This window comes from Podarcis vaucheri (genome assembly GCF_965113315.1).
Source record: "Podarcis vaucheri genome assembly, chromosome: 12".
In the NCBI taxonomy this organism is placed as follows: domain Eukaryota; kingdom Metazoa; phylum Chordata; class Lepidosauria; order Squamata; family Lacertidae; genus Podarcis; species Podarcis vaucheri.
In genome coordinates this window covers 6,152,758-6,441,115 of record NC_138750.1, presented here as the reverse complement: position 1 = coordinate 6,441,115, position 288,358 = coordinate 6,152,758, and the positions used below count along the sequence as shown (strand labels likewise).

General features: G+C 42.5%; 1 protein-coding gene and 1 long non-coding RNA gene across 6 annotated transcripts; one reads left to right on the top strand and one right to left on the bottom strand.

Moving 5' to 3' along the window:
• Positions 1-49,112: 49,112 nt before the first annotated feature.
• On the bottom strand, positions 49,113-284,401 carry GLI3 (GLI family zinc finger 3). Of its 5 annotated transcripts, none has more exons than XM_082192711.1 (16): positions 284,294-284,401; positions 259,442-259,604; positions 195,061-195,303; positions 171,656-171,688; positions 147,509-147,614; positions 126,174-126,379; positions 120,930-121,076; positions 111,548-111,749; positions 98,562-98,778; positions 97,686-97,802; positions 95,625-95,765; positions 65,675-65,824; positions 63,772-63,936; positions 61,520-61,810; positions 56,622-56,949; positions 49,113-53,823 (listed from the first exon to the last, which is right to left on the bottom strand). In XM_082192711.1, exons 2-16 carry the CDS (start codon positions 259,563-259,565, stop codon positions 51,560-51,562), a joined length of 4,734 nt encoding a protein of 1,577 aa, XP_082048837.1. In that variant the 5' UTR covers positions 259,566-259,604; positions 284,294-284,401; the 3' UTR covers positions 49,113-51,559. The 5 variants fall into 5 exon arrangements, with proteins under 5 accessions (XP_082048837.1, XP_082048840.1, XP_082048838.1 ...); XM_082192714.1 differs by having other exon boundaries at positions 97,686-97,799; XM_082192712.1 differs by lacking the exon at positions 284,294-284,401 and adding an exon at positions 283,997-284,018.
• On the top strand, positions 126,132-129,492 carry LOC309515269. Its single transcript, XR_014212381.1, has 2 exons — positions 126,132-126,252; positions 128,745-129,492. It is a non-coding gene; the product is annotated as an uncharacterized lncRNA (long non-coding RNA).
• Positions 284,402-288,358: the final 3,957 nt, after the last annotated feature.

The following is a 288,358-nucleotide window of genomic DNA, read 5'->3' as shown; positions in this document are numbered from 1 at the left end:
ATCTTGTAGGGCATCTTGCAAATGTTAAGGGGTAAGTGAAAATGGAGGGCGGTGATTTGAGATGTGTGGATCAAAGCCATTAAGGTTTGAGTTGGTGCTCAAATCCTGCTAAAAACTAGCCACTCCCAATTCATAAACCAATAAATGAAGTCAGATTTTGGTCAGAGGGCTGCATTGGATGATCCAGTACCATAATGTAATAGCTGTGAGTTTCATAGCTATTACAAATTATTTTCCCAGTGTAAAAGAAAAGATACACTGTGTGCAAGTTTATATCACAGATACCTATTCTGTATGAGTGGATAGATGGATGGATGGATAGACAGATCTGTAGAAAATTTGAAAGAGAGAAGGTCTTACATTATACCTAATAGACCATAAGAATTTCCTCTTTTATTATTGGCCAGAGTTGCCTTTGGACATCTTTTGCACCTCCTGTAAATATAGTTCCCTACAGTACTTTTATGCTGCTTTAATGCACTGGTGCATCTTCCATCAAACCACTGAAATTCAATTCCATCGTAATAGGTCGTCAGACTGAGAAAATGTTTCCTAAATGCCCACATATTTCTTTTTGTGATTTCTTCCCTCTGATCATACCTTCGCCCTGTTTCTCTTCCCTGGGATCACCTTAAACTATTCCTTTTGCTCTTAGGTGTTGGTTTCTATCTAATGCACAGTGGAATTTGCTATATCCTACTTTTTGCTTTCCCAGCCAAGCAATATGTAATCTATTCTCTCCATTTTTCTTCATCCCCTCACCAGTCCTTTAATCATTTCTGCTGTCTGAAGTCCCTCCAACTTGCTGTCAGTTCAAACCACGTATAATGTGATGGTAAGTATCACAGCAATAGCTTCACATTTAGGATTCCAGAACCTCATCAATCCTCACCGCTGTTATGCCTCAACCTATCATATCACCGGACAAAAATAGAGACTGGTCAGAGAAGTAGAGAGCTAAGTAGCCTAGAAGTTTTTTAAAAAGACAATATGAAGCCATGAGAACTGGACAAGAAAGCCCATTACATAGGGAGCCACTGAGACACACCCTAACAGTGTGAGTGAGGAACAGTGCAGAAATATCCCATATAATAAATTGTTGAGATAGAGAGCTTTCTTCAGGGCATCTACCTGACCAATTCCTCTGCAATTGTTCCGCTCGTAATATTCCATCTGTATCAACATGTCAGGGACCACACATGGTTATAAAGTTGTATAGAGCATGCTGCACTGAAAGAACTTAGAAGGCCCGAGGTCTTCACATCTAGCAATAGCCTGGGTTGTGCTTGTTAGACCTACAGGCAAGCATACTACAGGACAGTAAGAGCTGCTTGGACTCTCGGAGGTGGTAGACTTTCCTTCACTGAAGGTTTTTAGGTAGAGGTTGGATGGCCTTCAGTCATGGGTGCCTTGGTTGAGATTCCTGCATTGTGGGGGTTGGACTAGATTACCCTTGGGATCCCTTCCAACTACTATTCTATGATTATATGAGTCTAGGACCATTCAACAAGAGCAGTGAAGTCAGCCACCACCTAATCTTCGCACAGGAAAAGCTGTCCCTCAAAGCACTTTTCAGTAAGCTAAAATGAAAAGCTGACTGCTACAGAAGAAGTTTCAGATTATTTCAGAGTTCTGCTTTTATAGGCTTTCTGTTCAGTCATGTACTTCTGCTTCGGGAAAATCTACATACATAGGCCTACCATACTACCCAAGTTGATTTTCTTTCTTTTGTCTCAGAATATCATTTTTGTCAACTGCCGTAGAAGCTATGGATGTCACAGATTGCAGAAATCACAATATGAGCATGGTTCTAGGGCCAAACTACTGACAAAGTCTCCTCCCCTGAGGGCTAGCTCTACCATGAAGCAGAGCAAGGTGGTTTCCTCAGGCAGCTGACTTTGAGTGTTAGGAAACAACAGCAAATTGTTAATTTTTTATTATTATTTTAGTTTTGTTGCCAAGGAGATGCATTTATGGGATTTCAAAATAACTTGTCTGGAGGTGAAGAGAGGTGACTATGCATCTTGACTAGGAAGGTGATAGAGGGAAAAGCTATGATCAGAAGACATTTATATGCTTGTTTTCTCAGCATTTCTGAGCATATAAAAATACTACTAGTAGGTGTTCGACTCTGCATGCATAACCAAGCAATCCCCCCCTCACGTTTGGCGCTGCAGTCAGTGCGCAACATTGAACCAGGCTGCCAAGAGAAGTCCATTTTATCTTTGGCAAGCCAGAGCTCTGTAGCTCACTGGCAGTATGATGGTTCCTACATAACACTGTGTTAAGGACCCCTTATCTTAAAGCATGGGTAGGCAAACTAAGGCCTGGGGGCCGGATCCGGCCCAATCGCCTTTTCAATCCGGCCCGTGGACGGTCCGGGAATCAGCGTGTTTTTACATGAGTAGAATGTGTCCTTTTATTTAAAATGCATCTCTGGGTTATTTGTGGGGCATAGAAATTCGTTCATTCCCCCCCCAATATAGTCTGGCCCCCCACAAGGTCCACAGGACAGTGAACCTGCCCCCTGCTGAAAAAAATTGCTTAAAGTATCCAGGACCTGCCAGAGAGCTCTTACTTATGCTTATGAGAAAACACCCGTTGTGAGATCTCTTCTTGTTTCTCTAACCCAACAAAGAAAGTGTCTCACAAAAGTGCCTCAACGTTTGATTGCCCTGCTTATTCCACAAAAGACTTGCCCTTCGTGGAACTCCAGTGCGTCTTCTTATTCATAATGGATGTGTTGCTTTTTAGCTGCCCAAATGGGGCTGGTACTTCTATGCCGACTCTGTGTGCTTGAAAGTGTCGCTGTATCCTGCACAATGGCCCCGCATTACTTCATGGGAGGAGGAGGGGAGGAGGGAAAACATGGACCACCATGTGTTTTGCAGCTGTATAAAGCCAGCTCTGTGTACAGTTTTTTTCCTAATGACTGTAAAACCTGTGCTGTATCATAGTCTCCTGGCGATTGCCCTACAAGCAGAGCTCCTGGACCTTCCAGAAGGTTGTCATTTCACCTCAGAAAGGCACACAGGCTTGAGGTGAAGCCAAAAAAGATTACAGCATAATCAAATCCCCAGGGAGGGGTAATTTCTTTTTTTAAAAGGGGACACTTTTTTTCTGACTTGCAGCCAAAAATAAATAAATGTTGTAAGAATAATGTAATGTTTTTAGAAGAGATGGTGATGGAAGGAGAAGGCCTCTTTCCATATCAGCGTACGAAGGATAAAAAAATGAACTTGAGTTTTTGACTGGTGAGCAAAGCAGCCTGGATTGCAGTGCTTAACTTTTGAAGTAGTCTTATCAAGAGGCTTGAAGCTGGGAGAGTCAAAACCATATTTTTCAGGAGGAAAGTATATATATTAAACACAAGAGCTATGGACATGGAAGCCGCCAATATAAATGAAGTCTTTGCAAGGAGCCACCATCTCTCAGCCTCTCCCCCCATCTGCAGTAATGGGAATGAATAATAATGCTAATATCCACCTTACAGGATTGTTGTAAGGATTACTGGGACGTTTTTGAAGCTGCCTGAATACTCAAAAGTGTGTTGCATGTAAACATTCATTCTTCCTAATCATTTATGCGATATATTTCGGTATAAGAAATGTTTCAACAGGTGACCTTGCTCATCTTCAAAACAGCCCAGGGATGTTCCTTAGTTGAGAGGCAGTGGCTTACTCACAGGTCAGAGAGCATTTGCACACAGCAGGAGTCTGAATCTCAATTTCATCTACCGAGACCACACGCTATGCGGCATATTTGTCCACACAAACTACTGACAAAGTCTTCCTTGACAGTTCATACTTACGTTCTGATTGTCTGACATTAATAGACACCTTGATGACTGGGATGGGTAATAAAAGCCCATGCATTGCCGTGAGGATAAAAAATGAAAGAGGAGGGGACTCTACAGCGTCTAGTACAGGGCTGCCTGTTTCCAGTTCCAGTTGGGAAAGTGCCATTTGTGTGGAGAGTCCTCTTCCTTCCCCAAACTGCCAACCCTGACCCTTTTGTGACCTGCCAGGGCTCTGTGTAATTAGCATGATTAAAGGCTCCAGCATGACTTTAGCGCTGAAAATCAAAACCACAGGATTGCATAGTTTGCCGAATAATGCAACTCACTGTGATTATTTGTGTCATTTTAATCATTTCAACTATTACCCTATGGCTTGGATTTGGGTCGCTGGTCGTAATAGATTGCCAGTTCCCATTTTAACCGTAAATCATTACAGAAATGCTTCCATTGCAAAGGGAATATTGATTTGTGGATAAGATGGTGGCGCTAGGAGGAGGGGTTTGAATTTGTTAGGTGCTGGGGAGCGTTTTGGGACAACCCAGCCTTTACGAAAATGGGTAGGCATCACTTAATGCATGGTAGAACCAATCATTATTAACATATATAGCATCATCTGTGTACATGGCTCTGTACATAATTAAAATAGCATCTACCCTGAAGGGCATACAATCTAAAAGCTGTTAATTAATTGACAACCGAAACTTGGTTTTAAAATCTGCATATAACGGTATAATCATAACGGTATAATCTGCATATAATGGTATAATCATAACATAGTTCCTAAGAGCCACCCACTGCAATCTGCTGCAGTTTTCGAACCTCCCACTGTTCTAGGCGCATTTTGTGACAGGGAATTTCATTAGCTTGAGTAGTTTCTGAGTTCTGGGCACAGTATTGTACCTAAGATTTCAGATTAAAACTGCCGAGTGGAAGGAAAAGAGGACCTTTTTCCGCCTCCCCATTTCCAGCTCCTTTCTGAAGACTGGAGAAGGGACTCTCTTAGGAATATTAGGGAGCTGGGTAGGACACAAATGCCTGTAACTTGTACTAGAGCCAGAGCCAGAACATTCTGTTAGCTCCACTGAAAGTAAATAAACTAACATATACACTTATTATGCCCACATTTCCTACAATACTTACTTTTCTTTCTTTTCAGTGTGTCCAGTTGTGGTAAGATTTGCCATTTTCAGTGCACATTAGAGACTCTTTTGATTAGATCTTGGTGGCATCATTCTCTTTCAGGGATGAAGATCTAGAATGTAGTACCGAGACCATCACACAGATGTTTATGCTTTTCCAAAATCTCACCATGTAGTGGTTCATAGACCAGTGTTTCCCAACCGGTGTTCCGCGGCACACTAGTGTGCCGCCGGACGTCGCCTGGTGTGCCGTGGGAGGGAGGCGGGCGAGTCGGGCTAATCCTCCGACGAGCTCCACCTCCAGACCCATTGCTCAAATCCTTTAACCCAGGAAGGCAGGAGGGCGGGGAGGGGGGGGGGAGAAAGAGAAAAAAGAAAGGGTGGAAAAAAAGAAGGGGAAGAGAAAATATTTTTTTAAAAAAAGGAAAGAGAGGGGAAAAAGCGAGGGATGGAGGAAGGGGAAGGGGGAAGAAGATGGGGGGTCTTTGTGTATAAACAGAAGGGGAGGACAATGAAGAGTGGCGGGGCTTGGCAGGCAGCAGATAACTGGGGAGGGGGGCGCGGCTGGCGGCGGCTCAAGGCAGGAAGGGAGGAGCTGCCTCGCGGAGAGTCTTGGGCTGCAGAGATTTCCCGTTCAGGAGCGCGGGAGGCCACACCGTGGATGGGAATCTCCTCCTCCTCTTCCTCCTCCTCCTCCAGGAGAGAGGGTGGTCCGCCCCACCGAGTCGGGCCTGCTCAAGCGTGGGAGCCTATAGTTAGAGCTCAGCTCCTTTTCTTGCCTTCCCCGCCCCCCCACAGAGCACATTTTCCTTGCCCCCCAACCCCCACATGTAGAATAGAAGCCCTCCAGCCTCCACGGTGCACAAACTCTCCCCTCTGCAACGAAGCGCTTTGTTGCATATCTTTGGTGAGGTTTTTAGGCAGTCTTGGTGCACCTTAAATCAGCACTAATTGCGCCTGGACACAGTATTTACTTCCGAGTAGGCCCCCTTCTCCCCCCCCCCCGTAGCACCTGACGTTGCTATTCGTATCATCAGGTTTGTTTGTTGATAATTTAATTGTTTTAAAAGCATCATGCTAAAGAGCTCTCTCCCACCCCCAGACCCTTGGGCAAAACAGAAACATACACAAACACAGAGATTGAGCCCTGCAGGTTTTATGAAATGAATGGATTCTGAATGCCTGTTTCAGTGGCTTGTCCGCCTTATGCTGCTGGGCCAGACACCTGTTACACGGTGCAGTCCGTAAGCTGTGAGCGCTGCTACCTGCCGCCGAGACCACGTAACGACAGTCTTGAAAGACCTACATTGGCTCCCAGTACCTTTCCGAGCACAATTCAAAGTGTTGGTGCTGACCTTTAAAGCCCTAAGCGGTTTCGGTCCAGTATACCTGAAGTAGCGTCTCCGCCACCATCGTTCAGCCCAGACACTGAGATCCAGTGCCAAGGGCCTTCTGGCAATTCCCTCACTGTAAAAAGTGAGGTTACAGGGAACCAGGCAGAAGGCCTTCTCGGTAGTGGCGCCCGCCCTGTGGAATGCCCTCCCATCAGACATCAAAGAGATAAACCAGTGTTTCCCAACCGGTGCGAGACGTTGCCTGGTGTGCCGTGGGAGGGAGGCGGGCGAGGCGGGCGGCGAGAGGCGGGGCGGCGGCGGTGAGGAGAGGCCGCCCAGCGCGGGGCTCTCGCCGTCTGCCTGCCTGGCTGCCTGCGTGGCGCTGACGTCACGGGGCTGTAACGTGCCCCACATAGGCACACGCGGGGCGGCGAGCTCCCTCCCTCCCACATCCCATCGCCGCTCGCTTCGGCCGGCCTACTGGGCTGTCGCAGGCGGAAGGCCTGCGCATGCACGAGGTTTTCGCGCCTTTGGGATTCCCTTCACGCCTTCCTCCTCCCGGGTCCTTGAGAGCGCGGGAAGCGGCAGCGCAAGACCGGCGTTGAGCCTGGTAGGTATTGCGCTTGCCAAGGCAGTCATTTGGGAAATGAAAACTTGCAAAGCAAGCAACCAGTTCAATCTGAAGTACGTGTATGCTTAATATCCTGTATCTGAAACCTGTTCTGCCCCCTCCCCCACACTTGGTGCCATTTTCATCTACACATGCAGCAGAGTAAGTTGACCCAGAATAGTACCAATTCAGATGGCAGATGGGAGAATGACAGTGCTGAATGCTTTCCCATGTAGAACAGTCCCTGCAAATAAAAACCTAGCATATTTGGAAGAGGGATGCTAGCCTAACCATTACCTTCTATGCTGTTACTATTATTTATTTATTTTTTACATAAGTAAAAAGTGACCTTTCCCCATCTGGCATGGTGGTGTGCCTCGAGATTTTTTTCATGAAACAAGTGTGCCTTTGCCCAAAAAAGGTTGGGAAACACTGTCATAGACCACATGAAACTGACTGGTACAAGACACTTGCAGTGATTTTATGGTAACAACAAGGAAGGGGTGAATACAGTCAAAGTTTCTACTTCCGAAATACCACTGTAAAGATTACACAGTGAGTTGGCTGCAACTTGAGTTTTTCACTTGTGACAACTTGAAAACTGGCTAGTGATCTGAAAGAGGAAAGTGTTTCCATTCATTTGGAACACCTGGATAGAGAATGAATGGACAGCGCTTCTACAAAAGAGCTCTCTGCTCTAAGGAAAAGAGCTTTATTGAGTACAGTGACAACTCTGCCTATTGAATGGGAAGAAACGGAAAATCACTGTGACCTATTTTCTCAAAAGATATAGCAACTCAGTCCATCTCTTCTCTGGCAACATAGTGCTTAGTACTAAACTAATCCCAGCTGTTCCACACATAGTAAAGAAAATGGTTGGAGTTGCTCTACTCAGGACTTCCCTGGGCAGAAGAGCTCAATAAGAGGAGCTTCATGCTTAATAGCTGGAACAATGCTTGCTAGTTGGCATTGTTTCTAGTCACCTCTTTCACCAAGACAAGCTGATCTCTACATATGGCATATTGGCCACGGTAGAACTAACACAGTCCTGAGCAGTAGGCAAGTTCTTGGCTCAAGAGGCATTGAAATAAATCAAGGAAGCTGCAACGTCTGTTGGTACAATAATAACAGTGGGTGATTGTAATGAAACCAACATTAACTGGTCAAATAGCACATCTGGGATGATTTTGGGAAGCAGCTGCTGACTACCATGAAAAATTGCTTTTTAAAGGCAACTTATTTTAGGATTTTATAGTGAAGACTGAGACTTCTGTAAAAGGGCAGGATCTAATATATAATGTGTGAAGCTGGGAGCTTCGCTTGGCAAGGAAGAGGTGACATGTTCTTAAACAGATGGGGAAGGTACAGCCCACCAAGTTGACCTGTGCAAGCCCCACTGAAGAAATGCGAGTTGTACAAGAGCACAGAAAGACACCTTTTCATCTAAGCAGGTCTTGTCAAGAGAACTTCTTGGTAAATGGAGCCCTTTATCTATAAAAGGTTGGCAAATCCTTGGCCATGCCATGGACTCAGCTTGGGAAATATGGGTGTTAAAGCTTAAGAAACTTTTTAAAATATGTTTGCTATAAGAAAAAACAGAAAACTCACTTTCCTCCTGAGTTCCAAAGCTTTTGAGTGTGAATATCTGCCAATAATAGTGAAAGTGTTTCCAATTTTTACAATCATTTAATAGTAGTAGATGTTCAGAGGGTGCTTTCAGTCCTGTCTTAGCAGAATCATATGCATGCTTACTTACAAATGCTTACTGAGGAAGTTGTTATAGGACTGCAATCTTAATTTTAAAATATATTATAACAGTATTTTACTATTTAAAAACATTGGGTTCTTTCTAACCTCTGTCACATGCAAAGAGGGGGGTAGGGGGGAAAAGATGTTTCACTTTATAGAAATGTATCTACAGATATCCTGTGGAGAGCAGCAAAATAATTATCTTGCCCACCTGACAAGAAGATCTGCCCAAGAGGTCTTCCAGAGGAGTCCACGCTTACATGAGATCCAATCTCTGACTTCCCAAAACAGGGCCTTCTTTGCTGTGGCACCACAGTTATGTGCTATAGAGGCATATCAGGCGACATGTCCAATGAGGTTTAGAGGTGTTTTTTTTAAGATCTTCCTATTCTTCTAAGCTTTTTCTAGCAAGTTACTGACAAGAGTCTTAAAACTGGGTTCCCTGAATTGCTGTTTGATCCTTTCCTGCCCCATTAGTTTCTATGTATTTAAAAAATGATCTACTTTTAAAAATGTATATTTACATGATCTATACATTTTATAAAGAAATTAATAGGTGATGCCAAAATAAGTAACAACATTGAATGACTTTTTCAATCTTTGTTAAGTTGAAAAATTCCTGCTAACCTATTTTAAAGGCCATTTTAAAAGTAAATTAAGAGAACAGCCTTTTTAAAGAGGAAGTTAAAGAGCAACATGAGAAATTCACATCCAGTAAATCATCAGGGCCAGAGAGCCTTCACTGAAGGGTTGTGAGAGAAATTAAGTGTGAAGCAGATGAGGGATTGAAAAATAATAATAATGTATTAGATGTCCTCAAATATAGCTGTTATTCCTGGAGATTTGCAAGTCTGCCCACCAAGAATCCAAGGAACATCTTGGCAGCCCTTACTTCAAACCAGGAAACCTCCTTTCAGTAGCGAAAAAAGTTACCATGAATCAACTTAATGCTAAACTACTACTACATTTGCAGAATGTGTAACTATAAGGGCCAAACCCACACATGACTCTGTATGGAAAAAACATACTTTTATGTCTTGTTAAAAATATTTCAGAAGAATTGCTATGGTAGACGGAAGTGCTGCTTCAGTGCAATTGCTTGGCTTTTTATTCCGCGTGATCAGAGTAAATCTGTGAGGTTTAGAATCTAGTAGAAAAACTGCTAAACTGGCCAAACCGGTGGGCTAGGTTGGCATTTTGCTGGCCGGATATGCTTCCAAGAGGATGAGGGGCTTTTCCCGCCTCACCAACTGGGATGCCACATCATCCTAGGAAGGCGAACAATAGGCTGAGGGGGAGCTGTTTTGTGTGTGAATTTTTGGCTGATGCAGAGAGCTGTAAGGAGACGCAGAGAGATTTGATCTCTCTGTGAACTGAAGCGAAAGCTCTATGTCTATAGGACATGGCCAACTCCTAAGGGCAAGGTCCCTTCACCCACCCAACACCACCACCACCACCACTGTGTTGCCATTTGTTGTTCCCAAACACCCTCCAAAAACCCACAAAGGGTAGCAGGGCTACTGTGGCAGCAACCATCTTCCACACAAACTCTCAAAGTTCCCTCCCGTTGGAAGAGAAGAGGGTGACTTTGCAGTCAGTCATAGTGGAAGTGGAATTACCTTCAAATTTCTGGAACTGTTCCACATACCAATATCTTCCCTCAGGTTGGTGTCTTGCCCATTTTGATTCATAACTCGCCTTCCAGAAGAGCTGGAGGCTTACCTTTAAAAAACTGGGATGCCCTGTGCAATTACTCCATACGCACCATGGCTCAGCTGGCCTTCTTTCTGTGCCAGCCCCAGCCCCAGGAGGGGGGAGCTCTAACGTGAAGTGGATTTCAAAACCTGCCTACAGTAAGAGAGCGCTTGGTAGGTTTAAATGAGCATTACACAGCACTTGGTGTTTTTTGTTTGTTCGTTTTAAACCTGAAGCAGGCTGGCCTTTCCATAACTTTCTGTCTATGCATGAAAAGGGAGTTTGGGGAGGGCGGTTTTGAGCTAAAAGATGAAAGGTAAAAGAGTTCAGCCTTTTGTTAGTCCCCTTATCTTGCTCAAGGCAACCTAAAGTGACTTACATGCAAACAAAATCCCACATAGATTCATTAAAACCAAGGGGAAGGGATAATATATTAAAAACACCCCACACACTTCTATTTGGCCACAAATGGTTAAAGGCCAAAGGCCTGGTTACAGAGGAAAGTTTTTGAATGTCAGCCTGCAATAATTTCAACTTTGCAAACAACAAGCCTGAGGGCTGTCTGAAGGAAATGACTGTCCTTTGTTTCTGCATTCAGTTCAGAGAAAAGTACTGTATTTTGCGCCCCATAGGACGCTCCGGCCCATAGGACGCACCTAGTTTTTTGGGGGGGGAAATAAAGAATTTTTTTTTTCCTCCCCAGGTGCGGGGCTGGAAGAACCAGGTCGGGGAACAGCGGGAAGGCGCGCTCTGCCTCCCCGCTGTCCCCCGAGCTTGTGGGGCTTGCTATGGGGAGAAGTGCGCTGATCCCGGGACTGCAGGCAGCTCTGCGCGGCCATCCGGAGTGGGGCGGGACTTCGCTCCCCGCTCCCGATGGCCGCACAGAGCTGCGCTGATCCCGGGACTGCAGGCAGCTCTGCGCAACCCTCGGAGCCGGTCTCCCGAGGGTTGCGCAGAGCTTCCTGAAGCCTGGAGAGCGAGAGGGGTCAGTGCGCACCGACCCCTCTCGCTCTCCAGGCTTCAGCGAAAGCCTGCATTCGCCCCATAGGACGCACGCACATTTCCCCTTCATTTTTGGAGGGGGAAAAGTGCGTCCTATAGGGCGAAAAATACGGTATTAGATAAGAGAAAGCAGAGGAATGTTGCTTTTGCACAGAGCTGGTCCAAGACATTCTGCTGCCTGAAGCAAAAGGACGCGGTGCCTCTGCCCATTCAAAGCTGCCTGAAGGCGAACTGGCATCAAATTGTTCTTCAAGGCTGGTAATGGGGACAATCTTGTCCGCTGCAGCTAAGGAGAGCAGATCAGCTTGGGGAGTGTAGAGCAGGCTGTAAGGCACACACAGAGAGTTCAATCCTCCAGCCATCGTAGGTAGCTGCCTTACTCTGTCTGATGATAGTGGTCACCCTGCCTTTTTGCAGTGTGGAAAAACAGAATTTTGTGGCCATTAGCCGATTGCCACAGACATCACTTCCCACAAACCAAGAAATTGGAAGGGAGCGTATTCTGATAAGGAAAGCAGAACATACATCACCCTGAAGGCAAGAAGGTGATAGAGTGGGCATACTGGAAGCAGATACCCATCTGTTTCTTTTGTGTTTATGAGAGAGAAATGGAAGAGAATTTCATCCACTAAAAAACTAGCTTTTGGGACTATCCTGAAACATGTGGTTTATTCTGTTAAGGTTATTTAAGCAAAGAAGTGTCTAAATGGGCTTTGATCACATTTTGCACAATTCCCTAATGGTGAGCATGAAAAGCCCTCGGGATTTGAGCAGGACTGTTATGATTTGTAGTAGCTATGGGAAAGGGCGTGTCGGGAAAACAGTCCTCTGTTCAGCAACAGTCAAGGCATCTGCCCCAAATTAAGTTAGAGATCTGAGGAAATTTCTCTTAGTCCCCAGCACCATTTAATAGGGTATCCTACTTGCGACCCTTCTAGAAGGGAACCATGATTTTATCTACTTTTACAAAAGCTTCCCTTGAAAACACACAATTACAGATAATACTAAATGCAGCCATTTGTCAAGGTACATGAGTTTATGGATTCCGAAACTCCTATCATCTATCTACATGTAGCAACATTTGCAAGGTAGTGCTTGCCCAAATATGTCAACACTGTATAAAACCTATATAACAAGGGAGCAAGCAAAGGCATCATTTCGGATTTGGGGAAGGGAGAAGAGCTTTTGGTGGCGCAGTGCAAGTTTCTCAGCAAAGGGACATACTTGGATACATTCAAGATTAAGAGGCATTGTTGTGTCTCTCAAGAACCAGAAACTTAGGTCTTCCTGCAGAATAATGACTTCTGATCTGAAATACACCTGTGAAATGCAGAAAAGGGAGTGGATGATTGTTTTCCTTCCCTAAATGGTGCCTTTAGGTGCAGGTTCTTATTATGCCAACAAATCCCTAATGGACCTTTTATACAAATAGGACAACTTAACCCAAATACAATCATAGGCAAATTTGGAGGGAGCCAGCCAAGCATTCCATTGCCAAGGGCAATGTGGTTATATTCCCTTTCAGTGATAGAAAAAGCCAATGAGAGAACTGTTGGAACCAAGAAGAGTGCTCAGGAAAGTGTGTGTACACTGTCTTTCCCGCTTCAAAACACTTTGCGGATGTGAGGAACTGAAACTCAGAGTTTCATTTGGACATCTTGTGGGTCATCTGAATGGTGATACATTGAACTGTGCAGCCAAAGCTACCAAAAATACTAAAATGGATCCGTTCATTTAACAACTGTTTCCAGAACAGGAAACACAAAGCAAGCATAATAAAGCTGAAAGTGACTCCCAGAATCATCAAAGCTGAGCCCCTGGATTATGGTAAAATGCACTCATCCACAACATAAGTGACAGATGTCTTTGTCTTTGAATAAACTCAGTGAACCGAAGTCCAGGAACCTCCTTAGACATCTTGTTCTGCTGCCCAAATGTGTACATAATGACAAGATTCTCTCAATACTTAAGGGACAGTTCCTATCATAAACACTGGAGGAAAATACTGAGGAAATTCAAGAAATATATTTCTTTTCTTTGCCACATAGCCCTTTGTACACATTTTTGAATTATTTGAAAACAGTTGTTGAAACTGTAGAAAATGAATTGATTTTGTGTTTAGTGACTCTTGCTAAAATGAGTAACTATGTTTATTAACTCCTGCTAAAAGTTTCAACTGGAAAGAGACTGAATGTTCCTGACAGATACGATTCGTAGATGTCTCAGCGTTTGGGAAACTGTAGTCATAAAACTCACTATTTGCATAAGACTAAGGGAAGGAAAACAAATGGACAATAAAATTGTAGGGAAATTGTCTAATATGTTAGATACCGGAATGTACAGTACAGTTATAATGTTGATATATTGTCTTTTTAAGTTGACATACTGGTTAGTCACTTTACTAGTTTTAAAACTACAAGATTTCCTCTAATATTTAATGCACAGCTGCATTGCCCTTGTTGATGTCAATGAAAAATCACTTTCTGAAATTAGGAACTAAACATGAGAAAGTGTGGAAAGGTGCATAGTGCATTTCATTGGATGCAGCTTTTGGAGATGGAGGTTTCGGATTTTAGTAGGATGCATTCATACAGCAGAATGAAAAGCAGAAGAAGGAGGTGCATTTATTTATAGTAGAGGTAAAGCTTCTGTGCAAACAATACAGCTAGGTTTGCCACTTCAGACCCATCAAGAAGCTGTTGACAACAACAGTGCTTAGCAAAAGACAGGCAAATATGCACAACAATAAATATTTGTGGGTTAGATCTTTGAAACAGCCTTGTCTCCTACGTAGACCTCAGAATTAGCAGCCAGGGTTTGAAGAGTTCAGCATGTTGGTTTCTGAAAAACTGCCCACGAGGATCACACAGCAGGAACTTTCTCTTGAAAGTGTAGCCACATTTGTGGTATCCAGGTTCAGGAAAATATGGCTTTGAACCTATTGAAGGGCTGTAGCAGTGCAACTCTGTTGATTTCAGGAAAGTGGCACCCAACAAGGTATGAGGATGCAGCAAGGACACTTGCCATCATTTTAAAACCTGCAAATAATTAAAAATATATTTCTGAAATATTACTCTGTCGCACGGATCTGTGTTTCTCCTGACTAGCTGCCAAGTCCTAGATTAAGTGTAAGTCATTACCGAATGTTTTCCTCACATGGGAACGACTGGAATTGCTTGGTGTTAGTTTTGCCCTCCAACATTAATTCTAATTACCTCAAAATGCAAACATGCTTGAGTTTCCAGCAGATGACATTATTTTCTCTTTGACATCAGACATCAAAGCAAGAAAAATAAACATGGGACAGTGACAGCATTAAGCCGCTAGTCATTTTTCAGAACTCCCCCACCCTCCATGTTTTATTCCAGACGGGTTCCTCTTTAAGTCTTCTACAGGAGATTAGGGTGGGAGGATTGCAGTGTTTCAGTCTGATGAAAGCCTTTTCCTTTCCAATTCTCTTAAAATAAGTGCAAGGGCAAGAGAAAGAGAAAGAGAGGGGAGGGGGAAGTCTGGTTTAGATCAGGGTTGGAGTCTTGGTTTTTTAGAGGCACTCACTCTGAGACTTGTTTTGTTTATTTTTAGCTTTCTTCTGAATGCTTGTGGATGATGCATTCGTGTTTTCAAACTGAACTAATTCAAAGGGATTGGTAACCTGGCAATTACAGCAAATTTTGCGGTGTGCCTAATGAGCACAAATTAAGATCAGAAACTGAAAAAAAGTTCAGTGCTGGCTGTTGAGGCAGGGATGAATTGCTACATTTGCCTTCTCAAGCTTTGTTGCCCCTAGGTATGGCTGATGCTACCACTGTTGCACAGCTAGTTCAAAATTTGTTGCTTCTTCAGTTGAACTGCAGTTCTCTGACCCATTACTTATGTATTTGCATGATTGTGATGTTAGAGGTTGGGTGTGTGTGTGCGTAATTTGGCAGGATCACAGCTTCAACTACACTCAAAAATTGTGAACTTCCCCCTCTTCTAAACTTGTTTACCTTATGAAACTCCCAAGCCCAGCCCCAATAGCTTATGGCGTGGGTGAAAATATGGAAGTTGTTGTGTACAAGTGCACCCTAGGATTTGTGAGTTTGGGGACTAATGGAAAACTGAAATTAGAAGAGGAACAGAACAGAATAACTCCCTACCTCTACTAGTGTAGAACAAAAAAGCAGTTCTTCCTCTCCAAATCCAATCGTCACTAACCCAACATTAACTAATGTTGGTTCTCTAACAAGAGCTGTTCAAACCCATTCAATTTGCTGCAAATGGAGTCTTATTTCCTGCAATAAGATCCCTATGCTTCCCTGAAATATTATAGTTCTTCCTCAGATATCATACCCATTTTGAGGAGCCCAGCAGCAGTGGCACCCTCCTGGCAGCAGTGGCACTGTGTTCACTGGGACTGACTGTTCATAAGAATGTTTGCAATGGAGGGCTTATCCACACAACATGTTTGCAATGGAGAGCGATAGCAGGTTTTCCCTGTCAAAACCTGCTCTTTAAAGCTGAACTGGAACAAACAGCAAGCTTGGGACCCAATAAAGACCAGCTGAGCCTTTATTGTACTGATGCTTGGTAAATTGGTAAATTGAATTCAATTTCCAAATTGAATTTCCAAAATGTGGCACTTTGTCCTGGATATTAGGCAAGTCAATCAAAAAATCACTCAACAACTTTCAGGGTGTCCTGGTTTTTACTTTTTGAAATATGGCAACCTTAACCTATCCATCAGGATTAGTAGTCATTTGTCCTTACATTTGTCTTTACATTTGTCCTTATTGCTCCTCTTTCCATTCTTCTCGATTGACTTATGTCTGTTGTTTGCTTGCATTTTCTGCTGTTCTACCATAGGATGTTGGATTTTCACTGAAATCACATACTTTATGGATGTGCTTCTCCTCCAACCCATCCCTTTAAAAGTTGTGGGGTTTCTCCTCTTCTGTTCATGCAACAGCTAGCCACTCAGCCACCAGTCCTGGAGATTTCATTGTGTAATCTAGTAAAGGTGAAGCTGATAATGTGTTCATCAATTTATAGGATAAAGAGGCTTTTCTGGATTTGCAGCAGAGGTAGGAGGAAACCTACCTGTTTCAACACTGCCCTTTTCAGGCTTTACATACAATTCCCTAAGTGAAGTAAGATGTTTAGTCAAAAGCTACCAAGAGCAGCACAGAAAAAAAGACAACGCTGAACAGAGAGGAGCCCATTCACTTTAGATTTCAATCTTAAAAGGAAAGTTTGCAAATTTAACATCTACAATGAAAAGACTTCAAACTTACTGTGAAGAGAGGAAAAGGTTGCCAGTTTCACTTCTTCTCGTTGCAGCCTTTGTACACCATTTGTACAGCCTTTGTCTTCAAGTTTGGGTTGCACATTCACTGATATCTCCCCCCCCCCACCATGACCAGTATGCACTACAGTTTTCAGGGCTTTTCCAAGCCACCACAAACTCAGCATTCGCTTAGAAGTGCTGCTTGTCTGGAGAATTACTAGGCTGGGGAAATGAATCAACCTGTGTTGCAGGGGATAGTACTTCCCTTGAAAACCCACCTTTAGAGTGGGTGTGCTTCAGTTCTTGGATCTAAACCTGGATGCTCAGATGACTGCTGCAGCCATGAGTGTTATTAGACTGGTGTATCAGCTGCACCCATCCCATCTAGCCTTGCCTTATTTGCATCTGAGCAGCTGTAATGCACTCTATGCAACACTGCATTTGAAAAGTGCCCATAAACCTCAGTCCATCCAGAATGCAGCAGATAGCCTGCTGACCTGAGTGGATTGTTGGAAGCATGTGACATCTTGATTGCAATAACTGCATTGACATCTGATCTATTTCCAGTGCCAATTCAAATTGATTAAATCTCAGAAACCTCATCAGGAGGGCTTTAAACTGACTAATGTGGGGGAGGGAGACAGTGCTCCTGAAGGTAGGAGTCTATCAATTAATGAAGATGATCATCCAAATGTCATAGACCAAATGGAGCAAACAGCACGCGGACCTAGTGGAGGGAGGAAAAAATCCTTAAATAAGAGACACGGGGGAATGATTAATGGACTTCAATGTCTGTACACTAATGCGCAAAGCATGGGAAATAAACAAGATGAGCTTGAGCTCTTGGTACAGCAAACTATATATGACATAATAGGCATCACTGAAACCTGGTGGGATAAGTCCCACGATTGGAATGTAATAATGGAGGGATACAATCTATTTCAGAGAAACAGACCAGACAAGAAAGGAGGAGGAGTGGCGTTATATGTCAGGGGTGTGTATACCTGTGAAGAGATCCAAGATTTAGAACCTCAAAGCCAAAGTGAGAGCATTTGGGTCAAAATTAAGGGAGAGAAGAATAACAGAGACCTCATTGTGGGAGTTTACTATAGATCCCCAAGCCAAACGGAGGACATAGATGATGCCTTCCTGGAACAGATGGCCAAGCATGCAAAAGGAAGGGAGATAGTAGTAATGGGGGACTTCAATTACCCGGATATTTGTTGGACGTCAAACTCAGCCAAGAGCATAAGGTCAAACAGATTCCTCACTGGCCTTGCAGACAACTTCATTGTCCAGAAAGTGGGAGAAGCAACAAGAGGAACAGCCATTTTAGACCTGGTCCTAACCAATGTTGATGACCTGGTTAGTGGGGTAGATGTGGAAGGATCATTAGGCGCGAGTGATCATGCTCTTCTGAAGTTTACTATACAGCGGACAGTAGCAGCCAAGCATACTAGGACTCAATTTCTTGACTTTAAGAAAGCCGACTTCATAAAACTTAGGGAAGTGCTGGGTGAGATCCCATGGACAGCAATACTAAAAGGAAAGGGAGTTCATGATGGCTGGGAGTTTGTTAAGATGGAGATAGTAAAAGCACAACGTCAGGCAATACCAATGAGACGAAAACATGGAAGGTGCCTAAAGAAACCAGGGTGGCTATCTAAAGAACTTTTAACTGAATTAAGATTAAAAAAGGATGTGTACAAAAAATGGAAAAGGGGGGAAACCACCAAAGAGGAATTCAAACAAATAGCCAGCACGTGTAGACACAAAGTCAGAAAAGCTAAAGCACAGAATGAACTCAGGCTTGCTAGAGAGGTTAAAAGCAACAAAAAAGGCTTTTATGGGTATGTTCGTAGCAAAAGGAAGAACAAAGAAACAGTGGGGTCACTCAGAGGAGAAGATGGTGAAATGCAAACAGGGGACACAGAAAGGGCTGAACTCCTCAATGCCTTCTTTGCCTCAGTCTTCTCCGATAAAGAAGACAATGCCCGACCTGAAGAATTTGAAGCAAATGATTCAGCAAAGGAAACACAGCCCAGAATAACTAAGGAGATAGTACAAGAATATTTGGCTAGATTAGATGTATTCAAGTCTCCAGGGCCAGATGAACTGCATCCAAGAGTATTAAAAGAACTGGCAGATGTGATCTCAGAACCACTGGCAGTCATCTTTGAGAATTCCTGGAGAACAGGCGAAGTCCCGGCAGACTGGAGGAGGGCAAATGTTGTTCCTATTTTCAAAAAGGGGAAAAGAGAGGACCCAAATAATTACCGCCCAGTCAGTCTGACATCAATAGCAGGGAAGATTCTGGAGCAGATCATTAAGCAAACAGTCTGTGAGCACCTAGAAAGGAATGCTGTGATCACCAATAGTCAGCATGGATTTCTGAAAAATAAGTCATGTCAGACTAACCTGATCTCGTTTTTTGACAGAATTACAAGCCTGGTAGATGAAGGGAACGCAGTGGATGTAGCCTACCTTGATTTCAGCAAAGCATTTGACAAGGTGCCCCATGATATTCTTGTAAAGAAGCTGGTAAAATGCGGTCTTGACTATGCTACCACTCAGTGGATTTGTAACTGGCTGACTGACCGAACCCAAAGGGTGCTCATCAATGGTTCCTCTTCATCCTGGAGAAGAGTGACTAGTGGGGTGCCACAGGGTTCTGTCTTGGGCCCGGTCTTATTCAACATCTTTATCAACGACTTGGATGATGGACTCAAGGGCATCCTGATCAAATTTGCAGATGACACCAAACTGGGAGGGGTGGCTAACACCCCAGAGGACAGGATCACACTTCAAAACGACCTTGACAGATTAGAGAACTGGGCAAAAACAAACAAGATGAATTTTAACAGGGAGAAATGTAAAGTATTGCACTTGGGCAAAAAAAATGAGAGGCACAAATACAAGATGGGTGACACCTGGCTTGAGAGCAGTACATGTGAAAAGGATCTAGGAGTCTTGGTTGACCACAAACTTGACATGAGCCAACAGTGTGACGCGGCAGCTAAAAAAGCCAATGCAATTCTGGGCTGCATCAATAGGAGTATAGCATCTAGATCAAGGGAAGTAATAGTGCCACTGTATTCTGCTCTGGTCAGACCACACCTGGAGTACTGTGTCCAGTTCTGGGCACCACAATTCAAGAAGGACACTGACAAACTGGAACGTGTCCAGAAGAGGGCAACCAAAATGGTCAAAGGCCTGGAAACGATGCCTTATGAGGAACGGCTAAGGGAGCTGGGCATGTTTAGCCTGGAGAAGAGGAGGTTAAGGGGTGATATGATAGCCATGTTCAAATATATAAAAGGATGTCACATAGAGGAGGGAGAAAGGTTGTTTTCTACTGCTCCAGAGAAGCGGACACGGAGCAATGGATCCAAACTACAAGAAAGAAGATTCCACCTAAACATTAGGAAGAACTTCCTGACAGTAAGAGCTGTTCGGCAGTGGAATTTGCTGCCAAGGAGTGTGGTGGAGTCTCCTACTTTGGAGGTCTTTAAGCAGAGGCTTGACAACCATATGTCAGGAGTGCTCTGATGGTGTTTCCTGCTTGGCAGGGGGTTGGACTCGATGGCCCTTGTGGTCTCTTCCAACTCTATGATTCTATGATTCTATTCTATGATTCAAAGCCCTGCATGGTCTGGGACAGGATACCTAAAGGATTGTCTTCTCCTGCTTGAGTCTACCTGCTCACGAAGATCTTCAGCAGAGACCCTTTTAGGTACCCCATCAACATCTGAGTTGCGTTGGGCTGGGGGTGCATCGCTCCAACTCCTCCTTGCTGCTGTCACCACTTTCTATTTGCTTGCGCTCTGCTTCCTTTGGCTCAAATGCCCAGAGCTGCCCAGAAAGAGAGGGCTAGGTGTCAGTAGATTATTATTTTTCTCTCTCTACCTAGTCAGAGAGGACAAGTGAGTAGGCAGCAACCTCAAAGAGGGCAAATGGCAGGGCAGGGATCACCATGGATTGGCACAGACCTTTGTAGGTGTGTGATGCTGCCTTATGTTGGCTGTAGGGCCAAGGCTCTGGAGCTCTCCTCTACTGGGGAGGCCTGTCTTCCACCCTCTCTTTTGACCTTCTGTCATTACAAGAAGACTTTCCCTTCCTTTCAGGCCTTTGGTACGGCAGGCTCATTTTATGTCACAGCCATGTTAGCTTTTACAATTTTTATCTACTGCCACTGACTCTTTTTATAATTTATAATGTATTGTTTTATTTGGTTGATTTTATTATATTGAGTGTTTTAATTGTAGATTAGTTTAGCCACCTTGAACATTTGTTTGGAAAGGTGGGATAGAAATCCTTTAAACCCGCGGCGGGGTGTGCTCCCATTGTTTGGTCCCAGTGCCTGCCAACCTAGCAGTTCGAAAGCACCCCCGGGTGCAAGTAGATAAATAGGGACCGCTTACCAGCGGGAAGGTAAACGGCGTTCCGTGTGCTGCGCTGGCTCGCCAGATGCAGCTTTGTCACGCTGGCCACGTGACCCGGAAGTGTCTCCGGACAGCGCTGGCCCCCGGCCTATAGATGTGAGATGGGCGCACAACCCTAGAGTCTGGCAAGACTGGCCCGTACAGGCAGGGGTACCTTTACCTTTACCTTTATTTTAGCTACCTTGAACGTTTGTTTGGAAAGGTGGGATAGAAATCCTTTAAACACATAAAAAAAGGACACCATCCCAAGTGAAGAGTCTGGTCTATACAGTTGGCACTTACATGCAGTGCTGGTTGGGACATGATCCTGCACCATCCCCATATGCTCCTATATGGATTTCACAAGGGCATTTGTAAAATGAATCAAATACATCCATAGTATCCCACTGCAAACTCATATTGGCCTAGTTATTTTATTTCCCCAACACTCACAACGCGTAACATTTTCCGATTCCATCTGTAGATTATAGCATGCATAAACTACTTTATGTTTTTCATGTGCCCACGTAATCTATGATGATGCTGCAAATGGCAGGGGGCAAATAAAAGCCTGTTTTTACAAATTTAAAAAAATATTGATGATGATGATGAGAAAATGGTCCTCAGCACCAGAAACAGCTGAGTTACTACAGGCCATGGTTGAGACATATTGGTGGCGAAACATGGAAATAATGGCATTACCCTGAAATTCCTCACCTTCCCAAATGCTAAATTACATCACAGTTTTTTAAGAGACCAAGCTGGTGAGATAATCAAACTTGTCAAGATTGAGGGGTGATAATTGCCCTGCTTTTCATGGGAGCACCACATACAGCAAACTGTACTGTTTGCAACTGCTGAAGAAATAACTCATTTCATTGCTCATTGCATGAGGTCCTTGTTTTATACAAGCACATTAGGAACATTTTACTGACCTTGGTAAATAAAAAAAATAACACAATGTTCCTCAGTTAAGCCCTAAAACACTGCTTTGTTTCACTTTTTGTAAACTGTTTTCCACCACTTCATGTGGTCGTTTAGGCAAGACTTGGCTCAGCCTTGCACACCAGCTCCCAATATATGGTGGATTTCTCCAAGGGAGGATGAAAACCAGGCCAGTGAAATTTCTGGTGAAGAGCTATGTGGGGCTTCTGTCAGAAGAGAGGGAATTAGGGGGTGCTAACAACAGTCCATGCAAAACAGTCCTTTTTGATGCAGATTTCGAGTTGGGATGGAACACCGGAGTTGCAGATAGCAAGGAAACCTTCTTCCCTTTATTTGTCCTATTCTCCCAAACTGACTTTAGATTTACATAGAAGGGGCTGTTGGTAGCTGTACGCTTGCCTTAGCTGTAATCTTAGTTTGTTACAATTATAAAGAATTACAGGAATGCACTATTTCCCCCCCCCCCAGTCCATCCAAGGCCCACTGATTTCAGTAGGAGAGTTAAATATGTGCTAAGCCTTTTCAGTGGGACTGAATTTATTGTACTGAGCTTTAAAAGCAGAGTTCTTTTCACATAAATTTTAAACTGTGTTACTCTTCTATTATTTTCTAGCTCCAATCTCATTCAATTTCTAGGTTCAGATGCAGAAGAATGGTGTAGCCCACTTCCCAGAATGGGTGGATAAAATATGAAAAATCCAAATGAATGAAATGCCATATTTTTTTAAAAACGAGCTGCAATTTTCAGTTGAAGCAAGTCTCATGTTTAGATCCAAATCTGAATATTTGCAAAGTTCAGACTTGGAGGCTGCTGACCTCTGTAATTTGGTCTGGATCCATCATTAACTTTGATCCGTCATTAACTTCCTCCTTCTTAAGGCAGGTTTTTTGGGGGAGAGGGGGAATCAAGAGTAAGCATTATGCAGCTGTTGAGATAAAGAATAATTTAGAACAATGTATTTCCTTGTAAAGCTCCTCAAAGGACAACTCTTAAAAAAATGACTGAGCATCTAATTCAAGCCACACACACAATATGGGTAATATTTAATAACTTCTCAAAGGCAAGATAAACCAATTTTGCTTTAAAACAAAGGGTGGTCTCCAGGTCTTGTATTTATCAAAGAAACATGCACCTTTTATCTGATATGCATACTTTTTGCTACTCAAAAACCAATGGCAAGGGGAGATCTAGGCATCGGTTTAGAAATCTTTTAAAACATCTATCCATATCCTGGCATGATAGTCAGGATATAGACAGATGTTTAAATAGAGCTGCAAAACTATCAGACAGCACAGTTCAGACAAATTAAGCACTGCTTTCATTGCTTAAGTCTAAAATCAAAATACACTTACTGTAGAGTACTTGGGATTTGGGGGGCTTGACTGCCAAGGAAAGAAATATGCTTAGAATTACACTGTAATTTTGCTTTTATTCTATTGTCTACCTATAAAAGTTGCAAAAATGAGCCTTAAATGAACCCAACATTAATCCTTCTCTCCTTTTCCTGGATTTTATTTACTGCCAAGGATTCCCCTGTTTTTAGTCATCTCAGCAGATTATTTAAGGATATTTTTAAAAGAAAGCTTTCTTCCTCCCTTATTCTTGTCCTTTCTCTCATTCTCAGTCAGACCCCTCTCTTTCTGAGTTAGCCTTCCAACTTTCTTCTTGTAACGAAGTGTGTGTGTACAAGTTGATATTTCTTCAGCTTTTCTCTTTTAAAAATCTCTTTTCTGGGTTAAGTCACAATGTCTGTCTTTGCCTCACAGAGACTTTATAGGGATCCTCTACTATCTAGAGCCATAGTCCTAAGTTACACTCCTGTTTGTTTGGCTAAGGTCCTAGTTTCTCAGCCAGGTCAGTCCTCCAGTTGGAAGAGAGGGGCTGGAGAGACTTTGATGCCTGACGAGGTCTGGGCCTGGGGCAAAATAGTTCCTCTGGTACCAGACTGATTCCCCAAGCCTTCAATGCTCCTAAGAACTCTTAGGACACAATAATCTGTTTCAGATCTGTGTCAGAGACACATGTGTCTGAGCAATCATGGTCATGCCTTATACGTAGATGACCAGACTATCTCCGTTTGAGGTCTCTTGTGCTGTGATAGTTTGGCCATCCACTAACAAACTGTCACATGGCAGGGAGGATTCTGCCATACCTCAGGTATAGATGTTTAGTAAAGCACTCTTCTGTGTGGGCTCATCCTGCATGGAGATGTAAAAAGTGATTGGAACCTATGAGCTCAGGGAGCAAAAAAAGATATTTGCAGTGATCAGTTCCTGAAATAATCCCGTATTCCAAGTTGTGTCTTAGTGCTGGCTAACAGAAATGACACAGTTACTCAATGCTTTCCTAAAAGATCCATTTGCGTTCAGTTCATTTGGTGTACAGACAAAGCCACATCTGGTTCAAAAGTCTCCAGTGCTGGGTGTTTCACTTGGATGAAAACTAATAAGAGGATTGGAATATAAAGCAGTTCTGGCAACTAATTGCAATATGCTCCCTGGAACTCATACTTCTCTACTTCTGCTTACACATGTGCTGTCTACAAAATAACTTGTTCCTACAAACTAGTTCTAGATGATTTTAAGCTGACAAACATTTTAGGCCAAATTTCCCTCTCACTTTACTGAGGAATTCCCAAAGTTCAAAATACACTCTGCTGATCAAGTCAAGGGGCTTAACTTGGAAAAAGTAAATGATTTCCCCCCCAGCTGGAGGTCAAAAGACCAGCCTCGGCCTGCTTTTCTATTTCCTAGCATTAATGTTCAAATAAAAATTCCTGGCGCTCCCCATGGTCTTTCAACCGGCCACATCTCTTAATGTCCCCCACCCATCTAATTACTGCAAGCATCACACTTGCCTGATGAAATCAATTCATTGTTGTTTCCACAAGGAACTTAAGAAATAATTCCCTAGTGTGTATATGTGTGCTCGGCTTGCTAGTCAGATGGAGATTATCCTATTGGTTTTAATATCATTTGGATTCATAATGAACGATTTATTTACTCATAATCAGTTCCATCTGCCCATTGTCCTTCATGTCTCCTCCTTTGAGAAAAGGGGTTTTGCACGAAGTACATTAGTGCAATCTCTTTTGATCTATAGCTCAGTGGTGCACTTGCAGAGTTCCATTGAAGTCAGTTAGATGTTAATGTGCAAGTGATCCTTGTATAATCTTCTTAGAAGCCACATTCTCTGTTCAGTTATTTGTTTAAATATATTGATTGGGATCCAAAGAAATTCTTTAGGCAAATCTGAGCATTTAAGAGCGCCCAGTGGTAGCCCCCCCCCCCACTTATTAGCTTTGAACATTAGATTTCCATGCCATTTCACAAACTGTTTCTAAAACTCTTCATAGAATCATAGGATTGTAAAAGGGACACCCAGGGGCCATCTAGTCCAACCCCTTGCAATGCAGGAAACACAGCTAAAGAATCCCTGGCAGATGGTGGCCATCCAACCTCTGTTTGAAAACCTCCAACGAAGAAGAGTCCACCACCTTCCGAGGGAGTCTGCTCCAGTGCTGTAATGTTTAGTCAGAATCTCCTTTCTTGTCATTTGAGTGTGACGCGGCAGCTAAAAAAGCCAATGCAATTCTGGGCTGCATCAATAGGAGTATAGCATCTAGATCAAGGGAAGTAATAGTGCCACTGTATTCTGCTCTGGTCAGACCTCACCTGGAGTACTGTGTCCAGTTCTGGGCACCACAGTTCAAGAAGGACACTGACAAACTGGAACGTGTCCAGAGGAGGGCAACCAAAATGGTCAAAGGCCTGGAAACAATGCCTTATGAGGAACGGCTAAGGGAGCTGGGCATGTTTAGCCTGGAGAAGAGGAGGTTAAGGGGTGATATGATAGCCATGTTCAAATATATAAAAGGATGTCACATAGAGGAGGGAGAAAGGTTGTTTTCTGCTGCTCCAGAGAAGCGGACACGGAGCAATGGATCCAAACTACAAGAAAGAAGATTCCACCTAAACATTAGGAAGAACTTCCTGACAGGAAGAGCTGTTTGACAGTGGAATTTGCTGCCAAGGAGTGTGGTGGAGTCTCCTACTTTGGAGGTCTTTAAGCAGAGGCTTGACAACCATATGTCAGGAGTGCTCTGATGGTGTTTCCTGCTTGGCAGGGGGTTGGACTCGATGGCCCTTGTGGTCTCTTCCAACTCTATGATTCTATGATTCTATGAATTCATTGGTTCAGGCCCTACCCTGTGGAGCAGAAGAAGCAGAAGACACGCTTGCTGCATCCTCCATGTGACAGCCTTTGAGATATTCGAAGATACCTATCATATCTTCACTCAGTCTCATCTTCTTCAGGCTTTGTTGTTTAGTCGTGTCCGACTCTTCGTGACCCCATGGGCCAGAGTACCCCAGGCACTCCTGTCTTCCAATTCCCCCAACTGTTCCTCATAAGGCTTGGTTTTCAGACTGTTTGTCATCTTGGTCAATATTCTTCTCAGACTGTGGTGCCCAGAACTGGACACAGTACTTCAGATGGGGTCTGACCAAGGCAGAATAGAGTGGTACTATTACGTCTATTGATCTAAACACTATACTTGATGTAACCTAGAATTGCATTGACTTTCCCACCTCCATGCAGCATCACAATGGTGGTTCATGTTAAGTGTCATGAGCTGGAAGAAGAGGATCCCAGTGAGGGGTGCAGCTGGGCCAGTGCACAGGAAGCCAAGCAGTGGGACCCAGAGAGGCCCCCATCCCCAAGAAACCACCGTCCCCACAAGCACGCCGTATCCTGAGATGTAGGGAACAGTGGGTGGGGCACTCCAGGAAGCAGAGGCAGGCCAGGGCCTGCAGCCTAGTTCACTAGCTGGCCAGGTGGGGAAGGAGGCCTGTGGTTCCTCAGCTGGGGCAAGCGGAGAGCAGGTGAGAGTCACAGGCCTCATCAAGCCCAGATGCTGCAATCAGCAGACACCGGATCAGAAGGCAGCAGAGCTGAGGTGCTGTATCTGCTCAACTGCCCACAGTGAGGGACCTTGTTTTGGATGCTCCTGGACCTCCATGGGTTTCTACTTCAGGCATGATGCTGGACTGCATCCAGAGTTGGATTGACCCTGCACCTTGTTTCCTGACTTTCAGCCTTCAACTTTAGATTTTGAACTGTGGACTTTGCAGATGCTGATCCACCCTGGACTTCATTTCCTGACCTTCGGCTTTCGACTTTGGATCTCAGACTGCGGACTTTGTGGATGCTGATTGACCCTTGGATTTTGGACTTGATCTTGGCATGCTGTCTATCTGCCAGGTAGGCCAGGACATTAAGCTTGTGATCTGTTAAGAGTCCTAGATCCTTTTCAACTGTACTGCTGTCAGGCCAATCCTACCTGATTCAAAAGCAGTTTACTCTGGCGCCCCTGCACACAACAAAATCTCCCTGCACATGTTAAACTGACATGTCATAATGAGACTTGGCCAGAAAAGGTTGGCTACTGGGAGCTGAGCTACTTCACTTTCTCTTGCCACACCCAACCAGGAAGTCAATAAATTCATTTGCAAGCGTCTGACCCTTGACCCAACAGAGTTGCATGTCCACTGAAAAAGGGACTGCTCTAGACCTTACCAGTCACCATTTTATGGTGGATCAGGTCTCTATGCTTGGCTTATTTGTGGTTTCTGTTCAGCTGCTGCTTCTCCCAAAACCAGGTGTAAATTTGTGTTTGTGGTGGAGCAACAATGGATGAGTTCAAGGGAATGCTCTTTCCCCTAGAGGTCTGGCTGGAGGAGGTGAAACGAGCAGACTCAACCCCAAGAATTATTATTACCACTAGAAGAGGTATCAGTAGTCCAAGCTATTGTGGTGTTGATTCTTCTCTCCCACTAGTTGTAAATCGGGAGACACTCAAGTGAAGCCTGTAGTGTTGACAGGACTGTAAAATTGGTATGAGTGGGAGGCCGAAGCCCAGCATGTGGTGGAAAGTGAATAGATCAACATGGGAGATAATTAATATGATGTGGCTTAGTGCAACTGCACTACAGGAAATTGAGCCCTTCAGCACAAAGGATGTCATATTAGGTTAAACTATTAAAGTGGTTGGGGTGTAAGGCAATAATTTAATCAGGGGAATATGCACAATCTGGGTACCAAATGTTGAAGAGCGGGGGGAAACCCTTTAAAGTTTGGGGCTTGTGATGACATACGCATTGCAGAATACAGATGGTGGAATTCCAGTGCTGATGCCAAGTGCTATGTTGTCTTGGATATCTGAATGCACATTTTTCTGTAGAGGCACAATTTTTAAAGAGATTTTATCCACCTGCTAATCCCAGAGTCTTGTTAGATTACATTAATTACAGCTAGGGGGATCTTTACATTTGCTAGTTAAGTCCTACAGGTTCTGATACATGTCTTAAAAATGTATAACTTTGCTTAGTGAGCAACCTATCTAAGTCCATCACAGAATGTGCTCAATTCGCATGCTCTGATGCCATTGCAGAACAATTGTTTTTGAAGAAATTATCTGCCAAGGTACATTTGCTTTAATTCTAAAGTGACCGGTACTGTACTTACTAGAGGTGATAAATTGTTCAGGCTGATACTCTTTGATACCAGGTGGCTTACAAAAGCAACTTTTCCTTTGGTCTGTGTCAGTGCTGGTGAGGACTGCATTCATCTGTTTGCTGACTTAACAGTTGGGCATTTCCTTCTCTCTGAGTTTGTTTAGACCTTATGGAAACCAGAGATAGGCTAGCAGGGTAAATCATGCCTCATATCTGAATTACTGAAATGTAGGGACGCGGGTGGCGCTGTGGGTTAAAGCCTCAGCGCCTAGGGCTTGCCGATCGAAAGGTCGGCAGTTCGAATCCCCGCGGCGGGGTGCGCTCCCGCTGTTCGGTCCCAGCGCCTGCCTACCTAGCAGTTCGAAAGCACCCCTGGGTGCAAGTAGATAAATAGGTACCGCTTACCAGCGGGAAGGTAAACGGCGTTCCGTGTGCGGCTCTGGCTCGCCAGAGCAGCGATGTCACGCTGGCCACGTGACCCGGAAGTGTCCCCGGACAGCGCTGGCCCCCGGCCAATAAATGTGAGATGGGCGCACAAACCCCACAGTCTGTCAAGACTGGCCCGTTCGGGCAGGGGTACCTTTACCTTTACCTTTTAGGCATATTGCTGCTGCTGCTACTTATTAAATTTCTATACCACCCTTCATCCAAAGAACACAGGGTGGTTTACAATATAAAACACAGGATCAGGACTGAAATAAGAGAGACAGGGGGCCAAACATGCCATTCTCCCATGCCAGTCTCCTGATGAAAAGCACATCTCAAGCTGCTATTTTCTTGGAAGGGGAGGATAGTAGCAGTGGTAGCAGTAAGTTTTTCTTTGAAGGGCACATAAATTCATGGAGCAATTTCATCAGGGTTAATTCCCCCTCCCTCCTCCCGTACCAAGGTCCTGGTCCAAATGAGGTTATCTGAAGTTGGAAATAAGAGTTTTTCCTTAGAGCCAGGCTTCAGAATGCCTCCCAGTGAAATATATCCATTTGGAATTAGCAAAACATTTATTTAGTGCCTTTAATTTAATTACAATTGCATGTTCAGATAGTCAAGGACAGCAGTGACCAGCTGTTCATTGGTATAGAGGCCAGGACCAAATCTAGATCTTCACTTCCTCCTGGGAAGTGACGGCTTTCCTGACCCGGGTAGCTGTGGCTTCTGGACTGGGCTGAGCATTATGCATATTCAGGTTGTGTGCACTCTATTCCTTTAAAGCACATTCAAAGCACTTGGATAATTCTGGTCACTGTAGTTTACCTCTCACAGAGTTTCAGTTCCAAGCAACCCATAACGAACTACAGTGCCCAGAATTCTTTTGAGGGAAAGAATGTGCTCCGAATGTGCTTTCAAGTTACAATGTGCACACAACCCCTGTCTCTCATCCATCTGCAACAGAGATTGGAACAAAGGTCTACTTTGATTGGAACAGAGATCCATAAGACTGGGGTGTCCGTGTGCTGAAAAGCAAACCACAATTCCCAGACAGCTAGGCTGCAATTAGCAGTATGATAGGATCAAAGCCTAAGATTATTTTGAAATTATAAATTAATACTAATGAAAGGCTAAAAAAGAATTGCTGGGGTTTTATTATTTCCAATAGTTTTCATTTGCTGCCCTCGGTTGATTGGATATGGGAGGTTTTATTTAACACCCCCCCATATATATTAAATAAAATAAAATTACATAGGATTCTATTAATGGGGTCTCTTAAATGTTATGCTTAGAAAATACAGTTATAGAATCAGATGTTACCACTGGATGCCCATTTGCACTTTTGCCCTCTGATGGGTTGAAACAGAACTGTTCATATGTTCGCTGTTTACCTTCTAAATCAAGTAGCACACTTTCAAAGAGACTCACAATCTTTTATACAAGTTAGTAGCGATCCCTTTAGGGTTCAAGCCATGATAATTGCGAGTGAAGTGCTGGTGCCCGCACTGTGGTGGCTACAAGCCTACAACCAGAAATTTGTTCTTTCTGTGTGCAGCTCCCAAGCCACCAGCAGCCATGTCCTCATATAGGAATACAAGTGTCATTTGAATTTTCAAACACAAGCTGGCGTACAATCGGTTCTTGTGCTGCCAGGTCCTGAACTTGCCACTTGAAGGTATTATACAAGCGATCAACAAATTGTCCATAGAGCTTTGTAGGGCCCTGTCTGACGCTCCCCAATCGGCCATTGCGCTCAGTCATGTCATCAGGGACAGAGGCCAAAGCCTCCTGAGCTGAGGCTGTGGTGGCTGCCCAATACATAGGATCAAGGACCAACTGTTGGGCAATAGGAAGAAAATTTCCTCCTCCCGTCAGCCCATCGAGAACATCGGTTTGGGTCAGCATGACGGGGGCTGAGGGTGCAGGAGCAATCACAGGAAAGAGATTTGGAGTATCAGAATCAAAAGGCAGCAACGGAGCGGTGGCACAGAGAGATCTTTGAAGAGGAATTGTAGGAGCGGTGCCAAATGCCTTGGGTGGAGGAGGTAGAAGAGCGGGGGGTGCTGCAGAATTTGAAGAATGCAGGGGAGTGACAGGAGGAGCCGAAGGGAAAATGTCCGGCGGTTTAGGAGGTAGGTTTGAGGCAGGCAAAGCAGGAGCGGGGAGGGCGGGCAAAGAAGTTGTGGCAGCAGCCAGAAGAATGTTTGAAGGAGTTAAACACGACATAGCTTTGTAGACGTTACTCCAGGCATGCAAAACCTTGACATCAATCTGAGGATGATTTTGAAAGAAGTGTCCAATTTTTTTCCAATCGTCTAACTCCCAATTTCCGTCCTGGGGGAACCAGGGGCAGTGAGTGTCCAGGGCTTTTATAAGGGACTTAAGGTCAGCTTTCCGAACAGCAAGGTTGTTACTGGCCAAAAGGAATTTAAGGTCTTTATAAAATTTTTTCTGTGGTGCAGAGAGAGACTTTCCCATGATTGCAAGAGTTGCAAAAAGAGCAGGGAGCACTTACCGGAGGGATCCTTAGAAGGATGAGGGAGGCGCCTTTTTGCCCTGTCCGGGCGGAAGTAAGTGCTGATAGGTCCGTAACGTAGTCCAGAATCACATTCACACGGGAGCTCTCACCAGGGATCCACTACGTGGATGAACGACGCGTCTGCAGCCCTTGCCAGGCGAGGTGAGGCTGAACGTTGTTTAACAGCATGAAATCCAAAAGAAATCACACGGGAGCACTCACCAGGGATCCACTACGTGGATGAACGACGTGTTGGTGAGTGCTGAATAATGAAAAACAACGTGAAGTCCGAAGGCAGTCACACGGGGCACCAATTGTCGAGTTGCAGCTCGGCATCCAAAGAAAAATCAGTCTCACACCATGATAGGTTCCGAAATATGGCTGCTCCCTAGGGCTATTGCAGCACAGCTTTTATTGTGTGAAATCAGAAAGATACAAAATACAAGCCAAGCAATTTGTTTCTAGCCAGCAGATAAAGACCTTCGCACTAGACCGTTCGAGCATCAGGCCATGCTACGTTAGCCAATCATATGGGACAGCACGAGCTGTTCACGCGCTGTTCATGCTCCAAGGATGCTTCTAGCTATGAAATCACCCTGCAACAATAAGAACTTTGCTCATGCTTTCATGTACAAGCAATCATTTTCCCACATACAAGCCTGCAGCACATTTAGGTGACACGTGGCTGTAGCTGGCTATCATCTGAGGCAGCAAGGAAAAAGGAAATCCGCACAGCATTTGTCCTGCTACCTTTTTGGTCCAGGCAAGGGGAAATGTTTTCCACATTCACTCGGCAGTTCACCCACTCTCTGCAATTATGCATCTTACCTTTACCTGCTGGCCTCCTCTTTTCCCACATCATCTGAGGCAACTGTGCTACGTACCTGCAAGGAAAATGCAGAAGTCCTCCCTGTGCATATGGAAGTGAGAAAAGGCTGTTGTTTTATTTGCAAGAGGCATATTGTCACTACACATTGTATTACTGAGCCTCTTGCAAATAAAACAACAGCAGTTTTGACACACTCAGATTCTCTTTTTTCCCGAAAGCAACCAGCCAATTATAAAACTGGTGGCCTTAAAAGCAGGGAAAGCAAAGCAAATGAAAAGTAATTATTGTTAATGTGTGTATTTTTCAGTGGATCCCCTCTCACTGGGTGTATGACTCTGCACACAAGAATGGCATGTGCCTATGAAAGGAGGGGTAAAAAAGGAGTGAGCCGCACAGTCCACCCTTGTGTCTTGGGAGAATGAAGAAGCTCCCCATGAAGGCAATTGGTGGAAGACTTGGAGAGACACAAAATTGTCAAGGTCAGCCAGAGGCTAATGAGGGGCCTTTAATAGTGCAGTTGTGTTGCCCCAATTTCTGCCTATCAGAGCAAGTCAGGCTGCTTTATTTTTGAAGTACTGTAACCAAAGAGGCTCCAATAATATTGATGGGTAACCCTGCCAAATTTCTAGAGTGTGTTCAAGATAATACAGGGCATTTTAAGCTGAGTACTTAATAAAGAGTTAAATGGATGTGTGGTTCCCAAGCATAAATATACCGGTTGTTTTCTAAGCGGGATCTTTGACAGCTGACGGGAACTCACATGTTCTCATTTTCTCCCATTCTGCGATGCATCTCTGATGGGGGCATTTCCCCATTGTTTAATTAGGAAGGCGCCATTCTCACAGCTACGGCTTCATTCAGCTCAGCATTTTTCCCATTCCAGGCCTGTATTTTAGGAAGCAACAGTAGCAATACAATTAATCTTGGGCTGACAAATTGGCAACTGCTAATTGAGCCTGATAGCATGTTGCCTCTCCCAGATAACGGAATAACATAAAGAAAAGAATGTGTGAATATATGTTTGCAGGATGGAGGAAAGGGGCATCTACATATCTGGGATATCTCTCCCACAGAATAATGTAGTTCTCATTTAAATATGAAAGGAACAAAAATTTTATACCTATTTTATCCTGTTCCTGCTCATGGTTCTGTGGCTATGAAGGGGACCCCATGCGTCCCTGCTTTCTCCCCACTCCGCCCCCACCCCCCTTCATGCTCCCAGCAAGGTGCATTTCTTCTGCATCAGTTGTGCTGCAATGACTCCCAATGCCATGAAATCTCCTGCCGCTCTCACATCATGCGATCCACCAGCCTATTCCTCTCCGGGGCCTCCAGGCTTTCTTCTGCAAAGAGCACAGTGGTGCTGAACCACAGCACTTTGGAGGTGTCGGCACCTGGGAAGCACCTAGGGCATTTCAGTGGAAGGTGTGTGGCCATTTCTCATCAAGAGGGACTTCCCCACATAGCTAGTGGACTGCAACTCCAGGAGCCAGCAGTGCATTTAAGCCTGTGGGTACATTTGGAGTTTTGAGGGGGTTTCCCATGGGTACCACCCCTTCTTATCGCTGGTCTTGTCCCTCCCCCCTCAAGAAGAAAGACAGCGCACACTACCTAATGTCCCAAAAGGATCTGGATAAATGTTTTATCCAGTAGAAATTGGAATAAGTGCCACTCATTCCATGCACACCACCTTGCGACCAAGGGAGCAGGAAATGAGGTGCTCAGAGGCTTTGTGGGGACCACTGGAAGACACCCCCCCCCCACAAGTCCCACACAAGCAACCCCTGCTGCGGACTTTCTCACATTGGAGTGCTTAACAACAACAACAACAACAACAACAACAACAACAATTTATTTATACCCCCCCATCTGGCTGAGTTTTCCCCAGCCACTGTGGGTGGCTCCCAATCAAATGTTAAAAACAATACAGCATTAAATAATAAAAATGCTCACACATTACCAGTCCTGCAAGGAGAACTATTACAGGGCACAAAATCATGCAGTACTCATATAAAACCAATGAATGTCCAATTCTGCCTTTAATCTAATGCCTAACTATTCCCGCCCTACAAAGTTATGCAACCACAACCACTTCCATGGCTACATGAGTAGGACTAATATGAGACACTGCCTAGAGTCAGAATGACTGGCTGACAACTCCCCAGGAGGGCAGGGAAGCAACACTTTGCTGGAACTCCAATTGTAATCGTGGCCACATCTAGTGAAGGGTGAGGCCCGGCCCAGTTTAGGGAGCCAGTGAAAGTGTCTTCATTTCTGCAACAAGGACTCTCAGCCCAAGGCTTAGTTCAGCTTCATTCCACCTACACCAGAGGCAAGAGCTTGCTGCTTCTGACAGGGCCAAAACTGTGCAGAGCTGGATCAAGACATTAAGGACCCTGGCATGTTCCCTTTTACAAGCCCTGCTCTCTACTCTCCATCCAAGACTGCTAAAGGGGACTCCTTGCACAATCACTCCCTAAAACTGGAGAGGGGCAACTATCATTTTATCTTTATTGCACCGGTTGGTTTCAAAAATGAGGGGAGGCTTTTTGTTTTTGCTTTTTCACAGCGATAATGCATATTGTATTCCTATGCACCTGGGCTTTTAGATAAATCAGTGTGCATTGGCTTTGAAAGCAACCACGTCCCAGAAATAGAAGCAATATCCGGACTGGCCATCAGTTTATTCTGCTCCATCCAGCCTCTGCTGATATACTTCATATGCCTTCTAAGCTGAATCCAGGCCAGGACATCTTTATCTTTTGACAGAACAGCAGCTAAATGAGTGCAGGGAATTGTATATGCCGCTTCCCACAGCATTCCAGGATCCACGCAGGAAGTCATTGATCAGCGAGCCGGAGGCAACGTGCATTGGAAAGGTATGCATGTGGCCCAATGGCCTTGAAAACATTTGCTCAGACAGATCTTTATCCAATAAACTGAAAGATGAGGCTAGGAAGAAGATTGCACACACAGAGAGAGAGCATTAGAGCTCACAGGATCCTTTCCCAGCAGAATCCATTACATAAAGTGATGAGTGTTGTCTACATTTATGTAGGTTCTGCTGAATATCTGCCAGTTTTGATTTTTATGTTGGAGATAGAGATTTGGATGGACTGCAAATTTCTTCTGAAAAAGCACATGTTCATCCTTTTCCCCTCCTGGCTGCTTATTAATTCTTCTTCTTACTAAATTAGTCACATGGGCACTCCCTTTCAGGCAAGGATGGTGTCAGATTTGGCCACGTGATGGCTAAGAAACAAGTGGGGGCAGCTTCATGCTTGGCAAGCAGTAAAGAGATGGATTTCCCCCACCTCAATACTGCTGAACATTTTCGCATAAACTGGACAGTGGTTTTGGTTTTTTAAAAAAGAGCTGGTGATTATTTGAAGCATCTGTAAAGTAGACAGTCAAGCGAACACTTGGAGCTTCAGTCATATCTTGTTACAGGCCAAACAAACTGGAAAAACGGCTGAGGAGTCACAGTATTTTCTTCCCTTTCCCTTCAATTAAACATAACATCTCAAATAACCTCGGCTACTGTTTGGGGTTCCTCAAAACTTGTGAAAAAGCAACATGTCTTGAGAAAAAAAGTGTTTCAAGAAAAACTGAAAATTATACAAGAACTTAACCATTGAGTGAATGAGCGCTAAAAGCAAATCCTCATTCTAGTGCAGTCTACCAAGAACTACAAATTACCGGTACTAGGAAACTTTGCATTGAAAAGTGGTTTTTATGCCCTAAAATATGCAAGACAATGAGCCTTTCTGCATGTGCATTTTATAATGGTATAGCGGCTGCTTGATCCAATACCGTCTGCACCTATGGTGACTTGTAGCTGCCGGAGGGGTTGACAAAGCTATTTAGGTTGTGGGGGATCCTCCAAATGAGCAGCGTCCTGACTGAAAATTAGCCCCCCTGATTGGAAAGAGCAAATTGGAAAGAGCCCCGGTGGAGTATCTGAATGGCAGTTACTGGAGGGTGTTTTGTGCTCAGGTTCTGCTTTTCCATCTCTAGTTGTGTACTTTGAAATCAGTGTACCAAATGTGTTTTAATTTTTCCTGGGTCATTCTCAGATCTAAGTTACTGTGGGAGCCTAGAAAAGGGCAGGGGCTTGAGAGACCAGGCCTCCACAATCCAAGGCCGACTCTCCCTCCACCATAATCAACCAGACTCACCTTCTAGTTCCTTTTGTATGCGATCTGGTTATCACCCCCTTCCCTCAGTCAGTTATGGGCAAAAGAGAAGAAAGTGAATGTCCAGGTATATTAGAAACTATTTTGCGGTTTTAAAGCTAAGGTACTGTGTGGAGTTCTGGATCAGGCCCCAAAGTACAGCTTCTAAATGTTAAATAGAAGCGAGGAAAGAACAGTAAATTTTCAGCCAATATTTGCCTTGGGTGAATTATTACTACAGTTACATCACGTCTTAAGCAGGTGCAAGGAAATTTCTCCTAAAAGTATATACTCCAGAGAGTGAGGATCTGAGGGCTGAGCAGGAAGCAGAGCAGGGGGAAAGGAAGGAAAGGGTAAGGTGGGGAGACGGGGAGGATGTGTTTCTTTGTTCTGGGATGTGGCCAACTAACTAGCCACCCTTAGAGTTCTATGGCCCCCAAGAAAGATACCATATGTTTGACATGGTGAGCCTAAAATTTGTTTCCAAGCAGTCTGTTAATCATTTAACAGCATAGTTGCTTGGTTTGTCCTACTGCAATGCCAAGCTGACCAAAGTTTTCACAACACAATGAATTCATTTCTACTTTGGAGTACAAATGGGCATTGTTAGACTTTAGGGCTTGCTTAATATTGCAAATTGTTCTGCTTGCTTTTGGAGGTTTCTTGGATACAGCCTCTCACCCTTGGGCTGTTCCTCCTGTTCCCTGTAGAGGTTTCTGGACCTCTGGTAGACCTTGCCTCCAGTAGGATCTTGAAATGTGCCTACAAGGACATGCTAGATTCTCTTTTAACCGTTTGTCTTTCTCAGGGCTTTTTTCCCAGCCAGAACTCACCAGAACTGAGTTCCATCACCTCGCAGGTGGGTGCCATTGCCATTATAAGAGAACAAGGGAGGTGTTCATGGTGAGTTCCAGCACCTCTTTTTCTAGACAAATACTACTGGTTTCTTGATTTGAAGGGGCCAACTCTAAGCAGGTAGTGGCTCAAGCCCTATTGAGCTCAATTAACACCCAACAATGCCTTATGTGTCTAAGCTTACCCCAGTCATGTCTGATCTAGTATAGAGTGTGAGCACTGCCAGTATTGCCTAGGTGAGGTAGCTGATTTGCCCCAAACACTGCTAAGATTTGTGGTGAGAGTGGGGGGCAGCATATGTGTGTGGGTCTTTCTTAGAGTCCTATGGCATCTTAAAGACTAACCAATTTATTGTGAAATAAGCACTCAAGCCCACTGTATTTCTTAGGAAGTTTTACTTTCTAGTTCCACATTCACAGTGATTTAATGGAAAGGATTGGAGCGGGGGTAAAATGAAGCAGCAACAGGAGCCATGTATGGAAATTAAAGTTTGGGCATGGAATTATACATTATCTCAGCACATTTAAAACACCCACATGCTACAAAACTCAGGTTTACTGAGGTAATGTAGGGACGGGGGCATTTTCTTAATCCTTCCTCAGAAGTAGTTATTTCTAATCTTGGAATCTGGTTGAGGAAAAATGTTCAGGAGGAGTATAAGCAAGAGAGCTGAAAAGAGTGGGCCCCTGTCCTACCTGCAGATTCTCCCCTGCAAATGTTCCCCCCACCAAAAAACAACAACAAAAAACCTGGGCATTTAACCCGAGCACAGCTGGGTGATAAGAGGCAAGGTATGACTGAAAAAGTGAGATGCTCTCACTCTCTCAGCCTTCATTTCTCCCCTCCAACTGTTGTCTTCCCCTTCACACACACCTGTTTCCTAAGAGCTCAGGCATGCCACACCATTAAGTATGCCTAATTGTAGAAATCTCAATTTTGTCTAAGAATATGAACTAGGCTAGTGTTTAGGAAATTGAAACTGGGTTGCTGTAGTGTCTGCAATAGAAGTGACTCTCGTTCATTTTTCAAAGAGACGTGAAGAAGAAGAGGAGGAGGAGGAGTTTGGATTTGATATCCCGCTTTATCACTGCCCGAAGGAGTCTCAAAGCGGCTCACATTCTCCTTTCCCTTCCTCCCCCACAACAAACACTCTGTGAGGTGAGTGGGGCTAAGAGACTTCAAAGATTATGAGTCCACCGTTCTTAACCACTACACCACGCTGGCTCTGCTGAATTCACAGGTGCCTTTCTCCCAGCCTAATTCCTAACTAATGCAATGAAGTCACCCAGGTCCATCCTCTAACTGCCCATCCTAGAGCTCTGCAAAAGAAAGCTCCACACCTGAGGCACTGCAGCCACTGGTAAATATGCTAGCATGTTGCCACCAGATTACTATCTCCAGGTTGCCACAGAGCTAATAAGCCTCCCCCAAAGATCTCTGTGAGCTCGCAGGCCTCCACAAGGCAGCCTAGTCCTTCAAGTGCACTGGTTCTGAGTTGCTCAGGGTATTATATGTTAAGACCTTGTACATGGCTGGGTAGCTAATAGGCACCAGTGTGTTTCTTTCAGCACAGATGTCATACGTGCATGGCCAGGTTTGCCACATTCTGCATCAGCTCAAGGGCAGCCCCAAACAGATAACGGTGCAGTGATCCAGTCATGAGATAACTAATGCACAACTAAAAGTGGCCAAGTTGAGAGCCAGTGTGGTGTAGTGGTTAAGAGCGGTAGTCTCGTAATCTGGGGAACTGGGTTCGTGTCTCCGCTCCTCCACATGCAGCTGCTGGGTGACCTTGGGCCAGTCACACTTCTCTGAAGTCTCTCAGCCCCACTCACCGCACAGAGTGTTTGTTGTGGGGGAGGAAGGGAAAGGAGAATGTTAGCCGCTTTGAGACTCCTGAAGGGGAGTGAAAGGCGGGATATCAAATCCAAACTCCTCCTCCTCTTCTTCTTCTTCTTCTTCTTCTTCTTCTTCTTCTTCTTCTTCTTCTTCTTCTTCTTGTTATCTATCCCTGCCCAGTAAAAATATTGTGGCTACTTGAGCCTCCAGTGACATGAAGGATCCAAAAGCATCCTCCAGAAAAGCAAACCCATCCAGGAAAAGCAAATTCTCCAATTCTCAGACCAGGAACCTGGTTATTGAACAGAGACATCGACTCCCAGCAGACCATGTGACGGCTCCCGTCATGAAATCCTGCACGTATGTGCACCACAATCTCTGTTTGCGCAAAGGTGAAGCACGGAGTGGAATGTCACAGGGGGAATGGATGCCCTCTCATGTGGATCTCATGTTGGTTTCACAATGGTTTCAACAGCCCCATGAGAGTGGCTGACTAGGAGGCATCCACAATTATCTGTACTGCTCAGAAGGATGTTTTTGATTTAAAGTCAAGACAACTGCCAAACCACCACACACAGACTTCATTCCAGATGCTCCCGAAACCTCCCCAGTTAGATCTGGCAAACTATTGGGGCAGCAATATAAGGACTATAAGGCGCGCACACCAGCACATCCCAGAGCCAGAAGCATATTTAATGCTTGCTGAGATCCTTCCCTCCTCAGCTGCATGACTCTGCATACTGAGATAGGCTGAAAGAAAGCAGCGTCCCTCTCCGATTCCGAAAAAGGGGGAGCTGAATAGTTTGGCAGAGTCATCAAGGACACTGAAGCAGTTAGTTATCCGGTGAGAAAGAGAGAGATTCCATGAAGCAGAAACACAGCATTCGTGCAAAAAGACAAATCCTGTGCCAGAGATTATCACAAAGGCCACTCAAGAGAACTTCATACGCACTCTGGTTCACAAAGCATGAGTAAGAACAGGGAGCATTTGCAGAAAATAAACAAATGGAGTATCCCTCTCTCCCACCCCACCCCCAAATGTTTATAAATACTTTAGGTTTCATGGTAGGAAGGAAGCTGTCTTCTCTCAGTGGACTTCTAGTTTAGACTAGCTATACAGTCTGTCAGCCATAATTTCTGGGAGTGTCCAGTGAGTGTTCAATAAGTAACCCATAGTACCACCCCCCAAAAGTCTGCCTTTGGCCTATGCTATATTGTAAACCGCCCTGTGATGCTTGGATGAAGAGTGGTATAGAAATTTAACAGTAGTAGTAGTAGTGGTAGTAGTAATCCATCATGATTTTCTTCCATACTATCAATGTGCTGATGATGAGCAGCTCTGGGAGTGGTCGATTTGCCCATGGTCAATGGTGTGGTTCTCACCCTGCCATGCGCCATCAGAAGTGTAGCCATCATGGCTTATAGACTTATCCTCTATGGTTTTGTCACATCCTGTTTCAAAGCCATCCATGCTGATGGACATCACTGGCTCTTGGGGGAGCTAATTCCCTGCTCTGTGTGAAGAAGCCCTTCCCTTTGTCTGTCCTGAGAATTCCTCTTAACAGTCGGCTTCATTGGATTTCCACAAGTTCTTATACTGTATTATGAAAGAGAAAACCTTTTATGCACCTCTGTCATGCCATATCTTACTTGCTTTTTCTCTAAACTAAAAGACCCCAAATGTTCTAAACTTCCCTCATTGTTTCAATCCTTTTTCTTGCCCTTTCTTTTTCTAACTCTGCAATATCCTTTTCTGAAGTGAAGCAACCAGAACTTTACACAGTATTCCAAATGTGGTCTCGCCAAAGAATTGTATAGTGGCCTTATGAGACTGGCAGTTTTATTTTTCGTTCCCTTCCTAATGATGCCCAGCACGGAATTTGCCTTTTTCACAGAGTGCAGATGGTGACAGCAGTCACGAAATTAAAAGACGCCTGCTCCTTGGGAGAAAGGCGATGGCAAACCTAGACAACATCTTAAAAAGCAGAGACATCACCTTGCCAACAAAGGTCCGTATAGTAAAAGCCATGGTTTTCCCAGTAGTGATGTATGGAAGTGAGAGCTGGACCATAAAGAAGGCTGATCGCCGAAGAATTGATGCTTTTGAATTATGGTGCTGGAGGAGACTCTTGAGAGTCCCATGGACTGCAAGAAGATCAAACCTCTCCATTCTGAAGGAAATCAGCCCTGAGTGCTCACTGGAAGGACAGATCGTGAAGCTGAGGCTCCAATACTTTGGCCACCTCATGAGAAGAGAGGACTCCCTGGAAAAGACCCTGATGTTGGGAAAGATGGAGGGCACAAGGAGAAGGGGACGACAGAGAATGAGATGGTTGGATGGTGTTCTTGAAGCTACTAGCATGAGTTTGATCAAACTGCGGGAGGCAGTGGAGGACAGAAGTGCCTGGCGTGCTCTGGTCCATGGGGTCACGAAGAGTCGGACACGACTAAACGACTAAACAACAACAACACAGGGGGGTGGCATCTTCATTGAGATCTCCACTGTGAACGCAAGGTCTCATTCCTGGTCAGTCACCACCATGTCATGTTCTTCTAGGGCCGTTAGATGGCACTCCTAAACCATGTTTCATTTCACAGTGAGAAACATATGCTAGAAGAGGAATCTTGAAAGCTGAAGTTTAAGAGAAGGTGGTAGCAGACAAAGGCTGAGAGCCACTAAGTAGACACATCCAAGGATGCCCGTGTCCAGGAAAGCAGCGAACCTGACTGGCATCTCATTTTTCAGAAGGGTCATAGTTTTAACTAAAGAGCCAATGTGAACAACAGAACCTTTGGCCTACATTTTGCTCCTGAATCTCAGCCTCCCACTTCCATTTCATTTCAAGGAACTGTTTCATTTCCTTCATTTCCTTTGTTACATTTCTATGCCCCTTTACACTCACGTGAGTCGCAAAGCGGCTTATAAACAATAAATAACAATGGCATAACAGAACATCACAATTACTATATAAATCGCATATAATAGCTAACAAATCAGTAAAATTACCTCCTTCTATAAAACACTATTAACAAAAAAACAGCAAAAATGAGCTACATAGCACAACAGCAACAAAAGTCACAGTGTAAGAATTGTGGAATTGGAAGGGACTCCAAGGGCCATCTAGTCTCACTCCCGGCAATGCAGAGATCTCAACTAGGGCATCCAAGACAGGTGGTCCTCCAAGCTCTGCTTAAAACCCTCCAATGAAGAGGAGATGCCACTGCCTCTTGAGGGAGTCTTCAAATTTGAGTTTAACATCCGCTCTGAGGAGAGTATCTATTGCTAGAGGAAGGAGCCTAGTAGCTTTGATAGGAAGACCGTGTTGAGTGTCTTGGGAGAGTTTCCGCCAGGAGTTAACCAGAGAGCTGAGTCTGAGCACCGAGAGGGAGGAGCTGTGGGAATACAGACTCCCTGAGTCTCATTCTAGCCAGGAGGGGAGAGTTCTTCTAGGGGGAAAAGACTCCTAAGCCAGTAACAAACCCTGGGTCTATTCTACTAATTGGAATACCTCAGGAGTGGCATTGCTAAGAGGTTGGGTTACTGACGAAAAGTGCCACTCACACTTTCCTCCAACTTTTTTTGTAAATATAACTTTTATTGTTTGTTCAGCTTCTGTCTGAAACGCCAAATCACAAAGTTTTCCCTCACACAAGACCTCCATAAGATAGCCTGTGGTAAATTGTATAAATTTGTGTAGTAGGCGTACCATGTGGTGGGTCTGCTGTATTTAATTGGGGGCTGTTAGTGGGGTGAGTCCACTCCATATTAATTGGTGGTTAGTGGTGGGGTCTGCTATAGTCTCCATCCCCTACAGCAACAGGGGCTCCTGTCACAGAATCTCCCCCCTCCTGCAGTTCTGCTGCTCACATTGATGCTTGACAGCCAAAGCACAGACAAAGGGTTCCCTCAAATATGACCTTAACAGAGTGGAAAACTGGGCCAAAGCTAACAAAACGAATTTCAATAGGGACAAATGTCAGGTTTTGCACTTAGGCAGGAGGAACCTGATGAACAATAAAAGATGGGGGACAACTGGTTTGCCAGGAGCACATGTGAAATGGGTCTCAGGGTCTTGGTGGACCACAAGCTTAACACAAGTCAACAGTGTGATGCAGCAGCAAGAAAAGCAAATGTTCTTCTAGGCTGCATCAGCAGAAGTCTAGTGTCCTGATAATGGGAAGTAATAGTCCCACTCTATTCTGCCTTGGTCAGACCACACCTGGAATACTGTGTCCAATTCCGGGCACCACAATTTAAGAATAATGATCTTATCATGGTTCACTAGGTGCTGTGGAGGATGTGTGAGGCTGGGAGAAGCATTTAGCTGGAGCTGCCCCATCAGGCAGGGATCGGTCTTCTTAGATTGTTAAACAATCCTCGAGCTCTTGGGCTGCTTTATATAAAAGAATATTTAAAGAAATCATATAAATACCCCACAGTAAAATACAGTAAATGAAGAAAAACAAAAAGCAGGTAACATTTCCTGTGTAAGAATTTAATTAAAACTAATCTAAAAGGCCTGTCCCAAAAGATTTTCTCCTGGCACCAAAAAGAAAGCAGATGGCACCACATAGGGAGGGTGCATATAGCAGGAGACGGCCCTGCAGGTACCTAGGTATGAAACTATGAAGTATCTGAATGTTAAAATCAGCCCTGTGAATTGCATTTGGAAACAATCAATGCAACCGTTTCAAAACTAGTGAGATGCACGCTGCACATTTGGTCCCAGCGAACCTCCTAGTCACTGCATTTTTCATTAAAAAGACCCTCCAATTGTCCCTATTTTCCAGGGACAATCTCTGATTTACAGAAGCCGCCCCAGTTTGTGATTTGACCCTGGAATGTCCCACTTTTCCTTAGGATGTCCCTATTTTCACCAGAGAAATGCTGGAGGGTATGGTATGCGACCCCCCCCCCCTCCAAGCCAAGGAGAAAAGTAGCTGTACAACCTTTGGAAGACACCTGAAAGCAGCCCTGTATAGGGACACTTTTAATGTTTAATTATATTTTTATATATGTTAGAAGCTTCCCAGAGTGACCGGGGCTTTCTAGTCAGATGGGCAGGGTATAAGATATATACCATATTTTTCACTCTATAAGACGCACCAGACCACAAGACGCACCTAGTTTTTGGAGGAGGAAAACAAGAAAAAAATTATTCTGAATCTCAGAAGCCAGAACAGCAAGAGGGATTGCTGCGCAGTGAAATCAGCCATCCCTCTTGCTGTTCGGGCTTTTGGGATAGCTGTGTAGCCTGCATTCGCTCCATAAGATGCACACACATTTCCCCTTACTTTTTAGGAGGGAAAAAGTGAGTCTTATAGAGCAAAAAATACTATATATATATGAGAGAGAATAGGACATCCCTATTTCCATCAGATAAATGTTGGGGGGTATGATTAAACTGTATTTTCCAAATAGCCTTCAAAGGCCGGTCTACCCACAATGCATCGCAGTTATCCTCTCCTTCAGAAAAATCAGCAGTTGCGGCCCTGTCTGGATCACGACCACAGTATGGAGCAGGCAGACCCCCTGTGCCACATTCCTCCTGAAAATCTTCCCCCTCCCATACAACTCTTTGCTTCTGATGGGTTTTACGTTTTTTAAAAAGGTACTTTTTGAAGACAAGATAAATGATATAACCTTGGCTGTGGCAAAATTCCTCTCTGAAGTAGTAATAATTTGAAATCAACATGCTCTGGATAAAACACTATAACTGCCTAGTAGTTTCCCCTGTATCTCTGCTGTATTTTGCTTTGGAAACTGTGTCCCTTAGCATTAGTGCCCACATCCCAATTTTAAATCCTAGGAGGAAGCAGGATTAAGTATCCTCAGAACCTTTTTCTTAAGTGTATTTCTGAGAATGAAGTTAACATTGGAAGCAGCCCAGAGGATGGTCCATTAGTTCAGTAAAACGAATACTTATCAGTCTTGTGAAGGGTGAAGATGCATTATTCTATTTGTGGGAATACAGCAACAGAGCCCCGTGTTGTTCAAACCACTGATCAAAGCTTGACCTGGAAGCTTTTGATGGACCCACCGTCCAATTTGCCCTGTTGTCAGAAGCCATGCTCACTGGTCAGTTAGGGGTCCCATGGGCACTCTGCATCCAAGCACTTTTCTCAGCTGATCCAACCCAGTTATCTCTGGCTCTCAGTCCAGCTTTCATGTACTAACAGAACTCCCCTTTCTGCAAATGGCGGCCCATTAGAATTTGCTTTCATTTGTATGGTTGTGTGTGCGGACACTACCATGTACTTATATGGAACTGTTCTCTCTCATAGCGTTTAGGGACAGTTGGCACGCTCATGCGCTCTCTGTGTGCATCAGGACATGCATGGGGCTCTGGGCTGGGGTTACCCTCTGCAACCCATAATTTCACAGTCGTTGAGGCTCAGAACTTGACAATGATTATTTATAATGAAATTTACAGCTTTCAATATTACCATTAAAAAAATAAAGATGGAAGCTGAGAACTTAAATACAAATGAAGTTTTTATTGACATTGTAAGAAACATTTTATTCCTCAGTACAAAAGGGCTAAGTGGTTCTGAAAGCCTAAGTACAGTTGATATGTACACAGTGCTAAGTTCCTTCAAGCTGATCTAAGGCTTGAAGAACATCAGATCATAAATGCAGATTTATCAAATGAAGACCACTAAGATCTGTTACATCTGAACACTATTCCTATTGTATGTAAATGTATTTACACATTTTTCTTTAAAAAAAGAGATTACACTTTTTATAAAAGTAAAAAAAAAAGTTGAGGTGAAAAAATGAACATGAGGTTTTTTAAAAAAAAATCTTACCAATATGCAGGCTGACAAAAGCGAACTTTCTCAAAGACGGCATTCGATTCCTATTGGACACTAACACATGAATGCCTAAGATTCACAAGACAATGTTCAGGCAGTTTTATCAACAGTGGTATGTGCTGTTATTGTAAGAGCAGCCTTACAGCTAAATTTGGCACTATTCCCCCCGCTGCTTTTAACCAAAACAACTCAAAATAAGGCACATCCATTGCAGGAATAGAAACACAGTTTTTTCATGGAAAAGGTCAAAGTGTATCGATTGAAGGAGGCCTAACCCATGACTTATCCAACATCATCTTAGAATTACTGGAAAAGGAAATCACATTTAAGACAGAAATAACAAAAGCTCAGAAACTAACCTTTATTACATAGTACCATATCAAGACCTTTCTTCAGCAGAGACAGAAATCTAAACTGCAGCTCTGATGTAGAAGTCCATAGAGTTGGGTTCCAACCCATTCTATAATGTTCCTTACAGCACAATCCTAGCCGTATTTACTCAGAAGTAAAGTTCCTTTGTTTGTTCATTTGTACCTGCTTGTAATTGACAATACAAAAGGATAACACAGATGGGGAGAGAAAGGTCCATGGAAGAAAAGTTAAACTGATGGGTATATGTATGTTTCTTGTTACGGTCAACAGAATGCCTTTAAGAATAAACTCTGGTCGTTACTATTCTTTGCGTTGAAATAGATTAGGCTTCTGTGGTAGAAAGCAAGGATTTTTAGCAGTGCTTACCTTCCCTAGTTAAGGTTGCTGCTGTTCAGAACTTAGGAGTGAATTCAGGGAAGTGGGTTTCCCACTTCATCTCAGGGGCACCCAGCTCTGTCTGAAGTTACAGAAGACATATGCCGGTCACCATTTAGACATGCTAAATTCAGCGCAAGTCTGAATTATTTGGGGATGAAGTCTGAAAAATGATTTTTCCCTATGAACTGTGGCCGAAGTGATCCTGAAGGACTGTGGCAGGTAGAATAGCCTCTAGAACAAATATACAGTGGTGCCCCGCAAGACGAATGCCTCGCAATACAAAAAACTCGCTAGACGAAAGGTTTTTCCATTCGCGATTTGCCTCGCAAGACGAATTTCCCCTATGGGCTTGCTTCGCAAGACGAAAACGTCTCACGACTTTTTTTCTTTGACTAAAAACAAAGACATGTTTTGTTTATAAAGTTAATTTATTTTCCCTTAAATTTTTGAACTGCTCTTTACAGTATGTGTGACTTTAAAGAGCAGTTAATAAACTGTTGTTGTACCAAATTTGGCTTTGTTTGGACTTTTTTTGACCATAGGAACGCATTAATTGATTTTCAATGCATTCCTATGGGATTTCGTGCTTCGCAAGACGAAAAACTCGCTAGACGACAAAAATTGCGGAACGAATTAATTTCGTCTTGCGGGGCACCACTGTAAAGTGTGGCATTTACATTATTAAGTAGGATAACTGGCACGTGAGAAGCCTCTTACTGTGCTTCTGAAAGATTCTCAAATTTAATGCATAACAAGGAGGAGGACATTCCCATAACTCTGGGACTGTTGAGAGGACTTAATTGTCTTGACTTTGACTGGGATAAAAAGGGGAGTTTCAAAAATCCCCATATACACAGTTTTGAAGTGTCCCTCCCCACAATATAGCCGAAGCTAAATTCAGGAAGTGGCCTTTGACAGGAGTGCAAGAAATTGCAGTTAAAACCCAAACAATCCAACATGAGCCAAGCAGCGTATCATGTTATCTCTTGCTTCCAGTCTTTGTGCACAGGGGCCATTTTGTGACTTGGTGATGGGTTGTGTAAGATACGGTTGGGCAGACAATGATCCAGAAATTCACCCTGTCAGCTTTTGCTTTCTAAGTCCTGTAGTATTTTTTGAGGGGAGGTGGCAGTAATGATAAGGGTCGTAATTATTACGGACTTTCAGAAGGCTCTGCTGATGGAATTGGAATCTTCACGCCTAAAGCCTTAGGCTGCTGCTTACTCCAGTTCATCTTACAAACTACTTAGGAATGATGTTATTGCAGTCAGACCCAGCATAAGCAAAGAGTATGAACATCTAAACTCCAGCTTGGGTCTCTATCTGACAATACTTCCAGGGTGGGAACTGCTACTGTGAGCAGGAAAGGCTACACTGCTTAGTTACAGGAGCATGTTTTCATGTGGAGATTTCTAGGCTCAATCCATGCATCTCCTGATAAAAGGTCCCTGCTGAGACTCTAGACATGGCAGTGGGAAGATCTGTCCATTTTGGTTTCTCCCACTTTCTCCAATTTTAAGTTCAGTTCTCTACATTTCCATGTTAGTTGTGATTTACATTCCTCATGAATATTCACCAGCATTTTTAGTATGGGAATCTTTTGATATGCACATTTTCCCACACAGTTTTGCCTAATGTAGACACTTTTACAAACACTTTGGGGGCTTATTTGCACTAATATGTGCATTTCTATGCACTCTTTATCCAAGTAAATGCAGTTTTTGTATATGTTACTTGGCTGGAGAACTGCACATGAACATTTTGAGAAGTGTGAATTTTGAAGGATGGCTTTGACTTGTTTTGGAAAGTGCAAGTAAGGCTAAGTTTTCCTGTAAACAAAAACAGAACCATACCCCTCCCCCCAGCCTTACCCTGGAGTGCTTAGATCATAGTGGGCCAGACAGAGGAATAGTATGACTTGACGTAAGGTATGTGCTCCTTTGACACTGCACCAGTAAATCTGGGAAATACATGGGCAATGCTGGTAATGAGAGGGCTGGGTTGCAGTCTCCTTGCACAAGTCCTAAATGTTCCACTATTACCATAGTGGTTCAGGAGGGACACACATTGCAGTAGCCTTGGTTACCCTGAAGGCAACCTTGGAAGAGTAGAAAAGATTAGCCTCTCCAAGTGATCCACTGCTAGAACTTAACTTCACACACAAGTACATTCTATAAGGAAACATTCCTCCAAACAGGGCTTCAATGGTCAAAAACATTACAATAATTTTGGTTTCAATTGTTTTATAGGATGTTTGTGTTGATTGTTCTTCTAAGCTCAGAAACATGATAATGAATAGATGGCAAATTAACTTTAGTACTCCCAATTCTATGGAGAACCTCTACATCAGCAACTTTCAGGAATGTGTTATACTGAAGATGAGATTCTCCACACAATGTTAAGTTGTTTTGCAATGTTACAGTCAAGTGTTGGTTGGTGGCCTCAGTGTGTATACAGTTGGCCTGGTTTAATTAAAAACACAGTGGTTCAGGCTCTATTGGTAAAGAAACAACCAGGTGGGTTCAAATCATGGTACTATAATATTGCCCGAGCCCAAAACATAAGAAATCTGGTGCAGTAATAACAGCACATTGTAATTTTGACATGATTAAGGGTTGAAGAAGTAGTGCAGCAGTTTAGTTCCAGGAAAATGTGCCTTTTGGAATTCCACCAGCCTAGAGTTGGAGCAAGAGGAAAAATAAAATCCTGATAAAACTGAGAGGTGCAAAGAAATCTCTAGAGTAACTTCTGCTTTTCACAAACCAATTCTTCACTCATACAATGGACCATTAAGAAACAGAGTGGGCTACTACACAGAATACAAACATAAGAGCCACAATCCAACAGAGCTAACTTGAGCTCATTTAAAAGTATGGATGCAATTGTGCTTGCTGTTGTGTTGCATTGTGCAACAAGACTAGAAAAGTAACCAAGATGGCAGTGAAAAATGAACAGGTCAGGGATATGTAAATTGAACTCTAAGATGGTAGGCTAACTCAATCTCCACAAACAGCATAAGAACGATATGAAGATTTTATAAACATTATTTAAAAAATAATGTAGTGTGTGTGAATGGCAACTTCTACATTTGGGATAGACCACCACTGATGGATATTGGTGGGAGAGATTTCAGAATAGCTGTTACTGAGTGAAATGTTCTTGTACTGAACTTATTGACAGAGTCCCTATCCCAAAGGGAATCCTTATTTTTCCGGGGGGGGGGGGAAGAATTATGCACATTATGCACAAAATGATGTGATGTTCTGTATGTTCTGTCTGTGGATTGAACCTTCTTATCAAGGACTGGTGCCTCTCATTTTGTTCTGTTGTTTTGCTTTGTTCTTGCCTTCCTCTGTATCACACCTACCTACTGGTATGGCTCATTTGTGCTTGAAGTTTCCGGCCCCATGGCAGTGGGAGGCTGATAGGGGGCGGCTCTTGCTTGGGCTATGTAATTGGAATTGGTGGCATTCTTGCCCCTTTCTATGAATGAAGCTTTGGCCGGATCGCCAAGCCAATGATAGAGGACATTTACAGCACCACTGGAAGGCAGTTATTGTTAAATGGAATTATAGTAAACAAGAACTAAACATTTTGAATATTATAGCTTGAGCTTTTAAACCACTTAGATCTATGCATATTGCACTGAAGTGAATGCCAACAATCTGAACTAAACCTTGCTTAAAAGTGCAACTTGTGTTTACATTTATGTCTCAGACAAGCAGACTTATAATAGCACTCGCATAGATATGGATTTATTTTCATACACGCACATGTTCAAGTTACTCCCCATTTTGTAACAAAAAATGTGAGGCTTACTCATTATGCAATGGAGGTTTTGGAAACTGAAGCCAATTTTTGACATAAAAATGGGCAGTCATTTTGTCATTATTTTCTTTTGTAACCAACTTATTTTTATTGGAATATGCTTCAGAGTTATTTATTTATATGGTATTTTGTCTCTCCTCAGTCCAAAGCAGTGGTTTTCAAGCTGCATTCTGGAGAACCCTAAATTTTGTTAGATGCACTTCTACACATTCTTAAGTGAAAACATCAGTAATGACAGACTTGTTCATTATCACTGACACACCCCCCCCTGCAGTATATAGCCAATGTGGTCTTGGGTGGTTCCTCAGCTCAAGTAGGGCCAGGATGAGACCCAGCAGGCCAAGGCAGCACTCTGCAGTCTAGAACATGACTGAGAAGATTTGCCTCAGGCAAAGCATTATGCGCAGAGGTCCTTGAATACAGAAAACTTGAAAACCACTGGTGTAGAGCAATAGAAATGACAACTCAATCCACTACACGTGGTTTTTTTTTTTGGAATAAATTAGTTGCTTTAAACCATTCACCCATTCCTCTTGACAGGGTTTGCGTGATCAGTGCTAAGAGGATGGAACCCCAAACTTCAATATATATATGTGCTCCTGGTAATGTTGTGTCTACATGTTAGAACCTGGCTGTATAAGAACTCCAGCAACAACCATATAGGATTGTATTTCCTTTTGAGTTACAGGAAGAGGCAATGCCATTTTATCAGACCTTCCTCAAAGATAAACCAGCATGCACATCACACATTTACATTGGCTTACAATTACAAAAAATATATAAACAAACAATAAAATAAAAAAGAAGCATATAAACATTGAAAAAAGGGGGGGGGGACTGTGGGTGTAACAATACTGATTCAGAACTGAAACGGAAGACAGTTTCTCCCTAGAACACTTTAGGGTTTTTCAGAGTCCTTATTCCATAAAAGGAATATACTTGAAACACATCCCATTTAGGTGAGATGAGACTGCTAAAGTACTTAAAGCAACTAAAAAAAATGAATTACTTTTTTAAAAAATCTTTCATCTCCTAAGTTGTGTATGTCTATTGCATAACAGCAAGAAACTTGCTTTCTTCTGCAAGTGAGGTCAACAAAGAATTCATGTCCCCAATGGCCATGTTGTTTGTGCTTATGGGCATGGCTGGGAATGTAAGAGGCGCTCGGGGAGTGGTGAGGCGGGAGGAGTTGCGGGAGAGGTTCTGAATGATGCTGGGACTCAGGGCTCCTGAAATTAAGCTGGCATGGTCACCATCATCGATGATAGCATCAAAATCAATCTGCACGCTTTCGAGGCTGCTGGTGTCAATGCTGTCAACGGTGCTTGTTACCTGGTTGGCTCCTGGGGAGAGAAGCTCTGACGAAGTAGCATCACTCGCCCCCTGAAGCAGGCAGTTAGCTTCTGAAAGGGGGAAAGCACCTGTTTTCAGAGCTTGCTGGCTAAACCCTGTGGTTTGGTCATACAACTGACCAGAGTAATTCTGCATATTAGAGCAGAACTGCTGCGACTGACCTTGGGATTCTACTTTGATGCCATTGACCCTGTGTGGCTGGTTGGCATCCCTTATGTGTCCTTGCGGCTGCACCAAGTTATTCCTTGGCGTGTTTTGTCGCCTGCCACCCCAGTAGTTGGCACAGGGCTGGTACCCTTTCGCCATCACCAAACCTGATGGCTGGATCCCAGCATTGTGAGACAGTGGACAACTTTGTGGCCCTTGATAAAGGGTGGGTTGTGAGGGAGCTGAAACTTCCTCTATCATCATTTTATGGGAACGATTGACTTCTTGGCAGTAGATATCATCAGTTGGCTGATTATGAAGGTACTCCTGGGCAACCACATTTCTGCCCTGCATCCTGCTAATTACATTGGGAGACTGCTCCTCTGATACTGCAGTGCAGCCAAAGTTCTGCTGGTTTCCATTATTTGGCATGAAATTATTTCCCAGCTTTTGCCCTTGAATCACAATGTCATAGGTATTGCCCACTGGTTGTCTGCCAATACTTTCACCATACAGCTGTGCCTTATTTGACTGAAGGTGGTAAGAATGACTGGTGTCACTGTTGTTCATGACCATATTCTGCTGTAAACTGCAGGAGCCGTTGTTGTCTAGAAGATGCTGGTAGCCATTTTGCTGGGACACAGCATTTCTCTCCAGCCCATGGTGCTGCTGTTGGACAACCATGTTGTTGTAGAGGCCTAAGGTTTGAGTGTGCTGGATCAGGGACCGTTGCCCACATTTTAATTTTGACGGAGACAAGTCAGAACTTCCTGAGCTTACTTCATTCCACTGAATTGGCAGGTCGTTTTTACTGGCCTCAGAGTTGTTTGGTGGAGGAGACTGGTCAAAGTTGTTGCCGTACCCCAATGCTGAATTGTGATGCACTTTGTTGTGATCTAGTCCACCATTCGGCAGGTGGTTGTACGCACCCTGATTCTGAGAATTCAAATATTGGACCACGTCGTCAGGTAGGAGATCCTCATCATTCAGACTGCCATCTGCTTCCATTGTAGCAGCTTCCATGGCCACATTCTCAGAGATACTAGGAGGACAAGGGGAACAGTTGCGGAACAAGCCACCATCAGAACGGGTGTAGTTCTGAAGGATGAAGTTACGCCTTTCCATAGATGGAGGCAAAACAGGAGGGTTAAAGCTATTGAGGCTGTTGAAACGCTGGACTCTGGGAAAGGAAAGGTTATCGGAAACTGGTCTCACAGGGTCACTGGCTCTCCTTGTGCTGTTCCCCAACACATCATGGGGCAGTATGTGTCGCCTGTTGTAATTGTTTGTCCCACCATCACTACATCTTCGGGGAGAATTCATTGGGGGCAGTGGTGACATTCCAGACTCCCTACAGTCACCCAATAGTGCCATTTTTGTTTTCAAGCTCATCCTCTCCATATTAGGGAGTGGGGTTGGTGGGGGTCCACCAGTAGCTGCTGCATATTTTGCTTTCAGCCGGTATTGCTGGGCAGGGGTCAGGCTGAGAAGACCTGGCAAGCCATCACACTGGCTGGCTTCACTGGATCGCCGAGAGGCATCCGTTGAAATGGGGTCGTAGGAATCAGTAACACTGATGTTCTGGAGCCTCCCCTCGCCTTGGGAAGCATCGCTGGACCTCCGACTAGAGAAGCAAGGTGAAATCCCAGAGGATCTGCGGCTGCTCATGTAAGCTGAGCTGATGGTGCTGGTGTTGCTGTCCCTTCTGTTCAGCATGTTGAGCACAGTAATGTCCATGTTTGTGAGTTCATTTTTATTGGCTAGAATAGTCATGTTTCCTCCAATGCTGCAGCTGCTGCTTGAATAAGTACCTGGGGAGGGGGATAAAGAAAGAAGAAAAGACTCCAGGTTGATCAGGGGAAATAAAGAAATGGTACGAAATGTGCTGCAGGCATTTCCAAGAAAATGCCATTCTATTTCCAAAATGTTGATGATGGGGCCAACAAGACTTTTGGATTCAGGCACACAAAGAATAATGTTGCAAGATGAAAGAAAGCTGAAGGCATTGCCCAGACACTGGCCGCAACGCAACACAGAATGAACGAGGCTGCCTGGTGTTGCGGACAAGTTCCCACTGAGGTTGGGCAGTGCTGCTTCAGTTACGTAGCTCACACAACTGAGGTCCACAATACTGTTCTATACAAAAATTAAAATAGCATGTTAAGAGTAGCACAACTACAACCCTAGAACTAGGTAAGAACTGGGTCTATGTTGGCTTGTCTCTCTTGTCTCTAGTAGGACTCCACTGACTGGATCTGTGAAAATATGCAGTATTTTTTAAAATGTAGATTACAGTCTTAATCGAACCATACTGAAAGCCAAAATTGCAAAATACACAATTCCATAAATTATTTGGGATAATTTGAAAGCCATTCTTCCAGATCTTTTGCATGACATTCCAAGCAACATTATAAAATAAGCAATTATAATAATTTCTTTTCTTTTCTGTAGTTCCCTTTATTGGAATGAACTTAAACCAGAAACAAGAAATACCACAGATATTTTGCATGGGTGGCTGCAGTTGAAGGAGTTTTGCAATGAAGTAGAAGGAAAAAATCTTTGGGCAAAAATGGTGATGGACTCTGGCTGCGTTTTGTTTCCCAGCTCCAGTACTTTGGACTAAACACAAGAATTCTACCATGGCACTTTCAAAAAAATATTAATAATAAGAATCTTGCCACCTTCCCTAGTGTACCCTTCTCCCTGGGATAATACTTTGATATGAGCAGGAAATTAGGTTGCAGTCCTATACATGCTGACCTGTGAGTAAGCACCACTGAACTCATAAGGTCTGAGTAGACATGCATAGGCTTAGAGCAGAGGTTTTCAACCTTTCTGAGTCCACGGCTCCCTTGACCAACTACATTCTTTCTGTGGCACCCTATGGGGCTCAGGAGCCCAGTTATGTCACCCCTTGCCTGCAGAGCCGGCAGCTCCTCACCCCTTTTTGAACACCCTTCCTTGGGGAGTGTTCCATCAACCTCCTCTCTTCTCCCCTCTCTCTGGGAGTCCTTTGGGCAACTGCAACTGCCACCTCGGCTCTCTGAGCTGCCCCACAGGGGCCTGGGAAGCACCCCCTGCCCAGCCCCAGAGACACCACTTGCCTGGGCTGCTGCAACAAACAGCTGCGGAAGCCTTTGGGAGGCAGAGACATGAGAGGGCATCAGAGGACAGAGTAGCCCTGTGGAACCCCTGACTATCATTCAAGATACCCAGGGTGCCACAGCACCCTGGTTGAAAACCACTGGCTTAGAGTATAAGGGTCTAACATGATTAAACAAATCTTATTCAATTGATCAACTGCTCTACCTACTTTAAATAATATACTTATTTAAAATTTGCATTTGAGTAGAACAAACATTCTGAAGCAAGAAGCATACTTTGCTTTCAGAAACTGGATAACTGTGCTGTACCCACATCATCTTAAAACAGTCCACCTGTGAGAAAGAAAAGGAGGAACTATCTCTTTTAGGAGTTTTTTTTTTGCAGGTTTTATTTATAACAACAGTAATCTTTTCTTAATCACTGACTTAGTGCAACACCTTTTAGTAGAGTATCTTGAATCAATTAATGCTCTAAACTGGTTGCATTCTGAGCAAAAACTGTGTTTTGCATAGAAGAGCATTAAAAAAAAAGTGATCTCCACTTGTGGTTTGAAATGCTGTATCCCAACTAAAGTTACATGGCATAATTACGTGGTGATCAGCTTTGACCCTGTGTGGTGTAGTGGTTAAGAGCGGTGGACTCGTAATCTGGTGAACCAGGTTCACTTCCCCGCTCCTCCACATGCAGCTGCTGGGTGACCTTGGGCTAGTCACACTTCTCTGAAGTCCCTCAGCCTCACTCACCTCACAGAGTGTTTGTTGTGGGGGAGGAAGGGAAAGGAGAATGTTAGCCACTTTGAGACTCCTTTGGGTAGTGATAAAGCGGGGTATCAAATCCAAACTCTTCTTACTTGATAATTTTAGTCATGGAAGGGCCTATTAACACTCCATGATTTCGTACTCTCAAATTAGAATGAGCATGCACTTTATTTAGTTGCATTATAATGGCAAAAGCACTAAAGAAACCCTGTGCAGGGTTGGGGGGTTTTCGGGGGGGGGGAGGGATAAAGTGTCAATGGATTCTAAAGGGGATTCATTCATTCATTATTTTATCTTATTATTTAGAGAACTTATATACCACTTAATTCCAATCTTCTTTAAGTGGTGTACATGGAATATAATACAATGAAAATAAAATTCAGTTAAAACTATAAAATCAGAATCCAGTTAAAATGTCTGCTGGGACAACAACAACAACAACAAGCATTTTGTAGGCAGACCAGAAGTTCAACAGGGATGGGGGGGGGGAGGCTCTGTGACCTCAACAGAAAGGATGTGCCATAAAATTTGGCTCACAATACTGAACACACATGGTGTACTGGAGCCATGCATCCATGCCATGGGGAACACGGACAGTGACTCCACCAAACATCTCAGTAACTAGGCAGGGATCAGGCGGTCTTTGAGGTATCCTGAACCCAGAAATGTATGGGCAGTCAGTGCTGGCAACAGTCTGTCCCCATCAATGGTCTAGCTGCAGATTATATTAAATGAGCATATCTTACCATTTCCTATGAGAGGCGGCAAAGTTGGGGCTTTGGAATGTGGAATGGGGTTCAGTCTTGGAAGCACTCCACTGATTTGTTTCAACCTTTCCAGCTTAACTTGCTCCATCCATTTGGTCTCTGACATATTCCTCCTGGTCTGCAAGCCAAGTGCTGTGGTTGCTGTGGAAATGGTAGAGTCCATGATAGGGGTTTCATCTATGACACTGAGGTCTCCTACACTACCTCGACTGGTCAGATTAAGCTCGGTCCCATTGTTGGAATAGGTGCTGATGGGGGACTGCTCGCTGCTGCATGTAGACTGACCACCAGGGCTTGGCTGAGATGTCTGTTTGGAGGAGAAAAGATATGGGGGGGGGGGGAGAGGAAATCCAGTTAGAAACAGAATGCACCTAAGATCCACCATGCTTAGAGAAAGGCAAGACAGAACTCGGAACTGTGTTTATCCTCCGCCATCTTGCAAGGTACCTTAGTTATTTATTTAAATGAGGTACCTTGCAAGATGGGTGAGAAATAAACACAATTTCATTATTAAGAGATGCCTTACTAGGTCAGAGTCATGCTGAGGCAAGGACAGGATGCTACCAAGGACTCTCATCTTGCCAAACCACTTTAAGCTTCTGAAATCTAAGGTTAGGACATGCTCTTCAAAAGAGTGTGTGTATTCTTCTGATGTTGGACTTGTGCGTCTGGAGTAACAGCCTTCTCCCACATCAGACAAAATGCTTTTTTTAAAAAGCTACTGAAAATGAGAGGGGTCTCGTGGCACAGCTGGAAAACATTCCCTTTGTGAGTTCAATACATTGGAGATGCTGGAAGTAGCTCTTTAATTCCTGGCCAATATGATCATCTGCAGCTGAATGGCACCAATATATGTATGGCCCCATCTCCAGGGAGTGAGCCAGTTGCTAGTGTTATAAAGTTAATATTCAGAAGGGTCTGGTTCTCACAGCAGAGCAGCACCCTTAGTACTGTGCACGGGCCAATACAGTGGTACCTCGGGTTACATACGCTTCAGGTTACAGACTCCACTGACCCAGAAATATTACCTCGGGTTAAGAACTTTGCTTCAGGGTGAGAACAGAAATCGTGCACCGGTGGCACAGCAGCAGCGGGAGGCCCCATTAGCTAAAGTGGTACTTCAGGTTAAGAACGGACCTCCGGATACGTAACCAGAGGTACCACTGTACAGTGAATAAAACAAAGCTGCTGTCAAAACATGGATTTGTACACTAAAAGCCTTCATCATGCCATCGGAAATATCCCACAGAGCAGTGATGACCATCACTGGATCAATACCAGCTTGCTGCTAAAGTATTACTCACTGCAACCATTTCCCTGAAACTTCCCTTCCACTGTGCCTCAAAGCAGAATTTACTTTTCCTGTAAATTCTGATGAGAATTATGGTTTTCTACCATGATAGTTTTTCTACTGCCATGTTGACCTGTCACAGTTAAACTTATCCGCTGCCCTGGAGAAGCTCATAGATATGCTTCATAAGGTTTATTTTACTGCAGCGATATTCAGACTGCATAAGAAAAACACTGCAGTGTTTCCCATATATTCAACAACCTCACCTAAAAGAGATCTTAGATAGCGAAGCAGAGCAGTGCTTTTAGAGGATGTTTCTTTTTAGAGGATGTTTCTAAATGTTTCTAGATGTTAATAAGATGGATGCGTATCAAGCGGATATTACCAAAATAACGTCATTAAAATCACTACTGTAATTTAACCTGAAATAATAATAATGATAATGGTAATAATAAAAAAAATCATACAATCATAGAACTACAGAGCTAGAAGAAATCTTGAGGGTCATCTAGTCAAAACCCCTGCAAATGAATAAATAAATTTCCATAACAAGGCAAAGCAAAGTAAAAACAGGATTCATACCTAGGAAATATCTACATGTGAAATAAACAGACCTCTGGCTGTGTCAGAGGGTGGGGTGGATGCTACTGAATCGCCATATCTTAAAACAGAGCTTCCCAAACTTTCACGTCGGTGACACACTTTTTAAACATGCATCATTTCGCGACACAGTAATTCTGTTTTACTAGAAAAATGGAGGTTAAACTAACACCTTATAAGAGATATGGACACACATTGCGCAACACACCTGCACACAACACACTAACGCGTTTCAGCACACAGTTTGGAAAGCTCTGCCTTAAAATATTTACAAATAGTCAAAAAATAAATTCCAATCTAAGCTGTGATTTAGTTTGATTGTATCGTTTAAGCCACACAAAATGTGTGTTACTGGTTTATCGTTTTGTTTTCCTAATCAAATATTTCAATGCAAATAGTAACTATGGCTGTTGGGGAAATGTGTTTATATTTTTATTTTTAGGCTACTCTGAAATTCTTTTAAAAATGTATATAGTATGTAAAATTAATACATCATGCCTTAAAAGTTTTGCTTGTTATGCAAGTCAAATAAACATGGTGAGGCTGTGATACATACTTACCTGGGAGTAAACTCTACTGAACTCAGTAGGACTTCTAGGACATTATAGTATCACATGGAAGTCAGATTCCAATAGACTTTGGGCACTGGAAAACTTCCCAGAAAACTGTGTGATTTTAAATTTTCTGGGAAATCCACATCACTGGCCCATATACTTGCAAGTCTATCTTTGTAGCCGCGAGGCTAACTGCTGTTATTATTTTAATGAAAGGTGAATTTTGTGCCACATTGGACACAATTTCTGTGCTCCAGCAGAGTTGCAGTGTACACAGAACCCTGATTAAGGCATGCAAAATCATTTTGCTCTCAAGAACAGCCTCCTATATCTGCTTTTGATCTCCATGGGAAGAAATCTCAACGATTTTAACAAAAAGACCTCCCATTAAGTGAGCAATGAGCATGCAAGTGTTTTCAGGATCACCGGCAACACAAAATTATCTAGTTTTTGTGACATTATTAGTAATGCGCTGTGGACATTCAGCTGAAAACCCCAGTAGCAATGTTTAAATTAATTAATTCACCAGGGAAGCATCACTGGGGCAGTTACTGTTTCATGCTAGCTGAACAAAGACATTTGAGAGTCAGAAGCCTGTTCTTGTAGCTGACTAATTGCTCACAGCAGACACGTTCATTCACAAAACAGAGAGTGGTCATGGATGTGTATGTGAACACGGACACGTCTATTTAAAATTGCCACAATTCCAGTTGTACTACATGCCATTTGATATGAAATGCCATGGATGCGTTTGATGGAATGTTCCTGGGCAGCAAGCAAATGGTTTTCAAAAGTAGCATTGAAGGAACTGAGAAGAAGTTAAAATCCCCTCACCTTATTACCCACTGTCCTTAGGAAGTTAGAACAAGTCATTTAAGAGCATTAGATAGAAGAAATACCAGATTAGTACAATTACAAAAGTCATACAACATGGTTAAGTCATAATTATGTTATATGTAAATTTTATTTTCTGCATGGTTCTTATCATCTTTGCTCTCCCTTTCCCCCCAAAGCCACTCAATTCAACCACATTGCTGAAATATTAACTAGGCTAGGAAATACTTCTGACACACCTGAAACACAGAAGAAACTTAAAATTTAGTCACTTGAGTCCAATTTCTGACCTGGGTCCAGGATTTTAAATACAAACATGGAGCTCCCCAATACAGACTTTCCACACACCCCTCCCCCCCCCCCCCCGGCAAGGTGTTGATACCTTTGCACAGCCAGGTCTACTCTCCCCTTGAAAAATATGGGGGATTCTTACATGTAGGATATCAGTGTGTGTATCTGATGCTCAACAGATTTCTAGACTGAGCAAATCAACAAGGCACATTTTATAAAAAGTCATATTAGATATATTTTCCAATTTGGGAATCTCAAATTTGAAGTAATGATCTACTAACATTGAATTGGTAAACCTATAACTCCACATAGAAAAATCATGATTGAACACTCCTCCATCCCCAAAATTGTCTCCACAGAGAAAATGTGATGTCAAGGAGAAGGTTTCTTTCATACAAACTTTCTGTGTGCAGGAATTTTTTTGTGGAGGTGCATTCAGTTATGAAAGCCCACCACACCTACAAACTGAAGCGCTACACCCAGGTAAAGGTTTACCAACACAGTGAGAACTAGGTTGTGCAGATTATTTTCATTTTGACCCACGAACTCAGTGTTTTGACTTGATATTTAAGAATTTGAAATCAGAATTCTTCCCAATTCATTCTACTTAAACATTAATAAACATTGTTGCAACATTTATTTGGTGATTAGCCCGTTCTCCACACATTTATGAATTTGAAAGCACTAAATTTAAACCAGATTACCACAAAATACATGAATGTGGGGGAAGTTCTCCTGTGCAATTACCATCAAAATGAATGGTGATAATGTGCACTTCAATGGAACTTGCACAGGAGAGCTTCCTGCAGGATTGCGCCCTAAATAAAGCCTCATTTATCAGAATGGCACAGTGCGAAGAACTGGATCATCGAAACTTCAGACAACAGAGGTGCAATTTATTCAGGGTTATAATGGCACTGAATATCATGATATACATCTGGTCAATCTTGACCACAAGTCATTTTTAATATCAATAGAGTAACGCATGTGAGTTCTGTTATGCCAACTTAAGTGTGAATGCATTTTAAATTTCCTGTTTTTTGTGGTGGTTAAATGGCATTTTGAGTCAAGATGCAAAGCATGTAAGTATTCAGCCTATCTAATCTACAAATAGCTTCACACTGTTTGATTTCCAAACGTTACATTATATTAGAGCTGCCAAATATAATTTATTTCTATTCGTAACAGGTTATTGTAAAGAAAAGCAACCAAAGGCTTAAGAGTTGCAGTATTTCATAATGAATGACCCCCCCCCCCGCAACCTGAAAGGGAAAGGGTGATGGGAGAAAGCACAAGACGTTGCATACCATGGGCTTCTCGGACTTGACCGCTTTCACTTGGAGGCATTCTTCACGCTTTGAGGTAGTGTTGCTGAGGTCTTTTTGCTCACCAATCGCGCCCTGAGTCTGGTGGCCTGGGGATCTTGTCTGAGAATGGCTGCCTTGGTCTCTCGGGGGTGGGTGCCTTGGGTGGAGGTCTCCACGCTGCTTCTTGGTGACATGCGCCTCAGGACCATGCACCGTTTTCACATGCTTCCGGAGAGAACTGGGGTCTGTGTAGCGCTTTGTGCACCCTGGTATCTTGCAGACATAGGGTTTCTGCAAGTGGAAAGAAATGCCAGTACTGGTTATGAGTTCTTCCGTGGAGCATTTAACAATGCCATGCAGTATACTACTGCTACATTCAGATGCCACAGGCTGTGGGTGTTATCTTTCAGCCAATGGCTGATGGGTTCTGAAGTGCCTTGTACTTGTGGACAGGTCTGCAAGTTTAGACTCATAAGAGTGAAGCAGAATTAACAGAGGTTAAATCCAAGCTCTCTAATCTTGGTACTATGGTGACTCAGTGTGCTTTCCTATGAAATCAGTTCCTGATGGGCCACTTGTATGGAAATTCATCTGGGAGACTGCCAATTCTGTAGTTCTTTTGGCAGGAGAGTACCAAAGCAATATGTGCCTACTGTGTATGACGCTGAGCTCCTTTCAAAGTACAATGTACATGCTTTGAATATGTGGAAGGGCTTTGGGGAAAACAACATAAATCCTTGAATCACTTCTGCACAGTTCTCATTCTCTACTCTGATTTCTTTTTCTTGATATTCACTAGACTCTTAGGAGAATACTGAACGCCAAAGGGATTCCAATCTCACTCAACACTGTCAGTGACTAACCAGCAGGTGGCACTAGTAAACAGCGCTGCAAGTCTTTGGGATTCTTCTTGTATGACATTTTTCCTTCGTTAATTCAATATATCTTATGATACATGCAGAGGAAAATAACATGTATATCATGTGATGTGGGCCCATGCTTATTTTCCTATGGGGAAATAAATACCTCTAACCTTGAATAATTACATAATGAGCATCAAATTGTTTTCAGTCCAGAAAACATTGCACACCTCAACTAAGTTCAAAAGAATTATGAAAGTAGTTCTGTGAGCCTAAGGGGAACTTTAGAGGAACAGCCCCCCATTAATTTCATTGAAACTGACAGCAGTTTCAAAAGCAGCTTGTTGATGTGGCATGGGATCAGCTTTGGGAAGATTAAAAGTAAACTTTTCCACTGGACTGGAGCAGGGCCTGCCTGCCCATGAGGCCGACTGAGGTAGCAAGTCTCAAGTGGCCAAATCTGAAGTGTGGCCGCCCCCTAGAGAAGTGGCAGCAGCTTCCGATGAGATCTCGTGGACCTCTTATCTTGCCACATAATCAATCCTCAGGCCACAAAATGGGATGAGCTGCCCGTGGACGAGAGCAAGCCCTTAAGTTGGTCCCCGTCCATATTTCAATTTGTTTATTTACTTAGGATTACTCATATGACCTAGTGCTTTGTTCTATTGTACTGGCACACGGAAGTGGCCAAATGCACTACAGAAATATTGTAAGATTTATAAACAGAGGGTTGTATCTAATGGCGGATTTGCAAGTCAGGACACCCAATTTTTCACCAGTTTCTTTCATGTTTACTGCTCCCATCCAGCTCCTGTAATGAAGCCCCCATCAGGGTAGTACAGCAATACGAAGAAGCAAGGGCTGGCCTTCGAAGTAAGCCGTGCTTTTTGTCTGTTGTGAGGCTTTGCTTTATGTGTTTTTGGCATCAGTTTTGAAGTGACAAAGGTGTAGACAAGAGGGCAAGCAAGCCATGGCACAGAGGAAGTTTGTGCCACCCTTCACACAACTTTTCTTATGGAATAAGAGGTTGCCTGGGTCGGCTGTGTTGCACAGGATGTTTCTCTGGGTATGGCAGAACACAGGCCATTTTTTTGTGGCACATCAGCTGAAGCGTAGCCATTAGACATAGTGGTGATCTTAATAACAAGTACTTGAAATAAGCTGAATAGAAATCAAGGAACATTCTTTCAAGCAACCTTTGCTTTTTAAATATGCCTTTTAAAAACATACTGTTAAAATGATTTATGACCTTCAAAATGTATGCAATGTACTAGTTTTGCATCTTCAAAGTTGTGGGGTGTTTCTTCTTGGTATATATTCTACAATAAATTCTTTTGACAGGATTATGTCTGTGCGGGGTTGGGGGATTTTACAGCCCATGTGCTTCCTTACCTCATTGGAATGAGTTCTGTTTTGGTGCTTGGCACGATCAGACGCATTTGAGAATGCTTTGTTGCAGCCCTCATGCTCACAGACATATGGTTTCTCTCCAGTGTGAGATCTCAAGTGAGTTTTCAAGTTTTCTAGCCTGGAGTAGGCCTTTGTACAACCTTCAAACTGCAGACGACATGCAAATATGGATTATTCTGAGCACTTGGTGTTACAGAAAGTAGAGACTGTGAGGGTGGAGGATAAGCCAATGAAATAACACCACATCAAAGGGAGAGGAGCTTTCCAAGATCTAGCCATAATAGCAATGTGTTCAAGATTTCTTTCTTTTGTTTTGTTGAGCCCATCATAATCCCTGGTTAAAAGTATGTAAGATAAAAGCCTAGCTTGCATCAACATAAAGGGAAGGGTTGTTTAGACAATGTAATGCAATTCTGTCTGCCTTCCTTTGCATGCTTACCTGAGAGTAAGCCCCATTTAATAAAGTGAGACTTACTTCTGCCTAACATGAACTGAAGCTGGGCATGTTTAGCCTGGAGAAGAGGAGGTTAAGGGGTGATATGATAGCCATGTTCAAATATATAAAAGGATGTCACATAGAGGAGGGAGAAAGGTTGTTTTCTGCTGCTCCGGAGAAGCGGACACGGAGCAATGGATCCAAACTACAAGAAAGAAGATTCCACCTAAACATTAGGAAGAACTTCCTGACAGTAAGAGCTGTTCGACAGTGGAATTTGCTGCCAAGGAGTGTGGTGGAGTCTCCTACTTTGGAGGTCTTTAAGCAGAGGCTTGACAACCATATGTCAGGAGTGCTCTGATGGTGTTTCCTGCTTGGCAGGGGGTTGGACTCGATGGCCCTTGTGGTCTCTTCCAACTCTATGATTCTATGATTCTATGATTCTATGAATCAGGCTGAAAGTCCTTAATTTTCGTTTTTTGCTTGTTTGGTTATAGTTCAGCACTCAATATCTAAATGGAAAAAGTGATCAGAAGAGTCTGAACAACCAAAAAGCAAGTTTCCTAGGCAGTGAATTCTTACGTAATTCACTGTCACAAGGCTTGGTGATGATAAAGCTAACCTGGCTTTGCTGAAGTATGTGGATTAATCCATGGAAGACAGCTCCATTTATTTATTAGAAATATTTATAATCTGCTAAATATCCCAATGAAACCATAAAAATATACACCACAATAAAAACTAAATGTAAAAACTAAAATGTAAAGACAGATAGAACTGTTCTTAAAAAAATCTCATCTAAAAAAAACCCTTTACTAAGGCTATCAGTTGCAATAGCTGGTTCTATATCTAAAGCCTCTGGACACCAGTTGACACACCATGTCTTCAGCTGGTTTTATGAAATGTAATCAAAAGGACAGAATTCTGACAGTCTTTAATAGAGAAGATGCTGTTTTTCTCCATCAACCAGTACTGCAGAGTGCATTTTAAATATAGGTGGCACGTGGATTTTAAAAAGTCATTTACAATATTCCCTTTCAACTTAAATCTCAAATGCCATTTTGTTGCACACAAGTTCAGAGAGATCTTCTGAACTTCCTTTGCAGCCTGCTCAGCCAGGCTGAATAATGCAATGTCACTGAACATCTGGCTATGCCACTGCCCACCTTTCTGGCACAGGGAAGGGCAACTTGTCAGGATGATGCCTAAAATCAGGGATGGTGAAAGCTGTAGTCCAGCGACAACTGATTAGCCACTCCACTTTGAGATCACATAAGATTAAGTTAAATAGCACTGGTTCCAGCACTGATTTCGCTGCTGTGCATAGTGCCACATTCTAGGCAGTAGTGTTTCATGAGGCAGCAAAACCTGCCAAAATCACGTTTGCGCAAAAGGGAAATGGAAACAAGTTCATGGGGCCACTGATTTGATTTGGGGCTGTTGACTCACAGTGCATTTGTGTGGCTTTTCTCCCGTGTGCCTCCTCATGTGTACCACCAGCATGTACTGAGCCTTGAATGGCTTCTGCTCTCGAGAGCAATCCAGCCATCGACATACAAACTCCTTCTTCTCCCCATGGATGTGATCGTTGTTGATATGCTGTATGGATACAAAGAACATTAGCGTCACTTTCTGTCAGTTCTTCATATATGCTTAGAAACATCAGGTCAAGTAAGTCTAACTGACCTGGAGGCAGAACAACACAATGATATTTTTGTGTACAGAATGGCCTTCATATTAACAAATAAGTTACGCCTACTTCTGTAAGCCCATCAGTCTCGACGAAAGCCAACTGGTTTTGAGTAAGCAGAAGAGTACCAGGAAATCTATCACTTTGGATAATTTCTAAGTGAATGTCTTTTTCCCCCACAAAGTTTCTCTGAGAGCTGCCTCTTGCTTCTTCTGAATATTCTAAGTTGATCAGAGTTAAGTGTGTGAAAGTGACACAACGTTGGGAACTGCCATATGTAGCAGCTATCTGGCTATTATTTAATGTTCTAACCTAATTTAATTTATTTTTCCTGCTAGTTGCTGATGTACTTTATACCACATCACCTGCTATGGCATAAGTCCTCTGTTCCAATTAAGTAATTCACATAAAATTTAACCTGAATAAATTGCATTCAACATGAGCTGACTGGCAGGATCAGACCCATATTGTTTTTGAAGTAACTGATATGTTTCAAAGGGTTCCAGATAAAAAACGGAATTTATCAACCCACTGTATTTTAAATAAAGCTGACATTCATACTGCTACATTTCCCATGAAATGATTGCAACGATTGCACAATAGCCTGACTGTGTGAAAACAAACCACTATCATCAATAGTCTTCGTATCATGTGAATGCTGCATTTGGAAAACAACAATGGAGAAACTTGGTAGAACATGTACTTAAATTGCCATATATATATATATGAAATAAACTATGAAGATCAAACATTCAAAAGGAAAACAATATGAGAGTGCAGCAACAAAAATCATAGCAATAGTCCAAAGCTGTTTACATATATTATATTGCAATTCTTACAACAATCTTGTAAGGCTTGGTGTAAAAGTTGGAGACCTCCTGGTACCTGATGGTCTCTTGGTCTGTCTTTAAAACTCAACAGTTCAGTGCTTTTTCTTCTCAAGGTGGCCAAAATGGCAACCTCAGTATGTTCTAAACAGCCTAGGGCCAGCATAAATCAGGGAGCACCTTCTTCTGTACAGCTCCCATGGCTCTTTAGATATTGGCAAAAACACCCTGAGAGGGAGCAGGGCTGCAGCTTCTCTCTGGCGGAATCATTATGGAAGGCCCTTCCTAGATGGAGTGGGTCAGGTCCCAGGTCATAATTTTTTAATTGCCTCCACTCCCCCCCACCCCCCAAAAAAAGCTTTTCCTCTGGGCAGATCTGTGCTGATTTAAATGGCTGCATGGCTTCCTAACTGCATGGATTTTAAAAACCACACTGTGATGTGTGCTTTATAGATTATTTGGAGTTAGGAGTACGGGGTTGTTTTCTTTTGTTTCATAAACTGCTGTGGGTGTTGTATGAATGGCAGAGAATGTGGCATAAATATTGACATAAATAAACATTCACATAAACAAACAAGAACACAATCACCACTTGGCCACTAGGTGGCTGCCTAGTTCAGACCCAAAAAGTTGGGAAGGAACAGTTAGTTCACGTAATACCTTCTCCCTAAGTAGCTCATGGAAAGTCAGTAGTTCATATTTGGCCACAGAAATATAGCCAACCAAACAGGCTTGCTGATCTTCACAATCATATGGCATCCCTGTGGCAAACAGATGTAAGCTCCTTATAAGAGACAACTTTTTTTATTACCATTTGTTCTGTGTGTGTGTGTGTGTGTGTGTTTTAAGTTACAATGGCACACACGGCATATGAACTGAACAGATGTGCTGGACTGAGTACAGCATGTAATCTTTAAGAGTTTCTACTTCAAGTGCATATCTCTGTAGTCCATTTATATTACATGGGCCTGCACTGAGAGTGTACAGATGGCAATATTTTGAAAGTGAATCAGGGCAGTATGGAGAGGTTTATGTGCTTTCCCATTTCCTGAAAGAAAAAGAAGTGACCGCAAAAAAACTCAATTTATTAAACGAACAGCTCAGCACACCTGATTTGTGTGTGTGTGTGTAAATTACAAAAAAAAGAACAGCCCCGTCCTCATCAGAATACAGGAACAAAGTAAGATAATAGAATAATAGCATTGTAGAGTTGGAAGGGACCCAGGGGTCATCTAGTCCAGCCCCCTCGCAATGCTGGAATCTCAACTAAAGCATCCCTTGCAGATGGCCATCCAACCTCTGCTTAAAAACCTCCAAGGAAGGAGAGTCCACAACAGAAGGCATCCTACAGGGCGACCAAAGCAGTTTTGTGCCAAAACCAAGCCTAAGCCCTGACAAAAATGGATCTGGAAAATCTAGTTTCCTCCCAGAGAGGCTGGTTCTTTTCTGTGACCACCTGCTCAAGAACTTTGCCCAAGAAGGAGAGATTGGTAATCAGCCCGTAATAACTTAGATCCTCCAAATCCAGGGAGGGTTTCTTGAGGAATGATTTTACCACTACCTCCTTCGTGCAGGCGGCCAACACCCCTTCTCAAAACGATGCATTAATCACTTCCCTGGCACAGCTGGACCGGTGACATGTTGGGACAAACCCCATGGCAGTCATGAAGTCCTGAGCCACCCCGGAGCCAGTTGCCTCAGTGCGGATGTTAAAGTCCCCCCAAAACTAGCAGTCTGGGAGGGAGTGTGTATGTTTAATTGTTTAGACGCTTATTGTTAAATAGTTTTGGGGTGTTTCATGGAAGGGAAGTAAATAAAACAGTCTTCATGAAATGATCAATATTCATCCTAAAGCTGCCTTTCTCAAAACTAGCTTGAGAACCATGTCCTCTAGAGGAAAGCCAAAGGTTCACAAGCTTCTGTTTTCACTGCAAAACCTGCCCTTTCTGGGAGTAGGAAAATGTAACTTGTTTAATTAATTAATTAATTTCATGAAATTTTATACACTGCGTGATTGTAAAACACCTTAAAGTGGTTTACAGAAAGATAAAACAATAAAACTGAGAAACCAGACTTTAAAACATCAAAAAGTTACAATACTAATTAAAATTCTAAAGCATCTAAGAGGGCTTGTCTAAATAGATAAGTTTTTAGCAGGCACTGGAAAGAGTGCAGCGAAGCACCTGTTTGATCTCAAAATGCGGGGAGTTCCAAAGTGAAGGCGCTACCACACTAAGCAATCCAAGTTCTCACGATGTGGAACGGGCATTCCATGGCATCTGTGGAAGTGACAGTTCTGTTGATCGAAGCAGTCCACGTGGGCACTTGCGGGGTACGGCAATCTCATAGGCCTTGTTCCCACCCCATTCATTTTCCCAGCACCCACAAAACGAGTCCTCGGTGCTCATCATGAATTAACTTAATCTTACTTCCTTTCACATCTTCTATTTCTGCAAGGCTGACACCAGCTTTCTCCGAAGTTTAGATCTCTTCCTTTCCTCCCTGATATCTGCCCTTGTTCTTTTAAAAAGCAAATACATATGAGTGCACAGCACTCACATAGAAAAGCAATTGTGTTAGTAAGAATGAAGCTGTTTATCTATTTTATTATGCGTACCATGCGTATGCTTTTTAGCCAAGATTGGCTGCACAATTTCAACACAATTAAAATCCAAGATACAACATACAATGCTACAGGTGTCGCTGTGCTGGAAGAAGAGTGGGACTATTTACACCTCACAATCTTAGCTTCAGTTTTTGTTTTTTCCTTTTGCATTTTGCGTTGCTCTTACCAGATCCTGCTTGGCTATCCCTTCTCTTTAATTAAAACCACTTGCTGAATCTTCAATTTAAAAAAACACACCATACGGTCAGTATTCTGATGTTTGCAGTAAGATCTACTGCAGCTTTTTCAAAGCGATGAAAGAAGTTACACAGAGTTGCCACAAATAGTATACAACGCTTCATTTAAATCCCATTTATGGGATTGTGATTTGAACAAACGCCAAAAAGGGATGAGCTAACTGGCTAAACTGTGCAGACAGTCTAAAGGGAGCTTCAAGTATTAAGCACACATATTACATGAACACTCTCATATACGCAACCAAAGCCTTGACAACTGAAGCTGAGAATCTTTTCAACTTTGACATCACAAGCACTATTACCGATTCACCACATTAGCCATAGACTAAGGATAGCTGCCAACCTTTCCCTTTTCTTGCGAGGAATCCTATTCGGAATAAAGGAATTTCCCTTAAAAAAGGGGAAACGTTGACAGCTCTGAGACTAAGCTCCACAGGATTGAATTCCTCCAAGGTTTGACTCAGAGTGTTATCCCAACCAGATCTCATGGTCAAGCTCTCTCCTCACTGTCCGTGTGCTGTAACTGAGAACAACTCTTGGTTACAGCCTGTGGTTACTGAGGTGAGCTTAACCTTGAGTCCTCATTTGGACGACTTGCTAAGCCAAACCTTAGCTTAGAATAGAATCATAGAATCATGGAGTTGGAAGAGACCACAAGGGCCATCGAGTCCAACCCCCTGCCAAGCAGGAAACACCCTCAGAGCACTCCTGACATATGGTTGTCAAGCCTCTGCTTAAAGACCTCCAAAGTAGGAGACTCCACCACACTCCTTGGCAGCAAATTCCACTGTCGAACAGCTCTTACTGTCAGGAAGTTCTTCCTAATGTTTCGGTGAAATCTTCTTTCTTGTAGTTTGGATCCATTGCTCCGTGTCCGCTTCTCTGGAGCAGCAGAAAACAACCTTTCTCCCTCCTCTATGTGACATCCTTTTATATATTTGAAGATGGCTATCATATCACCCCTTAACCTCCTCTTCTCCAGGCTAAACTTGCCCAGCTCCCTTAGCCGTTCCTCATAAGGCATCGTTTCCAGGCCTTTGACCATTTTGGTTGCCCTCCTCTGGACACGTTCCAGTTTGTCAGTGTCCTTCTTGAATTGTGGTGCCCAGAACTGGACACAGTACTCCAGGTGAGGTCTGACCAGAGCAGAATACAGTGGCACTATTACTCCCTTGATCTAGATGCTATACTCCTATTGATGAGGCCCAGAATTGCATTGGCTTTTTTAGCTGCCGCGTCACACTGTTGGCTCATGTCAAGTTTGTGGTCAACCAAGACTCCTACCTCAGCATAGTGCAGCAATAAAAAGAGCTCCTCTCCAGGGGCCAGAAGATGCAATGTGCTCTTAGTGAATACTAGAATGTTAAGTTCTCTGGCATCAGAAACCAAACATAGAACCAAACAGAAGATTATCAGGTAGCAGAAAGCCTTTGCATTGGCCAGGCCTGTATCAGTACGTACCGTGATCTTTGCCCAGCTAACACAGCAGTACTTTCTTCCTGCCACACACCTGCCTCTAGTTTAAGCTCTTTTTCTGTCTTGGTACAGGGGTGAGTTAGCTCAAATGGCAGAGTGTTGGATCAGCCATGTGAGAGGTAACAGGATCACTGTCTACATTCTCCAGCCATCCTCCCTCCTCTTCCTTTAGCAGGGGCTAAACAGGAACATGCTTTGTTCATGCAAAAGTTCCCAGATTCACTTCCTGGCATCTGCGGTTAAAAGCATCAGGAGATGGGACCCAGTAGACAATACTGGGTGAGATGGAGAAATAGGCTAACCTGGTATAAGGAAACAGCCTATGACTCCTCTGGCTCCAGCTCAATCCCTAGCACAAATAAAGGTAAGGTAAAGGACCCCTGGATGGTTAAGTCTGGCTCCAGCTCAATCCCTAGCACATATAAAGGTAAGGTAAAGGACCCCTGGATGGTTAAGTCCAGTCAAAGGTGACTATGGGGTTGCAGCGCTCATCATGCTTTCAGGCCTATAGGTGAGTGAACATGAATACAAACATATGCACAGCACACTAGATGCCTGTGACCTTTCCAACCCTTTGGGCAGATTCGTACATATTGGGCATTTGTATGCAACACTGTCCCAAGCATATAAACTCCTTGTGCCTGGTCCCAGTCCCCACCATACAGAACACATTACTGAAGGCCCAGGTGTCTAAATGGGCCAAGGTCTACTATAATCATTTTGCTGAACAAAAACCAGCAAGCAGCATCTAGGAGCATTTCCCCCAACAACCACCTATACTTCCATTTGGACAGCCATTACCTATATGCATGGACCTAAAGAGATCCTAGATGTATTTACAGCTGACATTTTGTTCTGCAACAACCTGCAATGTGTTATCCTATATTCTGATTCTATTCTCCTTGTGCTGTTGCTTATGCACCAAAATGGCAACAGCTAAGCATAAGAGGGAGGTATCAATAGACTCAGGGTAACCATGAGGTTTTCAGACGTATCAAAAGAATCTTAAAAAGGAAATCACTAAGGGGCAACAATGAGGAGGGCACATGCTCAAAACCCACAGAATTCTGGCTGACTGTTGAGAGAACAACTGGAAACTGGATGGCAGGGGGAATGAAAAGGACTGCCCTCCAGCCAGCCAGCCCTGTCTCTTGCTCCATTGGCAGCCAATTCTCATCTGTTCAATCACTCTGTGCAACCTCCTGCTTGGGAATGGAGAACTTGGTGGTGGTGGTTGGACCTTCAGACACGCAAGCAGACAGCATTTTGTTGTGAGGCTCCTCATGCAGTCTGGTTCCCTTTCTGTTTCCCTTTCTACAATTTGAGAGCTACCTTTCTGGAAAGAGCATGTATAAAAGAATGAAGTTGCCACAAATAACATGCAATATTTCAAACAACATAAAACTTGCAACAGAATTCCCTTGAAAACGTTCCAAAGTCTGTGATCTACTTCCAGGTTCTTTTATTCCGATAATTACCTTTGGATTTTTCATGGTGTTTTTGACTCCCTTGGTCTCCGCTATGGGAGAGAATGGCTAGATTTTAGTCTGCAAAAACAAAGAGCCTTCTGAAATAAGAGTATTATGTAAAACAGAAGCTTTAGTACAGAGCATAATAAGGATTTAGAGAGTTTCAATTTATAATGTTTTTAACCTTATTATACCCATGAAATGTCACATTCCAGGGACTAGATGAGGATTTTTTCCTCCTAACAAAATTTAATTTTGTGCCTTATGATTATTGGGGGAGGGAGGGTGTGTGGATTCTTTTGTATGTACTACGCAGCTCATCATGTTTGTTGCCTCTTTGGGGCAAAAATAATCTAATGAAGCTGACTGACAATAGGTTCAAGAAAGTCTAAAGGAAGTACTTCTCAACACACCGTCAGGCTTATAGAATTTGCAGCCAGTTAAAAAAACCAAAACATTTTAAAGAGGATTCAACAAATTCACAGAGAATATGTCATTTGACATTTGTCAGACCCATGAAGGGTGCATAGCTCCAAATACAAGATGCAGGAGACTTTCCCTAAGCATCTAACCTGTCATTTCTGGAAGCAGCACTGGGCTAGATGAAGCTTTGGTCTGCTCTAATAAGGAAATTCTAGCCTGTTAAGCAAATTCAGTGCTGGGAACAAACTAGTTTGAACCAGTTCAAAAATCTCTGAACTGCACCTGAAAGCCGTTCCCACAACTGCCTTATAAGCGGAAGGTGAACTTTCATTTGGGAATGGAACTTTGAACAATTTCTAGTTCATTTTCACAAGAACCAATGTCTTGGCTACAAGAGGCTGCAAGAAAGGAGATTCCAACTAAACATACGAAAAAAAAATTCTGATGCTAAGAGCTGTGGAATGGACTCCCTTGTGGGCTCTCCTTCCTTGGAGATTTTTAAGCAGAAGTTGGATAGCCATCTGTCATGGATGTTTTAGTTGAGATTCCTGCAACGCATAGGGTTGGACGGAATGATCCTCAGGGTCCCTTTCAACTCTACAATTCTATGATAATGTCCTCACACAAGCATACATTCGGAACACAAACTCAACTTACAATACTGAAAACTGTGGTGGCTCCGTGTTTGTGGAATGCCCTCCCCAAGGAGGCTCGCTTCGCACCCTCATTACATATCTTCCGGTGCCAGGAGGAAACGTTTCTCTTCAACCAGGCATTGGGCAGATAAACATTCTATGGCCTTTTAAATATGTGTGTGTGGGGGGGGGGTTATTGGCTTGGTTTGCTTTTGTTTTATTTGTATTTTGTACTTTTATTTTGTATTTTTATGTTGTGAACCACCCAGTGATCTTCGCATGAAGGGAGCATGCATGTTTAATAAACAACAACAGACTAATTTCAGGGTGGAGAACCTATGGCCCTCCAGAAGTTGCTGCATTACATCTCTCATCATCCATGACCACTGGGAACGCTGGCTGGAGCCAAAGGCTCTCCAACTCCCCTAACTCAGAAGCAGGCAAATCCCTGTGTGCCCATCCAGTAATAATCTATTACTACAACATCCACACAGCATAAACATGGAGTTGTGTGTGGCTGAAACAATGACATAAGGATTTAAGCCATTCTCGGGTTGTTAGGAGGCATCAGTCTTTACAAATCCATAAGGTGCCATAATATTTTAAGCTCCTTCAAATACTCAGGGATAAGCAGGGCCTATTTATTAGCACATCGTGAAAAGCAAGCACTATGGCATATCCATGCTTTTGCATGCTTCGTCTGGCACTCTTCCTCGTTTTCTGTGTATTAATTTTAACTACAGTACTTCCATAAACAGACTGGGCAGTTGATTTCACAGTATGAGATACAAAAACAATATTATTCATCCCAGAAGCTGGTAAGTAGTTGATAAACCTTTGGATAACCACAGATGGCTGATCTAAATGATCAAATAAATCGGGTAATAAGAACTTCTTCAGAATGTTACACTTCAGTATGTACAGTACAGGTAACTCTCAACTTCTGCAACTTCTGCAAGTTTAACTTGTGTGCATTCACTTGGCAAAAAAAATGTCTAATTTTTAAAGAGAGGGTTGAAATGGGGGAGGGTGTCTGGTGGGGGGAGATTTTGGGAATCCCGCCTGCCATGTGTTTTCACTATATGCAATTTTGAATTTATGTGCTAACTCCAAAATGTAACCCCAGCATAAATTGAGAGTCACCTGTACTTCAATTGCATGTCTGAATACCCCACCACCGCCCCAATGTCAAAATATTCCTGACTGCAGGAGGTTCCTTTTCCATGAAAAGGGTTCTGACCACTATTTCCCCTGACACGTGTGTCTTCTATGTGCAGAAACTTTTTGACTTAGAGAAAAAAATCAAATATGAAACAATCCACTTATATCCTAAAACAGTACAGCCCCCAAAGAGAGAGACAACATGGTATTTCTGCGTTTGGTACTTAGACTTACACTGATGGAAGCTATCAGCAAATTATGATATTTTGGAATTGTTAATGTCATGAATAATGAGTTCTTCTGCAAAGGGTAGAACACTGCACAAAGACCTCTTGCTTGAAGCCCCCCTTTCTCTACCAGTCCTTTCTTGCTGTCTAGCCTCCTCCATCTTCATTCCCCAACCCATGAATCTTTGAAGGTCAGGCCACTTAGGTGACTCAGCAGGGCAGGGATGGGGAACATGTGGTCCTCCAGATGCTGTCGGACTACAACTCCCATGATCCCCTGCCCCTGGTCATGATGGGAATTGTAATCCTACAACGTCTGGAGGACAAGAGCCACACATTCCCCATCCTTGCAGTGAAGGATGGAGCAAAACAGCAGTCAAGAAGTCGCTTCCAAAACACTGGCCCCAGATAAACTCCCCACCCCCCAAGTAGGCAACCTGAGCAGTAAAACTGGCCTGTGGGTCATGAGCATTTTTTGCTGTGATGCATAGACCTTCGCACTGGAGTAAAAGGATTAATCCGAGTGTGGTATTTTTCTAACTGGAGCCCCTTCAGTTTGCTGAAGTTAGCATTAATTTGGGCCATATGATGCCAGCTAACATTTTAGTAGGGACGCGGGTGGCGCTGTGGGTTAAAGCCTCAGCGCCTAGGGCTTGACGATCGAAAGGTCGGCAGTTCGAATCCCCGCGGCGGGGTGCGCTCCCGTCGTTCGCTCCCAGCGCCTGCCAACCTAGCAGTTCGAAAGCACCCCCGGGTGCAAGTAGATAAATAGGTACCGCTTACCAGCGGGAAGGTAAACGGCGTTCCGTGTGCTGCGCTGGCTCGCCAGATGCAGCTTTGTCACGCTGGCCACGTGACCCGGAAGTGTCTCCGGACAGCGCTGGCCCCCGGCCAATAGATGTGAGATGGGCGCACAAACCCCAGAGTCTGTCAAGACTGGCCCATTCGGGCAGGGGTACCTTTACCTTTACCTTTAACATTTTAGTAAAGTGAAGTAAATAAGAAAAGCAGATGAGCAGCTTGCATGACTCCTTTTTGAGGGATCTGAATACAGAAGTCCAAAATTCTCTTGATAAAATTTTGCTACTCTTTTGGCTTCCTTTGAAATTTCTTGGGTGTTTCTTTTGGGCTCCCCCCCCCCCGCCCAAAAAAATGCTGAGATGTTTCACCTTGCAGGAATTGCTAAAGCAGCTTTGAATTTTGATGGCAGCTGTGTCTATGGTGGGAAGAAGGCAAGGGTAGTACCAGATGTGCTTTGAATAGGCCCCTAAAATTACTCCATGCATAAATCTTCCATAGAATTCAACATATTGGCCTTATATTTTTTTTAAAATGTAGCGTATTGAATCCTTAACTTTAATATGCTCAATAGACACATATTAAATATAGAATAATTTTCTATAGATTATGGGCACGGGAGGTAGCTAAATAAAAAATAAACAAACTGTTTCAGTGTATCTGAATAAGTGTCCATACACACGAAAGCTCATACCAATAACTAACTTAGTTGGTCTCTAAGGCGCTACTGGAAGGAATTTTTATTTATTTATTTGTTTGTTTTGTTTTGTTTCGACTCCAGCAGACCAACACAGCTACCTACCTGTAACTGTTTCAAACTGCTAAGTGGCCCAGCCATCAATAGTTGGATGCTTTCTTATATGGTACAGCTGAAGGCCTTTATCTCTGTCTGCACATCTCATTATAAAATGAAAACATGCTAATGTACACATCAGCAGTGATTGGTCTTCCTTTGGCTCCAATGCTCCCACAGAGCACAGATTATTGTTCTTCACCTCACCATGTTTAAAATACCCTTACTTAATCCACTGCTACCATTACTGTCTCAAAGGGATGGCCTATTAATCAATCCTATTGGTGTTTTCATCACCCATCAATAGGTTAACCATGTCTACCATAGACATTTTAATGCTAAAGACAGAAAAGTCCCCAAGGATGCATCAATTGTTGGCCACTGTACAAAGAAAACACTGTATTCTCTGCCGAAGCTCTTTCTGTAGCAATTTAAACACAGTGAGGCAGACACAATATCCTGGAGAGGAAAACCTGCCTTATTACATTCCTGACCCACGAGAAAGGACCTACGCTTAGGGCATACGCTCAATCCACTGGGGAGCTGCAGAGAGGAAGTCATCTAATCTTAAAAATAAAGACAGTCGTTCCTTTTAATCTCTGATAAATTATATACAGTATTTATACATGCAAAATAAATGTATTTTTCTGGCTGAGCCTGAAAGGGATTCCTATAACTAGATTTTAAGTCTGTGGGTGTTTGCGCAGGCTTTGAGAGGTTGCTAGTAGAGTATTGAAAGACTGGAAGGTTTTCATTCCAGTAAGATCACGTTGCTTAACTTGAGATACACGTCTACATGGAAAAGTACTGAAAGTCTGCTAAGAGCAAAGCAGTAGGCCAGAAAGGCAGCAATTGCCACAGGAAATGGGACCTGAGCTAAAAGTCCTCATGATCTATGGCCAGGACCTGGCCAAGAAAGCTACTTAGGACAACTCCATGTGCTCAGGCCCCAGAGAACTCTTCAGGCAAGAAGAGAGGTGGTTCTGCAAGACTGGCACTTGTGTCCAGCAGGCAGCGTGATTGGCCAGGGCATGCATAAATACTAAAAATGTGGCTTTGCTACCCTTGGCGAGTCAATAGTATAGATTCCCAAACCCCATGTTCCAATACCTGACTTTGTGGAACCTGGGTTAGAGAATAAACATTCCAGGTCTGGCGACTGGTCTGGCCACCCAACCAGTCATATCCATCACAATGGCACGGATGCTTGAACTGGCTTGTTGCTTTTGCTCTTCCCCAATCTCCTCTGCACAATCTGAAACTAAAGACACCCCAACCCAACCCTCTGAGAGCAGGATGTTGTGCTGCTTTGTTATTAGCTCAAGGGCTAACAGAGGAAGCTGACATTTTAATGACTTCTGCGGAAATCGTCCTGAATTTCAAGTTTTCAGCAGTGGGCCAAAGTACTAAGTCAGAGTTTCCACACAACAAGGAGGCTCAAGGGGTGCAGTTCAGAGAGTAAAGTACACCTAGCCTTGAGTGGTTTCCAAACTTTGTAATTCCTTGGCTTGAACATAACCTCGGTCACTTGTAATCCTCACCTCATCACAGCCCCCCTGTCCCCCCTCATTGCTGTAGTATCACTTCAGGGACAGAAACCTCCCACTCACCACCAGCTGTAAGTTAAGTGGGTGGGCAGTCGGGGGGGTGGATGCTGATGGGTGGAAGGGGGCCTGGACATCAGGAGTTATGGAGTTGGGACTGGAATCACACTTAACTCATTCACTAATTCTCCCCCTCATTCCAGCTCTCCCACCCCCAGCAGGCTGGATTTCTTTGTGCTTCTCTGTCCCTGCTCACTGGAACCTAACTTTGCATGCCAAGCCTCTTAATCATCTTCTCTGTTCAACTTTAGAAATCTGTGATAGTTTGCCGGCTCCGTTGTTAAACTTGCGGTGAGGAAAAAGACTTGATACTCTAGCGGAGGCCTATCTGCCTGTGAACACAGGTTTACCGGAAAACACAAGAGGAAAACCAGGGGTTTCATTTCTGAGTCAGAACTTGGATTTTATCACACAGACAAAATATAATTAATTGTAAAAAATAAATAAAAATATTTCCCCGTGTGTCTTCCTCTTCAAAGTGGTACCCAAGTGCTAATGATAACCTTTGCTGCAGTGTCATACCACATGATTCTGTAGCCCACGTCCCATTAAATGAATAGCTCCTTCCATCATCCACTGGTAATACTAAGGGCTACTTCATGTATGCCATTTGATTTTTCTATATTCGATGACTGGAAGAGGAACATATGAAATGACTTCAGTGAAAAACACTGTGTTGTAGGTGATATTAAGCAATATGGACTTCTGCGTCCAATAAGAGTGTGTGTGTGTGTGTGTGTGTGTGAATTCTGGCTTTTGTGGTGCAGCCCCAAGTGATGGACCATGTGACTATGAACCAGTTGTTAGTTCCCAATACCCATTTTGAGAGCAGTTGTGTAGCACCATAATGAACAAGACAAACCTGGGGCAGAGAGGAATAAATGGGAGCAGAGCCCTTCACCATCTGACTGTTTTTGAATTTCTCAAAGGCCTTTTCAGTTTGATGGGGAAGGTTGTGCCAGTGCAATACCTTTCACGTATTGTGTTAGCAACTCTACTGAATAGGAATAGCATTAATAGGGAACTAAGCCAAACAATTCTGCCACACTTGCCAAACTAATGAATGCTGCCACAAACATGCTGATCACTGCAATCAGAGGATCGTCAGATATGAGATTTCTTCTCTATTGGTCAAATTAGTATTAACATACATCTTTGAATAGCTACAGCGTGTTGACTAAAAATAAAACAGATTTTCTGCTGCTCCAGTTTCACAATATAAATTCAATTTCTTTGGTATGTGGTAATGTACCCTAGGAATAAATAGCAGCCAAAAAGTTGAAGGTGGGGGGGTGGGGGTGCCATGGAAATGAATACACAAAAATCGTAACATACTGCCTAAACTACGGAACTTTTTACTGTAAATATACAGTACTTTTAAAGAATTTTCTCTGCAGTACAACACTGAGTTTTGGAAACAGCACAGAAGTAAGGTTTCTACCAGCAGGCTCTTTGAGTTAAAATGTAACTCTATATTCCAACTGCTTTATATCATTTTATATTAGAAGAGACAAACTACTTAATCTCATGAGCCAACATATAACGTGGTTTGATGGAACAAAGCAGGGAAACTGAGCAAATTCTGTTTCTAAATAAGAATGTGAAACTTTCCAAACTCCCACATTTATCCAAATCAACATCCACATGGCTTAGTGGAAAGTTCTTCACAGCACAAAATAACAAGCAAGAAGACCAACCAGATACTGAACTGTGCTGTCCGCCTGCCCCTTTATGTACACCCAGGTAGCCAGATCAAAATTGTATTTTTTTAATGTGGAAGAATCTGAGTTTGTGGTGCTTGAAATAAAGATCATCCATCATGTTCTGTGGGACCATGAATGAAGCCTCATGATCAGGAGAGCATTTGGATTCACACGCAACTTGCAGGTTCAGACCTGTTAGAAAAGAGGCCTGGTGGAGGCTTCTTCCTGCCACTCCAAATAGACAATACTGATCAAGATGGAACACTGGCCAGACGTCTCTAAGGCAGCATTCATGTATCTGTTCATTTGGAGTGAGGATCTGTCCTCCTCTGTCCATGCTTACTACTCTGCCAGGATAAGGAGTGGCAATTGTCTGGCTGAGGTTAAGAGTCTGCGATGGGGGAGAAGTGCAGTGCCCATCAGCAGTTTCCTGCACTAGCAAGGTGTTGGACCAGGTGATCTTTGAGGCACCAGGTGACCTTCCAACTTTATGATTGTCTAGGCTTGCCATTTGTCAAGTTGGAATAGAACTTAAGCATGTAAACTCCAATGTGTCTACGCCCAAATTGAAGAGTCATATCCCAGACTGTACACAGGTAAAGGACTGCACTTGAAATAATGAGTAACAACCAAAACTATCATTACTACTCCTACTACGGTCTGCTCTTTGTCGTAAGGTCCTAAGGAGGGTTGCAACAATGAAAATATACAATACTGAAATCAGTTTAAACAACTGCAGCTGGAAGAATAGGGTGGACGGACACACACACACACCAAGTGTTAAAAAGCTGGGGTAGAGAGGTGCATCTTCTGCAAGGAGGTGACACACAGGTGTTTGTAGGCAGTGAAAGATTGGATGCCGACCAAGAAACTGAAAGTGAACCCTGAAAAGACAGAGGTGTTATGTGTTCCAAGTTCAGGAGGCGGGGGAACTGCCTGTTCCAGACAGGGCAGCAAGGAGAATGTTCATAGCTTGGAGGTACTCCTGGATCCAACATTGTCCCTTGAGGCCAAGGTAGCCTCAGTGGCTAGGAGGGCCTATTTCAAGCTACTGTTGGTTTGCCAGCTATGGCCCCTTCTGGACAGAGATTACTTGGCCACTGCATTCCATGCTCTGGTAACTTCCAGATTGCATTATTGCAACGCACTCTTCATGGGGCTACGACTGAAGGTGACTCAGAAACGTCATCTGGTTCAAAATGCAATGACCAGATTTCTGGCTGGAGTTGCCTTTAGAACTCACATAACCCCTGCTCTAAAACGCCTGTGTTGGCACTCATATTAGTGTTACAAATGCTAAGTTAGCTGGCAAACTAGTCATAGCTGAAAACAAACACCTCCTGACAATACACTTCACTGACAATACTGGATCCAGGAGTATACCCAAGTTAAGGCCCTGTTCTTTCCAGGGAAGGCAATCTCTCTACCACTCAGGCCCAAGAACTTGGAACATCTAACACCTCTTTGTCTTACCAGGAGTCAGAGGAGATTTACTGACCCATTTGCAGGCCATCGCTGCTTCCATGCACCAGTCTAGCACCTAAAATACCTTTCTGGATTCAGATCGAATGGAGAGATAGAGCTGAGCATCACTGGCTTATGGATGACACCTCCCTCTAAATCTCCTGATGATGAGCTCCCAGTGGCTTCAAATTGGCGTTAAATAGGATGGGGCGAAAGATGGAACCCTATAGGATGTCACAGAACAATTCCAATGATGCAGAGCAAAAATCAGAAGCTCAGTTGAACAGAAGTACATGACGCTGATATTACGCATGCAGCTAAGTAACACTGGAGTTCAGAGCAGAATAAACTATGTGACTTCAGACTTCAGGGTGGGTTTCAGATTCTTGAATGCTCCTTTGCATTAAAAAGCAAAGCATAGAGTGTGGCTGTGTTAGATCCTGATTTCTTTCTGGTTTGCATTTTTTAATTAATTAATTTTTCTTCTTAAAAACAAATGGGAACACTAAACAAATTGGATCATCACCATCATCATAGTCTGAAATGGCATAGCTCAAAGTTCAACTGCATCTGTAGATCAGCCCTATGTAATTGAAGGCCCCAACAATATAGGACAGAGCTTTCCAAACTATTCATGTCAGTGACACACATTTTAGACATGCATCATTTCGCAACACAGTAATTCAGTTTTACTAGCAAACTGGAGGTTAAACGAACCTCTTTCCAGCTCTGGGAGGAGCATGGGGAGCATTCGCGTGACACACCAACACACTGCAGCCAACACACTAACATGTTGTGACACAGTTTGGAAAGCTCTGCTATAGCATGTGGTCTGGTTTAAAATCTGCTCCTGGAATTCTTAATGCTTCAGTATTTGAAGATTTATACTGACCTGGAATTAGGTAGCCAATCCAAACTGAAAGAGAGCAACAGTGAAAGCAGCACTTAGGCAATTGTATGTATATACATCTATGAATGTAGATGGAATTCAAGAAGAGAAGGGAAAGTGTGGAGTCTCATGGGCACTGAAAAATGCAAGGCGGGGGAACTAATGAATGGATGGACATAGCTCAGCTGCTTAATCTTCTTCCATCTGAAAATTTAGCGTTTTCTTACCTGCCACTTCATTTCCTACTACTGTTCTGTCTTTTAGTGCTTTCTTGACACATGTAGGAAAGGGTAAAAGCTAATGAGTGTGGGTGTCAGCACAATATAAATTACTACGAAGGGAAAACTTGATGCATGGCTCAGGATCTGAAAGTGGAACGTCCGCCATTGTTTGCGATTATGGATCACATCACAATCTAATAGCAATTTTTATTTAATCAATAATTTCCATGCTGAACAGACAGGCCTGTTACAGAGGATCGACAAGCAGGTACTGATAACAACACGGCTCGTTATTAATCTTTACCCTGCCAGCTTATCAGCCAAACTACTGTAAAAACCACAACCAAGATGGATTTAGAAACAAGATTCCCCCCACCTCGCCTCTACTTCATCCTCTGCTGTTTTTCAGGTACCTAATGTTTCATACTTTATACACAAAATATATTTTGAGGAACCTGAGGCTTGAATTACATAGAAAGGCAATTCATATTAGGCAATTTCACAAATCAGTGGGAACTAGCCCAATGCTCAGTACCATTATAGGCTAATAAATCATACTTTCTCTTTGAGATGTCAATCGCCAAAGCCCTTTGTAAAAATGTTGGCATCTGTAATTCAGCAAAGCCTTTTCATCTTGAAATAAGATGCTCTAGACTGATAACAAGAATAATCCTCTCTTGATCAAAAAAAAAATCTGCATTTTACCAATTAAAGCTGCTGCCAGAAGCCAAATGGGGCAGCACTGAGACTCCACTGAAGTTTATCTCTGCTAAACACAAGGAGGAATACAGTTAAAGCTTTGTTTCATTTTCAGCCTGACTACTTTATCTCACTCTAAGAACTGCAGCATCTTGGCCCTGGTGATACCACAAGAATGGGATACGCAGACCTCATACCTACACTACAAGCCACCGCGGCTCCCCACTCCTGACAAAGACACCACCCATTCATTTTCAAGATTAGACACCCGACACCTTGAAGAAAAGTCACAGCAGCCCGCAAGTTTCCCAAAAAGGAAAAATGCTGGATTTATTACACCGCGATAAAAAGATCAGATGCATCCTTCTATTAAAAGGCTGTACAAACAAAGGGCACAAGGAAGCTAAAGAAAACAAATTTCCACACACACACCCCTGCCAAAAGTACAATGTGAACTTCAGGGTCAAACGTGCTATACAAGATGCCTAAGCAATTTGAAATAAATACACATATAAGCTCAGTGTACTATATTAATAACTTTTAAAAAATCCTGTTGGATCGGACCAAAAGTCCATTTAACCAAGCGTTCTGTTTCCAACCATGGCCAGCAGAAGGCAAGAAGGCAACTATCACCTCAAACTGCCTAATTCCCTTAACTGGTATTCAGAGGTATACTGATTCTGATCTGAAGATTACACTGAGTTATAGTTACATTCATATAATCTGTGAATTCATGAATTTTTTAAGCAATCTACGTTTATGGCCATCATTGTGCCCTGTGGAACTGAATTTTCTAAGTTAGTTATACACTGTATGAAGCAATATATTATTTGCCTGTTCTGAACCTTTTCTTGTTTGTTGTTGTTGTTTCCACTGGGCAACTCTATGAGATCCAGTATAACAATGATTTTTTACTTCCTGTTCTTCATACCCTTCGTAATTTTATAAACTCGAATCAGGCATAGTGCCATTTTTAAAAATAGGATTCTGTGCATCAGCCGTACACCGTGAAATATAGGAACCATGCATTATAGGCAAGTCCTGGACAATTGGACTGAAATGACTGGAACTTATTGCACTCCTCCCTCTACATTTTAATGGGGCTTGTGCAGACTTTGCCAGAAGATTGCACCCTAAACAGTTATTTACCCAAGCAGAACTAACACATCCATGAGGTATGAGGCAACCAAGTACCTATGTGTACAAAATACTGAACTTGCAACTTTGTGTACCAACGTTTTAGCAGTGATGACTGCAATTTGGCCCTTCAGAGCAGAACATTCTTAGGGCTCTTTGCCAATTCAAAGGCATGGGAGTTAACATTAGTATATGAAGAAGACCAACCCTTCATAACAAAAAGGAGCACTTATATACTTATCCAGACATTTTGCTTACTCCATCCTGCGATCTCAGCCTCAGTAATGATACTTTTAGCTAAAACCAACTAGAGGACAAACAGTAATTGTTCTTTTCAAGATGAAGCATGTGGGAGAAGTTTTCTTACCACACCCTGTCAACTGAACTGCACGGAAAAGAAATTTGGCTGAACAATAAATATCACGATTAAAAGAACATAGGAGCAGCATAGGTCTGGATGAAATATGCTCTTGGTTAGGTCAGGTGTCATCTTAAACTAGTGATGCTCAAGGAATGTGATGCATACGTATTCCAAAAAAGCAAACTTACCCATATGTAAGTTGGAATATCACACTTCTCTGAATTTTTCAGAGATGGTCTGAGGGCTGCATTAAAAAAATCCCAGTCTTGTTTTACAGATAATACCTACTCCAAAGCAGCTCGAAGGGCTGTCTAAGGTCGTGACCGCTGTGTGTACAATGAAGGTGGGTCTGCAAATGCCCTCAGAAACGAAGAGACCCGACAGAATGCTGTCCTTCATCTGAGGAAAAGATGACTGACACAACAGCCAAGTGGCAACAACCATATTCTGTGCAGTATTTCCGGGAGGAATTTATTTATTGTTTAAAAAAACTACATTCCCCCATCACAAAATTCCAGGGTGGGTTACAACAAATATATAAAACAAGATATTAAAAGAACATCTACAGCATGTTTCACGTCCTGTTGGCTCCTAAGGATGTTGTGTTCCCATTTTAAATGTGCACACAGTGGTTGCGGCGTTTAGCATGGGATTTTTAGCTGCTTTGAGTGTTATCACGGGTAAAACAAGACTGGTTTTTTTTAATGGCAGCCCTAGGATGATGTCATAATACTAAGTACAAATTTATGGTTGTTTGGGGTGGATTTTATAAACCACCAAAAACCCTGTATGGAAACAGAATGGAAAAAGCTTAGGAAGGAACACATATGGAAGTGACAAGAGACTAGAAACAGACAGACTCGTCTGCCCTTATTTTAAACCACTTCTGAGGGCACACTTCTCCATACAAAGGTGGGTGCTTCATAGTAATAAGCGATGTTCAGGTATCATTTGGAATCTTGGTTCAGTTGAAAAACTCCTCTGCAGGCAATACTTCCAAAGGGGATACTAATACTATATCTGCACGTGACAGAGAAAGTCTCACTATTACCCAATGAAAATTCAATGCAGTTTTCTGATGGATTCAGTGCTACCTAATGAAACAGACTTTTCTTCACTATTTTTGGAATTATATGGCTCCTTTTAAAAATCATTATAGGAAAGATGGAGTAAAAAGAGTAGATGATAAAGAATGCTGAACTAGCTATATATTGTTTTATAGCATCTAATTACAATAGTTCAGTTTTCCTGTTGGTGAGGTACAAATTTTGATAACAAAACTAAAGCTATCGCAAGAGAAAATTTTACACGTAAAATTGCAAATGCATAGTTAGAGGATTTGCAATTTTCTACTTATGAGGGGGGAAAGAGAGTTTTACGCAGTGCCACACTAAAGTTGAGAATGTCCTATCTGATTTACAGTTTTCCTCACACCTTCTCTTTCATTAGTCATGTTCTACACAGGAGTGTTCAGAATAAGGTTCAACTCCTAAGTGATGCCAGGTGTGTAAAATAAATTTACATGTGTGGGGTTCTATTTGACCACATTACATTTAAACTGGATTCTTAGTGCCTGCATGTACAGCATTTGCCTATCAGCATGGCAGGCACACAGACCATGAATTCATGACCATCTCACACTGCATACGTAAGAACATGTCCCCCTGCACAGGGAAGTTTATTTTATATGCACTGAGAAGCAGCAATACAACTGGAAGATGCTGAATTTGGAAGGAAACACCCAGTCCGTTTTAACCTGTGCAGCCAATTTTTGAGCAGACACCTGAAAACACCCAGAGCAAAACCAGTTGCAGAGGTCTCTCCTTAAAAAAAAATCCACTACTGAAGCAACTGATAAGAACATCAAGCTTCTTCATACACCCACAAATGGGGGGGGGGGGATTAACTTGTAAATTCATCTCAAATCTCACTATACACAGAAGAGACACCAGTAACTATGTGGAATTGCACCAGCAGAGGAGCACCAAAATGAAACAAAGCCCACCAGAGTCACGCTTAGGAGAAAGATGCAAAACCTCAATGGGAGGAAGCTTGCAGGGTGGGGTTTTTATTCAATACCAATGGGAGCATTTCCACTGACTTAACTCATCTTTTTATATCGTTCCCCCAGTGAGCGGCAGAACCCGGCAGTGGTTGCGCTAGCTGTCTCTCAAGACCCCGAAAGGCACATTCCTTTTACAAGCACATTCTCGGCTTGCCTTGATGAGAAAGATGCATCCTGAAAGGGGACAGGGAAAGTGCCAGGAGTTGCTGGCGTCGTCATGGGCTGCACATGCAAAACAGCTGCAGAGCAACCATGAGGCGCGTCTGGAATTACTTACCCTTGAGACCAAGAACACTTACGCAGTTACTTTTGATGAGGGTTAGAGGTCTGCGATGCAATTTTCTTGTATATATATTTTAACAGAAACATTCCACATTATAGTTCAGTGTGTGGAAGGGAAGACGGAGAGGGAGACTCACACAAAAGGGGGGGGCAAAGATTTGCCTTCAAGTTATGGCTGAAACACTGAAGCTGCTGCCCCAGAGTGGAAAAGCAATGGAAAGTACATTGGAGGCAAGCCTGGCTGGCAACTGGGGTGGTGTGGATGAAGAAGAGGACAAGGGGGGCCTGGGCTTCCTCCTTGGCATGGCCCTTGCTGCTTCCAGGGCAGAGTCAGCAGGTCTTGTCATGGCAGCAGTGGCCAGAGGAGGAACAGCTGGTGGTGCTTCCAGTTTGGACCTCGCAGGTCGGAAGTGGAAGAAGGTCTGAGGGAGGGCAACTGGGTCATGCCAATGTAGGTATATAGTAGGAAAACGTTGGCCTTTCTTTCAAAATAAAATGCAGCATTAAGGAAAGCTGCTCTCGCAGATCTGGCTGCTCGGATATCTGAGTCAGCCATTTGTGTAATGAGGACTGGGTACAAATTCCCCATGTTCAGATAAGTGAATTTTCACATAATGAGAGTTCAGAGAGTGGGACCTGCACATACTTCAAAATCTTGAGAAGGCAATTCCCCGTTGCTACTTTCTGTAATGTTTATTTCTCCTATATATCCCAAATTTGTTAAATGTGCAGGCCTCTGAAAATAATCCATATAGTTATAGTAGACTGAGTGCTCCATCCTGGTAGTCCTATAGGCGGTAAACCAAGCTACTGAGCATCCTGGAAGGGGCATTGCTGGTGGTCTGGTAGCAATTTAATAGAAGTTGTATGGTGGGTGGGAGTCTTCATGCTGGGAGTCACCAGCAAAGGCATGCAAACTAGTCATTCTACTATCCCTAAAAGGATTCTCCAGCAGCAGATCCTATTTGGTTGGTATTACCATCAGCACATTTCAATTTCACAGAATACAACAAATGCAGAAAAGGCACATGCATGCTCACATGCTCATCCTCTGTGTCTGTTATGCACAGAAGATGGTCAGTTAACACCATGTAATCCCCTAGAGTGAATGAACAGAATAATCACTGAAGCAGCCTCCTGTTTCTAGTTTATGAAAGGCCATCTTTGCTGGTGATAACAGGGAGGATGTGAATCAGGATCACTGTTCCAGGCCCCACACTTAACTGGTGGGCCCCACCTGGAAGAAGCTCTCCCCCCCCCCCCGGCAGTACTTAACAAGGTGGCCAAGGGCATCCACTGCAGTCTGGCGGGCCCCACTGGCTGCGAACATCGTGAGAGCTGTGTGGGCACGAGGCTGCCATCTATCTGCAACATCCCCTGTGACCTTCAAGGTGCTTCGAGCAGCAGCCAACAATGAATCACTGCTATTGGGGCTGGCTGGCTGGCAAGGAGGAGGAACAGAAACAACATTTGTGTCCCCTTTCATAAAATTTGTACACCACTGGATTGGGGGGGGACCCCCCAAAGTGGCTTATGAAAATAAATGGCACTAGCTCTGGCTGCTCAGAGGAGGAAGAGGAAAATGGAGGAAAGAATGACCTCAATAAGACCCCCCACCCTCTGAAGGGAATCATACCCCCTAGTTATACTTTCAGTGGGAACCAGAATGTCTGAGCAGGAGCAAGGCCCTTTGAATTCAGTGAGGCTTACCAAACAAAAAGCTGAAGTAACAAAAATCTGCTTGCACTACAAACCATTCCAGAACCTATTCAAGTGTGGATTCACTACCCAGAATTAAATTAATTAGTATTTCACTCGAAAAGCACTGAAGTTTTCAGACATCTGTGATGGGAGTTCAGGGGTAAGATGTGGAGCGGACAGCTTCTCACTAAGAACAACTGGCGTGCTTTCAAAGTGATCTAGCATGAGAAATGAAGAATAAAAATGAGGGCCAGGGATGTTTAGTCCAGTCCACTTCCAGTCCTACGTCTTTACTCCCCTATTCTTTAATGAGTTGTTTTGCAAGCAGTTGGAATGTGTGAGTGAATTGTGGGAAAGATTTTTCTTCCTATGTGTTCCTTAAAATTCTGCCTCCCCCCCCCCCCTTTAAATGATGTGTAGATTGATTTCAAAGAAATTAAGCACTTCCTCTGTTTGTTAATGCTGGGGAAGAGAAGGATTGCAACCTCAATTTAATTTAATTTATGAGGAAGGAATTATGTGGTGATTGATGAATGGGGGTAAATTAATTGAAGAGAAACTGATGGTTACAGATACAAATGCACTCATTTTGCATTGTATTTTATCAGAGGTTCCTCACTGAGAAGCAACCCCAAACCCACTTCTCTGAAAAGACAGTTCCTCACCATCACCACCTTCCTGTGTAACATGCAGCAGCTGGTGGTGGGGGGGAGCACTAGCAGTGTCCCAAAGCACACTCCCAGTTTTAAAAATCTCAAGTTCATTTCCCAGCAGACATTCGAGGGTTTCAGATTGTGAGCCAGAGTGAGGGGGGGGGGGAGATGGAAAAGTACTGGCTTAGCACAAGGCCCCTTAAATGCCACAAAGAGCTGTCACTGTAACCAGATAACTACGATTCACAATACAGTGAGTGTTAAATAAACAAGTTGCATGCACACAATATTTATGTACATCCAATGTAATTTTTTAGGTTCATTTTTGGTTCTCAATTGTGAGGTGCCTCACTTCCGATCTTAATGAAACAAGAACTGTAAGAGTCTTTCGTGACCACTTCCAAATGTTATTTTCTATGAGTCTTGATGGGGTTAGAAGGTGGAAAGCCTGCTAGTACAATATGGATAGCTTTGCACTTTCCATTACAGTGGTACCTTGGGTTACAGACGCTTCAGGTTACAGACTCCGCTAACCCAGATATAGTACCTCCGGTTAAGAACTTTACTTCAGGATGAGAATAGAACCGCCGCAGGAGGCCCCATTAGCTAAAGTGGTACCTCAGGTTAAGAACAGTTTCAGGTTAAGAACAGACCTCCAGAACAAATTAAGTACTTAACCCGAGGTACCACTGCATTGTATTCAACATTGGTTGAGATCCTTTGTTTATGGGCTATTTGTTTTTTAGCTCCTCCCTGTTGAACTCTAATGCATGCAGAGGACTCAGTGGTGTCTTTCAGCCCGCCACAACAAAATCAGGATTCTGAGGCTGAAACTAAACAACTGTCACTAGAGGCTCAGATAGAGAATGGTGCCTTTTCCAGCTCCAGCAGGTTCACCAGCTATGACTCCTTTCAGACAGAGATGATTTGGCCAATGTAGTCTATGCTCTGGTAACCTCCAGATCAGACTACTGCAACATGCTCTTTGTGGGGCTGCCCTTGAAGATGACACAGAACCTTCAGTTGGTCCAAAATGTAGCAGCCCGATTACTGCCGGGGGTCCATTTAGATCTCATGTACCCATTGTTTTAAAACAGCCGCCTTGGTTGCCACTTCATTTCCGGGCCCAATTCAAGGTGTCCACATAGAATCATAGAATCTTCCAACTCTTAAGATTCAATGAGTACACCACTGTTGTATTGTTGGTTGATGTTGCCCTGTTGGTACAAGTTTCCTCACAATAAAGCTGAGCTGATTGGTCATGAATCCACAGACCCTGACCTTCACAGACACCATTGATAGACCCCAATGCACCGAAGACACTAAGCACCACCTATTCCACAATGCCCAGCAAATGGTCCAGGGAGCACAGCAGGTGAAACCTGCATCAAGGAGAAACACTTGCATTAAGAGCTGACAGTAAGAGCTGTTCGACAGTGGAATTTGCTGCCAAGGAGTGTGGTGGAGTCTCCTTTTTTGGAGGTCTTTAAGCAGAGGCTTGACAACCATATGTCAGGAGTGCTCTGATGGTGTTTCCTGCTTGGCAGGGGGTCGGACTCGATGGCCCTTGTGGTCTCTTCCAACTCTATGATTCTATGATTAGGCAGGGTGTTGCCCCTTTAAGCAGTTACTCACTTAACATAAAGATATACCATATTTTCCCTCCCCCATGTATAAGACGCCCCCTATTTTGGGGGACTCCGATTTGGGGACTCCCCGCTCTGCACTATCTGTGTATAAGACGAGCTCAAATTTTGAACATTATTTTAGAGTAAAAAAACATAGTCTTATACACAGAAAAGTATGGTAAATTGGGGCAAAAACCTGCTCTCAGCTAATCAGGCAGCAAACTTTTGACAATAAATATATTGTATCAACACCTGCACCATCTTAAAGCGCTCTCACGTTCCCTCACATAGGAGTCAATGCTGCTTCTAAGATGTTGGGTTGTATCCAATGCTGCTGTTGCATTAGTTGAACAAATGTCTGCTCACACAACAGGACTTTCTCTTCCTTTTCTCCCCGCTAGAAACCACTAAGCATGCACCCTAAAAAAATCTGCTCCTGGTTGGGTGGCTCTCTGGCCTGGAGCAGCTTCTAGGGGCGCACGGAAGGCTGCAGGAGGGAGCAAAAGTCTGTTCTTCTTGCGCAACAGCAGTGTTGTCTACAAACTTATGTCTGTTACAGGACACCATCTAAAAAACAAGGAAGTATGTCTCATTTCAGCACTATTGCACTTACCCAAATTCAAATTTAAATCAATTGATTAACCAAGTAACTCCTTAAAGCTCATGACTGATTAGCTAAGGTTTATTTAATTGGAATAACAGTCCTAAGCTGGCAACCTGGTGACAAACTTTAGAATTTATGTGCGTATATGTGAACACACATTAACACCAACAGTTGCTATGGGTGCATATGAAAATCTTCATGCACTTCCCACTGAACTTCATGGATGTGTCTGATGTGGACAGAAAGGTGTCTCATCATCCCAAATCACTAGCTTCATGCAAAAAATGACAATCAGAGCTGGGATGGGGCCACGCTGCCTCTCTGATGAAGGCAAGTTGGAAAATTAAAGCCTTAAAATCTGTGAGTTTGGATGTATAATTATTGCTCTTCTGGTCTTTGCTACTATGCAATCAAACTTTCATCAAAGAAAGGAATTTTCTGCTACAAAATCAATAGGAAAGCATCAAGAAAAATAAATCTAATTTCTTTGAATTATGTATCTTCAAGTGTATTTTAAATAAAGAACAGTTATCACTAAGCCTTCATAGGAACAGCAAAGAAATACAGCACTGTTTCAAATTTCTGACTGCCATTGTATTCATACATAAGAGTAACTTCAGTCTTTTTCCTTCTGGGGGCAATTTTCCTAAACAAACACTTATCTTGATGCCTAACTTAACCAATCTCTAGTAATTTGTATAATCTAACAGATAGCTGCATTAAAAAAACAAAACTGAGGTTCAACGAAAAGCAGACTAAGGGAAGGGGTGGAATATACAGCATCTTATTAGCTTCTGGGCGCAGAAGTGAATTTATCACACACTTAAAACTAACGTGCTCAGCCCAATTATAATATCTTGTGGGCAAAGAAATTAATTAAAGAGTAGAATGATTAAGGGCCCAGCAGCAAACCAAGTTTGAAAAATAAATAAGGTCTTTTTGTTAGGGTTTTCTCAAAAGGAAAGAAAGAAAGAAAGAAAGAAAGAAATTCAACTGGTAATATAAGGAGGTAATCTTTTTAGGGGTTCCGTGCATTGTAAATGAGACTGGCAGGAAACCCAGCAGTCCAGGTCATAGTTCTGCTCTCTAACTTTGTGATTTGCTAATGTGAAACACATGCATCCCTTTTGCACAAAGTTCAAATAACCCTGGAATTCCAAGAGTGTAGCTCAGTGACTGAACCAGAACAAGGGCAGAACTTGTCAGGATTTAAGAGCTTTCAGCAAAGCCCTTCAATTGCAGTCAGCACCCCATTCCTTAGAAGGATATCAATTATAGATAGTGAGTTGCTTTAGCAAGGGGAGTCAGTGCTGTCAGACACTAGATAGACAACCATGAAGAATCATGAATCTTTCTATTAACTGTAAAGGAGAGGGAGGCTGGTGGCAGGGGCGGGGGTGGTGGTAGAGGGAAAGGATGGATAGGTGCTATAAATAAGGCAGACCCTCTGAATAGTTTAACACACTGCCTGTTAGAGCATGCATCACAAACATTTTAAGAAATTTCAGTTCTAAACAGCACATGGAACTTGAAAATTCGCTCCAACTAATGAAAATTGCTACAGCGTCAAAAACTACCTAAGTGGTTTGATCATTATTGTATTGATCTGTATATTTATTTTGTTTATCCACTCACAGGATGGGACAGTCTGGATATGAACTGGAAACTGGTGGCTCCACACTGCATTTTTAAATGCTGTTTAAGAATCTTGAGACAGCAATGAATAAAAGTATCATTTCCTTCCGCCTAGGATGACCACTGCCAGCTATGTGACCTTTAACATCTAAGCTATGGCATTACCTGAAATGCTACTGAAAGATTCCGGTAACAGCAGGAAAAAAATGACAAAATCACAGCATATGCTACTGGCATGGTATTCAGCATTGAGATGGCAGTTGGCACATCCCACTTATTTGCTGGTGCAGCAAACTCTAAAGCTGTGATTTTCAAAACTTTTGTCCTTGCAGAAACCTTCATATATTTGGTCACCTGCTGCAGAACACCTGTAGATTGAGGAAACCAGGGAACCACCCATAAGCACCCACTAAATTTGTAGAGTGCACTGATTAGGCCCACGGAAAGAACGTCCTAGAAGAGTAGAAGTTGGCCTATTATCATGCTTTATATCAAAGAAAGCCTTACGAGCTTCCATGGAACACAGTTTGAAAACAACTGCTCTAGTGAGTTTGACTGCTCTAGGAGACTTTGACACTCCCTTCTTGGGGAAATACGTTTCCATTGGTCATTGATGGTCTTTCAGAGCCATCTAAAAACCTATTTATTTACTTGGGGCTTTAGGTGTCCCAGGTGCCAAATTGTAATCATTTTAATGCTTGTGTGCTTAGCTATTTACTGTTCTTGTGGAACATTTTGCAATGGTGTTCTAATGGTATGATACCTCCCTACTCTGGGCTCCTGTATGGAAGGGCAGTGCAGCAGTCAGATAAATAAATGTTATATGCTACAATGCTGGTCTGTGACTTGTGGGTCGTGGCCTGATCCAAGGTGGGTCACAACCACCATGCAAATATATAGTAGAACATTAAGAAGTAGGTCTCCGAATGCATGTTTGAGTTAAAAGTGGATCCTGGGTTTGAAAATGTTGAAGATACCTGTGTTATAGTGAACAAAACATGATGTAATAGCATTGACTTTCATAGGCTGACACTCATGTAGGACTTGCCTCTCTGATTTGTAGAAGAAAGGAAGATACTTGGAAGAGGAATCTGGAGCAGAGAAGCAGCAGGCAGGGAAAGGGTTGTGCACTTTGCCCTTCATAGACTAACAGGGCTGCAAGGAGGATAAAAGGGCAGCGACTCTGGCCACACACTGAGCTCTTGTAGCTTGGAAAAGAAAGTTACAAATGGAATAAAATAGATCTCTATAAAAAACAACTTACTTGTCTATAAATCTCTATGGATCTAAGGTGCTGCTTTCAGTTCTTGGGAAGGAAGTACAGGATGCAAACAGAACAAACTGACACATTCCAGCAAGCCAGGTAAACAAATGTCATTTTTTTGAGATAAAAAGTATTATATTACTTGGCTTCTATGTTGTATAAAATTCACCTAATGCTTTCGACCAATGAGTGAATAACACCTGAGGCCAGATAAATATCACTTATTTAGTTCTTATGTAACTCTCACCTGGAAACTCAGATTATATACTGCATGTTACAGTGACTTTTGGTAAAATGTTGACATGCCTATGAAATCACCTATACTCCATGGCTTGCTTGCTGAGCATTCAAAAACCCAGAGACACAGTAGTGAACAATGACAGTTGGCTAAAGTTTGGGAAATTGTGTTTGAACATTTTTTTAAAGAAACACCTGGGTTGTCAACTTTCAAGTGTGAATGTCATCTTTTACATACTTTTGGATGTCACTTGTATTGTAGATATCATAGGAGGTATGTTAAGAAAGCAGAAACAATAAGATTCATTAATACATATTTACTTTTAAGTAGCTAGTATTAACTCTCCTGCCACTAATGCTATGGGGTTTTGCCTTCATCCAAGGGAACTACAATAACACAATGTACTCTTATTCTACCAAGTAATCCACTTCAGCTTACACACACAACAGAAAATTGATACATAAAATGCACCACAAATCCTTTAGGGTGTGGGGGGGGCGTTTCTCAGTCTCCCCTTTCTATTGTTACAGTCCCATTTGAAAGGGAGGGGAATCAAACTTGGCAAGAGGTTAATAATAACTCATGTCCAGCTTACTATTACTCAATAACTATCAAAGCCTCTGATTCAAAATAGTATTTTGTGGCTTACAGGATCAGAGCCATTACACTCTCTATTGAAGACTTTATTGAATTTTACACTAAGCTTTAGCTGACTGAACAGGTCAAACGCTATAGCTCAGAGTTTTGCTTTATTCGCAGAAACTCAAACTCCTCTCCAGCCCGCAATGCTGTTTGCAAAGAAACTTGACTCAGCAAAGGGTCACAGAACCTGCCCCTGCAGAAAAGGTCACATACTTTTCAAAACCAGCTCCTGAATGCCATTAACTTACATGCACTAGCTGCTCCTGCGTGTCAAACTCTCGCGAACAGCCTTCCCAGTGGCAGTTTGTCTCGTAGACCACTTCAGGCTCCTGCTTGCTTTCATCTTTGTCCCCTTCTTCTTTAACGAGCGTCATGCCTTCAGGTGGCTCCTGGGGGAGTGGGGATAAGAGGGAAAGGGTGTAAGAAAGAGGGGCAGAATCCCCTAGCTTCAAAAGTACCAGAAGGGTGTGGGAAGGAAACCTCATTCACTGCCTTTCAGCAAAACCCCAAAGCCCAGAGTTAATCTTGTAAAGCAAAGAAGGAGAAATGGACAATTTCTGCACAGCTGTGTCATGTGCTCCCTAACTATTTTGAGAAAACCCGAATATATATATGGCTCTGCTGTGTCCTATGCACTTTCCATTTGCTTCTAAGACTTTTGGCTAAGGTCCTGTCTGCCATAGGTGCAAAGCCTAAGTTCTCAACTTGTGAAATGAGGATGGCAAAAGACAGAATTGTTTGGGAAACCAGTGGGATATGGAGATGCTGTTAACCAGTCTAAGCCTGATTGACTGGGAGAACTATAAATCAAGCCACAATTTTAAACAGAGCAGTCCTCTCAGGCACAGGTGGCATAAGAACGGTGGTCAACAATCATCAGCAAAATGCAGGTGTTGGCCAGGCAGTATGGTGTTCAGGTGGCTGGTCAAAAATGGATGACATCTTCTGAGTCATGGCCTCTGAACTACCTGGAAACTGCAACCTTTCCACAGCAGATGTTCATTTTACCATGACTGAGCAACTTTGGAGTTTCCTTACCTATACTTTTTTTGGTCCTTCCTTTCTAACAATGAAAACAAGAAGACTTATTGTAGTGATTCATGATTGCACACGCATATGCAGCCACACAAAAGTACAGCAGTCATTTTATATCATTCTAGTATTATGGACTGTTATGCATCAGGGTGTAAAACTTCAGCATTCAACTCTTCTTAGACAGAGAAATACATTGAGTTAGCAAAGCTGACGGGGAAGATCCGGAACCAGCGTGACGGACTGTTTCAAAAGGACTGGAGCAAATTTATATTATATATGAAAGAGTATTGTAAACATCTGAAAACGTTTGTAGCTTTCAGTTGAAATGTTTTGTAATGACATTATAAGGAACTGATTTACATTTAACAAGGGGAAATATAAAAATAAGAGAGAAGGTAAAAAAGTGGTTATAGAAATACTAAGATTAAAGTAAATATATATGGAAGTCAGGAAGAGGGGTGGGAGGAGGTTAATGCTCTGGTAAGAGCGGGGTTTGAGTTTATTGATGTATGTATGTATATTGTGATTACAAAGCCTGGGCAGTGCGTTTAGAGGTGCTGGGCTGCCCAGGCGACAAGACCCCCCCCCCACCTTGCTGATGTGGTCCAAAAGAAAAGCAGGAAGGAAAGGAAAATACATTTGACAGCAGCTTGGCTGTAGGAGTTGCCAGAAGCAGGTGCAGAAGGCACCATCCAACTGCCTTAGGGACTCCACTCCAGGTTTGTGTTTACTCTTCAGCCTTTTCTTCTCCCAAAGATATCCCACAAGGCAGTGGAGGTTTAGGATCAGAGTTTTCCTAGGTGGGCTACCTTCCCAGGTTGACGAGCCCCATCTGACCCTCACTTCCATCTACAGCATGTGCAGAAATCACCTTCTTGACCACTGAACCCACCATTGGTCTCATCTGCTCAATCTGCCAGAGCTTGTTTTTGCATGCAGGGGAAGTCCCTAACTCACCAAGGTTTGAGACCCATTGACGACCCTCACTAGGTTTAGCTGTTCCCAGGGTGTGGTCACTGTTGCATTCTGACAGCTTCTAGGAGTCACAGGTGAAAGCTGAGTGCAGGGTGGGGACCAAAGGTGGACAAGCTACACCAGAAGAAGCGTGATTTTCGCCCCGCCCCCATACTACTCCTCCCCTAACACCCCAGGATTAGGGACAGGTACACGGTATGTACATTGAGGCCATAGCCTCAGAGCCAAAATGTGCCAATAATTTGTGGATGATGAATAGCTAAGAGAAAAAGGGCATTTGTGGACCCTCGTTGTTTTACCTGCATGCTTCCTGCACCTGGGCTGGGGAGGTCGTCATCTGGTTTTATCTTTGAACGCTTGTTATGCATCGGGTCACCTGTGCTGCTCACTGCAGACTCGCTCGTGGGTTTGCTCTGCTGTACATATTTACGTCCCAAAAGATACAAATACATGATTTCAAACAGATACAAGCAGACCCTTCTGAGCAGCTTTATTTGGACAATTTCCAGAATATTTGCCTCTTTAGCAAAAACAACCAAGTCTCATAGCACCTTAAAGACCAACAAATTTATTATAGCATAAATTTTATAAACTACAGATGATTTAATCAGATGATAACATGTCTTGGGGGGGTATGTGTACACACACACACACAGGTATATAGACATGCATGTGTGTGCCTTAGAGGTGTGCATTAGGTTTGTGTACTTCCCAAACCGCAAGGCCCATAGCAATGAGTCAGGTGAGGTTTTCATATACACAAGTTAAATTGCCCTGTTAGCCAGGCGTCTTGTACGTGGCCGCTTTGCTTACAAACCAGGATCAGTAAGGGGAGTTTTGCCACTAACTTCTGTGGGATGTGAATTGTACTCATTTTACTTTAGCTTATTACCGCTTCCTGCACCCTTTGCTTGAACATTCTAAAACTGTCAGATCCAAAACACAGAAACTGAAATATTTATAAGGGATGGAAAGCACTCTATCAATCTGAAACCATGATACACTCTGGGTAATTTATAATAAAAGATTGCATATACTGCTGCCCCAAGGTACTTGTTAGCCAATCTGCTCAGTGGCTGTGGTGATTAATCGCTAACATGACAATGTGGTTGGCTTACAAAAAAGACCCAAACAAATTAGCAGTGTGCCAAACCTTCTCTTCTATATTCCCTTACCTGTGTGGATTCCGATGGACCTGAACTGATCTGGACAGGATTCAAGACGCTGGGAATGCCAGGAATAGGCCTCTGCGTAGGAAAGGTTGGCGCAGGATGGATAAGAGGAGGGCTGTGTCCGAAGGCTGAGCCCAGGCTCTGCTGTCGACTGAGGATTTGCTGATGCATCTGCTGAAGGGAGACTGGGGTGGGAGGGTATGCGAAACTCAGAGCAGGGCTGCATTGCGAGGGAGGGAAAGGGGAGTAAGCAAAATTAGCCACAGAATCAAGCAAAGACACGTGACATTTTGGCAACTTCAAAACATGGCTGAGGATCATTAGTTCCAAACCATGGACTCAGCTATACAGCTGCAAATAAAACGTTTCAAGTCTGCTTTAAGTGCATTATACAATGTGACACTAGATGGCGGTGGTGAGCCTTATGGAAAATTCAATGTATTTTTAAAGATGCTTTTTTAAAAAGCATTTTCAGAACACTATTTTATATGTGTGTATAGATTCCACCCATGAAACCACAGCTTCACCAGTTTGGACGAAACAGGAAAAATGTAGTTAATTAAAAACTCCCTGGGTTTAACTGCAGTGCACCAAGAAAGAGGCTCATGCATATATTGATGTTTTAACTGAAATATGACATTTGTTTACCTAGTTTCATGACGAAACATAGTTTGGCTGCTGAATGACACTCTTTTGGTAGATGCAAACATATATACAAAAACACTATATATGTCAAGTATTAAGCACAAATAAGTTATTCAATATCAAGAACAATGTAGCTTTGATCCTGATGGATAATACTGATTTTTGGCAACTAATTATTGACTGGACAACTGCCAATTGCTCTGATGCTCCTTCACCTCCCTCCATTCACGCCATTCCTCTCTCTCCTCTCTCCACAATGACCGCTATGATAACTGAATACAGTTACATTTCTCCCTCTTCTACTAAGGTCACAGTCCTAAACACAATTTTCACCATGTCAGCCTCATTAAATGCAGTGGGACAAGTTCCATTGAACGTTTGTAGGATTTCAGTGTAGCGTGTTTGGCTGAGGATGCAGTCAGCCAAGCAAGTTCTACTCCTCTCAGCCTTGATGGGCTGCTATGCATTTGGGGTTGGGAGACAGAAACAGGACCTGAGCAAGGCAGAAGGTCAGTTCACCACCACAACAGCTGCATGCGGAGCTCCGAGCCTTACTAGAATTAAAGGGACTTAAATACCAATAAAGGGATCTTATTCCTGCAGCAGAATTTAGGAGAAGGTGGGTCGTACAAGGAGTGCTAGATTACCTGCTGCTTCTCTACCAAATTTTTGATTCTATTACTCCAAAAGAAATAGACCTCTATCTTTGGATTCATGTCCATGGTTTGAGGCAAGGTATGATTTCATTTATTCATACATCCCATATACAATAATGGTCCCTCCATATACTGGACATGCATGATTTCCTCAACCAGAATAAAGCCTGAACACTTTCTGTTATGGGCACTCTGTTATTCCAGACCAAATTGGTATTCCCTAAATAAAAAAGACTTTCCTCTCTGAGGGGAAATAAAATCTTACATTTGTGTGCATGATCTCCTTTCTTCCCCCAACAATGTCATCTGATAAGCACATCCTACCTCGGTGCCATCTTGCCCAAATGTCTGGAGTATGAAAAATATGCAGAATAACCTGGTTTACTTCATACAGTATGTATTCTCCTACAAAGGAGGGTAGCAGGGATGGAGAACCTGTAGCCTTTCAGGTTACAACTCCCGCATTCAGGGCCACTGGCCATGCTGATGGGGGAGGATAGCTGGAATCCAACAATATTTGGAGGGCCACAGATTCCCCATTCCTGTTCCGCAGCATTTAAGACTGCAAGTGATGACAGACTTCAGATACCATCTGTATGTAGCTGTGCTGCTGTATTATAGAAAGCAACGGTCAAGTTTCCTATTTTCATATTAAACTGGAATCACTGTAAAATACATCTCCTTGAGAGACTGTGTCTTGTAGTGACTAGCATGGAGAATAACTGGGCTCAAATCCCCGCTTAGTCATGGGGCTCATTGGATAATTTTGCAAAAGTCACCATTTCCCACTGCCTGACCCATCTCACAGGATAGAAACAAGCAGAAAAGGAGTCCCAAACAATTTCAGTAGGAAACATCCGATTTCCCTAAAAACATGCTGGGAACCAACTCTGTCTGTGCAACTGTATTATTTTACTCCTTGCTTTTTCAACAGTTGCATTTGCAGTCTCTACCGTCTTGTTGTGGGTGGGTAGACTATGTGTGGGTGGGTGTGCATGCCCCCTGACCTCCTTGGGGATTTTTTTTTTTTTTAATGTAATGTATGTATTTCTTTGTTTTTAAAATGACTTAATTTGGATCTATTTGGCCCTAAAATCATATTAGTGGTGTTTTTTTACAAGTACAAGAGGGTTAAAAGGATAGAACATAGGCATGCATGAGTTTGTATAGTATATTAATGAACCAAAGAGAGAAGTTGTACCACTCCAATCTCAGGTTTCTGAAAGGGTGTGTGTGTGTGTGTGTGTGTGTGTGTGTGTGTGTGTGTGAAATCATTGCGTTCCGTGATGAATGGCTTGTACACTGAAGAATAAATTGAACAAACTGGCATAGAGCTCAGTGAACATGAAATCAGCTATTAGAAGAAAGCTTGTGAACAAATTCTGAAGCTGATATGCATCTTTTGATTAATGTCCTATCAATCATCCATAGAGGCTACCTTAGCTAAGTCGTGCTGTAATCATTCATGGTTGCTTACAGGGAACATAGGCAAGGACTAAGGGGCTGCAATAACTGAATATTATTACCAATTTCCCCCTGACTCTTACAGTGAACAATTACTGTTTGGGGGACATTTCTGCCTCCTTTTATTAAAAGGATACAATGTGGAATGAAAAGGAAGTTCCTCAAAGGCTTCTAAAAATTTCCCTGGTATTTTTAAATTGGCAAACTATTACAACTGGGAGATCTTCACAGCAATAACAGTAACTTATTCGCATCGAACCTCCTCTCACCACCTCTTTATGAGCTGTAGTCAATTGGACAAAAGTGCATAGTCAGGAGTGAGAATTGTTCTTTAGAAGGAATTCAGATTCTTTCACCTATTTCAGAGTAATGCTTTCAGCTAATGTGCTTAATCATAGCAATAATTATGATGGCAGACTCTAAATTTGCATTAAACCCACCACTGACACTACAATGCACTTTGATTCCTGAAAATATGATACGTGTGCACATTTTTGTAGGCAATTAAATAAATTATAGTAATTTATTAAATTAAAAAGACCATTGGATCTTAATTTTGATGGTAAGCCACTGGCAAAAAAAAACTTGCAATGCTCCATTATATTCTTCAGAGACTTTGATCCAATCTATTCATTTCTACATCACAAGACCTAGGGAGCGGTTTCCCAGTACCATTTTGCCAGAGCATGGCTGTTTAAGCTAGAGCATACTCTGGGAAATACAGTAGAGTAATGAAGTGATGACAGGTATTAGCATGCATAATGGGCTTTAATAGACATTTATTGTTGCTTAACTGGGAGGGGGAGCAGGGCTTTCCCACCGGAATATTTCTACATTGAGGCTCATTGATCACTAATTTCAGAGGGGAAAGAGGTTAATCCATCAGTTTCTGCAACCAAACGGCACTGATAGAAATTCTTTAGGTGACATTCTGGATGGTCTGAGCTTTCCATCTTTGCAAACAAATGAGTGATATGACAAGCATGGTGTTCAAAACACATTTAACCAATTGATTTTCTCTCCCCCTTGTAATAAGATCTAGAGACATATGAAAGAGTGGACCATGAGCCAAGATTAAAGAAATTGCTTCACACAGAGGAACATAACACTGCAAGATTATCAATAAAACTACTGTAAAACACCATGTCATCCATTCTTTTTCTTTATCTAAAGTTTGTTATTGCAATAAATAGCTGTTATTGAACAGTTTGCCTTTTCCTACAGCTTTTCCAAATTTTAGTACAGGCAGGTTTCAATCTACTCTTAAAAAATACTGAGCAAACCATTTTTGTTATTGTACTTTCTCTTTGCTTTTGCAGAAATGACTAACTTGCAATATTCCTACAAGTCATAACGGGAGGCAGGCATAGTTTTTCTCAGGTGTAAAATGGAATGCAACAATATGCAGTGGGATCCTAAACTTGCTTACTCCGAAATAAATCCCACCAAGATCAATGGGACTTATTCCTTAAGCAAGCTAACCCTGCAGCCTTATGGCTGCAAACCTCTGTGTTTAAACCCCAATTGGTATTTAATACTGAATTTTAAATTGTTGTAACTCACCCTGGGACCCACTGGTGAAGGGAAGGTAATAAATTTAATAAAATAACAACAAAAACAATATATCTACATAGACCAGGCAGCCCATGTTTTTGGAGTACAACTCCCACCATCTCTGACTGCTGGCCATGCTGGATGGGCTGATGAGAGTTGGGCACACGTAACCTCTGAAGGCATTCCACTGGCTACACTAATGCGCGTAAGAGCGTGTTTGTGTAGGGCGCTGTTGTTTGATGCTAAGGAGCAAAGAGGGCCTGCAGGTCAGCAATGCAGAACTGAACTACAAAGCCATTATCCATAGGGCTAGTCCAGATACAGTGATTTCTATGGCCAGTACCCATACAGCATTAGCCCAGCTGTAAAGACCACTCACATCTGTATAGCAAGAGAAGGCGATAGTAAATAAACCTGTCCAGTCTCGACTAGCTAGCAAAAAGTGTATTTCACACACAGCCCATTTCAATTCCCAGAGTTTCTTGTGGAAAACCTGAGAATTAGAGCAGTTTATGCTTATAACACAAATGGATTTGAAATGCCAGGCTCACCTCATGTACCATATTGAGGGGGTTTCGAATAAAAAAAAATTTCAATGGCTGAGTATATGCAAATTTGTGTTTTCTTTCTTCTTTCTTTTGGAATGAAGTGCCTACAGACGCTTGTGCCCCAGGGTGGTCTGCTACGATAGACCAAATGCCCCATTGACCAGAGAACTTCTTCACTCAAGTTTTTTTCTCCCTAAAAAAGGGGGGTTTGGGGAGGGGGTGGAAACAGACCCCCCCCCCAAATGCAAGAACGGGGCTCCACAGAACTGGGGATTTTCATGGAGGCTCTGTCTCATAATTTATGCTGCTCTTTCACAACATGAACACTCCAGGTAATATGCACTAGAGAAGAGTTAGGTGCCTATTGTTCACCATGGGCCTAATTCTGTTGGATTGCGGAGGAGTTCTAGGTCCAGCAAAACCAGGAAGGCAAACCCACTCACCCTTATTAATCTGTTGTTATGTTTGTTTCACATTTTACAGTGTGTTTCTAAAACTCTGCAAGAAGAGGAATAGACCAGGGGTTTAAAAAGCTAAGGGAGAACACCATTAATGTGTTTGTGTTCAAGGATTAGAAGGCTTTAACGAAAAACAACAACTCAGTTTTTTATTCCATTTCCAATATTGTAACAGATTTCAGAAGGAATGTGCCCGAATGGACTGGCTTTATATTTTATTCCTTTTTTCATTTCCCGTGAACTCTCTGCTCCTACGGCTGCAGCCTTCTTTGCCTCTAATCCCCATTCTCTAAAATTTTAAAACTGGAGGTAAAACAGGTCAGCAAATTACATTTCGATTACATGAGGGCATCATATTTTATGGAACTGACTTCAAGAAGAAGAAAAGCAGACCTTATAATCAAAACCAAACATTGTGGCTATTTTGTGGCTGTCCTCCTAAGTAGGTCACATTGTTGCTGGTCACAGTTGTGGAATTTACCTCAAAACAGCTGTTGTTAATTGTTAAGATATACAGTATTCTCTTTCGTGCACATTTGTCAAAACAGTCCATAACAGATCTACAAGCTCCGGTTTTAAGAAAACTGTGAGAGAGTCAAAAAAGATCCATAAAATATGGCTGTTGGAAATGAAGAACCTCTCTCTGATTTTCATGTCTCAGTCATTCACTTCAATTTCTACAGCATAGTAAGGTTGGGTAGAAAGTTTTCTTGGATGCAAACTGCCATGGCATTTTTATATCCTTTGATAAATTGTTCAGGTTTCCCTCACCAAATTCTCCTTGATAAGTTGCAATTTATTTAAATTAACATTTATTTTTAAATTTAGGTGGCAAACCACCACCATATAGTTTGAAGTCTTTTGAATTTCAGTTGTACACGAGAACTCTATAACATGTATCTGAGAGCTTAGTTGTGTTACTTCTGACTTCCTCTCTGCTCTCTTAGTTGCAAAAGAAGATCCCACATAGCATGGGTTTTTGTTGGGGGGGGAGTGTTGTTTGAGAAACCCAACTCCAAGGGGCCCAAGGACACATGAAAGGACACATGTGCAGGTTTTTGAACCAATGCCAGGGGGTACATAACTGTGCACAAAATTTCATTCCTCAAAAGCTTAGATGCTTACATGCAGCAAAACGTTAAACCGGGATCAGCATCATAATGTTTTGTTTCATCTGCCCATCCTGCTGAATTCTGGTCTAATAGTTTTCCAAATGCCATGGCAGCGTCAGCCAAGCAGAGGTTCTAGTTGGATAAATGTTATTTCTTTGCGTTTTTAGATACATGCCTTGTTTTATTCAGCTGCTTCATTTGACAAATGCCTACCAGTTTGTAACATTTGTTTCATTTCAACAAATTTATTTAGGGGCATTCTGCAGAGCATTGATATATTTAATATATAGCTCTGAAATGTGCTTTGTTCTATTATATATGCAATATTTATGCTGGCAGTCTCCTACTGAACTATTAACAAAAATTGTGTACTCTTGACTCATCATGTTTGCATTGTGTTTAACACTCAGAATATTTTTACTCCTGAAGTCTTAAGTGTTCTTTAGCTAACTTCCATTGGATGAAGTTGATGTTTTCTACTTTATTTAAATTTGCCTTTCATTGCACTTCCATTGTAGTTTTAGTTTTCTTACTGAATAAGAGGCAATAATGGTTTCTTTACAATTTCCACCAGTGCTTACCCATTATCTGTTTTATTTTATCTTTTATAACAAACTGTATTTCTCTTCCTGAAAAAGAGCATTGCTATACATAAACCATTGTTAACACAGGTTGTTGGTGCAGTACTGAAGACGGATGAACTTTCGTCATTTCCAAATTATAACCACTAGAATCTCCTTAAAGCAGAAGTTTTTAGAGATTATAATTTTGAAATGACAGAAGCACTTTTATTAGTTTTCCCTGCCTCCCTGAAGGAGTTGGTGGTGACGCCATGCCAGTTTTCTCTGTTGATTTTCTTTCCTTACTCAGCAAGTTGCTAGATAACATTGAGTATTTAGACCTACGGTATTCTAATCTGACTTTCAGACTAGTTTTAGAACAGAAGACACTTTGGTTGTTCTAGCTGACAACTTTCACTGGGAGACAGGTAAAGCATGCCCTGTTAACTTGGGCTTTTTATAATTAAGTTTTGGTGGTTAAATTTAATTTATTGTAGGATTTGGCTTGGCTTAACAATACAGTCATACCTTGGTTTTTGAACAGCTTAGTTCTCAAATGTTTTGGCTCCCAAACACCACAAACCTGGAAGTGACTGTTCCAGTTTGCAAACTATTTGTGGAAGCTGAACATTCAACAACATCCAATTGGCTTCAGAAGCTGCACTTTGGTTTCCGAATGTTTTGGAAGTTGAACGGACCTCTGAAACGGATTCCGTTTGACTTCCAAGGTACGACTGTACTGCTCACTTGGTCTGATCTGCAAATATGGTTTATTGCATGCTGATATATTTAATTGCTTCTTTTTATTTATTTGTATATTGGTATGCTCTTATACAAAGAGTGTTTTTAAAATTTGTAATGCTCTAATGGGATTTTGTTGGGGTGTTAGGGGAGGGGCAGTATCTCTGGTGGGGGACATCGCATGCTCTTTCTGGGTGCCTTATCCACCAGGCAGACATAGCATCATATTGTATTAGGCTGAGCAAACATCACTGCTGGTGATCATCCCTGGCCACCTGCAGTTGAGACACACAGTCAGAAGGTTCACATATCACAGCTCTTTTGAGATCTGTCACACTCGGACAGGGGATGACACTTTGAATGATCCTCCATTTGAATAACCAGGAGAGCATTCACACGTGCGAAGTGTGATGCACAAGTCAACCTATACACAGAATTCATCTCATGAAGCTTGGTTTGGAGCATCTATGAAATCTCAAACCTTCAAATGAACAAAAACAATGGGTTGATGTGGCATTATTTAAGGCTTATGGGGGGGGGATCTGATGCTGAGAGACATCTGGTTCTTTTTTATGCTCTTTGTATTTTTAAATGGCTACAATAACTTAATCCAGCCCTTCTGTCTGTTTATATATTTTGCATTCCTTATTTCTAGGGCAAAGTATTACTAAATATGTAGAGCTTGTGTAAAATTTTGCATATTCAATGAGTGGAAACCTTTGCTGAAAAGCAATACAAATCACACAGCAATGACTTTCACAGTCTCTTGCCCCCCATGTCTCAGAGGTATTGCTGACCTGTTGCTTCTTGGGTAGTTGAGGGAATTCAAGACTTTCTAAAGCCTTAAAAGTCGGGGGGGGGGCTTTTTTGCATAGCTCCATCTGGTATGGAAGATTTGAAAGAAAATGTACAAGGAGAACTCAAAGAGCACATGGAAAACTACTGTTTTCAATGCTAGTACAAGTGCAACCAAATACTTTTGGGCTCAGCAACATTTCAACCCAAAATAGGGGGGGAAATAGGAATAATTAGGGGAAAGCCCATTACTCGGAGCTCTATGGCATATAAATATTGTTCAGAATTATAAATAACTCATTAAAGGCATAAATTAAGAAATGTATGTGCCCTTCCTATTGTAATACTGTGATGAGTTACCCTTCTCTAACATGTGACCCACCCGTTCCCACTCAAGCCTAACATGGCAAATCTGAGCTTCCGTTATCAGAATAGGAATGAAAAGATGAAATTGGTTTGTTGCTGTTCAATATTCCCCACAAGATTTCCATGGAACTGTAGAGTTGGAAGGGACCCCAAAGGTCCTCTAGTCCAACGCCTTGCAATGCAGGAATCTCAACTAAAGCACCCATGACAGATAGTCATCCAACATCTGCTTAAAAACCTTCAGTGAAGGAGAGTCCACCACCTTCCAAGGAAGTCCATTCCACTGTCCTTCCTGATGTTTAGTCAGAATCTCCTTTCTTGTAACTCAAAGCCAATGTTTGGGCCTACCCTCCGGAGCAGGAAAAATAAGCTTGTTCCATCTTCCATGTGACAGTCCTTTAGCTCCTAGATAGACGGTTCCCTTGTTGCTTTTTCCACCTTCTGGGAAATGAAACTGACATTTTAATAAGCCACTACATTGCCCAATTAAGTGTGGATCTGCACCCTTTGGTATGGTTGCCAAATCAGATTCAGAGGGCTGACGTACTTTTAAGGATTGCACAGAAGAGAATTTTGCCAGTGTGGCTTACTGCATCACTGTAGCAATGGGATGCAGAAAGGTTTATTATTATCTGATATTTTTAATGCAACATTTACAGTTACAGAAGTCCTTGTGCCATCCACACCTCAAGAAGTTAGAAATTGGTGCAATTCATTAAAAGTGGCCCAATTTCCTACGAGCTTTCCTATACATGCACAGTATACTAACACACGATAGGGTCTCTCTCTGTGTGTGTCAAACTCCCACAGTCCTTTTTATAGTTGCGACAATTTGATTTTTTGGTATCATTTTGAATCTTATTCCAACTATGTATTGCTACACATTAAGTGCATATAGATCAAATGACATTTAAAAAAACCACAGTTACTGAAAGAATTCATCTGGTAATACGGTCATTTTATTTTATTTTTGTAGTTTTTCACATTTAGGAACAACTCAGTTATTCATGGGCAACACCTTGTGTGCTAAACCCATTTACTTGAGAGTAAGTCCCATTGGTTTCACTGGGATTCCAGTGAAGGGCATAAGCCTGAGAAACATAGGACTTGGGCCTATGCTCTTGCAATAGGAAGCTGCCCCTCAGCTTCATGGTTTTCTAGAATAAAAGTATCCAAGAAAGGTAAACTAATTTCTTCATGTAAATCGAGTCACTCTCAATATCACAAGTCAATTGTAGCAATGCCCCTCTTATAAACAGCAGATTAGGAAAGCAAAGCAAACCAAGTTGGTTTTTCTTTCCCTGCCTCCAACCCCTTCAGGAGTGAGTGTTCTAGTTCTTCCTCCTGCTGTTTAAACTTGCCTCAACCTCTTGGCCCCCAACTGCTTAATCTCTTCCCAACTTTGTTTAGCTTAATCTGAGCCAAGAAGCAAAGTGAAAGAAACTAGATCTTGCAAAAATCAGCCTGCAATTAACAAAACCTTATTAATGTCACATTTCTGCTCAGGTAGCCCAAAATGGGTCAAGATATAAGAAAAAAGTGATGGTTATTTTCAGAGCTTGATCCTAGAGAGGAAAAGTACATTGGAATTAAACACAGTGAGGTTGATTCCATGTGTCATGTGTATCTTTACCTTGAGAATGGTTTTAGGTCTACCCCAAAAAAGTCAACAGAACATGTGTTGACTCATGCAAAATCTTAGCTCACACTGCCTGTGCAATATGCAAAGGGGATGTGTGTAAATTTCACCTGGACTGACACACATGACATAAGCATGTGGAAATCCTTCACTTTTCAGATAGAAAGAATGAAGACACACAAATCATCCATACATCCAACAAATCAATAAATCAATAAATCTGACATCAGGAATCACAAGACAGAGAAGCCAGTAGGAGAACACTTCAATATCCCAGGAGATTCAATACAGGATCTCAAAGCAGCTGTCTTATTACAAAACAATTTCAGAAATAGACTTGAAAGAGAAGTTGCTGAATTACAACTTATTACTAAACTGAAAACTATGGAGAGACCTGGCCTGAACAGAGATATTGGATCCTTGTCTCATTACATATGCTAAAGCTATTTTTGGTCATCTGCATACTATCCCTTGCTTTTTTCTGTAGGACTAATTGCAGTCGTCAACAGGTTTACCATACCCATTGAGTCAATCACCCATCTCCTACTATCCTTCTGAGAAAAACCCCACCCTCCCTCCCACTATATATATAAGAGTCTGGTGACTTCTGTTTCAGAGTATCAGAAGATGTCTGTATGCACACAAAAGCTTATACCTAGAACAAACTTAGTTGGTCTCTAAGGTGCCACTGGACAATTTTTTTTTTTTATTTCAACTGCGTCAGACCAACACGGCTACCTACCTGAATCAAAACATGAGGATCATGCATAAAGGTTGTAACTTAACAATATTAAATGAGCATATGGTCAAGTACAGGACATATTTAGATTAACCATAATCTATGGATGGTTATTTACAGATGGTTATTGAATCTATCTTAACCAGATTCTACGACATACAGTGGTGCCCCGCAAGACGAATGCCTTGCAAGACGGAAAACTCGCTAGATGAAAGGGTTTTCCGTTTTTGAGCTGCTTCGCAAGACGAATTTCCCTATGGGCTTGCTTCGCAAGACGAAAACGTCTTGCAAGTTTGTTTCCTTTTTCTTAACACCGTTAATACAGTTGCGACTTGACTTCAAGGAGCAACTCATAGAATGCAGTGTACATAGTAGCCTTTTTTGAGGTTTTTAAAGACTTTGGTGATTTTTGAAGCTTTTCCAAAACTTCTTTTGCAGCCATTTGGTAAGTTAAGCTTTTAAAACTTTTTGGGGGGTTTTTGGATTTTGGGTTGGGGTGTTTGGAATTCAAGGACTTGGTGTTGGGAAGGGGTTTGCAAGAATCTGGAAGCTTGTGTGGTTTTTGTCTGCATTTTTATGATTTTCTGTGACCATTGGGCCACTCTGCTGTTTTTTTTATAAAAAAATCTGGATTTGAATTTCTGTGTGCTGGGTGGCTGGGGGAACAGTTGGGGAGGGGTTTTCAAGAATCTGGAAGCTTGTGGATTTTTTTCTGCATTTTTGTGATTTTCTGTGACCATTGGGCCACTCTGCGGTTTTTTTTAAAAAAATCTGGGTTTGAATTTTGAAATGCTCTTTACAGTATGTGTGACTTTAAAGAGCACTTAATAAACTCTTGTTGTACCAAATTTGGCTTTGTTTGGACTTTTTTGACCATAGGAACGCATTAATTGATTTTCAATGCATTCCTATGGGAAACCGTGCTTCGCAAGACGAAAAATTCGCTAGACGAAAAAATTTGCGGAACAAATTAATTTCGTCTTGCGAGGCACCACTGTATTATGCTGTACCATATTTCCAGCAAAGATTCCAAACTGAAATAATTTTGGGGCTGAATTTCAGAACAGCCCTTCTGGAATTTCCTCCAAGGAAACTAAAGAGCAAAAGAATTGGAAAGAGCAGTTTATTTCTTCCACCCCATTTTTAAAATTTGTTATGAAATTGTGCAATAGAACAATTTAAAACAAGAGGGATACATTACACACACACACACACACACACACACACGGTTTAGCTCTATGTGATAACCAGGCCATTGCAACAGGTGATTTTAGTGGGTTTTGCAGATCAAGTCTAACCTTTCAAATCCAGCAGCCTCCCAACATCCTTATGTTTCACCAAAACTACGACCTCCAAAGCAGTTAATAAGTGGTACATGCTGTTCAACCGAGGGCCACGTGCATCCATGCAAACATAACCAGAAATGTGTTCCACAACTAGAATGCTCTTCAAAAGTTGTACCCAAAGCATTTTATCCAAACACCTTTGCTTGCTGTGGGTCTTTTGTTTTTCTGGAAAGCTGTGCTATACTAAATGCACCTCAGAAATCAGCTTTTCAAAACTGCAACTTCATTTAGAAATTTTAATTTAATTTCCTTTTGATGGGACACGATAAACAGTGGTTAATAAAAGTATCTAAAACACCAAATAAGGCGTTTCACTCTTGCACGATTTATATACATCAATCATCCCTGTATGTTGTCAGCCCTTACCTTATTGCACTTGCAGATAAATGGCCGTAGGAACCACTTGCTGAAGAACTGCTACGGGAATTGTTGAGAATTGTGACCAAGGAGTTTGGAGATGTCCGGATCATGGTCTGAAGGTCAAAGCTATGATCAGACAGAGGTGATAGGGACAGTGTTCGCTTTCGGCTTGGTCTAGATGGCAGCCTGGGACTTGGAAACCTGGCGCCTGTTATGTAAACAAAAACAATTATCTACCCCAGTACCTGAGCCTCTTTATTTATCACTACTGGCTATGGATGTAAAGAGTCGCCACAGCAGTACGACGTGCTTTTGACAAGCCCACTCTTTCCACTTATGATCTACTGGCTACGATTTAAGAAAATTAGGAAGAAAAATTTATCTTTCCATTGCTTACCTCAGGGGAGCTCTGTTTATTAATGTGCAAGCAAAATGATAAATTGCTAAACAAAAGGAAAAGACTTTTATGTGTTATCCTTCTCATTTCTGGTGATTTATGAATCTGATGGCTGCTTAGACATTCACATCATTAATTCACTAGAAGCAAGGAGACGGAGTGGTTCAAATCTGAGCTACCGGCGAACCCAAAGCCCTACCACATTAATGAAAAAAGCCAACAAGGACTTCTAAAACACAAATGGAGATCAAGATTCTGTTTTCAGTTTGTTCATAATTTCTGTTTGAACAATGCTGAATTCAAGATAAGCGTGAATAAAATAATATCGTTTTGAAAGCATTTAGGACATATCTGTCTCACCTTTGCTCCCAGGAGCTCACAGTGGTTTTGAAGTTTCCCAGCAACACGCTGGGACAGTGATTTTCCCAAAGCCATGGCCAAGCCCAAATGGACAGACTGGGGACCTTTTTCAGCCCAAGGGCATGGGCAGTTTTCCAGGCTCAACATAGCAGGGATGGAAACAGTCACAGCAAGCAAAGCAATGGGTGTGTTTGCTTCATTCCAGCCACACAAAAGCCAGAAGACCATTCCTTGCCCAGCTCCCCCCTCATCCCCATCTAGGCTCCTGCATTATCTCAGTCCAGGGACACATTCCAGTCAGGCAGAATCACTCAGAGAGGGAGCAGAGTAGGGCTGGTGACAAGGCATGACCTATGGCGAGTCCTGGGAGTCTAACAGAGTCTCCTGGAGGGGCACATTCACCGCCCCAGATCTGGCATTTTTTAGCCCTGCTTTAAACCAGTGTTTCCCAACCGGTGTTCCGCGGCACACTAGTTGGGCGGCGAGAGGCGGGGCAGCGACGGCGAGGAGAGGCCGCCTAGCGCAGGGCTCTCGCCGTCTGCCTGCCTGCGTGGCGCTGACGTCACGGGGCTGTAACGTGCCCCACATAGGCACATGCGGGGCGGCGAGCGAGCGAGCTCCCACATCCCATCGCCGCTCGCTTCGGCCGGCCTACTGGGCTGTCGCAGGCGGAAGGCCTGCGCATGCGCAAGGTTTTCGCGCCTTCGGGATTCCCTTCACGCCTTCCTCCTCCCGGGTCCTTGAGAGCGCGGGAAGCGGCAGCGCGAGACCGGCGTTGAGCCTGGTAGGTATTGCGCTTGCCAAGGCAGTCATTTGGGAAATGAAAACTTGCAAAGCAAGCAACCAGTTCAATCTGAAGTACGTGTATGCTTAATATCCTGTATCTGAAACCTGTTCTGCCCCCTCCCCCACACTTGGTGCCATTTTCATCTACACATGCAGCAGAGTAAGTTGACCCAGAATAGTACCAATTCAGATGGCAGATGGGAGAATGACAGTGCTGAATGCTTTCCCATGTAGAACAGTCCCTGCAAATAAAAACCTAGCATATTTGGAAGAGGGATGCTAGCCTAACCATTACCTTCTATGCTGTTACTATTTTTTTATTTTTTTTTTACATAAGTAAAAAGTGACCTTTCCCCATCTGGCATGGTGGTGTGCCTCAAGATTTTTTTCATGAAACAAGTGTGCCTTTGGTCAAAAAAGGTTGGGAAACACTGCTTTAAACACTATTTTTACACCAGCTCTTTCATTGATTGTGAACAGCTCTTTCACTATTTATTCACGTGACTGGGCTTATCAGCTGTAAGGCTTCATTACACAATTTGTAAAATACCTCTGGTATTTTATTATCCACCATTTGAAAAGTGGATATGAAAGTATTTTGCAGGTTTTTAAAATTAAAGCTTGGAAGTTCTCAGAGCAACTACAGTGGAATTCCCTTTCCACTAATAAATGCAGGTTATGATCCAGCCAAGGGATTTTATGTTCAGTTCGGTGGGGAAGATTAAAGGATGTGGTTAACCCTTGAGGGTCTGCATTTACATTTGGCTGACACGCCCAATGTGGCATATCTATTCTACCAACCACCTTGGTAATCCTTTTCATTCAAGGGATTCAAAATCCCCACTTTAATGTTCTACTTTTTCCACTCTTCACTAGTATTTCTACTAATACTACTCTTTTCCTATCCTCAAGAAAAGAAGACTAGTCCTATTGGTTGGAACACAGTATGCTGCCTCTAATGATGTCTGGACCAAGAAGACTGTGGGGCGGCGAATGCATAAACATGACAGGGCACCAACAAAGTGCTGAGTCTCCTGATCTCCCCCTGCTGTGCATTTGTTCAAAGTCTTAAACTTGGTATTTGAATGCTTGCTTTATTGCTTCTATCACTACATGATCTGATCCCTAGTTACGTTCCCATCTGCGCTTCATTTTGGGACTCTCTTTGGCCGTAACCCCACAGATAAGACTGCCAACAAGAGTGTCAGTTATCTGCCATCTGGACTGTGGTTCTCTTCTTGCTTCTTCTACATCTGTATAACCAGCAGGCCTCCATGTTGTTCCAATCTTACTCCGGATACCGCGTTGACGAGTCAGCATTTAAAAGTGAATGTAAAGATTTTTTTATTCCTCAGGCTCCTTATAATTTAACCTTTTTCATCTCTGTTTTACAGGCCTAGCGGTTACTGTGTGCCTGCCTGCTACTTCAATTCCATACAGCGCTTTGATACTTGAGAATGGCGGTGCTTTTTATTTGCCTTGGATTTAAAAAGTTATTAAAGCTTACAACTAAAGGCCATCTAATTAAGGACACAAAGAAGTGCAGAAGTGACATTTATATAGTTTCTTTTTAATTAGTCAACAAACGAGGAAGACCAACACCGCCATGCAGTGCCAGCGAGAGCAACAGTCTCCAGCGAGCACCCAGTGGCAGCAGGGTGGTCATGTCTGATGCCAATTTATTTAATGCATTTACATCCCACCCTTCCTTCAAGGGACCCAAGGGGGGCACACAGTTCCCCCCCCCTTTTTATCCTCACAATAACCCTGAGAGGTAGGTTAGACTGAGAGTGAGTGACTGCCCAGTGAGCTTCATGGCTGAGTGGGGATTCGAACCCTGCTCTCCCAGGTCATAGTCTGACACTCTCTAACCACTAGACCACGCTGGCTTCCTACTTCACTGAACACCAGACGTTCAGGGCTCTGAGCATTCTTAGGGGTGATGCTACATTTTGTTTCAATCAGGTATGTATTATTTTGGAATGGTATTAATACAGAAATCGGAAGGGTGTATGTGTTTAAAATGCATAGTTCATTTAAGCATATTGACCTTAACCCTAAAATAAATGCTTCCTATTGTGAATATAACTAGATGAGTTCCATGTGAACTAGGAAGCATTTGTAAGGGACCTTTGACTTCTGGGCTAGGAGCATCTGGGGTAAACCTCTCACAAAATAACAATTTTCTTGATAAAAAGTTGGAGAGATTGATCTGTCCCATCCTAGGCATGAAGGCCACAGCTGCTGGAATTATTCTTCCTTACAGCATGGCTTATAAGCCTGGAAATGAACTGGGGCCAACCAAAAATTCATCAGTGGTTCTAGCATGCTCAGCGGGAACACTACACATGCAGAAGCACAGAAGACTATATAAATTTAAAGATTTGGGGGTTTTTTATTTAAAAAACACACCTAGCCAAAGAAGCAACATTGAGGTCCAAGGACTTAAGGAATGGTGGCGGCTGTTGAACCGAGAAAGACAGAGAGGTTCTAAAGGAATCATAAACCAGGTAAGTTTTAACTATACAACTGAGAACAGCTAAGATACAGAATGATACGGGATTAGTTTGGGGAGCAGAATGGAAAATTGGGGGGGGGTGGCAGGAAGAATGGAAATGGGCCTGCTCAAGCTCCTAACAGATTATACTATGTGTTCATGGTTGGTGGACCATAAGATGATTATATTGGAATTGATTATACGAAAGTATGCTGAACTTAAATGTTTGGTGGAAGTGTGTCACAAGGTTAAAAAACTCACCCACCCCCAGCACTATATAGCAACATACACCCTTAAAGCAACACACACCCTTACACACCTTACTATATTGATATAAAATGCTGAGGTTCTGGGCTGAAGCGCCAGAAATAACACTGCAACGTTTTGTTGCAGGTACCACTTGTTACTATTACTGGTAACAAGTACCAGGCACTTCACCAACTGTCTTCCATTCCCATCTGATTTTCCCTCTACCTTCCCTTCCCTTGGCCTCAGCATCCATCTTTGCTGTTGCTTCAGACCCCGACCTCAGACCTTTGCCTCCTCCTCCTCTTCTTATTCAGAGGCGATTAAGAAGGGTAAGTTGATGGTTGGCTGGGTTAATGCCAGCCAAAATTTCTGTCTTTGTCATTATCTGCCTTTGCTTCACCTTTCTTTATCTTTACACACTTTTCCTGCTATACAGTGGTACCTCGGGTTACATACGCTTCAGGTTACAGACCCAGAAATAGTAACTCGGGTTAAGAACTTTGCTTCAGGATAAGAACAGAAATTGCGCTCCGGCGGCACGGTGGCAGCAGGAGGCCCCATTAGCTAAAGTGGTGCTTCAGGTTAAGAACAGTTTCAGGTTAAGAACGGACCTCCAGAACGAATTAAGTACTTAACCCGAGGTACCACTGTAGTAGAAAAAGAAACTTTTTCCTGGCAGCTAGAGCTCAAATTTTCAGCATGCAAAGAGTTAAGGCGGCAGTGGGTAGCTGACGACAGTGTCCTGGCTGATGGTGTTGCAAAATAAACTTCTTGTTCACTGTGGTGTTGTCCCTTAATGATGTTCCAAGAGGACTGTGCGTCTGGCCCCTCTCAGATTTCTTCCGGTTATCTTTCCTGTCCACAATGATGAAGCAGCTCAGGACAGACAGATTTATGTATGGGCACCTGGAACATTCTTAAAGAAGATTACTAATACTAATTTACATATCTGGAGCATCAAAAAGAGACCAGTCTCTGCCACGAGGCACTCACAATCCTAATTTTGGTGATCAACAGGGGTTATCCAAGATCAGCAGGGCGTATCCAAGAGGCTGTCTCACAGTAATCTGAAAACATATAATTAGGAAAACTACCAAATGCAATTTTTCTTGACAAAATGAAGCAGAATGCATCTGACTTGTAAGACAGCACTGCACAGCACTGATTGTAGAACTTAGCTATGAAATGCAAACATGGGCATTCTCGTTGCTGTTTTTAGCATCTTAATCTTGGCTTCTTGCTAATTGTTTTGTTTTTCCTTTTCTCATCTAAAATTCTGACAAGGAAGAAAGGAGTTTCTTTGGCATGATGAATGGTAGGACATTCAGATTCCTATTTAATGACAATTAATTTACTGTACACCCATGCAAGTTAAGATAGTTTTAATTAGTTTTTACAAAGTAAAAGGCTAGCTTCATCCTCTGTTTAGATAAAAGAACCTATTGCCTGACTAAACAAATTCTCATCAAATAGGGAAGGTGAGGCTATATGACCTTCCCACGATTCACTCTTAATTTAATTCAATATTTACAGTTTAAAAACAAGCAATTTGCATAATGCTGCTGTGCATTTGTGTACGTTTTTAATACAGGAAACAGTCGTTAATAACAATGTAAAGAGTTGATGCTGTAATGAAGCTCAAGTAAATGGTATTGCCTTAAGAAGCATCCCAAACTAAAGACTACACTCAGCGAAAGGAGAGGAAGAAGGAGCAAAGCACTGCACACTGACCTCCCTGCCTGGCCCAGTTCCTACCACTAGGCTCTCTGACAGCAGTCACTAATCACTCTGCTGCAGAAGGAGAGGGAAAAGAAATTGTCTTGAGTCATACGCACGTATAGGCACACAGGTGTATAGCAAAGTCCATCCAGTTATAAAAAGTGCTCCTTAACATGATATTTCAAATGATGTCTTCAGGAACTGCAAACTGTACATGTACAGATGCTTGAAAGAGAGAAGCTACGGGGCCTGGACACCCCCTTTACGCAGAGTTCCTGTACCCAAGACTGCCCTCCCTCACACACAGACCTTTTGAACATGTCCCCTGCCCTGGGTGCAGCATGGGAATTAAGATATTTGTCCTGCTGTGACGGATAGGAGGATGGCACATTAGCCTCTTTGAAATGCACACATTCAGAGACGCCCCTTTATTGCTGCGGAGAGGGATTGGGCAATATGCATGGGTCTCCAAATTAGACTCCCTAACAGGCGTGGATTCGATTCCTAATGACAGCTTTGTATGATGAGCTTGATAAGCACAAGAGACCAAAACCATATCCAGGCATTCCAAATCCCTCATGCAGTGAAGGAGAGCAAGGATGCGCAGGCTAGCTCTGCTTCCTCCCTGTCCCTGTCCCTTCCATGAGCTGGAGGGATCAGTTCAGCAGCAAGGAAGCTTTCCTACTCAAGCAGCTCCCCTGCACAATTAAGGTGCTCCAGGGTTCTAACACACTGGGAAGCCGCACAGGTAGACCAGGGTCCCTGCCTTAGAAGTTATACCTCCAACTCATAAACCTGAGAATGCCAGAAGAACCTGCTGGATCAGGCCAACCAGATCCCTGTGGGAAGCAGCAAGCTTTTGGCTGTCCCTGAGGATTCACTTAGAAGGCACCAAGGGCTAGGTCTATTCAGTGCACGCAGCAGTTGCCTTGGTAAGTGCCACCCCAGCTGTCACTGACACGTGCCTAATGAAACATAGCAAACAAAGCAAACTAGCTACCCAGAAGCCATTAACATGAATTGTATTGACTCTGGGTGTAATCCCAGTCCTTCCTTCCTTCCTTCCTTCCTTCCTTCCTTCCTTCCTTCCTTCCTCCCTCCCTCACTCACTCACTCACTCACTCATGGCATTTGTATGCCGTTCTTCTGAAGCTCAAAGCAGTTTTCTCAGAACTGAAACAGTATTTTCAAGCAATATAAAATACGTAATACACAAGAACTTATTGTTATTAGGCACAGATGAGCTCCTGGCTTGTGTATCTCCTCCTTTGCCTTCCCTTTGGAGCACACATGCCTTCAAGCAGCCCTTTGAAAGGTGTGGGAGGGGCTGGAATCTCTCATTATACGGACATATATATAACAAAACCATCTGCAATGCAGACCGATAGTAGCAACGCAGACTCCCCTACCATCTCCCAAATCCTACCAAGTGCTTTTCTGTGAATCTCAGCAATACCCATATATTATAGTTGGTTTATCTTTGTATGAACTTGTCTAGCACCACTTCCTTCAAAATAAGATTTAAGTATCATATTCATCATCAGCCATTAGCAGCAAAGCAATTATAACTAAATATAAACAGACCAAATTATACTTGGATCTTCTCCATGGACTGAATGAAACAGTGTTACTTTCAGTTCCAAAAACATATCTAATTCACGTGTGTCTTCTTTTAGCTCCATAACGGTTTTGGTGATACCTGGGTCAGTCTTCAGTGGCAACTCTAAAGATGAGCCAGCTTTTATGGTAGCAGAATGCCCATGTTGTTTTTCAACCCTTTCCAACTCCATTACATTGCAAGGATATGCCTAAGATGTCGTAAGTATACATGTAAAAATGTATGACAGTGACGTGGACCCTTCAGAGAGCAGAAATGGCTGTAACTCTCTGTACAAACTCAATAGCAAGTCCACTGGCCTATCTGTGCTAGCTTCTATGCAACTTTAAAAATAATGTTTACAAGGAAAATGAATAATGGCACAAATAACAACTATTTAAATGCTACAAAATTGCCTTTGGGGAAAATTCACTTTAAGTCAGTAAAAAATGAATTTGGCAAACAGCAAACTGAAGAACGTTTTGTATTTTCCAATCGAGCCACAGATAAAAATGGCCTCTTGTGGATTTCCCTTTTCAAGACTTTGCCAAATCTCTATCTTTACTTTTGAAGGGTCACAATTCTACATACAGCAAACGTTTTCACATGAGAGTAAGATTAAGAATGTTTTGGAGCTCTCTTATGATTCCAGGAATGGCTCTACCCACCTACGGTAGCAGGTGGTGGGAGGTATAGGGCAGCACTGAGCTGTTGAAGAACAGATCTTTGTGTGTGATATGGCCTGTCTGATAACCTGGGGCCCTCAGGTGTGGTGAAGGATGCAGTCCCCCTCACCAGTGCTGCAATAAGATTCCCATGGAATGGGAGAGCTGTCATCTTGTGCTCTGCTTCAGGCAGCAAAATGTCTTGGGCCAGCAGTAGCTGTTGCAGACAAACACCTCCATGTAGACAATTCACGTCTGGGTGTTTCTGTCTGTAAAAGCTCCCCACCCTCTGTTGTCTTCTTCAGCAGCAGTGCCTGCGGTGGGGTGGAGCCACAGAACCACCCTCCCGACATTGGTGTAGATGTCGCTTATCTGGAGGTGGTAGCAACAGGGCAGTTGCAAGGTTGGGGTCATGTGGGTGCACCACTGTGGCCACCAGTTCACCCACACAGCCCCACGCTGGTCACTGCCCTGCCACACCCCAGCCACGTCTAAGGAAGCAGCAGCAAAGCCAATGTCAGGAGGGAGGTTCTGTCCTAACACACATGCCACTGTTGGGACTTCTCTGCAAAAATTCAAAATGTAAGTTCTTCTGAGACAGACTTCCCCCCTTTTTCCCTGGGGCAGGGGCTCACCATTCATGAAACCTTGTAGAGTGCCATTTACATTACTGTAATAGTATTGACAGTGTCACAGATTCAGGGGCCAAGAGAAAAAAAAGTGGGAAGAATCGGAGCAGGCATGTGATGATAGGTCTCTCACTGGTTATTTTGGATCACAGACTAATATGCTGCCACTACGAATGAAAATAGTGAAGTCACCCCAAAATTGCTTTCTGTTTAAACCTCCAGACCAAGAATTTTCAGCCTTTTCAGACCCAGAGACCCAACGGGCCTTTGGGGGCTCATTTCTTAACCCTTTACCATGTATTTTGCATGGCAGAAGAGCTCCCATGGTCTCAAACCACCAGTTGAAAGCCCGTACTCTGAGACAATACTAACAGGTCTCGTGTCTCCACTGACAACAGCTCCATCCCATCGTTCAAATTATTTGCCGATCTGGCGTTTTCACCGAGTTCATAATTTTCAATTCACCTCTTTGGTAGCAACATCACTTACTATCCATAGCATGGAGATATTCCATATGAAGAGCGCTGGCTCCTGCCGTGGCAGCTGATGGGAGGATGTCGGCATATGGGCTGCGCTGCCCTGCCAGGAGAGCCATCTGATGGTAATATTCAGCGGGACTAACTCCAGCATGCGGAGCTAAAAACAGGACATAAAAAGCTTCATTAAATGACATGTGGCAAACAGGATGCAGAGTTTCATTTTCTTCTTTCTCTTGCCTATAATGATAGCAATTTGTGTGGTTTCCCCCCCTTTTAATATGATGCAAGCTGTGATAAGGTATTTGTTTTCAAAACACCCTGCAAAGTGGTAATGTGAAGAATTCACCAATATGTTTGCTGGTACATAGTCAGGTTGGGATCCAAAGCAGGTTAGTGGCTGTATATATTTATATTTCTCCCACCCTTTTTTCCTGGCAGGGACTCAAAGTGGCTTAGTGATAAAATAAGAATAGCTAAAAACATTGAGAAATCATTAAAAAGCAATTAAACATTAAAAGAATTAAAACTTACAAAAAGCATACACTCACAGCAAAAACAGCATGGCACCAGCCCCCTCATTAAAAGCAGTCAGTTCCCAAAAGCCCGTTGGCAGAAGGACAACAAGGAGGGAGCCCGTCTAGCCTTCCTAGGGTAGGAGAGAGTTCCAGGTCCTTTTGGCATTTAGGTCCTTTTGAAATCTATTTGAAAAGTTAGCTGTGTCTAATTCGTTTCCCACTGATTTCAGAAGGACCTAAGTGGATCTTGCTCTGGATCAAACACAGTAATTTTATTGCTATATGCATTTGTAAAATGAATTTCAATGGAGTGAATAGCAGAAGTGGGAACGAATGTCCTTCAGCTTGTTACTGAAAAGTTGGAATAGCAAGTTTCACCCTGGCTGGGCAGCAGCAAGAGGTACCACTGGCATCTGCAGCCTTGCCGCTCACCCAAGCTAGGTCAGAAGGTCAGACAAATCCCAAACAGACTCAATGCTAGCCTGGATCTGGTGTGGTGATCATGCCCAATGTCCTCACCTGACGACTCAGGGGCCAACTTGGGATCCAGTGAAACCCAGGCTGGCTCAGTCCCTCCCTCTCCTGCTCCATTTGGAGACTTCCCATAGGCCACTATTGGTGGGAGTCCCACTAGCAGACACTTCCACACACCCGTACCTTTGGTGCTGGAGGAGTGGTGCTGGCACCAATCGGGAGGCAGAGAATGCTGGAGCTGTTGAAACCTCAAGTGCCACATGCACAATGAATCGGGGTTTCAGCTTCCTGCCTTAGGCACAAACTAAGGTGGCCTACTAAGGATGTCAAAAAGGATGCCACTTACAAGAAGGAAGATGTCTGGAAAGAATGGAGCTGAGCGAAAAGGAGTTTCTGAGCAGGAGGCTAAAGAGGCAAACCTCAGGGCAATTTTAAATGTGGCTTGTTTCTTTAGGAATCAGAACTGGTTCAACAAAAAGAGCAAGCGACATTCCGAGTGTATGCACAGTTCTTCCTCATACACAGCCCTTCTTTAGACCCCAGCGTATGTCATTGTGAGATTATGCCTTAACATTATGAAAGTAAATCTATTCAAAATCCAGTTTTCAGAACTTTATACTTCTTGGGAATGAAAAGCAAACTAAGAATGTTTAATGTATTTTTGAATTACTAGTTGGATTTTCAGCATAAAACCCTTCTTATACCACTTCACCATCCATAAAATGTTGGAGAAAAACAGTGGGGCAAAAATCCTTCCAGGAAATCATTGATTTTAAAGTTTTACAGTATTAGACAACAGCAGTATCTTTCCAGACACACTTAAAATACTTCCTGAGCTTTCTGACATAAGTGTCTGGGTTAACTAACAATAACATTAGCTGAAAACTTTAAAAGGCAAGTCTGGCGAACCTGCAAGGGCATGAAATGAGCACATAAAGATAAATTACACTACTGGCATTCTTTTCCCTGAAAGATGCTTTACTTCTGAAACGAAGAAACGCCTTCACTTTCCTTTCTTGCTCAAAGAACAGAGCCAAACAGGAGCACATGGGTAAGAAGTTAGCTTTACTGAGCAGGGTGATTTACAGAATTACTGTAGTAAGAGCTAGCTGAATTCTGCAGCGAGGTGCTTTTCAAACAATGCTTCCCAGAGTTCCACAGCAAGCAGCTCAGAGAAGCCCTCTTGAAAAGACAGCTTGCTTGTGACTACCAATCTTCCCTGCAATCCATAGCCTCAGGGAAGGGGCAACTTCTGATCATAGGGGAAACCTAAACTGATTGCCCTAAAGGCAATGATCAGGAGATGGTGAAAAAGGAAACCAGCATGCAACTTGCTAAACTTCGTTATTTGGAAAGTTAAGTTTTGAAGTACTGGAGTTATTTCTCTTCATTCTCACCTGGGACATAAAAAAGGTCTTTTTTAATATGGTTTCCCAGCATGTACACATTTATGCATTTGATCCCCATCATCTCCAACCAGGACAGTGAAGGGCCTTTGGGAAGCTCTGGAGAGCAGCTGCCAATCAATGTACACAAAGTGTGGGGAACTTTTGGCCCTGCAGGTGTTGCTGAACTGCAACTCCCATCAGCCGAGCAAGTATGGCCAATGGCCAGGGAGGATGGGAATTGTAGACTAACAACACCTGGAGTCTCAAAGGTTCCCCACACCTGGTGGAGACAAACTGAGCTATGTTCCTAATGGCAATTCTTACAAAAATTATTAGAAATTACATACTTGCTATATAAATATGAAGCTGTAGATCAAGGGAGATCTAGAGACCAACAATATATAACCGATATCCAAATAGGATTTTTCAACAAATACCAAGGTATTGACATACACACACGCCCTATAAGTTTTGAGGAATTAACTAAATGTTTTAGACGAAAAGCTAAACTTTCTTTTTCACTATTACAAATGCCCTGCATATGTAATATAAATTCTGACTGACAACAGGTCATTAAAATTTATTCTCATAAGAACAAGCACCCATAAGTAATGGATTATCTGTAAAGGTATATGTTCTTATATGTGAGGATTAATTAGTTACGGTATTATCCATTTGGGCAGCGAGAACAGCTCATTTTTCAAATTCAGCTAAAGGCAGACTGTCGGTTTTGTAAATCTGCCATTTTCATATGTGGTGGGAAGCACTTTTCCCTTAATTAAAATAGTATTCTAATTGTCTTCCATACACACTAGCTAGCTAATTTGACCCATTATAGCTCAATTTAGCAGCAATTACCATTTTAAATACTCAAATTACAGTATTATTACTGTACAGTTAACAGAGCCCAGCATACATATCCCCCCCCCCCCGTTACTCAGATGAAATACCTACCTTGGTTTTCTTTTCTCTCCATAGGAATTTTAGATGTTCCTACGTTAGCATTATTTTATAATATTAACTTTGGGTAGGTTCACACAATCATGAATTTCCCATTTTCCTCATGAGTAAACTTTTTCAGTCAGTCAAGAATGTTTATTCTAGATTTCTTGGTCTTGTGAATGGCTCAGGACGTGGCCAAATCATGAACTACCCAAGGTGGCCCTTTCTGAACATGCTAGCACACAGCCTGCATATATGTCACAGAGCAAGCTGGTCTGTAAATCCCACAGTTGAAAGTTGGAGTTAACTTTTTATTAGAGAAACACCATCTTTACAGCCTTGGCTGAGTTTTGGGCCTAATGAGCACAGTTGCTCATGCCCTGTAGGTCCTACACTATGAAATCCGTTGCTGTGACTAAAAGCAGTCTAGGTCTCCTCCTCTTCAGGATTTCTTGCAAGCAATTGGAGACGCTGCCTGCATGCAGACTGTCTTTGCTCCTCCTGTTTCATACCTCTTCTGGAAGTCAGGGCAGGGAGAGGAGCTTGTCGTAGCAACGGTGGGGGGGGGCACCCGTGACTCTTTGCTAGCCTGACTCATATCTGCCGCTTGACCTCCCCCCTCCTATTTGTCTGCTTCAGCTTCTGCCTCTGATTCTGAACTTCTCTCTGCCACAGACTCTCCCAACTCACTGAGCCCTGTTAGCCCTCCAGCTTCTGACACCTCCACTTCCCTGCCTTCTCCCTCTGACCACTCATCGTTGTCCCACCACTATTGCCCAGGCTTTGAGCCTTCTTCGCTTGGTGATTCCCCAGCTGGTTCCTCCCACCATTCCTTGTGTCTAACCAGTCCATGACAATATATATGGACCTGCAACTGGAAGGAGGGTTGCACCACACAGCAGGAGACAAAAAGGGGAAACCAGCTGGGGAGCAGCAGATGCATATACTTTTTATATGAAATTATTAAATGTTTCTGGAGTTTTGTTACATTTGTGTAATTTTCGTAGCTGCCCCTGATGAAGAACACATATTTTAGAACATGTGAAATTTGCAAAACAGGTTTGCAAAAAAAATCTTTCTTGCATTCACTTGTGTTGCTTTCCCCATCAATCTGCATAGATGTGAAACCATTCTCAAGGCTGGATTTCTGTATTCTTATCTAAGCATGGGTTGGGCGAAAATACAACTCATAATTATAAAATCCAAACCTTGAAAGCAAGGCTAATTGATTCAGATAAATAAAACGATGCTGATAACATGGCCCCTCTCTAGTTTAAAGCTGGCTTAATTTTAAGACGGTTCAACTAAAAGCAATGGGGAAAACTAGTTACAACTAACTTGTTCCACTGGTTTCAATGGAAACTAGCAATGACTAACTTTAGATGGATTAAGATAATTTATGCTTTTAAACATAAAGAAACTCTTGGTTTATAACTCTGAATTCAAGGAGATCTGTCTTCATAATGTTTTGCCTACCAAAAATTTGGCAAGAATTACATTTTTTTCCAAATTAAATTTAATACAAACAATCACAATCCCATGGAATGAAGAGAAAACGTTTGTCTCCTTTTAAGAAGTTCTGGGAGGAGACTATGGCTAAATGCCACAAACTGATTCCAACGCATTGTATTGCTATTTTGCCTATTTTACACTGGTGTAAGCAAGAAGAAAGGCAGTCCATGGCGGCAGGAGTTAGAAGCAATAAATATATTTCCATATTTAAAATTTCAAACAAGATGGTACCTTTAGTTGATGTTTCAATGAAATGTACAAATGACCAGCTATAGGCTGATGGAAGTATTGAAACATTTATGACATAATAAATGTTTGACAAACCTGCTGCAGCTGATTGGAAGGAGCTGAAGAGATCCTTTGACAAGATTAATGTAACTGCTGCCAAAATGAGAGCAAACAGGAAGCCGGTCTGAAACTCACCATCTGTGGGGCTGAGGCCCCGAGCCGCTGAGATCATAGACAGAGAAGGGCTGCTGTGCAGTGATCGGATATAGTCCATGTAAGGGTTAATGTAGGGATGAGGGGGGCTAAAGGGAGATTCTGATGCTGAAGCAGGGTTCCTGTGGGGGGATATTCGGATGAACGGCAATTCTGAATATGTTGGGCTACCGGATAGAGCAGAAGGCCTAGAACAGAAAGAGAACAAAATATACAGTATGTTTGGTGTGATTTTTTTTAAAATATATATAGCATACCCTCACTTAAAGTTAACTGTTATCCACAACGAATATCAACACACACCATGTTGAATCCAGACTAAGCTGGTTGAAATCAATGGGACCTGAGTTGGGTTGTGACTAATTTGTCCCGAAGATTGTCTATGGGACCCAAGTTCAACTGGTTGACTCAAGGCATATTTCCCATTGCACAGATAGAAAAGCTGTAGGAAACATGTTTTTCCTTCTCCTTTGAAAGTGCTAGCAAGTGTGTCACCAACACTTTTAAATGAAAAAGCTGTTTGTCACCCTGCACCCTACAACCTCAAATATCATGCATCCTGCAAGAAATATGACAAGTATATTATGTAGTCTGTATGATTAATGACTGTTACAAATGCAGAGGTACCTTGGTTTAAGAACAGCCCTGTTTACGAACTATTCGGTATACGAATTCTGCAAAACCGGAAGTAGTGTTCCAGTTAGCGAACTTTACCTCAGTCTACAAATGGAAGCTGAACGGTGGAAGGGCACCAGCGGTGGGAGGCCACATTAGGGAAAGCGTGCCTCCGTTTAAGAACGGCTTTGGTTTAAGAACGGACTTCCGGAACGGATTTAAGTTCGTAAACTGAGGTACCACTGTACACCAACACTTATGCCCAGTCGCATCCAACAGGAACATAAGAAGCTAGCTGGTACGGAAACAGATCATTGATCCATCTAACGCAGCGCTGTATACACTGACTGACAGCAGCTCTCTGGGTTTCAAACAAAAGTCCCTTCCAGTTCTTCCAGGAGGCGCTGAGGACTGAACCGCCACCCTCTTGCATGCAACCCAGACGCTCTACCAGCGTATTAGAGACAGCAACATTAATGGTGGCTGTTGCGGTCAGGGCAGGATCACCTCAGTAATTACAGGTCACAGATTTGATTATTCTGCATATTAATGCAGTTTACATATGTTTAACTCATAGAGAAAAACAAAATTAAAGTATTCACTAGAAGTGTAGCCTGCAGAAGAGAAATGCCACCCTGAGGGAGCAGAGCTTCCTTTACCTTGACCCTTCTGAGCTACCAGTCCCAACATGTAGAGCAGGTATCCCCAAACTCAGCCCTCCAGCTGTTTTGGGACTACAATTCCCATCATCCCTGACCACTGGTCCTGTTGGCTAGGGATGATGGGAGTTGTAGTCCCAAAACAGCTGGAGGGCCGAGTATGGGGGTGCCTGATGTAGAGCCTTTGGGTGGAGTCTCTCCCCCACCCCACCCTGTGCTTCTTTTCTAGTGGAACATTCCGGAATGGAGTACCATTCACCTCTGCTCAGGCTGCCACCGCTGCCTGCTAGCCAGAGGAGGTGCCTCCTTTACCCCATGTCAGGGCTTACTTAAAATAAAAATAAAAAAGCTGGGGAGGGAAGGAAGGAGTGGTAGAGTTATGCTTGCACACTCAGGTTTCTGCTGCTCATGCCGGGGGCGGGTGCCTTCTTCAGCAGGGGGAGTGGGCGAGTTTCTCAGCCTTCCTCCAAGGGGGCCCATACCAATCATAGCAGTGTTGCACAACTCCTTTTCTTTTTGTGGCTCAAAAGGACTCTGAGGCACGCAGTCTGTGGGTTAGGTGCTCACTAGGCTAGGTGCCAACCTTTAGCTTCCTGGTCTGAGCCCTGAAGTCCCTGGCAGATATGTGCACTGGGCAGCCACATAACACTTGCTCATCAGGGCAAGAATGGAACAGGACTGTATTGCAAGGGAAAAGATGGCAGCCATCTCCATTCCATCAAATGCCACCTAAGAGGAGGCATTCCATCAGGATGCAGCAGAGGGAGAGAAGGGGAGCACAATAATTCAATCAGATCAGTGGAGAGATCGGCTCCATTTGGCATCTCCTCTCTCAGAACTGAATTCACTCCAGCTGGTCATTAGAAGAAATACTATGCAACTTTAAGAAATGGCGGCCGAAACTCCTTTTTTTCTTCCCTTCTAATTCTTTTTTCCTTTGTGTTGCATAAAATAACTTAAAATAACTGAATATTTTAAGTCTGTTGATTGGAACATTTTGTTTTTATTGATGGAATATAATCCGCTTTTCCGTCGAAGGGCAGAGCAAAAACTGTTTAAATTATTATGACAGTAATACAATTATTACCTCTTTCCTTGGCTTGCTAGCCCATCCTTATTGCAACTGTCCCACTTCAATTAGGAACAAATTATATCCAGCTGATCCTGAGTTTGCTAACTATTACAAGACAGCTTTTGAGGATGCTTTTTTGATTGGGCAATTTCCCAACCAGCCGACAATAGATCAAAGATGCGCCATATGTTTGTTTTCCTTCAACAGGGCAAAGCAAACCATTGTGGAGCCAGACTGACAATCCAGTAACTTAATTAACCACACAATGATTGCCAGGTGGAATGGGACATTTTTAACAGCAAACATGGAACTGTGAGAAAGCAAGAAAGAAGCCCTAAACCCAGGTGCTACCCAAACATAATGAGGAAGATTTCGAGAAGGAAACCACCTGCCTGGCGATGGCCCTTGACATGATGCTTCAGTGACGGGATACTCTGGGATGCCAGCAAATGGAAAGCTGTACGGAGAAGCCATTTTGTTAGGCTGCCTGTCTCAGCCAACTTGCCTGCTCTTTGGCAAAGGCTTGTCATTAAGCTTGTCACGAATGTGCAGCACCCCAACTGGCTGACCTCAGCTAAACGGTTTTTGGCTCAGTTTCCCCCAATTAATTTAGGACAGACACAGTAGAGTCACAGGCAGCAGCCAAGAGAACCACCAAGGGCAGCAAGTTCTTTTGATGTTGCTGACTTTAAGTATTATTTCTAAGGAAAAGAAAATAAGTACAAGTTTGAAAAGAAACTGAAGAGTCCCAAAGTGGGTTTCTCACCACTCAACAAGCAAGCTGACTGCATTAAGGATGAGTTTTCTTCAACTCCTGTTCGGAAAAAAGCATTATATTCATTTTTACAGCTTCCACAAAAGTAGGTTTGTACCAAAGTAAAAAAACCAACGAGTTCTATCTGAAGGTATAGTAGCTAGACGAGGCAAAAATAAAATCCATTAGTTCATAACCCAACCTGGTAGAGTCATTCACCTGGTCATCTATAGTGAGTTAGACTTTCCTCCAGGCAGCTGGACAGAGCAGCTTTTGTAAACTTGCTAAAATGATCAGGCAGGAAATTTGTATGACCCATTGACATATGGTCTTGCTTTCTTTAGAGCAGAAAGCACCAGACTCAACGTTATGTTTGTGAAATGTAAAGGTTATAAACTAAAAGGTTGAAACAAAAAGGTTAAGAAAAATTACCGTATTTTACTTGAATCTAATGCTCAACATTTTTGGCCAAATTACGTCACAAAAATTAAGGTGTGCATTAGATTTGATGGCACATTGACATTCGCCAGCAAACACTTTTTTTGGTTTCAGGGTTCTGAAAATTTAGGTGTGCATTAGATTCAATGGCGCATTAGACTCGGGTAAATACGGTAATAGCAATTATAACCTGCACCTTGAATTTGTTAGTTAAACAAACAAACAAACAAACAAACAATCTATACCGCCCTTCATCTGAGGATCACAGGGCAATTTACAATATAAAGACACAACAAGACATAACATAGTAACAAACAAAAACAAAAAAACTTCCAATTTCTGAAGTACCCCCTCACACGACCCTTTCCCATAATGTGTGGAATGCAGGGGGTCTGGAATCGTGAGGAGGAATGTTGGCAAGCATCGCTCCTCTCATGCCCTCATGCAATGTTAAGTGTGTATGGAGAACCAACATCCAGAACCTTGTGCGTTCCTGATGCCACGTAAAAAGTGACTGATATGTCAGTCTCTTTGGCCAAAGAGCTTCCAAAAAGAAAATTGGCTGGGCGCGTGTTTCACTTTCTCACAACAGATTTCAGCACCCTGTTTCTCTCCTTGCCAGTCAGATGCCAGTCAGCAAGCAAGGAGCAGTCTGTCAGAGAAGTTACGCTATTTTTCCATCTATATGACGCCCCCATGTATAAGACGCCCCCTATTTTGGGGGATTCTGATTTAAGAAAATTGGGGAAGATGTATTCATGTATAAGATGCCCCTAATTTTTTGACATTATTTTTTAGGGGGGAAAACCTAGTCGTATACACAGAAAAATACGGTAACTCTTTATTCAAAGAAATGGCATACAAGTAAGTCTTATTCCCCTTCAACCCCCTCAAAGGCTCCTCCTCTGCCCGATGTTTCCCAAGCAGTCTCAAACTGCCCTGGGCATCTCTAATCTCTATTCTGCTCTACACATCACTCTGAGTGTCCTTGGAGACAAGCAGGCTCTCTGTGTCCTTCTGCAGTCTCTTGCCCATCCTCTTCTGCTTCAGCCTCCGAGTCGGAACTGCTCCCTGTCACAGGCTCTCCCTGTTCACTAAATCCTGTTGCCCCTTCAGCATTCAACAACTCCTCCCCTCCCTTCTCCCCCTGATCTCTCCTTGGTGTCCCACCACCGATCCCCAGGCTCTGAGCCCTCTGGGGTTTCCCCTGGGGGTTTCCCAGCAGGTGCATCCCACCACTCATCATCCAGCCAATCAAATGTCTATTCTTCTCTGCTTCCATGACACCTCCTTCTTGGCATAGTATTTCAACTTCTTAAGGGGCCAGCTGTCACCTGAGCATTATGTAAACAGCAACTAGGAAGAATTATACTGAAAAACTCTTTGGATAGATTTGTATAGGAGCAGCCACTGAAATGGGCCAATCACACCAGAAGAGGTATGTGTGAAGCAGATGTAATTCTAGCAGTTTATGATGTCCTGGCAAAAGGGTTAAAGAAGCCAAACTGTAAGGCAGCATAAGCAGCAACTATGAGAGGGGCATCATCCAACCAAAACACAAACATATGAATTGCCCTGACTCAACTCTTGTAATAAAATCAGTGTGACTTGAAAATACTGAATTTTTGGCGAATCAATTCAAGATAAAAGTCTTTATATGAATGATCAAACCTCCTCCCCCCCCCATTACTCTCACACTTTATACCTCTTTTGATTTCCAACCTACGATGTGAAGGCATAGGACACATTACTGATACTGAAACTTAATAGGCCTAACGCTATATGATGTCTGGATAGGAGATGATATATGTAAATGCACACATATGTAAATGATTCTGAGTAATTCGTATCTATTAATTCTTTCCAATAACTCAGCTGCAAATTATATGGTGTCAAAGGCTCAAATGTCTTCTGCAGTGAGCTCAAAAGAACTGACATAATTCACACTTGCCCCCTCCAGTGGGCTAAACTTTACATTATTTATCCAATTCACCATGACTCAATCACAACAATATCAGGGTTGAAAAGCTTCTTTGTTAACCAGCTCAAGAACGGCACCTTATATGACAGAATATATGTTGAAATTAGAGCATATGTGCAATGCGTTTTTCTGAAATATGTGTGTTCGTTGTTTTCTCCTGCTGACACCTCTTGCTGGATTTAAGCAGCCTGTCAAGACTACATTAGTGTGCAGATATCCATATAACACCACCCCACCACCCCCAAAAAGGGAGGGTCAAAGAAATGTCTCTAACCTTCTCTCACTTAATGCTCCTAACTAAGCTAACGTAATAGGCATTTGTTTAAGATGCCCTCCTGTTTCATTGATGCACTGAGAGAAAGAAAAAAATTCCACCCCAACCAGTTTTGGAAGACGCCCTGGCCGCTATCTGAGCAACTGATGAGCTGCATGTGGTCATTAGAGTCCTCTGCTCTGAAATCACACCCTGGATAAACGATAGGGTCTGCCTGGATGCTGATTGATTAGAAGAAAGCAGAACTATGTAGCCATGCAAACACACACACACACACACACACACACACAGCCACATATTTAAATGCTAAAGAACCTTTCACTGTTGACTTCACAACTATTAGAAGCTTCCAAATTAACAGCATTTCTCATATCCAGGTCTCTGCATTTTATCTTCTTTATTCTTTCAAATCCTGAAATTGCTTGGATAAGAGTTGAGGCTTTTTTTTTTAATACATACATTTCTAAGAGCAGCCTGAACTTTTAGGGGAAATTGAAGAGGCTTTCTGTCAACTACAGCTAAATCCTGCCTTTCTATATCAAAACCCCTTGCTAGAAAATTACTGTGCAGATGATAAGGCTGAAAGATATAATAAAAAGTGACTCTACTCAATTTACACTGCAATATTGGTATGACTGAATATTTTTCATTCAGGTGACTGATAAAATCACTAAACTGTATTGGAGATAAATAAAGGAGGCTTCTGTCAAGAATAAACACCATTAATCATAAAGTCTCACCCTCAAGAGTGGCTGTGCTCTGCCTCTGCACAAATACACCCTTGCAAGTGGCATGAAACTACTTCCTCTTCTCCCCCTTGTTTGCTTAGGGAATCTGCACGCTTGTTCTTTCTGGTGAATATATCCCGCTTCCCCACCTGCCGGTGTCTGGGGTACTAATCCGCAGACATACAATTTTTTTCTTTTTTCAATGGGCTCATCTAAGCATCGTGTGTGTGTTATTGTTATCTGCAACTGACTTAATTGTGCTTCATGCTCATGATCAAAAGAAAACACCTCTTTCTAAGAAGTATGACAGAGACCTGAATAACTGTAGCATCCCAAATGCAAATTTTTCATTCTAACTGGCAAAATGGCGCATCAGTTTGCAAATCTATTTGCTTCTATTCTCTTCTATTCTATATCGCTTAATGCCAAGGTGGATTCTAAGCAGTTTATATCCAAGGCTGAACAAGAGTTATTCAAAGCTTTCCAATTTTCCCCAATGTTCTCCATTTAAATTGTCTATGACCTTATATGTGAGTTGTCATCAGGTTTCACTTCCACCATGTTTGGTGCTCCTAACTCCCCCCCAAAAAACGAACAAATGCACCCATGACATTATATCAGAATGTTAAGATGCAAAGCACAGTCCTCTCAATTACTTTATTCTAGGAATCAACAATCAGGGGACTTCAGTTTAAATGAACTGCTACAGAAGCCTTTTTCATCTATTTATCTCCATGTCTAAAATATATTTACAACAATATTCACATTATGTCAACTTTGCTTCACTGTGTCCATGCACCCTCACACCTAATTGCCCAGGTGACCCAGAAATTCAAACCTGTTTAATTATGATGTTGTGAATCTTCTAGAAGTATAAAAGCCAATACACAAGATTTCTCATTCTAGAATGTCCAAAAATGAAGTCAATGATGGAGTTCTGAAAGGGTGGGACTAAACTGCTCTGTGACCCTCAGATAAAGGTCACTGTTTCAGAAAGCAAATTTAACATCCATTTCAGTCGTGTCCTTAAATGCACCATGTAAATGGGTGAAGTTGCTATTCACTCCCTTTTCTTTAACTTCAATGAACTTTCTCAATGTTATCATTGCAATTCTTCCTAACATTAATTTATCTCAATCCACATCTATGCAGAACGCATTCTTGCTGATGAACGGCGTCGTGGCACTTTGCTCCTGGAGGAGGCAGAAATATGGAGTAGCCTTCCCCTGTAACTGCTGCTTTCAAGGGGCTGGGGGGACGTAAGAGATGGTGGGGGCTGGACGGGGGGGGGAGCGTAAGAGATCGCGGAGCTACTAGCCTGGTGAATCCTTTTACAATCATGGGTTTGCAGAGACCCTGTCTTAAGTTAACTGATCTAAAGTCTCTCTAGGTTGGAGGGAAATAAGTAAAATCAGTCTACAACCCATTCCTAAAGCAAATGGTGGTTCAAGAAATTCACATGCTATTAAAATGGAGCAAAGCAGAGCCCTGTGCACTAATGAGGTTTAAAAATGTACTTAGGTCTTCATGTGTAAGACACTTAACAAGCCGTTTGCTTCCTTGGCACAGACCAATAGAGAGCTGGAGTGGAGGCATAATCATGCGGGCAGCAACCAAATCGACTGGAAGAATTAGGAGACTCGCGGCCCCCGAGGAATGCAATTCATGCGGAAAAGCAGTTGCCAGAGTGAGGCTAGGGAACCGCGTGGGAAGAAAACAAAATAAACAGTCCAACAAAGAAAACAAAGCCTCTGCAATAAGGGCTTTTCCAGTGCTTGAGTACACTGAAACTTCAGAGGGTGCCTATGACAAAACCCCCATCAAACGCAAACCTCTCTGTGAGCAAAGACACCAGCTAAATGATGTCCTAGGTCAAAAAAGAGCCACAAAAATTCCTCAAGGTATTTTTGTTTAAAGCGTGTGTGTGTGTGTGTGTGTGTGTGTGTTTGGGTGCACAAGAGCCAGATGGAGCACAGATAACCCAACAGTGAGCCATTGTTATACTATAAGCAAGCTGAAGTCAAGACTTGATAATTACTTATGGTTTTTCTTTTTTCTGTCCTTCATAAATCATGTAAAAATGACACCAGCAGACGAGTGAAGGATCTAGCTGGTCCTGACTACGTATCACAAAGGCAAAAAAGTGTATGCATACATGTGCTATACAAACTTTAGACCCAATCCTAATTCTCTCAGGCAAAATTCTGATGACACTTAATTTCAGATTTTGCCCCTATTGGTGTTGTTTACATAAGACGGTATGGACAGACTGAGCTATAAGAAAATAATAAAACACTGAAGCCAGCTTAATAACAGTTCCTCAGGTGATACTTTTGACGGGCAGGAAATGTTAACCAACAATTGTCAAAGCAAAGAATTTTGGCGTCAGCCCACAAACAGCGGTATATCAGCTCCCCAACAAGTAGATCTGCTTTGATCCATTTGTATTTTGTGTTCCTTTAAAAGATTTGGATATTATCTCCACTGCATTGCCCTCTTAAGTGCACTACTAAATCCTCTCCTCCCTCTGTATCATTGATAATTAAGAAGCAGCAGTAGCTATCCTTTGAAAATGCCAGAGTGGTTATTATTTCAACAGGTTTCAACCTCTCTGCCTTGCCCTATGTACTCTTGGCAGCAATGAAGGACTTCTTTCTCCTGGCTAGCTGCCTACAAAGGCTCTCAGATTACCCTCCATGTTCTCAATGTCTGCTTTGTGATTCTAACATATTTTCAATCATTAAAAGGGGGGGGGGGAATCCATTCCATTTCAAACACCTAAAATAAGTCATGTTCGCAATATTAAGCAACAACCCTCTGGGACTTCTGTTTTAATTACGATTTTACATGCTGTAACGTGAGCTTGTGAATTAAAGGAAAATAAATGAGAGAGGGTGACTGTAAATTTTTAAGGCAAATTCACTTCTCAAAACAGTAAATGTATCACTGACCGTATGTTTGCTGCTAAGATTCTGAAAGTGTGAATAATGCTGTGGTTTAAAAATATCATTTACAGGTTCGTAATTGTCCTTAATAATGGCTGGTAATGTTAATTATCCTGCATGCTTTTCATTTCTGCCCTGGAAATTCAAAACTAACATGCACTATACCATGCTACAGATTAGCAACTGTGTTGATTATCAGCAGGATCCCTATTAAACGTTGTTATGCAGACACAAAATGTATGTAAAATGTGTTTTAAGGTCACTATTTAAGCATTAGGATCAGGGCCGGGCTTATGTATAGGCTAAGTAGGCTGCAGCCTAGGGCCTCTAAATCTAGGGGGCCTCCCCAGCCCACCCACCCCCAGAGGGCAGTCTCCCCTCTCCCCAAATTGCAAACCCAAACGTGCAAGGGCAGGGCAACTCTGGCCCAGCAACTATGAGACTTGGGGCCAGCCAGTGGGGCCCAATTTGAAACTCTGGGGCCCAACTTGAACTTTTTTTGTGGGGCCCTAGTTCACAGCCAAATTCTGCAAAATCTTAAGAGCTATGAATAAAACCCATCTAGATTGCCTTGGTGTGGGGGCCCCTTAGGAGCGGCCCACAGGGTCCAATTTGGCCCAATTGCTCCTTTTGAAAGTGACAAACGTAGACAAATTTTGACGAAGTTTTGGATGATTTTTGCTATGAGGAAGGCTAGAAAAAAAACATTTGTAGTCTTGCTTTATTTGATGGTTGTAGTTTACTTCTTAATATGTATTTTAAATCTGACTGTTTAATGAGAATATAAAGTAGATTCTAAAAGTGCCACACTGTCACTAATCATGATCATATTGTTTACACCTCCCAGGCAATATAATTTGTAAACTCAAGGTTTTTTAAAAAGTACATTACAATTTCATTTTCCTAAAAAGTAATGCTTATTCCACAAAAGGTTTACAAAGTTCAGTTATTGCAAAAAAAATTCAGTGTTAATTTTAACATTCATGCATTTTTTAAAATCACCATGGTATTTAACAATAACATCTTATGTCCTTTAGAGGAGAAAATAGTGAATTGCAAAAAAATTTAATACCCGTCACCATCCTTGGCGTCACTCAGTTTTGTTTATAACACTCTTCCATTTTCTTCTAGTCGTGAGGGTGGGGGGTTGGGAGGGGCCTCGCAAGTGGAGCAGTCTGGGGCCGCTCTTCATCCAAATCCAGCCCTGATCAGGATCCCCTGCTATGCATCATACCGTCAGTCCACATTAGTGTCAGGAGACTCCTCATTTGACCAGCCTGTGCTAAGGCCAACTGACTCTAGAGAAATGGGTGTGGGGGCTAAAATCCAGCTCTAAGGCAAGAGGGTGACCAGTAAGGAGCAGCTTCAAAGCATCACCAGCTTCGCTAGGAGGCGCCTGTGAGGAGCTGCCCCTGAAACAATTGGGGAGAAAGCCAAGGCCAATGGCACACAGGGAGCCCCATGAGAAGCAATGTTTGCCTCTCCTCCCAGTTCCCCCAGAGCCATGGTTTGCTGGAGGGCTGATGTGAAGAGAGACCCCTACCAAAGCTCAGACAGTGGTGGGGAGAGACCATGCCACTGGGCTAGTAAGGTGGGGTTTGGCCTCCAGCTCCAGTTTCCCCAGCAGGGAGGTCTTCTCCAGCTCCAATTAATCTAGTGGGGGAAGAATTTGTGGATTTTCAATGCTAGCCTCTCCTCTGAAGTGAGCATTACCAAGTTCCTGATGCTCAATTCCGTACCTGAATCCAGTGAAGTTTCCTGGCGCCTCTAGTTTGAATTTAGGAGAGTTTTGTCTTTTCTTAGTGAGAGGGTGATGTGCACTAATCAAAATGGATGAGCATTGTGTTGAAGGATGGTTGAGGAAGACATTACTTTCGTTTCACAGACAATATATGTACATTAGTGTCACTTTCACAAAGGTATGATTTATCTTTATCCTCACACAGACCATTGCTGTGCAACATGGACATTTTGATATTAGTCTTGAACAATTAAAAAACAACAACCTTAAGTTTGTAAATTTTAGTTTTCTTTAAAAACAATAAAAGCCAAGACTGTAAATTTTAGTCATCTTTGAAGCAAGACTTAACAAGAATGGAAGTACAGTATTACACTTTTTTAAAAAAAAAGTCTGTCACACTTCCACTGCCTCCCAGGCCAGTGCAACAGGTTTGACAGAAGCCTCTATAGAGCTGCCTTCCTTCCAGTTCACTGAATTTGAATACCTCAGTCAATATCTGCTCACTGCCTAATAATGCTGACTGCAGCACAAAGGAAAGCACAGGAACTTTGTTCAAGAAACTCCAGAAGCAAAAAATATCCCACTTGTTCATTCTTTGCAACAGATAGGTCAAGGATGTCCTGAATTTTATACACAACATAAATATTGAAGCACACTCAGTTCAACATTACGGTACTTTATCCAACAAGTGTTTTAATCATCCCTCCACATTTCAAACTTTATATAATCACGAGGAATACAATGAAAGGGCAATTATGCTCCACAACCCACCTATGGGAGCTATACATTATGGGGGTCATCTCTGTGGTAGCACCAATTGTTTAACTCCCTTTGATGTCTGCCTGGCGCCAACGGTGGTTTCTCTTTAGTGCCAGTTTAAGACCTGGTTGTTTCTCGGAGATTTAAGAATTGTTATTTTTGTAGTTTATCAGCACAGTCCACCATTTTGTTTTTTAAGATTATGGTAATCATTGCTTTATCTGCTCTGTTTTATTGGTGGTATTGTTCTCTGCCCTGAGAACAATTTGATATACATTCTTCAGTACTTTCCACATGGCCCTCAAATCTTTTGAAGAAGGGCGGTTAAGAAATATTTTAAAGAAGATACTTCAGTATTTATGCATTTCATTTTTGGGGAGGGGTATTAACAGCTGCCTATTATATTATATTTAGGATTTTTTGTGTAACTGTGAAAGTCAATGGGCTATTTAAGGTTGAAGAGGACTTTATGGCTTTATTTTGATTTGTTACGTCTTTGACATTTTGGTTTGTGAACTGCTCTGGGCTTTTCCAAATTAAGCGCTCTATAAAAATTAAGCTACATTTCTCGGGGGGGGGGATGAAGAAGTAGTTCAGCTGCAAATTTCAAATTCTAAAAGGGGTCTAACGCTCCACCCACACAGACCTTTTTTCTCTAAGCCTGTGCCTGGCATGCTGTGCAGCTGAAGTCAGATGTATCTCAGAGAGTTGATGCAGACAACTCAGGCAGGCAAACAGCGGAGAACTTGCAGTGGGAAGTGCTGTCTTGAAAGCCCCACTAAGGCATGGAACTCACAGGGTGGCCTCAGGCGAGTCACTGCCTTCTCTACAAAATGAAACAGTCTTGTATCTGCTGGCCTGACCAGCTTGAAGGAAGGCTGATTTGTAAGTAGCCATGCAAATACTGGCCTCAGGTCCAACATATTCTGCCCTCAAGGATATCCCTTGCTTTACATGGGTCCTTTCGTATCAGGCTGCCCCTATTTGCTCTATCCAAGGAAGCTGAAATCCCACCTTAAGGGGAAGCACTCACCATGCTATACTGGGTTACTTGCAAGTTTTTCACAAACCCCCTCATTGAGTCTCAGGAGCACAAACTAATTTTTGACCAGTTTTGCAGATATATTTCCAAATGAAGATTGATGAATTCCAGATAGAAGGAGCCACATGCAGTGCCAAAAAGGTCACAAAATCTATACAAAACTCCCATTGAGTTTTATAAATGATGCAATATCACTCCATACCTAAAGCAGGAGACCACAGCTCTGGTCTAGACTCCAGGCTTCCTCTTTCCTGGCTTGCAAGAGGCCAGTTACTGGGGGAAAACTTTCCAGCTGACTTTCCAGTCCTAGAGTAAGATGCATAGTGATGTACATCTGATCCAGGAAAAACATCTTCTAAGCTACACTCAACACATAATGCCTAGCACTTTATAAGAACCATTTTCTTTCTCTTGCCGAGGGTTCCATGCTAGTCTTTTCTCTATTTAGTACTACTGTACTTCTTCTGGAGGCATCAGTATCAGAAACAGGATTTCATTCCATGTATCACACCAATGGCCCCATGTAGCCATGGAATGTCCAAGGTAAGAAGGGCCTGTTTGCCTCTTTTGCCTTCACAGAATCATAGAGTTGTAGAGTTGGGAGGGACCCCCCAGGGTCATCTAGTCCAACCCCCTGCAATGGAGGATTCACAACGAAAGCATCCCTAACAGATGGCCATCCAATCTCTGCTTAGAAACTCCAAGGAAGGAGAATCCATCACTTCCCAAGGCAGTCTACTCCACTGCCTAACAGCTCTTACTGTCAGAAAGTTCTTCCTGCTGTTTAGTCGGAATCTGACTCAATATATCTTAGAAACAAAATCTACAGTCCACTTAGACCCTATGAACTATCTGCTCCCTCTGGAGGGACAGCAGGACTCTGCGGGGAGGGGCTTTGCTGAGAATTTCCTCTTACACCATTCTGCCGGCAGACGCCTTTCCATCACAGGCATTCACTTTTTGATACCGCACTTTCTAAGTTAATCCCTGCATGGACAATGCAGAACAGCACAACTGCACTGAGAGCCCTGTGAAGCAAATGTTATACAAAATAAAAGTGATCGTTATTTTAAGTACGTAGAAATACATCTTGTAATGGATATAGTTTAACAGTGTGTTGTACTGTATGCTAATAAAGTATACCAAGGGCACATAGATCCTATCCTAGACCTCTGGAATTTAACTGTGGAAGAACGTTTCTGTACATGCAGGTCTCGCTCTCCGAACACAAGGCGTTCTCAGGAAATCGTTTGTTAGACAAGCATTTGCCTAATGAGTCAACAATTTCCACTGATTCCTATGGGGAAAGTTTTAATGTTTTTCCAAGCACAAAATGTTGACACCCCAAGTGATGGAAACCCTTCAAAACCCTGCAAAAGAAGCAGGGGACATGCTAATCTTCTCTGTATCGTTCCAATTTTAGTATATGGACTGCCAGAGCGAGCACAAAAACAAGGAAGGAAAAATGCTCTTTTATTTGCCGGATCTTCCCCTCTTCCCTCCCACCATGTTTTCTGTACTACACACAGTGCTGGTTGTTTGAATATCTGAATCTGTGATGCATATAAGCAAGGTTTAGGCACCAATTCCTTGTATTTGGATAAGTGAATTTTCATAAACGAGCATTTGGGTAGCAGGACCTGCGTGTACTATGAATCCTATTATACAGCCCCAATTTCTTTTGCCAAAGAAACAAAAATGTATATAATAGGCAATCATGGTGGAATTACAAATATTTATAAATAACAAACTGAAAGCAGCCCACAAATAGGGTTTGTTTATTAGACAGATGGGATAGCAGTCCTAATTCACTGCTTGCTAACATTGTGCTCCATGTCCCATTGTGCTCCATGTCCCATTGTTCTATGTTCTGCTCAATACAGTGTTCATTCTAAAGATGCATTATATGATCAAGATAGTGCGAATCACATTGCTGGTTTATGACTGTCATGGTTACACACCTCTGCGTGGAATGTCTACATATTCATTGGAAACCCAATATTCAATCCTGCTGCTCACAGGTAGCCATGTATTTGAGGTTGCATACAGCCATTTAATTGTGGACAGCAAGGTTGTAACAAATGAAATTCCCTGGAGATGCTACAGGTGTTTTGTTTTAAATGTATTCATTTTATTGAAAGCTATTTTATCAAAATTGTCTAATGCCAAATGCAAACTGTAACATGGACATGATTTACTTCTAAGCAACTAAAACTATTTTAAATATTAAGCTCTGAGCATTACTTGTATTTAAGGCATTCAAATATTTTATGTACATTCAATCAGCCAGTGGTAAGTAGCTGTTATTTATAACAACAGAAGAAGACTGTAATTTACACAGGGCTAAACTGGGAAATAAAATAGCTGAAGGAGTTAACTGTTAAGGCCAATGAAATTAGAATTGAAAAATACACTTTCTTCTTTTTGCTTTCTTCCACCCCGTTACATTTAATCTAATTAAATCTAACCCATAGTTTCTGCATTATTTCTGCCATGATCAAAGAAATGTGGAATATAAATTTAATTAAAAAAATATTAAAACATAACTATAACTACGAAAACGATCTGTTTGCTGCCTGCATGTGTAGTACTGCACACATACAAAAGTTGCAATTCTGCACTCACTTACTTGAGAGTAAGCTCCAATAAGCATAGTGGGATTTCTGCATGTTTGCAAACACAGAACTGCATTGCACAGAAGGAAGTGGTTAACAATTCTCTGTTGAGTCCTGTAAGTAACTTCTATACATTGGCATTGCACCCATGGTAGAACTGGATCATTCCAAACTTACTTCTTTTGCAGGATGTTGGGGCTGCAAATATTCAGCTGGTGAATATTACTGATGTAGAGTAAGTTAGTTTATTTGTGCTACTAATATAATTGTGCTTTAAATTTATTTTGTTTTATAGCTGTTGTTTTTAGAGCTGCTACAGATGTTGTGAAATTATTTCTTATTGCAGATTGCCATGAGCCCACAGGAAGGCAGGATATAAATGTTTTAAATAAAACAAGCTGTTTTAATAGTACTCATCCCAAAACAGAAATGTGTCTTGTTTTTAGAAGGCAAGACACGCACAAATTCTAATGCTCTTTAAATGCTGCTACTGAAAAACAGTTTAAGTTTTACGTTTATTCATGCTAAGCTGTAAATTGAAGATGTACAATAGGAATACTAAGAAATCTAAACAAGTCCTAACAAACAGGTTTCATTAACTCAAAGTGACACATTTCAGTACATATTCATAAGGTTGGGGAGGGGGTTATTATCTGGCTGTAATTGCAGTTGTTCTAACACCTAATAAGCTATGGTTGGAAAAACAAAGGCAGGTTAATTTGTGATTTCCTCTACTCATTTGGAGGCAAATTAAGTGTCAAACAGCTAATACGGAACATATTTCATTTTATGAGATTCTAATTTAATTCTGCACCATATCGTTGATGCCTTAATATGGGGTGGTTTATCTGAAAGAGGAGTAATTTATAAACCTTTTTTCAACGGAATCTTTAATGATAGGATATGATAGCATAATTATAGCAGTGGCTGCTTGTCCTAAAGTACACTACAGCATCTGACAGCAATTCCATTGCCAAGCTAAACCTTTATTCTGAAGGGCTTCTTGACTCTCTTGTGTATGTAATTTTGCTCCAGAGTTAAATGGGATAAATAATTTCTGTCCTCAAGTAATTAAAGTAACTTGCTAAGATACCATTTATCTTTCTCAATGGGAACATCTATTAAGGACACCCCTTGTTCCATTTTTCTTTTCTTTTACTCTTGTCCTCTCCTGAATCCCCAGAAATGCTAAGGCTTTATTTATTTCTTCACCCGGTTTCACTGACAATAATGCTTACTATCCATTCAAAGAAGAAAGAGAGAAAGAAGCTGGCTAAGTAACAATTAACTTGGGAGAATGACCAAATAATGGTACGTAGCCGACACAAAGAATTTCGTAGCACAACTACCAATCAAGCCTTGTTTGCCTAACCTCCTGCTCTATCACTGAACACAAGACAAAATGCCAAGTCCTCCCTCCAAAAAACTCTGGCTCCATTCTCTACATAGAATTTCTCCCACCTGCCACTTTTCTTTCCCCTTTCTCAGCACAAGAGTCAGAGAAGGGTTTCTAATGCTAACCAGGAGTGGTTTGATGTCATGGACTGGCTGGATGTCAAGGAATGGGGAGAGGCACCAGCTAGGGAACCCCCAAGGGAAGAAGACTCAGAGCCAGGGAATGGGGGGTGGAATGACAACGAGTGGTCAGAGGGTGAAGAGAGCAGACTGGGAGGAGGTGTCGGAAGCAGAAGAGACGACAGGGTTTAGTGAGCAGGAAGAGGCTGTGACAGAGGGCAGTTCAGAATCAGAGGCTGTCTACTTACTGCAGAAGTAGTAGTAAGTAGACAGAAAATGGTATTTTGACCTTGACAGAAGATGCAAAAAGTCTTGCTGGGGTTATATCCAATGCTCAGAGAAGCGGGATGTGGGTGGTGCTGTGGTCTAAAACCACTGAGCCTCTTGGGCTTGCTGATCAGAAGGCTGGCTGTTGGAATCCCTGCGACGGTGTGTGTTCCCGTTGCTCTGTCCCAACTCCTGCCAATCTAGCAGTTCTAAAGCATGCCAGTGTAAGTAGATAAAAAGGTACCACCGCAGCAGGAAGGTAAATTGTGTTTCCGTGTGCTCTGGCTTCTGTCACAGTGTTCCGTTGCGCCAGAAGCAGTTTAGTCATGCCGGCCACATGACCTGGAAAGCTGTGGGCAAACACCGGCTCCCTCGGCCTGAAGCGAGATGAGCGCCACACCCCATAGTCGCCTTTGACTGGACTTAACTGTCCAGGGGTCCTTTACCTTTACCCTTACTCAGAGAAGACCACTGAAATTACTGATTCTTAAGTTAGCCAGGCCCATTAACTCCAACTGGTCTGCTCTGAGTTAGAACGAGAATTGGGCACAACCCTCCTTTCCCTTTTACTTCTGATGTGTGTTTATTGTGATTGTTACGAGGGAAAATAATTAACTTTCAAACAAAGATAGAAGATCTTTTAGGCCAATGCATACATTCAGCAGAATAAAATGTTAAGGCTTTTCCTGGAATGCACCACTGTAAGGAAAAGCAATCTGAACATCCTCTGTTCCAAATAAAACTTCTCTGCACATAGAAGAACAGCATGTGAGATAAAAGGCTGAACACCTCTCCTTGAGATGCTAATTTGCTTTCTAGAAAGGGGTTTTTTCAATGGGGAAATATTAAAAAATGTTATCTCCCACCTTCCCTCTGAAAGGGTACATCCCAACAAAAGCTTTACTGTTAGATTGAATGTCTGAATGTCTCAGAGATGAATAGAACCTAACAAGTCACACCCAAGCTTGAGGACAATGCTAAACGTAACATGAAAGCCACATTACACATTCGCTTTGGTCTGCAGACCTAAGAAGAGTCTGCAACCCTCAACTAGGGATTAAGTCCCACTGAACTCAACAGGACTTATTTCGGAAGTAAACATGATTAGTTAGGCTCGTGTTGTAAGGTTAAGAAAAGGCACAGCAATTCATAGGCCTTCTTTCCAAGCCAGTTCTGCATGCTATTATTCTCATGGAGTGTTGAATTTTCAGCAATGAGTGCACGGGGGTGTCCTCAAAAAGGAAAAGGAAAAGTCTTTGAGCCAGTTTAATTCAGACCATTCAAATGCATTTTACTGCGCAACCAAGTACAATCCAAATAATAACAGATGCAAATAACCTCAATGGAAAAATAAATCACAGTTCCTGGAAGTCTTCTCTCCCCTCCCACTACTCCAACTGTAAATACAGGGTCCCCTGCTTTTCAAGCCCAAGGAAGAATGCAACACAGATTTATTGCTAGCCTTCAGGCCAATTTCTTCTGAAATTACAATTTGGCTAATAAGAGACTGATCCAAAATAACTGCTGGTAAAATATTGTGTATGTTCTTGGGCATATCGTTAGGATTGTTAATATCAATTAATTCTGCTCACAGAAGACGACTTGTTTTAAAACAAATTCATTTTTTCCCTGCAGTATATATGTAATTACACAGCTGTAACTAATAGCCATGGAGAAGCAATCTGCCATCTAAACAACTAGCATTATTCTTCAAAGTATTACTTGTGCTTTTCTTCCTTTATTTCCACACTGTGAGAGAGATTATTAGAGATGATTAAATGTATATATCAAGCCTTTTAGCAAAGGACTGAAACTGCTTTGTGGATTTGGGTTTTTATGGATTATAGTAGTTCTTCTGGATTTTATAGTTGAAAAGAAGACACTGGAAACGCCCCCCCCCGCCCTTCCCTTCTATGTTGACATACCTTTCCCATCCATAATAAAGCAGTGTTTGATTTTGAATAGAGGCTCCCCCCCCCCCGCGCGCCTAATACATGCTTTCACTAGTATTTTTTTGTTAATTTAGTGTAAACTGTCACACTTGCAATTTTGTTTGGATGACAAATCCATCAATCAAATGACTGGGTGTACATGCATGCAACAATTGTAGACTATGATAATCTACCCCCCCCAAAAAAAAAAATCATCCCCTTTCATAGCAGTAACTTGTAAAAAGCTTTTGACACCATGGGATATTTTTAGCAAGAAAGAATTCCAACCTAATCGAAAAACTGAAAAGGGGGGAAAAAATCTTCCAGGAGGGGGACACGCCAGTCCCAGTTTCTATAGTGATATTTTACAGTGTTTGGTACTTTTTAATTTAGTATTTATAGAATGACAACTCATAGAATAAATGTCAACAAAATATATAGGTAATAGTTGGTAGCTACCTATTATAAGTTTCACTGCTAAGGCAGTAGGATTGTTTTGCTTCAGTGAACCCACAGACAGATAAACCCCAGGCATTCCAAGAGTAAATCTTGCCCTTTTGCTGCACCACAAAACCTTTCCAAAGGTATAATAGAACATTTAAGCACCTCAGTTTGCAAATCAGCAAGCACCTTCAGGGATGCACACTTTCTCTCTCATTCCCTCTCTAGCTTTTCTTTGTATTTCTTGCAACATGCAACACCGCAGACGATGGATTCTCTTAATCAGGTTGGCCTCTCTTAACCAGGGGCTCCAATAGATTTGCAAACCCAGTTTAAAAGGGAACCTATTTAGCATTAGTCGTATTTAGCATCAGTGCAGAAGCCATGGTAAGGTAAATCCATGGGAATGAGAAAGGGGAAACATGATGCCAAAATTGGACCCAGCATTGTATCTGCACAACTCAAAAACTCAGGAGCTGTTTACCCAGTGAGGCAAAGCCACAGCAACAGCCTTCCAGAAGCAGCATTGTGGCTGTTTATCAGGAAGGGCTGTGATGATCAGGGCTGGACCGTCCATGAAACAGACTGAGGCAGCTGCCTTGGACCGTGGAATCCAAGGGACACTGCTGCAGAAGTGAGAATAAATAGCTTATGGGTTCCTGTGAAATCTTGTGGGGCTCTCAAGGTCTTGCTGGAACCCAGAAGCGGTTGCATTGCAACCCCAGTAAATAAAGTTTTGGTGGGGATGGGCACAGGGTGTCTCAGGTGGCAAAAGAGGACAGCCACCCCTGGTGCTGATGCACTGATGGAGCCAACTCAACATTTCCATGAGTGAGTCTGTATAACCTTGACCTCACTGCCACCTTGGCTCCACCCCATCAGACAGGCAGCTCCTGTAAAACACATGCAGCTTTCCCTGTGTTTTTCTGGTAGCACAGATAGGAAAGCCATGACACTCCAAAACCTCCTGCTGGCATGATCTCTTGAGTCCATTGCGGGGAATTATACACGTGTGTGTGTGTGTGTGTGTGTGTGTGTGCGTGTGCGCGTAATCACGCTTCAGTCCAGCCAAGTCTGACACTAATTTGGCTACCCTGCTCCTATCAATCCCAATTTCTCGGATACTTTGCAAAACGAAGTAGAAATGAAATACAGATAGGAACCAGAGTCAAAAAAGGCATGTCATAAGAAAAATTGTTTGGCTTTCGTGTGGATTCTTCCAGTCATGTGAAAGGCACTGAACCAACACCACAAAGTTATCGCATCATCTGGAGCCAATTTCCATTACACACAGAAGGTGGTAGCATAAGAGCACCTCTAAACATGCACAGTGTGTCCTCATTGCAGTCAACCCATCCACATTTAGAGAAGGAGGGCATTGCTTTTAAACTATGGGGAAACCTCTTAAAGGGGTCTGCTAAGGGAAGTTGGTCTCCCGCTGCTATAGGTTGCTCAAGCAGCACAAAAGATGCAGTGACCTATGGTGTTTTTCTTCAGCTGTTCTTTAGTAAGGCAAGGTGCTGCAAGAGTTCATACTTACACATGTAGCGGAGGAATGGGAGACGGTTCGTAATGGTAACGCCCTTCATGGTGTCTTGCGTCAATTGGAACAGGAGGGTGGAATGCTGGGAAAAGGTGAGGCGGATCTGAAAAAAGAAAGATGGGTTTCCAAATCTCATTGTTATTGTCCCTTAGCAGTATATAATATTTAAAAGATCCTGTAAACAAGTCTGTGTGTACACACTGCCAAAAAAACCCAAAGAAATATGTAAGAAACCTGCACCCAGGCAGCCCCAAACGCTGTGAAAAGAAAATATGAGTCGTATCTACACGGATAATACGAATTATGAACATTTGTATATTTTCTCTTACTTTGCACTGTTAAACTATTTTGCCTAATTCTGCTATTCATGGGGAAGGATAAGGATCTCTGCATGGCATGGAAGCTCTGCCCTCTGGCCTTTGGTTGGCACCCATCTGTCTCGGGAGGCAATGGATGACTGAGCCTTTGGGGGTCAAACCTCTGGCCACCGAAAACCTCACTGAGCAATCCTGTCGACTTTTCTGGTTTCAAAGTGCACTGCCCATACACTACCACCCATGGCTTAGGAACACAGCAAGAGGCCTTGTAGCTAGCCAGACTATTTGTCCATCTAGCCCAATTTATTCCACACTGGCTGGCAGTGGCCGAAGTGGCTCATTCATATCACTTGCTACGTATTTCTGTCTGGCTAGAGGTCCTGAACCAGAGACCTTCTGCTATGCAAAGCATGAGCTCTATCACTGAGCTACGGCCTGTCACAAGCAGCCATAAGGCTTAAAAAAAGAAAAGAAAGAATACAGAGATTCTCAGAGAATCACACATTATTTTGAAATTTTCCGCACCCCTGAAGACACCAACCTGCCAAAAAGCATGAAGAGGCACACAGCAACAATAATATTGCACAGCGCTGAATATACCTTTGCATTTACATGAGCTCAAGCCAAATGTGTAAGATACAGAGTTTGGCTCATCCAATTTGCTTGGCACACATGAATATTCATGTCTTAATTTTAATATTCTCTTTTCATCACTTTAATGGAAAATTACATAAAGAAGTCTTTAATAAATAATTGCAGTGCGCATATGTGAAGTGTCAGATCAAAGAGATCAGCTAGCCTTTCATAAGCACACCCCAATATTTATTATTATTAGCATGTGTTTCTTTCTTTTTTTTAAGTACTTGTAAAAATATAGTGTAGCAAAGTCCACTGGAAAGTACTACTGGAGCTGCCCCCCCCCCAATACCTCCCTAGTAATGTTTCATAAATGAAGTGCATGATGGAACATCATCAGGATTAGTGTTTCTCCACCCCCTGCAAACAGCAGACAATTAACTGGGGGTGGGGGGAGAGGAAATGTTTACTTCACTGCGTCCTGTGTTTATTCCACCACATATTAGTGTGGCGAAATATGGAGAAGCTGCAGCCACATCATCTCTCATAACGTCTCGTTGGCCACAATTTGTTGTAGTGTCTTGGGTGAAATGACAGAGCCTATGCAAATCCAGGAACATCTCCTCCTCTTTCCATTCTCCCTCACATGTTCACAACAGCATTAGTGGAATGCAGAAGAAACTGAGGTTTCACTTGGAAGCTCTTCCACCAGCCTCCCATATGAAGCGGTAAGAAGCAAAGAACCCACAAAGAACATGCAAACCAGAACTTGGGTCACAATACAAAAAGGCTGAAAAATCCCTGATGTCTGTACACTATTTAAAACATGCAGCCTGACAAAAGACAGCTGTTTATAGTAAGCAAAACAGATAATAATTTATTCCTAATGGATGGAAGTGTTATTATTATTATTATTATTACTACTACTACCACTACTACTACTACTACTATACTGCCCTTCATCAAAAGTTCTCAAGGCAGTTCCCAATATTTGGAAATCTAATGAGTAAGCTTCTCAGACACCATCCACATGAACAGAGACCTCATTTAAGTTCACATCTTCACACATTTCAGATCATATTCAGATCACAGTTGCCATAAAAAGACTTTAGATTCTGACTCTTAAATCACTTTCTTACCAGCAAGTCTGAATTGATCCTGAACCTTGGGGAACTGCAATGGATTGCTAATGTAAACGACAAAGTACCACTTAAAACAATAATTTCTAGCTCCTCTACTTCTGTCCTCCCTCTTAAACACAAACATATAGGCCTTGATTCGTATGGGGAAGTTCTCTGCAACCCCCACCAACTTCCACAAGGCTCAGCGTGAATCATAGGGACTCACAGAGGCACGGAGCTGACACACATTTCAGTTCATGTGGAGCAACCTCCGTGACAAACAACGAGTCTTACTTAAGAACTTGGATTTGGATTCTCCAGTAGAAAACATTAACCATAAATGCTGTGATACCTCATAAAAGATTGTTTGTATTCATCTCCTCCAAGACAAACATCCCTTCACATTGCTTGAGACCCAGGCTGCCAAGATCGTATTTCTAAAACAGGCACATTAAACAGCTTTCGGTGTGGGTTTCTGTGGAGTGAGGAAATCCTTAAAAAGCGGCCAATTCCTTTGCATCTATCCTGAAATAATGCCACCAATTCTACCCACATTTTATCTTCTTTGTTAAGAGACATGTTGGAGCATATAGAAGGTGAAAGCTGCCTGTGGTACAAAGGCAAAATCCTAAAATGTTTACATTGACTAGAGCTTCAACACAACAAACCCTGAGCCTGTTCCAGATGCAGAATTCCTCTTCGATACCAGATCAACTAAAGAATCCATCCACTTAAGCCAGGCGTAGGCAACCTAAGGTCCGTGGGCCAGCCCAATCACCTCCTAAATCTGGCCCGTGGACAGTCCAGGAATCAGCGTGTTTTTACATGAGTAGAATGTGTCCTTTTATTTAAAATGCATCTCTGGGTTGTTTGTGGGGCATAGGAATTTGTTCATTTTTTTCTTCAAAATATAGTCCGGCCCACCACACGGTCTGAAAAAGGTTGCTGACCCTGACTTAAGCCTAGCTAATAGGGAGCATCCATAACTCAGTGGTAGGACCACAGGCATTGAATCCAAAAGGCTTGGAGCACAATCCCCCAGGTACTTTCAGATCACCCTTACTTACAAAGAAGCATCAATCCTAGCAGCCTGATGTATATTCTTCATGTATAGATGAATGAGGACCATATGACTAAATTCCTACATGGAAGGCACTTTCAGGATCACGCCTGCTGATAGTTAGCTTTCTGTACACAACTGCAAAGCCCCTATGTTTTCACATTAACTCATACAAGAAAACACAGTTTGTGAAACAATGCAAGTGCTCTTAAGCATCTAAGGGCATGCAATAGTATTATATGCAATTTAAATACTGTAATATTATGTCGCAAGAAACCTGATCATGAATTTAAAGAGCACCCTTTTGTGAGGCCCCTTGCATTAAGCTCCTCACTGGTTCTTACTTGTTCACAGTTTCCATTGTGTGGGGAGGGCAGAGACAAAGTAGTCAATCACTGTAACAGAGCTGTCTACAGCCACCAGCATGATGAGGAGAAATCCGAAAAACTGGCATTCACCATAATTATCCAGCTCAGAGTTTATTCCTTACACATGAGCAATACAGCTGTGGAACATCATAGCTCAAGCAGGATGTATGCTAAGTTGCTGCACTCTTGCCATCTCTTGTTGCAACCCTTGACAAAATACCACATGGTGATTTTTCCAAAGTCAAGCTAAAACTGCTGAAGCAGAATAAAGTGCCACTAAAACTGGCTACCCCCTATTTATCATACAATTTCCTGACTGATGGTTTCACAAACCAGCTGCTAAGTGCTGTGTACTCTACTGCCAAAAAAGTAACATGTGAAATGGGAGAAAGGGGGGATAATGTACTCAACCATTGAAATCAATTGCACCAAGGGAATTGAAACTCCACACAGCTCACAGGTAAGCAGTAAATTCTACATGCCTGTGGGTGCAAAGGGGGGGGTAGAAACACTTTGAATATTCATACAGAAATCTTCTTCAAATACTTATTTGAAAGAGCCCCTACAGAGAGAACTTGACTTGAACCAGACTGGGGGCCCTATAAATATGTAACTGGGGTGTGTATGTGATTTATCTATGTATGGCTTTTATAGCTGCCAGCTTGGTTTCCTGTTGGCTTGCTCCTCCTAATACAATATTTTTCTTATTCTATAGTCTTACCAGAAGAGGAAAGGGCATCAGTCCTTAAATTGACATCTGCCTCATCTACCTTCACTCTAACCAATATTTCCCCAGTGAAGAAATATACTAAGGATTGTCTGATCCCCAAAGTGCCAGAGGAGGAAAATATATGAATAGCGCCTATGGAAGTGGAGTCCTTTTAAATGAAAGTCAGTGTATAGGGCTACACTGGAAATATACAGGACTAACTAATCCAAACAGTAGGATATAAGTTTTTCTTTAATGGGTCATGCTATGATAACACAAATGAGCTGGAACCCATCAACAGTTTCTGAGCAGTTTCTTTTTTCAACATTAAGGACTACATTATTCCCAAGCTACGGACAATGCAGAGCAATACTGGCAATGAGAGGCTTTTATGACCTTCCCTATTTCTCTACAAGGTCAATGACTCTAGTTCTCCAGGGTGTTTCAGGAGCACAACTTCAAAAGTATACACAAGGGCCAGGGGGTTGCTGAGAACTGTGACAGACATGGAAGCGTTTCTCCTGAACACCTTTTTCTTCTTCTTTTACTCTGAAGGGATTCCTCCCCACCCCAACTATGGGGAACCTTCAGTCATGTAAGTCTCCACCTGCAGTAGTCCTACAATTTAAACACAGGTATATTAGTGATAAGGATGCTGATATTTGTGAGCACAGAGAAAAGTACTAGCCATACCTTCCAGGAGCTGCTGAATCAAGAAGAAACAAACCCAACTACTACTCCAGGTGAGGAAACCACAGTTAACTCTGCCATCAAGCCCTCAAAATCTTTGGCTCCAAAGCCCAAGGACAGACCTCTTCTTTCAGCTATCACCTTTCCTTTCTGTCTTGATTTTGTCTCCGGCAGTTGAGCAGTGGTTTGGGAGAAGGTTTTTTTCTGTGGTTTTTTTCTTTCTTAAAGTGAAAGGCATCTGTTCCCTTCCTCAAACAAGATATTCCCCTTGGGCTTTAAAGCAAAACTTTTCATTCTGCCTTCATAATGAATAAAACAGAATCTCCTGTGAGACTTTAATGATAATAACATTTTCTATTAAAATATCAAAGCAAATGCAATCTTCTTGGGAGGCTTGCTGAACTGAGGGCATGGTTAATACAGACCAATAGGAGTCCTCTGACAGGCATTAAAGGTTTTCCAGTATCTTTCTTATTTATCACTTGTCTACCTGCATATGTGTAATCAACATTTTGCATCAATGTGAAGTCTCTAAGTCAGTGCTATACCCATTCCTGGAGCATTACTTCCCTCCTTTGAAATAAGAAATGCAGAATATGAACACACTGAAGATGTACCATTAGTGCATAACTCAGCAATTCTGCTTCATGATCTTAGAATATCAGTTCTCATAAAGGCTTTGTTCTATTGGTCTATTGTTCAATTGGTCTGGTAAATTCACATAGTGCTTTATAAACTATGTGCATGGTCCCAGGGAACAGCTGACTAACTTCAGTCACATCTAATTTTTCATTCTAGCATGAAAAGCAAACAAAAAGGAAATAAAGAGAAAGGCAATTAATATTCAGTTTCTTCTCTTGATGATGAAGTATTTTTCAGGGAGTGATGGGGAGGATACATACTGCTACATTTGTCAGTGAAAGTCAGGCTGTGGGCATCTTGCCAAAGAATGATGGTTGCAGTTTTGCTTTTCCCGCATAGAGTAGAAAGCAGCCTTTCAGCTATATGTGAGAAATTAAGAGGTGTGCCCTGGGAAGGGCTCATCAGAGGAAACATGCCCCTTACCTAGGACTGTAAAGATGGCAGTGTGCACAGCTTTTGCCATTGTCTGAACTGTGCCCCCAACTGCAGGCTGTAATTGGGGACCTATGGTATTTGGCAAGGGAATATTGTTTGTCCCCTCTATACGCCAGATTGCAGCCCATTTTGACTTTACAGTGGTGCCCCGCAAGACGAATGCCTCGCAAGACGGAAAACTCGCTAGACGAAAGAGTTTTCCGTTTTGGAGGTGCTTCGCAAAACGAATCTCCTATGGGCTTGCTTCCAAGACGAAAAGGTCTTGCGAGTTCCTGCGAGTTTTTTTTCCTTCCCCCCCTTTTTCTAAGCCGCTAAGCCGCTTATCAGCTGATCCGATAAGCTGATAAGCTGCTAAAAGCCGCTAATAGCGCTAATCCTCTAATCCATCAATGGGCTTTGCTTCGCAAGACAAAAAAACCGCTAGACGAAGAGAATCACAGAACGGATTCTTTTCGTCTTGCGAGGCACCACTGTATGTGGGCAAAAATGTGTTCCTGCTATTAATACTCATGACTCAAGTGCCACTTTCTACAACTTGGTACCCTCCAGACATTTGAGACAACAACCTCCATTATCTCTGATGGTTGGCCATGCAAGGTGGGGCTGGTGGGAGTGTAGTCCAAAGCATCTGGTTGGAGATGGCTATTATAATGTTTGAGACAGGTTTCCCCTTCATTTTCATTTTGTCTCAGAGAGGTGTGCTTTCCTTCTCTTTCTGCCTCAGAAGCCAATTTTTTCTACGCATTTCTGCTCCTCTCCTTTAGACTCAGCAACAGAGTCAACAGAAACAGTTGACTATGATCTCCATGTACAGTGCCAAAAGTGACTAGGGCCATGAAACAAAAGCCCTGGCAAGCAGAAACAAACGCCTGCATTGGTCTTCTGTCCCTGACATTTCAAAAAAGTAGTAGGTTCTGACGGCTACAGTCTGGCTGAAGCCACAGCACACCTGGAACCTGAGCTGGAGACCCTCCAGGTCTAGATTTGGGTGCAACTCCTAACTGCCTTAGCCTGGTCCTGGTGGGGGCCTTGAGGAGATGTCCCCAGTGGTGCACAACCTTTCAAAACAAAAATAAAGAAAGAAAAGATTGCACTGTGTTTGACGGAGTCCCCTTACTTCTCATTTTGTTTCACTCATTACACTTCTGTGCATGGCTCCTTTGCGAGTTTCCAGCGCTCGTTCCTAGCAATACATTGTTCCAGCTGGAATTCCCACCTTGGCAAAGCAAAGCAGCGGGACCAAGTATTACACACACTTGGTGTCTGTTTTGCCACCTTTGTGTTTATGTAAACCAAAACACCTTGTGGGAACATACTTTATTTGTTTTCAGTGGTTCCCCAACAATCTGGGTGCCAAATGCTTGGAGAAGTAGCTATCTGAGCTGGAAGGGAAAAAGGCTGGAAACATTTTCAACAACTGGCAGCCACTGAAAGCTCCTTAGCAGGCCAGATTTGCTGCAGGTATTGGCTAAATAGCTGTTGGCTGGCTTTCAGCTAGAGCACTTTATTGCTTTCCACAGTCATTGCAACTCCACTGTGTACAGATTTAAAGACCTATGTTTAAAAAAAGAAAAACCCAATATTTTAGTAGTCCTATTATTACCTGTTAATAAGCAAGCATGCTAAAATTCCCCTATCAATGTCAATTGGCTCCCAGAAGTTAATATTATTTACTTAGTGATCGCCTAGAATTTACTAAGAGCTGTAAAACAAATTTAGGGAGAGGCTGCAGCCCCAGATGGAGGATTAAAGGTGTCACTAAGGGTGGAAAACTGGACAGATCTGAGCCATTTCCCCATTGAAATGGACAGGAAATGAGCAAGAGCATGGCAGCGCACAGTTTTCATTCACGCCAATGAGTTCCCAATGGACTGTGCTCCACGTTACTTAGTGGCAAGCAGAGTGTGTCACTTGGATTGTCTGCTTTTGGCAACTAAATGCCTTGGGCTGGCTTGGAACTTCAGGATAATTCCGTGTTACGGCTCAAAATCCAAAGGGATGGAATTGTGTGGTTATTAATATAAAAGGTAGTTGTGTTGACCAATAAGAAAACTTCCGAATTCCATATTAGGGCAACAATGCCTTTATTATACCAACTAAAATGTCACAAAAACACACTATTTTCATGACTAGCTTGTCTCTACTGTTAAGTTACCTCACATGGGGACTGGCCTAGCCAAATTGGGAGGAGAATGTTTTCACGCCCCAGCAAAGAAGTTCCGCCTTCATCTTTCCCCATGAAGAGGCAGGCATCTTTCCAAACATGCTCCGCAATGCCTCGCCAGGATTACTTTGCAAGATAACTGCATGGCCAGATACCGAACTATGGCCAAGAAGAGAATCCAAGTCTTTTGCTAGTGTTAGGTGATAGGAAAGATGCAAACAGACTCTTATGATCCCTGAATGTCCTTAACTGGCTCCACACACTAGACAGCACTGGTTCGTTTTTCCATATAACCATCAGGCCCAAGTGGTTATTGAAGATGCGCAAGACGATGGTGGTAAAGGAAACTATTTACTTCCTGTCAATAATGTGTTTTAATAAAAATGCATCCATAGTAAGCTTTTTTAAAACAAAACAAAACTGTATTTCTTGAGTAAGAGGGGGAAAGCATTGTCAACAACAAAAGTGCAGGGATACACAACACAATACATATTGTTCTCTCTTTCTCATATTTGTGTGTGTGAATATATGAGAGGCCAAAGAAATTTGCTAGCTATGGAGTACAGTTTCCACTTAAGCTCTGCTCTTCGCAACTGGTATAACACCCCTTTCAAATTATCTACAGTTCTACATCACAAGTATAGGGACGCGGGTGGTGCTGTGGGTAAAACCTCAGTGCCTAGGACTTGCCAATCGCATGGTCGGCGGTTCGAATCCCCGCGGCGGGGTGCGCTCCCGTTGCTCGGTCCCAGTGCCTGCCAACCTAGCAGCTCGAAAGCACCCCTGGGTGCAAGTAGATAAATAGGGACCGCTTACCAGCGGGAAGGTAAACGGCATTCTGTGTACTGCGCTGGCTCGCCAGATGCAGCTTTGTCACGCTGGCCACGTGACCCGGAAGTGTCTCCGGACAGCGCTGGCCCCCGGCCTCTTAAGTGAGATGGGCGCACAACCCTAGAGTCTGTCAAGATTGGCCCGTACGGGCAGGGGTACCTTTACCTTTACTTTACCTTACATCACAAGTACATGTGTATAAACTCAAGAAAACAAAATAGAAACAAATGGCACACTCTGGTCCTGTCACAATGTTATTTGGAATTGGAGTCTTTTCCTGGAATGCGTGGAGATCTTGTTTTGCCACGGGCCCTTTTTTATAACTTCTGGGTCGTTGTGGTGTTCTTTAACAAACTTAATAATGTGCTCTCTGCAAGAAAATGACAAATTGGACTCTGCCAGAAACTGACAAAAGAACCCCCTTCCTCTGTTACTTCAAATGCTCTGTCGCAAGTGAAAAAGCAATTTATCTCTCTCCCCAGCCCAAACATTCTGGGCTGCATTTTCTGCTCCTCTAAGGTCCCTGCACATTGGTGTTTACACCATGGATAAAGCTCACACCCAAACAAGCAAACAAACAAATTCAAGAAAAGTGAGGCAAAAACAGTTCCATCTCTAGGTTCCAGCTGTGTGCTTTAATCCAGCTGCTCTGGACTCCTGCCTGGCTGCATGCATGTTGATGGGATCTTCCTACAGTCACATCTTTTTCCTTCTGTGGTGGTAGCAATAAAATACATAACACCAGGAAAGTTTATGCTACTGCATATAAATCAGCCCCAATGCACAGAAACTTTCAGCTCCCAAAACGCATTCATAGCTTTCCAGAATAATGAGAAAATGGAATTCTCTAAAAACCAGAGTTCCTGATTTGGATGATTTATTAAGACTGAAATCAGAGAGCATGACCTCAACTAAATTCTGTCACACAGAATTCAAGCATTTTTGCTTTCACAACTGGGACTAATGAGTCCCCTGTAGCCAATGTGGGCAAGGAAATTCTGCACACTTACTATACCCTATTTCACCTGTATACGTTGGCAAAAGAAACTAATATACATTATGCATAAACACATCCTTTGCAAATACTGCGACTATGCGGGTGAAGATGTATTTAAAAACAGACATAGCATGTCCCAATCTACATGTTAGCACACTCTGGGAAAGTTTTGAAATTTAAGAACATTCTGGAATTATTAAATCATATAATTCAGATTGAAGTGGTGATGGGCAATGGTTCAGATGGCTTTTAAAGCACTGGTTTCCAAAGGATTATACAAATTTATAGAGGAAAGGCCTGTCCACTGCCGATAGCTAAATGGAATCTGAGATTCATAGGTAGAATTGCTGAGGATCAGGCAACTGAGGGTAAACAATGGAAGAGGTTGCTGTCTTCTGCCTGGAGGCATCTGCTTGGCCAGTACTGTAAACAGGATGCTGAACTAGGTGGAATTCTTGGTTTGATCAAATAGGCTTCTTTTATATGTAAATAAAACTCTTGAAGCTAATTTCCTAGACCTGCCCTAAGCACCTACGACGTGGCGGTCGTAGAGCATAACTTGCAACTCACCAAACCAAATGTAGCACACCAACCACGTACGATAGCCCACCAAAGGATTATACAAATTTATAGAGGAAAGGCCTGTCCACTGCCGATAGCTAAATGGAATCTGAGATTCATAGGTAGAATTGCTGAGGATCAGGCAACTGAGGGTAAACAATGGAAGAGGTTGCTGTCTTCTGCCTGGAGGCATCTGCTTGGCCAGTACTGTAAACAGGATGCTGAACTAGGTGGAATTCTTGGTTTGATCAAATAGGCTTCTTTTATATGTAAATAAAACTCTTGAAGCTAATTTCCTAGACCTGCCCTAAGCACCTACGACGTGGCGGTCGTAGAGCATAACTTGCAACTCACCAAACCAAATGTAGCACACCAACCACGTACGATAGCCCACCAGAGACTTAACGGACATCCTGCTTTTACTGCCATCTGCAGAATACAAAAACAAGATAGCTGCCACACATCTTACAGGCCTGTGTGTCGTTTGGTAGGTCTCAACAAAGCACAAAATGTACTCTTAGAGTGGTACTAGTGGGACATTATACAAGTGTTGCAGATACGTTTGTGGCCTGCCTCACACTCAACAACTGCGAAGTAGAAGTAACTTCAAGAGGCGTCTAAAGTGGCTGATTTGTAGATCAAGCTCACCCATGTGCAGTGAACCCACCTTGCAGACTAGCCCCCATCACGTCCTCTCCACTAGCCCCCAAGCCAGCTCATGGGATTTGTTCCTGCTCTTATTTCCATTTTCCATTCCCTATTTCCATTTTAACCTAATGTTGCCACAGGAATGCTCATCAGCTCATTGGTCAGGAAATGTGAAACGTTGGCGTATGCACATGGTCCCTGGAAGGTTCCCCATGAGGAAATGCAACCCTTGGGCTGAAAAAGGTTCCCTCACCCCTGCAATAAGTCCCATCAGCTGCTGATAGATTTGTACTCTGAAGTAGTGAGCTACTTTGGAACCTCATGTTTTATGTTCTGATCTATTTTCTAATATTTTTAACAATTCTATATGTTTATAAACTTGATTGTATGCCACCTACAGATTGCCCTGTGTTAGGCAAAAAAATACAATAAAGTAATTAATCATTAGTAAAAACATAATTTTTACCTCTCTCTTTTCTTGTTTGCCTCCCACAGTGCTAAAAGGCTTGTGCCTGGAATTATGCAAGAATGCAGTCCTACACATGTCTACTCAGAAGTACGTCCCATACAGTAAAATGGAATTTACTCCCAGGTATAAGTGAGCATAAGGATAGGATTACAGCCACATCCTGCAGTTCTATTTTTGCCATTTAAATGGTCATTACTGATATAAACCCACAACTTCCCAATCTGGCATCTCCTTCAATATGCAGTTTTCTGTCTGCCAAATCATTAAAGAAAATTAAATCCAAACACAGATCACTTTTCCAGACCTAAATCTCATTCTTTTACTATGTGTGTACATTCCTCTGAGTATAAGCCTATGACTATTTTCCCTTTTCATCATTCTGATCTTTCTTTCCAGATAAGATGCCTTTAGTACTATACCAAGTTCTGAACCAATGCCACATATTTTACTCCTTCTAAATCATTCATTTTGCCCAAAAGTTTTGTAAATCTTTCCAAAGAGTGATTTAGTTATTTAATACTGACTTGCTCTTGTTCTTTCAAGTATATTTTTACATATAGTGTTCCTAATAACTTTGTTACATTACTACAGACTATTCTGAGTTCTACCAAACCATATTTGCCAGAATCTCTCTTCCTTCTTTGAGGGTTAATTTTTCCAGTCCTTTCTTACCTCTCCAGTAGGTTCACACATTTCGGAAATAGTTATCACACACCAATTTTCCCTTACTTATAACAAGAAGCGAATGCTGCTATCACACTGCAGTTACTTTTGCTGCCAGCGTTGGTACTGCGAACTGCAGTGTCACTCTTCCACCACTGTTCAAGCAGGAGAGTCCATGCAAACCTTCATAGAAACCCCTTCTAAAATGCCTGGGTTGGTAACTTTTAAGGGGGTATTTAATGCACACCCTTCCTTAAATGAAAAGGGGTGTACATAAGAATATCTTGTTAAAAGGGAGGAAGGGCTGCATCATTTTAGCATGGGATTCCATGGAAATCGCTAATAAAATGAAGGAAGAAACCTTTGCATTTTAGCATCACCTTAAAAAGGTAAAGGTAAAGGACCCCTGACAGCTAAGACCAGTCACGAACGACTCTGGGGTTGCAGTGCTCATCTCGCTTTACTGGCCAAGGGAACCGACATTTGTCTGCAGACAGTTTTTCCGGGTCATGTGGCCAGCATGACTAAGCTGCTTCTGGCGAAACCAAAGCAGCACACGGAAATGCCGTTTAACTTCCTGCCAGAGCGGTACCTATTTATCTACTTGCACTTTGATGTGCTTTTGAACTGCTAGGTTGGCAGGAGCAGGGACCAAGCAATGGGAGCTCACCCTGTCATGGGGATTTGAACTGCCAGCTTCCGATTGGCAAGTCCTAGGCTCTGTGGTTTAACCCACAGCGCCACCCACGTCCCTCTTACATCATTACCTTACATCATTGTAATATCATGCGATTGGCATGTGTGCAGCTCCACTCATCTGTCAAATTTGGCCCATGAGGCCAATCCAGATAAGGATCTGGGCTGTGGAGCCAACAAGGCTCCCCTACCCTAGTCTAAGGTAAAATTGATGAGCACTAAGGGGAGTCAGTGGGGTTTGGAGAGCAATGCTAGCAGGCCACAGTCCCTAGTAAGCCTGTCTTTATATTAAGCCTTTCACAGTTACAAATTCAAAGAATAATTAATTGTGCCTTGGAAATACATTAATGTCTCATGATTTTTTTAATCTAAATTTGCATGCCATGACAGTCAGCTTTGTAACTGCAAATGGTAATACCAAAATATGAGATGGTAGGATAATAGATGCAAGAATCACTCATGCATCTTCTTAAGAAATGTAAGGAAAGCCTTCCTGGATCAGAGAGACTGCAGGCCTCTCTAGCGTCACAATAGCCAACCAGATGCCTCCACAAAGTACACAAGCAGGACAAGAAGGTAATAGCTTTCTCCCACTGTTGCTCCCCAGCAACTGGTATTCAGATAAATTACCTGGTGGTAATGGAATGCATGACTCCATAACACAGATCTGCAGCAGACACTTCCCACTTATGGAACTGACATAGGTTAGGTGAAATTGGTTCATCACTGACTTGTACACTACAAGATTTGGTCTAGTGATTTCACCTCTGCTATTCCGGCTTATAAAGTAACACCGGTCCTAGCTTCAGAGAGAGGCAGTCTTTGCGGTATTGCGGTCCTGAGCTGTTTAAGGCTTTATAGGTCAAAACTAGCATCTGGAGTGTTTCACAGCATTCCTTTAGAGCACAAAGACATACTGCTTTGTGGACCATTCCCCACTCCCCACCAGAATATGTAGTTTATCACAAGAGATGTTGGGAGGTGGATTATCTAGACCCATTTTTGTTTGCTTTCATGTCTGTTTCTGCCCCTGAAGCAGCCTTGGTTGCCCTGAAAGTTGACCTCTACTGGGACACAAATGGCAAGTGCATCTCTGCTGACTTTCATTCATCTCTTGGAGGCTTTTGATACCACTGCCCGTAATATCTTGCGGAATCTGCTCTCTTGTAAGAGTTGGAGGTACAGCAATAAGGTGCTTCACATCAACTTGCAGGGACGGTTGCTGCAGTAGAGGAGTTCTTGCTCAACCCCATGGCATTTGTGCTCTGGAGTCCCACAATGTTCCATCTTGTCACCCACATTCTTTAGCAACTACATGAAGATGCTGAGTGAAGTCATCAGGGTATTTGGAGAGCAGTTCCATCAGTGTTCTGAAGACATCCAGGTCTATTTCTCTTTGTCCTATGAGTCAGATGAGGCAGTGCAGGGGCTTGGAGGCTGTGATGTGCTGGATGAGGGTAGGTGGCTCCTAGATGGTGGAATTGGAGGGGGGAAGCCTGTTTTAGATGGAGATAGCAGGTGTCTAGTTAGGGGATACTTCTTGATGTAGAACTATCAGCAGAGACACAGGTAATGTCAGTGGCTCAGAGTGTCTATTTCCAGATCTTGCTGGTGCACCAGCTATAGCCTTTCCTGGCCAGAGATAACCTGGCCAGAGTGATCCATACTCTTATCTCCAGTGGTGGTGGTTGTTGTTGTTGTTGGTGGTGGTTTACATACATTATACACACATTCAAACACTCAAACACACACACACACACTGTTGATAAAAATAAACACAAAGTAATTCACAAAACAAATATCATCTATCTTCAAACATAAGAAGATAATGGTCTAAAATAATCTCTAATTTGGGGTTGGGTTATTGTAATGTACTATGTGTGAGGCTGCCTTTAAAAACAACCTGAAAACTGAAACTGGTAAAGAATGTAGATTGTCTGGTGCAACTAGCAGGCATCATGTAACACCAATCTTCAAAGAACTTCACTGCTTGCCAATGTGCTTCCAGGAGGTGTTCTCAAGGTGCTAGTGCTGACCTGTGGGCCCCTATAGGACTTGGGACTTAACTCTTGGGACCTAAAGGGGCACCTCTCCCCCTGTGTCAGCATGCTGGGTGTCTCAGATCTGATGAAGAGGCCTTTCTTGTGATCCTTTTATCTTGGGGATGGGAGGCAACTGGTTTCCCCACCATTTCAGTATTTCATTCCCCACTGAGTCAAGAAGGAAATGGGACAGCGAGGGGGCTTGAGAGGTAAGCTTACATCCATATGGAAAAATGCTTTGACACAAAGGTTGGAGGTTAAAAGTTTAAATGCTCATGACAGAGATGACAGCATTCCCTTTTTGGTCAGCAACTTCAAAGAGAATGTCTTTTCTTAATGCCACTATTGTAGCTTTTTGAAAACCCACTGAAATTCTAGTGTGTTTATTGCACACTAAAAGCATTTTTTTAAAGGACCCCTTGTTACATTTGTTTCACAACTGCATACAAAGCACAGATGAAGACTTATTTTAAAAACCTACTGAAAACCTACAGTTAAGTCTATTGCATCAGATTAGGTACTCTTTCTTCATATGATATATTTAGCAACATATTTTAAATTAACCCCCTTAATAGTAAACGTCCGGTCTCAAAATCACACTTGAAAAGAATTATTATTAAGTTATCCAAACTTTCCCCATCCCCAAGTATATAGTACACACACACACACACACACACACACACACACACACACTTTGTCAATACAGAATTGAACAGCAACCCTCTTGGTAATAATTGCCGCAGGAAATTCCAGTATCTGTTGTTTACGGTCCTTTCCCCGATCTCTACAGGAACATCTGGAAAGTCTGTCTAAGGCCATTAATGGAGAGGGTTGAAATGTGAGGGTAACTATGCCCTACAGCCACAGAAGGCGCTGTAACTTTCCAAACTCTCTTGTTGCAGTCGGGGCAGATGAAGGCGTCCGGTTGTGCTGCTGCAGGTGCCCCGTGGCGTTTCTTCTCTCTGCGCTCCTCCCAGTGGTCATTCCTCCTCTGGTCACTGCTATGAATACACTGCCTGTCTGTCTGTCTCCAGGCACTGTGGTCGCCTGCAAGGGATTCTCACATGGCAAGGTTGATCTTGCCAGCCTTCACGTCATGTTTGCAGAGATCTTTGTAACGCAGAGTTGGTCTGCCAAGGAGCCTGGTGACTGAATCCAGCTCCCCAAAGAGCTCATCCTTGGATATCCTGCCATCTTCCCTTCTGTGGACATATGAGGGGGAAATGGCTGTTTTTGGTAGGGCTCGTGTTTCCACAACTGACATTTAAATCCTTGTTTTAAACCATAGAAATGATGGAGGTTTTTCGCGGTGGCCCTGCCGTTCTAGGCACAGCACTGAAGAATTCCCAATATGAAGAACATTTGATGATGGTGATTTAATTTCTACACAACTTAATATATTACAAATACATCTAAGTGGTGTACAGAAAACTGAAGGAACAACAAACAACTTGAACAAAAATATTACAAGAATGCACAGTTACATATAAAACAGTTACATTAATGCAAAGTTACTAGTATATACACATTCTTACAATGCGGCTCACAAGGAACTGTGGCAGTTATCTGTTTATTATTATTTAAACAGTTCCCTTAACTGCTCTTCCCTGAGCTAAGCTGTGGCCAAATTGTTTTCCTTCCCTTCCCCAAGCAGATATGCAGGGGGCATATTTGAACAGTGCTATGGTTTACTTTAGGGCCTATTTAAATACCTTCTGCCATATATTTCAAACAAACAGTTCACTTCATTAGAAAGGCAAACAGTTTAGCCTTAGACTACTAGCACTTGAGAAGAACACCACACTGGGCAGACAAAACCTTCTGCCCTGTGTAAACACTGCCTTGTCTTCAGCTCTAAGCCGCAACCATGTGGAACTTCACTTCAAAAAGCCTTTTTACAAATACTTCACACATCCATTTGTTAAGTAAGTGATAACCCTGAAGAGATTATCTGCAGGGGCTGAAATCCTCTGCTGATTATCAGTGCTTTCATGTGAGCTAAGAATGGAAATCGGGACAGTTCACTCTCATATATTAGCTGGATGCAGAACAATAAAATTAGTGGCATTACAAGGACATGGAATGGATTAATCTGCAAAAGAATGGCATAGGTCTTATAGAAAGGAAAAGTACTAGTGTGGACATTAGTTCCTGGTCTTCAATTAGGAAATATTATGGACTTGGTCAAAAGCTAGTTTTTCTGGTCAACTGGGATACACTGGTTGGACCATTCTCTAACTAGAATTTTAAAAAGCCTCAAGTTATGCAAGTCCTCATATGCTAACTTTCAAAGCATGTTACCTACATGGTCAGCAACCTACAAACCCCAAGTAACATTGCCTTAAGAGTTTCAAATCTTGTGATTTCCAAGTCCATTTTACAATTTGGCTAATTCCATGCTTTTTAAAACTAAGAAACTCAAGGCTTTTTTAAAACAACTGCAAAACAAAACAGCTTCTTGCTGCTCTGCATCCACCACATGAATGCAAAACAGCATACAAATGATATTAACTAGATGTATCTAAAAATGAAAATCAGCCACGGCCCTGCAGACCTTGACGTATTTTCAAGTCTCCAACTCTAGGGCTCAGGGTCACTTCTGCTGGCCCCACTATTTCCTCCAGGGAAAACCTGTTGTTTACCATCTCAGTTTACAGAAGCAAACTAACAAAAAATATTAGATCCATAAAGTCAATTAAACAAGCAATCCCCCCCCACAAAAAACTGTGAACAGTTTGCTGCTCCCCACCCCTGCCGCCCCCCAAACTGGGCTGCTATCCTTGAGTGGCAGATACACTGCTGGTTTGACCCATTCTCTAACTAACATCTTCCTTGCAGTCATTCAAGAGCCTGCTCTTCTTTAGGGCCCTTAAAGACATCATATTCATTGGTTTTTTGTTTGTTTGTTTGTTTCAATACAGTTATTTTGTTTGTTTGTTTAATACAGTTCACAATTCGCAAAATATTTTTCCCCAGGAAAAAAGCAGAAAATTGGCAATCGGGATAAAATTGCAGTTAAATAAAAACGGATTAATACCTGAGAACGGAACCTAAGCTGACAATATTTCAGTTAGAAAATACAACCAAACAAGTGGGGGGGGAGGTCTATTTGCACCCTAAACAGACATGCAAGCCTCCTACTGACACTTTGGGGAGTTCCAGTTGCCTACCAAAAAGAGAATTCACTCTTAAGAGAGCACAGCATTTCAAAAAGAGTGAACTTGCTGTCACTCCCTGCTGCTTCTACCGCTTTCTGTCAGAGATGGAGAAAAGTTTTGATCAAAATATCAGTACTTGTAGCTGTAAGACTTTTTGGTAGACGTAACTGGTCATTTTCATAGTGTCAAAGTCTATTGATCTGAAGAGAGTTGTTGCCGAAACCTTAAAACACAGAAAAACCTGAAGACAGTCCGAAAGCATAAACAAATTAGCTTTGATAGTCTTCCAGTTCTGCTAGAGAGAGTTCAAGTTTGCAGGTGCATGCCTACCAGCAAAATATTCAAAAATAAAAATGTGACAACGGTGCCTCACACTGTTAGAATATGTAGAAATCAAAGATTTTCAGAGTTTGACAATCAAATGGGTGCATTACTTCCCTGTTTAACTACCCCCTTTGTGTCTCTCTAAGTTTGAGTCAAGAGACCTACGTACAAGAATACTCAAAATGTTCATCATGGTGAGTATCCAGCCTCCTCTGGTGAGCATGATGAACCCAGACATCCTCCAAACCTTGAAGCTGGAACCAGAGATCATCTCAGCAGTTGTGCAGCACTTCTGAGGTGCTTGGAGTGCCTACAAAATGCAGCAATGACTGTAGGAATCATTCCTTGCCCTGTTTCTGAGCCTGAAATGATCCACATTGCACAGCAGCGTTCAGAATTTGCCCGGTGCCAGGCACATTTTCCACCTGGCTGTCGGCCACTTGTGACCAAGTGAAGATGCCTGAATGCCAGGATGGCGCCTGACATCAGCATCTGGAGGTGCATGTCTGGGATCACTGGCCTTCCATTTTGGTAACTGTAGCCCTGGTGTAAGGAGCCATTTGGTGCCTGGCTTATAAATCTGAGTTTCTAGCACTGTTGCTCAGTGCTCTGAATGTACTCCAAGCACCTTAGAAGCATAGCATCACTGCTAGGTCAATCTTTGCACCTTGCCTTGCTCCAGCTTCACAAGACGAGCTAAATCCTACTCAGAGTAAACCCACTGAAATTAATGATGTTTATTAAATTCAGTGGGGGGTTTTCTGAGTAGGTCTGGCATTGAATACCAAGCCAAAAAACTTGCGCTGCTTCCATGTTTGGAGTGTCACTCCGCAACTTACTGGCTGGTTGAGGCTGGTTGAGGCTCACTGGCCTTGCAATGCCTAAACCAGAGCTTTCCAAACTTTTCATTTTGGTGACACACTTTTTAGACATGCATCATTTTGTGACACAGCAATTCAGTTTTACTAGCAAACCGGAGGTTAAACTAACCCTTTATAAGAGTGTGGGAGCGTTCATGCGACACACCTGCACACTGCGGGCGACACACTAACGTGTCGCAAGACACAGTTTGGAAAGCTCCGGCCTAAATAGACTTCCTGTTTGACTTACAATTGGAGTCTGGATGCTATCGGCCGTTCTAAGCAGCACAGGGTTACTGGCCTTGAACCTCAATATTTCCCCCACAGTTTGGTTTTGTATTAGTAATAAAAAATGAGCTACAATATTTCCATCTATTACAAGATGAACCTCAAATTCCCTTCCAGCTCTACAATTCTATGATTCTATGAAATAGTTCATGTTCTGGAATGTGCAGATAAATGCATTCATGATATTTTAAATCACTGTGCCCTATCCTGGGACCTCAGGGTGAAAGGCAGGTAAAACAACAACAACATCAAGAACAACAACAGCTTCTATGCACATAATAACTGGGATACATTTGCACTAAAGAAAAAATTCCAAAAGTAGGAAACCCAGGTGTATGATATCAGGTAAAAGCTGTGGAATTTCCTATAAAAACTCATATGAGTGGGACCTCAATCATTTCCCAGTCACTGGTAGTACCTAATTATAAGGGCAAAGCCATGATTTCTGTATGTGGATGCTCCTGACAAAGTATGCCATATCAAGTGGCCAATGTAAAAAGGGAAAAGGAAGAAGGAAAAGTGAAATACCACAAGAATGCTCAAACTGCACTGAAGCCAATGGGGGGGAGGGAGTGATAGCATTTATGATCAGCATTTCTGATCCCCGCTTGTTGCTGGACTGGTTACAGACCTGCCAGGCAGTGAATGCACAGGGGGAGGCGCCGAGGAAGGGTAGCAAAGAGAGAAAAGAAAGTGGCACTTGAATCCTAGATAAAGAGAATGAGGGAAGCTGGCTGCTTGCCAGGATCATTTTTCTGAATGGAAGGGTATGAAATAGACACTTCCTTAGATTTCCAGGGAGGAAAGCCACAACTTGAACATCAGGAAATCGACTTCAAAGATATATTACTTGGTCATTTTTCATACTCTTTATTCATATTCATAGAATTATTATTTATTTCCCATAGGTTCTTTTAGAAATGGGTGGGAGAAGAGAACAAAGCTATAATATCCTGAAGGCATTCCATCTTTATACACAGTTATAAATAATTTGCACCAGCATCTTTCTCTGCAATATTAGAATACGGTAATTGTAAAACAGGGTGACATCATGATTTGGGAGAGAGTATATTGTTGGCACCCTTTATCCTAAAGCGCTGGTTGCCTAAGTATTAGCAGGCCTAGGAATTGGGGTTTGGGCCACAAAATGTTCATGTATTTAAAAGAATAGTGCAAGTCCTTTTCAGTGAAACTCTTATCTTGAGTAATTTTCACATGTGACATTTTCCACCATTTTCCACATGTATAAACAAATGGAAAAGTTAACTGACAAAAGGTGCATTCAGATTTGTTGATTTGTCTTTAGCTTTCACCAGTGATACACTCCGTATTGAAAAGTGTGCTTAATATCACTTGAGAAAACTCCCCTCAGTTCCACTTTCATGTTCAGATTCCATTTTACTCTAATTATGCAACATGAAGCCGCCTGGATATATAATGTACACAGGGGAATCAAGAACAGAAAAGTGTAGAAATCTAGACATCCCAGGAAAAGTCCGGGAATCACGCACGCCTCACTGGGAAATGCTGAATGAAATGGTTGTAATGCAGTCCGGATTGACGTGGGCACAACCTGAACAGTTCCAGAAATCAGATAGGTAGTTTCTCTCCTGTATTTGGCCTTCATTATCAGTCATATCTTACCCATGAGGAGATGCCACTGCTCTGTGGCAGCAGGCAGATTTCATTGCAAGCGTCAATCCCTGTCATAACCAGTTGAAAACAATCACAGACAGAAGATCTCAGAAAAACCTGTGCTTAAGAGCCTGGAAAGCAGCACGGGCTAGATTGAGATGGGGAAATTTTACAGCTCAAGGGCCACATTGTTGTTGTTGTTTATTCGATTTATATACCATCCCATATCAAAAGATCCAAGGGCAGTATACAACATTAAGATCACATTACTGTATATGGAGCACAATAATAAAAGCATAATAAAATGCATAATAATCAGGCAACCATAATAACAGTCTCCCCACTCTTAAAAGGCTATAGTTTATTTAAAGTCCTAAGTAAAGAAGACTGTTTTTGCCTGGTGCCTAAATGCATGCAATGAAGCTACCAGGCAAGCCTCTTTGGGGAGAGCATTCCACAGATTGGGAGCCCCTACCCAAATCTGTGTTCTTGTGTTGCCACCCTCCGAACCTCTTGGGAAAGGACATGGAGAAGACCCTCCATTCCTTTACCAAGGCAAGATAACGGCCAAGCACATCCACTGCCCTACTCGCAGGTGTAAAAGAGAAGTAGAGCTGTGCGTCACCAACACACTCTAAAACTCTGGATGACTCCACTCAGCAGCTTCATGTAGATATTAAACAACATGGGGGACAGAACTGAGCCCTAAGGGACCCCACATTGAAGCCCCTATGGTTCTGAAAAACAGCCCCCAAGCATCACCCGCTGAAGACAACCATCCTAGTAGGACCAGAACCACTGCAAATCAGTGCCACCCACCCACCACTCAGACAGTCTCCCCATGAGGATACAGGGTTCAATGGTACTGAAAGCTGCCAAGAGGTCAAGGAGGATTAACAGACATCATCATATAAGGCGGCCAGGGCAGTTTCTTTACCAAAACCAGGCCAAAACCCCGCTTGAAATGGATCCAGAAAATCAGTCTCCTCCAAGAGACTTTGTGGGCAACATTTCAGATGTCGCATGCCACTAGTGGATGAGGCCAGAGGCGAAAGGGGGCAGAACAAGAGGCAAGCATGGGTGGGTCAATGGATATGACTCTACATCATGGATAGGCAAACTAAGGCCCAGGGGCCGGATCCAGCCCAATCGCCTTCTAAATCAGCATGTTTTTAAATGAGCAGAATGTGTCCTTTTATTTAAAATGCATCTCTGGGTTATTTGTGGGGCCCTCCTGGTGTTTTTACATGAGTAGGATGTGTGTTTTTATTTAACATGCATCTCTGGGTTATTTGTGGGGCGCAGAAATTCGTTTTCTTTCTTTTTTTTCCAAAATATAGTCCGGCCCCCCACAAGGTCTGAGGGACAGTGGACCGGCCCCCTTCTGAAAAAGTTTGCAGACCCCTGCTCTACGTTGTCACACAAAACCAGACATTTCCACAGATTCCTACACAGATATTTCCATCCTTTATCCAGGTAAGCAAGAGGCATTGTCTCAGTTCAATGACACATTCAAGGCGATGAACATGGGGCCTCTTGCTGCCGCTGCATCGCCGGCACACGATTTCTGTTCTCATCCTGGGGCAAAGTTCTCAACCCGAGGTAATTCGTCCAGGTTAGTGGAGTTTGTAACCTGAAGTGTTTGTAAACTAAGGTGTTTGCAACTCGAGGTACCACTGTATCTCTTAGAGTGGTGAATGACACTATTCAGCGGGAAGAAAATCCAATGAAAATCCTCATTATTACATTTTTTTACATGGCTGTTTATTTGTATATATTTTGCCATTTTACATATGGATAGTTTATGATGGCCTATATTTGCAATAGGGACACGAGTGGGTTAAACCACAGAGCCTAGGACTTGCCGATCAGAGGGTCGGCGGTTTGAATCCCCGTGACGGGGTGAGCTCCCATTGCTCAGTCCCTGCTCCTGCCCACCTAGCAGTTCAAAAGCACGTCAGAGTACAAGTAGATAAATAGGTACCGCTCTGGTGGGAAGGTAAACAGCGTTTCCGTGTGCTGCTCTGGTTTCGCCAGAAGCGGCTTAGTCATGCTGCCCACATGACCCGGAAGCTGTACGCCGGCTCCCTCGGTGAATAAAGTGAGATGAACGCCGCAACCCCAGAGTCGGCCACAACTGGACCTAATGGTCAGGGCTCCCTTTACCCTTTATATTTGTAATGCCTAATTAAGGAAGGAAGGAAGTACATACATTCCAAGCAGACAAAAACATTGGAGGAGAGTGTGGAGCAAGGACAGTGAAGGGTTTGGCCTGGGCAGAGACCTGAGGGCCAGACAGAGAAGCTAGAGGGCCATATCAGAACCCTGGGCCTGGTTATGCCAATGCCTGGTCTGGATGGATGTTTATACAAGGCAGCTTCATAGGGTCAGGAATAAATCCAGAGGTTGCCCATGAGTCATAAGCACTACAAAGCCCCCTTATATGGAATCCAACATCAAGCCTGGTATTGTTTTCACTCTGATCAGCTGAAGCTCTCCAGGAGCATTTGTGATGGGAAGAAGCAGAGACAGTAAAGGTAAAATATTCACTTAAGGCTTTTGTTTTGATGCTCCGTTCAGGCAGGACAACCTTCATCTCACTCCTCAAAGATGTCTCAACTAGCATTTGTTTCAAATTTACAACTGCCAAAGATATATCAGCTAAAGCTCATTTCAAAATAATTTGGGGAGTTCCTCCTCAGACAAAATAATTCAGGCACGGGGGCGGGGGCAAGCAGTTTAGCTAAAACTGGAGCACTTCCTGGAGTGTTTGCACATTTTTATTTCAAATATATTTTATGGCAGATGACATTCTAACAAACATAACAAAGTATCATTGAAAATGAATGTTCACTATAACAAATCAAGTACAAAAAAAAGGTTTACTTACAATACTTTATAGAATTCAAAGCAGGGGCCGAATCTGTGGGAGAAAAACACACAGAACATTACAATTTTATTTTTAAAGAAACTTTGGCACCTAATTCATTAAAGAGGCATCGTGATTTTTGAATGCATTTATTTCAGTCAGTTATTGGCTTCATCTGCAAAACTGATATTTATTTCAGGACACCAGCTTCCTAAACTGCCACTCTTTTGCACCAGTGAAATCAGTTTACATCATTTCTTACATGCATCAGCTGTTGTACTAGAAAACAAATAAAAACAGGAGGATCCGTTTTAAAAGCCAATGACTTATCCATATATAATCAGTACAGTACTTTCTTCTCCCTTAGTAACTAGGATGGGGTGGGGGGAGCTAAGAAAGTAATGCCTTCTCTTCCCTATTGCAAAAAGTAAGATATACCTACTACACAGCCACCTCTTCAGGGTCTTGCAGAATGATCCTAAACTTGTTTACTATAAGCATGTTTACTGCACTATCCTAAATTTATTCACAGAATTTAAATGGCGGCCTAGGACTGCTGCCTTAGCCTAGCTCCAACCTATAATATGCAGTGCATTCTTATGGGTGTCTTTTCAAAAGTAAGTCCATTTGAGTTTAGTGGGACTTAATCCCAGATAAGTTGGTATAGATAGGATTGTAACTTTAGGATGATGCCACATATTGCACAACAACAGATCTGGGCTTGGACCAGGTGCCAAATCAAGAAGAGGTCATGACGTGCTGTAATTTACGCATTCTAAATAAATAAATAAGCAAGCAATTTAAATAAATAAATCTTTTTTCAAACACATTTGTTTTCTGCAGTTTTTTTGCACGTCTGTAAAGCTTATTTGTGAAGCAGCCTGATTCTGATCAGAAAGAAAAGGCAACTGATTTAAGAGCAGCAGGAGAAGTAAAGAGAAAAATCAATAGTTGCTTTCAAATATTTTCTAATTACTGGGAAATTTAGCCTTGATATTTATTTAAGGGTGAAATGCTGATCAAGTTAAAATTAATCAGAAAGTTCCAACTGACAGCAGCACAGGGCTGAGATTTCACACTAAAGTAGTAACAAGATTTTTGAACCCTTTTTTCTCGCTGATGTCCAACTCTAGGCTCATGAACCTACTTTTCTCCAATAAAGAAGGTTAACTGTGAACAACTTATTCAGAAATGCCAGGACACTTATCCTTTTCCATTCATAACCTACTTATCATAATACTTAGTCCAAGAAGGAAGCGGGCTCTCTTCTGTATTTATTTCTCAATTCAATCAACTCAAAATGCATTTTGTAAGTCTCTCCCCTCACCCTGTTTCACTCCCAGTGCTTCCAACTAACCTGGACACAGCATGGGATGTGTCTGCAGCTACCAGCAATTACACCTGAAGTTTAAATTTTGGATACTAGATTCTGCTCCCTGACTAAATCATGCAAATTTACATCATAATTCTTATTCTGCGTATTTTATTCTGGTTTGGCTAACCATGGGGTGAGGCAATGAGGTATGCAGGGCACTAAAACCTGCCTTCCACAGGCCATATTCTGCCCAAGGACTGGCAGCTGTCACCTTGCCCACAGATCTCCACCTCTAGTACCTGCTTGGAACATTTATTTTTGAGGCTGCAAAGGCACCAGGACAAGACCATCCTCCAAACATTTTACAGAGTGACACTTTCTTCACAGTTGTTCGATCTTACTAATAATTTTGGTACTCAGCTATATATACTCAAATACAACATTCCAACAATTTTGAATGGTGTGCATGTATAAAATTTGGTCTTTTTTAAAAAATATAGAAATAGGAGCCCTGAAAGGACTGATATAGTTTTATCTGTGAACTTCAGACTAGAGAAGTACCAAGAAACAACTTACACGTGATGTTTAAAACAAACCTCATACCAGAAACGTACCTGTCCTACTCAATACTTCCAATTATGCACCAAATAAGTGCCAAGGTTTCACAGAACACAATCTTGCATATTTGAAGGGCTTTCCTGTCAGCCTTACAGAGGCACCCAAACGATACACACAGAACTGCATGACAGAACCTTTCAGTCGACAAGCAGTTTTACATGCTGGCATCAAGCGTCTCAGCTAACTGCATGGAGAAGAAAGCTTCGCCAGTGACATCACTCAGATGCTAATTGAAGCCTCCATAAACAACAAACACCTCAGAACCTGACACTGCGTGAGCTTTCCTTGGATCAGCAACCTTGTACAGCAACAGGCTGCAGTTGCAAGAGATTTTCAAGCATTCAGAAACATTAGCAGCAATGAAAAAGCTTCTCAGGATAAATGATTTCAGAGACTTAGGAATGATGCGTTTTGATTGCTGAGTCCCAAGACTGGGTAGATTCTGTCCCCAACGACAGCTAAACCACAGTTATGGCAATGTTTCTCTATAAGGGCACGTGGAAGTTCTCATCAGGGACGCAACGAAGGCATTCTGCTAGGGGCAACAACTGATACAGGTCTTTAGAGAGTTCAGAGAGCTTCACATACACAGCTGCCTTTAAAGCAGTTCAATATTATTATTTTCATATGAAGTTGTTGGTTTTAAAAACTGTGCGCAGCCACTTTGAAGTCTATTGAAAAGCAATATGCACATTTTAAAAACAGGTCATTAAATAAGCGCTGCTGGGTCAAGGAGCAAAGGTTTGCCTACGAGAACCACCTAGTGAGTTAATGCCTGCGGATAAGCAATTGTATCTCCTCTTATCCAAGGGTTTTTTGAATACATACTATTTGATATTTTCTACTTGTCATTCCAATCATATGACTCCTTTGTGCTGCTCTCTTCAATGGCTCCTTCTCACTTTAGGTCTCCAATTTAAGATTCTTGCACTTACTTTCACATATCTCCAGGGTCTTGCCCCTTTATATCTATCTTTTCTTCTTCTCAGTCTCTGTGTTCTTCCTTGGACCTTCACTCCGTATAGACAAGCCTTCTAGATCAGCCATGTTTATCCTCTCTGTTTCTTGTCTAAATTCCTTTTCCATTTCCCATCACTGTAAAGCCCCTCTACCCAGGATCAAACTCTTTTCATGTTGTTTTTTAAAAAAATTAAAATATCTCCTTATAAAATATCTGTTTTATCCTGGCTGACTTTAAAAAAGACAACTATTTCTACTTTTCTTTCCCTTTCCTCCTAATGTATTTCTTATCCATATAAAGCAAGACTGTGCACAAGGTCGGTGTTACTTTTAAAGTCTAGCAATTTGAGGCAGCATCGCCACAGCTTGGATCCTAATTTCCCTTCCATGAACAAAACACATTATTTCTGAAATAGGAATTCCCTCCCTCCCTCTTCCCTCTGCAACTGCCCCATGCCCCCCATCCTCAAGATCTGCTGGAGGGTTTAGGGAAACTTTGGAAATGGGGCGGGAGATGTTGCAGGGGCTGCAAGGAAGAGTCAGAAGAAACTGCACTTCCCAGAAACAGCTTAGAGCAGGGGTCAGCAAACGTTTTCAGCAGGGGGCCGCTCCACCGTCCCTCAGACCTTATTGGGGGCTGGACTATATTTTGGAGAGAGAAAATGAACCAATTCCTGTGCCCCACAAATAACCCAGAGATGCATTTTAAATAAAAGGGCACATTCTACTCATGCGGGCTGGATTGAGAAGGCGATTGGGCCGGATCCAGCCCCCAGGCCTTAGTTTGCCTACCCATGGCTTAGGAGAACTATTATTTCTTCCATTATTTTGATTATGAGGGTGATGGTGATGAGAACAACAACTCCAATAATAACAGAATCATAGAGTTGTAGAGTTGGAAATGAGCCCCAAGGGTCAAGCAGTCCAACCCTCTGCAAGGCAGGAATCTCAGCTAAAGCATCCATGACAGAAGACTGCCCAACCTCTGCTTAAAAAACCTCCAAGGGAGACCATTCCACTGCTGAAAAACTCTTACTATCAGAAAGCTTTTCCTGATGTTTAGTCAAAATCTCCTTTCTTGTAACTTGAAGCCATTGGTGCCAGAGCAGGAGAAAACAAGCTTGTTCCCTCTTCCCTGTGTCAGCCCTTGAGATATTTAAGATGTCTATCATATTCCCTCTCAGTCTCCTCTTTTCCAGGCTGAACATACGCAGCTCCTTCAACCGTTCTTCATTAGGCTTGGTTTCCTGACCCTTTATCATCCTGATTTCCCTCCTCTGCACATGTACCAGCTTGTCAATATTCTTAAACTGTGGTGCCCAGAATTGTTCACAGTATTCTAGCTGTGGTCTGACCGAGGCAGAATAGAGTGGTACTATTACTTATTTTTGAAAAAACCTTGCTGGGTCTTAGTAATCACAGCATCCTTAATAAAAGTAAGTCAACAAATGTTCTCTGCCGTTTGATTTTTTTAAGTCCATATTAAACATGTTCAGTTCCTTTCCTCATGAGATCTGCGATCTAGATTTTTTGCCATGTTTTTAGCTTACCCATGAGAAATGTGTGACTGCCACTGAAAATGGCAGCCCAGTATTACTTCCTTTGTCCTCTGGAGATATCTGGCAATACAAAACGCACAATATGGTCTCAAGAACCTTTGGGTTTCCCTGCCCCAGTGGTGAAGAGAGGATAAGGAAACTCAGAGGAATTATTATGCTTCACATTTTGTATTACCAGACAGCAGCAGGAGAGGGAAGAGTGGGGTTGCCATTTTCAGCATCAACCTTGCAACTCTCACAACATTTTGTTCTGGGTCTCTATTTCACGTTTAAGAGGGAAGAAGCGTAGAATATTTGATTAGCTCAGATGTGTTCCCACTGACACCAAAGGTTCCTGTCATTCTTATGCGCTTAGCCAAGAAGCCCCAAGAAGAAAACATGAAAAAAGGCCCTGGAGATGCATTTGTGTACATGTTGCTGGGTATCTAGAAAGCCTAATCCTCTTATCTCTTGTTCCCATGTAATTCCTCTGGTTTTAGAAAAGTATTAGGACTGGAGAGTTTTTCTGGTAGACATGAAGGAGCTGCTCATGGTCTGCAATTTCATTTTATTCCCAAGAATGCTGAAACCTAAAATTCCCAGCCATTATGGACAAACTATACAGAACTACGTCCTGTGCGGTTAGGCTACTTTGGGGCTGGGAACTAATTAACTAAAGAGATAATCAGTTCCAGGCCAACAAACACAAGTTGCATATATTCTTTACTACAGAGGGGAGACTGTATGCCGTTACAGAGCTACAGTTTCTGGTAAGCAGTTAAGAGCTTGAAAGGATATTTAAGACTTCTTTCATTTATGCATATAAGCTTTCAAGTTTTTTTAAAAAATGGATGTTAAGTACAATATGAACTGCTATTTGCTATGTCCCTAGACTTGGTCTCCTAACGCAACCATTCATCAAAATACAACATGTTTTTTGCCTGACGGGAGTGTCTTGTTCAATCAAAGGAAAACTACTGGCAATCTTTTAAATATCCAATTCTAAACAATACCTACAGCAAGAGGCCTGATTTTGATTTATTGAATAATTTGACTAGAAAACACCTGTAGTCGCAACTACATTACGTGCAATCACTTCCATTTCTTTGTTGCACACATTCAAAAAAATACCAAAATAAAAATTGACAGCATAGTTATACTGCTCTGTTCCAGCACTACACAATGGATATTAAATTGTGTGTGCTTAATCCATGGGTTACATATCACATTTCATTGATTTTCATAAGCAGCAAGACTCATCCACCAATGGCTACCAAAAGAACGTAAAAACACATTTTTTTAAAATCCTGATTAGGGAATAGCAGAAAAATGTGTATCAGTCTTCTGTTTCCACTACATTTCTAACACAAATGCTTCACAAATTGTTATGCAGCAATTTGTGCACAGTTAGTTCTTTCTTTAATCAAGAAATCTGCCTGATTTTGAGCTTATTTCCCAAAGGCTAGGAGTGAAGGTTATTCCATTAGGCCTTTGGGGAGTAGCAATCTAATACGTTTCTGAATTATTCCAGACTGAGCTGAGCTGAACATGAGAACAAAGCCTGGATTCCACTGCAAGAGAAGACCAGCCTAACTCCCAGCTGGGAAGATTTAGGGAGAGATTTATATACATACAAACACTGGAGAAATTTTCCAAGTAATTGCGTGTATTTGCCCACTGTTGTCAGAGACTGTAAACTAATGTTTATTAAAACACATCGGCAAGGTGCTGCCTTTGTTATCCATCTCCCAGGTTCTTCACACAGGTCATTAGGGAAAAAATCTCATTTGCCTCCATTCTTTATTTCTTCACAGTGGAAGACAAAGAAGTGGAAGACCAAGAAAGATGAAAGGGAATTTAGTAAGTTACTTAGTAAAGGTAAAGGGACCCCTGACCATTAGGTCCAGACTCTGGGGTTGCGGTGCTCATCTCGCTTTATTGGCCGAGGGAGCCAGTGTACAGCTTCCGGTTCATGTGGCCAGCATGACTAAGCCGCTTCTGGCGAAGAAGAAATGCACGGAAATGCCGTTTACCTTCCTGCCGGAGTGGTACCTATTTATCTACTTGTACTTTGTCGTGCTTTCGAACTGCTAGGTTGGCAGGAGCAGGAACCGAACAATGGGAGCCCATCCCATCGCGGAGATTCGAACCACCGACCGTCTGATCAACAAGTCTTCTCCATAACAAAAATCTGTAGAAGCACCAAAGTTATTGAAATTTGCTACAATATTTTATATGTTGCATGCATATTAATGATAACAAGAGACAACTGTTGGAGATGATTAACAGATTATCTAAAAAAAAAAATCTTCACTCTGTAAGCCCAGGATAGGAAGAGTAGAAATATAATGTGGATTTCTAATTTTGTCTATATTCATTACAATGTGTTCTCTATGTTTTATAGCAAATGCTTCTGAAATCCTGCTTAAACCGTAAGGAGCAAACGTCTTCTGACACATTTTCAACAATATAATGTTTTAAGGCAAGTAAATGAAGTGATAGTAATCTGGCACCCAAACAACTCAAGAGGACGTCAGACTTCCTTTTCTTTCTTTAACAATATTCCTACTATTGTAACTAGGGGAAAATTCAAAAGCAGTTTGTGACGTACATGGGGATCAAAGAAAAAAGGGAATAAAATTCACTGGACTAATACCAGTTCCTTTTTGCACCCCAAGCACCTATTTTGATCCTACTCTCCCCCTTCTTTTGGTGGGCATCTCTTTAGGCTCCCGTAGGGACTTTTTGAAACTGGATTCTATCCAAACGCGATTCCTTAGAGCCATCCTTAGGATTCCCCCCTCGGTAGCGGGTGCGGTTATGAGATTAGAGGTCGGCTGGCAAGCTCTACGGTATGTGGCCTTGAAGACGAAGCTCTGGCTATGGCTCAAGCTTTGTTTTAAACCAGTGGGTATTGCCCCCATGATATTGAGGGACGATTTCCAATCATCGTGGGAAAGGGAGGTCACTAACGAGAATCAATCCTGCGGATTGTCTCACCTTTACCTTGAGTCTATGACGTACAATCAAGCTAGAGCTGTGATCTCCCGGAGACTGAGTGACATTGCCAGACAAGAGGACATAGCCCAGGTAAAACCAGGGATGTTCCTAGGGGACCAGATCTATCGGACCATACCAGCCCCCTACCTTGCAGAAATCCACTATGTGGAATACCGCAGACTTCTTACAGCGGCTAGATTAAATGTCCTTGACTCTGCGATGTTGTGGGGAAGGTACAGGGGAGTACCATACGCCCAGAGAACCTGTCATTGTGCCATGGGTGTGGTTGAGTCCACTGAACACATTCTCTTGACTTGCCCTTCTTATGCAGAGCTTAGACAAAATTTTATAGACCCACTCCTATGTCAATTTAGCTCCCTACCAGGAGAAAACCAGGTTTTACACTTGCTGAACAATGTCGCTAGAGCTATACCTTCCTTGGTGGCCAAATTTCTTTTTTTAGCTTTTAAGCGCCGCAAGACTATAACTGACTATATTGATATGGGGCTATCTGTTTAGCCCATTTTAGTGTTGGCTAAGTTCTAAAATCTTCTTGGATGTTTTAACTGTGTATTGACAAATGTACTTTTTTCTGACTGACGGTCGAATAAAAGGATGATGATGATGATCCTACTCATGATGAATTAGTGCAAGTTGGTGGCAGAAATTGATTAACTCAAATGATTTTTAAGTCTGACTAAAAATGCACAAAAATAATACTATTCTACTCAGTAACAGGAATGCTTTGAATTATTTAAAATATGCAAAAGTTATGACTTTTTTAGGGTGGGTACTGCCCACAAATCCTTTCTGTACATATTGTAAACCACATTGGCCTTCTTATATTTTGAGTGTTGTTGTGTTTGTTTGCAGCTAAAATTACATTTGCTGCACAGTGATGATGTATGAATTCCTTTATGCCTTCTTAATGAGGCAGGATAATATGTTCACCTCTTCACAGCCAATCCTAAAGCACGGAATGGCTTTCACAAATAGAGACAGCATCATTCAGTGCAAGGAAAGGCGGGTGCACCCATTCTATTGGACTAGCTTTATTACCAGTTCTCTCTACATATTACGCATCAAATTTCTATCCCATCATGAAACCAACCCTCTCAGGTTATGAGTGGCTGAAATTACTCTAGGAATATTTGTAGGACAGTCATCCTTAGTCCTGCCCCCCCCCCATCACCACTGGTTTCTGCTCCATCTAATAGTTTGCACGTATACCAGTGTTGTAGTTGCTAAAACACTATTTCAGCAGCAGTAGCACTATTCAGGTAGTTTACAACTCTGTAGATCCTAGTGGATCTCAGATGCAGCAGTCCTCACTGTCCATACTGACAACTTTTCTAGCGCAGCAATCCAAAGGAGCAGGTCTTAGGTAACTAATATAACAAAGAACTTCCACCTGGTTTCATTTTTAAATGTCACTGCCTAGTAAAAGGCAATTCCATCAGAACACCTGGAGAACAAACAAACAAATTAAATAGACACTCAATTATTTGCAACATTGAACAAACACTGCATTTTCATCAAAGTCAGCAAGCCCCATGTGAATATTCCATGTGTTCTTTTTTTCTTACACATGCACAATGAATAAGGAGATAACTGGTCAGATCCAGCAAAAGAGATCCAAATGTACAGAAGGTGGTTTCAGCACACAGATTCCCTTGATGCACAGAAAAATCAAACTCACAGTTTGGATGCAGATGCACACTTGCAAAGTGATGTGCAATTGAAAGAAAAACATCCAATACAACTCTCATGTGAACTGCAAGTTGTAGACAGAGATATAGTTAGCAATGTGGGTGCACATTTCAATCCACTGCCTTGGGCATCTAATTATACACAACAGTTGAGTGTAACTACATGGGGACTGAGACAACTTTGTGCTTTAAAAACTGTTCTAACATTAAATCCAGTCCTGAACAATGCTCGATCAGAAAGCATATTTAATACTGCAGTCATATAGCATCATAGCTTTGTGGTCTTCAATTGCCCAGGCGTGATATAGAAGGACAGAAAGTGGAAAGAAAACAAAAAACCTGCCAAAAGCAGCAGGCTAAGTAAGTCCAGTTACCGGAAGCCACCAATTCACTGCTAATGGTTTGGTGACCATTCAAGCTGTGCTCAACAACAAAAAACCTCAGTCAAAGCCAAAGAGGGAAGCAGAAAGGCCAAGATGATTGAGATTTAACTTTCTATCACATACCAATAATATGGGGGAGACAAAGGGAGGAGGTGAAGAGAAGAATGGACAATAATAATGTTTTGTGCAGGTGGTGCCAAGATCCCCGCACTGGTCCTTCAGACCAATCCATTCCCGTGTGAACCTGAGAGACGATTAATCCTCAAGGACCACTGTAATGAGACCTTTAAAGGCTCAAGACCAGCAGCCCATCCCGAGCAGCCTGCTCCCAGAATTCTTCTCTAGCAGAGTTACATCAAAGCAAACAGGGACCAGATAGCAGGATTCCCTGAGAATCCCTTATCTCAGCATTAGCGGATGCTTCTCCTCTGATTGTCTTGAACTGCCACCTGTCCCAGGCATCTTTGAAGGCAATGCTAAGTCTGTGATGGATCTGACCTCCTTGAGCTGAGATTCTTTTATGTCTTTCTTCATTTTCTGCTCTGTTACATTCCTTCTCTGCAATGCACACTACATGAAACAAAGGGAGTTCTCAGTCCTTGACTCACTGTCCCCAGCTATTTGAAAGCAGAAGGGAGGAGGGGGGAACAATGTTCAGGATTATACTCCATCTGCAATGTGGAGTTGTCCTCCAGAGACAAGCCTCTTATTTTTGAGAGTTCTAACTAGATGGCTTTTACACAACGGCGACTTGAAAATAGGGGGTTCAGTATTGTTAGGCGCCAAGATGAGAAGGCTGCATGTCAGAGATAACTTAAAAACAAAAGGATTCATGCTATAGAGATATATTAAGAATCACATTAAAGGAAAAATAACCAAGTAGCAAGCCACATGGCTATCATTAAATAATTAAAGGAAGTGTATACAACCTTCCTTCACTACATGCAAATATCCGTAATGCTTGTGCCTATCTATTATTTAAAATTTTACAGGAGAAAGGATTTCATTTTAAGTTAAAATTAGGTAGGAAGCCCAAGGCATTAGCAAAGGTGCCCTGGGATTGATGCTAATTGCTACTGATATTTCTAAATTCAAAAATCTTCTCAACCACCAGTTCTGGTCACAAAGAGTTACATAAGAAACTTACATAAAAATTGTCTTTTTAAAAAACATAGCATATGTCGATTTCATTGAATGATGAGAAAAGGTAAAACATGTGTTCCCCATTCATTTTTTTCATTCTTCTCATTTTATGCAGTTTAATCAGATTCTCTCCTCTGTTCCCAATTCCAAATCTTAACTCACCTGTATCTGATTAGGACCTGCTGCCTTGACAAAGGCTCGATTCTCACAATAAAATCTCTGTTTCAGAGCAGGTCTCCAAATCATAGCTTGTCCGAAAAACATTAACCATAGTTGCCAGCTTGCACACAACAAGAAGCTATGGTTCCTTGCAACTTCCGGGATTCCACACTCATGCAGGAGCAGAAACGAACCAGGAGAAAACTCACGCACACCCTGTTTTATTAAGCCATGGTTTCATTGTGTGGACTTAGCCTATGTAGCAGTGCTATCCAAGTAATCAAAGCCGTCACTAAGGCCCAACTGGAAACCTGAAGGCCTCAGCAGACGTTATTTATTGAGTAAGAGCGTCTCCACCCCCATCGTCTCCACCCCCATCGTTCAGCCTGGACACTGAGGTCCAGCACCGAGGGCGTTCTGGCGGTTCCCTCCCTGCAAGAAGTGAGGTTACAGGGAACCAGGAAGAGGGCCTTCACGGTAGTGGTGCCCGCCCTGTGGAACGTCCTTCCATCACATGTCAAGGAAATGAACAACTATCTTACTTATAAAAGACATCTGAAGGCAGTCCTGTATAGGAAAGTTTTTAACGTTTGATGTTTTATCGTGTTTTTCATATTCTGTTGGGAGCTGCCCAGAGTGGCTGGGGAAACCCAGCCAGATGGGCGAGGTATAAATAATAAATTATTATTATTATAGTAAGAAATTGGCCATGGTAATAGCAGGTGAGCTCATGCACAACTTCCTCCCACCTCTTTACTGAATTCACACCTAGGGCCATTGGATTGCAGCATCCCTGCTCTCCCAGGAACAACACCATGGCAAGGTGAAGACCAGCCTAGCTCCAGCTATGAAAAGTTGCAGGAAACCTGCACCGCCTTCCCCACCCCTCAGCCTCGGAAAGACTTTGCTCCAGCTGCCACCTGTCCTAGAGAAAACCACTTTGCCACTGCAGAAGAAAACTTTGTCACTGGCTTAATGAACATGAGTTACGGGTAGCTTTATGTATTGGTATTGTTCTGATTCGCTGTAAACCACCTTGGAGATTATTTGATCAGAAGTTGCCAGGCGCAATCTTTAAAATAAACTAACAAGAAACAATTTGGCACTGGTCGTTTCAAAATCAGCATACTGAGTTAAAAAAACAGAACACAGCAGTTCTGATGTGTCGGATTAGGTGCAAGGAAATCTGTGTGAGCATCAGGGGAATTGAGGAGAATTTCAAAGTGAAGTTCCTGGTTCACACTGTAAGCCACTGTTACCCCAGATCTCAATTCAAACCTATAAAGATATATTTTTAAGCTCACCTTTAACAAAATGGCCACATCAAGCCACAAACCCTAACTTATTGACTAAGAGGTCTGAAGGATTAAGAAAATAAACTAAAGAGTGTTTCATCCAAATGGTATGGTTTTTTTACACAGTAAAAATTTCCCATGAATTAAGGAGGGGGGAGGATCAAAATCATGGTGATTTTCCCATCACAAACATTTATATTATGCCAAATATGCATATGGTATGGAGGTGATGGCAGACTGCAGCCAAACGAAAGAGTCTGTGTGTGCAAAATTGTCATATATAACAAATCTACACACGTTTCATGCTTCTTACTATACAACATTGGTTTCTGTGTAAGCAATGGGTTGGTTGAGCCAAAGGCATTGTGGAGTAACTCCACAGTTTGGCACTGTCTACTTGTAAACTGTTTTGTATTACAAAATCTCTATTGAACATTGAGACAGTAGAATAAAATTTGGTGCATATGTTCAGAATATTACTCTAGTATTCAAATCTAAACACCAAAGAATTCTTTTTAAGGAAGGAGAAGTTATAGCATACTGGAACGGATCCCCCTTTGAGCACTGAGACAACGCCAGAGCCTGACTTAGGGGGGCGCAGGCGGTTCCTCTGCGCAGGGCGCCAAACCAAGGGGACGCAAAATGACGGTGATAAAACCTTTGTTTATATGAGTACCTACTCAAAGTAATAATAATGTGAAGCTTCAGTGAACCTATTGAGAAGATCCATAAAAAAGCAACTGCATCCAAAGGAATTATTGCGAAAGTAAGAAATATTTATGGGGGGTGGCACCAAATTTTCTCCTTGCTCAGGGTGGGTGCCATATTACCAAAGTCTACCCTGACACCACAATGGTATTTGCTTGACACATTAACGATCTAATTCTTCATCTGAAGAAATCAGTTGAAGTGGTCGAGTCAGTGTTTGCAACTGATAAATGAATTGAGTCCTGAACTAGCCAAACATTTATTTTTGTATCCTGATTCCCAGACATATTTTCAAGAAGAGCAGAAAGATGCAAAATCACAAAATATTTTCTGGTGACCATGTATTCAGTTATTTAATTTTAGTTGCGGTAGCTAAATTATATTCAATAAATAAAATATATTAATTAAATAACTTTGGGGGTGGGATAGCTATTAGTGATGAAAAGACAATAGTCACAAATTGGCTCAACATACCCAGAAAAAAGAAGAGAAGGGACCTAGCCCAACATCTGCCCTATAGATACTTCATAAGAACGTATGCCTGAATTAATTAACCTGTATCATCCACACTGCAGGATGCTATAAACAAAGCAGCAGAAAGAATACAGACCATGCTGGCACATGTATGCTTGTAAGACAAAAAATAACTTTAAGGCACATTAATATATTGTTTAAATCAGGCTTGAATGTAATGCAAGAAAAGTAATGCAATGTTATTACTTAACCAAAGGCTGAAGTTTATTAACTCTCTGGTAGGACCTCAACAAATTTAGTATCTCCAGACTTTCTGGTGTCCAAAAAGGGTGTTGAAAACTAATTAGAACGAATTAGAAATTAGTTTAAGCTTGAATCTTTGCAACTTTTTCAAGACTTTGAACAATGAAAACCATAAGTAATTGCACAGATTGGAACAGTGCATAAGAATGAGACTAAATGCAGCATTAAAATTCTGATAGTATGGCTGGCTAGTAGTCAACAAAAAGACATTGAAGAGCCAGAAGATTTCAATTTTTCATTATGAGTAATTTTGAAATTTGTTCCCTTGCAGAAACACTTTTAACAGTCAAAATGATCATCCAATTCAACTACTCTAAAGGGCTCCAATACACTTTTTAAAAGTCAAATGTGAAATCTGAAGGGGGGGCTGTCCGTGTGTGTGTGTGTGTGTGTGTGTGTGTGTGTGTGTCAAACAAAATGGTCAAACAAACCCAATGAGACATACCGAAGTAAAACATTCTTACTGGTTGCTGCTTTAAGAGCCTCAGTCATGCAATGTCACATCCCATTCGCAAGGAAACAAATCAAGTTAAATGGGAACACACTAATCAACATAGAGGCGGCCTCTTGGGAGCAAATACAAGCCTGAAGATTAATTAAGATGTTTGAAAATGTAAATATAATATGGGACCAAAAAGTCCCTACTTGTTTAGTTTCTAAGGATGCTCACAGATGGAGTATGTTTTGGATATCAGCATATCTGACATTCACATGCCACATGGGACTCTACTAATTCTTGTCGTGATCCCCACTATTTCAAATGGCAGACTGGGGAATCCATTGTTTCATCCACAAAGGATAACAGTCTAAAAGGTGATTGCTTAGGGATTGTTGGGCACAAGCTCACACAGCACAGCAGCTTTGCAGTGTTTTTCCAATACTGTTTCCATAATTTACTGTTTAATGCACAATCAGCAAAGTGAAAAGCTGCCTCAAGTTGCTTTCTAATATCTGTTTTTCTCAGCTTGACAGAGTGGTTTGTGACATTCTGGATGCTGAAGTTGTTAAGGACCTTTTGATGAGAAATTATCTTCAGAAAAAGTTCAGGACAGATTCAAATGGAAATGGTCTGAGTGATATTACAAAAACTCTCAGGTCATAACCGTGACAAACTTAGCACTGAAGCACACTTTTGCTAAGATTTGGGCTTCAAACTTGAGTATGGCATTGTTCCTAGAAATAGATGATTGACATGATTAAAGAAAGTAGCTTAAAGTTAGGCATCATGGAAAACGTGGGAAGGCTGCAGAAAATGGAAGCCCCCAATTTCCCCCCTCTCTCCTTGAATTGTAACAGGCAGAACATATCCACAAATTTAACATCCCCGAGCCAAGTTGCTGACTGTGACTTGCAAGAAAATACACATGATAGCATCACATCATATGATGAGGAGAAGGAGAAGGAGAAGGAGAAGGAGAAGGAGAAGGAGAAGGAGAAGGAGAAGAAGAAGAAGAAGAAGAAGAAGAAGAAGAAGAAGACGACGACCTTCAAACATTAAAAAACTTTTCTAAACTGGGCTGCCTTCAGATATCTTCTAAAAGTTGGATACGAATTAAGTTCTTAACCCGAGGTACCACTGTAGTTGTTTATTCCCTTGACATCTGATGGGAAGGCATTCCACAGCGCGGGTGCCACTACCGAGAAGGCCCTCTGCCTGGTTCCCTGTAACTTGGCTTCTCGCAGTGGGGGAACCTCCAGAAGGCCCTCGGCGTTGGACTTCAGTATGAACAATGGGGGTGGAGACGCTCCTTCAGGTATACTGGGCCAAGGCCGTTTAGGGCTTTAAAGGTCAGCACCAACACTTTGAATTGTGCTCGGAAATGTACTGGGAGCCAATGTAGGTCTTTCAAGACCAGTGTTATATGGTCTCGGCGGCCACTCCCAGTCACCAGTCTAGCTGCTGCATTCTGGATTAGTTGTAGCTTCCGGGTCACCTTCAAAGGTAGAGTGCATTGCAGTAGTCAAAGCGGAAGATAACTAGAGCCTGAACCACTCTGGCGAGACAGTCTGCGAGTTGGTAGGGTCTCAGCTGGCCTACCAGATGGAGCTGGTAGACAGCTGCCCTGGACACAGAATTGACCTGTGCCTCCATGAACAGCTGTGAATCCAAAATGACTCCCAGGCTGCGCACCTGGTCCTTCAGGGGCACAGTTACCCCATTCAGGACCAGGGCGTCCTCCACACCCGCCCGCCTCCTGACCCCCAAAAACAGTACTTTGTCTTGTCAGGATTCAACCTCAATCTGTTAGCCACCATCCATCCTCCAACCGCCTCCAGGCACTCACACAGGACCTTCACCGCCTTCACTGGTTCTGATTTAAAGGAGAGGTAGAGCTGGGTATCATCTCCATACTGATGAACAACCAGCCCAAATCCCCTGTTGATCTCTCCCAGCAGCTTCATATAGATGTTAAAAAGCATGGGGGAGAGGACGGAACCCTGAGGAACCCCACAGGTTGAGAGCCCAGGGGTCTGAACACTCATCCCCCAACACCACTTTCCAGACACGGCCCAGGAGGAAGGAGCAGAACCACCGTATAACAGTGCCCCCCAGCTCCTCTGGATGGTCCAGAAAGATGTCATGATCAATGGTATCAAAGGCTGCTGAGAAACAGCTAGGAAACTAAGAAACAGCTTTCACCTTTGTCCCTAGCCTGCCAGAGATTATCGACCAGTGTGACCAAGGCGGTTTCACTCCGATGATGAGGCCTGAATCCCGATTGGAAGGGATCCAAATGGTCCGCATCTTCCAGGAGTGCTTGGAGTTGTTCCACAGGTGCTCAATCCACCTTGCCCAAGAATGGAAGATTTGAGACTGGGCAATAGTTGGCCATATTAGCCAGGTCTAAAGATGTTTCTTTAAGCGGTTTACTGTCTGCCTCTTTCAGTGGCTCTGGGAAGGCTCCCTCACAGAGAGAAGCATTTACCACTCTGCAGAGCCCATCACCCAGCCCTTCCCGGCTCACTTTTATGAGCCAGGATGGGCAAGGATCAAGGAGTCAGGTGGCTGGTTTCACTCATCCAAGCAGCCTATCCGCATCCTTGGAGGTAACAGATTGGAACTGATCCCATGCTAGACAGATCCCATGACTAGACAGGACTCTAGCACTCTCCTGCCCCGGCCCTGCTCCCACGGTGGAGTCTACCTCTTTCCGAATCTGAGCGACTTTATCTGCAAAAAAAACTACAAAATCATTGCAGGAGATCTTGGGGGCCTTATCAGGCCCCAATGACACAGGTCGTTCTGTTAAATTACGAACCACCTGAAAGAGTCTCCTGCTGCTGTTTCCAGCAGATGCAATAGAGGCGGTGAAGAAGGTCCTCTTTGCTGTCGTTATCGCCACTTGGTAGGCTCAACACTGAGCTCTAACCTGTGTCCGGTCAGATTCGGAATGAGTTATCCGCCACCGGCGCTCTAGCCGTCTCAACGATTGTTTCATTGCCCTCAGATCCATGGAAAACCACGGGGCTGTCCGGGCTCCATGCAAGTGGAGAGGGCGCTTCGGAGCCAAACAGTCAACAGCCCTGGTTAACTCCACATTCCAGCGGGCCACCAGGGAATCAGCTGAAAGGCCATCAACATGGGATAAAACATCCCCTACCACTCTCTTGAAACCATTTGGATCCATTAAGTGGCGGGGGCGGGCCATCCGAATCGGTCCCACCTCCCTGCAGAGGGGAAGGGTTGCGGAGAAGTCCAATTGCACCAGGAAGTGATCTGACCATGGTACTTCTTTTGTTTCACTTTTACTTACTGTCAGATCACCCACGTCACTAGAGGTGAACACCAGGTCTAAGGCATGTCCGCAGCTATGGGTTGGGCCAGACTTATTCAGGGACAGCCCCGTGGAGGCCATGCTTTCCACGAAGTCCCTAGCGGCCCCTTGTAAGGTCATGTCGGCATGGATGTTAAAACCCCCTAGGACAACCAAACTAGGTGTCTCCAGGAGAACATCTGCCACGACCTGAAGCAGCTCGGACAGGGAATCCTTGGTGCAGCGGAGAGGTTGGTACACCAAAAGGAATCCTGTACTGCCCCTATTGCCCAACTTCCAGAACATGCACTCAGAGAACTGGATCTTCCCAATAGGACGCCTGGTGCAAACTAATGACTTCCTAAAAATCACTGCAACCCCCCCCCCCTGCCGCCCACAAGGACTGGGTTGCTGTGCGTAAGAGAAACTTGGTGGACAAGCAGCGGCAAGGACAGGCCCATCTGCTTCATCCAACCAAGTCTCTGTTACACATGCCAGGTCAAGTCCTCCATCCATGTTCAAGTCATGGATGGTAGTGGTCTTATGAATAATTGACCTGGTATTGCACAGCAGCACCTTCAGGTCATGTGGGTATCCCTTGCTGATTCTAGTATCCGTCTGGTCAGGACCAGACCTGGAGGCAGGGACAACGACTAAACCTGCCTCCTCTGTAATGACATGGTCTGGTCTTAGCATAACTCCTCCTCCTACCCGTGATCACTGAGATCAGTTGTCCCAGTGCATCCCCCCCCCACCCGTGGAACATGCCCCAGCCATTTTGTTGGCTGGGATCCACTCCCTGGCAGCCCTGACCCCTCCCCTTAAGAACAAAATAAAACCTTCCCAACAGGACGCCTGGTGCAAGCTAATGACTTCCTAAAAATCACTGCAAACCCCACCACCACCCTCCATATGTCTAGGAAAGCTTTTTCATTCACCTTCATTACTCGAAGCCCAAGTGGCTACAGCAACTGGGAGAGCCTTTTTCAGCTTCATCTGGCATTGTGCCAACTCCTGGACAGGGCTAGCCTGGTCCTTGTGATCTATGAACTAGTAGCTTCTAGACTGAATTGCTTTAACACAAGCTATGTGGAGGTTCCCTTAAGGAAGGTCTGAAAGGTGCAACCGGTGCGACAAACAGGAAAGGAGGATTACCATATTTTTCGCTCTATAGGACACACTTTTCCCCCTTCAAAAATGAAGGGGAAATGTGTGTGCGTCCTATGGAGCGAAGACGCCATAGCCCCGCGACCCTCTCCCGGCTGGAGAGGTGACGCACGGCTATGGCAGGAGCCTCTCCGCTGCGCCTTTCCGCTGCTCCCTGACCTGCTCTTTGGGGCTGGTGGTGGGCTTCCCCCCGCCAGCCCCAAAGAGCAGGTCGAAAGGAACCTGAAGCCTGGAGAGCGAGAGGGGTCAGTGCACACTGACCCCTCTCGCTCTCCAGGCTTCCAAGGTAGCCGCCTGAATGCACCTTGTTTTAGAGCGGGAAAACAAGAGGGGGAAAGTTCTCCCCCTCTCTGCGCAGCGCCTCCTGCCACTTCGCTGAAGGGGCGCTGGGCAGAGAGGGGGAGATTTTTTTTTTCTTGTTCTACCCCCCTAAAACAAAGTGCGTCCTATTGTCCGGTGTGTCCTATGGTGCGAAAAATGCTGTGCTCAGTGGAGCAGCCAAATTCTCTTCCCCTCCATGCCCCTTCCTCCTGGAAATCCACCAGACTGCCTCTCCTCCCATCTTTTGATGGATGGTAAAGAGGGCTTTCTTATTCAAGTCTAATCAATGACCTGTTGTGTTTTATAACACTGCATCTTTCTTGTTACCAGTGTTTGAAGTTAGCCAGTCGCCAAGCACATTACGCACCTATTGGCCACTTGCGACCAAGTGAAGATGCCCTGGGCCTAATATCTCCGCCATTTAGAGGTGCATCCCTGGGCATCCTTGGGTCTGGACTGTTTTCACACACTAACACCACAGCTTGTAGAATTCTATCAGTCATATTTTATCTGCACAATCAGAATGAATTTCAGGGACCAAAATGCTTTTTCTGTCCAGCCTGAGAAGAAGCTGTGAACAATATTATAGTTATTGTTGTAACTTGTCTTTGCTTACACCAGCTCACTGCCCTGCTCACAGTTGTGAAGAATACTCTTATGTTACGAATGGCCTGTGTCACCGTTAAGAAAAAGAGGTGGGAAGAGGCCAGTATATATGTGTCCTGTCCCTGGATCAAGTGACTTCTCTTCTTTAAGTCCTCAAAGTTCTTAACCTGGCTCAAGGTTGTCATCTGAACTAGCCAAGTGTTTAACTGATAATCAATCACAGTCAGTCCATCATTTGAAAAATAAGACTTTAGAGCCGTCTTGCACCAAAATGGCAACTAGACATTCCGATTTGGCAACTATAACCTTAGTTTAAGGAGCCATTTGGCGCATAGCCTATCTAACGCTGTTGGTTACTCTTTAAATAACTACTATTGCAAGCTACTTTTGTTATTATCTGAATAAAAAAGTGGGGAATAAATATTTGCCTAATACAAAATCAGAAACAACTGTTGCTCTGTTTCTTTATGTTGCCATGCATTTCAATGTGAATTACACAAGCCCAGAACTGAAGCCTAAAATAAGAAAGATGATATCAGAAATAATTGTTCATTCCTCTCTTTGCATATCTTTCTAAATTTGCTCTATAGCAGGACTGCAAGGCTACAATCCTCTACCATTCCCTCCAACAGCCTACCTGGACAGTTGAGGAAGTTGCACAGGGTCACCCAAAGGCAGAAGTTGCTACATCTATTCCCTAGGTATGCAAAACTACAGAAGTGTGTCAATTAATAGACCTATCAATTAATGTAACAGCGGGGGGAACAAACTACCTAGCAAGAACCTGTAAGCCTACAAAGAATGCTGATAGCAGCTGGGGAGAGAGAAAGAGGAAGAAGAGCTGAACTAGACTGTGCAGGTCTATTAATTAAGCCCACATTCGACAGCAATTGAGACACAGATGCCATTTGAAAACAACACACAGCCAAAACAAGCAAACATGGAGGACGTGGTGAGAAAGAGAGTTGGCCTGCTCAATCCTCCAACAGCTGATAGTAGGTCTCCGGGAGGGTGGGGGGGGTGGAGAGGTGCAGGCAGCAAAGTTGTAAAGCTCTTCCTTTGCACCATAGTGAGTCCCTCCATCGCCATCACTGTTCCCTCACCAGCACAGAGCTAGAACACCAAGTTTGGCAGCCCTATGCACTGCTTCATTATGCACTGCAGCAAGGGAAGGCCTCAGGGGGCGCCTCAGGGGGAAGAGGAAAGGGGTGCCCCTGGTCCCTTCTTCACTGCTGAAATCAACTTAAACAGGATTACAAGACTCCCATTATAAGCTGCCTGAAACGCTGAAGAGGAAGGGGGTGGGACTACACTGCAACATTTTGCTGCAGATCCCACTTATCTATAGAAGAGGTAGTAAAACTGTGCCTGAGACTGTATTGCGTTGGACTGCAGTTGAGGGTTCATGTGAAAGAATGTTAATTTGCACGTATCTCTCTCTCTGATATGTATGTATATATGTATGCATTTGATATTCTATGTATTTGATATTAAAGCAATTGCAATGTTTGTTGTTTCTTAATGCTCTTGGGATTGTGAGCCACTTTGAGCTCAACATTTCTTGTTGGAAAAGCGAAATACATATATTAAATTAACAGCACAGCTTATCTACCCCCACTTTACATATATGCAGGCTGGGAGTAACTGTGGAGGCTGCGGCCATCACTTGTAAAGATCAAAACCTATGTGGGATATGCAGAAAACCCAGTTCTTCTACAAGGTTCTACTTGCCACAGGTGCCATTTGAAGGCCATTCTTAACCTACGCGACCGCCCTTTTGCTGCTGCGTTCACACAGCAGTGATCTGTGGCCGGAAGCAATTTGCATTGGCACAATAACAATGTACACAACAGGCCAGCACATCTTTTTAAAACCCATTAAACAAGATGCCCAGCCGCATGGAACCCTGCACTGATAAGTGATTTCCATGCACTGAATGCCTTGCATAAATTGCCCCCTAGCCTCCACTTGTGAACTTGCCAAGAATTACACACTGTGTACTGACTGGGGTCTGTAACACGCACTGTAGACTTGTGACAAGATATGGTAAGATGTCAATGGGTCAAAAGTGGTATTTGTCATGTCTACGGTATTTATGTTTCATTTCTACTTATTCAATCACTGCATTGTTACAAAAGAATCATTGCCAGGTTTTGTAGTCACATTCTGGCATTTAATAATTCTGGATTAAATTGAGCCATTTAATGTTTTCACAGAAAACTACACTAAAACAAGTAATTTTTGGCTAGTCACCTAGGATCTGCATAGAAGGAACTGTACATATTAGCGGCTAGAAATTCATCTGTTTCTGAACTGTAGCTCATACTTGGTGAATGTTGACATCACCATGTGAAAACTCTTTGTCTTTAATCATGCTTAGTTATATACACGCATGTTCCAATGAAATCATTGCTGCTTGAATGAGAACAACCAGATTTAGCATTGCAGATTGTGACAACGACCTAACAAAAATTTTAAAATCACGTATTAATATTAGCACACAGCTTTTCTAGACTTTCAGGCTTTCAAAGTTTTTCATGGTAAATCCTCTCAAAGACTTTTCAAACTAGGGGGAACTTTAAAAGCATTTGAAAAGATTTGGTGTGGAAGAACTGAAAAGTAAAACAAAAAACAAAACATACCTCTGGCATGTTCGCAAATCCACTGTGCACTAAGAGCACAGCCAGGATAAATAATATGAAAACCTCTGTGGCATCTAAACTTTTTCCTTGAATGCCAAAGAAAACTAGTGTCCCTTTTCTTATCCAACCTACATCTATATTATCAACTTCCATCTTTTATTGTCAGACTCTGTTTTAAAGACAGGCTGTCCTGGTGAGACTTAACGTTTGTATGTAAGACACACTTTGATCTGTACCCTGATGAGTGAACATTCTCCTTTGCTGCTAACCCAACTAATGAAGGGATAAAATTAGCTTTTCTCCCCAGCACTCTCTTTACCACAAAAAACTCATGCACTAATCAGCTGTCCTCACTAATCAGTCATCTGGCTAATGACCTTTTGCCTCGAAACACTAACATTTCTGAATGAAGGAGTGTGGGGGGAGGAGTATGGCAAGACCCTCAGTGGTCCTTTTTAAGGGGTCTTAAGTCTCTCATCTGGTATGAGAAACTGAAAGGTTAAATGGCAAGCACACACCCTGACTAGATGATAAATCTATAATCAAAAGGCACAGACCGACACCTCAAGATGTGCTTCATTAAAACACAGCTAAGTGATTTTCCCCCGCCTCTTTAAAAAACTAGAAACAGATGAAAAATTTGCTTGAAACTCCCCCATACTCTGCCTGTGGAGAAATCTGTTTGCACATCTGCGTCAAAGCGTCATTTGATTTTTTACTTTTTAGTATCAATGCCTGATGAGGAATTCCAAGGCTGAAACTCATTCATGTTCTCTCACTCTCTAGCCATATATTGCATCTGGGAGCAAAGCAGATGATCGCGCCTGCAGCCTGATTTCAGCTGCTTGTGATACTGCTGATAAAAGATAAGACCACAAAGGATACTTTTCTAATTTTGCAAAATAGTTCATCACCCTGCTCCTTCTCTTAACATTTCTTCCTCCCCAACGCATCACCACACCCAAATTCTACTTCATCTGTAACAAACTGCAACTAGCAGCAACAGTTGGGCTGTTCTTCTTTGCAAAGGCTCCTGCGTGAGCCTCAGGGAAACGAGTGCTGTAACAGCAGGAGGTATCAAAACTCCATTAATTTCAATGTGATTTCTGGGGGGGGGGGCTGTGCTTTTTGTTGACTTTAAGAGCATGCAGGGGGCCAGTTCCTTCTCTTTCTGACTCCCAGCTCCCCGCTCCTGCCACGTTTCTCAATAAACAGAAGAACGTTTTTAAAAGTCTTATTAATGCAATCCTTCTCAAAAGCATGTTGAATGCTATGGAAGGTGACTGTTCTGACCTTGCTTCCTAAAAATCAACTTGAATTAAATACTTACGGTAAGGAGGATCCATATAGCCATTCCTGGGGTCCATGGCAAAGACTGTCCCGCGGTAAGGTACGGATGGTTCAGGAAGGTGGGGTATAGATCCATGTATCTCCTTCTTGATTAATGAGGCCCTTTCCTCGCTGGATGTCGAAGGCTCCTCGCTGATTTTACTGAGGCCTTGCCCGCCCTGTGGCTGCATTGTGATTGCGTTTCTTCTCTCTCTGTGATAGGTCTGCCCAGGACTTTCATCCTCTAGGGAGGGGAAAAAAGAGAGAGACAGAGGTTTGGGAGGGGGAAGAGAAATTTTAAGCTCAGCTGCTGCAAGCGATCAAAGTTTTTAAAGTTTCCTCTTCCGCTAAGCACGATCTGCGCCACAATATAAGTTCAGAGGACCAGAGACACATGTGTGCTTATGAAAGATGTCCCTGGATGCAGGTTGAAGGAGGAGGGAGAGGGGAACGCAAGCCACTCAGTGCGAGTGGCAGTTGTGCAGTAGATCATCATCACCCCATTCGCTGATGCATTTACTAGAGGGCCCATTAATCGTGCAGAAATGGACACTGGCTTGCTATTTTCTTTCCTCTGGGACAAGAAGGCTTGGAAGTTTTGGCTGCTTGACCGGGAGGAAAAAAACAATTTGTCACGAATCGCAAAAAGATGAACTCTGCTAGCAGAAACTAAATCAAGTCTAGCCACCCACTGGTGCTTTGTATTGGCTGGCATGCTCCTTTATGCCTCCACAGATGAACTGCTGATAAGAGAAAAGCTCCTCACCATTAAACGGAGATCTCAGTTATTAAAATTAAGCCACAAAGGGCCCCTAAAAAACCTGGAGCATACCTGGGTGCAGGGAAGTACAACAGTCTGAACCAAAAGTTTAAAATGTTATCTATAGATCTGTTGCGTGTACACAACATGAACAACATAGTCTATCTGAATCATCAAATGCACACATCTATTTGACATTTTAAACTTTTAGCTCTAATAACTGCACCCCAAATGCCCTAGAATAGCCCTTGAGGGAATGACAGAATCATGATGAGGAGGAGAAGGAAGGAAAAGTGATTGCCCAGACTTTCAGAGGTGTATGTATTTCAATGGAACTACAAAACTATTTGAGTGGTTGTTTTGATTCTTATGAGTGGTTTAGGATATTATAATATACAATTATTAGTAGAATGTCAAAATGATTATGTACTTGAAAAAAGGCTCAGTCCAAGGTGTAGTTGTTTCTTTCTCTTAAAAATACATTCATGAGCTATTCTTCAATACAACACATTTACCAATTTAGAAAATGTTAAGAAGCAGAAAGAACTGCATTGTGATTGTTCACTTAGCCATAAAAACCCACACTACAAAACTCAAGAGGGAGAAAAGAAAGAAATGTGAAGGGGAAGAGATTTATCTGCTGACTTGTACAACAACAGAAATTCCTGAGCACAACACAGACTTCTTAACCATGTCTCTAAGGAATCGGCTGAGGCAGCTGTTTTAGCTCATTCACCTGAATAAGCAAGCAGGATGCACCTTTAAAACACAATGGCCTCTCTCTCACCTGACCTGTTCCTGAAGTGTCCCGTGAGCCAGTCTATGGAAAACCAGCCACTCCATATACGAAGAGCGTTCTCTGGGATAAAACCTGGTGCCTGTAGCATCCCAAGAGATTCCACCAGCCCAGTCCATGAAATTCACAACCTAAAGGCTCTGAGCTGACATGGGGGTGGGGGCCCTCGGAGGATTCTCTCAGATGAAGACCAATTAGGAAATGGGACCAATGAAATGTGCATGCATTTAAATGAAAACAAGAATTGCTTCCATACCTGCGACAAGAAACCTGCCTCTCACAATGCTTTCCAACCACCCACAGCACATCTCACAGCAAAGCTTAAGGAAATAGGATTAATGCAAGTGGGCAGCCATCATTTCTGTAAAACACTGTCCTGACTTGCAAAAGCTGTCTTCTGAAGTATTTCTGATGGTTCTGAATACTTTTTGTATCAACCCCAAGGAGCGGAGTTCAAATAATAGTTTTGGATATACACCTAAGATGTTTTAGACACATAACTAAAATGAAAAGTGTGAACGCAACAAATATATTTGCAAACATGTGCTGCCATACAGATACTCAGGGAGCTGTGATAAGCTGCAACTTCTGGATGAGAGAACAACCTGTGGCAAAGCTGTGTTTAACTCTCTGTCGTGCATGAAATGGCCCCGACTCCCATTTATTTGTTCTGAATGGGTAAAGTCAATCAAAGGAGGCCTGTAAATAAATTCAAAGTATGTGTAATAGCCAAAACTTCCAAACATAAAGTCCTCATACTGGAAGATTAAAGTATGCACACAAGCAAAAATAATGTTTCTGGCATATTGAGGAAATCAAAATGCCTAACAACATTTAGGCATCTTGTGTTTGGGAAAGAAAAAGGAGAGAAAGAAAAGTTGGGGAGAACTATGGGGTAGTTTTGTATCAATTGCACACTTTTACAACCACCTCGCAATCACGCTAAATACACTGCTGCAAAATGAATCAGGAAGTCACTTTTATATAGGCTAATTCTACATTACTTTAAATATTATAATGTAAAATTCTTAAAATTTATTTCAAATTTGTTCCACGTTGGAGTAGCAACAGAAAGGATCTGTGACAAGTCCATTAAGTTTTGCAATGTAGCTTAAGATGCTTGCAAACTTCATATTATAATATAAATTCAAGTTTCTTTTAATTTCCACTAGTTTTGAAGAAGACGGAACTCTGCATTTCACAGCATTTTGGGAAAGCCAGCCCTGGAGAGTAAAGCAAATTCCCATGGTTTCCCCTGCTATTTTGCTTCACTAGGCACAGGTATTTGTTGCATATTCTTGATTGACATTTTATAATCTACTATACAGTTAAATTAGTTGTGAACAGTGCAATTGCACTGAAATATCCCAAAACACACTTGGAAACGAAACAGGTAACCCTAACCCTGGACACTTTTCTTCCAGTTAGAACCTTTTATAATTATTTTCTCTTGCTGCCTACTGCAATCTTTTGAAGGTGCAGTGCAAACCCTATCTGTTAAAAGTATATCCCCTTATTGTTTTGCTTCCAGCCACTTTATATAGACACATTTAGGCTGGAGCACAAGATAAACAATCAATGTGTTTAATTTACAAGTGTGAGAAATACTAGGATGTTTAGATATTAGATGTGATTAGGTCCAGTGCGGTTTCCTTAACAATGTAAAACATTGGGTCATAACTTGGCACTGATTTCATCTTGCCTGTAAGGCTGTGATCCTAACACTTGCTTGGGAGTAAAGTTCAGCAGTGGATTTACTGTCAAATTAATCTGCTTACAGATGGAGTGAAATTACACTGTACATTATATATGCCACCACAAAATACAATATGTGAGGGAGTTCAGCTTGTTTTGTTCTGTCCCTCGCAATATATTCAGGTGTTAAGTCACTTCTTAACTGTAATGGTTTTTTAAAAAGATGAGCCCCCTTAATGGATGAAACCTGAAGCCTTTACTATGTTGGTAAAAAAAAGAGCAAAATATATTTGATTAAATATATGCTTTCGAAGATTTTCACGGGTACAGGAATGCAGGTTTTGGTGTCTTCGGGTGTCTAATATATATATATATATGACATTCTGTCAATAATACTTTTCTTTCACAAAAGTAACACCACTTACTGGTGATGCACAGAAAGCTACCAGCCCAAACCACCTCTGCTCCCCCTGCCCTCCTTTTGTGTAACACAACATTTTTGTATTAATGAGAAATTCCAACGAGCAAACCGTTCGTTAAGAGTTTATTTCATGCCCTGCACTGCAAAGTTCCTTTTCAATGAGGGCAGATGAAAAACTTGACAGTACACACACTCCAGAATACAAATAGCCAAGTGGTTTGAAATTGCACTCTCTATACGCTGAAAGGAAAAACTTTCCGTGCAATAATTCTGCATGCTCTTATAACCACGGTAAAACCACTTCAGCAAGCCAAAAGGTGAAAGCTGTCTAATCTTGTTCTATTTCAGCTGAATTGTTCAATAAAATTTAAGAGTCAGTGCAGACAAGCTGCGCCAGGCCAAATTATTGACAGAAACAGACAGTCCGCCATGGCAACAAGTGGAGGTCTATACCAAAAATGTAAGCAAACGAGCCACTTCTTCGGCAGCATCTGCCAGTCGAGACTTAAAGCCAAAAACACAAAACTGTTACTGCTTGCTTTTTCCTGTGTTTAAGATGTTGTGTAGTCTGCCATCAAAAGACAAAAGTCTATTTTGCTTCCCCACGCCCCCAAAAGAGAAGTTGCAAGAGGCCAAATACCACCAGAATGTCAAAGGGCCAGATTCATTTAAGTTACAGGGTGCTTTTTTGTATTTGTAAACATAGCATTATTTCACATATTTCTCCATGTTTATTCTAGGCTGGGACAAGAGAAATAATACAGCCATAACTTCACTTTTATACCACTTTCCATCATTCCACTTGTACTCCCCCCTCTGTTTCCAGGGATCAATCAAATACCAGGGATGTCCCACAGCATATATATTTGACAGGGACTTTTTTCTGTACCTGCAGGCTGGATTAAGAGAAGAGCACATGCAGAGTGGTTTTGCCACATCAACTCCCCAGAACATGAGGCAAGGCTAACATATCAAGTGAGCTAGAAACTTTGCAGTTTGAAGTGTTTGTTCTTTCAAGGAATATATTAAATGTATCATTTGTGTAAATTATATACAGCTGTTCAGACAGACCAAGAATTGGAGCAGAGATATTCATCACCAGAGCTATGCCTGCCCAACCCCCTGAAACTCTAAATTTTGCTTATCCCACTTACAAGAGAAGGGGAGCAGAGACATGTTTATGCACTAAAGTCGGTTTCTCCAATAAACTTTTCTACTTCTTTAAAACATCATGGAAAACCCAATTTCAAACAACGAAAACTTCCTCATTTCCCCAAGACACAGATTAAAAAATATTTCAAGAAGGTGTCTCAAGTTATTTGGCTGGGAGGGGATGCCCCAAAGTTCAAGTCAAATGAACAAGCCATCTACTAAGCCTTAGAGTACATGATAATATATTTATTCACATTATTGCATTGCAGGCACTTAAGGAGGCTGTTTTACCTGCAATTTTAAAAAACAGAAACAGACAAGGTACTTACAACTCAATCGAAAAGATCTTGGCTTGCTCTCTGGAACCTCTCATCTTGACTGAAATTCTCTAGCTACTGGTGTGTGGACATTCCTCTCTCCTCACTTTTTCCCTCTTCTTCTCCCCCCTTTCTCTTTCTCTCCCTCAGTCTCCCACCCTCTCTCTCAGAGGCAGCGCTTCTCCCATTAGAGGAATTAAAATTGGTTGGTGCCATGCTAAATTTAACAAGCTCATTAGTATTCTTCCTGTGTGCTTGGTAGTGAACTCTCCCTATTCAAGCTGCTCTCTCAAGCTGAGGGGTCAGGCGGCTAATCATTAAATCAAACTAATGTCACCCTATCACAATCAGCCCTAAGAGAAGGAGGGTTTATTATTTCAGTTTATGCTAAATAAACGGTTTTACAAACGGTCTTCGAGCAAGGTCAACAGCATCTTCAATTACAAGGCAAACTTAACAAGAGTTGCTATAAACCAAAGTGCTCCGTATTGACTTAAGCGCGAGCTCTGCTCCGCAGATTGCCACCGGCAGGCTTGTACAGGAATGCATATTGTAAATTTCTTCTTCATCATCATCTTCTTAAGGAAAGGGTAATCTTTTCTTTTGCCAGAATTGGTGACTTGCGTAGAGACTGCTCATTCACCTCTCCCCATCCAGCTTGCTGCTCAGCTCAATTCACCCCACACAAAGGCTGAAGACCAGACCTCAATGGACCGAGTGAAACATGTTCAAAACTAGGCTCTCTATTGTGACTGAATTTCTTAACATCTTTTCAAAAAGCGGAGAATGCCTTGAGGCTAAAGGAAGAAACAGGCTAATGGTGAATTGGGAATACTGAGCAAATTTCAGAGCCCTTTCCTCCTAGCTTTTGAGGTTGAAAGCAAGCTCTATCCTTTCAAGTTTCAAAGTCCTTTTTCCTCCCGCAGTGTCACAGAAGGATTTGAAAAGAAGGTAATTGTGCTCACAGTCTCCCTGATCAGAGCTTACGTCCTATTTCTGGTATTTCGGAATACTTCTCGCAATAATGGTGCATATAGCTCAATCCCTTAACCGGCCTGCACTCAGCAATTGCTCATTAAATGAACAATTGCTGGTATAAAATGCCTTTTATGTTCAAGGTCTGGATATAAGATAAGCATTCTAGTTCTCTAAATTTAGTTTACTAAGGAAACTCACCATCATTAAATTATCCAAATGAAGGCAGAATAGCAGTCTCTCCTAGCAAAGTAGCACTTATGAGCGATGTTCATCCTTGCCTCCCCCACCCCCAAAGACTTCAGTGCTAAAATGCTTAATAGAATAATATACAACTAATGGGGAATAATTTTCCTGCATGTAAGAAGAGGTCTACATTTTGAAGACCAGGTACTTCACTTTTGAATTATGTAATAGAGCCATAGAGCCATTGACTGTGTGTCTGGCTTCTCGTGTACTCTGATGACTCATTTTTGTCCCTTCTAAGAGTTTGCTGAAACTGACTGTAACTTTTCTTTCTGGTAGCAAAACGGACCTGTAGACCTTATAAGCAAACTCTAGAGTGATTTGTGCCCCCTATCTTATACATGGAAATAAGATCTGTTGAAATCAATGGGGCTTATTTTCCAAGCAAGCATGCAAATGATCTGGCTGTAAAATTTGGTTTACTGTAAGAAGCAAAGTTTCTAGGAAGGCTTCTTCATTCTGGCCTTATGAATGTTTACCTTTTATGAAGATATTCTTAAACCAAGCGCTTTCAGAATATAGACACAAGAAGGCATTCACAAACTAGATTCCCAGCCCATCATGAGCATATGAATCAAAATTATCACTGTGGGTTAGATAGCAAACGTTGAACTTTATTTATATGAGGTGCTTGAGTATTGTACAAACATTTTGCACCTTACAGCCAGTCTATACTATCTGAACGAACAATATTAGAATGTATAGACGCATATTCTTCTTTGTAATGGATTTTCAACTTATCAGTAATTTCTAATACTTTTTTGGCACTCTGTGGATTGTAAATACACAATGCCTTCACTATCTTTTATTTTCACACCTTGATAATTCTAGGGGTGGGGAGCTTATATTTTGCTTTTCTTTCCCAGAACAGTTTTAAATAGTTGTGGCTATGAAAGAAAAATAGGGGGAAATGTAGACTAAGAAACAAATGGGAGACATTCAGGTACTGAACCTGATACTCATACTGACTGCTATATGAGAACGGGGAATGATAGATATTCTTGCTGAATTTCAAGGAACAAGTTACATGTATACTAGCTTATAATCATAAATTCTCATAAGTGAGCAGGAACATGGCCACAGTGTCGGGGTGCAAATTAACATTATGCAGAGGAAAGGACCCCAAACTGAGTTAGAAACATTTTATTGGATAATATATCCCCTGAATTTAATAGTCTCATGTACTGAACACATTGCATTTCCAGTTGTGCTCATTCTTTAATTTCACAAGTGTACAAAGAGGCTGAAATACTCTCTTACAATTGAACTCCCTTCTAGATCACATCTGCAACGCCTCCTCAATTTCTATCTTCAAATCTTTTTTTAAAGCCTATCTTTTTTCCGTGTAGCTTTTCCATAAGCTCCTTTTCTCCCAAGATTATCCAGCCCTTTAGGAGTCTTTACTGCAATTATAAATGTAACCTGTTTCTTTCATTCGGTGATACTCTCTCTACCAAAACCTAGGTTGTCAGTCCCTTTCTGGCAAGACCCTTTCTAGATGTATTGTTTGTACAACACTAGGCACATCGCCAGGCCATTCAAAATAAATAAATCATAATACTTCATAGCAGAATGATTCTCAAGGGAAAGATTTGTGAGAATGTGTGATTGTTTTGTGGGTGGGTGGATGTGTAACAGAGAGAGAGAGAGGGAGGGAGACACAGAGAGAGAGAATATGTGGGCATGGTCTCAGGTATCCCCCCTTGTGAGGAACACCCCACATTCAGAAAAAGGTTTGTGTTCATACATGTTCAAACATGCAGTAAACTTCTGATCACATCCACTCCTAGTCTCTACTAGTCTAAATGGCATACATATGGGTATTTTCTCAATGTGCACAATATTCAAACATTATTATGAGCTCACAGAGGTAGAGTGGATGGGTAGGGGCAGAGAGTGCAGTCCTATTACCTTTAGATGTGTCCCAGTTTATCTTGTGTGTAAATGGACCTGGGGTTTCCTACCACCTCTCCGGGGCTGGATGGACGCATGCCTTCTCACAGTGCACAGTTCCCTAAATTTGCTCCCAGGTGGAGTGCACAGGTCAAATGGAATATGCCTCACAATGAGTGTGTACACTATTGCTGCTATTCAAGTTTGGGTTTGTTTGTTTTTTACAGTTCAAATATACACAGCATAATCAAGCTGAAAATTTCTGAACTCAGTGATCAACTGTTAAAGGATACAGTGGTGCCCTGCAAGACGAATGCCTCGCAAGACGGAAAACTCGCTAGACGAAAGAGTTTTCCGTTTTGGAGGTGCTTCGCAAAACGAATTTCCTATGGGCTTGCTTTGCAAGACGACAATGTCTTGCGAGTTCCTGCGGGGTTTTTTTCCTCCCCCCCCTTTTTCTAAGCCGCTAAGCCGCTTATCAGCTGATCCGATAAGCCGATAAGCCGCTAAAAGCCACTAAAAGCCGCTAATAGCACTAATCCGCTAATCCGTCAATGGGCTTGCTTCGCAAGACGAAAAAACCGCTAGACGAAGAGAATCACAGAACGGATTCTTTTCGTCTTGCGAGGCACCACTGTATTCTGAGAATTATGGGCCCTGAGAGAGCTTCACTACAAGGAACGGTGACATAGTAATCTTCAGACAGATTTTGAGTAGAATTAAAGGCAGCAAAGTAAATATGCAATATAATGCTCAAGCCCCACTGAAACTAGCAGGAGCTACACAAGAGAGCATACCCCTTGCCCATTCATAAGAAGATGGGCTTCTTGTGCCAAAAGGTCTTAGCTTGTTGTTTTGTTGTTTTATTTCTATATTAAACCTGTATACCTTGCTTCATCTGAAGATCATAGAGCCATCCTTGCCTGCGCCATAGCACCAAAACTTGACAAAGTTTGGATGACTGAAGAACTTTACTTTAAATCAATTATCTTCTAGAGCTGCAAAGCTTAACATATTTATTTAATGCTTATTAGGTGTTGTATTAAAAAATATTCCAGGCATCATATTGGATTTAAAGCCACAATAATACAATAAAAATCTGCGATAAGACAAAAAAATCCAATCAAGCATAAATACCCCAATTACAAAACCACAAGCAAAATACAATATAAATCACAGGACCTAAAAAGAAATAAAAGCAACCATCAAAATGCAGGAACTAAAACCACCAACCGTATCAAAAGGCCTGGGGGAATAGGGAAGTCTTTCTGGTGTTAGGCTAAGATGCATTGCATAGCCTGGGGTGTGAGGGGAGACCCCCCAAAAGGTCCTCTCTTGCATTTGCAGAAGGGGATTTTAAATTATGGGCAAGTACATCTAGGAGCAGATGTTCCACCAGGTAGCAAATCCCAAACCAGGTAGGATTTTATAGATCAAAATCAGTGCTGGAAATGAATTGAAAGCCAGTGCAGGTGAGAAATCATAGAATCATAGAGTTGGAAGAGACCACAAGGGCCATCGAGTCCAACCCCCTGCCAAGCATGGGGGTTATGATGTATTATGATGTATTCATAATGCTTTGTTAACACTCCAGTAGCCCACACTACTGTATTTTGTACCTGCTAAAGTTTCTGGGCCATCTTCAAATGCAGCCTCGTGTACAATGCAGTACAATAATTCAAATGGGAGGAGATCAAATATGGATCACCAGCCATATTATCCACAGAGGTGCCAGATCTGCTTGTATGAACCCATATCTTACATGCATGTATTTGGAAAGTGCTAATTTGAGGGCTATGGCGACACTACTTCTGAGTAGGGTTGGAGAGGAATTCTCTTTGCTTCACATTTTAAATACAAAACTACCTAAGTGGCACATTCCAAAATAACACACAAGCCACAAAATACAGCTATCCTTCAAAACTCACACGACTCTGAATTTTGTGGTCCACTTCTTCAATCAAATAATGTGTACAAAATGTGAAAGTGTACACAGAAATGCATGTATTAGTGAAAATAGCATAGAAAAACCCAAAAAACTGGATTTGAAAGAAGAAAAATCTCAAAAACGAGAGAACGCATAAAACGGAAGTTGAAATGGGAAGTCAAGAGGGTTAACTCTCTCCAGGATGATTGGGGATTATTCAAAACTACAATAGTAGAACCTCAGCAATAATGTATACCATTACAAGTTTCCACAAAGGCCACTAGGATACCAACATGCTTAATGAGAAGAGTCAAGGAAGAAGTTAGAAGCAAGAAGAGTTCCTTCTGCAAACGAAAGTCTTGCCCAAATGAAACAAAAAAGTGGGCCAAAAAGTGGCAAAAACAAAGTAAAGTAGACAATAAGAGAGGAAAAGAATTGATCAGCATATCATGAAAAACATTAATACCAACAAAATAGTGTTCGGACACATTAGAAGCAGGAAACTAGCAATGGAGACAGACCTCTGGGCAACAAGGAGTCAAAGGTGTGATAAGGGAAGAAAAATTGAGATTGCAGAGAAGATGAATTCTTTGAATTTGTCTTCACTTAGAAGAATGTAATGCAGATCCCTGTGCATGAATATTACAGGAAGAGAGTCTGAGGAACTGAGGCAAACAAAGGTGACAAAAGATGATATTCTAGGCCTTGCATCCACCTCAGAGATGCTAAAGAATTCAAATGTGAAATTGCTGATCTCCTAAGAAAAACATGTAACATGTCACAAAGATCAGTTTTCATACCTGAAGACCAGGACATGGACAATGTAACACCAATTTTTAAAAATGGGATCCAAGGGCATCTAGGAAAGAACAGGCCAGGAAGCTTAATGCCTACTCTGGGAAAACCAAGCAGCTTTATTAAAGGCATTACCCAGCATGCACAATAATAAGACGCTGAAGAAGAACCAGCATGGCTTCAAGAAAGGCAAGTCCTCTCAAAACAACCTTTTAGAGTTATTTGAAAGTGTCAACAAGCATGTGGAGAGGGATAATCCAGAATGTGTTGCATACTTTCAAAAAGCTTTTGATAAGGTCCCTCAGCAAAGGCTCTTGAGTAAACTTAGAAGCCACGGGATAAGGGGACAAGCCTTACACACTACAGGGTGTGTAGACTAGGAGTAAACTGTTTGCCAAGTGAGTACCCCAAGGGCTGTATTAGGACTGAAGCTTTTAACGTTTTCAAAATTATTGGAGCTGCAGAGAGAGTAGTGAAGTGCCAAAGTTTTCTGGTGATATCAAATTGTTCAGGATGGCAAAAAGCAAAAGGGGATTTGAACAGAGTTCCGAAAGGATCTATCCAGAGTGAGTATAAGGACATTAAAATGGCAAATGCATTTCAATGTATGCAAATGAAAAGTTATGTACACTGGAGCAATTGAAAATAAAACTGTCAATATTATAAAGCCGTTAAACAAATTGATGGTGTGAACACACTTGGAATATTGTGTTCAGTTCTGGTGGCAATACCTCAAAAGGGGTATTGTGAGGGTGGAAAGGTTTCAGAGACAGGCAGCAAAAATGATCAATGGGATGGACCAACACTCATGAGCAAAGGTTACAACATTTAAGGATTTCCACTTTAGGAAAAACTTGTTGGAAGTGATAGCAGTGTGTAAAACTATGCATGTGCAGAGAAGAGGAAACTCAAGTTCTATGTGTTGTAATGGAACTGGAGGGTCAAATTCCTAAAATCTGGTGAAAGGTTGGGCTCTCTTCAATTAAAACCTCAATTCTGGATTTGAGACCATAATTCCTATACAAAAGTTATTTTATATATAACATAGTGGACCCTTTACAAGGTTACAATATTTGGTGTATTATAATTTAGGAAAGAACTGGGGAGGGGAGAACATGACAGAGATATATACATTATGCATTAATGTTGAGAAAGTGGACAGAGAAAAGTGCTTCTCATACCAGAATCCAATCATCCAATAAGCAGCTCAATATTGGAAGATTCAGGACAGACAAAAGTAAGTATTTATCCACATAGTGCCTAGTGAAACTATGGAATTTGTTGCCACAATGTGATGGGCACAGTGTTAGAGGCTCAGATATATAAACTAGGCTCCAAATGGCTCCTTAAACCAGGGTTACAGTCGCCAAACGAAAGGCCCAGCTGCCATTTTGGAGCCAGATGACTTTTTGGTTCCTGAAATTCATTCTGATTGTACAGATAAAATATAGTGGATAGAATTCCACATGTTGTGTGCAAAAACAGACAAGATGATCCCCAGACATGCACCTCCAGATGGTGGAGACGTCAGGCGCCATCCCGGGCATCTTCACTTGGTCGCAAGTGGCCAGCAGCCAGATGCGAAATGCGCCTGGCAAATTTCGAACATTGGATGGTCACCAGCTTAGATAGATGTAAAAGGGCAATGGACAAATTCAGGGCAGAATAAGGTTATCAGTGACTAGTAATCATGATGGTTGTCTTGTATCTCCAGTATGAGAGGCAATACATTTCTAAATAACAAATGCAGGAAAACATGATTGGGGAGAGTAAACCTGCTCTGTAGAAGGATCTCAGAAAGTCTAGAACCTGTTTTAAACCAACTTTGCTTTCAAGGAGGCTTAACTCAGCCATCGTCTAGAAAACCGTGTCAGAAGAGGGGCAAATATCTGCCTGCATTCATTGGTCTTTGATTGAAAAACTGCATGGGGTATTTTTAACCCCACTAAGTTAACAATGGCTAAGACAAGAAAGCACCATAACAGCAAAAATCAGTTCTCATTGGATATTTTTGGGGATATTTAGAGTGAAAACTGTAAATGAGGGGTGGGAAATCTGTAGTCTATGAGTCTACTTAGGCCCAGAACAAGCCCCAGTTTGGCCTGCAAGGTTGTTTTTTCCAAACCACACCCACCTGCCCCACAAATGATGTCATGTGCAAGTAGCAGGTGGGGGTGTGGCTGTCAATGTGCTCCCAACTGCGCAGCAGCAAGAGAGGCTGATTGCCAGTGACAGCAAACCAACTGGAGCTTGAAGTCACCGCTGCTCAGCTGATAGGTGCTGATTTCAACCTGCATGGGATTGGCTGCTCTACCCAGCCAATCCTTAAAGGGGCTTGCAAAGAACAGGGCAGGGCTCTCTACAAGCCCCTTGATCACTGCAAAGTGTTCTGCTCAGTGTGAATGACCTGCTAATCTGTAGTGTTCCATAGCACCACATGGGGCTCACTGTGATGTCAGGCAACTGACAGCCCACGACTCAAAGTTGGCCGGAGAGGGCAAAGGGAGATACGGATCTGGCCCATCAGCCAGATTTAGTTCTCTGCCCCTGTTGAAAAGAGTAAGAGACTAAAATCTGGAGACAGCGTTTACTGCTATGCAAGGGGGTAATAAATTAGGAGAACTGTTCAGCAATGAACAGCAACACCTTGTTGATTCTAACCATTTTCTTTTAAGAAGGTGTCCCTGTAGCATTCTCTGGTTCATTTTCAATGGCACCATGCTAATAGCTCAGAGGAAAGACAGAAGAAACGCATAATTCCAGGATGTGTACTGAGTTTCAATTCAATTGAGCTTCTAACTAACAGTGGGGGCTTAAAGACATATCCCATGAAAAATCTCAGCTAGATTTTTTTCCCCTCCATGATATGGGGGGCAGGTGGAGAGAAATAAAGTTAGTTGCAGTAGTAAATATCCTTAAGTTGCAATCACTAAACACTCTTATCTTTTTCAATAATGTAAGGATCTAATCACCACCCTTCTTCAACTGCATAAAGGCAGTTCACCTTTTTGTCCATCTCTTCTTATTTACCACTCACAGAAAGCTGAAAAGGGTGGGCGGGAACAGAGATGACTGGACCTTGTACTCATCAAGTCCAGAACAGCTGTGGGATAGAAAAACACGTCCCCTTTCGCACCTTGAGGTTATCCACCTGGAGCTTGTGTCTTGTTATTTCACAGTAGGCACTGGATGAGTCACAGAATTCATCAGCCTTTCTTTAACATAGAGCCAATGAGCAGGAGGCATATTAACCATCTTTGGTAGTCTAGTCTCAAATAGAACCAGAGGGAGGAAAAGGTAATCAAAGTTTAACAACGTGAGTTCTGCTGGATCAGTCCAAAGACCCAACAATTCAAGTATCCTGCTCACACAATGGTCAACCAGTTGCCTAAGGCAAGCCCACAGCAGGACACCAGCCCAAGTCCACTCTCCCCACTCATGCTCCCAACAGCTGGCATTCAGAAGTGGAATTCCTCAAATACTGGAAACTGTACATTGTGACAAGTAACCACTGATGGATTAAAAATCCAAAAGGTTCTCAACAGAGATTATTTGATGAACAATGAAAGGAATTAAGAGTGGAGATGCATAAGATACTAAATTTAGGTGCTTTGGACGAGGCTGAGGCTGGAAATATATAGCCTTTGGGAAGGAATGCAAATGGTGATTTGCCAAACCAGCAGAGGGAAATGCTACAGTTGGAGGTGAATAATAATAATAATAATAATAATAATAATAATAATAATAATAATAAATAATATATTATTTATACCCCGCCCATCTGGCTGGGTTTCCCCAGCCACTCTGGGCGGCTTCCAACAAAATATTAAAATACAATAGTCTATTAAACATTAAAAGCTTCCCTAAACAGGGCTGCCTTCAGATGTCTTCTGAAAGTCTGGTAGTTGTGAAGTCGAGAGGACCTCTGCGCCAGAAGGTGTGAAACAGCTAGGTGCTGGGGCCGTGATGCTGAGGGGTGGGGGGATACATCAGAGGAGAGACTTGGAAGTGTCCTGGGCTGGCAGAGATGGAGTTGAGAAGGAAAGGATTCTGCATGCAATTTGGATTGAGTTTAGAATAAAAAACTACTAAGCCTCTTGCAATACTTTTGGAAGAAGAATGGAAACCACATTTTAAAAATAATAAGGACAAAAAACCATGGCCAACAGGAGATGGGATTGGAAGATATGGATTTGGATGTGAATTAATGTGTATGCAATCAATGAATTATGGATTATTGTCTTAAAACATAACCACAGCAAAGAAACTCTTGAGTAAATAAAGAACAAGATGTTTCTTATTATTGGAAATAAAGTTATGATGTTGGACTGGAGGAAGACTATTGTTGACGTTTATCTATAATAAGAATTGGAGAAACTCTTTTGGACTTCTTGTCTTGACAGAAAATGAATGAACTGGGAGAACACTGCCTAACAGATGCAGGAACATCTGGATATTATTCTGGATTGAACAGTTGACTATGCTGAAGAACTCACAGACAGATAGTGGGAAGTCCTTTTTACTCATTTCTTTTTCTTCCTTTCTTTGTCTTTCTTTTGCTTTTTACCCCTTTATTATTTCCTTTAATATTCCTATCTCTTTATTTTCTTTCCTTTTCCTTTTCCTTTCTGTTGTTTTTCTTTCTGTTCCGTTTCTGTTCCTGCCCTGGTCTGGCCATTCGCGAACGATTCTGGGGTTGTGGCGCTCATCTTGCTTTACTGGCCGAGGGAGCCGGCATACAGACTCCGGGTTATGTGGCCACCAAGACTAAGCTGCTTCTGGTGAACCAGAGCAGTGCACGGAAACGCCGGTTACCTTCCCGCCAGAGCGGTACCTATTGATCTACTTGCACTTTTTTGGTGTGCTTTCAAACTGCTAGGTTGGCAGGAGCTGGGACCAAACAATGGGAGCTCACCCCGTCGCGGGGATTCGAACCGCCAACCTTCTGATCGGCAACCCCAAGGCTCAATGGTTTACACAACAGCGCCACCCACGTTAACTCCTTAACTCGGGGTTAAGGAGATGTTAACATATAGATGGTGATGAGGGGCAGGGTAGAGAAGATCTCTCAAGGAGGGAGGATGGGGGAAGAAAGGGAAGCTTTCAGGTGGGAGCAGGGAGCGTTCACTTCTCTCGGTGTGGGACAAGATTCAGGTAGGTAGCCACGTTGGTCTGACGCAGTTGAAATAAATAAAAAAAATTGTCCAGTAGCACCTTAGAGACCAACTAAGTTTGTTCTGGGTACAAGCTTTCGTGTGCAGGCATACTTCTTGCGAAAGAAGACTTTGTATACTTTTCTCTCTCTCTTCTTTGGTCTAGTTTGTTTGTTATTGTAATGTATTATGAAAAGTCTTAATAAAATTGTATTTTAAAAGGTTTTTTTAAAAAAAACAATAAAATAGTTACGATTCTGATTAAGAATCTAAATGTGCTATGAGATTCCATCTATTAGTCAGTTGTTAGACTGTTAGTCACTGCTTATTCTGAGTGGGCTAATTAAGTCACATCAAACGAGCTACAATGAATTCCCAGGAAAGTTAAAAACAGTATTTCTCATCCATCTAAATACTGTTTACTCCTATCTGTGGTAACAGACGCACTTTGCAAGGCAGATTTCTCTGGTGTGGTCCCATTGAGCAAAGACATTCACAAAATACAGCACTGATGTAAGCTTTCAAGATACCAAAGAGGATCTCCTAGTATTAAGGCATGCTGAATCTTTCAAATTCCAAAAATGAGGAGTGCTAGGTTGTAACATGTCTTGGGAATTCAAAATATATTTTTGTTAAATTAGTATAATTCAGTTTTGCTTGGTAAGTGAAATGTGTGTTAAATTGCATAGAAACTATTAAAAATGTTTGCCAAGTACTTGCGGTTATATTATATTTTAGTATTATTTTTATTATTTGTTTGTTATTTAGCATTACTTGACATTTTCAGAAGGTAACATTCTTTGGTTTTCTGGAAGCAGTTTATGTGCTTCTTCTTCAAATGGAGACTTACCAAGCAAAATCTTATCCAATCACATTTTTACCACAGTGGGAACCTCGGTATTTACTGTAACTTATGCATTACCTTGAGCGGAAACAACAATTTTCAGGTGAAGCGGCTGAGGGGAAAGATCCATGTTTCACCTTTCCACCAATTGCAGAGAAACAAAAAAGGTAAAGGTAAAGGTACCCCTGCCCGAGCGGGCCAGTCTTGACAGACTCTGGGGTTTGTGCGCCCATCTCACTCAAGAGGCCGGGGGCCAGCGCTGTCCGGAGACACTTCCGGGTCACGTGGCCAGCGTGACAAAGCTGCATCTGGCGAGCCAGCGCAGCACACGAAACGCCGTTTACCTTCCCGCTGGTAAGCGGTACCTATTTATCTACTTGCACCCGGGGGTGCTTTCGAACTGCTAGGTGGGCAGGCGCTGGGACCGAGCAGCGGGAGCGCACCCCGCCGCGGGGATTCGAACCGCCGACCTTTCAATCGGCAAGCCCTAGGCGCTGAGGCTTTTACCCACAGCGCCACCCGCGTCCCTTAGAGAAACAAAAGGAGCCCATTAAACCTCACATTAGCTCTACCACACAAACTTTTACAGGAGTTCATCCCACAAGTGGGAAACGCCCAAGGGATTTAACATGTCCATGTGGTTGCAGGCCTTTAAATATTTACCCTAGCATTGTGGGATTAACCCATAGAAAAAGTCGTCCATGACACCACTAGCATATCATTTAAAGGGAGTCAAAATCCAATCTGAGCAGGCACAAAAAAGAAGCTTATGGACAAGACTCATGTGGATATATAATCCCTGCACATAAATAGTTACAACTGCAGATTACAGAAGGGGTGTCATAAAACCTTAGTAAGATTCCTGGCAACAATACAGAATTCACATCTACCGAGCCTTTCAGCCCTGTGCAATCCTCACCTTTTGAGCAGGTATCAGATGTGAACACAATCCCACCTATTTTTACATCCCTTTGGCAATAATTGTCCTTAAAATGCAACAGAGGTCAAGGGTGCGTGGAACTGGTGGTGTTTTTTTTAACGCAGTCAAAAAATACAAACCACTGGAGAGATGGAGTGTGTGGGTTTTCTAATCATTTTAGTTTTCAGCGTCTCTCTTACCAAATCTATAACTGGTTAAACAAGGGAGAATTTGAAAAGCAGTTCTGGAATGGGGTAGATGCTAACATGAAAACTGATAGTGAAAACACTAAGTACAGACAAAGATTTAGCACACAGACACCCCACAGGATCATACTCAAAAATCATCCTCAAAGCCCAGAGAATTACGGGGTACAGTCCTACCTGGAAGACATTTAACATGTATGGAAAATAATAGCTTACAGAAATAAAGCTACTAGGTGAACCCAAACTTTTTATTGCTTCTGCATATGGTGTGGTCTTAAAATTTGGATGCCACGCCAAACCAATTTTAATTTTAATAATAAAGGGTACTTAGCTCTAACCTGGTCCACCATAGCAAAGATGGGGGGGTTGCTATGGACTTCTGCAGTACAGTCACCCACCACCCTTACTATGCTGTGGAACATAAATGTGGATAAAAGGGTCAATATGGGTAAAAAAGAACCCAAAGGTTTTCAGACAACAATGACATAATAAAGGGTGTCCAGCCTTATTTTTAATCACACTCATGTTTTATTAATTAAAGGTAATTTTGGTTGTTATAGCAATCTTTCAGGGTTATTATGAGTCACAAAAATTATATGCAATGCACATCTGGGGATGAATGGGCTGACACACAGAGCTTGTAATTAGGGATAAAGCATGTAATCTCCTAGGAAAAAGTTTTTGAAGAAGTTGAATTATAGCTTTAACTTTCAGTCTGAACGCATTTCCTGTGAGGACGTCAGGCCAGAATTTTGATTCAGGGCTCATATGTTTCAGTAACGTGGCTTTTTGAATGCGGGGAGTAGGAGGAACACTTCTGTATGCAAATAAAGTTGTGATTTACTGGAATGTAACAGAAAGAGCATACAAAAATAGAGCTATGCACCATATTAAAAACAGAACGCTTGGGACCAGGAGGATGATGGAAGTGGGAAATAAAATGAGGGAAAGGGGGCTGTGTTGAGCTCCATGGGAATCCCACCACTTACAAACACTGTCCTGCCCTACAGGAACAGATCATGCTCACAGGGGCGATTACCACCAGGCACACCTTCTATTCAGCCAGACTGTCCTATCTTGCCAGGGTGTCCATCAACCTTTTCAGCGCTGCTTAAAAATGCTAGGGCAGTGGTTCTCAAAGGGTGTGGAGCGCCACCCTGGCGTGGCAGGAGAGGATGGCAAGTGTGGCAGGAAGGTTCAAGGACCATCAATATAATGTTTTGGTAAGGATTTGTGTTCTTATGTAGCTGCCTTGTTTTATACTTTCTGGGTGCCCAATGACCATATTATAAAGTAGTTGTGTTCTATGTCATAAATCAAGCACTGCTAAGAGTTGCTTCCCTTTGTTTTCTTATCAATAAAAAAATTGGGAGTGATGTGAGCAGATTTTTATTCTGAAAGTGTGGCCCAGAGAAAAAAGTTTGAGAACCACTGTAATAGGGATTAAGTGGTATATAAATGTTGGAAGGAAGGAAGGAAGGAAGGAAGGAACCTGCCATATTATGGTGTTCCCCAGTTCTCCAGTCTATGGTTGCAAGCAAAAAATATTTATCATTGCATAATTATATAATTCATATACTCCTTTTTTGAGGGGGGTGTCCAATGGCAGTTATAGATTTTCACCAAAACAATATTTTTTAAAGTCTAGATTGCACATCATTATGCTCATTAGCAGTAATTGCATTTGTATCGAGAATCTAAATATGTGCCCCCAAAACTGAAAAGAACTCAAGTTTTCAAAACAAAAGAAGGTTCGATTTGATTCTTGACTGTTGCTTCACCATGAAATCTCCAGCATTTCTTGCCAATCTGACTTCCTGTGTCTGGTTTCTAGATTCTCTTTTTAAAAAAAGGTTAGGTGGAGACATTACCATCTCAATTTCATTTCAGATTTCTAACAGTCGATTATTGCAAGGTGCAACTATGGTATACACCACCACCCCGCGAGACTTTATTACAAAGTTAAAATAATAATCCAGTAAGAAATATGAAATAAAATAAATAAAAAGAAAATAGGGGAGAAACTGTACTACTGTGGAAAATATATATATATGTGTATATATATATGGAAGAAAACAATTCTGGCAGTTTCAGGAAAAGCCTCTGGTATTTGTAGCTCAAGAATGCTATATGTATTTTTAAATTTATGTTATCAGAAGCCTCCATCTTAAATGCTGTGAAGACTCTATTTGCCATGGACTGATAAGTGAAGATGGGAGAATTTCAAAACTAATGTCAAGTAAGGATGCTAGAGGTTGGGGGGGAGGCAAAGCTGAGAAGATGAGGGGACAGTTAAGAAAATTCTGCTGGGAAATCACAGAGCAGGTCACTACTTAAATAAGATTATAAATGCTCTCTCTATAGAACAAGGTATACTTGATCTATTATTTCCCCTAGGCAGGGCTTACTTTTGTATGTTTGTTTATACAGTATATGACATTGGGGCAAAAGGGGTATTATCAAGCACAGAACACACACTATAGTGTTGTCTCCAAATTCCTATGCAATTTCATAATTTGATCTTGCTGTGTGTGTGTGTGTGTGTGAGATATATATATATATATATCTCACACACATTGATGAGAACTTACAAAGAGGGACCATACACATATATTGTGATCTTAGCCCAATTCTTTATCAGGGCTTACTTGCAAAAATAGGTCTGATCCTGTGGCTCTGAGCTGCACCCAATACTTTGCACATGCAAAGACTGCCATTGAGGAAAACTCTTAAGAACTATCCACCTCTCACTGCACAGGCAGAGATTCCTCAGGCTGAGGTCTTGGCAAAACAAAGACTCACAAAACCCTCACAACTAAAACATGCAGTCATTTCTAAATTTGCCCTCAGTGCACCCCACCCTCACCAGAAAAAAATCTGCTTTGATTACTGGAAGCATCCAAGCCAGCTACACGAAATCTGACCCGACACTCGTATGCCCAGAATGGAAGAGGGAAGTGGAGAGTTGAACTGTTCAGGCCGAGGGTGCAACACAACGGGCCCTTTTACAAGGTGATAATATTCTGCCCTCTTTAATTTGGGGGTGAGAGGAGGTGCAGGGCAGGGGTGAAAAATATGACGGAGGTATGTGATTTATGCATGATCTGGAGAAAGTAGATACAGATTTGTTTTCCTCCCCCTCTCTCATAATACTAGAACCCATAGCGATTCAACAAAGCCGAATTTTGGAAGATTCATGACAGAAAAAATGAAGTACGGTGCACACTTAGAACTATGGAAACTTTCTACCATAAGATATAGTAATGGCCAGCAATTTGAGTAGCCTTGAGATGAGCTCCGAGCTCGTTCTCATGGTACCTCAGTTGCATGAGATGAGAACAGCTCCAGCAGTGTGGCTGCTTCATGTACCAGTGATCCATGCGACGGTCACCTCCAGGCTTGACTACTGTAATTCGCTCTAGGCGGGGCTGCCCTTGAAGCTGACCCAGAAATTCCAGCAGGTGCAGAATGCTGCAGCGAGGCTCCTCACGGGGTCTCTGCCATGGGAGCATATTCACCCAGTGCTTTTCCAGCTGCACTGGCTCCCGGTGGAGTACAGGGTCAGATTTAAGGTGCTGGTTTTGACCTTTAAAGCCCTTCACGGCCTAGGACCCTCGTACCTACGGGACCGCCTCTCCCGGTATGCCCCACGGAGAGCCTCAAGGTCCATAAATAACAACACCCTAGTGGTCCCGGGCCCTAAGGAAGTTAGATTGGCTTCAACCAGAGCCAGGGCCTTTTCAACTCTGGCTCCGGTCTGGTGGAACTCTCTGCCTCATGAGACCAGGGCCCTGCAGGATCAGATTTCTTTCCGCAGGGCCTGTAAGACAGAGTTGTTCCGCCTGGCCTTTGGCTTGGAGCCAATTTGATTCCCTCCCTCCCTCTCTTTCTTTTTTCCTTTCCTTCTCCTCCTGGGATGAGGCTACATTTTAATATTTTAATGTTTCAATATTTTAATGTTGTATTTTAATCTTGTTTTTAAGTTGTAATCATTCAACTTGTTTTTATTATTGCTTGTTAGCTGCCCTGAGACCGGTCTTGGCTGGGGAGGGCGGGGTATAAATAAAAAATTATTATTATTATTATTATTATTATTATTATTATTATTATTATTATTATTATTACCACTGAGGTAATGTGTCCACAGAGGGAGATGCAAACATGGCTGGCCCTCCAGTGAACTGGAGTGATACTGCTGGACACAGAAGCCATTTCCTAGGGGCCGACGTTCCTCCCCCCCAATGAAATATTTGAGGGGGCCAAAGTTAATGGGCAAGTGCCATGTCAAGTGATTGATTGTGGGGAGTAGAGTTTACCTGCCCCCCCCCCATATTTTATTCAAGTCCGGCCCCCCTGCTGTTGGGTACATCAGCTGCAGCCAGAAGAGCGCAGGCTTCTGGTGTTTCCACGCAGGAGTGAGTGCCCTAGGGCACAACCAGCGCGCTTTGGATGAAGTCAAAGGATGGAATCCTATCCCTACTCACCTGAGAACTTGCTTCTTCTTCTTTTTAAACTTCTTTTTAACTAAAGATTTCTTGATTTACAAAAGTATGTGCAACTTTTCTCAAGTTACATTTTCTACAATACAGAACTTGCTTCTGAATGCACATGCATAAGATTTCACTGAGCCTCTTTTCATTTATGTTTCAACAGAGTGTATGGTCTCATAAATTCCATCCACATAACCAGGGTGGATTTGATTTAAATCAAATCGATTTAAATCACAATTTTAATCACTCGTCAGTAAGACTTGATTTCAATCAACCTTGCTGGCATCCTCTTAATATTGACAACCAGAGGAAAGTTTCACATTTGGAATAATTAACTTTACAGTTATATCTAGAATTACTGATTAGGTTATGCTATTAGAAATACATAGACAGATAATTATGAAATTATTGTGAGGTTTAATAAGTTAACTGTTTATATTTGGACAACTTTACTGCTGTACTTTATTGAAAGGAGAAAAAAAATCATTTCCTTCACAGCAATTTAAACAATTTATTTAACTAAAACAATAACATTATAGCATATGCATCCATATTTGTTAACTGATGTGCTTAAACATTTTTTTAGAAAACAACCCTTAAGACTTGAGCTTTGGCACACATGAAAAACTTTAAACAAATCCTTATTTCCTGATGAATGGCCTTTGGACTAGAACAGCGGTCGGCAACCTAAGGCCCATGAGCCACAAGCGGCCCATGGGGGTCGTTTAACCGGCCCATGGACCCCCGCCGCCCGCTTGGGGACGCGCTAAACCGTGCGCCACACTGCGCTAAACTGGTGTGGAGCAGAGCTGGGACCGCCTTCTGCGACACTGGCTGGCTTCCCATTGGCTGAAGGAAGCTTCTGCAGCCAATGGGAAGCTGCGCACACCTCCTCCGCGCCAGAAATAGCGTTTGCGCATGCGTGCGTGTGCACGCACTCTGGCCCATCAAGGCGTCTGCGGGACTGTGAACCAGCCCAAGCCACAAAATCTTTGCCGACCCCTGGACTAGAATGTAACTTAAAGAGAAACTCTTTAGAAATATTTTTCCTCCAAAAGCATTTCATTTTAAAAATCCAGTTTAAATTTAAAAATTCTGATTTAAATAAAAAAAAATCCAATTTAAAATTTAAAATTTTTAATTTTTTTAAAAAATCATTCATTTTTAGCTACCCTGCACATAACTGCTCATTGAACACAGTTAATTTACATTTTTTTTGCTTTTTTCCTCCCATCTTCTCTGCAAATAGCCTTCTGTCTCCTTAACTATCAGAAATCAATGCTGTACAGACGCCAAGCAAAACTTGTGCAATGTAAACTTATTTCCCTAGCAAACTACACCTCAATTTGACCAACAGTTCTCAAACAAGCGCAAATTTTAAGATCTATTTTCTAGGCACAAAAAATAAAACCATGTTAATGGCCTCACATCATTTTAATGTATTACAATAAATGCTAGGCATGAACAAGCCAAAGGGTAAGCATTTTTAGGTCCCCCTGATTCCAGTGGGGCACAAATCGAGCAATGCTAACCATTGGCCAGACTGGGCCCTATGTAAATAATGCACTTTGCTAACAACAGTGATCATACGACAAGAACACACCTGATTCCTTAATTTCACTGAAATCTAGTGCTGTGGGTGAATAGGATGTCAAAACAATCAACTATGTATGCCAACTATTCCTCATCTTACCATAGCTGTTAACAGTGTTACTCTATCCCAACTCAAATGTTTACTTATTATCTTTGGATACAACTTGTTTGGATGTTAAGCATCTGCTTCGCGTTGATTGCTCAGCACTTCAGCGGAAACACAAGTTGGTTCATGGTACCTATTAACATACGGCAAGGTAAGACAGCACCACTCAGCAAAATCTCTGTTTGCATGAAATGCTTGAAATATATGTGCTATAACCCAACATAACTTCATTGGTTTGCTTTTTGCTTCTTATTTAACATCTGTGCTAGTGTTCCATAACTTCAGAAACTTTGCAAATTATTTTGTTAGAGGAAAATCAAGCTGGTACAAGTATTTCTCCGAAGAAACCAGTTATGCGATGGTAAGTGTCATCAAGACTTTAAAGAAAGTTGGGATGTAAACTGTAATAATGAGCAAAGTACATTGTACCAGATACGCCAGCATGCGCATTCCCTGCATATGTGAGTGTGTACATAGTAGAATACTGCAAACTGTATATAATGAGATACTTATATAAGGATAGTAGGACCAACTGATTTGCACATAAGAGTGTTAAAATTCGCAAAACACCTGGCCAGCTGAAAAACTGAAATTTGGTACACATAGTCAAAAGCTCTCTTAAGATGCTCAGCCTAACCACAGGAGGGCAAAAAGTGGGGAAGGGGACAGGGCTCCACATGCTAGCAGCTCCACCTGAAACATTCACAAGCGCCCCCCAGCCCTGCCTCATCCACTGCTAACCTCTTCATGAAAGTCTGAGGTGGACTTTGGCCAAATGCACTCAGAAGCTCTCTTCGAACCTTTGCGTGAAGGACAACAGTGGAGGCACAGGCCAGTCAGTGTCCAGGCATGTTAGGGCAGAGATGTCATGCATGCCCCCACCTCCTTGCACGGCCAAGTTAAAAATTAAGGAGGGCTGCAGCCATCTTGACTGCAAGGGAAGTCTGAACATGGGACTATATACTGTATAGCAATCAACAAAAAAGTATAATTTATAAAGACGGGGTGCGCTTTATCTATGCACAGTTGTATATGAAAGGAACTAAACTATTTTTTTTCAAAAAGATCAAAACTGAGGTTAAGCTTTCTTCACAACACACTGCAAGCCACAGCACTCAAGACAAGCCTGTTCTGTTCTGCATTCACACCTCTTGTCTAAAGTAGCAGTCACAAATGTATATCTGAAAATGAGACTTCCCATTTCTCGTGTTTTGGCAATCCTTGGATTGGGAAGCGATATTTCCTAGTGGCATGTTTCTACCTCAAATCTGCAAAATACCATGTAACTTGGAAGCTTTCAACATCATTCATTTTGTGCTTTCAAATTAAGTGTGTAATAAAAACCATTCCATTTCCCATCTTTTTGTTAGGCAGAATCTGTACTGATAATCAGATTTAAACCTCAAAACTTTTGCTTAGCTTCTTTATCATAACTTTCTTCAGAAATCCACTATCACCTAGCAAATATTTCAAGGGTTGTTGTTTTTTAATATTAAAAAAAGTTTGCTACAAATGGAAAACACCTTAATAGTCTGTCTGCAAGCTAGGCAATGTTTTGAAAGCAACAAAGCATGCAAACACAAATATGGGACACGGGGTTAAATAAAAAAGACTGGTGTTTTTTCAACCAAATTTTAGCTGCGGAAATAATGCCTGTAGCTTATAAACATTGCCATATTCTATCTGCTATGGCATGCAGTGTCTATTGCTGCAAGCAGTGATTCCTTTCTGATTAACAGATTTAGAGTGGTGTCTTGACAATGCTGGCATGATCTGTGCCAACAGGTGTGTTGTTCATTAAGCTGAAGATATATAATTCTACTATTTATTTTCAACTAAGGAGCCTGAGGCATCCACTCATCACCTTATCTTGTTCCAACCAATACTGATTACTGTCATTAAGGACTATGGAAACTGAATAATTAAGGGGAAGAAGTTCCAAAATGAAATCTTCCCCCGTTTCGTCATCCAGTTCTTCTCAGCTACTGATGGCAATGTGGTGCAAAACTATCCTCTGTACATGGCCGAACTCTGGCCACTTACATGCTGGTAGCCTCTTTCCAAGGGCAACCAGAAAGAAAACACACACAAGAGGTGAAAACTTAAGAACTGCAGCCTGTGTGAAGTTGATCAAACTCACAGAAGTCTTTGCTGCAAACCCCCAGGCTTCCTACCTTCTGTGGCTTCTTCTGCAAAGGAATTGTGGCAGATGCAGTTTGTCACGTAAGGTCTGCAGAGCTAAGAAAGATACAGGAGCCTAGCCACCCTAATTGTTTCCCCACATGTCTGTACTTCTTCTGGTTCACCCTATTCCATGATGAAACAGACCCTCTATGAAGAAGACACCTAGTATACCTCCAATCTCCATTTCTACAGCTCAGAGATGCTGAAACAGCAGGAGATCACAGCGCCTACAAATGGAACAGAGGGAGCTGACAAATTCTCTAGTGACTCCCGAGCAGTGCAAGAGGAGGCTCCTCCTCCATAGAGGTCCAGGCAACGAGGATGGATGCTTGTTCACCCAGGTACCCGTCTGCAGGTGCTCTGGGTGCCTTGAACTCCTGAATCAGCCTTTTGACGGGACAACATTGGGCTTCCCCTGTGAGCCTTCAGCTGTTCAATGAGAAACAGAGTGATTCTGATTTGCAGATTCAGAAATGCTGCAGCAAGCAGAAGATGGCCACTTTGCCTTGCGCATAAGCTTCCCAAATGCATTTGGCAGCCCAATATTAGAATACAGGGCAAGTCAGAATTCTGGTAAAATCCTGGCACATGATAGTTCAAGGTAAAAAGAAAGATAACTAGAAGGAAGAAGCCCTGCTTTTATACCCCTCTAAAAAAAAAAAAGGAGATGATGATTGATGATAGACAGATAGGTAGATAGATACATCTGCTCTGCCAGGATGCCTTAACCCAAAAAAGTAGCAACCTGCTCCCTGCTTCCACCCAGCAGAAGAACTCAGCTACAGACACTGGAGTTTTGTTTCTGATGTTTAACTGCAAGATTCTCTGTTAACAAGCACGGTTGTGATTGCACAGGCAACCAATTTTGAGGTCAGGCAAGTTGAATTATTGAGGCAGTCTTAATAAAACTTCCTTGTATGCTAACCGCAAACTTATTAAGCATCAGCAGGAAAAATATGTGGCAGTACCAGAGGAAACTGGAAAAGAGCCCTGGCTTTCCACCCCATGGCACGCACGCTCCAAAAGAAAAAAGAAAAAGAGCAAGGGAGGAAGACACTTCCTATAATGCCCTGAGCAATATTCCATATCAAGGGAGAGAAAAAACTTTGGCAGGCACTATCATGAAAAGCATTCATAAGGGGACAAATGGCCTATGAAATGCTAAATTGTGTGGGACTAGATGTTGGTAAAGAAAACAAAGAAAAGCGAAAGTGGTTCTGAGAGGAGTGGAGTATGGAAGAAGTCAAAAAGTCCTCCAGGAGGGCCCATAGCTTGGGGGCTTGGCCACATACCTTTTTGGACAAGGTTGTAGGCTGAGAAGCTGCCTTTTACGGGCTCAGAACCTCAACCCACCTTGACCCAGCACTCTCCATTTTGACTAGAAGCGGCTCTCCAAAGCCTCAAGCAGAGCACTGCAGCCCAACAGATTCCAAAGACTGAAATTCAAGATGATCTTCATGAATTAAGATTCCAGAGTACGTGGCAGCCTCACAGCTTCAGGGGCTCCTGGACAGGGCAGATTTTCCATACCCTTTTCAATCTGGCTTCTGGTCTGGTTATGGGATGGAGACTGCCTTAGTCACCCTAGCAGACAATCTGTGCTGGCAAGTGGATAAGGGGAGTACATTCTTGTTGCTTCTCCTTCATCTCGTAGCCACTTTCCATATTTCTGGATTATTGTGCTAAGAGTAGAATAAGGTGGGGTGGAATGTGGCGCACTGGTTTTGCAGTTAAGTGTTCTGGTCTTTCTTAGCAGGTAGATTTTAGAAGGTGCTGTTGGGGGGCTTTGGCTTGCAGGCTCCTGCAGGGTTCTCTCTATATAAAGCTGCTGCAAGTCATCTGGCTGTTGGGATGGAGTGTGGTGCTAACACCCATCTCTCTCCCCCTATGAAGTGAAGGCAGAGCAATTCCTGCTGCAAAAGATCTTAAAGCAGGAGCTGTGCAAACAGGAAGCGGCAGCAGCAATGAGATGAGAGTCAATAAAAGAAGAACTCTTGCTTTGGCAATACTGCAAGAAGAGGCGACAGACCTATAAGAAGAAGAGAAAAGGGGGAGCAGCAGAGGTGCAAGGAGCTGAAAAGAGAGAGCAGGTGAAGAAGGGAAAGAAAGGAAGGAGGATTGGGGAGAAAAGGGGGGAAAGTGAACTCTTATCAACTGAAAGACCTAAGACAGAAACTACCAGCAACTGTTAACTGTTAACTGTTTAAGACATTGACTGCTGTCAACTAGGCAGTAGTTTGGGGTTGGGTTGTTGTGAAGGGTTTAAACTGCCCATTGTTATAATTGTTCATTTACTGATGGCATTAAGTAATCCATTCATTTTATGAGATGAAGAAGTATTTTTTTACATCCTTTGACTCCTGAGTGATTTCCATCTACGCTGCCCACATCCTAACAGCAAAACCAGCAAGCATTACAACAACAGAAGTTCTGAATCAGTGCATGAACCGGAAGCTGAAATTTAATCCAGAAAGGTGTTAGCTCTGTTGACTGAGAAGTCGGCTGACCCAGGAAAAGGGACTCATTCTGCACTGCTCCTGTGCTTTGGAACTTCCTGGCTATTAAGGTTATGCAGACATCTCAGCCATAATGTTTTAGACACCTGTCAGCAAGCCAACCCACATATAATTTAGTGATAAATACTGTTTTTTAAAGTTTTAATGTATTATTACTGATAATGATTTTATTTTGTTTCATTTATATCATTTAGGGGGTTTAAGCATGTTATAATATTTCCCCAAAATAAATAAATACTCAAAAGGGTTACATTCCCCCTTAGCAGTTAGGCTCACAGCTTAGGTGTGCTCTTGGATTCTGAGCAGTTTCTTGATACTCCAGGTGGCAGCTGTGGCTGCAGAACCCCTATTTTAGAAGTTTAGACTGCTTCCTGGTTCCTACAATCCACACATTAGTCATACTCACACAGGACTATTGTAATGCGCTCTATACTGGACTGCCTTTGAAATGCACTCCAAAAGTGCAATTAGTACACACAGCAGTCCCCAATTTATTAACAGCATATATTAACTTTGCACAAATTAGTGGCTCCTATTTGTCTCCCAGGCCCAACCCAGAAGGCTGATGTTGACCATTAAAGCCCTAAATAGCCTCCTCACAATTCCTGAAGGAAGCTTATAGCTCAGTGGCAGAGCACATCCTTTACATGCAAAAGGTCGCAGGTTGAATCCCTGGTGTCTCCAGGAAGGACTGGAATGAAAGACCTGAATGAAACCATGGAGAGCCATTGCCCGTCAATGTTGAGAGTACTCAGCTAGGAGGAATATATGCTCCTTTATTCACATTAAGATCTTTCTTGGAAGCTCTGCTCCATTTGCCCTCTTCATCCGACTTATGCTAGGTTGCTACATACGGCAGGGCCTTCTTAGCAGTGGTTCCAAAGTTACAGAACTCGCTTCTTAAGACATATACACCAGGTTCCTTCCCTGCTATCATTCAGGCCGTTGGCCAAATCAGAACTTGCAGGTTCTGTGATTAATCTGGTTTTGTTCTGCATTTCCTACTGTTGTTGAGATTTATGGTGTTTTAAAGTGTTGCTGCCAGGATGGATTTGATTTAAATCTAATCGATTTAAATCACGATTTAAATCACTAGTCAGTAAGCCTTGATTTAAATCATTTTTTTACCGAAAGACTCATTCTTGCTGGTTAATATAAAATAATAATATTTACAACCAGAGGAAGGTTTCATTTTGGGAATAATAAATTTTCAGAGTAGTTTTTACAATTCTATCAAAAATTACTGATTTGGTTATACTATTAGAAATACATAGTCAGATAATTATGAAATTATTGTGAGGTTTAATAAGTTAACTGTTTATATGTGGACAACTTTTCTGCCGTACTTTACTGGAAGAAGAAAAATAATCATTTCCTTAATAACAATTTAAACCATTTATTTAACTAAAACAATAAAATTATAGCATATGTATCCATGTTTGTTAACTGATGCGGTTAAACAATTTTAAAAAAAAACTTAGACTGAGTTTCAGCACTCATGAAAAACTTTAAACAAATCCTTATTTCCTAATGAACAGCCTCTGGACTATAATGTAACTTAAATAGAAAACTATCTTTGGAAGATTTTCCCTCCAAAAGTATTTTATTTTAAAAATCCAATTTAGATAAAAAAAATCTGATTTAAATTTTTTAAAATATATTTATTTATTTATTTATTTTAAAAATCATTGATTTTTATCCACCCTGGTTGCGGCTAATTTTTACAATGTTTGGATAATTATCTAACTATTTCGTTTTGAATTTTAACCACTGCTAGCCAGTGCAATTTAACCCACTATAACCCAGAATGGTCAACATTAACATGAACAAAATGTTTTCTGCTAAGTGCTGCTAAAAATACTTTTATTTTACATATGAAGAAAACATGATGTGTGTTAGATACTCTGCATTCATCCGTGAGCCCCATGTAGACAATCTTAAGGAAGTGAGTTTATCTGTGCTAATAAATACAATTAGTCTTTGACAGACAAGCCAAAGGAAAACTTTAATCCTCATACCAGTGTAAAAGAGATTGAAGTGTGGATCTCAGTACACAAAAGCGTTAAAATTTATATTGGAATAAGGATGCTATACAAGAGTCTTGTTAACACTTCATTGAGAAAGATACACAAGGTATTTCAAAAGAATACAAAGCATTCCCTAGGAAGGAGTCTCGTGTTTTTCACACCCAGGACTCACACTTACCCCAAGCTGCAACACCCAGGGGCCTTTTTTTTTTTTGCAATATATTCTACCCTCTCTGCCACACTTCACCTTATTTTTCTATTTTCCTCACTTCTATCTCTCTCTTACACTCATTCGTGTGAACACATACAGAGAAAACAGCTGAAGGAAGGAAGGAAGGAAGGAAGGAAGGAAGGAAGGAAGGAATTGTGATTGTACCCAAAGGAATTGTGATTGTTCCAACAGGTTGGACGATTATGCACTTATGGGTTTTGATTCTCTCAGATGAAGACAGCTCTGGGCTCCTTGGAAGGATACAATATGAAAAAACTACCTTAGTTTGCCTTTTACATGTCAAAGAAGTTTGCCTTTTACATGTCAAAATGTAAAAACACAATATGCTGCGGCATGTCATTTTAGGGGGTGAAAAATTCTTCAGTGAGGGGGTCTTAAAAATAAGCTTTGGGTATGATGAACTGCATCCAAGAGTATTAAAAGAACTGGCAGATGTGATCTCAGAACCACTGGCAGTCATCTTTGAGAATTCCTGGAGAACAGGCGAAGTCCCGGCAGACTGGAAGAGGGCAAATGTTGTCCCTATTTTCAAAAAGGGGAAAAGAGAAGACCCAAATAATTACCGCCCAGTCAGTCTGACATCAATACCAGGGAAGATTCTGGAGCAGATCATTAAGCAAACAGTCTGTGAGCACCTAGAAAGGAATGCTGTGATCACCAATAGTCAGCATGGATTTCTGAAAAATAAGTCATATCAGACTAACTTGATCTCGTTTTTTGACAGAATTACAAGCCTGGTAGATGAAGGGAACACAGTGGATGTAGCCTACCTTGATTTCAGCAAGGCATTTGACAAGGTGCCCCATGATATTCTTGTAAAGAAGCTGGTAAAATGTGGTCTTGACTATGCTACCACTCAGTGGATTTGTAACTGGCTGACTGACCGAACCCAAAGGGTGCTCATCAATGGTTCCTCTTCATCCTGGAGAAGAGTGACTAGTGGGGTGCCACAGGGTTCTGTCTTGGGCCCGGTCTTATTCAACATCTTTATCAACGACTTGGATGATGGACTCAAGGGCATCCTGATCAAATTTGCAGATGACACCAAACTGGGAGGGGTGGCTAACACCCCAGAGGACAGGATCACACTTCAAAACGACCTTGACAGATTAGAGAACTGGGCCAAAACAAACAAGATGAATTTTAACAGGGAGAAATGTAAAGTATTGGGCAAAAAAAATGAGAGGCACAAATACAAGATGGGTGACACCTGGCTTGAGAGCAGTACATGTGAAAAGGATCTAGGAGTCTTGGTTGACCACAAACTTGACATGAGCCAACAGTGTGACGCGGCAGCTAAAAAAGCCAATGCAATTCTGGGCTGCATCAATAGGAGTATAGCATCTAGATCAAGGGAAGTAATAGTGCCACTGTATTCTGCTCTGGTCAGACCTCACCTGGAGTACTGTGTCCAGTTCTGGGCACCACAGTTCAAGAAGGACACTGGCAAACTGGAACGTGTCCAGAGGAGGGCAACCAAAATGGTCAAAGGCCTGGAAACGATGCCTTATGAGGAACGGCTAAGGGAGCTGGGCATGTTTAGCCTGGAGAAGAGGGGGTTAAGGGGTGATATGATAGCCATGTTCAAATATATAAAGGGATGTCATATAGAGGAGGGAGAAAGGTTGTTTTCTGCTGCTCCAGAGAAACGGACACGGAGCAATGGATCCAAACTACAAGAAAGAAGATTCCACCTAAACATTAGGAAGAACTTCCTGACAGTAAGAGCTGTTCAACAGTGGAATTTGCTGCCAAGGAGTGTGGTGGAGTCTCCTACTTTGGAGGTCTTTAAGCAGAGGCTTGACAACCATATGTCAGGAGTGCTCTGATGGTGTTTCCTGCTTGGCAGGGGGTTGGACTCGATGGCCCTTGTGGTCTATTCCAGCTCTATGATTCTATGATTCTATGAGGAATTCATATCTGCTATTACTTTTTGTGACTGGACAACATTTAGGTTGGTAAGTCTACATTTGATGAAAAAGCACATAACTGCTTTCTGAAAATAAAAGAGTTCTAATTTTACCTTTGGAAAATGTCAGGTAATGCTTGGCAATCATTTTTAATTATTTCTATGTAATTTTACATATAGTGGTGCCTCGCAAGACGAAATTAATTCGTTCCGCAAGTTTTGTCGTCTTGCGATTTTTTTCATCTTGCGAAGCACGGTGTCGGGAAAGTTAAGTTTTGGAAAACCTTCAAAAATCACAAAAGTCTTTAAAAACCTCAAAAAAGGCTACCACACCGCGTTCTATGAGTTGCTCCTCGAAGTCAAGTCGCAACTGTATTAACGGTGTTAAGAAAAAGGAAACAAACTTGCAAGACGTTTCCGTCTTGCGAAGCAAGCCCATAGGGAAAATCGTCTTGCGAAGCAGCTCAAAAAACAAAAAACCCTTTCGTCTAGCGAGTTTTCCGTCTTGCGAGGCATTCGTCTTGCGAGGTACCACTATATGTTTTACTTACCAAGCAATACAAAAGGTTAAAAATTGAACCAAAATATATTTTGAATTCCCAAGTCATGTTACACCTTTTTAGCACCCCTCATTTTTGGAATTTGAAAGCTAAAAAAATTCAACACACCCAAACAGTACACTGTTTTACCACACTGAAGAAGAAAGTGAGGACTGAGTTTTGTCTTCAAAAAAATCTTGATTCTTAAGACCAGGATGACAAGGTACACAGAAGAAAGTAGCTCCTATATCTTTAACACTTCCAAAAAGAAAGCAGAAATTTCAGGCATTGTGTCCCCATTAGCTACACCTTCTACTCTTCTGCACAACTGTTAAAAGGTACAGAAATTCAGACTTCCATGTGGTGACATTGCTACGACCTGGGGATAGAGCCAAACTTGGGGAAAAAACCTGATTCTTTCACTTTGCTGCTTTGAGAGGCATTACAAGATTGTTACTGAAAATTATTTAATATACCAGGTATATTATTACTTTAGATTAGATAGATAGATAGATAGATAGATAGATAGATAGATAGATAACAAAATAGGAAAGCTTGCACTACATGTTCAGATAAGTCTTACTAAGAAATGGAGAGCTAAGTAACTCAAGATTTACATTGGATCTAGACTGAGTTTGTTCCACTGAAATCAGTAGTCTTAACTGCAGTCATGACTCAGTTTTCACACTTAGGTCTCACTGTGATCGGGGTCTGGATCCAACTCATTATTTCTGGCAGCAGCCAGTTGCCCATTTAGCATGTCGAATTTGGCACATGGTTGAACATGATGCCAGAATTGCACCTCATAGTTTGTGTCTAAGTGTGCATAGTCCACCTGGTGTCAAACTCTGAGGAAAATCTGTACTCAAATATTGTTCTGCAAATACAACAATTAAAGTCCCATTACAATGATAAAGAATGGCTGTTGGGGGGAGCTCAGCCTGGGGGAACAAAAATCAGTGGCCTCTCTGTATGTTTATAAAGTGTTTGAATAAGCCATGTTGTTTGAATTATCTAATCACTCCATTATGCATCACCAGAGGCTACTAATTCTCACTCCATGCATAATCAGGGGGAGATAAAGGCAAGCCCTTGAGATAACAATCAACACTTTCCAATCACTAAGCACAAAAGGATCTTAGCTGGTACTTAGTACATGTGGGCTACAAAAGTATTGAAACTCGAAGCCTCATCTTCCTCCCCACCCTCCCTCTTCCCAAAGCATTTGCAGGAAGAATTAATGAAAGGGTACAAAATGTTTTTTAAAAAATTATGAACATTGTAAAAAAAACCAATCTCACCGAAATGACAGTCTGTATGCTCAGTTGTACTTAAAATAAAATGTTATGTTTTACAGCTGCCACTGAGAGGCTTATCTCCCCCCTCCCCTCCCCTCCTTCCAGGAATGTAATAATTTTGAGCAAAGGGCTCTATGAAGGATCTGGTAATTCCTTCCTCCCATTAGGTCTTTGTTTTGTTTTATGCAGTCTTCTAATTTAAGGAATGATGAATAACAGTCTTTGAATTCCTGAACCCAAGAGATTAGGCTATGGTGGAATATACAGGGAACATCAGGTCAAGTTCCAGAGAGATAGTCATGCTCATCTGTTGCAGCAAACACAACACCGTCCATTTCAAGCACACTGCCATCATCATCCCAAAGAATGCAGGAAACTTTCATTTACCCCTCACAAGTACAATCTCTTAATAAACTACAGCTCCCAGGATTTTTTAAAGGAGGAAATGTGCTTTAATGTGTCTGGATGCTGCCAGAGAGCCTGGTAACACCTTAACAAACAGATTTATGGTAGAATAAGCACCCATGGGTTGTGGCCTACTCCCCTAGATGAAGAACAGAAGTTTATGCCTTAACAAATCTGTTTAGTCTTCAAGCTGCCTCGAGAGTTGATGAGGCCAAGTAAAAATCCATTTGCCACCTTTTAATACAGATGTTCTGGCACCCAGGACTCACAGCATCCGAGTATCCCACCTTTGACGTGTGACCAAGGCTGCAATCCTACGCACAGCTACCTGAGAGTAAACTTGCTCGCACAACAGAAAGAACTGCTTGGATTGAAATTTATCTGGTTTTACATCTTCCAATTCTTACAACAGGACAAGAACATATACTCCCAGTATACTAAAATTCTCAATGAATGGAGATCCTAAAACATAAACGTTTGAGAAACGGAAATATACCCCATGATTCTGAACTGGGAACGTAAAGCTTACAAGGCAATTAAAGAGCCACCGTCCACTCCCTTTTCACTGAGACCTTTGCAATTTTCCTATGACACCTATTAATTTGGTATTAATTATTAAGATGTTTTGAATTCAGTTCCCAAATTATGTAAGTGGGCCATGTTCACTAAGATTTGGCTTTCTCCTGGATCCCTGCAAGACTGGAACAAACAGTTTCTTAGGCAAAAACAAAAAGGAGAAAAAGGCCGTACAGAAACCACCAGGAAGATGAAAATAATTATAATAAGAATAAGAATAAGAATAATAAATTTTATTTATATCCCGCCCTCCCCAGCCGAAGCCGGGCTCAGGGCGGCTAACAACAATAAAACAGTACAAAAGTACAGCACAAACAACACTCTAAAATCATTCATTATAAAATTAATTAATTCAGGCCACTGGCAACCATTGGGCCAGAGCTCTGCGAAGATTGCCGAGGGAGGGAGTCAGGCTGTGCCCTGGTCAAAGGCCTGGTGGAACAGCTCTGTCTTGCAGGCCCTGCGGAAAGATGTCAAGTCCCGCAGGGCCCTGGTCTCTTGTGACAGAGTGTTCCACCAGATCGGAGCCACAGCCGAGAAGGCCCTGGCTCTAGTTGAGGCCAGCCTAACTTCTCTGTGGCCTGGGACCTTCAAGATGTTTTTATTTGAAGACCGTAAGTTTCTCTGTGGGACATACCGGGAGAGGCGGTCCCGTAGATACGAGGGTCCTAGGCCGTATAGGGCTTTGAAGGTTAAAACCAGCACCTTAAACCTGATCCTGTACTCCACCGGGAGCCAGTGCAGCTGGTATAGCGCCGGGTGAATGTGATCTCACAGCGAAGACCCCGTAAGGAGTCTTGCTAAAGCATTCTGCACCCGCTGGAGTTTCTGGGTCAGTCTCAAGGGCAGCCCCACGTAGAGCGAGTTACAATAATGCAGTCTGGAGGTGACCGTCGCATGGATCACAGTGGCTAGGTCAGGGCGAGAGAGGTAAAGCAGGATATACTGCAAAGCCAAGCCCATTATACATTAAAAACCAAGTCGCCAGCCAAGGGGACAAGTATATGGCACAACTTTCCTGGGAACTGTACCATTTCAGATTTACTTTTTTGAATAATTTCTCATGTAATAAATCGGGGGGGGGGGAGCCCTCATGCTTTACACAACTGGTGTGCTGCGTAAAGAGTTCTGGTCTAGCTTTTCCCAATAGCCTAAGATGCTAGATTTAGCAAGTTCTTTACACAAAGTATATGAAATCTCTCTGTCTGCATCATGAAGACGTAAATATTTCATAAGCACTGTAGGACTATCCCTAAATATTAAGCAAAGAAGCTGTATGCAGTACAATGGGGCTAACTTCTGAGCAGACATGCACATGATTGCAATGTAAATGACAATGAATGGATTTATAAAACATCATCATCATCATTTAATGTATTTTTAATCTTTGTTGGAAGCCGCCCAGAATGGCTGGGGGAACTCAGCCAGACAGGTGGGGTACAAATAATAAATTATTATTATTATTATTATTATTATTATTATTATTATTATTTATACCCCACCCATCTAACAAAAACTCTGCAAAATGTCAAACACCAATTTTTCCCCAATATAAGGCTACATTCAGATGCCTTCAAAAAGTTGTGTAGTTATTTATCTGATGGGAGGGTGTTCCACAGGGTGGGTGCCTCCACATATTTAACCAGTCAGGAAGCTTTGCAACGTACAATAATAGTTAACTCATATCCACAATACACAAGACCCTTATGCATGTTGATTGAATTTACAATATGATTTCCCCTCCTGCTTAGATGGCAGTTCTCCACTGAACAAGTCAAATTAATTTATAAAAAAAATCACTGAAGAGGAGCTAATCCAAAATCAGGTGTCCCCCCCAACTCAAATTAATGAAAAATGCTATCACTACTCACTTATACCAGTTTACACGTGGCCTTCTTGGACTAATGGAGAGAGAAGAAATATCTGCCACTTGTAAAGTATTAAGCCAAATGCATATCTAATAGCCATTTGAAAGCGGTTATGAAACTCTTCTGTCAAAGGAGAATGCTATAATTTTCACAATGTCCAAAGTAACTGTTTCACTAAACTGAATGAAAGCCTGGGTGTATCCCCAGCTGCCACTCCACTCCCCTTCCTTCTGCCACTCAACCAACTTTATTCTTCTCTAAATAAGCCAGAAGAAAGAAAATATCCTACTCTAATAAGCATATAATCTCCAGTAAATATGGGGTTTCATTTACACTGCAGGTGCTGGTTCCAGATATTCAGTGAACAGCCTCTATTTCACTATACAGTGGTACCTCGGGTTACAAACACCTCAGGTTACAAACACTTTGGGTTACAGACTCTGCTAACCCGGAAGTAGTACCTCGAGTTGAGAACTTTGCCCCAGGATGAGAAAAGAAAACGCGCAGCAGTGGCATGGCGGCGGCAGGAGGCCCCATTAGCTAAAGTGGTACCTCAGGTTAAGAACAGTTTCAGGTTAAGAACAGACCTCTGGAACGAATTAAGTTAGTAACCAGACGTACCACTGTATTATTATTATTATTATTTATTATTATTATTACGTTTGTTAGTCGCTTTATATTTTTTCAAGTCTCAAAGTGACTTAACAAGATAAAATACAAAGACAATTATAAGCCAGAAAATTTTGAACAATGTACAATAATAATAATAATAACTATCTAAAACGATCACCCAATAACACAGTAAAAGGTGAGCATACCACAGATGCCAACTTACTGAATAAAGGCCTGAGTAATTAAAAAAATCTAAGTCTAGAGCCTAAAAACAGATAATGAGTGAGCGTTCCGCCTCCAGGGAACCAGAACAGAAATGACCTATTCTTATGTAGCCATCTTCCACAATTCAGTCAAATCTGGCTCATAGAGGTTTCTGCTATGATTTTACTTCACTTTGATCCCACCTTTTCTCCAAAGAGCTCCAGGTGGTGTGCATGGCTCTTCCCCTTCCCTTTTTACCCTCACAACAACCCTCTGAGGTAGATTATGCTGAGAGACAGTGACCTGCCCAGAGTCAGTTGATACTATGCAGTCCAGAGACCATGAACCATCAGTCTTGGAGACTAGCATCACCTGTGATGAGCTCTCGGGCCAGCTCCTTCATGAGAACCTCCACCTCCAAGATGCTGATCTCACTTCCTGCTTTCCAAGTAGTAGGAGCTAGAACCCATTTGGACAATCCATGCACTCAACTTAAAAGGTGAGAGGCCAAGCCACTGGCTCCTTACATGATACAGCATTGCACAGCCTAGCTAGGTGTGCCCCATCATGGTACCTGCACACCCTTTCTGAGAACCCTACTCAACAGACCGATGTCAGGGATGGGGCCAAGCTTGGCTACACAATAGGTAGTGCTGCTCCTACCTTTTAAGCAAGAGATCTCTCTGCAGGAGTAACACACGTGAAGGACACAATGTCAGGATTCCCTCAGTGACGGAAAGTGGCGCACCTACTTTTTTCTAAACAGGGTCAACCCAAGTCCACAGCCCTCATTCCTATCTTGGATCCTAGTGTGGATCAGTAATAAAACCGCTTTACACTTTCATATTTAAAAGTTGCAGGTAATCACAATAAATCCATGTAACAGAAGGAATGGGTTCTTTGTTCCCCTTCTGCAGCTGTTATGTCTCCCTAGATCACTGGAATGGTTGGGTTTCCTTTCCTATCTCATGTTGCATGGATGGGCCTTGGCAGTGCCATTATCATTTTAACCTCACATTCTCTCTGGTTTATATTCATCAGCAACTCACTCTTCATACACGTTTAAAGTGGTATCTAGTTTTATTTATTAGACTTGCTGGGAAATCTAAATATCAAGGTGTAAACTTGCTTTCTGCTGCTAAGGCAACACTCACCAGGAATCTTGCTTACTCCCTGGGGAGTGGGAAGCTTAAAAAAAAAAAAAGCTTTATTATCATTCCAAAAAGAGAACACAAATTGCAAAGCACAAGACATATTGTTTCAGTTGAGAACACATGCTACTTATAAACCAAGATGCAAGAGTAATTTATAAACACAGTTGCCACAAATGAAACCATTTGGGCATATTCATATTTGAACTTTAATTTGGTCGCTTTGATATCCTCCCCTTTTATGTTAATGAAAAACTATGGATGACCATGAAAAGGCAAATGAAGGTTGGAAAGGACCACATCTCTCCTGCTCAGATGCCATCTATTGAGAATGTCATGCTTAGATTCCTACGATTCAGCACAGTCACATGGAAGGAATTTGCTTCTATGGATTCATTGCCTGATACACTGATGTTCCATGATCCCTCCTGAAACAGGATTAAATTATGCTTCAAAGAGCCTGAACCTCCAAGGATACTTCTAGGAGGGAACCTAGAAAATGATGCTTTTTTATTGATCCATGTTTTACATGAAGTAGATTTAACTTCATTCCCTAACTCTGCTCTGGCACCAAGTTAACCTTGGGCTGCTTACTTAGGCTTGCGGGTTGACTATGGCTTTAGATGCTGAATTACTGTTTATACAAAATGTGCCCCATGTAAACTGATAAAGGGTGTGTTGGAAATATTTAATAGTTAATGGATTTTTAAAACCCACAAGAAATATAATGTAATAAATATAAGAGGCACACTGTGTCAACCAAATGCTGTGAGCAGGGCACAACAGCACCTCGGGTGTTCCCCCCAGTTTCCACACCTGTAATCCAACACTCACAATCCTGTGTCCAAGGCCATGGCTATGAAGAAACAGGTCTGCAGAAATATTTCAAATCCCCCTCCTGTATTTAAAATCAAACCTTTAGCCCTTTAACTTAACAGAGATATTGGTGGAAATATGCAGGAGGTATTCTATCTAGTTCTGACAGTAAGAGGTCAACCTGCTTTCAGTTTCATTGAACTGGCCAATGACTGCCAAGGTGCTGCAATGAGGACGTTAGGCATGATCCCTGGAACATAACCCCCTTGTAAATTGCAGGCTTACTGTAATGTTGTATTATTTCACTACTTTTTAACATTTCTTCCAGAATAATTTTAAAGACCGGCACTCTGCTTTCAAAAGCTGGACAATGTTTACAAGTAATAACAAAGTAAGTTACATGTGCTGTATTTTCCTTTTCTTCTGTTACAGCACTCTTCTTTAAATTACTGCTACAAACATGTAAGGAAAAGGCAGGAAATCAGAAATCAAACACAGAACCCCTCTGAAATCAATCAGCCAAGTCATATTGGTGGTTTATCAAAGGGGATCATTTGCATTATCAGTTATCTTTAGATACTTAACCCTGCTTATAACAGAGTTATCAATCCCATTCAGAGGCCAGTCCAAAAACGGAAGTATTTCTATAGAGAGAACGAAAAATAAACAAGCCCAAGGCAGTTTTCTTTGCTGGCCAACGGTAAACCATAGGAAGTAACTTTAATCGCTGTTTACAGTTCTTCTCCAGTTTCCATCCAACTTTTGCTTCTTGTGCTTCTGTTCCATCTAAAAAGGGATTTTTCAGATGTTCTAATTTCCCATTCAAGATGCAATCAATCCCAACTCTAGGTGCATCTAATCCAATTGTCATGGTATGTGCATGGGCCAGCACTAAAAGGGAAGGGGGGGAGCTCTCTATATACTTTCAATGGACTCTACCGCAATCACAAGACTTGTCACCACCTGGTGTGAAATGCACAACACTAAAAGGGGGGAGGGGGAGGGAGAGGGAGAGGGAGAGAGAGAGAGAGAGAGAGAGAGAGAGAGAGAGAACAGCACAGCCAGAAGGTTAGAGGAGAGAACTACCCTAGCTAATGTCTATAGAATACATACTCAATTATATTGGGAAGCCTGATTAAGTAATAGTAACATTACTTTAGTGCATTCAGTAGGAGTTTATGTCTGAGCAAACACATTTAACTGCATAGGATGTTAAAACTGAAAAATCCTGAAGTTTATCAGAGAAAATAATGAAATATTAAAGAGGAGGTTGGTCAGTCATTTTGCTGGGATATTTTTATTGCTTTTTTGTATGCTGCTTTGAGAGTCCTTTAGAATGAAAAAGTGGTTTAGACAATTTTAATATAAACAAATAGAAGATCTGCTATACATCAATTGGAACTGCAGAACACACATTGCTGGGATGTTTCACCAACACTGGCAAGTCTAATCAGCAAGCAAAGAAAATCAGTGAGCAAATATCACTTTCACCTCAACCCGCCCCCCAAACACAGGAACATAATAGAAGCTACCCTAGTACTCATGCTGTGTGTATGATTACTGAGATAATGCACAATAAATATTCTATATAAATTATAAGTACTTGTAGTAGTGTCAGTGTTTGTTGCATCTCTCCACTGGCCACTTGAGGGGACGAGGGCAGCAGGTGGGGCAGGAAACACTCCCCAAATAGAGGCCCCAGCTTTGCCCATGCAGGTGGTAAGCTCTTGTCTGTGATCCTCTTGTAGTGGGGTAGGAGAAATAGGGGGGAAACCACATCTGGCAACCAATGTGCCCCTCTGGTTTCAGATAGTACATGGGCAGACGAGTCTAAAAAGCCTGAGGCACATATTTTCACAGCCCTCTAGCAGCTGAGGGGGCTCATTTACAGAAGTCATGGATTTAGTATTAACTCTGGAAGTGTTTATTTGATTCTGACCAAATGAAGGCTTAGTAAAGACATTGCATGACCTCTGGTAAATGAGCCACCTCAGCTGCTAGAGGGCCGTGAAAATTTGTGTCCCAGACTTTTGAGACTCATCTACCCACGAACTATCTGAAACCAAAGTGGCACATTGGTTGCCAGATGTGAAATATATTGGCGTTATTTTATTCTACCCCACTACTATTGCCAGTAGCCAGAAGACCCCAAATGAGGAATTTTGGGGTGAGACATTGGGTCCAAGCTCCACAGATCCTTCCCTTGAGTCCCTTAGCTAGACCTGCCTGGCATGGTACAAATGGGGGCGGGGGGAGAACCATCACTACCCATTTTCCGCCCTGGCCTGTTGAAGATTACAGTCTATGCTGCCCTCGCCTATCATTGGAATGCTCTGTTACCATCTTTGTACATAGTGCTTTACAAAGAACTGGTATGACAATTCTGCAGTGCAAGAGGCTCGCAATGTAAAACAGGCACAGGGAAGCAACAGAGGACAAGGGGGAAGATGGAAGAATGAGTAGGAAGGGAAGAACATGGGATTAATTAATTATACAGACTTTGGGAATTGTACAAATAATCCCAAGGATTTCCAGAAAAGGTGGGTTTTGAGGAGACACTGAAAGGAAATAAGCAAGGTGACTGCACAGAAGCCTTATCGGAAACAGTTTCTGCCATAAGAGGCAGGAAGTGACAATGGGCAGAGTCATTTCAGGGAGCAGGAAACCTTTGGATGGTGGTAGAGCTGGATGAGTGACATAGGAAGCATGTCTTATACTGTGTCAGACCAGTGGTCCACCTAGCTAAGTCTTGTCTACCCACACTGACAGTGGCTCCCCCACTGGCGACATTGCCAGCTTGACCTGGAGATACCAGGGATCAAAGCTGGAACCTTCTGCACACAATGCGCATGCTAGCTAACCGAGTTATGACCCTTCCCTGTTATTGGGAAATAAGCACAGAGCAATAATGAGGGGCTTGAAGGTCCAAAAGGTCAAGATGTTTGTGCAGCATCTGTGAATGGACAGGATGGGATTTATGGAGGGGAGTAAAAAGAGATGTCACTGCTGGATGTATGTGAACAGACAAAGATTAGGCAATGGAAGAACAGACAGAAGATTGTAGTAGTCAAATTATGGAAAGAAACAACAGTTCTCTGGAGGGACAGGTAAAATGGGTCAAATATTTGCAATGATATAAAGAGGAAAGCAACATGACTGACTGAGTTGGTTGGGGCAAAGGAAAAAGAAGAATCAATGAGAAAGCCAAGGCTTTATGCCCGATAAACAGGGTGGGTGGCAACACTGTCACAAATGGATAACAAGTCTGTGTGAGGAGATGCATAGAAGGAAAATGAGAAGTTTAGCCTTAGATATATTGAGTTTGGGGCAACATAGATACATCCAAGCAAAAATATCAGCTACCCAGGGACAAGAGAGAGAGAGAGAGAGAGAGAGAGAGAGAGAGAGAGAGAATACTAGAGGCCAAGCCCAGAGCTTGTGGAGGAAAGGAAAGGAGAAAAGCAAGAGAAATTTCTGCAAGACTGCCGGCTGTGCCTCTGCCTGCATGGTTTATTTTGAAGGAGTCTCAGGTTTAATAACCCAAGCACCACAATGCTTTTATTTACTATATGTAGCTTTGTAATCTGGAATTAAAGCATTCCTTCCTACAAAGGTATGGCCAAACATCACCCTAGCATAATATTATAGCAATTCAACTTAAGTTTATAGTTACCTGTATTGAAAGAATTCTGCTTGTTGCCAATTTGTTTTTCAGCCAAACACAAGGTAGGACTTTAAAGTCCTAGGATTAACAGGTTGACCTTACTAATGTCTTTGTGCTTTGTGATCTTCTTCTGGTATGGCTTTGCCTCAAAGGCCTATTCCTGGTACCAGTGAGGCTGGCATTCCCAAGGAACATGGGATTCCCAGCTAGCTCCCCCCTGATTATTCAGCAATAGGCTAAGAACTTGCTGTTGTTCTCAATCTAGGGCCCTCCAAATGTTTTGGACTACAACTCCCATCAGTCCCAACTGGCCCAGCCATGCTGGCTGTGGCTGATGGGAGTTGATCTAATACATCAGGAGAGCACCATGTTAAGGAAAGCTGCCTTAGGTCTTGGCAGGGGGTTGGACTCGATGGCCCTTGTGGTCTCTTCCAACTCTATGATTCTATGATTCTAGGACATAAAACTATAAACAAGGAAAGAATGGGTTGAAAGTGTGGGATGTAAACACAGGAGCAGTCAATGACAACATTCCTAGAGTGTACATGTTAGAACATGAGGAGGGATGTCTGTCCAGCAAGCAGGTAAACTTCCTGGGGACGGACTTCCTCCGCATGTGACCAGAGGTGGGTGTGGCCTCACCTGTGCAGGTGATGACAAAAGCACAGGGCAGGCAGCCATCTCTCTCTCTCTCTGCCATCACCTTTCGAAGAAGCAGGATGCCCTCTTGGCTCTCAGCCAAGAGAGGAGAGGGCTATCTTCCTATAAGATAGATTCTAAGTGTATTTTACCTTTTTAAGCCTGTCTGCCATCTGGGATCATATTGTGAACAGATCGTGAGTAAACTCTTTTATACTTTTATAAAGACTGTGTTGTGTCTTGTATTTTAAGAGGGAACAAAGGGGAAATTACCAGAGTAATTATTATAGAGGTTCTAGCGAACCTGTGCACACGTTACCGTTGCGAGCTTAAAGGGGAATGTCTATATACTCTGCTGATATTTTGGGAACTTGTTAGCACAAGTTGGATAAGGATATAATTAGTCAATATATCCTCTCCTGCACCCCAGAACATTCCCACAGAAAGCACTCAAACTGAATATTCTATGCAACCTTCCAACAACAAGGGAAGCTACTTAAACAGAGTCAGACCATTCATTCAGAATGTAGAACCTCCAACTCATGTACCAAACGTGGCCCACAAAAGGCTCATTTTCCTAAACCCACACATACCTACTGATCAGTAGACCCACCCACCCCCATGGGGTCAGTTCTGGCACCCCTTGCCAATCACCCGACATTATCATGACATCCAATGATGGGCAGGTGGGTAGCCCTATTGTTGTGTTCAGGTCCTGATTGCAGGCTTCCCACAAGAATCTGGTTGGCCACGGTGAGAGCAGAATCCTGGACTAGGTGAGCCACTAGCATGATCCTGCAGGCTTCTTATGTTCTTAACTCAAAACAAACAAACCATGAAATACAGTCAAAAGCAGCAAGGCAGGTTGAAAGCACTCAAGCTGAGTTTTTTATGCAACCTTCCAACAACAACAAAACTAAAAAATTATGCTTTACACTTTTAACATTTTTAATTGATATTTACAATGGGAATTTAAAAAAAAACAGCAACAACACTCTCGGGCCAACCATCAATTCAGTTTTAAGCAATGGTTGAAATCAAATCCGAATGGTAAACACTGACTGATTTGAAGTGATAAGGAAAAGGTAGTCTTGCTAAATTCTCAAGAACTTCTGTTTCTAATCAGTCAGTCAAAGATCAGTGACATCATTAAAGCCTTTGATCACAGCTCCTCTTTCAAACTCAGAATGGGGGGATGAATTGACCCCTGCTTGCTGTGAGGTGCTTTCCTCCTCCTACGGTTCTATTCATAGTGAAATACAAGCCGGTCACCAAATAATCTTAAATGTTTTCTAAAGGTATTCTGACCTTTTCCAAAACAATCTACATGCAAAACAAAATACTCTAGAATCCTTGCAGCCATTTTTTTTAAAATAAATGAATGAATGACTGAATAAAATGGGTTTAATTTTCATTCATTGAGATCTGCTATTCCTGTGACTTTGTATTCCTTTCTTCTCCCTCTAGCTGAACCCTGTATATTGCCAAAGTATATTACAAATGTGTACTGCATTATATATTTGAAAGGACTGCGTACCAAACCAAGTGCATGCAGGAGGTCTTTGGGGCCTCACCGCCCTCCAACAGCCCCACCACTTCTGAAGGGTATCTTCTAACACAGTGCTTCTTAACCCTTTCTGGGTCACAGACCCCTTTGAGACTCTGATGGAAGCTATGGACACCACTGCCTCCAGAAATTTGACATTAAAAAAATGTTTTCAAAAAGACAATTTTCAAAGTAGTGGGAAGGAAATGGAAGGAGGGGTAGGAATTTGCACCTTGTTCACAGACCCTCTGGAGCCCCAGGTTAAGAACCCCTGCTTCTAAGGCAAGGCAAGGAAGCCTGCTACACCTATGCCCATCTCTGTTGCCTCTAAAGGAGTTATCTGGGTCACCAAAAATATTGTTCTCAATGAGAAGACAAATTTGTGTTTCGCCTGTATCATTTCAGACTGCAGGTTGAGGCAATAAAAACTCTGTGCAGGTAATACAAGCATGTTAGGAACAGGATACGGCATGCTAGCTTTATATGTGCAATGTTTTTTTTTTCTTATATAGTTAAGCATTCAGTCACATAAGGCCCAATTAGGTGTAATACTTGCAAATAAATTGTATTAATTAGGTTAGATTAATCACAAACAATAATTATACATCTACAAATGGTAGATATTAACGCTTATAATTATACTGTAGTATTGAAAGCTTCCAAGGAAGGTCTTTCTGTTTTGCGATCTGTGGCTCAAAATTTGAAAATTGCCCTCACAGGTGGGGGGAAAAAATGTAAACACATCTTTGGTGTTTTAAGTTTATCCTCTGGCTTCCTCCACTCCCTACCCCCACCCCCAATGTTTTTAATGAATCTAATTGAGTTTCTTGAATGGCAGCAAACTGCAGTTTATTATCTCCCTCATCAGGTGATCAATGATTTCATTAATAAGACAGATAACAAGACTGTCATATCATCGACACTGTTATGAAAGATGATCCTGGCATCCTGCTCCATTTTCCAAGGTCTGGGATTCTCTGTGGCAGCTCTGAATCCATTCAATATTTTCCACAGACAGAGAAAAGTGAAAATCCATTTTGAAACCAATTTCAATTAGGATCCAAAAGCTGTTATCACAGGTGCCGCAGAATGGGTCCGTAAGTGGAAATGTCGCCTATCCATTCTGAAATGAAACCTTATCAGAGGCTACAAAGATGGCTGAGGACAGCCTATCTGTAAATTACTTTTCACCCTGTGTTAACTCAACCCTAGTTCTGTCATATGGAAGCCTTTTCCATCCACTTGTTATAATCTAATGACTAACTAGGCTTTGCACCAGAACTACTTTTATTCCACCCTAGTCTCCCATGCAAACATGGTGACAAATGCAAATAAACCCAAAGGATGCTGGACAAGCCAACATATTTAGTAAGAGCACTTAAAGCTCTCCTACCTCAGGGAGGGGGCAGCAGGGGGGAGGAACAGACTTTCATTCTGAAGTCTGTCTCCACCCATTGCATTCCTGGTGATTTTTCAATTGCAAACTCCAAGGCCCAGTTATTTCATTAATTCAGCACCCAAGTAGCGAGGCTTTTCTCTCACATCTTTCAGTCTCCTTTTAGAAAATTATCCCATGACGGAGGATTTATTCAGTCAAAGACCTCGGACTCTGAGAGGCAACAAAAGAATCAGGAGACTTTCTGGTCCACCTGCCTGGCGAATGATGAGGCAGGGAAAAGCCTCCCCTAGAGAAACCAATCAAACCATTGTGTGGCGCAGTCAGACCTTTTCAACTGTCAAGCCAGGAGAGCAGGAAAAGAGATGAAAGAACTCAGGATGAAGCTACCATTTACAGAACCATGTGGGAATGGTCTCCAAAGATTTAATAATTGGGATGGAACTCAACTTTCTGCAACTAAAGAGAGAAAGCATGTGCATGAGAGGAAGAGAGGGAGAGGGAGAGGGAAGGGGGGGCAGGGGGGCTCACGTGGGCTGAGAGACAAACTTTTGTGCAATATTTCCTGCAAGGAGAAAAAAAACAAAGGGAGAAATCTTAGAAGAGCCACAACACTTTTGCAGATTTAAAATTGCACTGTTACTCTGAAATACAAATATTGCTGGTGTTGATCAATTCGATTTCCAACAACTTTCCCACTTCATACAACCCCTCACAATGCCCACCCAATTTTTTAAAGCAACCTCATTTTAAAACATTTTAAGTCCAGGCCGACATTTATCCTTTCACAAGATTGTGTACTGAGGTTATCCTTATGCAAATTAGGAAAGGTTTCCAAAACTTAACAAATATGAATTAAAACTCTGATGATCACAACTGCACGGTTTCAAATGCACTGGCAACGAGACAATAAATAAGCTTTCCTCCCACGAAAAGGAAGTGTATTAGTAAAGAAGCCTCATTATTCCTCTAACACATTTTGGCAAACATCTTAAACATCACTATACACTCAAGTCCCACTAAGAACAGCACAACGACTTCCTTCAGGGTAAACCTTTTTTGGGATTTGGGTGAAAGTATTATTCCACCACATATGGGTGCCTACAGACCTATATAATTTGGGCACAGGAACATACCAGGTCAGACTATCAGGCAGTAATCTTTTCCCATTACCTTTATTACCTTCTGAAAGTGCCAGGGATTGAGCCGGGGATCTTCTGTATACACAGCGTCCGCCACAGACAACAGCTCTGGCCCTCCCCTGAGCGGTGGGCCTGCCAAGAAGGGCGGCACCCACCACTGCCCTGTATGTCCAGCCTGCGCTCTTTCTCTCCGGCTGGGCTCAGGGAAAACGGTGTGCTTACAGCAGAAGCTGGCTGTGTGCAGTAGTCCTGATAGGCTGGAAATCTCCCTCCCACCATAACTCCCTCCTTGAAGCAGTTTTGCAAAAGTTAAAAACAAAACAAAAAACAGATCCTCTTTTGTTTTTAAAGGTGACAAAATATACTCCATTTATTAAAGGTAAAGGACCCCTAAGAGTTGTCCAGTCGCGAACAACTCTGGGGTTGCGGCGCTCATTTCATTCTATAGGCTGAGGGAGCCGGCGTTTGTCCACAGACAGCTTCCAGGTCATGTGGCCAGCATGACCAAGCCGCTTCTGGCGAACCAGAGTGCACGGAAACGCCGTTTACCGTCCCGCCAGAGCAGTACCTGTTTATCTACTTGCACTTTTTTGGTGTGCCTTTGAACTGCTAGTTTGGCAGGAGCTGGGACTGAGAAATGGGAGCTCACCCTGTCACGGGGATTTGAACCGCCGACCTTCCGATCGGCAAGCCCAAGGCTCAGTGGTTTACACCACAGCGCCAGCCGTGTCCCTGTCAATTTATTAAGCATGTGATCAAATCTTTCTTTTTGTAAAAAATTTAAATGCATAAAGCTCGCCTGGGAAGAAGGGTAAGACAATCTAGTGAATCAATGTTCCATTTGTGCTAGCCAGGACACAGTTTGGGTAAGCCAAGCTCAAGCTGTGGAAGAAAAGGCCACAACAAATCCAAATTTGCATGTATGTTTGTACACACTCAGCACCTACTGGCAATGCTGCCTCAAAGTGGATGAGGGCCTTATACAGAGACATAAACGAGAACCCCGTGAATTGTCTTGCTCAGCCATGTGCCACAACTGTGATCTGTTCTTCCAACTTTCCTGACCACACAGATATTCTGGTCCTCATGCGCTGTAACCCAGTAGTCGCCTAACATTTCCTGACAACAGAGAATAGGACCACTGACTCTGCTGTCCTATGACTTGGAAGGGCTCCCATGTTTGCTTGGGCAATCTTCATGTAATCTGCCTAGCATAATAACTGAACTAGCCCCCTACTGCCTCCTCTGTTCTGAAAACATGCACACATATCTACTGTGCACAAATTTCGCAACCCCTTTGAGGACAGTAGTGCTGCGGAGAATTACACAGAAGTTGTTACAGTGGTACCTCGGGTTAATAACTTAATTCGTTCTGGAGGTCTGTTCTTAACCTGAAAGTTTTCTTAACCTGCAACACCACTTTAGCTAATGGGGCCTCCCGCTGCCACCGCCACGCAATTTCTGTTCTCATCCTGAAGCAAAGTTCTTAACCCGAGGTACTACTTTTGGGTTAGCGGAGTCTGTAACCTGAAGTGTCTGTAACCTGAAGCATCTGTAACCCGAGGTACCACTGTACTTGATTAAGAAGAAAATACATTCTGAGACTGTGCTACTTAAAACCTAGACATGGTTCACACTAGCTAGAGATCCTGAATGCACCCAGAACCAATGAGTGTGTAGACAAGGGACTCAGACTGGGATCTGGAAGACTTGGGTTAAAATTCTATTTCTGCCAGATTCAGTGTGTAGCTTTGAGCAAATAACAGACTTTGGAGCAATTGAAGAATTTGGAATTTAAAGAATTTGGAGCAATTTGGAGCAATTTGAAGAATTTGGAGCAAATGATTCAGCAGAGGAAACACAGCCCAGAATAACTAAGGAGATAGTACAAGAATACTTGGCTAGTTTAGATGTATTCAAGTCTCCAGGGCCAGATGAACTGCATCCAAGAGTATTAAAAGAACTGGCAGATGTGATCTCAGAACCACTGGCAGTCATCTTTGAGAATTCCTGGAGAACAGGCGAAGTCCCGGCAGACTGGAGGAGGGCAAATGTTGTCCCTATTTTCAAAAAAGGGAAAAGAGAGGACCCAAATAATTATCGCCCAGTCAGTCTGACATCAATACCAGGGAAGATTCTGGAGCAGATCATTAAGCAAACAGTCTGTGAGCACCTAGAAAGGAATGCTGTGATCACCAATAGTCAGCATGGATTTCTGAAAAATTAGTCATGTCAGACTAACCTGATCTCGTTTTTTGACAGAATTACAAGCCTGGTAGATGAAGGAAACGCAGTGGATGTAGCCTACCTTGATTTCAGCAAGGCATTGGACAAGGTGCCCCATGATATTCTTGTAAAGAAGCTGGTAAAATGTGGTCTTGACTATGCTACCACTCAGTGGATTTGTAACTGGCTGACTGACCGAACCCAAAGGGTGCTCATCAATGGTTCCTCTTCATCCTGGAGAAGAGTGACTAGTGGGGTGCCACAGGGTTCTGTCTTGGGCCTGGTCTTATTCAACATCTTTATCAACGAGTTGGATGATGGACTCAAGGGCATCCTGATCAAATTTGCAGATGATACCAAACTGGGAGGGGTGGCTAACACCCCAGAGGACAGGATCACACTTCAAAACGACCTTGACAGATTAGAGAACTGGGCCAAAACAAACAAGATGAATTTTAACAGGGAGAAATGTAAAGTATTGCACTTGGGCAAAAAAAATGAGAGGCACAAATACAAGATGGGTGACACCTGGCTTGAGAGCAGTACATGTGAAAAGGATCTAGGAGTCTTGGTTGACCACAAACTTGAGATGAGCCAACAGTGTGACGCGGCAGCTAAAAAAGCCAATGCAATTCTGGGCTGCATCAATAGGAGTATAGCATCTAGATCAAGGGAAGTAATAGTGCCACTGTATTCTGCTCTGGTCAGACCTCACCTGGAGTACTGTGTCCAGTTCTGGGCACCACAATTCAAGAAGGACACTGACAAACTGGAACATGTCCAGAGGAGGGCAACCAGAATGGTCAAAGGCCTGGAAACGATGCCTTATGAGGAACGGCTAAGGGAGCTGGGCATGTTTAGCCTGGAGAAGAGGAGGTTAAGGGGTGATATGATAGCCATGTTCAAATATATAACAGGATGTCACATAGAGGAGGGAGAAAGGTTGTTTTCTGCTGCTCCAGAGAAGCGGACACGGAGCAATGGATCCAAACTACAAGAAAGAAGATTCCACCTAAACATTAGGAAGAACTTCCTGACAGTAAGAGCTGTTCGACAGTGGAATTTGCTGCCAAGGAGTGTGGTGGAGTCTCCTTCTTTGGAGGTCTTTAAGCAGAGGCTTGACAACCATATGTCAGGAGTGCTCTGATGGTGTTTCCTGCTTGGCAGGGGGTTGTACTCGATGGCCCTTGTGGTCTATTCCAACTCTATGATTCTATGACTTTATTTCTCATTTGTAATGTGGGGTATTACATTTGCAGGGCTGCAGAGATCAAAACACAATGGCAAGAGACAAGAGCACTCCCGCACAATGAAACCAATGGATTTCAATGGGCTGTGGGCAATATAGTTTGAAGAGCTTGATTTATATCCTTCAGGATTATACAAAGGGAAGGAAGAATTCTGCAAAGCACCCTGAACAAAAATACACAGAAAACTTCTTTTGGTAGAATGCAACTAATAAAAGCTGTGTGCCAATTACACTGCCATTAAACACTTTAAGAAGTAGTGACCAATTAAGTTGTTGAACAAGACTACACAGTTACAGAGTGAAATGCTATCATAAAACAGGCCCAAAAAAGGTTCAAAGTGCTTATTCTTGCGAACCATCTCTGAGAGGAAAGAATGCTTAATGCTACAAGAACAACAACCCACTCCACTGACAAATACATCGTTGCCATAATGCTTCCTATAGCAAGACTGAAGTAAAGCCTTGCTATCTTGGTGGTGCAGTGCTAAAACATCATTAAGAAAGTCTCACTTCTGGGATGGCTTCACCTGGATCGGTGTTAAATGGAAGCCAATCCCCTTGACACAGCATTACTAAGTCATTGAAACTTCAGCTGGTGACAGTGACCTTGCAGCAGAAAATCCCCAAAATTGTACACTTTGAACAGTTGTGAGCTCAAAGTCCTGTAGTTCCGAGACTTGGGTTATGGTTGTCATGAAGAACAAAACTGTAAAGAACAGCTACAGGTTTGCCAGGAACCCCTAATATCCCCCCCCCTCAATGTCTACACAGCAACACTCTCCAAGTGGTCTGCTCTGAGTCACTGAGGTAACCCTACTGCTAGCATATGATGGCCCGGATGGATTCTTTTAATACCTGCTAAACTATTGGTATTTCGTATCCTGGAAATATTCCCATATGCCAGAGTGGTGCTAGTTAGTATGTGCTGTTCAAGGCCAACAAGTAAGAAGGTGGTCATTCAGAAATAACTTGCCAAGAAGAGGAGCTGGAGCTTCCGTGATCCTTCAGTGTCTCTTTGGGAATGGCACGGCAACAAAAGCAGAGGGAGCAGAAAATGCCTTGCTCCAGGTACAAGTAAAAAAGGGCTTTCAACCACAATGGCATCTGTGCGTGGAAGTGTATATTACTTTATGTTATTTACTGAAGGACAGAGTCTGAATTTTGCACAGCTATCTATCTATATCTATATCTATATCTATATCTATATCTATATCTATCTATCTATCATTTATAGCTCACACTAGATTTAAGCACAGAGCACCAAACCTCTACTTGGTTTCCTCCAAAACCATTTGCATTTCGCAGAATAAAGAAACCAGACAGCATTGGGTTGCTGTAATTGAACAAGTGCTGCATAGCAGGGAAGTCTAAGGATGAACTGTTTCCACAAAATCGAGCCATTATCTTTTAAATGTCAAGCCAAAATACTACACACAGTTTGCATAATGCAGAATCATTTTATTTAAATCAAGATTACATACCTATTTTACCTTTTTTACCTGTACACTAAGGCCCAAACAATTAACTACAATGGACACACAGTTGCACAGAACAACAAACCCTACCTATAGTCTCCTCTGCCACAGCACCAAGAACTTACAGGAACTTCTATGGGTCCTCACGTCACAATGTTCCTTTCTGCCTCCTTTCTGCAATGTCAGGGACAAAGCTAGGCTGCAGCAGACACGGCTGACATGCCATCAAAGGCCATTGCCTTTTTCAATAGCAGCCCTGTGCAGATCTGGTTCTGGGGTAAAGCAACTCACTTTTTGAAATTCAATATGCTGTAGCAATGCTGGTGAAGAGGTAAGCGATTGCATATGTCTTATCACTACACAATGAACATAAATGTGTGGTGTAGGCATATAACTAGAAAAATGCACAAACCGCTTCACCTAATTGCCACTCCTTTCCAAAAGGGAAAGAACCAATTGCTTGTGCGTACATACTGACAACATCCACAAAGCTGAATGTCTGGGCTGGCCCATCCTGAACTGCAGGGTTCTGTAGCTGGACCCATTGACATCACAGGCAAATATCTGATAACTAACAACCTCCTTTGAACTCTAGCTTCTCACCAGGACATCAAATATTTTACTTCAACTAGGAGTCAGGTTGTCCAACCCAAAAACAAAGGGGGCAATGTGATAATACCTTCCCTCTTGTGTTCTTGACAGCAGGAATTCATTCATTCTCTCTCTCTCTCTCACACACACACACATCCACACACAGAAAGAGAGAGAAAATACTATTTCTATGAAGCAAAGTTCCACCCAATATGTCTTTCTTTAAAAATCCTCAAAATGGCTCCTCTTCTAAAAAGACTAAAATAGACAACTGATATTCTTGCCCTTTTTCATCTATTCTGCCTGGTTTCCTGTTACTTCATCATAAAGACAGCAATTTCTGTTTTCTATCACATTAAAGTGTGTTCTCAATAACTATCTGATTCTGATAAAGGTAGTCAAAGGCCACAACCTACATATGTTTTTAATTAGTCTTTTTTCTTCCTTTAAGACAGAATAATAGGTTAATAAGGAATATCAGATTACACTAGAGACAGGTTCCTGGGTCAAAAACTAGACAAAACATACCCAACTGAATCTGTCTGTCAAACAACTGAAGAGCTTCTCTGCTAATACTTGCAGAATTTCCAACAGTTTTAATGGGGAGGGGGGGCATGTCCTCAATCAGAACTACCGATATGGGTGCAACTCTGTTGATTAAACTTTTATTTGTTAGAGTGGTGCCCCGCAAGACGAATGCCTCGTAAGACGGAAAACTCGCTAGACGAAAGAGTTTTCCGTTTTGGAGGTGCTTCGCAAAACAAATCTCCTATGGGCTTGCTTCGCAAGACGACAATGTCTTGCGAGTTCCTGTGGTTTTTTTTTCCTTTCCCCCCCCCCTTTTTCTAAGCCGCTAAGCCGCTTATCAGATGATCCGATAAGCCGATAAGCCGCTAATAGCACTAATCCGTCAATGGGCTTGCTTTGCAAGACGAAAAAACCGCTAGACAAAGAGAATCACAGAACGGATTCTTTTCGTCTTGCGAGGCACCACTGTAGTTTAAAAGAACCAAGCCTGCAATTCTGGGACCAAAACAATGCATGAAAAGCATGCAGAGGTTGTCAGCAAGACTGGAGTGGAGTGGAGTGGAATGCCCCCCCCCCCGTCCATGTATTTGTGTTGTCTCACCATCTCAAGTAAGAGAAGAGATTTAAAGAGAGCAGAAGCCCCACTAACACAGGAGGGTCACAATGCCAATGGAGACCTGCAAAACCCCAAATGCAAGTAATCTGTTATGTCCAGATCATAAAATTATTTAATGGAGTTAATCTTACTTATTTTTAAATATGTTTTTATTAATTACACCGCTAAATAGAAAATACATTTTTTTTAAAAGAAAGAAAACCCCAGTAACTGGCTCCGATTCCTGTTCTTCATTTTACACACTTCAGGCCATGTGGCATACATGCTGCCGATTTCATAAACACGTGAAGCAGTCAAAAGAACCTTTGGCCAAACTTTGTGCCAGTTAATACAGAAACAGTAACATAATCATATAATCAACATTGTTATGCTCATACATGAAACAGCAACGTGTATTAAAATGCGGCCATAACGATAGGCTGCACCCAGATGAGGGGCCTGCCCGGCCATTCCTTCCCAGCTGGCCACGCCCTGCCTTCCTTTTCCTCAGCCCCTTGTCCCTCTCTCACCTGTTTGCTGCTTTCTTCTATCTGCACCTGCTGCTTTTAATCTGGTCAGCCTTACTCAGCTGTAGACCAAATCCAAGCCCATCTTATCAATATACCTGTAAAGTACAGCTGCCTTCGCCCCTTAGTAAAAGGAGTGTAGGTTGTTGTGCATGCAAATAGGTCTGAGATCTCAAGCTATTAAATCTCAAAAGAAGTGACCTGCTTCCTCTGACCTAAAGCTACAGGACTTCTGCTTGTAATTTATTCCATGGAAATCTCCCTCAACTTCATGGTTTGGTCACTCCCTGCTCTTGGGCAACTTTTCATCTGATCATTGTGCAAATTAAAAATAGCAAAAACAAAAAAACCAAGCGAATAATAGCAACAAGCTACAAAAAGTTCATTCAGATTTCAATATAAATGCAGCTTTAATGCTTTGGCATTACCCAATAGAGGCAATTAAAAAAATATTGTAAGCATGCTTTTATTTTTCTGCAAAAAGAGCAACGAATTCGTGTATGCCTGTTTTCAAACTTCTAACCAAGGCCAGTATTCACCCTTTTATAGAAGTTTCAGCCTGCAGCAGATTTTAATGGCAAAGTAACTGAAATTAAGATTTTATAATGGAAATGCTGGCAGCATTTGAACACTTACGGTGCTATTTTAACTCAAGAGCTTAGCTTGTGGTTAGCCAAGCCAAATGCCAATAAGGGCATAAGATTTGACATTCCTAGATTTTCAGGAAACTGGAACTCCAGGGTATTGGTGGGTTTATCTGCATGAGAAATCCACATATTCATAATACAAATTACTTGGAAGAATCTTGTGTGCCTGAACCCTACTTATACAGGCCGGGGTGTGTGTGTGCATGTGCTCTCAGACGTTTGGAGTTTTGTCCTTCTGCATCCCCAAATACTGTCTTCCTGAGATTTTAAACAGCTTTGAGAGAATGGTACAGATGCTCATTCTCCAGCCTCTGTGCTATTTGATTTTCACTGGGGATTGTTTTTATTATTTACTGCCGCCTTTTTGTTGCATTTCTTAACAGTGTTATAATGAACTTTTTTGTTATGATTTTCATCCATTATATTAGCTGCCTTGCATACTTACTTCTGAGTGGAGAGGGAGGCGATACAAATATTGAAATAAAATAAAGAAATTGCCTTGCTGGGTTGATCAATACCCTTAATACAGTACACATTTCGTCTCCAACAAGGGGCAGCCAGACACCTCTGGAAGCCCACAAGAATGGGATAAAGATTACCTTCCCTCACTTGTCCTCAGCACCTGGTAATCAGAGATATAGTGCCTCTGAACATGAAGATTCCATTAAACTCCAATGACTAACATCCATTGGTAGACGTATCCCCCTTGAATCATGCTTAAATCTTTTTAACACCATCTCAGCTAGCAGCTATCGCATCCCTTCAAATAGTTCTAAACTTCTTTTTAGAAAACTTAAAGAGGGAAGGTTACTGCATGATCAGAAGTTCTGCATAAACCCCAAGAATATTTCAGTTTGTTTCACCATACAGGCCTCTTAGTAAGTGGCAGAGCACCTAAAAAATGGCAGTATACTGACATCTGTCACTCAAGTAATATGTTACCCTGCAAAATCTGCAAATGTGTGTGCTGTCCTAAAAAAAGAAAGACACCGTTTTCAAATCTGGACAGGTTTATGAGGTGATGCAGGTTCTGCTGAAAGATGCAAGCAGGGACTTATTTGGCAAACATGCCAGTAGTCCTTCAGAACAACCTCGCCTTGTTTCTTTGCTTTATTTAATCTATCAAAAGAGAAATCAGAAGCATTTTGTGTGACTAGGCCTTCCAGTAAATAGCTACAATTTGTTTGTTTTAATAATAAAAAGAGCCCTATATGTTTGCACAGGGCATATTTTATCAGCTGGCATAGATCTACACCAATACTGCAGAGGAGGAATTCAAATTAAACTGCAAGACAGACATTTCATTTATGTAAAATAAGTCACTCTTAGTCTGCCAACATTAGCTGCAGTAATTAAAGAACTGTGAAAATATGAAAGGAAACATTAATTTTCAGTCTTTGGAAATGCATAAAATACTGGTATCATTCTCTCCCCCTGCCCCTCAGCCCAGCATAGTTTTGCTTGATGGGAATCATGATTCAGGGCCCCTCCCAAATAGGCAAGGGAGGGACACTGTTTATGGAACAGTTGTTCCATGCACAAAATCCCCATGGGTTCGCATTTTGTCCTACTCGGGCTCCCAAGGACCCAATCCCCTATGGGACCAATCCTATTCCATGAGGAAAGCAAAGGAATCCAGCACGGGAAGATAGTGGACCCTCAGATTCACCAGTAACATAGCATTGTCCTCATGGGCATTTTAATGCTGGTATGAATCCATGTCAGAGTGCCGCATGTGGTATTAAGTCACCTGGAGCACATGCTTAAGACTCATTCGCCCTGGCATGAGATCAACAGTATTCTGATATCAGGACTTTCCAAACTTAGCACGTTTTTAATTGCCTAAATCAAAGCCACAATAAAGGTGACATTTCCAATATTATATGTATCAATAAGGTGCCAGGCAGCTTCCAAATATAATAAACAAAAGCTGTTCTCATAGATAGAAAAGATGGTATTTAATATTTTCTCTCTTTGGAATATAGTAACGCACCAAAAAGTAATAAAATGGTGACCTTACGTGAAAAACAAGTAAAAAAACTAGTGCCTAGTGGTCAACCTAATAAAGCTTTAGGTGGTTAATCCACAGATTGAAATGATTAACCATCTTCTGCTGTACATCAGAGATGGGCAGATGGTAGATTAGGAGCTATCAGTATATCCCAGGGTGATTTGTAGTAGATCTACAAAGTTTTCTGACTCCCAATAGTCATAACAACAGGAAGGAAAATTGAAAGGGAGGGAATTAACCGCCATGCCAAATAATTTACCTCTCAGGCAAATTGTTCCTCAAGTGTAAGAAAAAGCATTTGTTGGTTGCCTTTCACCAGAACTTTGTGCAGCTTTGCTGGATAGCTCTGTGTTATTAGCAAGTCAGATGCAGATTTGTATTTCTATATTCCGGCTCGTGGGGGATAAGTGAGGCTGCGCTCTAAGTCACCATTCTGTACTAGGCTCCATCCCCAGCTACTGTTTTGCAGTTGGCTTCTGTTAGTGGTCCTCAGTGTTCCAGCAAAACAATAAATAAATAAAGTATATCTCATGAACCTGAAGTCTGCCTGCCCCTGCTATACATATCTACTCAGAATTAGGACCACTGAGTCTAAGCGTGCATAGGATTGCAGCCTAAAGCCTTTTTATTAGCTATGAGGAAGATAATGTGGGCACACATCAGCAAAATCTTAAACACTTTTAGAGCCCATGAATTTCGGTGCAAGAGAGTTAGATTTTGTCTCAGCTTAAAGCAGAGCCATTACTGTAAATCTAAACAAACAGGATTGTATGATTAAAACTCAACTCTATTAATTTTCGCCCCACAAGCTAGAAAAATCCCAGATGTGTGATCATCCAGGCTAAGGACGGTGTGTATGGATCTCTCCCACATATAGCTGAAGGCTATGTGAAAGGAGAGAGGGGATTACTTACAAATACTAAGATAAGGACATAAGGCCAAATATCGCTGGATCAAACGCTGATCAAGGCCATCATCCTGTTTCCCACAGTGGTCAACCGGATACCTCAGGGACACTTAGAAGGAGGACATATAGGAAACAGTTCTTCCCTGATACTCTTCCCCAGAAACCAGTATCCTGAGGCTCTAAGCCTGGAGGAAGGATACAGGCATCAGAACTAGAGGCCACTGATAGCTACCAACTGACAAAGGCACAGAGGAACAGACTATTGCCATAGTTTGCGTTAATTCCATAGTTTAACTGAACACTGTGTAAAGAAGCACTTCCTTTAAGTCCTATCACCTGAATAACTTCATCATTTGGTTAACATTGGGGTGAGTCCCAAAACTTAAACACACAATTTGGCATTGCTGCAGGAAAAATGTCTCAAACACTTTTATACTAATAATGTCTTACTTGTATAAATCATTTTTCCTCTGAGAGTCTAGGGCTACTATATATGCATTAATAAATTCAAATTCACACCTCACTAAAGGTAATTAATATCCTTGTTAAACACATTCCTGATTACACAGGTGTCCGACACAACTATGGCACAGCGCACCCACCAAGACCTTTACTTATGCCTTCAGGCATGCGGCTGTGTAGCTGTTGTGGCCAATAGGTACCAGACTATATTCCTAAGGGAAAATCATACCCAGCAGCCCTAAATCTTAGTTCATGTTAATCAAAATAACTATACTGGCCAAGATCCAAAGACCTGCTTAAACTCGTGCAAAATGGCTTTGCTCACTGTAATATTTTAAGGCTACAAGCCTACACATACATTCCTGAGGCTTACTTCTGAGTAGACATGCTTAGCATTTCTCTGTTAGTGTGGCTGAAGGTCTCGGTCCAGAAACAATTCTTCTGTTCTGTACTCTGGCAGCTAGCTTTCCCACTTTACTAAGGGCTCTTTCACACGTTTTAGAAAGGACCGGCCGTGAGAGATTTGCCATGTCTTGTCTCTTGCGTCCAAAGGAGGATTCCTCTGTGCAAACACATGGGGCCCACATGGCTGGGATCTGGGAGGGCTGGTCTGGAGAAAGGTCTGACAGCTAACAGGATCTCCAACATGATAAACGCCAGCTGTCTCTGTATGTGGGCGCATTCCTAAGAAATATTCATTACAAGAAATGGATGAGGTAAAATCATTCTGTGGTGACTACCTTAACGAAAAGCACCATGTGAACTTTCCCTCATTCAAATTCCTATCAGACATATCTGTTTATTTCTTTCTGTACAAGTGCTCCATCCTTGTTTATTAACTTGATGCTGCAGGCTACTGTATCCTGGAGTTAGCATACTGCATGTGCATTTGGCAAAGTTTTAAAGTATGGTTGTGAATTTTTTTTCAATTTTATTTTTGAAATCGTTTTGTAAACCACCTTGAGGTTTCTTACAATCAAGCAGTATATGAATTTTATTGAATAAATAAATAAATAGTGGCTTTGACTCCCCAATTCAAAATGCATCCCAGCCACTGGCGACTCAGGTAATAAACCATCGCTCTCTCAGTTCCAAACACCCCCCTGCCATTCCTACCTGCAATATCTAACTGGCTTATCTTACAAGAATTGTAAGGATTACTGATAGAATGTATATAAACACTTTGAACACTCAGAATGCTCCGTGCAAATACTAAGAATTATTAGGAATGTATGCATGATACACCACCAAGGTTAGAAGTAACATACTCAAGATATAGGAGTACAACTGGCTTTTCATTCCTAAATGCTTGGAGGCATGATCAAGCAAAGTAGCCCAGAAGAGCTCCTACACAGGTCACTGTGGAAGCAGAAAGCCCCCTTTAGTTTATTTAGAGCCACTTCTGGTTGTTTGGTGCATGCATAGGGCCAGAACATGAATGTGATTTATGTAAATAAAACTGAATCAAGCATACTTGATTCAAGTAGAAGAAAAATACAACACTGAACATGTTTCTTGAGAGCTTGCATATTTTCATTCTGTAGTTGCAAATGATGAACTAGGCCAGGCTTCCTCAACCTCGGCCCTCCAGATATTTTGAGACTACAATTCCCATCATCCCTGACCACTGGTCCTGCTGGCTAGGGATCATGGGAGTTGTAGGCCAAAAACATCTGGAGGGCCGAGGTTGAGGAAGACTGAACTAGGCCCACAAAGGTATGCCACACTAACTATTGCAGTGTTTCCCAACTAGTGTGCCGTGAGACACCGGCTGGTGTGCCGTGGGAGGGAGGCGGGCGAGTCGGGCGGCGAGAGGCGGCGGCGGCGAGGATCCGCGTCGAGCCGGGGGCGGCTCCGCGGTGGTGGTGCTGAGCGGCGGGGCAGCGCGCGCAAAAGGGAGGAGCGCGAGACAGCGGAGGAGGAGGCCGGCATGTCCGGGCAGCAGCAGCAGCAGCAGCAACTCCCGGCGACGGCTCCTCCTCCGCCCGCTATTGCCGCCACCACCACAACAGCCGCCGCCGCCTCAGCTGCCGCCGTCCCTCAGTCCCTCGTTCTGCTGCCTCCTCCCACCCAGGCAAGGGGAAGGGAAAAAACGTTCACTTTTGTGCGTCCCTCCCGGCGTGACGCTGCGTGCTGACGTCACGGGGCGGGGCTTTAATGGTGGTGTGCCGCGAGATTTTTTTCCGGTAAACAGGTGTGCCGTTGCCCAAAAACGTTTGGGAAACACTGAACTATTGTTCTCTAAAGTGCCACCGGACTTCTGTTACTTACGTTGTAAGTAGCACACATGGTATGACTGTCATTTGCTCCACTGCTCTGTGAACATGCCATGAAAGGAACAGGGGCCACCCGACCATCCACTGGTGCTACCAACATGACGTTCTGCACATCTGTAGGGCTTCAAAACATACAGCTTCCAATATACAGGAATGAAGCTTCAATGTGGCACGATGGGTCAGTGCATCTGACTGTTAATCAGAAGGTTGGTGGTTCAAGACCACCCAGGGACGACTATCGGCAGGATTCCTGCACTGGAAGGGGCTGGACTAAATGACCCTGACCAAGGGGGTGTTTCTGTGATCTGTGATCATCACTGCTGGTCCACAGGACTGTCAAGGATCAATACAAAGGGTATGAGTTTCAGGTCCACCTTGCTTTTCTGGAGACACATCTAACCACCAGGATGAGAAGCACTGCTGTGTGTCATCTTACCAATTTCACACACAGTGTAGCTGCAGTACTGCCTATCCATTGCATCAGCCACATATTTTTCAAGAAATCTTCCACAAGTTTTATTATTTGCATAAACATTTGATTCAGTTGATACACAATATAAAAGACAGACAGGGATAGTACAAAACAAAACAAAAAACTGGTTCATTATCAGTCTCAAGTAAGCATTACAATATTGCACCATTCAGCAAGTAAGAAGAAGAATACATATTATTGTGGCATATTACAGGTGAGTGGAGGCACCCAACTTATCCTGTATAGTTTTAAATGATATTCAGAGATCTGATAGGAACCCTCAAGAAAATCATAGGACACTAGATCAGAGAGTGAGCTGCTACGTTTACTTCTAAAACTACACCTCCGACAGAAGTCATTCTTTTTTCCTTCCTTTCTTCTTACTATTTTGTGAAGCAAAGGTGGTTCAGTCGCTACAACAGAGGTTTTGAACAATGACCTTAGTCTTTTTCAATTTAATCGGGAAGTGGGGGGAAAGGGAAAGCTTCGTCAGTGTGCATGTCAAATTACCAAACGAGCAAAGGCACTCTAGAGGGAACCAAGTAAATTTCTGCAAACTATATATTTACATTTCTTTAAAAGAGCATGTTTTCTTTATAAGTTAACTGTGTCACAGTGAGTGGTTAAAGAAATCCATGAGGAGATTTTGAAGAGAGGATGTTTACAACAAGAGAAGAAAGAAAGAAAGAAAGAAAGAAAGAAAGAAAGAAAGAAAGAAAGAAAGACGTTAATTTTTGACAAGGTCACGTTTGTCTCTCTTGCACTAACCAATTACAGTGGTACCTCGGGTTAAGTGCTTAATTCGTTCCGGAGGTCCGTTCTTAACCTGAAACTGTACTTAACCTGAAGCACCACTTTAGCTAATGGGGCCTCCTGCTGCTGCCGCGCCTCCGGAGCACAATTTCTGTTCTTATCCGGAAGCAAAACTCTTAACTCGAGGTAATATTTCTGGGTTAGCAGAGTCTGTAACCTGAAGCGTATTTAACCTGAAGCGTATGTAACCTGAGATACCACTGTATCTAATTACGGTAAACAATTTCCAACGTAAACCACAAGACATTTGCATACTTTCCAAGCTAATCACAATTCTTTTCCAAAAAGCCACAACAGGAACTTCCATACTAAATAACATCACTATTTACAGTTCAAATTAGATAATTTGAAGAAAAATACAAGGTTTGGTACCAGAAAAGGGGTCTCTTTCTTTCTCTCTGTCTCTATGTGTGTGTGTATATATATGCGCACGCGCATGTTCCCATTCCCATCTCCTCTGCCTGCTAGCTGGCTTTAGCCTTATCTCAGAATGAATGCTGAATCCAGGTGCAAAAGCTCAATTCACAAGGAATGCAGCACACATTAAATTACTGCAGGTTTGGCTGCTAGTAAATCCCTGCTGTTACTCACCATTGGATGTTGTGCTGGAGGCAACGGCTTTCTCACTGACATCTGTTCGAGTGGAGCATTTCACTATAGGATTCTCAACTTTTTTCTTCTCACCCGTGGTAGAGCTATGGGACTGGGCTTCCATGATGACTTCTCATTACTTCAGCTCTCTTCACACTAATACCTGAATAAAACAATAAAACCATAAAACTTCAAAACAGGAGCAGAAGGGGGTGAAGAGCCCAAACAAAAACTCAGCCACATTTCTCACCCAGAGGATGCTGTATATCGACACTAGTAAGCTACAGAACATATCACAAAGCTCAACAAATCAACTTTAATTTATCACTTTTGTACCTCGTTCTTCCTCCAAGAAGCTAACAACCTTGGGTTGGGTTGCGAAAGTGTACAACTAGCACAAGATCAATAAGCTATCTTAATTTATTTCACTTAAGTTGCAATTCTAAAACTGTGGAAAGACCACTGGATATTGCACATGTGCCACTCTGACGGTGGGGAAAGAGGTCTGTTGATAGAACGGCACTCGCACGGCCAGAAGCCCCCAGAAACTTGGGGGGGGGAGAACGAGAGAGAGAGAGAGTCCTACTGGCACTGAAGTCAAAACAAGGGGCTTCAGGGGCAGCCAAGAAGACACAGAATTCGAAGTCCCCTCGTTCCCCCAACATGCCCCCCAAACAGGTCGTAAACTACACCAGCCCTGGAGCTGGAACAGTTTGTTGCCTCTCACGGATTGTCACAGAAGGGGAAAGCAAGGAACACCCCACCTACCATCTTGCAGTCACTCCGCCACAGAATCTCTCCACCATCACAGACTCCCCACCATTCAGACCCACAACCAAGTTTTTGGTTGCACTTGGGGACAAACTTCTTAAATTTCTTCCATATATCTGAATAGTGATAGCGCTGCCGTTGTGACACGGTATTAGGCCCCATCCCATCTGATGAAGACCAGTAGCCAAGAAGAAGACACAAGATGACTGGGTGGAGATTCAAAGCCATATCCAACACTAACTCTATTTTCTAAGTCTGCCATCCTCAATGTGCTACACAGAAACAAGTAACTTAAATCCATTAGAATTTACTTCCAAGCAGCATGGAAGGAACTCAAAATTTTACAGGAAGCTTGGTAATGTTCACAGACACACACACACACACACACACACACACACACACACACACATTGTGCCCAAAAGCAACTGAGATTTCTGGTAGAAAGCCAACACTTCCCTTCCACCGATGTCATCCTAGCCTGGAATTATACAGCAGGAGCTGAACTGATCATCCATGTGACTGTAAATCCAAATATTTAAACTTCAGCATTTACATCAGTCCAGTGAAACTGCAGTGAATTATATCTTCAAGGTTGATCATGTAAACAGTTCGTTTTGTCTATTTTAGAAATGTAACTTGGGAAAGGGTTATTAGTGCAGCACACCTGTGAAAAACCAGAGGGGGGTGGGGGAGCATGATTGCTAGTAACCATGGAATCTCTTTCTCTTAACAACCCTGAAATGAAAGTCACCAAAGGTAACAAATAATGTTTTCCTCCCTCTCACCATCTAGTTTTGGGGTCATTTGTTGCTGCTTGCCATTCATCCTTTTTAAATCTGCTCCTCCTTCTTTCTGGAGTTCCAGCATCCACACATTATAAATTCAGAGAATTCTCTGTGCAGCTGTGAAATAACAGCAAACTACCACCTATACGTGGACCAGGCAGGTGGGTCGCTGTGGCTTCCCAAGAGGGGAAGGGAGGTTCATGTACTCCTGCTTCTGGATTTGCATCACGCCAACCTGCCCTCCACCACATCCTCTCGGTAAGCAACACACGGCAATCTGTTCAAGTAAGCTTTACAAAACATAATCATGGGCTTGGAACCATTACAATATAGGAAAATCCTGAACATTACACCCTAACCATTCCATGCTGCCACCATGACATGTTGCTTGCTTTTAAAAAAAACGACAGCAAGCAACAAAATTAGCTGCATTTTAAGAGCTCTGTCTAACTCACACACAGACTCAGACACACAAGTTGAAGGCTTAAGTTATACCACCAGACCTTCTAAGCCAACGGTGGGGAACATCTAGCCCCTGGGCCTAAATAGGCCCATCAGATCTCCCCATTTGTCCCTTGAGGCTATTTCAACCAAACCAGGCCCACCGGACCTCATGCAGACCATAACGGTGTGGCAGTGCTAAAAGGAAGTCTGCTGATTGGCAGCACCCACAAGTCACTGTGCATCTGGTTCTCAAGCTCCAACTATCAGCTGATCACCGGGGCTTGAGAAGCCGGCTGCATAGTTCTCCGCAAAACCCAATAATCATCTGGCGGTTGACACTTTGCAGGCTTTGACTTTGCCTGCACAATTCAATTTCGAACTATACAAGCAGAAATGGGTGGCCCCATCCACCTGTCTAAATTGGCCCATGGTGGGAGGGGGAGATAAGGATCCAGCAGACTGCCCCAGTCCAGTTCCCTACCCAATCTAGGACTTGCACTAGTTTCCATCACTTTTCACTCTGAGGGATACAGATGTCTCTAATTATCATATCTTCATCTGTGCCCTCAGCTCCTTGCAAATGAACTTTCGGTGGCAGATTGGAATACATCCTAGTAGGCTAGAGCCCTTCTGCATCTCCTTGCCAACTGGTCTACTCAAGTGTTCACACACCAAGCAGCCACAAAGCAGCCTGGAGTACTTACTTTCCAACCTCAACGCAATTGTCATTGGCAGCACAATTCCATCTAGGAAATGGTTAAAGTCTGCTCAGGTATTTTACATCACGCGGGAAGTGAAACACTTAGAATCACAGAATCATAGAATTGCAGAGTTGGAAGGGACCCTGATGATCATCTAGTCCAACTTCCTGCAGTGCAGAAATCTGCAGCTGTGCCATACAGGGATTGAACCTGCAACCTTGGCTAATCAGTAATTACCCAGGGACAGTGCCAGGATAAACAGCTGGTGCTGTTTATAATAATTAACATAATAAACTAGTCAGGAAAGCAAGTCACCCCATCTTCTGCCACATAAGGCAAGCGTGGATACACTGGGATCCTTCCCTGGTTATCGGCTTAGATGATATCTCTGATATCCTTGCTGCTGGCTGATTCACCTCTTCTCTCACACATGCCTCAAGTCACAGCACAGATACATGCTGGAAAGGGCAAGAAGAATATGCAAACTATTTAATGCAAGAATTAATCAACACAAGTTCCCCCCCCCCCCACCACCACTTTTGAATGCTCCTCCACAGACAAAACTCCACACAAGTTTGTTTAAAAACAAAAACACCCTAGCATAATTAGAAAAGAAGTTTGAGATCAGTCTTTTCCAAAGCCTTACATTGACCTCTAGCTCCCGGCCAACCGGGACACCAGGGTGGATAAAAATCAATGATTTTGTAAAAAAAATTAAAAATTCCATTTTATTTATTTAAATCAGATTTTTTTATTTAAATCAGATTTTTTAAAATAACATGCTTTTGGAGAAAAAAATCTTTCTAAGGATAGTTTTCTATTTATGTTACATTATAGTCCAAAGGCTATTCATCAGGAAATAAGAATTTGTTTTTAATTATGTAGCATAAGGCTTTATATGCAATGTTTAAAATTTTTGGTAAATTAATTCCATTAATCCATTCACAATGCCATGCTCTTCAAGAGGTTTGTGTAAGATTATTTGGGGCAGTTTTTCTAAGAAGAAGATATTATCACAGATGCTTGTTTTTGCAGTTCTCCAAAGTGTGAATTTCTGTCTGCAAAGATAACATGCCTTTTCTTCACAGGAAAAATGTTACAAAATAAACATACAGAGTGGAGGAAAAACCTTAATCCCATTGTGCCTTTGCAAATTTATATCAACCCCCTTACCTCTTAAATGCTAAATTCCAAGAGGTTCAATGAATAGATGGTTTGGAGTGGAATAGATCTGCACAAGTAGCTAAGTGTGAAGCAGTAAAAATGAAAGTGCAACCTTGTGAGCAGAATACTCCACAAGTCTTGGGATCTTTGTGTAACAATTGTGCAAGTCAGTTGCATGTCTGTGCAACTCAGACTTGAGGCAAGTGCCGAAGGCTCTTCAGGGCTGGCAAACTCTTCCCAATCCCACTGGGTTCCAACCACTGCACTCACACTTAACTGTACAGAATAGGCACCTGAATGTAGACGCAAATCCATTGGGGTGGTGGAGGAAATAGTAACTGGGATCTGTAAGTCCTTGGCGAGACCTTGAAGTGCTTGCCAGTCAACTAATATGAGTTCACAGGTTCTTCCCAATTGTAAATATTAAGATTACACCAGCAAGAATGAGTCTTTCTGTTAAAAAAAATGATTTAAATCAAGTCTTACTGACTAGATTAAATCGATATGATATGATTTAAATCAAATCTACCCTGCGAGACACACACGTGAGGGCCAGAGAAAACGCATGCTTCCCTTGGTTTTATTTTGCATCTCTCTAGAGAGGCCAGCTGCACACTGAGAACCATTGTACTTACAAGTTCTGCTTAGTCTGATAATTGACACATGGACCACAAACTTTTTTATTAAGAAAAGCAGTGCTTTGCATTCATCTAGCTAGTTCAGTGCTTGAGGCAATTTACATTTATTAACAATAAATTAGGAATCTACCATGCAAATTAAAACTGGACCAGAACATGGAATTTTCACTATGGGAGGGAGTGAAACCTTAAATCCAGCTTTCTCCCAGCCTGTCCAGAGGGCTGAAGCAGTTAGGTCTTGGGGAAACAGTTATAGAAGCAAATTAGGGCTTTGACTTCAGTGTCAAATATTGGAACAATAAGGCAGGCTTCAAAGAAGAAAAATGCTATTGGTGAGTCGAAGTAGAGAAATGCCTGAGATCTGATGACCTCCAAAACCATTCACGTTTTCTTTCCCCCCCCCCACCTGCCATCCTTGTCTATGACAGTAAAGAAACACAGTTTAAATGTTGTTATTTTATATGAGATAAAAAGAAATGCAAAGGGAGAACGAATTCTCCATGCACGCACAAAGCATCTACATAATGTGAGAATATTGAGGGTTATCTCTGAGGCACCTGAAAGACAAAGGTGGCACCAAGAGCTTTGCCAAATGGGTTCACAGGATCACACCAACTGTACTGCACGCATCCACAGTGGTTAAAAACCACTCTAAAACTGATTTAACTTTCACACCTTTCTCCAAAGAACCATGGAAACAGCAGCATTTTGAGGCTTTATTTATTTTATTTTTGTTTTACAATTCTGTTTATTTTATAGAACAATTTCTAGGCTTCTTTGGCTGGGATAATGAAAATGTAGGCACACCCTCCAATTCCTATCTCACCATTTCCACATTCAAAGATGCGACCAACAGCTATGCTGCAGCACATTCACAACACATATTTTCTGACAATGGCCAGTTATAGACAAAAGTTTGCCATCAAATCACCCAGCTCTTTAACTGGGAATGCTCAGCTGCAAGTAGCTTGAGGATCAAGAAATCCAAAAGTTTACTTTGTAAAACAGCTCACCTAACTTCCCCTTAAAAGGAAACTTCAATTTTCAAAGTTTGTCCAGTCTAATGTCACCTGTTTGATTGCATGAGACAGTTCGAATGAATTGTGTACACTACTGTTAAGCAGTGTGAAGTCTACCGTTGGAAACTCTCACCCACTTTATTTTATGAGTTCTTTCAACTTGCCTAAGAGAGTAGCCGTCATCAGGCTGGTGCTCACCAGAGGCTTTGGGCTACAACTCCATTTGCTAGGCAATAACCATTTCAGAATATAGGTGAGAGTTTGAACATTTCGAAAAACCACCCATATGAACAGAAGTCTGCACATACAAAGCTTGTCTCCCATTGAGTTGGTTTTATATTTGTGTGTTTGTAATCATAAATCATACAGTCGTAGACTGTACAGTCCTGCAAAACATGAATCACATGACTGGTCTCACTACATCTCCCAACTATGAATCACTCATTTATTTTAGTAAGAAAATTTTTCCATAAGGCACCAGATTTTGTCAATTTCAAAAAAATTCCCCAGTTCCACATATACCTTAAATTTTACAACCTTTTAACTAAGTTGCCATTTCAGAGGTTACATATTCTCACGGATGAAATAAGATGACAATGCCTTGAAATACACGAATCTGCTTCCCTGAATTTTTAGTCTTGATATTTAGACACATGGGATACCATGTATACCATGTTTATTCAGTCACTCAACAAAAATAACTCCATTTCAGGCATCCAGGATCTCTGCCAATGAGCAAAAAAAGGCATTGGTATTATCAATGAACTTTTGGACAGTTTGCTCATTTAAAACCTATTAAATTTTCATTCCATTAAAATTGTTTGGGTAGTCAAAACACAGAATCATAGAGTTTGGAAGGTGCCCTGAGGCTTATCTAGTCCAACCCCCTGCAATGCGGGAATCTCAAAATGCCGTCACCCATCCAATTTGAAACCATACCAGACCCTGCTTAGCTTTGCAAATGTGCTAGCAGTTTTGTTGCTGCACCGCCAGCACTTTAAAACACATTAAGGCTACTTTTAGCTAGGTTTTAGATTTTAACGTCAGTTTATAATATCTCACACAGTATACTTGGTTTTCACTACCACAATATTACTTACTAGGGGCCTACATGACCCACCTCAGCTTCACAGGAATAGCTGTGGTTTGAACCACACTGCAGACACATAGGCAAAGGATAAGAGCATTTTGTCCACTGCCTTAGCAATGCTTTAGTGTCATCCTCCCCTTTTGCTTTGTTTTATTTGCATTTGTTTAGAACCACTCAGTTTCTAACCAGGTTTCTTGGCCCTGCTGCATATTTTGTAGCCCCTTAAAATAACTGGCAAGCCCAGGCAATGCCTCCTCCAAGCCCCTCTCCTTCATCCAGAGCTTCCGTGCTGCCTTGTTAACCCAGGTAAATGGCGGGGAGGTGTTCTCTGACCACTCCAGAGCTCCACGGGGGGTGGAGGGAGAGGCGGCGAAGCGGCTTGGGATCCTTGTGCTCAAATAATACTCCCCAAAAGAATTTCAAATTCCATGCTCAATTTCATTATGAAAAGGTGTGATGAAGCTACTTGATTTGCTAAATACATTCTGATCATCACGTCTAGATTTCAAAGAATTCAAAATGTTTAAATGAATGCAAAATTTTAAAGGAGCAAAAAAGATCCATGGGGCAGCAGGATAGGGAGCAATGTAGGGGTGTTTTGTTTCGTTAAAGCCCTTTAATACACACACCCTCCAGTCCCTGGGAGACCTGTTCAAAGTCCTCTCTTTGATGAGCTCTCAAAGGATATTATTACCTGCCATGGAAGCTGTCGTCTCCCTCCAAAAAAACAAAAAAAAAAGGGCTACAGAAAACTCTTGACATTCCCCAGATACAACTGAGTGTGAACACACCCAAGGAGCAACTCATGAAGTATTCTGCCCTGGAAGTAAAAAATGTATATCCCAAAGCAAGAATGTCAGAAACTGCTCAGTGAAGGAACACGATAGATCTTACCTTATCCATAGCTACTCTTACCCTGAACCCAAGTAAACAGCCACCATTAAAAAGAGAGGCACTTTAATATATTTCAGCATCTCAGTTCTCACACCAATGAACAATGCCCTAACCCTGATCCAGATTGCTAGAAGGATCTGAAAAACCTGTTGTATTATTGTCCAGAAACTCATCCTGCACCAATTTAAACGCAAACAGGGAATCTATTCTTTTCAGTAATGGCATACTGGACAACTATTCTATAATGCTGTGTTGTCAAGACCAACTTCTCCAAATCCAGCATGTGAAATGGCAGACTTTCCTCTGCATGGTGTTTTAGTGCTGATTTGCATGTATTTGCATGCAAGTACAGTACCAACAAGAAGCATCTACTATCCCAAAGCTCAGTGTTCACTTCCAAAGACCCAAGTCAAGGGGCAGAATGTGAAGAATGGCAAATATTTAGCAACTCACACTAACCAAAAAATGACAAGGCATCCAAAAGCCTTCCTAAAAGACAAAATAGGGTAAATACAGAGACAATGATGATACCAGAAAAGCAGGAATGATTGGAACACATACGTATCAGGATAATAGATATCTGAACAATCATCCTCTTAAATCACAGTAGCAGTAAGTCTATCTGTTTTTCAAGGCTGCTGAAGTAACGATTATTTACATAACAATTAAGGAACCAAAAGCAAAGGTATTACCCCCCCCAAAACACATAATCTATCAGATTTTGCAGAATGATGGTGGGAAGGAAGATGACATTGCTTCTCTTTACATTTGAAATTTCGAATCAGTACCTCCCTGGTACTTCTTTCCTTCTTTCAATGCCACACGTTCATCTTTCAGAGTTAACCTTGCTTTTATTATTATTTTTAGATTTTTAAACAAAATTATCAACACAAGCACATATAAAATACAATAAAAATGATTTGTGTAATAAATGAGAATAAAAGCAAAAAATAAAACGAAGATACAGAGGGGAAGAAAAAACAGAGAACAGCTGGGGGGGCATTCTGTTGAGAGTTTATTGAGAATTGAATCTGAACCGTTATTTCAAAGACTGGGGCGCTCGGATTTTAAGTTACTGTCCCTTGCCTACATATGCATGAGAATGATGGCAGCCAGGAGAAAAACCCACAACCCTGAACTTTCATAGGTAAAACAGAGGGATAAACATTCCTCTGTGAAAGCAAACAGTCATGGTCTTTTCCCATTCAACCATGCCTGATTCTTTTGCGATTTTCCCGCAGGCTTGAGCCCATTCAGCAAATTAATCTGAGCCCCACTTTCAAGCTAATCCCTCTCAGGCCAGCAACCTGCCTGCAGGTGCACCTCTGCTTCTCAAAGCGCCAACATGCAAGCTTGCACCACTTTGTGGTTACTGGAATGATGATACAGGCAAGTTGTCAGACCACGATCTCTGAAAAAAGGAAAATGGGTGACTCATTTGAATGGATACAAAAATAATAAATAATGCAAAAAATACTACTTGTTACATCTGTGTATTACAATTCAGCTAAGGCATTTCATTCTGCACGCGTCTATAAATTGTACTTTCAGGGATCCACAAATTTTGGCTTAAGGTGGCCATCGCTGACTCTGACCCTCTCCTATGGAGAATGTGCGTGGTATCCCTGAGCTTCAGCGCTTCTCCAAGTGCAGCAATGGGGCAAGCTACTGCCCTCCTCCCTAGCTCCAACCTACATGAAAGGGGTGGTGTGGCAAGCTACTGGGACCTATACACCCGACCACATGCCCTCTTGCTCCCTGTCCCGTGTGGCTTATTGCATCAGGCGGGGGGGGGGGGGTTGAGTGACTGGGCCCAGAGAAAGTCTAAGACTTCCTTGCATGAGGAGGTGGTGAGATCACTCCTAAAGAAAGCAGTCCTGGACTGCTGGGACAGGAGTAACTACTAACCACTTGCAAATTGGGGGGAATATGGTAGCCAGATGTGGTGGGGCAGCTGCAAGCGTTCTTAGACGACTCTGATTATTTAAATCCATTCCAACTGGGGTTCAGTCCTGCCCATGGAACTGAGTCGCCCCTGGTTGACCAGATGGGTGCTCTTTACATCGAGAAGGACCGTGGCAGTGCGTTCTTGCTCTCTCTACACCTTTCAATACCACTGACCACGGTATCCTCCAGGACAAACTGAATGGGAATTGGCACTCTGCTACAGTGGTTCTGGTCCTCCCTATGAGACCGAGTCCAGAAAGTACCATTGGGAGAGTGCTTTTCAATCCCCTGGCAGTTAAGCTAAGCAGTGCTGTGGAGCACTGCTATATCCCTAATGCTATTTAACATCTATTTGAAGCCATGAGGAGCAGACACTAGGAGTCTGGGGACAAAGTGCCACCAGTACACGGATGACACTTAACTCTGTTTCTCCATAACATCTAAACCGGGAAAGGCCAACTGGGGCCTGGACCAGTGTCTGGATGAAGAGTTGGGATAGATGAGGGAAAATAAGCTTGAATCCTGTCAAGACCGAGACCCTGTGGATCAGTGGTTCCCATGGCCTTTAAACTGGTCCAATGCCTGCTCTAGACAGCACTGCACTTCCCTTGAAAGAGAAGATGTGATGTCTGGGGTGGGACTACTGGTATATAGCTTGGGGTGGGTTTACTTGCAGGATCACTTTACCCCATGTGTGCCCACTCAACCACTTCAATCTGCAAAACTGGCACCGTCTGAGGTGCCACATACTACTCAGGCCACAGATGTAAGAAAATGATCTTAGTGCGGCAGCCCCTACACATTGGAACTCCCTGTCGGTCGGCTCTTTTTGGCACCCACTGAAAAGATTTCTGCTTAGGGCAAGCCTATCCAGACACATGGATGCTAATATATTAAAATCTTAGTTACTGTTGATTTTAATGAATGCTGAGTGTTTTTAATTGCCATCTGTTTTAGTTATAATTTTAATATTTTTGTAAACCGCTTAAGAGCTTTTACTACTAGCAAGTGGTATATAAATTTTGTTAAATAAAAAACAATGCACGTGGGTAATTAAAGCATGAATTGTGTGTGTTCAGAAATGCAGAAGAAAGCTGCCAAGGAGCCATGCCCACTCTTCCTCCTTTTGCACTTTCAGAAACAAGTGACGGCTTTCTGTCTTGGCAAAATGCTGTGACCACACCAGGAATGAGGGATTGTTACCATTGGGGATATGTGCAAGTGTTCCTTTTGTATGCAACCCCAGAAGCACAAAATGTGATTTCATTTCAGAACTTCTTAGTACTGTGTACAGAGACATTTTCAGGCAAAAAGAGAGAAAAAACTCCATGTTATGTAAGTTCAAATGGCTAGTGAGTGCTCATCCATGGATTCTAATGCACCTGCTATGGTGCACAAACAGGGGGGCAAGTATCTTTTTTCTTATGACACCTCAACAGTTCTTGTGAGAAATAAGCCATGTGGACCATACATTCTCCATCAGCTGCTTGGACCAGTAAGAATGGTCTTGGCCTGAAGCATTCACAAGTTGGCAAATTTCAGGAGTGCAGAAAAATGCAAGCCACCTGGCCAGCCTCTGAGCTTAGATGAAATCCATCCCCTTCACTGACCCTACAAGGTTTCTAAAGTAAGAAGGGCATTACAAAATTCTTTTGAAGCACACTTTTCTGCATCTGTTGGTTTATTGTCTTTGCCCTTTTAACCGATCGCCTTCTTTCAAATTCCGATCTCCGTTTCCATTTGATGCCTTTGGAATTGTATTTCATTCATTAACAAATGGTTTGCATCCACTGAGAAGAGCTGTCTGAAGCAACAGTGCTGCCGCATTCATCATCATTACATCAGCAGTAGGGAAAGTTTATGCTGATTGCTATCAGCATCTAGAGTGCCCTGATCAGTGTGCAAGCAAAGACAGGATGTTTAATTTTTTCAGAAATGACTCTGGGTATTTGGGGTGTTCATATGCACCACTTTGATCTATGCTAGTGGAGGCAATCTTCAGGGATCTGTCTCAACAGAGCAAAACCATGTAAAAGTGAAAAGACACAAGGGGTAGCATGTAGAACAATCAGAAAATTACAGCTTCTTTCAAGCATAAAGCGTCCTTTATCAGTTGTATCAAAATTTGCTACTCCATTCCTTGGGAATATTTAAGAATAAAGAAAGCTCCGTCGTTATCAGATCCATTCAGAATGCACACAAGACAATTTAAAACAAGTGCTATTTTATTTAGATTCATACAAGCTTGCGCTGGGCATGTTTAAAACCCAAAGCCCTCAAAAACATTTAACAATAATTTCTGCAGATCCACAGTGACATTTCTGAGAAGCAGAGGATGGTCTATAAACTATGGCACAATTTTAAAGACACTGAAAGTCCTCTGCTATGTGCTGGTCACAACTTATCACTCCGGGACAAAGCTTCCCATGCCTGCAAATAAAAATGTGTCACAGACACCACAAAGATTTTTAACTCCATTTATTAGGTGAAAACAGCAAGCTTTATCAACAAATACATTCCACTTAGAGAGAGAAACTTTCCTTAGCAATTTGGGTTTTTTCAAAATGTCGCACTATCCCCATGAGGCCAGTATGTGTGTGCTGCAATGCATACAACAAAAGTAGGGTGCTGAATGCAGGAGGGAGCAGCACAGAAGGAAACAGGGCACAAAGAGAACAGAGATGGAAGATTGTCTATTTTATCCCAAGAGAAAGCTAAACTGGATATGAAAAGGAAAAAGTGACTGGCACAATGGCCTGGCCTGCATGACAGGCTACATCAAAGCACGGCTTGTGGTGCAAAGATGCGTGCTTCAGGAGAGATTGCAGCTGCTTTGCTGCTCCCAGTCATTCTGCTGAGCCAAGCTGCGGCTTGACTTAGCAAGACTTCCAAACCTGAGCTCATGGTTTAACGCTCTGGAGAATAACCACGAGCTGCAACCAAAGTATGCCCTAAGGTTTACAGCTCATGGTTTTTCTGGGAGAGCTAAACCATGAGCCCAAGGTCAGGCAACTTGCCAAGCCAAACTATGGCTTAGCTCAGCACAGCAGTGGAACAAACGGAAAGGAGCAAAACAGCCATGGGCTCACAAATTTGCACAAAGACATTGTTGCGATTAGCATGATGTGCAAACCAAACCAATGAACAGCTCCTTACCCTGGAGAAAGCAGCGGGTGAAGCTGCTGTATGCCAAGTCAAGCTAGTGCTCCACCTAGCCCTATATGCAGTGCCTCGCCAAGGTTTCGTGCAGATTCCAGTCTTGCAGCCTGAGATCCTTCAACTGGCGATGCTATGGATTGAACCTAGAAGCTTCTGAAGAGAGCCAGGCTTGAGGAAGATCAAGGAGACCAGGGTTCAAATCACAGCCCACTAATTATTCTCATTGGGTGACCCTGCGCCAGTCCCTACTTCTCAGCCAAATCTACTAGAACGAGTTCTTGTGAAGATAAAAGGGGGCAAGGAACCGCATATGCCACCCTGAGCTCCTCAGGGTAAGAAAGGGCTGCAAATGCAGTGAATGAATGACTAGAGCATGTTCTACCACTGAACTTTAAGTCCCCCCCCCAAGCACACTGAAGAGGAACATTGCATTTCAGCTAAAAACTCCCATCCTTCATAATATAGGTACCCCCACTCTGCTGCACAACAATTTTTTTGAGTGAAAACTAGAGATAATGCATTTTTCCTCACAAGAATAACAACTCTTTTCTTGACTTCAGACAAGAAATATTTTCCACAAACTTCCATTTCCAATGCAGCATTCTTCAAATACATTTCTGCATAGGAAGCACCTCAAAGCACTCCCCGCAGAAGAATCAGGAATAACGTGCTGTCTTCTAAATACACATTGTATTCTAAAGCACAGGCAGGCAGAAGATAGAGCTGTATCTACTGCTAGATCTCTGGGTGATTTGCAAGTATTTTCTTACTTCAAATTGTTTAACAATAGCAACAACATAATGACTCCCCTCCTGCTGAAATGAAGAAAGAGAAGAGTAACCAGGAATGGATTTATGAGTGGAAGAATTGTGAGTTCTGTTCAGTTCTGCAACTCAGAATAAATTTGGGTCTCATAATTCCTTATTTTGATGTGTAAGTCCTTTGCACCAGGCTCTAACTGGTGTACCTCAGATTCTCGTAAAAAACAAATTAGATGTGCAAGCTGGTAGATGGCCCACTGTTGATATAAGGCATGAAAATGCAAAGGCCCTGTGCTCAGCAGCAACAAGCTGTGGGTCCCTGTTGACCTGACCTCATCTCCATGTAATGTGTGAAGTGGCCCTCAAAGCCTTTTAAAAAGAAAAAAGAAAAGAAAAAAGGTTCAAATCCCTGTTCAGACACGAATTAACTGGGTACCCCTGTTAAATCATCACCTTCCAGGTTCTATCAGTGTTATGGGAATAACAACGACTTACCTCACAGGGTAACTGGGAGTGATATTAGGATTACAGAGTGTTATGCACTACTCCTTCCAGCTGCAATTAATTGCTAGATGAAAGCATTTTAGAGTCCTGTATATCTCTCTGAACCAGACAACAAACAGATGAAGATTCACACAAACACACAGAAATTCTCCCTAATTTGTATCCTATCCCATAAATCTGAACTACCACAGATGGGATTGCCCCTGATATTAATAATCTAGATTTTCTTACAATTAAAGTACATACCCAGTGCTTCTCATTCTATTTCTTTTGGGGAATAGAGTATTTTAACTTGGCTGTTAATTGTTCATTCTAAAAATTGGGTATAATTTGCTGGAATTCTTTCAGTATAATTCATCTCTTCAGAAGATGGAGAAGTGAGACATTCCTCAGTTAGTCATGACAGAAAAGTTTTAGAAGACTTCATTAGATGGAATCACGTCTGGATTCCAGGAAACTTCTATGGACCAAATTCCATCCTGTGCCATCTCACAAGTTTTTATTAAACAGTATCCCACAGACATCAAAATAGTGGTATAAATGATTTTTAAAAAGCAGGAAAAGAGGCGGTAAAGGCTACAAAAGCTGAAGCATTTGGGAATTTAACAAGGAAATAAAAAGGTAGCCATGGGGAAGACATGAGAGGCTCATAAAACTACAAATGGTATGGCAATAATAAATAAATACAGCAACCACTTTATCCATCTTTCATGATACCAGAGCAAGGGGGGAGGAGGCATGCAATGAAAGCTGACAATAAAGAATGCAATAGTTCTTCACACAACTTAGATTTCACTACACCAACATGCAGAGATGGCCAAATTCATTAACATAGACCTACCAATGGCTATTAGTAGGGACTTCCACATGCAGAGGCAGAGTAACTTTTAACAGGTGCTGGGAAACAAAACAAGGAAAAACCATCCTCCTCCTCACGCTTTTATTGGTGCTGAAAGGGCCACTTCAAAAAAGATGGTGCCACCAGCTGATCGGCCCTGTCAGCAGTCCCCATTTGCCAGGGAAGAATCGGGAATGCCCTTTCAGCTCCTGGTTTGTCCTTTGCAGCCACGTTTTCACCTGCTGCACACCTGGAACTATTTGCGACTAGCGCTGGGCCAGAGGCTCCTAGAGAAGAGAGCGGGACAGGCAGTGTAAGACAAAGGTTGCCAACGCGGCACCTGTGGGCGCCTCTACGCCCCCCATACAGGGCCAAAAGCGTCACCCTCTCCCTCTGAAATCAGACTGGAAAGCTTTCTATTGCAGCTTAACTTAATGTGGCTTACAGGTAAAATAGGAACAGCTAAAAGCACAGAGGGAGGAAACAATCAATAAAAAACAATTAAACATTAACAGAATTAAAGCTATACAAGCGTTTCCCTCCGCACACACACACACACACACACACACACACACTTAAGTGTGATTGACTTGCACGCAACTGCATATATGTGTGGCACCAGGAAATAAATAAAGAGCTGGAAAGTCCTTGTGACTTGCGAGGAGACATACACACACCCCAGAGTTTTAATTCTAGTTATGGATATGTTCGGATAAGGTATTTTTGGTCTGGAGAGAGGGCAGCAGAGAGGATGTTTAAAGGTGCTTATGAGGCACTCCCTGTTTACGTGATTTCATGAGGGTCAGGAACATAACCCTCACATAAGTGAGGTGCCTGTATATAAATATAAAAGCTCTATTAAAAGCATACAGATAATCACAGGAAAACAGCACAGCACCTGCTCTCTCATGAAAAGCAGTCAGGTGCCAAAGCCAGTTGGAAGAAGAACGTCTTCCGTGAAAAGACAAGGAGGAGGGAGCCAGTCTGGCTTCTCCGGGGAGCGAGTTCCAGAGTCTGGGAGCAGCCAGCACAAAGGTGAGTGTGAGTGTGTGGGTGTGGGTGTGAGGTGTGTGGGTGTGAGGTGTCCACAACAGCTTCTCCCATTTGCAAATGTGCCCAAAGGCCGCAAAAAGATGGACCACCCCAGTATAAAAGTACAGTGGTACCTCAGGTTACAAACACCTCGGGTTACAAACTCCGCTAATGAGTAGTACCTCAGGTTAAGAACTTTACCTCAGGATGAGAACATAAACCATGCGCCGGCGGCACAGTGACAGCACAAGGCCCCATTAGCTAAAGTGGCACCTCAGGTTAAGAACAGTTTCAGGTTAAGTACGGACCTCTGGAATGAATTAAGTATGTAACCAGAGGCACCACTGTATAAATAATAAACAAACTGGCCAAGCTGACCAAATTAAAATGATCTAATGCTCCAATTCCATTTTGCAAATAAGCCCCTAAAAGTTTGTCATACATTTTTTTACTAGCCTGCCTACTCATACATAGCTATGTAAGTTTAAGATAGTGAGTGACCTTCCCTGCTTAGTTGTCTGGTGGCAGAAAGTACCGTAGGCAAGCTTTCAAGAGGCTGTCTATGAGCCTAGCGTAGCTCCTAACAAATGAAACTCAACTCAGAGCAGCATCTGCTTCTAGGAAAGTCTCTTCATCTGGTTTTATAGTCTACTCGGTGCTTCTGCATTTGCTCATAGATCACATGCACTCTACTTCCACAGCACCAGAATAAAAAGAGACAGAGCCAAATACTTAATAGGAACTTTAATTTATTATTTCAAGAGCTGAAACTCAGCACTAAAATAAAAAAGTACTCTATTGCAGATTCTCATTTGAGACTCGGTTCCGCAATTCCTGCTGCAAGTAGAAATTCAACAACTGTTTAAGTACTCAGCATCCTGATATATTGTGTACATGCCACTGAAATCACTAGCAACTTGCCAACATGCAAAATGCAAGCTTGTAAGGTTGTGTGATCTGCATTCTTCTGCAAGTACAGGGGAAGGCAATGAGAATCTCACAGAATTACATAGAACTGCAAAACAAAACCAGCCTAGTGGTAGTGGACTCTCCTTCACTGGAGGTTTTTAAGCAGAGGTTGGATGGGGATCCCTACACTGTGATGGACTGTGTAGGACCACTGGAAGCCCTTCCAACTCTACAATTCTTGAAGCCTTTGGATTCCTTTTGAATTACTTCTTCCAATTGTGTATCTCCTTCAAGTAAAAGAGAGCAACAAACAATGTCCCATAAATTCATAAATCTTGTATCTAATCAAAGTTGGGGGGAGAAGGCAGAGTGGGGAGGGAAGACCTGTCTGATCTCGTAAATTGTATTTGGCACTGATAGCACAGTGTACCTGACAACTACAGAAAACTGTTTTTGCACCTTCTAAATCATTGCAAGTTTACTGAAGAATCCAGACAAACTAGTCCAAAGCTCTGCTGTTTTGCTATACTGTGGTATATTCACGAATTCCATTAGGAGAGAGGAAGGGGAGAGGAGAGAGAATTTGCCATAAGAATTTATGTAGGGAGGAAAAGATGCACCCTATATTTCGGGAGGAAAAAGCGTGGATGAAGTACATTTTTTATTCCAGGTCACCGTTCACATTCCCCTGTGTAACATAAGCACATGCAGAAACCCTTTGAAGACGCATGCCTTTTATTCTACTGGTCACTCAGAAGCATGAGAATATGCCCCAGAAGAGGACAATCAGCGTATCTTGCTGTGATCATAGCAAGTCTGAAGACTTCTTCAACTGATATTGTTATAAGCAATGGGAATGCTTGCGGTGAGGTTTTTTGGTGAAAAGAGGTGACAGTGATAGAGGTCCTTTGGGGCTCTCCCTGCCCCACAACAATAAATAAAACACAATACCAGCAGTGTTGGGGGGTTTTCTCCCTTTTTTGCTTTGTGTCTTGCTTTCACCTGTTCAAACAACAACAACAACAACACTACAGCTGTAGGTTGGCACAGATACTCCCTTTTCCTATGCTGCCAACTGCTGAATCCCAATGGCACAAGGACTTTATCGTGGCTTGTTTTCCATTCTCAATGATGTATTGTTTTATGGCATCAATCCCAATTGCAATGAAATTTAAATCTATCAGCGTCGTGCAATGGAGCTGAATGAAGAATATAGCCACAAAAAGTAGTCTCTGGCATTCAGGGGCAATTTTAATACTATATGCATGAGCACTTATCGTTTCAATTTGGGTCATTTAAATAACAGGCCCCAGCACCCCACCTTTTACCAATCAAGATGTTAAGCAAAGGCTTCTCGGAAGATCTTGTTAAGAGTCGTGGGGTTCAACTCCAGGAATTCTGTCTTTCACCTTCTAAGCAAAGCCAGATGTTTCACCTTTCCAGTAAAAGGAATGACAAGCTTCATGCCCCAAGAAGAACTCCAATTGTAAATATGCACACTTTATAAAGCCCTTCCTTCCAACTTTTAAACTTCATTTCAGGCTTTGCACTTGCGTCTTGTTGTAAAACAGGTATCAGAACATTTTACCTTCCCCCCCCTTCCTGCAATGCAAGGGGAGAAGGGACTAGGAAGCAGCTCTGTTTTGCTGCAACAGAAGGTACTTTTGAATCCGCTCCCCAAGAATCACAAAATTCCATCTTCGCCTTCCAAGAATGCACATTTGTGAAAAACCTTACACATTTGAAAAGGTCAAGCCACACCATCCTACATGGCCAAGTTAATTACTGATTAAGTTAGGAAGGGTGCCTAGGAGTGCAGAATAAACCCAAGCAATTTACATCACAGAAATGGCACGTACTTCCAAGCAAGTGCATGGAAGGGCTGCGGTCTTAAGAAGACTTATTACTGCACCAAGTTCAACTTACTTTTGAGTAAGCATGTAGAAGCATGTAGGCTAAAAACAATTACTGTATTTTAATACTGAGACTAATTCTTAAAACAATGCTCACAATGGAATATAGTATTGAGCAATTATGAAACTCTTGAGAGAACACAGAAAGCCTCAGTTTAGCAATCTACTTGCAGTCTGAAAATAGTGTAATGGTTACGTATTGTTCATACCATAACAACGACGTCCTTAAGAAAAATCCTCACCCTTCCCAGATCTACACACACCTCCAAGTCTCTGCAGAAAGCGAGACTCTGAAAGAAAGCAGGGGCTTAGAGAGCGAGGAGGAGGCAGGGAGGGGACTTACCTCAAAACCTAGCCAAGTGGAAATCAGTGCAGTAATTCTGCAAGTCGGCAGAGTGCACTTTGAGAGCTAGAGTAGTGTGAAGAAGTACTGCTGGGCAGCATTGCCTGAAGGCATTGCTAATACACTGATGACTAATGACTGGGCCAGGAAGACAATGAATTTGGGGGTTGAAAACTAAGAGAAACCACGCAGTACCTTGACAAATGGGCTTTCACAATTTCATTCACTGAATAACCTTTAAGCACAAAATTGGCTCAACTTCCCTTGGGAATAACTTGACACATGTTGTTGAACAATGATATAGGTATTTTCCTTCTTTTAACAAGCCACTCTTACGCTAAATACATAAACATGATTACAACAGGGAATGAAACTTGGGAGTTAACTGTTCATCAGCTATGGGGAAACAAAAGATTTAGGATGAAAGGAACAGACAAAATTGATCTTTCCCGATGTAGGAATAGGAAAAATATCCTTGGTTTCAAACTATGTGAATTATTACAATTTCGGTGGGGGGGGGGCATTGCCTGCAATGGTAGAGCAGTCTTTTTGGCAAGGGGGAGAAGATGTACAAATTTCTCAGGACCCATCAAACAACCAGTAAGGAACAAAGATATTGAGATTTTGCCTAACCGCTGAAATTCCAACAGAAGTCTAATTTTTCGACAGACCAATCACCATTAACAAATAAATCAAGTTCCATGTAAAACTTTACAACGTTGTGCCCTCCCCCGACACGCCGGAGGACAGCAGCATCTCCCTTTAGAAAGAATGCTTTTTTGTTGCTGCTCCTTCAATGTAAATAGCCTTCCAATTTAAAAATAACAATTTGGGCTATTTTTACAGACAGAATAAAATATCTGAAGTGTCTCTAAATTAACAAGAGCCACTTACTTAGCCCAGACAGCATTGCCTTTAGCAGCTCCTAAAAACTTCAGAAAAATGAGATCTTAAAACAGGAAGCTTAGTAAGCTCATAAAACTGTTGTTGGAGCCAGGAACACATAGCATATTTAATCTGCAAACTGTGAGAGAGTCTACAATGATTTCAGCAAGATCTGAGGCATGCCCTCAAGGTTTGCTGGGATCTGGGATTAGGGAGTTGATAAGAACCTCAACTGCCCATGGACATGTTTTTCTTCTGCAGTTAAACACAAATGCAGAGAGACGTTTGACTGCTGCTTGGCGTTACTGCTCAAGTTATATAAAAGCTTTGCAGCTCCTTTTGCTGTCAATATATCAAAGTTGAAAAAAAAATCATCAAAGTGTGAAATTTCATTTAAAGTCTTTGCCAGTCTACAGCTCTATTTCACAGACCTATCAAATAAAAGTAAAGATGGGAAAATACACAGAGAAAACTTGAAAAAAAAGTTTTACAGCATGCCCCCGTGTTTTTTTTTTTTGTTTTTTGTTTATTCCATCTCCCTTTATTTTATTTTTTTAAGCTGGAACAAATCAATTCCAATGTAGACAAGCGACAGAACAGGGAGAGCAAAGGAAGGTTGAAGGTGTATGTTTTGGAAATACTGATTAAAAGGCTCTTTGAAATAATTATTAGAGCTGAGCCTTTTGTAAAACAAGAACAAAAGGTTTATTGAGTGAATTTAGCATCTCACTTCCTTACTGCAAACTGATCAAATGAAATATGTCTTGACTTCTTAAAAAGAATAAAATCAAATAAACTGAAGAATATGAGGACCAGTCTTAGGAATGCCTTCTTCAAAGTATTTCTTTAGTTTAGGGGATTTACCACAATTGCATATATAGTAGAAAACTCTGACTTTTGGGATAATCTGCTATAGTCTAAAAGCATTAACATTCCATTACTAAGGTCTTCCTGAGGATTTCATGACTCATTGATTCACTCTTGCTCAGAGTCTGCTTCTTCTTAGTACATTACTGTCTCCTCACGCTGGAGTGCAGGCAACAATGGCCATTAAACCGTTTCCTTTCATAACTCTCTGGCCTCCCCCTTCCCACTTTAATAAGCATCAGATGCTTTACTCTGAAGGGAAATTGCAGGAAAGTTTTCTAAAATGCCTTTAAACATCAAATAAACACCTTTGCAAAGCGTAAAACAGGACAGTGATGCATGCTGGTAATTACAAATGATTGCAAGTAAGAAAGAGATGACTTTAGTACTCTTAAAAGTCCTATAAAAGGTAATTAATAATTACAGCAAAGAAAGTCACCCTTACTCCATTGAAATCAATGAAAACTAGTTACTGCCTTCTATAGGACAAAGCTGGACCACTCCCCACATGAATTTTAAACTTTTAAACTTTAAATGCAAGTGCTCTGGTTGTTGTGTTTGCAGCAGAACTAGTGTTCAACATTTTGCATATAGAAAATGTTGTCTCTGTCCAAATATATCTCACCCAAATGAAAAATACCATATGAAAATAATGCAAGATGCCTGGAACGAACGACAAACCACTTATATTTCAAAAGACTTTGCCTTTTCTACAAACTTCTGTTTGGTGTCGGGTACAAGTTTTGCATTTTTAGTCAAGACATTATATGCAATGTCTTTTTTGGTTCAGTATTTCCTATGCAGAGAAAAGCTTTAGCAAACAAAGTTTCGCTGACGAACATGAGCAGTGATGCGACGTAAAATTATGAACACATGCACACATACACCCTTGAAATACAGCTACTGTACTGACTCTCTAGCTTTGATTTTTTCCTTTGAAGAATTACATTACATCATCGTTCCATCTTTCCTGATTTCCAGCACCCTGATCCTAAACATAATTGCTTCAAAGTATATTCTATCTAACTGATTTCATTGGAATTTATTTCCTAGTAAGGGTGTCTTACAAACACAGTGTAAGAAATCAAGTGAACTGCATTCTTCTACACAGACTTGCTTCATCTATAGTCCCATTGATCTCAGTAGGACCTGCTTCTGAGCAAACATGCAGAGAATTGGAGCTGTTTTGTTCTAGCAAAAGCTAACCAACTGCCTCTTACAGCCAATTTGATGTAATTTAATGTTTGTTTTAATAAGGCAGAAAAATAACCATCTACAAGTCATCCACCAGTAAGTTGCAAGCAATATCTCGTAAATAAATTCTTGAAATACTTTATACAGTTTACACTGTTGAAGTCATTCATGGTTAGGTGTTTTTTTAACAGATAACCTCAACTCAGCTACAATAAGGTGCTCAGAAGTATTTCAAATTTTCATAATTCTTTACATTTTAAACACTGCATCCTTCTTTCAAAATAATCTTTGAGATATGCAATTAATAAACTGTCAGATCCCAATTAATTTTTAATAAAGAGCCTAAAGGAAACAATTATAGGCATCGATCACTAACACACCATTCCAAATTGAGAATGCAACTGCATAAATGCACTGAACAGTTAAAGGCTACTTATGAGTAATTTTAGGGTATAATCTAGACAGAGAAGACAACCCCTTCTTTCCTTCCTCATCTACTCCTCTCAAACACAAGCTTGGTTTCTCAGTGTTCATTTGCACCCAAGTATTTGTGTTGCCATTTTGGAATCATATGGACACAGAGAAAGGCACAGAATGCCCTGGTATAATTATAAGAACCACAAATTCAAAAGAGCTGGGAACAGATGAGTTTTTTTCTGTCACCCATACAAATAAAACCAAAATTGCAGGTTCAAACATCAAAACGGAAAAGGCCTGATTATTATTTTTTTAAAGTTTAATTCCTTCCAAAAAGAAGCAAGTTAACAACGTCTGCTTCCCAGCTAGCTAATGCCGACTTCTCTTAGGCCCCCTGCATGCTAACTTGCCACCTATAACTTGGCCTTAAAAAGGCTCTGCTAGGCTGGGATGGAAATGGCCCATCATTTCAAACTGAACTGGCAGCTGGAAAATGTGGAACAGCTGGCAGAGAACAGCAAGAAAATGTTTTACATAAATATCTCTACATATAAACTGGCAAAAGGCCACAAACACCAGACCCCAAGGATGGAATCAACATGACACGCCAGAGGATTGAAATAATTTGGGGTAGGGGGTTAGCTTTGTAAACCCTTTTCCCCACATGGTGCTTGCAGCCGCAAACCCCAAGTGGCAGCTCCCCTCCCAATCACAAAAGCTGCAACTGTGAACAACCCAAAAGAAGAAGGGTTGCGCTGACATAACAATACAGATACTTTCCAGGAGCCTTTTAGGGTCTCTTTGATGTGTTTACTTGCCCAAGAGTCTAATCCAAATTGCTTTGCCTGCCACTATTTACTCTGCCTCTTTTTCCAAGCTCCCTCTAGCCCTCTCCCAAGTTTGAGAAAGTTAACTGCTGGGTGTGATTCATATAGCTGTCCGGTCAAGAAGTCCTCACCATCCAGAGAATGAAGTTTGGCAGAAGCAGCCAAAATGTAAGGAAAGGAGAAGTCTGCACAACAGAAAAATATTCAGATCCAGGGAGCATTTGGGGGTTGCACCTTGCCAGATTATTACAAAAGTGTCAGCTAACAATGGAAATTCAAGCCTCTGTGCCAAAACCAGCTAACCAACCTTCTAGTTGCCACGGTCCCTTCTCTCATTCTGCAACAGTAAACTCTGAAAGTTTCGCTTTTAACTCTCAGCTTTTTCTAAAACTGGAAGCTTCGCTCCCATCTTCCTTCAACACTCCCTCCCTTTTTCCCAGGACCTTCCAAGCAAATGAATCACTCCAAAAAAGAGAGAGAGAAGAGATTAAAAAGGCACCCTTCCTGACACTACAAATAACAGCAGAAGGTTGTGTACAGTACCACATCCGATCACTTGCTTCCACCCTTCCAGATGTGGCAAACTTCCAGCCACCACAGAAACTGCTGGCAAGAAAGTCAACGCTATTTCCACCCCGCTCGCTCTCTTTCTCTCTCTTTCCCTCCCGCCCCTTGGAAGAGGCCAAGCAGCTGCTGGGAGCCTGCAAAATGCGCAGCAGTGCAACGGAGCTGCGGGACGTGAAGCCTCCCAAGGCTCTCCGAGTCAAGGGGCGAGCGAGAAGGGGGCGCGGAGAGAGGCCCACGCGCCGCGCGCTTTTGGCGCCTCCGCCAGCCCGAGCCGAGCCGGGCTTGCTCCGGGACAAGCCCCTGCAAGCGCGCCCTGCCTGGCCAGCCTGGCCAGCTCCACTTGCCCCCGAACTCTCCATCCCGCCGGACCCGGAGGGATCGAGGGCAGAAAAGGGAAGCTCTTCTCCCTCCCTCCCTCCCAGTCCCACTCCAACTTTCTTTTCCGCGCGGCCAGCGCGCTGCAAGTTAAACAAAGAACTTTCCCCTCCTCTCCCTCTTTCTACACGCGCGCGCGCACCTCCATCCACCCGCCCGAAAAGCACGCGGGGGGAACGGCTTACCTGCCGCCGGGGTGGGGAGCAGCCCGCGAGTTCCCCATGGGCGAAGATCGGGGCCTCGCCGGCTCCTCCGCGGCCAACTTAGCAGCGCCGCTCCCCGAGGATGAATGAGGGCATTGGGCTTCTGTTTTGGAGGGGCGGGCGGGCGGGCGGGCTGGGGAGGGGGAGGAGCGGGGGGGCGCGGGGCTCTGGGGAGAGGTCTGCCTTCTCTTTGACGCGCCCGGCGCTCGCCCTCCCCGTTGGGCGCGCGCTTAGTTCTCTTTCTCCGCCGAGACCTTCCAGCGGTTCCTCGCCCCCCCCCCGCCGTAATCCGATCCCTTCTGACTCACGGAGGAGCCCGGAGTGACATTGCTCCCGGTTCGACAACAACAACCGAAACAAGCCCGAAAAAAGGAGGACAGTCCGCCGCCAATGCGCAAATCCCAAACTTGCCCGCAAAGGGAGGCAAAAGCGCGCTTGGGCCGCTGCCCCTTCTTCCTCCTCCCCCTGCTCCCCCCCCCCTTCCCTGGGGCTGCGTTTTCCTCTTCTTTCTTTCCCCTTCTCGGATCTCGTTCCTTTCTCTGCCTCTCGGTCCAGGGAAGAAGAAGAAGAAGGGGAAAGGGAAACATGCAACTCTCGTAACTCACGTGCTCCGAAAAGTTGCCCCGAGTCTGCCGCTTCCTCTGCTGCCTCCTCCCTCCTCTCGCCCAAGTTTTGCAGATGTTGCCGGGCTGTCCGGCTCAGCCCTCCGCCGCTCGCCCGCCTCCCTCCCTCCTCTCCTTCCCTCTCTCCTCCTTCTCCGCCCCCTCTGGGTCTTGGGGGGAGGCGAGCTGCCGGGAGAAAGACAGGCAGGCGCACACCCTGCGATCCTGCTGGAGCGCCCGCTCGCGCAACTTTCCTCTCTTCGCGCGCGCCTCTCCACGTGGAGCGGGGCTGGCCCAGAAAGGGGAGCCCGGCCTTCCCCGGGGATCCTGGGGCGCTTCAGCCTCGGCGACGGGAGGGCCTCTCCGCCTTAAAGGCGGCCAGAGCGGAGCAGCCTGGCCGAGGATGCAGACGCCCAAACCAGACCAGGGACGGGCGGCGGGACCCCGAAAGGCGCGCGCGGCGCTTAGGCCCCAGGCGAGCTGCCCGCCCGGGAGAGGAGATGCCGGGGGGCCGGCAGGCTGCGGCATGCGGCCCCCGCTCGCCCCTTCCTTTCCCCCGGCTGGGAGGAAGCGCCAGAGAAGCGGGGTGCCCTCGGGGAGGTGGGGTGCCGCCTTCCCTTTCCCAACCCAGAGGCGGACAAACCCTCCAGACCTTCCGCGTTAGGAGGCTCCCACGTTTATGTGAAAGGAAGGTCCATCGTAGGTGTTAAAAAAACACAGCGAGCCAAAAAGTTCGTGGGGATTCTCCAGATAGAGAAGGACCTGCAATGCACGGCTCGTCACCCCCGCTTTACCTTTGTGCTTATCTTCCGGCATTTCTCATTATGTACAAATATGTGGAGCTGGATTAAATTCCACCCTCTCTCTTTTTGGACCCTTGAATCTGTGCAGGCTTTGGCACGCCCGCTCTTCTCGGGAGCCGGCTTCTCCCACTGCTTTCTAAGGGCACGGCTGGCCTGGTTCTCCCCCCTTCACCACAACATGCTGCAGTGAGGTGGGGAGTTCAGGTGACAAGGGCAGCGCTAGCACCCAAGGGAAGTCCAAATTTAACTCGGGGACCATTTTATTCCCCATGGGAGATTTTACATCACACCGGATTCAAAGCTGTGCCTTTGGGGGCCTGGGCAGAAGAGCATTCAAGGCACAGAAGCAGGCAGAGTGCGGGCGGGGGGGGGGTCAGATTAGGCAACACGCATCTTAAAAGCACCCCAATGGGCTCTGCATTAATCCATGTGTGCTACATCCATGGGTGTATGGAGTGTTAGGGGAAGGGTACTACCCCACCAGCTGCTACACCTTGAGAAGGGCTCCAAGTGGCCGGCTAAGCCAGGTGAGGGTAGCCGATGGGTCTCAAGCCCTCAGTGAGTTAAGGCCTTCCCCTGCATGTGTCCGGCAGACTGAGTGGACGAGCCCAATAGTGGGCCCGACAGTCAAGAAGGTGGTTTCTGCACATGCTGCAGAGGGAAGTGAGAGGCAGGTGGGGCTCATCAACCTGAGAAGGGGGCCCATCTCAGAGAAAGAAAAGTCTGACCATAAACCTCCACTGCCTTGAGGTTCAGAAGAAGAAAGGGCTAAGGAGTAAACCTGGGGTCAGCAAACTTTTTCAGCAGGGGACCAGTCCACTGTCCCTCAGACCTTGTGGGGGGCCGGACTTTTTTTTGGGGGGGAGAAAGAATTCCTATGCCCCACAAATAACCCAGAGATTCATTTTAAATAAAAGGACACATTCTTCTCATGTAAAAACACGCTGATTCCCAGACCATCCGTGGGCCGGATTGAAAAGGCGATTGGGCCGGATCCGGCCCCCAGGCCTTAGTTTGCCTACCCATGGAGTAAACACTATATAAATCCAGAGTGGAGTCCCTAAGAGGCTTGGATGGCGCCTTGTATGCCTCCTTCTGGCAACTCCTGCAGCCAAGCTGGAGCCAAACGTCCTGCTCTGCTTCCCTTTGGACCTCATCACTGAGGCTGAGACACTTGTCGTCTGGGCAGCCCAGTCTGACTTCATGCCCAGAGCTGCACTCTCAAGACAGACGGATGCCGACTATACATCCATATATTTACTATTTGTTCCACAAGCTTCACTTACCACTTGATTGCAATAAAACCTCAAAGCAGTTAACAAAGATATAAGCTACAGTCAGGTTGTTTCAGCCAAAATAAGAGCACATAGGAAGCATTCTCTGCTTTGCCTGGCAGTGGCTCTCCAGGGTCTCAGGCAGTTGTTTTTTCAGACTCCTGGTACCTGGTACTTTTACCTCTGGCAAGTGCGCCACCTTGCCCCCATAATTGAGGGGGCCGGGGCTGTGCACTGTTCCATAATGGCTGAAGTGGGAATCAGGTGGTTGCAGGGGAGGGCCGATTCAGAATCACCCCAAGTGGATGCAGATCCCAGGTGTATATAGGCAGCCCCCCGTTTTCACTCGTTTGATATGTGCACAACTATGTATACGCATATCACGCCAAACCCAGAAGAGACTTAGAAACGTCATAAAGAGATCACTGAAATGTCACTAAAAGGGAAGAATGGGGTGTTTGCAGGCTTTTTCAATCGGTTTCAATTACTGCCACTTCACCAACGTGCGAAGTGCCTTGGAACATAACCCCACGTGAACGGAGGGGTGTCTGTAAGATGTTGCCACAGAATCATTATGGGTATTGATATCAGACCCAAAGAGTAATTTAGTTCAGGGCACATGTTATCTTTCCCCTGGTCAAAATGATCCTGGAGACCTTGAGATGAAGAATGAAATCATGGAAGCATCCAAAAGAGGAAATGCAATAATATGCCGCTTCAACTACACTCAGACTGGCTACATATGTGTTCCAGTCATGACAAAGAAGTAAAATTTCTAGTTACAGGTAGGTAGCCGTGTTGGTCTGCCGTAGTCGAAACAAAATTTTAAAAAAATCCTTTCAGTAGCACCTTAGAGACCAACTAAGTTTGTTATTGGTATGAGCTTTCGTGTGCATGCACACTTTGGTATCTGAAGAAGTGTGCATGTATACGAAAGCTCATACCAATAATAAAATTTCTAGACACCCTAAATGACTGTGCCCTAGAATAGTTGGTCATGCAACTGACCAGCTGGTGGCAACCCTGGACTTAAACCTGACTACCATATGGAACCTGGTGCAAGATTGTTTAACCAACTGGGAGCAGTGACCAAAGTATTATTGAATTAAAAGTGCATGTAAATGGCAGCACATGGGACCTGGCAACCCAGCATAACTTTATAAAGAGTGGTATAAATCAAACGGTGTTTTAATGGCTTGTTTTCCTTCTGCCAGGTTTAGGCTGGTTCAGCTGGCAGGGGTCCTGCTTCAGAAGGGAGCTTGATTTAAACATGCATAAGTTATGCTGACTTCTAATATTTAGGACTATTCCCTTATATTGTAAATGCATCAGGATAGACATGTCATTTTTGCACATGTTATTTTCTAAAGCAGAAGTTTCCAAACTTATTTGGCCTACCGCCCCCTTTTCAGAAAAAAAATTACTCAGCACCCTCCTGGAAATCTATCTTCTTTTATTTGGAAAATAAAGTAATCACTACAACTTTAACTCTATGGCACATTAGTAAGGGTTATTACACAACAGATGGAACATGTACAAATGGTTTTTCAAAACTGGACGAGGAGGTGGACACCCCGATACCCCCCAAGGGCACGGTTGGCGCTGCAATGGCCAAATAGGCAGGTAAGCAAGCTACAATCCAAATATTATTACATAAATAGGGTTTCTTTTCCATCACCAGGGAAATGACTTGGTTTCTCAGAGGTGGTGCAAGCTTCATGGAGTAATGAGGTTCTTACCCATCTGTACAAGAGAAATGGTGATGACAAGATTATAAATCTTGTTTCTTCACAATGAGTTTTTGTGTACTTGCTACCATATTAAAGAAATCAAGTGAGTACAGTAGATTCAACTTGCCCTTTAATATCCTCTCCTAAACTGTATCTGGCCCCTCTATAATAATATCTGTTGAATTTAATCTTCTTCTTTTTTTTACATTCCTATTATTCCTTTTTCTAACCTAACCTATAACTTGTGGCTCAGTGGGTTCT

Excerpts from the sequence above, each read along its gene's own strand:
- GLI3 (XM_082192711.1), bottom strand. The coding sequence starts at position 259,565 with ATGGAAGCCCAGTCCCATAGCTCTACCACGGGTGAGAAGAAAAAAGTT. Across the intron at positions 61,811-63,771 it reads ACAGAACTCATTCCAATGAG|AAACCCTATGTCTGCAAGAT; the intron begins GTAAGGAAGCAC and ends TTCCACTTGCAG. Across the intron at positions 56,950-61,519 it reads TCAAGTCCGAGAAGCCCATG|ACATCTCAGCCAAGCCCTGG; the intron begins GTATGCAACGTC and ends TCCTCCAAACAG.